Here is a 288,358-nt window from a genome sequence, read left to right as displayed (position 1 = left end):
TAAATATTTTCCAAATGATGTTTAACAGAGGAATTTTTCACAGTATTTCCTCTAATATTTTTTCTTGAGGAGAAAGTCTTATTTCTTTTATTTCAGCTAGAATAGAAGCAGTTTTTAATATTTTGAAACCCATTTTAAGGTCAATATTATTAGTCCCCCTAAGCAATATATATTGTTTGATCGTCTGCAGAAAAAACTACTGCTATACAATGACTTGCTTAATTACCCTAATTAAGCCTTTGAATGTCACTTTAAGCTAAATTCGAGTATCTTGAAAAATATCTAGTAATATCAAATATAAAATAAATCAGTTATTAGAAATGAGTTATTAAATCTGTTTTCTTTAAAAATGGGTTGAAAATAAATCTTTCCATTAAACAGAAATTGGGGGGAAAGGGTCGCTAATAATTCAGGAGGGCTAATAAATCTAATTTTAACTGTATATGCAGTTATTTTCCTCCCTGTAAATAAGTAAAAGGAATTAAATACAATAGAATAAAATATGAAACAAACTGTGCTTTAGGCATCTTCACTGTAAGAAAAAAACTTCAGCTACAAAAGTCCTTCAGTCAAGAGCAGTGAGGGATTTTCTCCTTTTGTTGTTTGATTAATAATAAAAACAGTCAGCAGCAGGGATATAGCGCACTGTTACTTTAAGAATAGTGCGGCTCTGATATGGTTTCTCTTTCACATGTCTTTTGATTCTCAACTTGTTTGTTTGTTAAATAAACTAGGGTTAATATGAATGTTCACTAAACACCGCGCTCTGACACAAATGTCCATGTATTTGACCATTAAAGCGCTCACATTAAGATGGCGTTAGATGTGTGTGCTCTGCTCGACTCCGAGGCTAAGCGCACACACACACAGAAGCATGCCATGCGGTCTTGTTCAAGCTATTAAAAATATGAATGATTCGAACGCAAGTCAATGAATGATGGGCATCCCGTGGTGCAAACGTTACATTACAGCACATGCTTTTAGTCATTTTCATGTGAAACTGACCTTTGCAGAGCAACAAATGTGTAACAGAATTTATTATTTTTGTTCCTGAGGGATGATTTTAAATTGACGGATGGGGCCGGATCAAATGGTCTCGCGGGCTGCATACGGCCCAGAGGCCGGATGTTCTCCACCCCTGCTCTAATAAAACTGTCTCCCACAGACATGGATACTACTCCAGACAGTAAAGTGTCGCTGTCAATTGTGGCAACTCTCTCCTCAGAGAGTGTTAGTTCAGCATCCCCTGTTCCTCTGCCTCTTCGTTCCACACTTTGACGGTGCAAAGCTGTTCTCCTCTTAACCTGCACCTTTACATCACACTATTTCTTTTTTAATCCACTCACAGTGCGATGTTCAGACCCCACTGCGTTAATGGCGTCAGCTAATCTCTCGCATTCTCTTTTTTTTTTTTCTTTTGTTATTAATTCCGGAGGACAAACTTACAAATAACACAGTTTGTTCATTGGTCCCATAGGAACACCTCCAATTTATTTTCTGTGAAGTTTCTCTTCTTGCTTGCTTGTGCCATTGCTTTTTCATTTGGCTTTTGCCAAAGTAGAGTCATTACCATATTTATTAGGGGGAGGAGTCAGGAAGGGGTTTGCGCTCGTGCCTGTTGCGCTCAGTTTCACGTTAATTCGGATGTACAAAGAGAATATGCGTGGGATTCCGCGTACGCAGTGTTTCATACATCTGAATTTTTTTTTACTGCGTATGCACATTTACAGCTTTGTCCATATGCAATGTTTTTGTATGAATTTAACGCAAGTGTTTGTACATGAGGCCCCTGGTCTTTCTAAAACTGATAAGCTTTTTTGTGTGTTACAAAATGAGTTCCATCGTATCTTCAACCTTAACCTTGTGCAGACTACTTAACCATATTTGACACAGGGCTCTAAATGATCTACACAATCAACATGACCATCAAGACTTTGCAACTTCCTGCAGTTTATTGAGGTTTTAGACTAGATTATTTAGTTAAGATACTGATATAATTCTCTTACATCTGCATGACTGAATTGTATTTAAGTTTGTGTTTTGATTTAGTTTAGTTTTTTTATAGTCATGTTGGTTCTCATCATTATAATACAATTTAGACTTTGGCACTAGCTGATAGTCAGAAGTTAATGTAAATGACTGAAACTGTGTTTAGAATTATTTAAATACTTTAATGACTCAAATTATTAAACTTTACATCGAGTTTCCATGTTTCTTCAGTGTTCATAAATAAAGTTCAATTCAGAGGAAAGAATAAGTGCATAAACAAAACTGATATTATCCAAAAGAATCAAAATATTGTCAACTGTGTGTTCTGCGAATGATCTTGGACACTTTATGTTTAATACAAATTTAATAGTAAGTTTTGTCATTATTTTTGCTTCTTTAGAAATGATTAAAACCTTTCAGATCTTCTCCTTTTAATATCCATCTCTGTTTCAGGTTCCACAGGAAACCAAGTGAAGGACTCAGTGACTGAAAAATCACCATTGTTGTATGAAGATGATCAGAATGTCGTGTATGAGAATGAGAGGATGAGTTCACTTTAATGAGAGAAGACACGCCCACCAATGCCAATCACTGTGACATCATCAACATTTAAAGGTGACATATAGTGCATTGTTTCAGTTAGTTGAATTATTTTGTATTATCTACAGGTAACAGTCTGTGTTTTGGCTGACAAACTTCTGGTGACTTAAAAACTTCAAACTGATTAAGAACTTTACCTAAAGTACATGCAAATGTTGAGAGCATGCTAACTAATAGTCCCGTGTGCAACTTAACAGTCTAATAGATTTTCAAGAGAACGAGGAAACAAGGAGGTTTGAGGCTCATGAGGTATGGCTGTTTCCATGTGCGCAGCAATTATTATTCAGTTATTCCTAGGTATAACCAGATTTTCATTATATAGCACTTTTAAAGCTCCAGCTACAACCACAAATCATGTTTCTGCTTTTCTGAGCTTCTAGAATCCGTCCAGTGAATGTAGGAAACAAAAGTGTGTTTGATCAGCGTTAAACTCTTGCGTGCACGTATGTGTATGTGTATGTGTGTGTGTGTGTGTGTGTGTGTGTGTGTGTGTGTGTGTGTATAAAAAGATTCTGTGTTTAGATGAAGATGGAAGTGTGTTGCTAAAACACTTGATATCATTTTATAAATGTTACTCATCATATCTGTTATTCTGTTAGTAGTTTAATTCTCAGAGCTTTGATTGAGTGTGATTGTAGACAGCGATCAGCTTTTATCATATGTTTTACCACAGCAGTGTTTCTCTAATCATTGCGTTAGATGTGTTTTAATTTTAATAATTAACACCAATATCAGGATAATGGCACTGTTTTTGGGTCTCGGGTATGAAACCCACATTTCAGAAACATCTTGACCATCAGTGCCAGACCTCTATTCAGTCTATTATTGTTACACGTTTATTGAAGAAGTTAATCAGCTGTAACTCTTATTTACAGTATTTTACTTTTCATTTAAACTTTATACTTTTCATTATTTACTATTATTGAGTCTATTATTTCACTCTCATTTTATTATGCTTTAAAATGTTGTTCTGAAGTGAATCTTCCTTATGTAAATCTGATCTGCGTGTCAAATTTAGTATATAAAGGACTTTGTATTTATGTTGAAGCACTTAAATTAGCCTTTAACTAAAGCTCTTGTTCAACTCGAGCACTTCCTGAAGTGACGTCGCACTGTTGTGAAATTGCCTTTGATTTATTGATGAATCTGTTGGTCATTTTTGACGACTGCATGTTCATAATGAATACATGTCAAATACTTACTGAAACTTTCTGTCCTCAAGTTTAGTGGACGAATATTGTTTCTAGTTTTGCTTTCTAACAACTGTTTTAAAACACAAAACACTTGAAAATGTATTCAATTGGTATTCGAGCCAAAAATAATAAAGAAAATTTGTGTGAAATTTGTGTTGGATTGTATTCATTTAGTTTTTCTACAATTTGTTTTCTACAACATGTTTTTTAGAGTAGAGTGAATCTGGGAAATGGGCATGAAGGGAAAAAGCTGCATAAACTTGAATAATATTGCGTAGTCCTATTCAAAATAATCCAAACTAATTTGAAGATGACATGAGACTACATCATTGGTAGTTCAATTATTCACTGAGTTTTGTTGTGAAATTGAACTAAATTATAATATGTTAATGATCAGTTGTGTTTCAATGATAAATCTTAAGACTCACTGCATTTATCTCCTGCCAAGAAAAGGTAAAGGTAAAAGAAAAATGTAAATGTAGAAATAAATGAATAAATCTATAGATGAAACAGTGGACATAAATCTAAAAATAAATAAAAGAAAAAATAAATGCTGGGAAAAAATAATAGATATAAATGTCAAAAATATTGTTTCTTTTTTACATTTATTTATTTACTTATTTTTATAATAGTTAAAAAACTAATAATTTATTTTATATCCCACGTTGGCAGACACATATCTGGCTCATAAAATGAACATAACATTCATTCATTCATTCATTTATTTTATTTTCGGCTTAGTCCCTTTATTAATCCGGGGTCGCCACAGCGGAATGAACTGTGTATCCAGCACGTTTTTACGCAGCCGATTCCCTTCCAGCCGCAACCCATCTCTGGAAAATATCCGCACACACTCGTTCACACTTACACACTATGGACAATTTAGCTTACCCAATTCACCTGTACCGCATGTCTTTGGACTGTGGGGGAAACCAGAGCACCCGGAGGAAACCCACACAAACGCAGGGAGAACATGCAAACTCCACACAGAAACGCCAACTGACCCAGCCGAAGCTCGAACCAGTGACCTTCTTGCTGTGAGGGGACAGCACTTCCTACTGCGCCACTGCGTCACTCTTGAACATGACACTTACAAAACCAATAATACACATTTAGTAAAATCCAGTTGTTATGATAAAGACAAAAAACAGGTTGTGAGGTTTTGTTTGTCAAGTTGTAATAAAAAAAGCTGTCTTTACATTTAATATATCATAGCTGAGCTAACTGCATTTATTGACAGTTGTTATAAGCTTGCAAAAAATCTCATTCTCATTCATTCATGTGTCACATCCTGATTATAAAGATTTATTGACCGTCTTATATGAACACCCACTTTCATTTAAGTGTTACTGCTATATTTAAATGTACCTTACACTGGGAAAAAAGGTATATGTGGTTTAAATACATTAAAAAAAAAATTTAAATAACATTTAAAGAAGAAAGTGCAGTTACTAAATCCACCAGCAGGAGCAAACAGACCATATTTGACAAAGTAGAGACAATGAATGCACATCATAAATCAAAATGCATATATTATTTATTAATAAGTATTATGTATAGATAAGCATTTTTAAAGTAGGTTATTATTGGGAAAAGAAGATTTTTTATTTTTATCTCTGGAATCACTGAGGATTTCAGTTTTCTTCAGTAATGCTGAAAAAAAAAATTTATCAGAGTTCGGTAAAGAAATTGAAGACTTTAAATACTGCAATAAAGTCTGATGATAAGATTAAACACACTACAGATCACTGAGCCATTGTGCCGCTTGACTCAAAACAGTGACAATAACATTCTGTTCTATAATATAATGACACTAAATTGTGGCTTTGTGTACCAATTTAAACCCATCAGAACAGGAGATTGTTCAAATAAACATTTTCAGAAATTAAGTTTGTTCAAATATCAATTTTAGTGCTGATGTAAATATAAACACACTGCTAAAATTAAACACATATACAGGTGAAGTCAGAAAAGTCAAAAAAAGTTAAAAAATTTTTTTTTTTTTTTTTTTTTTTATTTCCCAAATGATGTTTAACAGAGCAAGGAAATGTCCACAGTATGTCTGATAAAAAAATTTTCTTCTGGAGAAAGTTTTATTTGTTTTATTTCGGTTAGAATAAAATCTTTAAAATTTTTAAATTTGTTAACCCATTTTAAGCTCAAAATGATTAGCCCCTTTAAGCTATAAATTTTTCAATAGGCTACAGAACAAACCATCATTATACAACAGCTTGCCTAATTACCCTAACCTGCCTAGTTAACCTAATTAACCTAGTTAAGCCTTTAAATGTCTGTATAGAAGTGTTTTGAAAATGTCTAGTCAATGAAAAAAATAAACATGGGGGCTAATGATTCTGACTGTAACTGTATATACGCACTATGTACAGCTTATACAGAATTCAACAACACAGGCTCATTGTGAATGCATAACCCTGTATACATTTCTAAAGAGCTCGATTTTTGTAGCCAGAGGTAAGTATGGAAATTTCTACGCTGGCTAGTTATGCACAGGAAACCCTTCACTGAAGGAGAATTTATATAGGAGTGTCTGATGAGTGTTGCAACTGTAATTTGCCCAGAGAAGATTCAAGATTTTAAAAACGTAAGTCTTTCTAGAAACACAATTAAAATAATTCCACACACTCTCACACACACACACATATATATATATATATATATATATATATATATATATATATATATATATATATATATATATATATATATATATAAAAAAAATTAACTAATTAATCGCACTTCAAAAAAATTTAAATCGCGATTAATCGCATTTAAAAGACTGAAACTTGTCATTTTGGCTATTCGAGTGTAAAATTAATGTAAATGCAAGACAAATACTATTTAAATTCAAAATATAATTCATTATAAGAATTTTTGTTTACTTGTAACACAGATTTCCTCATGTATATAACATACCCACAATAAACCATCAAGATCCTGCTTGACAGCCATATTTATTACAGAAATAAAAACACAGGCATGTTTACGTCATTTGAGTTTCAAAACAATCAATGCCATTAAAGAAAACATTAATTTCCATATTGGATTCTAATTGGACTGCAAAAAATGCCAAAATACAAGCATTGCAGATATGGAAAATTATAATCCCATATAATTATAAAGCCATATATAGAAAATAACGAGGGTTGACAAATTAAAAAACTATTTTTTTTTTATTTATTATTAAAATAAAATTAAAATCCACACTGGAAATGTGTGTGCCTGTGTGTTTTGAGGGGGCCTAGAAAATAATGAGCATAACAAAAACTGCCTGCTGATGCACACAGTTAATGTTGATTAATAAAATAAAGATAAATAATAAAAGCAATATGTCAGAGACCCTTAAAAAAACATGTTTAACTCAACAATGAAACATCAAACGTAGCTAACAGCTTTTACATTGTCAATCAAATGAACTTGAACAATTAAAAAATGCAACAAATATTTGGGCAGAACTACAAAAATAAATGTAAATAAAGTTGCTTAAATTGCACACTAGTTTGGTCATGTATAAATATCATTATATTAACCATATTGTATAAATATTATTGTCACTATAAGCCTACATCATGCTGATGATCAAAAACACACCGTCATGATATCTCATGCGCTTGTCTTCTGACCGAGTGCATCTTAAAATACATGAATGACACTCTTCATAGAGCGTGAGAAGCGGACACACTTTATCAATTGTAAAATAAAGACTTGCAGGTTAAGGAAACAGCATTATAGGAGGAAGTTGTCGCGGCCGTGGTGCAGAATAAAAGTTAAAAAAAAAAAAAAAGTATAAGGACAGATAGGTAACTAGATAGAATAGACAGGAATATACCTCTATTGATCCGCGCGTGAGAAACATGCGTGACTCGGCTATTTTGACAAATACACAACTACGTTACACAGAGCCCAACATGGAAGATTGTGATTGGGTCAGCCCAATGTCAATAAAGAAAAGAACCAATGGGCTGCGGATTATGTCACCCGGCTCTGTCCGGAAAAGAAACATCTTACCTTCAGAGCGTGACAGCTCGGCAGGCACTTTTTTTCCAGGGGTTTCAGTACAGCGTAACCGCTACTACGTCATTGGGTGGGCGTGGTTTATCTGTGAATTTGCATAGGTCACGGATCATACGCAGATTGTGAAAACAGCCGTTTCATTCAGATCAGTCATTGATTCAGATACCTGTACGTATTGGCAGGGGTTTCGTGTCCAATGCCTTTTATATGCAGTACAAAATAGCTGTCCTGATCGAAGGTGTTTCATGTGAAGTCAGTGTATGTTATATTAAACAAATTAACTTAAGATACCTCTAGATTACATTAATACTGTTATAACTGAAGATACCTGTCCCGATCCCACGGCTTTTGTGTCAAATACTTTATATATCATATACAGTAGCATCAGATACCTGTCCTGATCTCAGGGGTTTCATGTATGATCACTTTTATATATATTAACATCAAATACCAGTCCTGATCTCAGGTGTTTCATGTATGATCACTTTTATATACATTAACATCAGATACCTGTCCTGATCCCAGGTGTTTTGTGTATGATGACTTTAAATAAAAATAGAAAATAAATATGAGTTATGTAAATTAACTAAGATCGAGAAAGAAAAATTAACCACGATTTATTACAGAAAATGTGGTATTTATTTGTTTAAACATGACTGAATACCATATTTTTAAACTACAAAAACGCGGTTAATCTTACCACAACCATTATTATTTGGTTTAAAATGGAAGTACAAAAGCCCAGAGACAGTAAAACGGAGTAAAACGAGGTCAGCTGTTTTTGCTAATGAAATCTTTAAAATATAACATTATAAAAACAAAAAAATAACCTGTATGATTGTTTTTTTCCTTCGTTATCCACCGTGGTAGGTTCTTTATCCATAATCATCCTGTTTGAAATGACCGCGCTAAAAAAGAACCTGTACTGCGCATGATCGGTGACCTCTCAGTATTGTTTTTTTTTTTTAAGGGGGCGTTTCCCAAACACCGACCAAGCCACGCCCATTTTACGTCGTGGTAATGAAACCCCTGGAATTTAGTGCATGCCGTGACAGCTCACACAGCAGCGTCAATCAATGAGGGAGAAAGACATGACAGTCTGCTGAGTGTTTTATGGGCCGATCAGATCATGAGAAGATGATCAGCCCGGCCCAAAAAGTAGGGAAAAAAAAAACGTGTTTTTTTTTACGCGTTAATTTTTTCTAATAAATCGCATGCGTTAACGAGTTAATTTTGATTATACACACACATATATATATATATATATATATATATATATATATATATATATATATATATATATATATATATATATATATATGCTTGTATGTGTGATGTATGTAAAATTTGGCTTGGGACAACGCTATTTTTTTTGCATCTGGCCCTTGGCCCAAAAAGTTTGGACACCCCTGTATTAGTATAAACGGGGACTAGGTGAATATTTTTTGCAAGTGACTTGCTCCTGGGGCCAGGGCGTTGGATCATGATGCCGGCTCAACATTGTGATGTTTTTCGGCCATCCGCAATGGACGATGGCATCGTCTATGGACCCAACCCTTTTGGGAGGTGGAGTAGAGTTGACCGTGACGACAGAGTTTGAGTCCGGCGAAGAACTGTTCAAGAGAACAGGTAAGACAAAAGCCAAAAAATAAAATAAGTAAATAACAGGGTGAAAACGTGGTAAGATCTGAAAATGTAGTAAAAATCAGGCAGCCGCAAGGGCTTTTCTTTTTCAGAAATGCTTTGGCCGGTTGAGTTTAGGGAAGGGGGTGATCGGGTTAATTAGTGCTTTTGAAAACACTATTGGTTGGGTGTTTAGGGAAGGGGGTCGGTGAATGGGTCAGTCGGTCGGACGGTCAGTCAGTCAGACATTATGTTCTGGTGGATTTACGTGAGAAGAGCAGGCATGAATGGCACTCATGAGAGAAATTTGAGATCGGAAAAAGCATACACAGCGGCCTCTGGTGGATTTTTGAAAACAAAAGCTGCAAAAAAAAAGTAGCTCCTGAGACATATTTTTTGCTCTCCAGAAATGTTTACAGAGGCACGTATCCACAATGAGCCTGGGTGGGAAATAAAGGATCCTACTGCATTATTCTTTTTGTGTAGATTGTTGGATCAGCAGTTAGGCATAAATGGCCTCGGTATTACAGGTCTGAACTGTTTTAAATTAAACAAACCACCTAATTAAATGATGTTTGAGCACTGTTTTACAGTTAAATTTACAAAGCAGGTAACAGTAGGTATTATATTGCTTCTTGGTTTGTGTTTCTGAGTTTTCTCCAGATGCAGAAGATCACAATGGCAGCTAAAATCAACAGAGATCCACTGGCAGCAGAAATGATCCACACTTTCCGTAGTACTGAGGTTTCTAGAGTGTGATGGAGAGCTTCATTAGTGAGAGTAAATGTGTATTTAAATGAACAAGAAATATCATTGTACCTGGACATGGCTGACAGAGATCAGTGTTGTTGAGTTGTATGGTCTGGTTGCTGATGGGATTGTTGATCACACAGCTGTAGGAATCATCCAGACAGACGATCTCCAGAGGTAGAGAGAGACTGATGCTGAGATCAGACACACTGATGCTTGACAATACAAGGTTTCCTTTGTACCAGCAGAGACTCGCAGTGCTCACATTCACCACTGAACACACCACTGAACAATACTGCACTGACGAAGAGTTACTGATGACTGGAGCAGGCAGGCGAGCTGGAAAAGGAAATGAATCATATTAACAACAACTAAGAAAGAAGAGTTTTATTTTTCAGTATTTTGTGTTTTTGAGTCTATCTATCTATCTATCTATCTATCTGTAAGTGACCACTAAATCATTATATCCCTTTAAATAATTTTAGAGCATCAGAGCATGTCACGTGTTTCGGTAGCCTAGGTGACTAATAGGTTAGTCAGGCTAGCAGGAGCGAAGAGAAGACACGTTGCTGTGCGATTTATGAAAAAAAGGAGGCTTAATCCTGCACAATTTATTTAATAGAACCCTTTGGGAAAGCGGAGCGAGGTATGTGAAGTTAATATTTAAGCCACATGAGTTCATTTGTATGTATATGTTAATCGTGAGCTCTGCCTTCTTATTGGTTGTTTCAAACTGTCTTCATATACTTCATTGTTTCACTTTCATATGTCGCTCTGTACATTATATCTTTATTTGTCATATTATTCTGTATACGAGTTGTTTTTATTGATTTTTGTTGTTTCTTTGTGTAGTTTCACGGTGCTACGCAACGAAAGTTTAATGGCTCTCGTCTTGAGCATAATAAAGAATCAAGCACCCGTCAGAAACTCTCTGTCTCGTTCATGGAAACCAAAGGGCATCTATCTATCTATCTATCTATCTATCTATCTATCTATCTATCTATCTATCTATCTATCTATCTATCTATCTATCTATCTATCTATCTATCTATCTATCTATCTATCTATCTATCTATCTATCTATCTATCTATCTATCTATCTATCTATCTATCTATCTATCTATCTATCTATCTATCTATCTATCTATCTATCTATCTATCTATCTATCTATCTATCTATCTATCTATCTATCTATCTATCTATCTATCTATCTATCTATCTATCTATCTATCTATCTATCTATCTATCTATCTATCTATCTATCTATCTATCTATCTATCTATCTATCTATCTATCTATCTATCTATCTATCTATCTATCTATCTATCTATCTATCTATCTATCTATCTATCTATCTATCTATCTATCTATCTATCTATCTATCTATCTATCTATCTATCTATCTATCTATCTATCTATCTATCTATCTATCTATCTATCTATCTATCTATCTATCTATCTATCTATCTATCTATCTATCTATCTATCTATCTATCTATCTATCTATCTATCTATCTATCTATCTATCTATCTATCTATCTATCTATCTATCTATCTATCTATCTATCTATCTATCTATCTATCTATCTATCTATCTATCTATCTATCTATCTATCTATCTATCTATCTATCTATCTATCTATCTATCTATCTATCTATCTATCTATCTATCTATCTATCTATCTATCTATCTATCTATCTATCTATCTATCTATCTATCTATCTATCTATCTATCTATCTATCTATCTATCTATCTATCTATCTATCTATCTATCTATCTATCTATCTATCTATCTATCTATCTATCTATCTATCTATCTATCTATCTATCTATCTATCTATCTATCTATCTATCTATCTATCTATCTATCTATCTATCTATCTATCTATCTATCTATCTATCTATCTATCTATCTATCGTGTTCAAAAGGAGGCACAAATGCAAGGGAATAAGTCAACACAGTTTTATTAAATAAAAGGAGGACAGAAAGTTCAGTTCTTTAGGGAGATGCAAAAAAAAAAGTCACTTAAATGCAAAAATTAGAACAAAGGCTGTCAAAGTGCACAGCCTTCTGTGCGATGCAGGACTGGTCAAACACAAATCTCCACAGCTAAACAGTTGAATAGAATAGGACAGACCTCAGGCAGGCAAGCAGATGGATAGGCTTCACTCAAGCGCAGACTGTGTGCAGAGCAGAGGTGAGCCAATGCACAGTGGGACGAGACGAGTTTCACAACAGTCAACGATTCTCACAGGTAAGACAAGTTGCTCAAGCAGCTTACAGACACAAAACAATTATCAAACACAGAATGCGGGAGAAGGGGAGATTAAATATCGATCTATCTATCTATCCATCCATCCACCCACCCACCCATCCACAAATACCCCCCACCCACCCACCCACCCATCCATCCATCCATCCATCCATCCATCCATCCATCCATCCATCCATCCATCCATCCATCCATCCATCCATCCATCCATCCATCCATCCATCCATCCATCTATCTATCTATCTATCTATCTATCTATCTATCTATCTATCTATCTATCTATCTATCAGTGCTGCTGCAAAAGGCTCTAAATATTCCAAGATGATAAATAAGGGTCTTATCTTTTTACCTTACCTGAATTTTTTGGTCATTTTCATAAATAATCTTTTAAACTTTTTAACCGCAAAACATTTATTTATTTGCATATTTGAAACTGCATTTTTGGAGGTTTAAACCACTGAGCACTATAGATGTCTGCTAAAAGAAGGATGAAAAGTGGGGGAGTAAAATTTGAGTAATATTTTAATGAAGTAATCTTTTAATTACTAAGCAGATTTGCAAACACACATACACACACACACACACACAAATATATATATATATATATATATATATATATATATATATATATATATATATATATATATATATATATATATATATATATATATATATTTGTAATAATATATATATATTATTATGTATATAATGTATATATTATGTATAAAAATACATATAAAAATATATGTATTTTTGTAATAATATTTAGACAGTTATTTTCTTTCATTGTCATCTCAGCATCCAAAGCTAGTTTAATGATAAAACAAATTACAGTTTATAAAAAATAATAAAAATTACTAAAAATATGCTGGTAAAATCTTAATAAATTTAACTCACCGTAGACGGTGAGGCTGAATGTGTTGAGTGGGATATTTGAGCTGCTGCTGGTCACTGTATAAAGTCCAGAGTCTGAGTTTCTGCTGTTTGTGATGGTCAAAGATCCAGTATGACTGCCCAGCTTCAGTCTGTCTCTGAATCTCCCATCAGAACCATAGACAACCTTTACCTTATTGTCCTTTCTGCTGATTGTAGCTAAGAGAATTTCTCTTTTAGGTCCAAACCTCCACATTATCAGATCATCACTCTGAATTTCAGTAAGAGCAGATTCAAGAGTGACTGAATCTCCTTCAGTGACCGACGCTGACTTCACCTCAGCTCCACACACACCTGATCAACACAAAAGGTACTCAAAACAATTTCTGATACATTTACTTTTCTTTAGTGATTTTTAAAACAGCCATGCTCAAACATTTGATCACTCAGCCGAAATAACCTAAAAGGCATTTGAATATATGTTAGTCTGAAAGAAATTAAAGATATAACCAACAAATGAATGCTGAAGGCAATTAAGTTCATATTAGCACAGATTTGGAGTTGTAAAATCACTTACCAGCCAAGCTCCAGGAACACAAACAGAGGAAAATAAACATTTTCTTCATACAGTAGGTTAACCAAATAGTTTCAGAAGTCTGGTAATAATCAGATCTGAACACTTTAAATCATCAAATCCTCTGGTCTCCGCTGTGAAGATGTTCAGTGTAAATGATCTCCTCGAGGAGCAACGCCCTTAACTGACACATCCACTGTTAAATCAACACTCTTTGATCTACAGAAAGAAGAAAATGTGAATCTGTAAATTAAAGAGCTGTTAATTATATTAATAACAATGTGATTGCCTTTGTTTTATTTTTCAGCATCATTTTGAACATCACAGGGTGAAACTTTCACTTTTTATGAAAAAAGTCTGCTTTAACTAAGAATGCATGTAACCAAAATGTGTCTAAAATGTCAATTAGTTTAGAATTTTCTTGTTTATCAAACTCTTCTAAATCAGAATTGACATGGTTTACAAGCATGCTTGATGTAAAAATATTTCATAAAATAAATAAATAAGTAAATTAAAAAATCAAGGACTCATTATTGGGAGTTATAACTTGAATTTGGATCACATTTATTCCCTTAAACCCCAATCAGTTAAAAAAAGACCAGTTTGAATAATTTAATGAAATGAACTAATTCTGCTTTTTGAGAGAGAGAGAGAGAGAGAGAGAGAGAGAGAGAGAGAAAGAGAGAGAGAGAGAGAGAGAACTAAGATATAAAATGATTAAATTGTCATCTGAATGTATTTCAGTACTTAATCATAAACACACAAAACATTTCTATTATGAAACTGTTCAGAGAACAGCTAAAGAAGATGTCTAGCACAATTATTTACTGTTTGTGCTCATGGAGTCTGGCTAGTAAACACCTTGAAGTTAAATAAATGTCTACTAAAAGTTAGCTTTTGCAATAATTAGTAGAGCACTGTAGACATATGTACGATATATGTACGAAAAAAGCTTATGAGTAAATCTATATTCAAGTTCATTTAAAATGATTGTTGTGTTGCTTCTTGTAGGCATCTGAGCTCTTAGTTATAAAGCTAATGAAAACCTGTTGTGAATTTGTTGCATGTCCACTAATATACTATTGAACATCACAAATAGATGACATGAGAGTGGATTTTCACTCCTGTACCCGTCCCACTTCCACAGAAAGAAATCTTGTCTTGTCCCATTCCCAGAGCAAAGTAAAAAAAAAAATCCTTTCCCATCCAGCTCCCATCCCACTCCTGTTTAAAATGACTACCGCTATTGTACCACTCCCATATATTTTTTTCTACTTTTAGTCTCTAGGTAATACATAGAATTTGATTTGATCTGCTCTCCATCCTGTTTTAGACCAGCTGCTGAGTCCCTGTTTTTTAATTTTCTGGAGATCAGTTACAGTAAACAGCACATAGTTCACACCAAGCTGCATTTTACTCATTGAAATGTTTTTTTTATTAGCATGTTAACAATTTTCATTAAATATTCTCTTGCATGATGAAAATGCAGCATGCACAATTTAAACATATTTATTAAGCATTAACATGTTTTGAAAAAAAAAGAGTATATATATATAATATATTTAAAATATATACATATTTAAAATTATAAAATGAATAATGTTCAAGTGTCATTATTTTCCAAAAGTAGAGCTGACATTTACCTACTACTTGTTTTGGACAGTTGCATACAGGTATTAAAAGCAAACTTTCCACTTCACAGGTCAGAATATTGTATGCTTTATCTCTCTCACATCCGTTTGCATGCAGAACATTTCTTTTGCACCTTGACCTCCTTAGAGCTTCTTCAGGCTTTACCTTAAAATAAAAAAGCCCCTCGTAAAAGCACCTCATATTTCCATTTAAAATGGAAAAAAATGCCCCTCATTTTGTTTGAACTATATACAGCATATGGATTGGTTTTAGCACAATTATGCTTGAAATGTTTATTTATTTATTTATTTATTTCCAGTTCTTTACAATACAAGTCCTGTATGCACTCAGTTACTTTTTTCTTTTTACTTTTATTCTCAGTATTCAAGGTCTCTGTATTCAGGTCAGTGTGTGATATGATATGCACTATAATACAGTATACTACTCTACTATTTTACTCTAGAAAGTTCTTGAAGAATGCCTTTGATCAGTGTCTCATGGCGACTCCAGCATACACCACGCCCTCCTCCTCCAAAATGCTCTGAAAGAAACACAAATGTTTATTCACACAACAGAAATAATTATCAAAAGCATTACTTGCCATTTATAAAAACGTCTATTGTGGTGCTTTTGTTTTCTGTTACACACACTAACAGATGCACACATATCAGCACTTTTTCTTTTCCAGTGTGTTACTTTTCTGTTTTTCAATGTAAACACACACTTGATGGTTGTGTGTGACTGAGACACTCTTGTCTCATGAAGCTCTACACACACCATGTTTTCTTAAATGCAGTGCTGCTCATCACTGACAGTTCCAAATCAGTGGACCAATCAGAAAAACTCAAAAGTGGGACAATTATTGCAAATTTCAGTCGCTGTGTTCGGATACCCTGGTGCTTTATTTTGTCCTATTTTTTTTTTTTACTTTTTTTTTTTAGAACCAAAGGCATGTTAAGTGGATTGAACTCTTAGGCCCCAATCCCAACAATGTGCTGTTTTTGATTTGAGATTTACCGTTTTTTTTTTTCAGGACTTTCTAATCGCAGTGAGCATGTTTGCATGCTGTATATGCACCCTGCGGGCCTCACATTTTAACTGCTTGCTGCGCCTTGTGTTTTAAAGTAAGCACTATGTGAAGAAAAGTTTTCAACAAGTCAACTCTGAGTGGAAAAAGCACATGATGTCAAGCGTTCCAGCATCAAGTCTGTTGATACAGTGGTTGCCTAGCAACAAAAAGGTGCAGCACACTGCTCTTTTAAAAAAAAATTAAACATAAAGGCAATGCGATGCACTTTGCATATGTAAAAATGACAAGCACATTCCCTGTGATCAGCCCCTTTTACATACAACTCTTGACTCAATGCTGAAATAATAACTGCCATACATAAAATAAATGCTCATACTGTATTCTTTTCTTCTCTTTTGTAGAGTGTCATATCTGCATATGTTATTTCTTCATTACTCTGAACTGCTTCATCTGCAATGACAAATATAAAAAGGAACGAAAATTTAATTAATATTATTTGGTTTTATTATTATTATTATTAATATTATTATTATTGTTATTATTGTTGCATGTTCTTCACACTTTTCCACATTATTCAGTCAATTACAAATATTTTCACAGATGTATCAGTAAAGGCTGATTTATATTTCTGCATTAAATTTATATTCTGCCGATCCTGACGCGCACCTCTCAAAAAATGTAACTATGTGTTTCCACGACGCATAACACAAGCTCTGTGATTGGTCGGCTCTGTGATCGGTAGTGGTGACACATTTATCAACACAAGAGCCGCAGCAGTAAAGCAAGCCTGATGGAGGGAGTGTTTAACAAGTGTCGAGTCCCATGGAGAAGCTCAAGATGGAGAAACTTGTTTTGTGTTTACCTTATGATTAAAGTTGTTGCACGTTCGCTGGCTCCCACCTTATGCTGCGTTCACACTAGATGCAGAAGAAGTGTCAAGCTCGAGTGATTTACAAGTCAATGCGAAGACGCGAATAGACATCCTGCGATGCAATACGCGTGAATGAGGAGCCGCGAATGGCGCATTTCGCTTGAATAAAGCAGTGCGAGTTTAGCGTTTTGCGCGATTGATATGTTTATAGACTGAGTTCAAAATCGGAACTTCAGCAGACATTCGCACCACGTTAACCATTCAGGAGCTTGCTCTTGTGGGTGGAGTGATTATGACGTAGTGCCTGTTGTTGGTGTCCCGTCGGTAAATCCTCCTGCCTACACCGACAACAGTTCATTGATTGGCTTAGTCAGTAGCACAGCTGAAAGCTTCCATCATCCAGGTTAAGTTTCTGGAGGTGTGTATGAGCTCTCAGAGCTTGGTGCACCTCTGAAACAATCTAGTGAACTCAGACACGGCACCAAACAAATCAACACGGTTTTCAGCCTTCATAAAGCACATAAACACAGCTATTTAGCCATTTAGCGATGAAGCTACAGTCACCGGGCAGAAAGAAGCCCTGCCCATCACGCAAATCTGCATCTATTGTGAAGTGAATTTGACGCACGAATGAAGCAAATTTGATGCGCGAATGAAGCGAGTAAACTCAAAATCTATTAACGCTCGAATAGTGTGATTTCTCCATGCCGCGTCTGGTGTAAACTCAGCATCACAATGAGCGAGTTTGAGCTACTTGTACAGTAAGACTTAGCATTACAGGTATGCTAATGTTAGAATAAATTGCAGATCGTCTGTGCGTTCCCTCAGTAAGCAGGAGATCGAGGAGGGCAACAACAACTGAGGTGTGAATCAAACAGTTTATTACTCTCTTCTCAAGAAGAGCAGTCCCACCTTTATACTCAAGGTTACATGGGCTGTGAATACGTGCAAGCATTCAGTTCAGTTCCTCTTGGTCTTTTTCCAACCACCCACACTCAGACAAAACAATTTCATTCAGTGCACAAAACGTCAACGCGCCCTAGTACAGGGACAACTTACAATAACATGAGAAACGGTTAGAAAACAACAGGATATAGGAACAGTGAGTATGTGCATATTTCTTTCAGCTAACAAAACACCCATGAAGAAACTTGACAGAGAGGAACATAAAAACCCCAACTAGTGTTTTGGAAGTGTTACTGCAGAGCAACACAAACAGAATGCAGAAGTATAAATGCGCAGCTACTCTCAAGGCAAGCGCCGTGGGTTATAGCAATCACTCGATGCAGAAGTGTAATTCAGCCTTAACACTTGCCTCCTTGATTTGTTTTCCTTTTCTTTCTGTAGATCCAGAAGACTAGAGGAACAATCAACAGAGATCCACCAGCAGATGGCAGCACTGTGTACAATAAAGAATGACCCTGATCTGTAATAGACAAAACTAAGTATTAAGGTTAAAAAAACTGTCAGCACTAAATGACTTTAGAGGTCAGTTTTAGTAAATAAACAACACATATCAGTTGATCTGTACCTGAACATGTGTGGCAGAGTGTGTCGATGTCCTGTTGTGTGGTCTGGTTGCTGATGGTGTTGTTGATCACACAGCTGTAGGTGTTTTTATCCTGATATTCCACCTCCAGAGGAAGAGAGAGACTGATGCTGAGATCAGACACACTGATGCTGGACAATACACTGTTTCCTTTGTACCAGGAGAGACTCACAGCACTCACATTCACCACTGAACACACCACTGAACAATCTGATGATGATGATGATGATGATGATGAACAGTTTCTGATGATGACAGGAGCAGGCAGATAAGCTGAAAAACATCAAAGAATAAACATAAATGGGGATAAAAATCTGACCAAAGATGATCAATTAGATGAAGAAAAACACTTTGAAACTATTTTTAAAGCAATTTGAAACAGGAAGAATTGGTTTAGCATGGAGGCAACACTAACCGAAAAGCTTTTGATGAATCATGAGATTTTTTAATAATTATATTTGAATATAATGCTGTATGCAGGAAGTCTGAAAATGGTATGTCATTTAAACTTGGCAAAACAAGCGAGACATCAATGTTATTCCAGGTTTAACTAATTTCATCTATTGAACTTATTTTATTGTCTTAAGATGTATAGCTTAAAATTGAAAGTAGAATAAACACTGTTAGCTGTTTGTTCAAACAAGTTTACTCACCATAGACAGTAAGGCTGAATGTGTGGAGTGGCGTCTCTCCTTTAGTGCGGCTGTACACTTTATAAAGTCCAGAGTCTGAGATTCTGCTGTGTGTGATGGTCAGAGATGCAGTCTGATTGTCCAGCTTCAGTCTGTCTCTGAATCTCCCATCAGGAGCATCAAAAGTCTCCCTCTTTCTGCTGATTTTAGCTAAGAGAACCTCTTTAGGTCCAAATCTCCACATTATCAGATCATTGCTCAGTATTTCAGACTCTAGAGTGACTGAATCTCCTTCAGTGACCGACACTGACTTCACTCCATCACCACACACAACTGATCAACACAAACACACACAATGTTTTTGTTGTTGTTGTTGTTGTTGTTATTATTGTTTGTTAACTTTTAAACAGTTTTGAGTTTCAATCCAACCAACATTTTTTGAAATTCTTGTAAGAGAAAAATTAATATCAGTAGACCTACATTAGTCTGATAAACATGGAACAATTATGGGAATAACAGCTAGTTACCAGATTTTTTTGTGTAGGCTATGTACAGAAATTAGGGTATAATCTTAGCCCAAGAAATGGGTTACTTACCAGTCAGACTCCAAAACAGACGAATATAAACATGCCAAACATTTGTTTCTAGACACTTTACTAAAGGAAAACAGTAGTAGATCATTTTAAAGGGGAAACTCAAAGGATTGAGTTTGACAGTATGAAGAAGTGAGTCCTGCTTGTCTCTGAAAATCGGAAGTGATTCAAGACTGTTAGATGAGAAGCTCCTCCCTTATCTGCACATTATAGGTCATTGTAGTTTTAAAATGGATAGATAGTAGAAAATTCTATCTCTGCACGACCATCTCTGATATTATGATCATAGGAGAATTTTACAATTTAGCAACCACAAGCATCCGCATTAGACTTATAACTAAAGGTTTTCAGGCGTGTCTGATTTCTTGATATGCGCTCGTATTAGGAAAGAGAGAGAGGAAAGAGAAATGACAACTCCTTACTACTGTTAAAATACTCATTGTTATTTTCTCCCTGTAATGTTTTAGATTTAGTCTCATATACTGCACAACACACAACGGATTTTGATAAATTAAAACTCAGAAACACGACTGCGGTCAAGCCAGCCACGGTTTATTTTTGTTATGCGCGCGTACTACAGTCATTATGGTAATTTACAGGATCAACACAGAGGATGCTGTTTCAGAGACATCGGTTTGCTCAAAATAGAGCAAATATAACCCATTTTTCTGCATTGTATGCTATAATAAATGTTTTATCAGCTTTTTTTGGCAGTATGTAAAAATAAGTAACGTTTCTCTGTGCTTTAATTCTGTAAGGTTATTTTAAGTTTTTTTTTGTCAAGAGTTTATAGGAAGTCAATCAGACATAATATACTCTTTATAAATACCCGAATTGCGTTTTTATTGGTCCTACACTAAATCCATGTCTCATATGAAACCTTATCACATCTGCATTTAGGAGAAATGTGCCATAAAATATATTTAAAAGTGCAACAAAGACCCCATTTCTAATATGTACAAAAAGAAGTGGTCAGTTTTGATACAGGGCATCCCACATATATCATATGAAAGTTTTTTTTTTTTTTTTTTTTTTTTTTTTGAATGAGGCTTTTCAGAGTGTTGTATCTTCAATAAAGATAACTACTGCAAGTAGGGTTGAAACGAACATTTACATCTGTTTACTTAAGTTGCAACAAATAACAGACATTTCCACCGTATGCCTTCCTACATCGGCTCTCGTCTTCAACTGGGTTACAGGCAATAACATACATATATAAACCAATAACGACCTCTTGTGGTTACTCCAGGATACTACACAGAGAAAAACAACTATTATTTCCTGTAAAGCATTCTTTAGCCTATGTATACATCATATGAAACTTTATTACTGCTGCACTTTGGAGAAGTTGGACATTATTTTATTCTGGAGGGCTATACAGGCTTTAATTCTAATAATAAATTTGCATTAACATTCTATAAAGACCCCATTTCTAATAAGTAGTTAATGGCACATTTCTCCAAAATGCTGCAGTAGAAAAGTTTCATATGAAGTTTGTATATAGTAGGGGACATCCTATATCAAAAAAGACCAGTGCTTTTTTCACCCTACTTATTATATTATTATATATTATATCTTTATAGCACTTAAAGTGTGTTAATGACACATATGGCTTGCATCCGAATTACCATGTTTTTTCCTCCCTAGTTACTAGAAAAAGGACCTTTATAGCATTTTGATTTCACATGTCTCTAAAAATGCTGCAGAAAGATGATGTCATATGTGGTATGCATGTGATATGGGATGTCCTGTATCAGACCTGATAATTTTTTATGTATTAGAAATGGGGTCTTTATAGCACTTAAATGGCACAATACTCTAATATGCTGCAGTAATAAGCTTTCCTAAGAGGTATGCATTTAGTATGTGATGTCCTTCCAGATCTGGCCATTGTTTTTTTCTTATTATAAGGGCCATTCTTCAACTACGGGCACTTTTAGCCTTGTGAAGTTAAGTAAAAAAAAAACTTGTTCTAAATTAACGTAACAGCCTCATAAGTTTAAACAATTTGTCTAGTTTTAAGATCTGTAAGAGGACAAACTTAGATAAGAAGAGAAATTGTTCATATTTAATTTTTTTTCCATTGTGAACTGAATAAATGTCAATTCCACCACATCTCAATATAAAGCTTTTGTTTCAAAATCAAATAAATTATGGCAGTCAAACATTGTCTTAAATCATTTTTGTATCGAGTTTAACCAATCTTTCCACTATATATATATATACATATATATATATATATATATATATATATATATATATATATATATATATATATATATATATATATATATATAATTATACATTTGTCAATGTAATAAATTAATTGCACACCTGTCACACTCTAAAATTTAAACTAATTTGGTTAAGAGCTTATTAGAAAATAAATAAACTGAATATGTATATTAAATAGAGCATGATCTTATACATTGTGAATACTCTTTAATGTGTGGTGATGGAAATGACAGTAGTGGAAATGACATTTCAACAGTTTATTGTGAAAAAATTAAAGATAGCTTCACCGATTAGCTTTGAATTGATCGCCTTTCATGAATACAAAACACTCTTATTTACCTTCATTTTGTTTGGTTTTTAAAAACATCTTTGAAGGTACAACATATTTGGAAATGACGTAGAATAAATGTATTTCCTTATCAAGCAATATTTACCTTGATTTTTCTTCAAGTGTTGTTGATAAAAATTTTAATTCCCTCCATCTTGAACATGTTTTTCAGATAGCACTATTCATTTTCATAGAAACCACCTAAATAATCTTCGACGCAAACTTTTTAAAGCAACATTACAGTGTCGTAGTGGAAACGACTGATACTGCGACGGCTATATTTTGTCTAAAAATAATATTGATAATGGTCTCACAATAAAAACTATAAATTTTTTTAATTATTTCACTAGTGCTTAATTAAGATACATTAATAGTTAGCAGATAAATAATATTTAAAAATGTTATTTTTATTATTGAAGCTTAAAACTTTCGGTGAGCGACAAGGTGAAAACAGTGATTTTGACACCTAAAAGGGGGTTGAATAAAATAAAAAAATATAAAAGAAAGGTAGAGCAAGTAGGTTTTATAGTTAGTTTGACAAAGAAAGAGGAATTTGAACAAAATTATACGTATTTTTGGATATATGATCAAAGGACATAAAAGTGGCGGTAGTTAAAGAATTACCCATAAACGAGGTTTTTACGGCATTTTACTTGCACATTAGCTTAAATGGTGCAGTAAGAGATGGGACTACCTCTGTCAGACCTGACCTTTCTTTCCCTACTTATTAGAAATGGGGTCTTTATATCACTTTAAAATGTGTTAATGGAAGATTTCTCCAAAAATTAAGCAGTAAACATTTTAATATAAAGTATGTATTATAGTATATAGTATAGGATGTCTTGTGTCGGTCCTGACATTTTTTTTTCTCCTATAGCGACTTGATCACTTTCAAGTGGGTCAGAATGACCAGTTTCAGACCTTAACATAAATGCCTTAAAGCAAGAAATAACATTTTATGTGTAACACATAAAATAAAATATTTTGAGAAATAAAAAAAGGTGGAAAAACTGTAACCATTGACATCCATATAGGAAAAACAAATAGTATAGATGTCAATGGTATTGTGTAAATTATTCAGGACTTCAGGAGCCCTCAGAACAGTTAAGAGAAGTTCACAGAGAGCTGCCCAATCCTTTATTTAAAGTACAGCTTATTTAGACACTGAGGTCTGTCAAAATGTGAAAAAAACTTCTTCAACCAATAGCTATAAGTCAAGAGTAAATAATTCCTTAAAAGGTGTCAAAGTTATTTTGATAGCTTAAGAGTATGAAAAAGGAACATCGCATGAAGGTATCGAACAGGAACATCTTTAAGCAAGAACAGAAACTCAGCTTGCAGAAATATATATCCTGTCTGGCTATAGCTAGAGAGTTGCAGTTCAAAGGAAAAATACATTAAAAATTACATTAAAAAAAAAAAACAGATATATAAACGTTTACAATGCAAATTATACATTTTTTTTCTACAACAATGGTAACAGGTGTCCAGCTTTCATCAAAATAAATTCTTCTATGTAATTAATAACAATTTTCATTTCTGGGTGAACTAACACATTAATCAGCTCTGTCTCTTCTTTTGTGAAGTCTTCTGGGTCTGATGTCATTAAGGAGCACAGCAACGGTAGCCAAACACAAAACAGCAGAGAGAGCCAATCGAATCCCAGCTTCAGTGGCACCACAACAGCAGTTACAATCTTTTTACAAGAAGAAATTAGATACAAATTGTATTTATTGTTTATATAGAGAGACTGACATAAAGAGAAAAAGAAAGAGAAGTACCTGAACATGGCTGACAGAGATCAGTATTGTTGAGTTGTGTGGTCTGGTTGCTGATGGTGTTGTTGATCACACAGCTGTAGGAATCATCCAGACAGTCAATCTCCAGAGGTAGAGAGAGACTGATGCTGAGATCAGACACACTGATGCTGGACAATAAACTGCTTCATTTGTACCAAGAGAGACTCACAGCGCTCACATTCACCACTGAACACACTACTGAGCAATACTGCACTGATGAAGAGTTACTGATGACAGGAACAGGCAGACGAGCTGGAAAATATTAAATGAGATAAGTCTAATTTAGTTAGATGTGTTATTTGTTAGTTGAGTGATATATACCTATTACATATCAAATGCAAAAATTAACCTGTGTGACGTAACTTAATTGTACAATATTCTCTGTAACTACAATAGTGATTATTGTCAAACCGCTTAATTCTCATACTCACCATAGACAGTAAGGCTGAATGTGTGGAGTGGCGTCTCTCCTTTAGTGCGGCTGTACACTTTATAAAGTCCAGAGTCTGTGATTCTGCTGTGTGTGATGGTCAGAGATGCAGTCTGATTATCCAGCTTCAGTCTGTCTCTGAATCTCCCATCAGGAGCATTAAAAGTCTCCCTCTTTCTGCTGATTTTAGCTAAGAGAACCTCTTCAGGTCCAAACCTCCACATTATCAGATCATCGCTCTGTATTTCAGATTCTAGAGTGACCGAATCTCCTTCAGTGACCGACACTGACTTCACTTCAACACCACACACACCTGATCAACACATGCACAAACACACAGACAGACACGGTGCTCAGAATTAGGAGATTTAAGACAATTTGCAACTAACAGTACATCACTTTACAAATTTCAATCTTAAAGTCTGTACTTTGAAGCAAATCAAGTCATTTAAAGTCATTAGAAGATATAAATGGATAAAAAAAGATGAACAGGAACAATATTATAACAGAAATACTCACCATTCAATATCCATGAAAATGAACCATATAATAGCAACATCTCAAATATATGTATTGCCATTTTTTGCTGAAGGAATTCAAAAAGCTCTTATTTGTTATAGAAGAGCTAAAGACTGCGCTGCTGGTTTGTAATAATGGTTAAGTGAAACTTTCTATATTCCTGCAGATGTGAAAACGCTCCCTTTATGCTGTAAATCCACATGCTGATGACAGCTTAATGCTCATTGGTTAAAGCAGTGTTTGTGGCCAAGCTTTGAACACTAAATGTAATTGGCCAGCAGGAAGCATTATTTTTTTATAACAATTTATTCAATCAGAACAGAAAGATCTGTGTTTTTGTTAATTTATTTACATGCAACATCAGCTGTTTTATCTGTCAAATATCTTAAAGGGCACATCGTTTACCCCTTTTTTATGATTTAATATTAATTTTATGGTTCTTCTGAGTGTGCCAGTTTAGGTTCAGTTCAACACACAGTTCAGATGTTTTTATTATAATGTGTTAAAAAGTGTGATGTTGGGGGCAGGCCCGGATTGGCTAATCAGGAGGACCGAGAGAATTCCCGATGGGCCGGTCCGTTTTTTCATAAATTTATTTATGTATTTGACCGTACCCACATAGCAAAATTTCTTTGGCCCAGCTCTGGCCCACACAATCAAGTTTTGCTTGGCCCACATGCCGCAGTGAATTACGGTACATGACTGGACCAAATCTGGCTTCCAGACAAGGGCCAAACACAGACGATATCTGGGCCAAGTCTCTGCCAAGTTAATAACTCATAACTGGGCCTGAACTGGGCCCGATAGGTTGGAGTGTCACGATTGCAATGAAATTGATAAACCCATGGAGTGATGAGCTTTAGGCATACTATGGGCACGCTTTTTCTCAAAGTGACCTGATTGGTAGAATTCTTTTTCTTTACTCAAAAATGTTTTTAGTGTATTTTAAATGTAGGTCAAGACTGGCCAAAATCACATGGCCCACTTATCAAATTTTTAAATCTGGGCCAAATACTACGTTTTTCATCTGGCCCAAATCTTGTGTGCCGCCTTAAAGACGGTGCCACCTCTGCCAAACCCGGGCCATGTTTGGCCACATGCTGTATGCCAGTGCCGGATGAATGCCTGCTGTGCCAGCTTTATGCCAAATCTGGGCCAGAATTCTTTGCTACTAGGGTAGCCTCTCTCTTTTTATTCATTATTTTGCCGTAGCTCCGCTCTTTTTTTATTTTCTCGCAGCCCCGTGAGCAAAATGCAGCCTACAGGGTAATGATGATGTAAATATCATCATTCGACCCCAAACAGCAGCACCTTAGTGAATATAATAATTTGAATAATTAATATTATTGAATAATACACCTGCTCAATGAAAAGGTGACCCGTGTTCGAATCTCACTTATTTTATTTTTTTCATTTTTATTGTTAAGACATAAAATACTGAGGGCTGTTGAACATTTAAAGTTCTAAAGCAGCTGTTTTCTTGTAAAAGACGTTGTTTTAGGGGCCCTGGTTGGGGGCGTTTACACAGCTCGCTGTTTTAGGGGTGTGTTGCATCACATAAAAATAAGTTTTGACTTCCCGCTCAAAAAGTCAAAACTTTGTGTTTGGCAAAAGACAGGCAGACAGAGAGAAGCAACCAGAGAGGACCACCATTCAGCCGTACATGTATGACTCGGACACAGACCAAGCAGAGACTACAAAATCATGTGTCTTTGTATAGTTTTACAGCCAACTGTTACAGCTGCTAGTTTAAAGTTCCGAGCTTGTACACCAAGACTAATAACCACCCACTCTGAATTAACTTTGACTGAGGCACCAGATGTGCTACTCAGAGACAGGGAACAGCAGACACGCACATTCGGATGTTATTTAATATGAAACTATTCAGATGGAGCTCTGTGGCACAGCAGAAATATGAAGTGTCCCGAATCATGACTGGGCGCCGCTCGCACTTTCCAGCTGCACCTAGTTAAGATCACAGGGAGCTTCTGTAGACGCAATGAAAAGTACACATTTGCAAACCTAACTACAAACAAACTAACTTACAAACAATAATTCTGAATACAGTGATCATGTGGTGAATGTTGACCTTGTGTTGAGCACAATGAGCCTTACATCTAAAAATAGAGCAAGGGTGTTCCTTTAGTGACATCGCTTTGACTCACGCTGAAAATGGCGGACGTGAAACAAGAAACTGAGGATATGATCGTGAAGCACGGCTGTCAATCAATACTGGTGAGCAGGGGGACCGCACTCCTACGTCAAGTTGCAGTCGATCTAAGAACAGCTCCAATTGGGTCACTGTTTTTATGTTGTTAAATTGAAAAAAAAAAGGAATGAGTGTGTTTATATCACCTCAATATGACGGTCTATACACTATACCTACACACATGTCTGTCCAAACAGCTTGAAAAGTAGATTTTTCACCATAGGTGCCCTTTAATGTGTTGTATATGATGTTACAAGCTTGTTAAATGATTGGATAACACAAATTAAAGAAACATTGTGGGCAATATGTGAGTAAAGAATGTTAAACATTTTTGTAACATTGTAAATGTTGATAATCATGCATTTCATTGATGACTTTAGTGGGAAAAATAAGGTAGGGGAAAGTGACAAGCCTAACCTGTTATCAAAATTGAATAAGGCCTTTATATAGCATACAAAGTATTATGCAAGGTAAACAACTATTTCTTTAGTAGGAATTATGAAAATGGGACACAGGAAAGGAATGTACTAGTAAAATAACTATATAATATGGGATACAAAGAATATACAATAAGAATTATATTAAATACAAAATTAAGATAAGGTAAAACCATTTAAACTGTTTTAAAATTAATTAAAAAAAACTGTGATGTTAAGAAGAGGAAATAAAGAGTTTACATACAAAACCTCTAAATATCATCAGAAATTTTCCTCTAAAATGAGCATTTTTATAGGCGCCTGTCTGTATGTTCAGTAATATCACTTTTGTGGCAAAGAATAAGTCCTTTTCCTGTTCTTTAAAGTGAAATATACAAACAAAGGAGGTTGAGAAAAAAAAATCATTTTCTATGGAAATTGCAGATGGCACTTAGAGGTTTGTGCGTCTGAACTCTTCATATAAATCATGCCTTGTCTGACCCTGAAACTACTTGACTACTTCACACTCCAGCACAGGCGGTGGCGATCGCGACTCGCCAATCAACCCAAAGAAGAAGAAGTTAAAACAAGGAGAATGAAGAACGTAAAAGAAAGAAAAGTTTTTTAGACTTTTTTTTATGGTACATCATGTTTGAAATCGTAATTGTTGTTCTATAGTAGCATATAATTCGTCAGTAGCAGTAGCTTTAATTATTGTTTTGGGAGTTGTTTTCACTTGCCGCTGTCAGCCGCGTGGGTGTGATTCAGAAACCACAGTTAAAAATGAACAGGATTCATCGAATTAGCTTTTCTGGAATCTTCAGCATTATGAAGAGGACTTGCACTTTCTTTCCCATTTTACTACTATGCAGTAAGTGCGAAATTTCTGTTTACTTTCGGTTTTGTATTACAATTGTAAATACAATTGTAATTACAGTTATCACAATGTGGCAAAAGACCAGTTTTATAAACAAACTATGCGTACAACAACGGTTGCTTGTTTTGCCTTTAACTATGCACATATATTCGGGTTGACTTGTATGTGGATTTGTATATGGGTTGGGTTGTTGACGTGACTTTGCATTTTCACTGTCACACGTTTAAACATGAATAATCAGTATTGACATCAATTATTATAATGCATTAACTGGTTATTTATTTGTTTGTTTGTTTTCCATGGACCTTTTTATCATAGAAACTGCTTTGTCAATACATCGTTTAACATGTTTTATCACGAGCAACACGGTGCAGTAAATAGCGCTGTCGCCTCACATCAAGGTGTCTGGTTTAAGCCCCGGCTGGGTCAGTTGGCATTTCTGTGTGGAGTTTGCATTCCCCCGTGTTTGCGTGGGTTTCCTCCCGGTGCTTCTGTTTCCCCCACAGCTCAAAGAAATGCGCTAGAGGTTAATTAAATAAGCTAAATTTGCCGTAGTGTATGTGCGAGTGTGAATGCAAGAGTGTGTATGGCCGTTTACCAGTGCTGGGTTGCGGCTGGAAGGGCATCTGCTGCGTAAAACACGTTGGATGAGTTCGTGGTTCATTCCGCTGTGGCGACCACTGATTAATAAAGGGACTGAGCTGAAGAAAAAAAAAAAAAAATATATATATATATACATATATATATATATATATATATATATATATATATATATATATATACATATATATTTAATTATCGATTCCATTATTGTTGTGGGGGGGAATTGATTTAAATTGCAAACAGATCTCTATGCAAATTTTAAATTGGGCAATTCCAGTGAAAACTTGAATTAGTTAAAGGACCCCATTCAAGATCATGTGACTGTAGCCCCCTGCGAAGCCTATGACCAGCACATGTTAATGATAACATTTAACAATGGTTTTAGGAACCACTCTAAAATTGGTGTGACAAAATATAACAAAATATAATTTATAAAAAAGGTTTCTGACATGTCATGGAGGGGGGAAAAAATAATTTAAAATGAATATCACTATATAAAGATAAGTGTCCAACAATGAAGATGAAGTGCTCTCATGGTATTTATTTATTTATTTATTTACTTGTTAATTTTTTTATTAACTATTGTGTGGAGGGGACAATTTATAAATCACGTAATTTAGATTTTGTCAGGTTGAAGGTTTTTCATTCATTCATTCATTCATTCATTCATTCATTCATTCATTTTCTTGTCAGCTTAGTCCCTTTATTAATCCGGATCGCCACAGCGGAATGAACCACCAACTTATCCAGCAAGTTTTTACGCAGCGCATGCCCTTCCAGCTGCAACCCATCTCTGGGAACATCCACACACACATTCACACACACACACACACACACACCACGGACAATTAAGCCTACCCAATTCACCTGTACCGCATGTCTTTGGACTGTGGGGGAAACCGGAGCACCCGGAGGAAACCCACGCGAACGCAGGGGGAACATGCAAACTCCACACAGGAACACCAACTGAGCCGAGGCTCGACCCAGCGACCTTCTTGAAGGTTTTTCATTCATATTTAAATACAACTATTTTTGATCCATCTTAAAAGTGTTTATTTTGTTACCCAATACATTTTAGAGGCAAATAACATAAAGGAAAGTGTAAGGAATAATTGTGAAATCTTGATGAGTAATCTTCAGGGATGTTTGTCACAAAATTCCATCTATTGTATTTACCGTAGATAGAAGAGCTCCAATTGTATAAGATGAAGTGCTGAAAAGGCATCTTTCTGGAGTTACACTTTTCAGACAACTCAATTTCAGGTTTAAATGAAGAATTAGATTTTTCTCCTTTTTAAACACAATTTAATATTTTTTAATGGCACCTGACAATATGTACACTTGAGGTACTAATATACTTTCTGTGTAGGGTTTAATTTTATGTCACTGCACATTTTATACATTGTCATTGTACTTTATATCATATCTAAATGTTTCTTCATTTTGTGTTGCAGTGTTTGGTGCTCATGAAGTGAAGGCAGTATCAGTGATGGAGGGAGATTCTGTCACTTTAAACCCTGATCGGGATATAAAGGGGATTATTCTGGTACATTGGAAGTTTGGAGTCAAAGGTTCCACCATTGCTGAAATGGATGGGAATGAGATCTCTTATCCTGAAATGAATGAGCTATTCAAAGGCAGACTGAAGCTGAATCAGACTGGATTTCTGACCCTCATTAACATGAGAACCAAACATTCTGGACTTTATAAAGTACAGATCGACCACCGTGGAGGGAGCTTAAAAAGAAACTTCCCCGTTACTGTTTATGGTGAGGAAATTCCTAAATGTTTTTATTTTTCCACTTTGTGTTTTTAGTACTTTTGCTTTTGATTGTAATGTATTAAAATGCACGTTTTTAAAAGCTGCTTTGGAACAATGAAAAGTTCTATAAATGTACATTTGAATTTAATTGAATTCAGCTTGCATATAATGCTTATACAACCCACCACTCCTCAAGCTCCCCTCACCATATTGGGACAGTATGGAAAACGCAAATAAAAAAAGAAAGTAGTGATTGCCAAATTTACTTTACATTTACATTTAATCATTTAGCAGATGCTTTTATTCAAAGCGACTTACAAATAAGGACAAGGAAGCAATTTACACAACTATAAGAGCAACAATGAATAAGTGCTGTAGGCAAGTTTCAGGTTGTAAAGTCTAAGAAGCAAAGCGTTAGTAATTTTTATTTATTTATTTATTTTTTATTTTTTTATTTTTGTAATACAAATATTTTGTAATATTTAAAATATGTCATGTTTTGTCTGGTGAACTTCATTTCATTTGTAAATAAATATACATCCTTTCCTGTCATTCAGACCTGCAACACTTTCCAAAAAAGTTGTGACAGGATCAGTTTAGGGCTAGTAATCAGGTAAACTGGTTAAATAATGATGTGATTTGAAACAGATGATGTCAACAGGTAATTGTAATTATGATTTGGTCCGAAAGCAATATCCAAGAAAGGTCTAGTTCTTTAGAAGGAAAGATCGGTCGAGGATCGCCAGTTTGCCAACAAATATGTGAGAAAATTATACAAAAGTTAAAAAATTATGTTCAAAGAACATCAAAGAAAGAGAGGAAGACATCTCTGATCCCTCAGACATCACTGCATCGAGAATCCTTATTCATCTATAAGCAATGTCACCCCATGGGCTCTGGACTACTTTGGCAAACCTTTGTCAAGTACCACAATACATAGTTACATCCTGCTGTGTGCTCCCAACCAAATAAGAAAATGATCATACAGGTTGTTACCAGCAACAAGTCCAAAAGCCAGAGTCTGTCATGGTATGGGGTTGTGTCAGTGTCCTCGCACTTCTGCGATGGCACCTCAATGCTGAAAAGTACATAGAGAGTTTGGAGCACATTATGCTGCCTTATTTTTTTCAGAGATACCCATGCATATTTCAACAAGACAATGCAAAATCACATTCTGCAAACATTACAAAGCCCTGGCTGCGGAGGAAGAGGATACAGCTGTTTGACTGGCCTCTCTGCAGTCCTGACCTCTCTCCAATAAAGAATATTTTGCCCAAGACTTGTTTGCAGGAAGAATGGGACAAAATTACACCTGAAACACTTCCTCACTTGGTGACTTTAGTCCCTAAACGTTGTTTAAGTGTTGCAAAAAGAAATGGCAACATTACAAAGTGATAAATGCTTTACGGTTCCAACTTTTTTGAAATGTGTTTCAAGCACCAAAATCAAAATACGTGGTCAATTTAATAAAAAAAATAAATAAAGAATGGGGAACACATTAAATAATTTTTGTGGTATTGTCTGCATTGAAATTCAAGTCAAAGTAAATTTAGAAATCACTACTTTCTTTGCGTTTTCCAAACTGTCCCAACTTTTTCTGATCTTGGAGTTGCAATGTGTTTAACAGTTAAAAAATTTAATTTTTCAAATTTCACAGTCCTGCTGTTTTTGTTTGAGCTGCTGGTGATCACGTGAGTAATATTCAGAAAAAAACATCACAGCCTAATGATCACCGGTTTACAAGAGCAATACAATGACACTGAATCGTTTGAAAGCTGCATTAATCAGAGGATCCATCAACAGATTGACACGGCATTCAAATACTGACACACATGACTTTCAAGCACTTCAGTGCTCAAGGACTTTTATGTCCCTTCAATGCAGGTATGTGTGTCTATATTTTAAACAAGCTCTCTTGAAACATATTTTCTTGCGAGTTAACCTCAAAGTCAGAAGCAGTATTGGCTACTGAAATATGATGGTTGCTCGCTCTTCTCTTTCTTGCTTTTCTTCATCATGCCAACTTCTGTATCTGCTTTTCACAGCTTTACACACTCATTTAACTTGTTCAACAAATAAAAAAATCAGAGGTAGGCTTTAACTAAAAGGTTGGTTGGTTTGTGACCCTTTAAAGAGCAGGGGCCTCATGTATCCACGCAGCGTACATACAAAAACATTGCGTACGGCAGATTTCACACTCTTGTTGGATTAACTAACAATGAATTGAACGTGACAATGTGCGTTGGTCCACGCAAACTTCCATACCCTGCAGTTGACTAGCCAAACATTAAAGCGCAATTTGCAGCGGCCGCCGGTTTGCCTAATGTAATCAGAGCGACGACTGCACGCACATTGCTATAAAGGTGCCACCTGAAGACGAATTTGTAGACGTGAATCAGAAACATTTCCGTTCAATAAATGTGCAAATAAAATATGATGCACACACTTATTAATGATTCCTACATGTCTTCCTTGTGATGAAGAGTAGCCAAAATCTGATATGTGGCGGGGGAAAAAAAAGAACGTCTTCATCAGGTGCTGCATTCGAACCGAGATCATGCTCAAATGTGTAAAAAAAATTTTGCCATGCATTTTACGAGCTACTCCACTCATGCTGTTGAAGATACTATGGAATTTTACACCTTTACATCACACTATTTCTTTTTAAATCCACTCAGTGTGATGTTTAGACCCAACTGTGTTAACTACATCAGCTAAACTCTCCCACCCTATTTTTTTCATTTGTTATTATGTCCAGGAAGACAAACTTGCAAATAACACCATTTTTCTCCGGTCTACCTCCGAAAGCAGCACCTCCAAATCACATTCTGTTCAAAGTTTCTCTTTTTGCTTGCTTTTGCCATTGTTTTTTCGTTTGATTTTGCCAAAGTAGAGTCATTTGCATATTCATACGGGGGAGGAGGCAGGGAGGGGGTTTGCGCTCGTGCATGTTGCGCTCAGTTTCACGTTCATTCAGATGTACAAAGAGAATATGCGTGTGGTTCTGCCTACGCAGTGTTTCATACATCTGATTTTTTTGTGCGTACACAATGTTTTAGGATGATTTCAAAGCAAGTCTTCGTAAATGAGGCCCTAGGTCATTTTAATTTATTTTAAAATGCAATATTTAAAAGCATCTAAGGTCAGAATACATTGTAATAGTTTAAAAAATTTGCACAATATTGGAATAATTGTGCAATTATTTAGTTTGAATTATATAAACCTCTCCCTTTTATAATCCAACTCCTCTCTTATTGGTAAGCTGACCAAGTCTGTTTTGATTGGTCTTTTCATATGTATTCCATGTATTAAATGAAATGCCCGTTTCTAAGTGATTGATGTAAAATGAAAATGTGATTCTGAGCTGACTTTTTTTTTTTTAAGAGACAATATTTCTATCATACACTTTGTTTTATTATTAAAAACTTTTCCATTGAAAGAGTGCTACATTACAAAGTGCTAATAAGATTTTTTTCAAAAACACATATGACCTGCTCTTTAACTAAGCCCAACCAAAAATATAAGATAAACCTGAATAGTTTTACAGTTTGAAGTGTATGTAATAAATCTAAAATAAACAAATTGTTGTAAATCTTTATACTTTGGTGTTTAATCTAGCCTTGTTAATAATTTTCTTGCAGAGGTTCCACCTGTTTTTGAAACTTACAAAGCTGAAATGAAGAGTATATCAGTGAAGAAGGGAAATCCTTTCACTCTTCACACTAGTGTTGCTGAATTACACGGAGATGAGCTGATAGTGTGGAGGTTTGGAGATGAAGGAAAACTCCTGGCTAAAGAAGATAAAGAGACCAAGGGTTCACCATATTATAATACTGATGAGAGATTCAGACACAGATTGGAGCTGGTTGACCAGACAGGATCCCTGACCATCAAGAACACGAAAGAGATAGATGCTGGACTTTACACAGTAAAGATCAGCAGCAACGAACAGACATCATTCAAGAGATTTATTGTTTCAGTCAGCGGTGAGTAATCATTATCAGATGACTGTGAATAGTTCAGATAATCTGATATGAAAGACTTAAGTCATACCTATTTTGAATATAACACTCAGTCTCCCTTTATCAGTATAGTACCTTTAACAGCTCTGTATTGTTTGTTTTAGATCGGACTGCTCTGTTTGTAGTGTGTGTTTTAGATTAGACTATTCATAATTACTGTCTTGATCAGTATAGTATCAGATCTTTATCGAGTTATATAGAGCTGATGCGTATAATGTTTTTATAGATCTGACTGTCTATGTTGACTGTATGTCTTTATTGTTCCAGATGTAGGTCTATCTCCAGCTGATGTAACGGTTTTTATTGTTGTTCTGCTGCTGCTGTTTGCAGCTGCAGCTGGATTCGGTTTTTATTGTCATCGCCGCAAGATCTCTAAACTACAGAAAGATAGGAGTAAGTATTACCCTTGATCAAACGAGAGAAAAAATGACTTATTTTGTGGCGCGGTAGAGTGTAAAAGAAGAATATTTTTATTGTCACATAATATTTATTTGTATTGAGACACTTGTGCTTTTAGCATTCACATGTTTAAGATTATTGGCAGTGATTTTGTGAGATCATGATTCTAAAAGTAAGCTTAAATTAATTTTCCTTGCGATCATGACAACATATCATACTTTTATTTTAAAATCTATGAAACAATGTTTTTTTTTCATGTTGAAGAAAAAAAGCCAATGTTTGTCATTGGCTGTTTCTCAATTCCAAGAACGCAGAGAACAGACTTGCATTTTTGTGAAGAGTCGTCTTGCCAGGTCAACTCGAGAGAACGAACTCAGTAGACCGCGAGGACAGACAACGCATCCTGTGAGAAATGAGATGCTGCGTTCTTTCTAATGGTGACATGACCTTCACACGTTTTTAATGGAAAATTTAAACATTACAGCATTCATACAACGACTTATTGTTTTTTTCCCTTTTCAAAATATATACTGTGCATAAAAACATTATAAATATACATTTCACAATATAAATAAAACATTTTAATACAAATTTCAGCAAATAAACACCCTTAATGTGTTTACTCCTTTATCAAGATTTTCATGCTGATGTTTATATTCACCATCTCATTTAGGGAAACTTCTGAGATAAATAGGTTCTATCCCTGAACTTTAATCAGAAATCTATATAAAATGCTTCCCACCCCAGTCGCAATGACTTCTGGGACTTCTCGAGTGAGTTCGGTGCTCAAGTTTGCATCGATGTGTCCTCTTTATCAAAAACACATTTGGGAAGTCTCACGCGTCCTCTGTTCTTATACAGTCTTGAGTATTGGAACTGAACTTTGGCGGTTGATGATGACGTTACACGAGAACACGCAAGATCGCTGAGGATCGCATATTGAGAGACCGCCGTAGCATTTATTGTCAACTCTCACAGATTAAATGAAAAAAAAAACACAGAAAGGAATATATATAAAAAATCATGACTGACCTGTTGATGTCAGCTACATCATGCATTTGAAGTGTTGGCCATTTTAGTGTAATGTAGTAGGAAAATTAAAAGAAAGGAGTAGTTCACTTTCAGAATGAAAGCCTTATCCAAGATTATCCTTTCTTTCTTTCTTTCTTTCTTTCTTAAATCAAAAGGAAAAGAAGGTTTTTGAGTAAATATTTCACCATTTAATGGACTTCTATGGTTGGTTTAAACTAATAAAATATACAGTTTTAAAGAGTCTTACACAGGGAAACAATGTCTCATTTTCTTTAAAAAAAAATTCATTTTCTTTTTAAAAACAAAAACTTGTTTGACATTAGCTCTGGGACGCAAACTTTGATGGTTATACATAAGTTGTTTTTTTATTTATTTTTAAAGAAAATGATTGTTTTGTTAGGAAGTTTAAACCACTGAAACATGTAAACTTTTTTTTTCTGTTTGACTGATGATGAAAGGAAATGATCGTCTTTTATAACAGGAGTATTTTGATTCTGTAAGTGAACTAAACTTTGATAACAATGGCTTTGTAGAGATCTCTCATTAAGTTTTAATTTAAAAATGCATAATAATAGATTTGGTGTTAGTTCTTTTCTTTGTTTCTAGTAGTATTTATCACCCTCTTTTATCACTCAAAACAGAGTAATCTAATGCTAACATTTTCTTTCTTTGTTCTTTTTATTATATTTTTTTTTTCAATTTTTTTTTTTTGCGGTCACAAATGAAGAGGAGATGAAATATGTGCAGCAAGGAGAATCTGTCCCTCTTGAGCCTGATACTGAAATACAGATAGACGATAAGATACAGTGGATGTTTGGAGATCAAAAGTGTCTGATCGCAAAAATGGGAAAAGGAGAGACCAGAGAGATAACATATCCTGATGAGAGATTCAGAGATAGACTGCAGGTGGACAAGAAGACTGGAGCTCTGACCATCAAGAATATCACTATTGAACACAGTGGAGATTTTAAAGTGAAGATCAGCAGCAGAAGAAGAACCCAAATAAAGATCTTCTGTATTATAATTAAAGGTGAGTTGTTTGTGCTTGAAAATGAACACAGATTAGCATTCATTTAAGCAAAGGGTTACACTGGTAACCTGGATGTGTGAATTAAGTCAACACTCCACATTATGGGTCAATGAGCCTTGCTTAAGTCCTGCTCACACTGCAATTTTCAACATGATTTGGTTGTCTGAGACAAATTTGGAAAACCCTGAAAGATTTCCTCAATCCTAGGCTAAAATTTGTGGTCTTTGATTGCTAGTTTGACATGTCCACCGACAGCTGCTTCAATTCCAGGAAGAACACAATCAGAAACATATTGATCAATTCTGATTCAATATGGATTATAATTTGTTTATTTTTTATTGCATAATTTAGATCCAGATTTTTTTGAGAAAAGATCAGCAGGAAAGATCTCCAAAGATGCTGTTTTAAACTGTAAAGAAATCTGTGTTTTTAAAACAAATGAAGACAGCAGAAGTCTTTAATTCGTTTGAATTATTCAGCCAGATATGTTTACTGCTCCAAAATATTTTAAATGTTTAGCAAAATAAAATATATTGTTTTCAAAGAGGACAAAAGTTTTAGTTTTTTTTACTCAGACATTTAAAAAGAATATGTTTTAGAGTAGTAATCACAATATAGCAAAACCGTAAAATTTTTATCCAAGGTTATAATACCGTCAGAATCTTAGGGCCTACTCACACTATGTCATCCGTACCGTGCCCAGGCCTGTTTCCCGGATCGTTTGAGAAGTGTGAGTGCGCTGAATCGGGCTCAAGCACGGTTCACTTGGCCGGCACTGGCCTGGTTGGAAGAGGTGGGCCTGAGCGCGGTTCACTTGGTCTTTGGCGCAGTACGCTTGTGTGTGAGTGCAAAACACTCCAAAGCCCGAAACTGAAAGCGAGACGTGACTTTTACGGGGCCGTTTCATATGGATTTATCAATCTTTCTTACTGTTCAGTGAACGCAAACTGCCGTAGTTTATTAAAGACGCAAACTCCTCACTGCACGACAGCTGCACCTTCAGCAGACCTCCTCATTCCTGCAGCACGAGAACATTATGATTGTTTATGAGCTGCAAAAGTGGCGGATCTGTTCAGCGAAATATCTGACTGCGTGTCACCGCATCCCTAAGGACTGTTTGGCGAAATATTTGACTGCATGTCACTGCATATCAAACGACTGATACGATATAACTAGAGAAATCTCCTCTGTGCTGCTGAGTGAGAGCGCTTCTCACTGAACAGCGCAGCAGCGATGACATAAGCATGCTGAGGCCCGATATGGTGTGAGTGCGGGCCATCAGGGAAGACGGGAGGGGGGACAAGCGTGCTTTGGCCCCGTTCGAGGCAACTGTACATTGTGTGAGTACGGTTTTATACCGACCCATAACTAGTAGTAAGTATTCAGTATGAATGAAGAATGACGATTGCGACAGATTAACGACTGTATGTTTGTGTTAAACCTTATTTATACTTTTTTTGTCAAGGGATTATTTTCCATGTGACCAACATTTTCTTTTTTATACTTCTGCATTCTGTCTATGTTGCTCTGCAATAACAACCAAACATGGACAAACCAATTTCTCTCCATCAAACAGCTCTTACAATGTCTTGGAGGCTAAAAAGGGAGGACTAGGCTCTCTTCAGCCGTATTTGTAGACTGATTGTGAGCAGATGTGGTTAAATTGATAGTGTCTTAGCGAGGCTTCTTCTCTCATAATATGGCATTCTGACTGAGATGAAATAAAACTGAATATTAATAGTACTGTTTTGTTGAAGTTAATTGAGAGGAGAAGAGATATTGTTTAGGACAACTTTGATAAAGGCTTTTGATCCCCTTAAAATGTTGTCTACCCTAGTTTGTTAATGGAATTGTCATTTACAGTTTTTTATTCTTTGATCGCTTTATTCAATATTATAGTGAACATGAATGCTAATATAAAGCAGCACAGGAATTTTACTGGGAAGATTATTTATATAAAATGCACACGTATAGAAAAATGCTGCATTTAGGTTAACATTGTTTTGTTGTAATATATTAGAGTTATGAACATCTCATATTGACCTCTTTAGTTTGTTCTTGCTTTCACATTTACAAAATATTTCTGTCCAAAGAAGTTTTGCTGACTTGCCTGTTATTTGCCCTTTATTTCTGTTTTTGTGAAATGAAGAGGAGAAAGTGACAGTCATGGAGGGAAGGACAGCTGTTTTACACAGTGGCACAGAAATACAGACCAATGATCAGATAGAATGGAGGTTTAACACCGAAGAGTCTCCCATAGCTGAAATCAAAGATGGACATAAGATCTTTCCATCTGATGGTCCTGGTGGGGTATTCAGAACCACGCTCAACCTGGATGAGAAGACTGGATCTTTGATCATCAAAAACATCAGAAATGAACATGCTGGGGGTTATTATTTAATTATCAAGAATAGAAGCACCAAGCACCATGATAGAAGATTCATTGTTAAAGTCATTGGTGAGTTTTTAAAATCTTTAAGTTCTTCTCATACATTTTTTTTTCTTAAGGTAAATCTATTTAAAATGTACAGACTCCCGTTACGCTACAAATCATTTCCGTCTTCATAAATTTAATGATTGTCCACTGCAGACACTATTTGATTCTTGCTGGAAATGTTTTGCAAACTAATACCGAGATAGTTCAGTGTTTCCTCTAGGATTCTTTCCAGCTAATGTGGCAGGCTTTTTACACAGATCCATAAACTACCTATGGTGTTATTTCAATGACAAATGTCGTGAGCGCAGTATTACAAATCGAGATAACATTCTTGTAATACGAGCATGTGAATCTGTGCTTGCGTGCCGATTTTCTCTGTTCGTGCACAAAACTTCTTGCACCCGTCAATGTATGCTACTCAAGCAGAAGTCTTCCTGTGCGCTCTCAAATAAACACTGCTGAAGTGCGATTTAGTGCGTTTATGTAATGAGGATGTCTCCAACATTTATTAGATTTGCTAGGAACATTTCTGAATGTCTCCAATAGAGCTACAGAGCATCATTAATGCGTCCTGGAGTAAAGTGAAACGGCAATAAACCCCAGCAAGATAAAGTCTTTGTATGCGGAACCACAGACCACACCTTTATCTATATAGTATAATTATGGAAACTTTGTTCATCATACTGAAAACTATGTCGTGTTTGCTGGCCTCACACATCGCATACCTTTCAGTCAGCATGTCACCTTAAAGGGTTAAACAAATTACGCAAAGCACGACTACAATTACAGAAAAGTTTGCTCTGTAATAATTCACTTAACTTTTAATATGTTTTGGTGCGATTATGACCTGCTAATTAAAAAAAAAAAAAAACAACGACTGAAGTTTTTGAATTAGAAGCTTTAAATAGCCATGGCGGGAATGAATTTTGGTGTGGCGGCCTGCCATGGAAGAATGAATGTAGCGGAAACCATGCAGTTTGTTGTGCATAACTATAAAATCTTTAGTGTTATTATAATTGACCCTTCGCTAAGCCACACCCTAAAACCCCCACCCACCAATTGTGGCTTGAAAACCGCAGCTACGAGCAGGGCTCTGTCAAGCTTTCGAGCGAGGGAAACAGGCCAAAATGCTATGCATATGGATTGTGCAAATCTGACACCCGATATTCCTAAAGTTTGGACTGGGTGGTGGAATTTTTTTTCTCTTTTCAAAACCTAAAACCAAAGAGGAGAAATGCCAGCGTGGATCAAGCTGTGTGTGTGTGGCTTTGTTTACACCTGGTCTGTGCACTCAGGAAGTTTGGTTCCCTTTGTGGAACGAAACACAGACACTGGCCCCCGATGGGTGGAAAGACACTTCCTCTTGTGTAGGTACAGAACGCAGATGTTGTTTCAGTTGGCCTTCTTTCATTTGGCGTATTCACATGTAGCTTTCTGGTCCACATGTGATCCAGTGCGAGGCTACAACACAGTTGTGTTCTGTTGGTGCCAGTTGTTTGGTGTCGGCTTGGTGCCTCCTGGCCCTTAGGTAGAATGATTCTGGTTAGTCAAAACATAGATATACTTAGACAATGTCAACATATGTTTGTAAAATTCAGATTATTTAGGGTACACTATAAGATTACAGCAATTACTGCATATATCACAATGTACAAATCACAGAAAGCATAATATGCCAGTCCATACAGGAGCGCTCATCATATGGATACCTACTCCTCCATGGTGATTTTGTTGGTGGAGTGGATCTGCATAAAATATATAGAACAAACTACATGAATACAACAGAGCAAAGATACAAATGAAAAATAAATAGTGTTTATGGTTTTCTAGAGAGTCATAGTTTTTAAATAAAATAAAACCTTATAGTCTTCATCGTATAATTAAAAAATACAAATAATCTTTGATTAAATATTGTGATTAAACTTTGAAATGACTCCACAAATGAAAGTGGCTTGTCGTCAACCTTAAAACACACTCAACATAGCAGATCCTGCGACAGTACAATTGCAAATATTGATGCTTGTTACAACCTCCTGGCTCAAGAAAGTAGCAACAAAACCAAATAAAGATCCAAACCAGAAAATTAAATCAACTGAAATATATTTAATCAAAAAATTTAGTGAAATGATACAAAGAATATAAAGAAAAGAAAATAAAAAAATCTCCAAAACTGAAGAGGGAAGGATGAACACCCGCAGTCCTGTTCTCTTGGTTTTTATCCAAAAGCACATCACAGGTAACACTCTACACCTGGTCCAAACGTCAATCACGGCAAAACACCGCACCTGTTCAAAACTCCAGAAAAATACCAGATCATGGAACACCTCCATCTAGTAAACAATGGTTAACAAAACCTTACGACCGTCACAATGCTATTATGATATTTCTTACAGTTCTGTGTTGTATTAAATTTAAAAAGGTAGATAATTGTGTCATCCAATCAAACGAAACCCATTCTCTCCATCAAACAGCTTTTACCGATCTATCGGAGGCTTATTTAATAAAGCCTCTCCTGATGGGTCTTTCTTAAGCCTGATGTATACTCCTGCATCGAGTGATTGCTGTACCCCATGGCCTATTCCTTGCACATAGCGCACACACTGTTGTGAGCATTTATATTTTTGTGTTGTCTTTGTGGCTCTGTAATAGCACTTTAGAAACACTAGTAGGCAGTAGGGTTTTTATGTTCCACTTTGTCAATTTTTTTTCACCTGTGTGAATATGTGTGTGATGCTACTGTAGAAGCAGTTCAAACTCTCAATTATTCAAAGAATAAAGATGTGGGAAATGAAGATTGTCCAAAAACTTTAATTATAAAGTTAACATTTGTTTTTATCTCTATTGACCTCTACAGCTTGTTCTTACTCTCACATTTACAAAACATTCCTGTCTCTTTGTGCCCAATGAAGCTTTGCTGACTCACCTGTTTTGTCTTAATTCCTCTGTTTCTGTGACACGAAGAGGAGAAAGTGACCGTCATGGTGGGAGATACAGCTGTTCTGAAGAGTCCTGCTGGAATTCACACCGATGATCAGATAGAATGGAGGTTTAAAACTGATGAGTCTCCCATAGCTGAAATCAAAGACGGACAAAAGATCTTTTTATCTGATGGTCCTGGTGGGAGATTCAAGAACACACAAAGCCTGGATGAGAAGACTGGATCTCTGACCATCAGGAACATCAGACCTGAACATGCTGGTGGTTATCAACTAATTATCAAGAATAGAAACACGGGAGCCCGTGTAAAAAGATTCACTCTTGCAGTCATTGGTGAGTATTGGAAGTCTTAATATTTTATGAAGTTCTCTTCATACATAGTTTTTTTCAGGTAATTCACCTCAAAATATACAGATTTAAAGTTTACTGTTATACGGTGGTTAGCACTGTCGCCTCACAGCAAGAAGTTTCCTGGTTCAAGTCCCAGCTGGGTCAGTTGGCATTTGTGTGGAGTTTGCATGTTCTTATGCGTTGACGTGGGTTTCCTCCAGGTGCTCAGGTTTCCCCCACAGTCTAAAGACATGCGCTATTGGTGAATTGGATAAACAAATATTGGCCGTAGTGTATGTGCATGAAAGTGTATGCATGTTTCCCTGTACTGGTTTGCAACTGGAAGGGCATCCACTGCATAAAACATATGCCGGAATAGTTAGTGGTTCATTCCGCTGTGGTGACCCCTGATAATCAGGGACTAAGCCGAAGGAAAATCATCAATGAACTGTTACAACCCCTGGACAGTCTTGGAGAGTGGGGTTGCACATTGAGTGAAGCAGTGAGTGAGCTATTTACAAATCAAAACCAAAACATTAATTAGAAAAACTGGCTATGGGCGGCGCTAAAGCAAAGAAATAGTCAAAACCAAACAATCTTACTAATATCAAATGCGCTCTAATCTAGTCTAATGAACAAAAATGTGAAAAATAAATCTTCAATGTACAAGACGTCTTACCTAAGCTACACTTACTATCCACTAACCAAAAATACATGGGTTGGCACTCACCCCCTTTCCTAGTGTATCTCTAGACAGTTGAACTCCTATGTGTTGAAATGTATGTCACGTGCCCTATTTACTTACCTACCAATCTTTCTACCAAACCTTTGTAGTGATTCATGAGGAAAGGGAATGAATGATTACTCAGGTAGACATGACACACAATATATCCCCATTTTGTTCAGTTTTGTTGTGATATAGTCATAGAATTGAACAAGCAAACAAGCACAGAAACCAATAACAAATAGAGCCAACAAAGACTGACAAACTGCTGGCAGTCACAAAATATATTCTGAGCTGGAGTGATCTGATTGGCTCAGACCGGGACCAAGTTGCTTTTGAGAAACCAATCAGCATAAGGCGGTGTCAGGATTGGTTGTATCAACTAGAGGTGAACTTTAAGTTCATGCTTAACATTGCTCAAATGTTAGCGAGAAATAGACTTTTGTATAGTTTCACTATTGATTGGTACCGAACTCGATACTTTTGACATCCCTACAAGTTGCTTTGGTTACTACTAAAGTTTAAGAGAAGCACATTTATTTTAAATTTAGATTAAAACTGATAGGAGCCACCTATGTAATAAACAATTTTAATGCACAGCCTCCAGCCAATCAGAACCAAGAATTTCAACAGACCATGGAATAATCATAAATAACACACATGTATAGAAGTGTGTAATGCTTTTATGTTGACATTATTTTGTTCTGGGTAGGTTAACATATTAATTAATAAAAAATCTACAGTTTCCATTAATTTTCCTTTGGGCTAGTCTCTTATCAGAGGTTCCCATATGTTTTGCGCAGCAGATTCCCTTCCAACCACAATCCAGTACTGGGAAACGCCCATACACACTTATTCACTCTAATACACTACGGCCAATTTAAAACGGGAGCACCCAAAGGAAACCCATTCCAACACGGGGAGAACATGCAAACTTCACACAGAAACACCAACAGACCCAGCCGGGACTCGACCCAGCGGCTTTCTTGTGCTAACCACTGAGCCATAGTGCCACCCAGTTTTTATTATTCATTCATTCATTTTCTTTTCAGCTTAGTCCCTTTATTAATCAGGGGTCGCCACAGCAGAATGAACAACCAACTATTCTAGCATATGTTTTTATGCAGCAGATCCCCAACCAATGACAAACCAGTACTGGGAAACACCCATACACACTCATTCACACACTTACACTACGGCCAATTTACTTCACTTATAGCGCATGTCTTTGGACAGTGAAGGAAACCAAAGCACCCGGAGTAAACCCACGCCAATGTAAGAGTCCCTCTATTAGTCCTATGACGGAACTAACAGCATGGGTGAAGGGTAATACATGTAAGTCTTTTTAGCACATGTGAAAAGAAATATTTTTATTTGTTAAAATTTATTTTAATTTGTTTCCAACTCCAAAATTTTAATCTGACTCCAATTTATAATAATTTAAATTTAGATTCATCTAATTCAAGCTGATTACCCTGTAGGTCGTGATTAGGTCTAATTTAGATTGATTAACCCAATAAATCCTTATTTTCAGTTAATAGTTCATTGTTTACCCGAAGTCGCTTAGAGTCAGTATGCTGGCCAGTTACATCTGCTCACGGACACATCCTCACCAGTTCTGATTCTTAGCTCATTTTTTTTTAAGAAATAATAGGCCAACCCATGCTTGCTCATACTTGAAGAAAGTTTGATGTAGCTTAATGCTGTATAGGTTTATAATTTACCCATGGCCATTCATCAATATGTGATTGCATTGCATTGTGAAATTACGATCTTAGAATGGAGAGGCAGCACCAATGATGAAAATAACAGCCTTCTCACAAGCAAAAGCAATCAGGTTAAAACATACCGAATGCAGAAATAGGATGAACACATGCACATGTTGAGGCACAGGATATCCTCACACAAGAGAGCTGGTGATGTGCTGCACAGTGCAACCGTGTTTAAATAGCTTTCATGCTCCTGTTTAGCAACCATGCATGGAAACTTTTAAAGGTTAATTTAATTCTCTATTAATGAACACAATGCTTATGCACCAAAATTCCTCCTACTTTAAAGGGTTCAATCATTTTAAAAATGCTTTTGTATGCTTCATTGGTAGCCGCATTTGCTTTAACCATTTATTGAAAATATTACCAAAAGTAAGTAATGTGTATTCATATAGCGCATTTATTGTGTATGGCCATACACTTAAAGCACTTCATAATCATGAGGGGTAGTCTCTCCACACCCCCACCAGTGTGCAGCATTCACATAGATGATGTGACTGCAGCCACAGGACAAAGGCGCCAAGGCGCTCACCACACACCAGTTATTGGTGGAGTTGAGTGGAGAAACAGTAATACAGCCAATTCAGTGGATGGGGATGATTGGAAGGCCATGATCGGTATAGGCCGATAGAGGGAATTTGGGCAGGACATTGGGGTTACACCCTTACTCTTTACGAAACGTGCCATGGGATGTTTTATGACCTCATCTGAACGATGGCGCTCACTGCCAGTATAGTGTCCCCTTCACTATAGTTGAGCCTTCACAACTTGCTGTGCACTATAGTTCACAGCAAGTTGAGTTTCCCCTGCTGGCCTCACTAACACCATTTCCAACAGCAATCTGGTTTTTCCTTGTGGTCTCCCAGTCCTGCTTATGCCAAGTTCAGACTGCATGATTTTAGCCCCGATTTGGACTCAGCGGCAGGTTTTGAGAAATCGCCGACAAATGCCTGAAATCACAGGCAGATCGGTGCTTGTTCACGCGAATAACAATCACACAATGTGAACTATCAAAGACGCAATCTGAGAGAATCGCCGATGAGTCGCCGATGCCCGTTGGCATGCTGAATATCTGGAACTGTCGGTGATTCAAATCATGCAGTGTGAAATAAGTTTTGACTAAAAATAACATCAGCGATCACCTACAGCCAATGAGAGAGCAGCATTCACTAGTGTGGGTACCTGCAGGGCAGCGGGAGGTTGGGGGAGAAGTTAACAGCGTTCATTTTCTGTCTATTTGGACCCAAGAAATGGAGAAAAACTACTGTCAATTTGGCAGGAGCACCGTTTCTGTTTAACGTGTCATGTGAGCAATACTCACAACCGGGTCAAAAAAAAAATATTTTTTTGAGGAGAAATTGCTAATTCCCTTCAAACCCAGGTGAGCAAATATGTACATTTTCTACCCAATTAAAGGCTTCTTTCTCATTATGCAGTTAATAACTAAAGATATACTATGTGTCTTTGGTTGTGAGATGTAGTTTGGATGAAGTTGTCGGCGATTCTTCCTATCGTAAAGTCATGCAGTGTGACACCCCCTGTCGCCGATCCATCTTGCAGTGTAAACAAAGCAGCGACAAAACACTAGCCCAGATAGTCATGCAGTGTGAAAACATCCGTGACACGACTACTTTGAAAGTCTGAACTCGGCATTAGCTTCAGTGAGTAACCTGTCTTGGGTGCTATCTGTGCTAACTGATCTAAGAACAATTCACTCGGCTCATAGTGAAGCACGGAAAGATCTTCTGATCAAAGCTACTGACAATACATTTTATTTAAACCTAGGTAATGTTTAGTAACACTGTTTTTCGTAATATGGTTTTAGTATCATCATTATTACAGTAACATTCCTTTAGGAATTTAACTCTCCATTTATGTATAGTTAACTGGTGATCTGGGATTAACCCGGACAGACTGATGTTCTTAAATATGTGATTGTTTACAACAAAAAAAAAGTCAATTGTTTCTTAAGAAAAGTTTTGTTGAATTTGAATTTGAATTTGATTAATCACAGAAAATCATGTGATTTATTTGCTTGGTTTGTCACATTTATGAAGTATGCCTGTCTCTTTGTGGCCATTAAAACTTGTCATAATGTCTGCATCTCTCTGTTTTTGTGTGTTTCTGTCATGTGAAGTGGAGAAAGTGAGAGTCATGGAGGGAAGGACGGTAGTTTTAGAAAGCGTTGCAGAAATACGGACTGACGATCATGTAGAATGGACATTTAACTATAAGAAGCCTCCCGTAGCTGAAGTCAGAGATGGACAACAGATCTTTCCATCTGATGTTCATGATGGGATATTCAAAGACAGACTGAGGCTGGACGAGAGGACTGGATCTCTGACCATTAAGAACATGGAACTAGCACATGCCGGGTTTTTTTATCTGAAGATCAAGAATAGCAGAGCAACAATCCAAGACAAAAGATTCACAGTTGCTGTCATTGGTGAGTATTTGAGGTCTTTAATTTTTTATTGATTTTTTCCCCTGCTTCTGACGAGTCTCCTACTCTTCCTGCTGTGGTTATGAGACTCCTCAGGAGAATGATTTCCACCTGTACTGCTACCTTTAAAAGCCGGATTTGTTGGCATGTTCCAGAAAGAGAGAGTGTGTGCAGAGATGGTGTTTATTTGCTCTTGTTATGGTTCGTTTCTTTATTTCTGTAGTTTATTTTTGAGGTTATAATTAGTTGAGTATTGTTCTGTTAGATACTTAAAGGTCCAGGACACACAAAGCCAACAGTCTGTCATTAGGCTTCGCTGGGGCAATGTTCACTTCTGGTCCAGCTAGTTGGTTTAGCCCTTGTCTGCACAAACACGGGCATTTTCAAAACTGTACTTAAAAAAAAAATTTGTCCACACAAAAATCAGTGTCAGCTGACTGAAAGCAAAACATTCTGAAAACTCCGGCCAGGGTGAAGACTTTTCAAAACTCTGGGTACAATGTGGTCATGTGGATGCTACAACTAGAGTTTTTTTCCTCATGATGTCAACATGTGCAGTGTTTTCTCCTTTCTGATTGGCCAACATCATGGCTGGGTTTACGCCAGACATGAAAGATCCAACTGAGGCAAACATTTGCGCATTCGCAGCAAACGGATCAAATATTTTGTGTCATTAGTCTGAGGGATGGTAATGCCCCTCTGTTCTCATGTTTGCATTAATTCATAGGCAGTTTACTTGTGCAAATACTTCATTCCCCGTTTGGTGTGAAACCAGCATAAATGTGGTATTATCGCTGCCCGTTGATTTGGCATGGCCTTATCATGCATGACAGTGCATTTTTTGCATGTGTAAAACCTTGTTAACAAAAATACCCACGCATGTGACGTAATGGCCTTGGTATGGTCCACACATCACTTCTTGTCAGGTTAACATCGGAGCTCGTCGACCTGATTCAGCATGTAGAATAAGCAGTGGATCAAAAAACCAAGTGATGTAGGAAGTAAACAATCCTAGTAAATAAAGTAAACAAAAAGCCAGGCTGTAACTACATTTATCAAACTATATGGATTATTAGATTTTCAGCCATGTTGCATGAGTGAATTTCTCAGTGGTGAGTGTCAATTTCTGTGATAAAGGTGCATTAGGGTTGGGCCGATAGACGATGCCATTGTCCATCGCCGATGGCCAATAGACAACACGATGCTGAGCCTGCATTGCCGATCCTCCGCCCCGCCCCCGTCGCAAACCTGCTCGCAAAAAATACACACTCAGGCCCTGTTTACACTAATACGTCTAAGTGTTAAAATGGCATTTTAGATCGAAAATGATCCACATCCACACCATGTTTTACCTAGCATTTCTGAACACCCCACTCGCTGAAAACGCACATCACACACACACACACACACACACACACACACACACACACACAGCCACACACTGTCATAGGCTGTAAACATAGCAGTAAACGTTAGACAGTTTATCAAGGATCATCAATGCATTGCATTACATTGTGTTTTAAGTCTTTATAATTTAGATCATTAAACAAAGCATTTAAATATCAACTTACTGAGACATATTGGGACTTGTAGAGTGAGATAATATATTTTTATATTTATATTTTGCATATAAAAATTATTAAATTCATTTGTTTTCAATTCTGTCTATTTGTTTGTTGTGGTTTGTATGTTTTAAGGCTGCCTTTGTAAAATGTTACAGCCTGGAAAAAATAAAAGCTCAATAGTGTTAATTATGCAATGGGCTTTAAAAGTAGCAATACGATTAACCATTGTTTTTTCCCTGAAATGTGTGTGTAACCTAAACTTTAATGTATATATTTTTATATATTTTACAAATCCATAAACTGCTGGAAGCTGGATGTGATGATAGTCTCACATAATGATACTGTGATTCTTTTAAAACTGCTTTTATTCAACAGTTTAACAGTCTTCATAGATTTAAAATGTACTTATTCTATGTTTCTGTGCATAAATTATCAAAATGAATTAAAATATAATTTTGTTATATTTAAGTTTTTCATCATCATTTAGGTTATAATTAAAAAAAAGAAAAAGGAAAAAAAAAATATATATATATATATATATATATATATGTGTGTGTGTGTGTGTGTGTGTGTGTGTGTGTGTGTGTGTATATATATGTATATATATATATATATATATATATATATATATATATATATATATATATATATATATAGTTAGAAGTTAATGTAAGTGATTAAACAGTGCGCCTATGTGATCGTGTAAACCATTGTGCCAGGCATAAAAGCAACCTTATTTAAAAAAAAACGCATCAGCATCAAAAATGTTCCACCAATGAGGACTTGGACTTTTGTTAATATGCCTGGAGCTGCTGAAGATACAGTAAACACTACTTGTAGGTGCTCAATCACAAAATTTGCTCGACTTGATGCAACAGTAACTACAAATGCAACAGCAACTACAATGTCAGCAGGAGGGAGTTGTTATGCAGAGTAACTAATAGGCGATGATGAGTTTCAATTCACTTTTCTTTCATGACTTGCAAGCGCTATCTAAAGTCAGGGTGATATTGTGTTTACTCTGCTCATCATCTGTGAAACATAGATTGAGTTTAAAAGCTGAATACCGTCTCAAAATATGCTGATGATAAGTGTGAGCAAAAAGCATGAGTGTGTACATTGAGATTGTAACAAATATAACAAATGTCTTGTTCAGTTTAATGTTCAAAGAAGATTATTCTCACCAAAAGAGTCGAATGTGCTATTGACTGTGTTTAAAAAAGAATATACACATTTTATAACTAGTGCTAATTTAATTTGAAAAGTAATTTACATTTAGTTTGGCTTTTTTTAAAATGACTACAGACTAGATGTTTAGACCTTTTTTAATATCTGTTATTGTTACAGTTCCCAGAAGAAACCGAGTGAAGGATTCAGCAACTGTGGAATTCCAGTGTTAGGTAAAGATGTTCTGACTGTTGTGAATGACAATGTGGGAACAAGTTCACTTTAATAAGGGAAGACACGCCCACCAGCGTCAATCACTGTCACATCATCTACATTTATAGCTCAAGCTACAACAACTCGCATTTCTTTCAATGAATGTGAAAAATTAACATGTGTTTATTCAGCTGTTATACTCGCATGTAAAAAGATTCTTTCATTTTATAAATGTTACATGTATTGGAAAACAAATTATAAAGTTCCAATGTAATAATATATAACTGAGAAAGTTGTGTTCATTGTGTGTTACAGTTCAGGTTAGGCACCCCAGGCGTCATAATCTTTTGTCTTAATGCACTTCCTGAACATCGGGCATGGTCTCACGTTAATGTAAATGGTAAAGTCAAAGAACAGTTGTGGCTTTAGCCCCTTTCACACATACAGACCTTTCCGGAAAATTACCGGCAATTTTCCGTAAAGGTTGTATGTGTGAACAGGTCCTTTTTGAAAATACCGGTAAATTCGTTCTGGCTATTTTCCGGAAAGAGAAGTTGTAACATTACCGGCAATTTGCCGGACTGCTGCGCTGTGTGAATGCAGAAGGAAGATTGCCGGAAAGAGCGTGTCCACGTCTAGAACGTGCTGACGTGAGACACCTGCTTTAGCCAATCAGAACAGTCGGACGCATTCACGTGGGCGCGGTTTATGAGAATAGAAGCCTTTGAATATTTTTCCAGACACCTTTAGCTGCTAGATGTTAGTCAGATAACGTTTCTTTGTTCCTTATTAATGCTGTGTAAATAATTATCGATAAAATGTTTATGATAATCCGTTGTTTGTTTACCTTCAAGCTTTGCGTGTGCCCGTGAGCGCCCATAGCGCCAGCACACACATATATCTTGAACATCTCGACATGCGAAAGTGTTTCTCTATGTTTTCATTGGAGTTGTACTCAGTACTGATCCATCCGAAGAGTTTTTAATGTAGTCAAATGTTTACAAACACAAGCGCAGCCGTTTAGAGGTCATTTCTGGTTAATGATGTCAGAATTTACCGGCATTTTGGAATGGATGTGTGAACGGTCTTTTCCGGAAAAATTCCGTAACGTCCTCGCCTGTGTGAACAGTGCTTTTTTGAATGTACCAGTAAAGTCGTTCCGGAAATTTTCCGAATATTTACCAGTATCACTGTGTGAAAGGGGCTATTGTCTCTATTAGCACTTATGCATTGGGATTGGTTGACTTCTGTACTGTATTTGCATAATCTGTTTAGAGTTGTCTCTACCTCTATGTATCACAATCCTTTAAAGTGTATAAAATACACTGCACTAGACAGAGTTTGATGACTGCTAGTTATCAATAAAGAAACCTGCTTAAGAGTTACCTCCGGAGTCTCCTCACTTCTGAATTCACTACAGTCTTGGTGCCGTGACCCGGATTGAGCTCCTCACATAAACCCAGATTGAAACTTTATGCTCAACTAAGATCAGACTTTACTCCAGACTGAATGTTTTCAGATCAACCTTGATTTGGTGAGTTTCACTCTTATTAAAAGAAACACTACAAACCGTGTAAATGTAGTTATTTTCTGTGCCGCCATGCATAAGTTAAAAAAAAAAAAAAAACGCTGCAGGGTTTGATTAACAGAAAAGGATATCCTCTACTTTGATAGAGAAGAAAGTTTATCCTTTGATTAGTCACAGAAAGTTAACAACAGATACAATGTGTAAACAATAATTTTGATTTTGATTTGATTAAGTTAAGTTTGATGTTATTTATCTGTGACACTTTAATCTTCATTCTGAAAGTTTTTGTATGTAACCCTCGATACACAAATATAGTATAAGCTGTAAATCAATGGACCAGATGCTCAGAAGTCTAAATTCCTCCTAAGAGAGAGAAGATACGACCACAGTGAAGAACTCGGACACAGCGGTAAGGTAAGAATAATAAAAGTTTGTATTGTAACAATTCCACAAAAATCTAAAATAAAATTAAATAAAGAAAAAAATAAAAATAAAACAAGTTCTAGGCTTTTTTACACTTATCTAAAGACTTCAATCTTATTTACACTCTCGAATAACACTTCTCTCTTTCTTCACAGGGTTTTATGGCTGTATCTCTAAAAAGGTAAGCAATATGCTATTTTTTTCTGTTTTTCTATAATTAGGAGCTAATATTGTATTTTAGTTACTATTATAAACAATAATATAATACTAATATACTAACAACAATATTATATCAAAGGTTTATGAGTGTTAGTTAATAATATAATATTAAATTGTTTTATCATTACACACACATCCAATCAAAATTTATCTTCTTAAACCAGTCAACTTCTTTCAATGAAGTTTCAAAACATTCAAAGAATGAATACTCTATTGAAACAATGTACAAGTACAATGAAAATGAAACATTCTTTTAAAACATTTCAAAATGTCCCAAAAGTCCAGTCCAGAATGATGAACATTAAAAAAAAAAAAAAAAAAGATTATTTTGCAAAACAACTAGGTTGCAAATTTAGCTCCAGAAATCCAGAATGTTGCACTTGTGAGTGTGTTGTAAATTTACACTCCTACCATGACGCTGAATAGGTTTTACTTTGTATCTTTCCAACAGGTGTATCCAAAGAGTCCACTTAATGGGAGGCTTGCCAGTCCATCTCCACAATTAGACATGCACCGATGGAAGTTGAGACGATCCACAATCCAGAAAAGAGTTCACATTTCAATCAATTCGAATCCAGAGCAGATCACATTCATCAACTGACGTCAATAGAACATCTCACCGATGAAGAAACAGAAGAAGATGCACAAACAAACAAAACAAACAAACAAACAAACAAACAAATCTCAATCATGCCTGAATAATAAAAGCAGAGGGAAACATTTGGAGGTTTAAAGTTAGTCATCAGATTTGGCGCTCCTATTGGTTCTTTGATCACAGCTAATCTCACGCTAGGTGTCTGAAATCTTCTGAAACAACAGAACTTTATTAGAGAGATAATCTGATTGCTGTGGCATTAAGCACTCAACAATCAAAGACCACAGATTTTAGCCTATATTAATTACAGGAATCTTTTAGGATTTCCTAAATGTTTCTCAGATGACCAAATTGTGGCTGAAATCACACAGTGTGAGCAGGGCTAAACTCAGAGCGAGAGTATTCTCTTTTAGAGACAAATTGAACTTCAAACAAAGATTAAAAATGATGTGGAAGAAATTTGAGGACATTTCGTTGGTGCTTGTGGAGAGATGTTTAATCATTATTTAAGCCTGTTAGCTGTCTCTAATGATAGAAAGAAATGAATAACAGAATGATATGAGACTCAGGAGGTGTATCTGTACTGAAAGTAAAACCTGAGGTGACGGAAATCCGTGTTTAGGTAGCAAACCTTTTTTTTTTGCTCAAAATATTTTCATTTTAGCGTTTATTATGTTATAAATGTAAAAAAGTATGTCAAAACCTTGATATTTACTCTGCCACTTACTGCTATAAACAGAAATGGCATATTTTTGACATTTTCATGACTGTACAACGCTCTTTCTGTCATTCATTCATTTTCTTGTCAGCTTAGTCCCTTTATTAATCTGGGGTCGCCACAGCGGAATGAACTGCCAGCTTATCCAGCAAGGTTTTACACAGCGGATACCCTTCCAGCTGCAACCCATTTCTTGGAAACTTCCACACACACACACACACACACACACACACTCATATATATCATGTATCATCATGTATATACACTATACATCAATCACAATCATGTATATACACTACGGACAATTTAGCCTACCCAATTCACCTGTATCACATGTCTTTGGACTGTGGGGGAAACCGGAGCACCCGGAGGAAACCCACACGAATGCAGGGAGAACATGCAAACTCCACACAGAAACGCCAACTGAGCCGAGGCTCGAACCAGCGACCCAGTGACCTTCTTGCTGTGAGGCAACAGCACTACCACTGCTTCGCCACGCTCTTTCTGTGAAATAGATTATTTGACTTTACCCAGGGTTTCATAGAACGGGTTATAAATAATAAAGTAAAATCGAGTGAAATGTAAGTTGAATCACACTGATTTTCCTACAACATATCTATGATAAATATAGAATATTAATTACTATATATTTTTCATCTACATTACATTTGGTGTGTACACAGACAATCACATTACATATTTAGCACAAAAAAAAGTTATATGAGACAAACTTTCCTTCAAATCCCCAGACAAAATAAATGTTTTCAGTGTATCAGCCATAAAATGACCTTAAAATAAGCGGGTTGATTTCACTTATGTTGGGCTTTAAAACAAAATCTGCTGTTCTTTACATTTCAGTAAAGAAGCGGAAATATTTATAAAACATGACCCAACAAAATGTTTATTCTTTAGTTGTAAACACCAAAATGTGCAATTTAATCATGTATATAAAAGTGATCATACATGAAACCCCTGAGATCAGGACAGGTATCTGATGTTAACTAATATAAATGTGATCATACATGAAACCCCTGGGATCAAGACAGGTATCTGATGTTACTGTATATAAAAGTGATCATACATGAAACCCCTGGGATCAGGACAGGTATCTGATGTTACTGTATATAAAAGTGATCATACATGAAACCCCTGAGATCAGGACAGGTATCTGATGTTACTGTATATAAAAGTGATCATACATGAAACCCCTGAGATCAGGACAGGTATCTGATGTTACTGTATATAAAAGTGATCATACATGAAACCCCTGGGATCAGGACAGGTATCTGATGTTACTGTATATAAAAGTGATCATACATGAAACCCCTGAGATCAGGACAGGTATTTTAAGTTATAACAGTATTAATGTAATCTGAGAGGTATCTTAAGTTAATTTGTTTAATATAACATACACTGACTTCACATGAAACACCTGATCAGGACAGCTATTTTAAAGTGCTGCATATAAAAGGTATTGGACACGAAACCCCTGCGATTACGTACAGGTATCTGAATCAAACGGCTGTTTTCACAATCTGCGCATGATCCGTGACCTATGCAGTGGCGGTTCTAGACCAGAGTAACTGGGGGGGCCGGGCAGGGGCCACTTCTACTTTTGAGGGGAACACTTTAACATACATCGCAAACTATTTAAACAATTATTCAGTCATTTTTTAATGCATCACTCTGCAGTTTTTATAAACATTCATTAATTCTCTTATCAGCTTAGTCCCTTTATTAATCTGGGGTCGCCACAGCGGAATACGCCGCCAACTTATCCAGCATGTGTTTTACGCAGCGGATGACCTTCTAGCTGCAACCCATCACTGGGAAACACCCATACACTCATACACCACGGACAATTTAGCTTAACCAATTCACCTATAGCACATGTTTTTGGACTTTGGGGGAAACCGGAGCACCCAGAGGAAACCCACAGCAACACGGGAAGAACATGCAAACTCCACACAGAAATGCCAACTGACCCAGCCTGCACTCGAACCAGCGACCTTCTTGCTGTGAGGCGATTGTGCTACCCACTGCGCCACCATGCTGCCCTGCCTTCATAAATAAGCTAAATAAATAACTTAAACTCGAAAATGATCTTCCACGGTCATTTATTTGACAAGTAACTTTGTATTGTAGGATAACACATTTCTAACATTCAAGTACAGCAAGGCACATTTTTACACCTGTAAACTTTAACAGATGCAGTTGAAGTCAATTTTTTTGCCCTCCCAATAATTTAAAATAATGTTTTCAAAGTGATCTAAATCAAACCAAGGAGATTTTCACAGTATTTCCTATAAAACACAAATAATTCATCTGGAGTCATAATAAGTCTTATTTCTTATAGTTTATTTCTTGAATACAAGCATTTTTAAATAAAAAAAATTTAAGTCAGCTTTTTTAGGAAATAATACTGTATATTTTATTGATCATCTACTCAACAAACGAGTTATACAATGACCTGACTAATCATTCCAACTTTCCTAGTTAACATAACCTAATTAAGTCTTTAAATTACACTTTAATCTGAATCAAAGACTAGAATACTTAATGGGACTTTGTATACAACTGTCTTGCTAGTAAATATCATGCACAGTCACCATGGGAAAGGTAAAAAGTAGTTATTAGAAAAACTGCTTAGTTAAACTATTATGTTTTAAATCGTGTTGTAATAAATCAAGTGTTGATGACTCGTGCTTTATGTCACGACTGAAAATCAAAAACGAATGAAGGCAAAACTAAACGAGTTGAATATTCCTTTTACATACGTGACTGAAAACTTAACTGGATCACTGTTTCATCTGATCTGTTCTCCTGTACTTGCCGACTGTTCAAGTTCTGTAAGTTCAAGTCTGCATTTCCTAACGTAAAACTATGTACACTCGATTTCTGATTATTAATACCTCTGCATAGCCGAGCACTTACTATATTAACAGTGTTAAAATCGCTATTGAAAACAGAAGCCTAATATCATCAACAGTGGACATTTTGATAGTGTTTCACAACATGAACATGACTGAAGTTGACTCTTTTTATTACCTGTGTCAATTTTGGGGTTAACTTCTGGCAAATGCGGGGAACTGAAGTGCGCAGCCGTCACTGACAGAGAGAGAGAGAGAGAGGCAGAGAGAAAGCGCGCGAATGCAGAGAGAGCGAGTGCGCGCCATACGACTCCGCGCGCCACTGAGAGCGCGCGCCACCGGTGGCTGATCTCGCTTCTCCGTGGCGTTTTGACACAAAAATACGCGTCCAAATTTAGGGGGGCCAGAGGGGGGGCCATGCTTGTTAACACCCTCCTCCACCCCCCATCCCCCCACCCCCCGGACCGCCACTGTTACGGAGCAAAAATCAAATGAGAAAACAACAGAACTTGAAATGGGGACGAAAGCCAAACCATGACTCCATAGGGACTAGAAGGACTTTCCAAAGGTGACACCATGTGTCTGGAGGATTGCAGCAGTACCTGGTCTAAAAGAGACACAGTGCTGGAGGAGTAGAACCCCAGATCTAACACCATCAGGAGGGAGGATGGTCAAATCTTGAGGAGAAAGCGGAGGAGTTTGTACTCAGGGATCTACAAAAACACCTGAAACACTTCCAGTTTTAGATGGGAATGAACCAGCTGAAGACATGAATTCACCTGTGGTAAGAAATCTAATATTGCAGTTCAAACAAAGCCTCCTGGTGCAGTCTGGTGATTATTAATAGTCAGTGTTAATTCCTGACACTTTAATTGCTTTGTTAAGTTTGTAACATATACAGTGATTATTTCAGTGGTTGTTTTATCTTCATTCTCCTACTCACTTTTAATAACTTGTTCTTAACATCTTAAAGAAAGGCGATGTGGCGATATTATGTAGAAGTGTATGCTATTGCTAGAAGTAACCACTAGATGTCAGTAATGTTATACTTGTGCGTGTAACTTTTATCTTAAAAATTATTTTCAGAGAAAACATGGATGCAGAACATGTCTAATTTATGGGTACTCAAGATTAATATGAGATTGGTCAAAGTGAGCTTACATTACATTTAAGAAAGGGTGAGTAAATAAAAAATAACTTTTATTGTTAACCACAAAAGCTGATCGTTTACCAGCTCCGAGATGCACGTTTTGTGGTTAAAAACAGTATATGGCTATAAGGTGAAAACAACAAATTCAAATGTAGTGAGTTCTCATATGGACATAATATTTGTTTCTATCTAATTATCCGCTTTCAACAGCTTTATAACAAACAAACAAAAAAACTGATTGTTTGATTACTTATCTATTCGGATTATCACAGGGTGATCATCAGTAATGTTCGTTTTAATCGTGACAGTTCATAATGTTTTGGCTCATCAGTGAAAGAGCAGTTCAAACAATGTGTTTCTATATTCATCCACTAGAGGAAGCTAAAACAATATAATCTACATTAGAAGAGATATTACTGTACATCACATTGAGAGTGTCGGTGGCTGGCAAATAGTTTAAAATAAATATTTGCAATTATATCTGGTGCTTTTAAATACTTATATTATCAGATATGAGGAAATTGAGCTGCAATAAAATAAAGTCTGTATAAAATAAACTCGTCATCAAACCCAGACAGCACACATACGTTGGGCCGACGTCGGCCGAAGGTCAACACGTCGGCCCCTTTAATTCTAACATCTATATATGGTCGGCCAAACATACGCATGATCATTCGGCCGTGTGTTCTATTGTTCCAGCTCAACAAACGTCGGCTCTGCATCGGTTAACGACCAAAGGCCGACGAAGCACTTCATAAGCACTTTATCTCTCATGCCCATGAAAGAATCCGGCAACATATTTGGTTTACAAGTAAGTTTTTGCGTGCATAATAAATTAGACAAACGCTACATGCATCATGTCTACTGCGTCGGTCGGTCCAGCTTTAAATAGTCTATTAATGCAGTAAAACTGACCAAAATGCATACAATACATGATTTCAATTCATTAAAATATAGCAATAAATAGCAATTAAATATAACAGTTTTATTGTTATGCTTTAATAATGAAAACGTTTTTTTTTTCTGGTGTTAACTGCTGTTTGCTTTTTTTATGGCTTTTTCTAATACATTTTTTCCCAGTGTAAAAATCAAGTAGGCTATGTTCTGCATTTCGGCTGTTTAATTAAAATAAACACCTTTTTACTGAGTGACATCTTTGTTTTATATATACTTGCATTTATATTTATTGGTTATTTATTTTTGATGCACAAATAAAGTGTTTGTTTTGTAACAGTTTAGTAGGCTATAAAGCTCGTCTTAAAGATAAAAGCGTATATAAAACTGCTAAATACATTTTAAATTCAAGATATAAAATACAAGGTTATTATTTAAATTGTCTATGGAGTGATCATGTTTATAAATGTAATACTGCATGACTTTGATGTGCGCGCGCGCGTCTCATTCCAACACTGGAGCGGAGAGGATGTTGCTATGGGAAACGAAGCTACAACACGACACGACACCACCTGACACAACACGACTTCTCTCAAGCTGCCGTTTTGACTGTTTTCAGGTAAGTTTAGTCCCTAAAACAAAGCAAATACTACATAAAACTGTTCCTCACACTTTTATTATTGGCAATTGATGAATATTCAGTTGAATATTATGTTATATAAGAGTGGTAACGTTAAGTCTTCGTAAAAGTCCGTTAGCATATTAGCACTGGTAACGTTAGCGTCAGGGTACGTTAACGTACTTGCTGTTAGCTCTTGTTAAACTTGTTTGTTAAAGTTTTGGCTTTTATTTCTTCTTTATGTGTAAATGAGAGGTTTTGTCAATGTTTTATTGAATGCACTCCATATGTAGTCTAAAATACGCATTGTACTGTAAAGGACCGTGAATCAAAAGTTCAATCGTGTTTTGATATTTCATGGTATCTTAAACAAATGCTTAGTAAAAAAGTGTTCTGTGGTTTCAGGAGTGAGAGAATAACCCCCTGCTACAAAAAATTTAACACAAGATTAATAAATTTCTAATAAAGGGAGCTGATCACAGAGATGCAGGAAAGACAGGTAACTTTAAGCAGATTAATTAATTCATATGCATTTCCATTGCACATCATTATGCACATGTTACATGTCTATATATTATGCATCTGTTACTTGTCTTTATTGCAGTTATTTTAAGAAAGTTTTGAAACATGTGAGTGGTATTAAATTTCACATTACTTGATTCTTCAGAACTTATGCAGATTTGCTGCTAATGAAGTAATATTTGTGATTTTCATTTTGTTTAATTTTTTATGATTAATTGATTTATTAAATCTTAGAAAAAAGTTTACACTAAATTGTTCGTCATCACATCTGTTTTTAGCATTGATAGCAATCAGAAATGTTTCTTGAGCAGCAAATCAGCACCATTTGATAATCACCATTATATTAGTATTAGTTCAACCTCAAGCACTAAATCAACATCTTAAAAAAAGATTTCTGAAAGACCAAGTGACACTGAAGACTTGAGTAATGATGCTGAAAATTCAGCTCTATATCATAGCTATGAATTACATGTATTTTTACACCGTTCACCCATCCCTTACACCTTAACTCATCCTCAAACAAGTCAATTTAAGCCCTAAATGAATAAATTTTGATTTGTACAGGCATGATATGCAACTTGTATTCAGTCGTTTTGTTTTTTCTTTCTTTTGCTTTTGTTTTCCACATCAACTGAAAAGGAGGTCAAAGTTTAACCTAAGTGCCGTGTAGCTGATGAACATCTTTATGTCAGTGACACATGCCAGTAATGTCAGTGACACATGCCAGTAATGTCAGTGACACATGCCAGTGTCAGTGATCTTGTGACATGTGCCAGTAGGTGTCAGTATAAGCACGTTATAAGCACATTAATCTTATAAGTCTCTTTGCTTTAATATTTAAAAATCATTAGGCAAATGACACCTGTTATCTTACATGCATATATGTTATGAGTTTTCAACATGCATTTTATTATAACTTTTTAAAGGATATTATTTAAAATACCTTAAAATGAAAATAAGTTAAATAATAAAATAAATGAATGAATTAAAAACATAGAGAAGTCCATATTGTAGGGAACAAAGGAACTGCCAGGATGCAATAATATACAGTACAACAGATAAGTGTAACCCCTCCCATACATAAGCATGCCACAATAAATTTGACTGACATGTACTGTCAAATGACTATATTACGTACGGAAGTATGACTACGAATACATAAAATAAATGCATTTCAATTAAAACATCAGCAAGGAAAAAAAGTTCAGGCTCAGGATTTTTTTCCACTATCAGCCCTGAGTAATCACAATACTGTGAAACTGTGATATTTTTTATCCAAGATTATACCCTCAGAATCTTATACCTGCTCATTCCTAGCCAGTTACTTAAAGCATTCAGTCAGAGTTTTTTTTTATTTTTCAGTTGGCCTATATTTTGTTTTTCTATGTTCTTGGAAATTCTGCTGTGCATGAAATGTGACGATATATCCAGGTTCTATATTTATTATTATTCTGAAATAAATCTTAAAATGAAACAATATTTAAAAATGCAATATTTAATGTGTCAGACACTAAATAAACATGTCAATTCATTTATATTAATCTGATTCCTTAACAGGGCAGCACGGTGGCGCAGAGGGTAGCACGTTTGCCTCACAGCAAGAAGGTCTCTGCTTCGAGCTTCGGCTGGGTCAGTTGGCGTTTCTGTGTGAAGTTTACATGCTCTCCCCGTGTTGGCGTGGGTTTCCTCCGGGTGCTCCGGTTTTCCCAAGTCCAAAGACATAGGTGAATTGGGTATGCTAAAATTGACCATAGTGTATAAGTGTGTGTGAATGAGTGTGTATTGGTTGCAGCTGGAAGGGCATCCGCTGCGTAAAACATATGCTGGATAAGTTGGCCTTTCATTCCGCTGTGGCGACCCCAGATTAATAAAGGGACTAAGCCCAAAAGAAAATGAATGAATGAATCCTTAACAGTTAATATTGGTATAATGAGCAGCAGTTGTCATTTATGTAAATTAACCATTTGAGCGTGCTTAGTTTGGGGTATGTTGTGCCATTAAATTGTCAATAGGTTTTATTTTTTTTCTACATTTTAAATCTGCTTTAGCTTTCTTCTTTCCTATAAACCTGGAAATATAAAATATATATATTTTTGGTTTTTAACAAATTGCTTATTTTATTCTTAGATTGGTGTACGCTGATGGTCTGCTGAGAATTCTGCTGAGTTGAAGGGATCCTCCTGTCAGACAACCTCTCCAAAGTACAATAGGACTAGTAAGTAAAATCCTAAACATACACTACTGTTTCATAGCTTTTAGGTTGGTATGGTAAATTCTCTTCTGATTGTGTCAGCTTTATTTAATTAATACAGTCAAGCAGTAATACTGTGAATTTAATACAATGTATATAATTAATAGTGTAACATGATCCTTCTGAAAAAATAGTATTCCAATGTACTGATTCTGTCCTCTAGCTGTTTTTTTTAAAATATAAAACATTTTAAATAGTATTCTTGATGTATGAAAAGTTTATTTTTAAGAGCATAGTATTTATTTGAAAAACAAAAAAGTTTGCTCTTTGATGATTGCTAGCAATCAGACATGTTTCTTTAAAACAAAAAGAATTTGTGCAAAAAAGTATTCTCACTGAGCGTTGTCCAACTGTGGTCCAACACGTCATTTAAGATTTCAAATAAGCCTTAAAGACTTGATTAGCTGCATCAGGTGCATTTAATTAGAGAGTTGAATATATAATTTATTTATATATCCTCCTCTATAGCCTACATATAATTGTTTTTGTAGCAGAAATAAAGCTATGATTAGGCCGACCCGGATTTTTCGCAGAACTCTGCAGATGTTTCGCCTATCATTAATTCTGTTTATTTACTTGAGTAAATGTGTTTAAATCTATATTTATTCAGTTTTTTAATTAATTTCAATAATATTATTGACTAATGTGAAAATGTTCATCTGTTTTATGTACAATGCAGTTTGTACAGTAATATTTTTTGTCTTACTAGATATGTTATATGAAAAACTTGCTTTATTTACCAAATAAAGTGAATCTAATTGGATTTGCATTTTAAACATTAAATAAAACTTAAAAATATATTATTTTTTTATTTCATATATTAAGGTTTCAGTTATGATACTCCCAAAATAATTCAGCAGAAATCCACCAAAATTTTCAGCAGAAATAGCAAAAAACATCCGCAGGTTCCTCCTGGCCCTAGCTATGGTATATTAAATGTGGTGTACAGTGTGACATTTTAGTTGACGAAACTTAGTTTATTTTGCATGTAATGTGGTATCTGAAGATTAGACATATATTAAGATACACATTTATACTAACACAATGATACTAAAAACCAAAAAAAAACATTCATTATGATTTCACAAGGAGTTTAACTTTCAAATGGCTTTTCTGAAAATTAGTGCTCAGACACACTCTTTAAGTTTAAATTAAATTTCACACTTTAGCTAGGCACTTACATAACACATACTCCAGTTATACAGTACGCCATGAAACAAATAATATATATTTGTGGTAATATGAACTGCTGCAATGCTAATCTTTCTCCTTTTGGTTTCTTGCTTTATTTAAGGGTTCTTACTACAAGGATTAGTTTTGGCTACTGCAGTCCCGGTTTGGGCCAGCCTCATTTGTGAAGACTAAAGATGAAGACAACATACAAGAAAAATTTAGAGGATGGCGACACTTTTTATTCCACCTAAATATTCCCTTTTATGTGTAAGCAACATTCCACAAGACAAAACAAAAGTAAATGACAGGTTATTTCTTTTAATTTTGTCTGTTTTCTTGGAACATTGTACACAATTTACAACCAGTTATATATATATATATATATATATATATATATATATATATATATATATATATATATATATATATATATATATATATATATATATATATATATATATATATAGGTCAGAGCAAGAAAATGTTGTTTTCTTCTGGAGAAAGTCTTATTTCTTTTATTTCGGCTAGAATACAAACAGTTTTGAATTTTTTAAAAAACATTTTAAGGTCAATATTATTAGCCCCTTTAAGCAATTTTTTTCGACTGTCTACAGAACAAACCATCGATATACAATAACTTGCCTAATTACCCTAACCTGCCTAGTTAAGCTATAATTAACCTAGTTAAGCCTTTAAATGTCACTTTAAGCTGTATAGAAGTGTCTTGAAGAATATCTAGTCAAATATTATTTACTCAGTTATTATAAATGAGTTATTAAAACTATTGTGATTAGAAATGTGTTAAAAAATATTTCCGTTAAACAGAAATTAATGGATGTATATATATAATGACAAAATCTGTTTTGTGTCGTGCATTAGAGTTTGCTTAAAAAACTGGTTATCTCTGAGAAAGTATTGTTATTTTATATTATTGATGTGTTATTAGTTCAGAGGATATTGCAAATTGTTGAATGCCATTTATAAAAAAAAAAATTACTACAGACTTTAATAAGATTTTATCAGACAATTACTTTAATTTGTATGATTTTATTTACTACTGTAAATATTGTTTGCTTGGTATTTATTTTGTGTTTGTGTACTCTTTTATTATTGTAACTCCCTGAAGAAAGTCTTTTGGATACTGAACACATGACTGGTATTATCATGACTGGTATTAAAATTATAGCCTTGGAAACATGCATTTTCTTTAACACTATTTAAGAAATTATAAGCATTATAACGTGTGCTTACACAAGTTATTTGTGTTTTTACTATAGTAAACTATAGTCACCCTTAGTGTACATGTTTTGAAGTACTTGTAAATATTCCTATGGTCTTAATGTAAATGCTGCAATGGACTTTGTATTTAAAACCTTTATTGCACAGCAGTTCAGCCATGGTTATAGTACAACTTGTTGGTTTTGTTTTAAACGTGGTAAAACATGGTTATGTGTGATAAAAGTATGTCAATCTATTTGTATGTTTGTGAAAATATTAATAAATCTTCAACTGTTATTGAGAGTGGTGTGTCGTGTTTATTATAAATTAGCAGCTGCTGCAGCTTGTGGTCCATAAGTATGAGCAAAACGCCTGAGAACAGCGCCTCCGCGGAGCGGCCGGTATTTCCGGTTGCGTCATCCTAACATCGGCCGGACAGCGTTTCCGATCATTTGCCGACGTCGCGGCAACATTTTGCCAATTAGCAAACGCTCCCTGAGCGACATTGCATCGATGGAATTTAGAAAATCGGCACGACGTCGGCCCAACGTATGTGTGCTGTCTGAGATATATATGAGGCATAAACATATATATATATACATATATGAGAAATATCACACTCATAGCAGTGCGATATGGCTGTATATGGTGGCACTGGTGGGAGGCGTGCGATGGCACGAGGCTGCAGGCCGAGTGCCTTAGTGCCCCCACCAGTGCCGATATACAGGCATATCGCACTGCTATGAGTGTGATATTGCGTGTATACAACAGTTTGATGGCATAATTGTGTATATAAAAACAAAATCAAACATGGAGAGTCTCAAAAACCCTTTTGTATGAGGAACTACTTTCTTCCACATTGGATTCAAATCATAAGCTGACAGTTAAACAGCTGTTAAAACAGTTAAAAGAATCTTTTAAACTTTAAATCTGTAGTGTCTGCTTTTTGCTAGCTGTATATGTGCGGAGTAATACACAAAGGGTAAAGAGGCTGTAGGAGTTCTGATATTGCAGAATATCGCACGGCTATCAGCCAATCAGATTTGAGAACCAGACAGAACTGTTGTATATATATATATATATATATATATATATATAGTCTGATTTCAATATTTTCTACTTAGAAATCATGGAGGGGTCTAGAATTTTCACCATAGGTCCTTCTCAATGTGAGAGACATCCAGATCCAGAAAATCCAGAAATTGCATTGTATGATTTTTAAACAATTTATTTGTAAATTAGTGGGTCAAATAAGTATTTGATCACTTGAGTCAAAAATGCTTAATATTTGGTACAAAAGCCTTTGTTAACACTTACAGAGGTCAAACGCTTCCTTTAGTTCTTCACCAGGTTTGCACACACTGCAGGAGGGATTTTGGCCCACTCCTCCATGCAGATCTACTCTAGATCTGTCAGGTTTTGGGGCTGTCGCTGGACAACACAGAGTTTTAGCTCCCTCCAAAGATTTTCTATTGGATTTAGGTCTGGAGACTGGCTAGGCCATTCCAGAACCTTGATATGCTTTATACGGAGCCACTCCTTGGTTTTCATAGCTGTGTGCTTTGGGTCATTGTCATGTTGGAAGACCCAGCCACGACCCATCTTTAATGCTTTGACTTAGGGAAGAAGGTTTTTGCCCAACATTTCACAATACATGGCCCCGTTCATCCTCTCCTTTATACAGTGCAGTCATCCTGTCCCCTGTGCAGAAAAACAACCCCAGAGCATGATGCTTTCAGCCCCATCCTTCACTGTAGGTATGGTATTATTGGGATGATACTCATCAGTCTTCTTCCTCCAAAGTTAAGACCAAAAAGTTCTACTTTGTTTTCATCAGACCACAGCACTTTCTCCCATAACTTCTCTGGATCATCCAGATGGTCCCTGGCAAACTTCAAACTTGGGTTGACTTAATCAGAGGAACCTTCCTTGCGATGCAAGATTTTAAACCATGACGTCTTAATGTATTACTGATGGTAGCCTTGGAAATGGTGGTTCCATCTCTCTTCACGGCATTGACCAGCTCCTCCTGTGTAGTTCTGGGCTGATTCTTGACCATTCTTAGCATCATTGTTACCCCACAAGGAAAGATCTTCATGAGGCTTCAGTCCGAGGGACATTGATGGTCATCATTAGCCTCTTCCACTTTCTGACAATTGCTCCAACGGTTGTTCTTTTTTCACCAAGCAGCTTGGCAATTGTCCCGTAGCCCTTTCCAGCTTTGTGAAGGTCTACAATTTTGTCTCTTGTGTCTTTTGACAGCTCTTTGGTTTTGCCCATGTTGCTAATTAGACGTTTGACTGATTGTGGAGTGCACATGTGTCTTCATGTCTGCTAACAACTTCAAACGGGTGCTACTAAATTAAAATCTTGAGCAGAGTGTAGCTGAACTATTTAAAAGCAAAATAACAGGTCTTTGAGGGTAAGAAATCTGGCTAAAAAGCAAGTGATCAAATACTTATTTGACACACTAATTTACAAATAAATTGTTAAAAAAATCATCCAAAGTGATTTCTGGATTTTTATTTTTAGATTCTGTCTCTTTAAGTGGAAATGCACCTATGGTGAAAATTCTAGACCCCTCCATGATTTCTAAGTAGGAGATATTGAAAAATCACTGTGACCTCACTGTGTGTGTGTGTGTGTGTGTATGTATATAGAATATAGAAAAGAAATGTAAAAAAGCAAATGTAGATAAATAAATATAATAAATTGTACAAATAAAAAAATATTTATATATATATATTTTTTTTTTCCTTTTCTTTTTTTTTAATTTTAATAATTATTTCCTTATATTTTTACATAGTTTTCTACTTTTTTTTGTTTTATTTTATTCTACATTTGTTAATTTATTTCCACTGTTATTTATTTATTTATGTTTTTTTTTTTTTTAAGTACCAAACCAGAGTGGAACTTTGTGGTGCCCAAACAAAACACAAAAATGTATTGCTGACGTGCCGGTTGATAGTGTGGAAAGAATGATGTAGGGGCCATTAATATGTCTAAAACTGGATGGAAAACACTTGAATATGCTGGTAAGTTCAATATCTGTGTCTAATAGACTAAAAGACAGTACATTTAAAAAAATTTTTACCTTTTTGTTTTTTTATAAGTAATTTTACAAAGAATTTTAAACAAATAATCTACAGTTTTAATTTTAAACAAGTTAATATTCGTGTTCTTTTGTGGTAGAGTAATACAAATGTTATTTTTCCTAAACATTAATATATTTGTCTAACATTTACAAAAAAGAACAAAAAAACTTCTAACCTGGAGAAGGTGTTTTTTCATCATAAGAAGTCTCCACAAGCACTACTCCCTATGCAGTCTTTTGGTCTCTGATCATTTTGTCACAAATAAACTTTTTTTTTTTTTTAAACACACAGGCCTACATCGGACATAGGAGTTATAACAAACTAATTTGAAGAAATCAAAAATGAATGGATTGAAATGGTTGCAGGATGATCTGGCTGTGACAACATCCATTTTTATCTTAAGACACACTTTTTGGATCCACTTAAGATGTTGACTACTGTATACTTGTGTGCAGATATAATAAAAATACATTTTATGTTATGATGACATCACAGATAAACATAGGTAAGGTAATCAAATGTACACAACATTAACAAAATTAATATTAGATATAAAAAATCAATATGGGGATATAAATACTTTATATCAAGAGAGATATCAAAATATCGATACACAGAATTTAAGTGTAAAAGATAAAAAAGATGTTTGTGAACTTACAGTAAAGTCTCATGATGATCATTTCTTTGTGTGACCAGGGGCCTGTTTCAGTAAGGAGGTTCAAACAACTCAGAGTTTAAACTTAAACTCTGAGTTGATTTACCGAGAGATTAAAAACTCAGAGTTTTCGGTTTCAGAATAGCTGATCTGAGTTGGGTCAATCAACTTCGAGTAGACCAACTCAGAGTTAAGCGCGCACACCATGACTTTAAAAAGGCATTATCAATAGAGCGCAGACATTACGAGTGACTATGGCAATATCTTATAAAAGAGATCACCATTTCTTTCTCCAGCTGAACTTGATGTTCTCATGCAAAGTTATAGCAAATATGAGCGTATATATTTGAAAAGAAGCAACCATCAGTGAAGAAGAGACAGTTAGCGTGGGAAAACAGCTGCTCAAGTTAATGCCTAATTTATCTTTTTAAGTATTTAAATATTTAAATATAATAAAATAAGTAATGTAATTTGTGACGTTTATATTTTTTTTCTAAACTTTTTTATACATTTATTAGTTTTAAATGATTTAACAGTGCACTTGTGTGTCTGCCTTTTTTATTGATCAAGTGATAGAGGTTAATATAACATTTAGAAGGTAAGCAGTACTAAAAAATTTTTTTTAAAAAGAATAATAATCCCATTAATCTAGTTACACGCATGTCGAAGGTGAATTTAATTTAATTATTTATTAAAAAAGGATAAGCCATTCTCGCACAGTTCTTTTGTGTGTGACTAAAATGTAGGCAATAGCTATGTTTCCATCCAAATATATTACATAAATGTATGTGCAAAACTGGAATATTGCATAAAAGATGCGAATAAAATTCCACCCAACGAGTCAAAGAGAAAAAAATCGTCACTTCCTGATTAAACTGGCACCAAATATCAACAGTAAAAACAGAATTTACTGTGGTAGAAGAAACTGCGTCAATTAATTCTTTATTTAGCCTAATTAATGTACTTGCACCTCGATGTCAGAAGACAATGCTGAAACACAATGAACACGTGGGGGCGTCTGTAGCCATGAGACGCGGAGACTCTTGACACGCACCAGACGTTTGGAGGTAATTAATAATATACACTAATACTGAAACAGTTAAGGCATTTTAGAATGACTAAAACAATATTTAAGACATGTTACAGTGTGCTCAGCCTGCTGGTTTGTTCATTTACACACATTTTCATTATCATATGATCATGATCTTTTTTTTAATGTACATACTGTAATTTGTTCAGTAAAAGTGTTTCCATCGTAGTTTATGCGCAAATTTTCTATCGAATAAAAGTTTATCCTACTCAGTTATGCGCGTTTTTTATGCATATTTTAAAAAGTTATGTGCATCATGACGTTTCCATCAATCGTTTTTATGCACGTATCCAAAATAAGCATAAAAATAGGTGGGTGGAAACGCAAGGCTAAGGCGAGAAATACCGCTTCATCTTTAAAAAAGGGGAGGAGACCGACAGAAACTCTGAGTTTAGAGAATAAAACCTGCTTCTGACCAGGTTAGATTCACAGAGTAAGTTACCACAGTAACTGACTCTGAGTTAAAGTTACCTTTCTTTCAGAAACAGGCTTGACTTACCCTGCTTTCTCGAGTTTAACAAACCTGCCATTTTGAAACAGAAAACCCAGAGTTTCTCTCATTTCAGGGTTAAAATACTCTGAGTTTTCAGTTAACCTCCTTTCTGAAACAGGCCCCTGTAGTCCTAATAACACAATGACCTTCAAAATCAAACCAAAACGTTTTTTAATTGTTTTAAAACTGAAATCATGCAAATAATTATCTTTATTTATACTTCAGAGATGTTTAGATGATATACAGGTCTTGTTACTTTCTAAGAGCAGAGCTGATTTTTACTGAGGAAAGTCAAAATTTCCAATACTACCATGTTGTGTAAATGTTTTTCAGAGTTGCTAAAAGGTGTTAAAAGCAAACGTTCCTCTCCACTGGTCAGTTTTCTGTCTGGTTTTCACACTTTATCCTTCTCACACACATTTGCACGCAGCAAAGCTTAAGTAACTGCAGCTCTTTCACACCTTTACCACCTTCAGTTTCAGTCGCGTGTAAAGGACTGATGCTAGTGTTAATAATACTTTTCTCAGAAGCAAGTTAAACCACAGTGTGAAAAAAATGTCAAGACATTGTCCAGTTCAGTTTAAAAACATGCGTTAATATAACGTAACATACATATTAGTTAAAGTCAGAATTATTAGCCCCTCTATTTTTCCCCCAATTTCTGTTTAAAGACGATTTTATCAACACATTTTTAAACAAAATAGTTTTATTAACTCATCTCTAATAACTCATTTATCTTTGCCATGATGACAGTAAATAATATTTGACTAGAAATTTTTCAAGACACTTCTATACAGCTTAAAGTGATATTTAAAGGCTAAACTAGGTTAATTAGGTTAACTAGGCAGGTTAGGGTAATTAGGCAAGTTATTGTATAACGATGTTTTGTTCTGTAGAAAAAAAATATAGCTTAAAGGGGCTAATAATTTTGCCCTTAAAATGGTTTTAATGTATGTATGTGTGTATGTATGTATGTATATATATATATATATATATATATATATATATATATATATATATATATATATATATATATATATATATATATATATATATATGTCTGTGTGTATGTATGTGTATGTATATATATGTATATATATGTATATATATGAGGTTAATAAGAGTTTTTCTTTTGGAGAATTTTACTTTTAATTTTATTAAGGGGATGGTATTGGTATTCAAACGTAGTGACAGGATTGCATCCATATGATAAATAAATGCTCTGGAAAGCTCAATGTTGACTATTTTATTGTACAAAAGAGTAGTTCCCCAAAAAATGAAAACTAACTCATTGTTTTTGGTGGCAGACAGCTTCTTGGTCTGTGCTGACAACTGATGGCTACATTTTTATTTAATATTCATAATAGGTCATCTCTTTTTGTTAAAATAGCCCATTAGTAGGTCAGAATTTTCACATTACCCCTAAAAATTTATGTTTCTTTATTAAATGAGATGTAATTTAGTTAAAAATATGATTTGGTTTAGTGAAGTTTCATAAATGTTACACTAACTGCTGAAAAAGCCTTGATAATTCAATTCACACAAATATTTAAAGTCTGAGGATTCTGCCTGGTTCTGTTAACGGGGTAAGAAAAAATAATTTAAAGTACAATACAGTACATGATATATATACATCTGTGTATTATGGAGTTTAACATTAAAGCAAAAATGTGCTAAAATAAAATGTAAAGTTGTGATTAAACTAAGAACAGTGTGCATAGAATATAAACGTGTGTAATGATTAATGTTCACACTTACTTTTTTTTTTTCTCACCTTCTCATTTCACATTCGCAGTTTTTTTCTTACTCTTGTGGTGAATATTTTCCTTTATGCTAACAAAGGCACTTGCCTTGCATGATGAATTAATGTCTGTGAACTTTATCAAGACATTTTAAGGTTTATATGTGCTTTTTATATTTATAAGGTTTATATTTGCTTTAGTGCTTCTCACTCAATGTCATTTTTAGTGCAGTAAATTGCCCAGTAGTGTCTGTACTATTTTGTGGACAAATGTGTTTTCTAATTGAGTAAAGCGAAGAAGATTTAAAATAACTTTCTTACATCATGAAATAGAGATGTCATTAAAATGTGCTGCAATGAGGAGAAAATTAGAACAATTGAAAAATTATCAGTAATTTCAGATATGTGAGTGATAAACAGTGCTAGCCAGAAGGAAAGAGTACCTGACTTATTATTTTAAAGTAAAAAAAAAAATTGGTAGCCTTATTAGGGATGCACCGATAGGGATTTTTTGGCCGATACCTATACCGATAATTCTTCAGACTTGGAGGCCGATAGCCGATATATATAGGCCGATAATTATAAATAATTCAAAATGTTATATTTTTATACAGCAAACTTCATAAAAGCTGAAACTCGGCTCTTTTGAACTGAATAGCCTATACTCAAAGCAAAAAAGCTATGATTTTAAAATTGCAAGGTGTTTAGACCTATATTCACGATTTCACACAAATTAGCATGCAAAAAATACATTATTTCCTTTTCTTCATAGCAAATTAACATGTAAATTGACTGTTGCATAAAATTAAAAAGGTTAAATAACAAAATGAGTGTTATCAACAAGCAAGTTAAATATATATTTAAACAAAATGAAAATTAAAGAGCTAAGGAAATAAACCAGCTCATTTGTTCCTGAATAAAACATGTTACAGTAATGTACATGTGTACAAATATGTCATGTCCGAAAAACCTTTCTTAGAGGTGTTTTGACAGTTCAGAGCCACCGTACAAGTGAAAAGCTAAATACAAAATGTATTATTTTAGAAAATGCGACATAAATTCATTGTATTTGGCGTTTTAGATTCTTTTGAACAAGTAGCATCAACCTTTCTGTGTTCGTTCTTGCTGTCAATCGCAAGGAAAATGATCGATGAAAAGTTTATGATAAACCGCTGTGAAGGCGCAGATTTGCCCTCGGATTTTGATACAAACCTGATCATTGAGCTCAGATGACTTTATGATCTGTGAAGGCTCAAGATCTATGTGTGTGTGAAGGCTGTCAGATCTATGTGTTTTTGCGCGCATGCAGTGACAGCTCGCGCGCTCGTTATAATCAATATGAATATTACGATCAAACTGAATACAATCTTACATCAACAACACATGGGAAGCAATGATTGATAATAACAAATAATTATATTAGATTAAAAACCTTCCGTAAAGTTTTTGTTTAGCGCGTCACGTTTGCAGGTCAGGTTGGTGTGTGTGTGAAGCGAAGAGGGAGAGACAGAAAAGAGGAGCGCTTTTTTGCAATAAGACCAAGTTACACGGGTCCTCGTTCATTCACCAGCTGCAACTTAAAGAGTTCACCCCGAAACTAATATTATTCGGCCCTGGACTTATAAGTAAATGTCCCTGCTATCTCTAACACAGCAAAAAGATAGAGCAGGAAAGGCTTTCATACGTAATATTTTTTTCCTAGGGGGATTTGAAGCAAAATACACAATGGCACTCAATCAAACATATCTACAATGGTAAGGAACATGGTTATTTGCTGAGTTATTAACGCACAGCAATACCATGTAAAGAAAGGACGGACTTTGAAGGAATAATCAGTGTGACGAGAGATCCATGAACAAGTCTGAACATGTTCCGCCCTCGCGTACGCGACAACAATTATGTTATTTATCGGCTTAAAGATATCGGCCTAATTTAGACATCGAATCGATAACGATAATCTTAAAAATAGCATTTATCGGCCGATAACGATATGGCCTCCGATATATCATGCATCCCTAAGCCTTATCATAAAAATACAACAATGATCAAAAGCTAATGGAGGAATTGAGATTTGTTCTTGATCAAACTTTGATTATGGTGGATAAATTACGCCCCTCCAATCAAGCACATTTGGGCTATGAGTTTCTGGTGTGAGTAAAGGTTTTACTACACTCTTAGTAATAAAGGTACAAATCTTGTCACTGGGGTGGTACGTTTTCAAAAAGAACACATTGGTTCTGTATAGGTACTTGTAATGTGAAGGGGACGCTGACAACAAGTGCACAACGACATTCAGGCGAAAAGTCAAAAGGCAAGCATCATACACCGTTAACAACCAAACAAAGGGTCATAACCAGCAAGGAAAATGCATCGTAAAGTTCACAATACAGTTAAACTAGACTCAGCAACTAGTGTGTGTCTGTGCTGCTTTTAAAGTCTATGTATTTAATTCTGAACAGCTTCAGCGGTGTGTTAGCAATCAGCGGACAACCGGAACAGGTGTAAGTGTGTGGTGCATCACTGGATCTGTAGTCCATGTAACAGCGAATTTGTATTTCTTTAACAATCTGGGCCCAATCATACACCCGGCGCAATGTGGCTCAAGGCACAGCGCAAAACTTGTTTGCTAGTTTCAGCTTGGTGCAATAGTCGTTTTGAGGCGTTGCGCTATGCTCTTTAAATAGCAAATGCATTTGCGCTCATATGTGCAGCCATAGGCGTTCTGGTCTAAAAAAGAAGGCGCACTGCTGGCGTGTTGCTATTTTAAGAAAATGTAATAGATTTTTCATTGGACCAAAACACACTCGGTCTAAAGTTAAGCGAAGAGTTGCGCCTTGCTTACACACTGCTTAATAGTTTACACACAAGATGTAGAGCAATACGCAAATATCTTTACATATGAAAAAAAATTTAATATTAAGGATATATATATATATATATATATATATATATATATATATATATATATATATATATATATATTGTTGTAAAAAAAATAAATGAGTGAAAAGAAGAGAGAGAACCCAGTCCAGGAGACTCGAAACAAGCAGAATTCCTTTATTGAGACGTGTTGGTTAATCTGCAGTCATACAGCGTCTTTAAGATGTCCAAGTGTCTGCAAGAGCCTACTAGAGGTCTGCAGTCTGCAAGTTCTTTCACAAGTCTCACACAAGTCTCACACAAGTCTGAATTAAGACAAAGATTTCATGTTTATATTGTGTTCTTAGGAGGAGGGGATATGGCTAAACAAGGCATGCAAATTAAGAGTTGGAGTCAGCATGGCATAGGTGTTAAAAAACGGCCCAGCTACTGACCACACTAGTTAATCAACATAGGGTTTCTGTAGCATAAAAGCAACACCCGAAGACAAAGACAGAGTCGTTTAAAGCATTTGGATCACTGGCTTAGCCTGTAGTCAGAGAGATAAAGGTTAAATGTCCCTCCTAGCTGGGATGTTAATGAAATTATATAATTAAAAACCAAAGAATATAACTTTTCAGTTATACGTAGATTATTGTTCATTTGGAATTAGTTGATAGAAATGTATATTTCCACAATATATATATATATATATATATATATATATATATATATATATTAGTGCTGTCAATCGATTAAAAAAATGTAACTCATTAATCACACTTTTTAAAAAAATTAATCACGATTAATCACATTTAAAACACTAAAACTTGTAGTTTTGGCTATTCGAGTGTAAAATTAATGTAAACGCAAGACAAATACTGTTTGAACTCAAAATTTAACTCATTATTAGAATTTTTGTTTAACTTGTAACACAGATTTCTTCATGTAAACAACATACCTACAATAAACCATCAAGATCCTGGCCTGACAGCCATATTTATTACAGAAATTAAAACACAGGCATGTTAATGACATTTAAATTTCAAAACAATCAATGTCGATAAAGAAAACAAAAATACAGACATTGCAGATATGGAAAATAATAATAATAATAATAATAATAATAATAATAATAATAATAATAATAATAATAAAGTATTGTTATCTGTGCACGCCCTTGAATAGGTTTACCAACTCCCATTCTATAAAAGCACAAAAGCCATATATAGAAAATAACGAGAGTTGACATTAAAAAATTACATTTTTGAATTTATTATTAAAATAAAATTATAATCCACACTGGAAATGTGTGTGCCTGTGTGTTTTGAGGGAGCCTAATAAATAATGAACATAACAAAAACTGCCTGCTGACGCACACAGTTAATGTTGATTAATAAAATAAAGATAAATAATAAAAGCAATGTGTCAGAGACCCTAATTTTTTTTTAACTCAACAATGAAACATCAAACGATGCTAAAAGTATTTACATTGTCAATCAAATGAACTTAAACAATTAAAAAATGCAACAAATATTTGTTTGGGCAGAACTACAAAACTAAATGTAAAAAAGTTCCTTAAGTTGCACACTAGTTTGGTCATGTATAAATATCATTATATTAACCATATATTAGAGGAATTATTATTTCCATAACTTATATTGTATAAATATTATTGTCACTATAAGCCTACATCATGCTGACGATCAAAAACACAATGTCATGATATCTCATGCGATTGTCTTCTGACCGAGTGCATCTTAAAATACATGACTGACACTCCTCATAGAAATTGAGAAGCGGACATTCTTTATAATTTGTAAAATAAAGACTTCCACGTTCAGGAAACAGCAGGAGGAAGTTGCAGCGGCCGTGGTGCAGATTAAAAGTTTAAAAAGTATGTTTATATGAACCAATAGGTAACTAGAAAGAATAGACAGGAATATATTGATCTGTGCCCCTCTCCAGAGTGTAGACGCGAAAGTCTCATCTCCCGCGGTGCGGACCCGCGCGTGAGAAACAGGCGTGACCCTCGGCTATTTTGACAAATACACACCTAGGTTACACAGAGCCCAACATGGAAGGTTGTGATTGGGTCAGCCCAATTTCAATAAAGAAAAGAACCAATGGGCTGCAGATTATGTCACACAGCTGCTCTGTCCGGAAAAGAAACATTACTTTCAGAGCGTGACAGACAGCTCACACAGCACCGTCAATCACTGAGACAGAAAAACATGACAGTCTGCTGAGTGTTTTATGGGCTGATCAGATCATAAGAAGATGATCAGCCCGGCCAAAAAAGTACGTCGAAACAGCGGGAAACTGCCCGGCGTCTGCCCCTGGCCACAACAGAAAAAAAATAATAATAAAAAGTGCTTTAATTGCGTTAATTTTTTTTTTAATGCGTTAATTATTTCAAATTAATCGCATGCGTTAATGCGTTAATTTTGACAGCACATATATATTTATATATTTATATAGATCAAGAAAATTGCACAATTGATTCCTAAATATATTTGTAGAAAAGCAGTTTGTGAAGCCTTTTTTTCTACTGACATCTAATTGAAAAAAAATCTAACTTTAGAATGTAAATTGGGAAACAGGCTAGAGTGTGACAAGACAACGTTTTTCTTTTTTTTTTCAGCACACAAATAAGAGAAGGATACATGCGGGTTTTAAAATACTATTTTCAGATCATTCATCATTTTGAACGATGTGAGATAATGTAAGGCCCAAGCTAAACATTCATAGGAGGAAATGTAGGCTGTGTGAGCTTGATTTGTACACAGGGCTAAATTTGACCCCCTGTCAATACTGCAATTAGACATGCAATTACAAAAAAATAATAATTGATTTAATTACATGCTATTTAGTCATTTATTATATTTTTACAAAAAATGACAATGTAAAAACTTTTATGTAAATAATAAGTGCATTAAGTATACCAAATGATTCATGCAAATTATTAATTTATTCTACAGGAGCGCTTCTCAAATCCAGCCCTGGAGAGCAGTATCCTGCAGGGATTATATACAAACCAACATTTCAGAATTCTGCACAAACTAATCATGGCTTTTAGATTTTTCTTTTGTTTGATCAGTTTATGAAATCACTATCTTTTGGAAATTGAAATTCTTAGAATGAATATATAACAATGATTAATTAGATTTTTGCTGTGTGATTCATCTTTTGCCTTGTATTGTGGATGTAGAAAGTTAATAATAGTCAACACTACAATCCCTTTTGAATCATTTGGTGATCAGCGTATGGCGACTCCTGCGTACAGCACAGCATCAGACTCTGTAGCCCTCTGAAAGAAAACACAGTGTAGTCTTTTAACTGAAGATTTGATGTTTACTGCGGTGAGTAATGTGATTCTGCCATGTTTAACGTTTGGCAGCAATATTTTAATTGTTACTGATGAAGTTTTTTCTACTATAGATGTGTCTTTCCTGTGTTTGCACACACTATCAAAGGAAATGTGTTGAAGTTTTGAGTTCTGACTAAAACATTTATTTATTTATTTTATTTATTTATTAAAATTGTAATAGTTTCCCAGTGCTGGGTTGCAGCTGGAAGGGCATCTGCTGAGTAAAACATATGCCAGAATAGTTGGTGGTTTATTCTACTGTGGCGACCTCTGATAAATAAGGGACTAAGCCAAAGGGAAATGAATGAATGAATGAATTAATGGAATTTTATTAGTACTACTACTATTAATACTACTATGTATACCTTTGTACTCCTCAGAGTATGAAGAAGCTGCTATAAAAAGCATTAATCAGTTGCAAAAATAGCAAAAACATTCTTTGCCTTATTCGACATTTTGTACTAAACATTGTATATTTACATTCAGTGCAATTATTATTATTATTATTATTTTATTTTATTTATTTTTTTTTTGAGCTTTAGTGTTGCCACTTTGTTGAATATATTCTATATTTATAAATATATATTGTACTTTTTGCTGTTTGGCTGAACACCAATTTAAAGGGGTGTGCATGCTTTTGTGCATTTATACAAATATCACACTTTTTATTTTTAAGCAATTATACTAAAATCTATTGTATTCCCTAATATAACGCCTCTAAATTCACTATTGAAACCCATCAAGAGTATAGATCATATAGTTAATCTACTGCTTTAATAAATATCTATTTCGGTGCTGTAAGTGTAAAACATTAAACACATTTGACACTGCTAAAATAAAACACACACTTGTACAGCCAACTTTATAGGGACTTCCAATAGAAATACTAATTTGTGTACTGTACAAACTGTATATTATATCCCCTAACCCCAACTCTAGCCCTAAAATACATAAAATGTTGTGATTTATGAGCTGTTTTCTCACAGGAACTAAACAAGACGTCCCCGAAAGATCACAATTGAGTGGTATTTGTTATATTTATTAATAATAATACATTTTATTTGTAATGCATGTTTCTTAAGCTCAAATCACTACTAGGCAAAAAAACTGTAAAAACAATAAGAATATTTGGTCCCCACACTGTACAAATACAAGGTACACTGACAATAGACTGAAATAAAGGATCTTACTATTTTTCGTGGTGATTTTTTGTAGAATGTTGGATCGGCATAAGTGATCTCAGTATTACAGGTCTGAACTGTTTCAAAACAAACAAAACACTCTATGTTGAGTGATGTTTAACTTAATGATGTTTAAGCACTGTTTACCCTTAAGTATTGATAGTAGGTAAGAATAGTATTTGTAGTACTTGCCTTCTCGGTTTGAGTTTCTGAGTTTTCTCCAGATGCAGATCACAATGGCAGCTAAAATCAACAGAGATCCACCAGCGGCAGAAATGATCCACACTTGCAGAAGTAATGAGACATCTGGAGGATGTGATGAAGAGCTTCATTAGTGAGGGAAAATGTGTGTAGAAAGAAACAAATCAAAACTCATATCATTACAGTACCTGGACATGGCTGACAGAGACTGATATTGAGTTGTGTGGTCTGGTTGCTGATGGTGTTGTTGATCACACAGCTGTAGGTGTTGTTATCCTGATATTTCACCTCCAGAGGTAGAGAGAGACTGATGCTGAGATCAGATGCACTGATGCTGGACAATACACTGTTTCCTTTGTACCAGGAGAGACTCACAGCGCTTACATTCAACACTGAACATGACACTGAACAATACTGCACTGATGAAGAGTTACTGATGACAGGAACAGGCAGACGAGCTGGAAAAAGAGAATACAGTGCATTAACAGAATCTCATTATACCGTCTTTTCAAGAAAAAATACCTTTAAATTGCTATCTCTCTCAATTTCTTAATTTCCTGGGATTTCCTTCATTGTACTATCACGATAAAGGCAAAATAAAAAAATTCATGGTTAAATTTTATGTTCAACAATAATTTACTTTACTTAATTGACATTTTCTTATCATTTACCTTCCCCCTTGTCATCCAAGATATTAATTCATTTAGTTCTTTTTTCCATCAAAGGGAAACAAAGGGTTTTGGGGAAAACATGTAGAATTTTCTATACATGGCTTATTTGGGGCTTGGTGGTTTAAATTTCCAAAACACAGTTTCAGCGCTGCATCAAAAAATCTCTAAATGATCCCAGATGAGAAATAAGGGTGTTTTTATGACTTTTTTCATTTATATATGTCTTCTAAACACAAAGCTTGCATCCCAGATGGGCTTTTGTGGTTAAAAAGAACAAACATTGTCATTTGTATTTTTTATAAGATACTGATCGCTTCACAATAGTGAGATACTTTTTCTGGTTCATGCAAAGCCCTGTGCACCAACAACATACTGAACATTCTGGATGCTCAAACCTCAGAGCACCATATATGGGAAAGAAATCATGTTTTCCTTAAAACTCTTATTCCCAAACAATTCACATATATGACATAAAAGTTCATATTTGGATTTCACATAAATAAAAATATATGCAATAAAGTACATACTGTACAAACATGCAACCTATATTTCAAATATAATTCTAATGGTTGGAAAAAACAATTGAGTGCAGTATAAATTTTTCAGTTGGCCAACATTTGTAAAAATACTTTCTTTGTATTGGTCTTAAGTAATAATCTAATTTTCTGAGATTCTGAATCTGGGGTTTTCATTAGTTGTTATCAAAATCAAAATTAAAAGACTTGAAATATAACAGTCTGTGTGGAATGTATGTATACATTTTACAGGTTTCCATTCTTGGGCTCTATTTCGACGGTCCATGCGCAGAGCACAAAACGCAGGGCACAAACGCTTTCAGGGCATGTCAGAATGCATTTTTGCTAATTTAAGGACAGGAAAATCCGCTTTGCACCATGGCGCATGGTCTAAAAGGGTTGAGTTTATTTTCTTAATGAGTTATAGGTGTGTTTTGAGAATAAACCAATTAGAGCCTCATCTCCCATTCCCTTTAGGAGCCAGCTGCGTCGCGCCATAAGCACATTTTGACAAAGTTCACTTTCGCTTTTGCTTTCGTGGATAGGGAAACCTTTACGCACAGACATCAATTAGCATAAAAATAATTTTGTTTAAGTGCAAAGATTTGTTTCAAAACTATATCTAAATTCAGTTCTAATTTCCAGCAAACGAATAAATGAACAATAATAACCAAGTGTGGTCAAAATACTGAGTTATTTCCAAATACATCTGCTATGCCCTATATGGTCTAAAATTTGACAGGTGGACAAATCTAAGCTTGTTTTTAATACAACAAATATAAATATGGATATAATAAATAATACTGCTAATAATAATAACGTTATACAAAAGCAAATTGAATGAACTGAAAAAGCCTCCCGAGATGAAGAAAGTAAAGCCTGGTTTATACTTCTGCGTCAAGTGACCGGCATAACTCACGGCGCAGGCAACGCGCGTAGCTGTGCATTTATACTTCTGCGCGCTGTCTCTGTTAGTCTGCATTAACACTTCCGAAACGCTAGTTGGCAGTGAGGTGTAAATGTTCCTCTGTGTCGAGTTTCTTCGCTGCTTTATTGCTTTTCCTGAACACTTCCGGGATGTACAAGTGACTCAAACTCGCTCATTTTGAGGGAGGAACCGGCGGACGTGCAACAACTTTAACTATGAGGTAAACACAAAACAAAACTTTCCATCCGAAGCGCCTTCACGGGACTTCACACTTGTAAACAATCGCTCGCGCCATTCGCGTACGCCGCAATAGATTTTAGTACGCCGTGTACGTAGCATACGCCGGCGTTTGACGCAGAAGTATAAATCAGCCTTAAGGCAGTGGTTTTTAAATCTTCATGTAGGCTAGAAATTAATATGTTTTGTAATATTTGAATCATTTATATTTATATCCTGTATATATTCTTATTATACACAGCAAATTTTGAAGTGTTAATTTCACTCTCAAAGTGTAAAAATTAACACTTCTTTAGTGTTATAGACCTTTTTCTTGGAATGCAAAATTACCCATTATGCTTTGCGTGTATGCGCAAGGAGAATGCAAAGAACTTCCGGTCGGCAGCTGATGCGTGTAAACAGTCACATTTGGACAGCTTTGAAATGATAGTTTTAGTCTATTTTACCTGCTTTTATCCTCTTTGAACTAATACGGTTGTCCATCAGCACCATCTCCTGGACTGATCACTTAAAGAAATGCGATCTAATAGGATGGAAAACAGCTGCTGTGAGGCGTTTTCCCCTCGTTGTCAGACGGCATCTTCTGCAGTTTAAATGAAGCCTCGTCATCGCTAAAGTCAACATTTTCTCTTTATTTCAAATATATAACCAAGCCAAACAAATGTAATGCACCAAAATGTTTGACACACACACGTAGCCTGTACTGTGCCACTGACACACTGATTAACTGTGACAAAGTGAAAATATAGGCTAGTGTCATTTCGAAATGACAGAAAAACACAAACCGTGGTGAATACAACACACGAAATAAAACACAAACGGCTCGCGATTAGAATGAACAGCAAATCAGCCAGCAGAGTATCAATAACAGACTTTTATTGGTCATTTTTGTAAATTGCACAACTTTCATACCTGATAAGTTTCATGCCAGTACTCTGGTTTGCTCTCTCTCTCTCTCTCTCTCTCTCTCTCTCTCTCTCTCTCTGTGTGTGTGTGTGTGTTAAAGAGCCGCCGAGCTAACAGCTGACAGGCCGGGATCGCACACACACTGTACATTATTTCTGACGGCAGACACGTGAACTAGGAGAACGTTTTTCTCGTATTTCTGACGCGCTTGAACCACATGTGACAGATTATAACGGCTTAAACAGACACATTTCTAAGTTGTGTGTCACAAAAACACTCTGTTATCCATTAAAAACTTTATTGAAACCCATTTTCGGAGCGCAAATTACCAGTTGTACACGCTGTAAACGGAAGTTTTTAGCATTCTACCGGAATACGCTGGTCGCTATGGCGCCCTCCATGCAGCAGCCATGAAAAAGGTCTATATGTCCACACTTAATAGAGTTAAATTTACCCTTGAAAAAGAGTAAATTATTTTACACTTGCATAGTGTTAAAAAAAAGCACTGCTAGTGTTAACTTTAACTCTGTTTTCCACTCGCTTTCCTTATTTGCATAAAGTAAATGTTAAACTACACTAGCAGTGTTAATAGCTTAACACTAAAAGTGTTCATCTTAACACTAATAATATAGTGCTCACACATACCTAGATTGATATTTAAATGTTTTTTTAGTTATTTAGATTGTTTACTGCATTACAGGACAGTTTGCATTGATCAGTTAAAAAAAAAGTCAGAAAAATGTACCAGTTTAAACTTTTATTTTTAAAAACGCATCTTAAACGCACAGTTAAACCAACATAAAATGTAGAGCATTTTCAGTGTCAAAAACTGTGAGAGTCTTAAAGAGGTGCTGCTTGCTTGCAAGCTTTGACAACACCAACACATTATTGTAAAAGAAACATTTAGTGTAAAAGCTTTGCACGCAGTTTCTTTACCCTGGGTGACTCACTGGTTAGTCCAACATCGATGTTGTAGACTGTAGTCTGCAGAAAGGTAAAGATGTAGACAAGGGCTTCCTCGTACGTCAAGTTGAACACGTAGTCTTTAAAGAGTTCATCAACAGCACTCAAGGACCTGGTTGCTGCACAAGAGATGAGATGTTTGTCCATAACCATATAGAAATGGTCAATCCTCCCCTTGATCCTTCCTGATCTTAGGAGATATGGCTTGTGGCCCTTCCTCTCACTGAGATGGTCTTCAATGCTCTTGCAAGACTGCAAAAAACAGCCAAAAATATGTCATTAAATGCAGGAAACCAATTAGGAAACTTACAATTTTGTTAATGAAAACAACACAATTCATGTCATTCATTGTGTAGTGTGACAGGGAAAAGAATTACCACAAAAATATGTTTATATATTTTTTGATAAACCCTCAGTTCATCCAAGATGTGACGTACACTCTTCAACAGCATTCAACTGAATGCATAGGCTTTTAAAAAAAAGTTTCAAAAGGTACATTTTACAGCATCGCATAATGGTCTTAACAACCTTAATAATAACAATGAAAAGACTTTCGAAAATATTGTGAGTTTTACCTTATGGAAGTGCACAAGTCTTTCAAAGGCCTCTGTTGAACTGATCTTAGTCTTCTTTCTCTCTGAAGAAGTAGGTAGGAGATGCAGAACGAGTAGGACAGATGACATCATTATCCCAGTCTGAATGAATGATGATAAAAAAAGTTATACGTAATAATATTAAAATGAAGCAAGCCACATTCACACTTATAGCTCACAAATACAAAAGAAACCAAAGCAAATTTCAAACTACAAAATCCTTAGAAATCATACCATTTTCAGATTCTTGTCCTTCTGCTGAATTAATAAGACAATGAAGTCCGGCAGTTAAAGTTAGAGATTTCGCCTTATTGATGATTCTGTGCTTAAATGCGGTCTCCCACCTCTCAAGCAACTTGTTGGATGTTTCAGCATTGAAAAGCAGCCCAAAGTCTTGAATAATCTAAAAAAGAAGCATATTAGATGTATTAAAAACGGTTCCCTTTTCTGGATCGTAAAAATGTTCCTGTAATATAGGTAAATATAAATATAAGAAATATTTTAAAAATGCCAGTTACATTAAAAAGACTGCCTGTATGATACAAATAAAAATAAAAAACACAAACCTTTAAACCAGGGGTATCGAAACTCAGTCCTGGAGGGCCAGTGTCTTGCAGAGTTTAGCTCCAACTTACTTCAACACAATTGCCTGAAAGTTTCTAGTTTGCTAGTTAGGAGCTTGTGTTTAATTACAGTTGAAGCTAAACTCTGCAGAACACTGGCTCTCCAGGACCAAGGTTTGGGCACCTCTGCGTTAAATAATTAAAACAGATGAACAAGTTTGTGTTAAGTACAATAAGACAATTTCTTACATAGCCTTTTGCGGAAAATGGGTCTCTCAGGCTAGGAAAAAGAGAAATAATGCCCAAGGCATAAGTCTCCAGTTGCTTGCAGGTGGGGATTCTCCTAACATTCAGTAAAATATTTGATTAAGGACAGTACTTAACTTTTTACTTTTTTTTTGGTTTAAAAAAAAAATCAATGCTTTTCTTGCATATATTTAATGAAATCTTACCCATGAATCTCTGTCATGTGACTGACGACAATATTAACCAGCTGCCGTCTAGTGCTGTGGCCCTAAAGTTTTTGTGACCTTGTATTCGTCAAGTACTTCATCAACACCAGATTGCTTTCTCAAAGCATCTTGAACAATCTGATAAAGTGACCAGAAAAATGGTTATACTTGTAAAATAATAAAATTGAGTTAGTATATGATTGAATTAACCATAACAAACAACATATGCATATACCCGTTTTGCCCTTTTACCATCTACTATCAAGCAGCTGTTAGTCCTTGTCAATTGATTCTGCATTGTTCGCTCTGGGTCTTCATGATCCGTTGAAGAGAGTGAAACTGTATCAGTACATGTGCTGGCTGTTGATGATCTTGTAGGTGAAATCACTGATGGAGAAATGGAAAACATTATTATTAACCTTTACGTTATTTTTCACGGTACGGTAATACCTCGGTATGAATGTCACGGTACGGTATTTATTGAATCATTTACAGGAAAAAACAAAACTTATGAAAATACTCCAAAAAAGTGCCAAAAGTGTCAATGACATACAAATTAGTCATCTATCTGTAAGCTTTGAAACAGGAACTTCAATTTTAATAACAAAAAATTATTAAACCATGTAAAAAAATGAAGTTTCAATTTAGTATTGTTGAAAACTCATCACATTCAACATTTAATCACTCACTCACTTAGATAGAAATGGGTTTAAAAGAAAATTATCATATAAATATAATCTGGTAAAAGCTGGTATCTCTGGGTATTTACAATGTCCCCTGCAACAGAAAAAAACCCTCTTATTTGGGACTGAGGTTTCTGGGACAAGAGAGATATGACTTGGCCCAGGTTGACAGCAGTGGGTAACGTTGTGCATTGTCTTTCCCCCACTTGAGAGGACAAACCATGAGTGAGATAGAGGTCTCATGTCTGCATCAATCTGAACAGTGTGCTGTGTTTCTGCAGTCCCCATGACTGTTATTAGTCGTGTTCCCCAACTTGCAGGCACGTGCACACACAGGGCTCAACCTGTGCAGTGCACATGCCCTTTTTAGTCTTGGATAGAAAGTTCCCTTCCAAAATGATCAAAAGTGCCCCCGCGACGTGACATACCCTCCGTCCCCGCTTTACAGTACGCGCGCGACAACACAGCTGATAAGAACTCGCGCGACAACACGGCTATTCAGTACGCGCGCGACAACACAGCTGATAAGAACTCGCTCGACAACACCACTATTCAGTACGAGCGCGGCGACAACACCCGCTTTAGGGTTTTCCAGCTCTTTTTGATCCCCGCTTCTAGCAGCACACTCCATTTCCGCATTACTGGATCTGTAGCAACAACAGACCGCAAGGGATGATGGCCAAGCCTGGGCTGATGGGAATTGTAGTTTTCGCTACCTCCCGTTCGCTTCATTAGCCTGAGCAAATTTTCTCAGAAGACCTATAGTTTTACCGAGTCATGCGACTACGGTAATATCGAAAAAAAAAATAATATTGCGGTATGACGGTATTTACAATACCGTTACATCCCTACTGGGCATCACATGAACTTAAGCTGTTAGGTTATAATATTAAACCAAACAAACACCTGGCAATGGTCAAGAAACATATAAAAACTCTTTATTTCTATACACACTCCACTGTTCAGTAAGCTCTTCTATGAATTTCTTCTTTTTACTGTAAGAATTGAAATATTAAAAATATTTTTGATATCTTTGACAATTCAAAACATGAGCTGAAAACAGGGCCAATTGACTCCACAACCCAGCAGGGGGGAATGTGGGAAAAACCAGTTCCTGCTGCATTTGCATCTGAGTCTGCTGAAACTCAGCTTCATCCACCCCAACTCACATATGGTCATTTCAATGTTTGAATGTTCTAGATTAACCAAACTGACTTTAACTATCATGTTTGATATCATTCGAAATGTCATTCTCTCAGAAACAGACATAATCAACACAATAAATATATAACTTCAGGCATCTTTTGAACCACTGTGAAGGGTGTGACTTTTCCACTAAGTGTGAATGCCTTTTGTTATACACACACCCCCTTCCTTAAGGGAATTCTTGGATTATTTAAGGTAAGGTTTGAGAAAGGCTCAGCGCGATTCTGCCTACCCAGATCAGCCCATAACATGGAGCTTACGCTCCACGTTATGTAAAATTTACACGTTATGTAAAAGGTCAGGTATGCATCTTTTCATCTTGGATTTATCTTTGATAATTTGATGTTTTGTATTGATCGTTTATGAATTGACTGATTGAATTGGCATAATACATTTACCTGACTAATAAATTGTAATGTCTGACCATATTTTGCTCACTCTGTAATTATTAATTCAAGTAGATTACGCTGTATCCTTGTTTCCACACGTCTTGCGTCAGGTCAGTAGACGGACTAAAATCCAATTGAGATGGAGCATTGGGCACACTAATTGTGTTTTAGGGATCCGGCTGACTCTTGATATTGTTTCATGTGTACTTAGGTGGAAAGGGCGATAACTTCCGTCTAGGTCAACAAGGTGTTGCACGACTAACCTAGATTGGGTACCCGACCTTTGTTTGAAGGTAATATTATTCTAAATTAAGTTCATATGGGAAACCATGGGCTTAGTGAAAACCAAAGTTACTATAGAGTCCAGTAGTCGGGTACATTTATAATAATGCCCTAACCTCTAATTAGAAATGATGATTGTCTTAACTCAAAGGTGTACACCTAAGCGGGACTAACTAAAGTATTTTAGAACGAGCGCGCTGGTAGCGGCCATCTAAAGTATTAGTCAATTTACCTCTGTTTAATATTCAAGACTGACCGGAGTGTGACCGTGAGGGACGCCTTTGGCCGAGGCGATTTCTCTGAGCGACATGAGCACCCGAATGAACGGATGTAATAGTTACTAGTGAAGACAAACGGTTCAAACATTTATCTAAATTACATATTGATATAATCTTCTTAATGTTTTATGATTGGAGTCAGATAAAACGAGGATAAATATATTATTATTCTAAACCACCTCATATTAAAATTGGAGTCAGATATGAGTTAAGTTTAATATAAATCAACATTGTGCACTGGAAAGACCGAACAGGCATTAAATCTTCATCCACCAGTGGACACCGGCATTGGGCCAACTGGGTGGACCCTACATTACTTAATCTTCTTTTTCTTAACTGATTTGACTTAAACTACTTTAAAACAGAGGCATTCTAAAAATGTCCAAATATTTATTGAATAATTACCCTCAGGCAGGACAGCAGTAATATTTTCTTCCAAACATCTAACAGTCAAGCATAAATGTGGACTGCTGTCCATTAACTTGTGGAAGATGTCCTCTTCGACATTAGTGTCCAAGTCATCGAAAACTTGAAGATCTGCAGTTGTTGATAATCCAAATTTGCTTTTCATTGAAAAAAAAAAAAAAAAACAGACTCAGGAAATGGTTGACTTTAGTGAGCTCAACCCTGACCAGCACAATCTTAACTTACCTTCACTGCGAAAACATTTAAATGTAATATCAGTAAGCAATTGTACATATTTTTTCACTCCTTGATATAGAACTTTCACCAACATGATGGAAGCTGTTGAAAAATACACAATATATCACTTTATTATTAACAAGAATCCATCACAAACGTGACAGTAAAATTAAATCAAGTTAATTTATTCATGTTCATGTTAAGGTGATACAGAAGCGGATTTTATTATGAATAGTACATAATATAAATAAAAAGCACATTACGTTTTACTTATTCTAAAAATAGCTATATTTACGTTCTTTTTTTATTATGGAGGATTCTACATACCAATTTCTAACTAGTATTGTTAGCAAGACGTAGGCTATAGGAAAATAACACTTGTATAAAATCACATTACAGATTAAAAAACACATTGTCACATTACACATTAATGAAAGCTCTTCATGCAATGCAATTGAACAGCACTTCAATATTATATAAATAACGTTACTATTCGACTACTACCTAAGAGTCAACAATGAAATTTGCTAGGTAAAAAATGGCAATAACAGTCTGCTTGGGTTCGTCTCTTCTGAGCTTAGCATTTTTCGGTCGTTGTCAGTGGAGCTCATCTCCACTTATAGGGAACACGTTACTCGATTCGCACTGTAGCAGTCGATTCTGTTCCCCTCGGAATGTCTGTTCCCCTTTACGCAATTAAACTACATGGTTTGCGTTGTTGCCGAGGCACATGCGTATGATCGCAAACAACGTACCCGTGAAGCACAACTGGATGTACGTATTTTTCGCGAACCTGAAAATGAAGTTTCTCAACGTAATCTAGAAGGTTTTTCCTTATTCCTTAAGCGGAATTTTATTTTAGACAGCATGTTTGCCATACACAGGTTTACATTTAGAGACAAATTTACAGCAGGTATACCATAGCAATTTCCAAAGAGATAAACAAGAAAATAAACGTTTTTACATTTCATTTTTTTTATTAACAGGAAAAGCATTTGTAGTCTCCTTCTGTTGCTGGATTATTAAAACATAAACTCAGACATTAGAAAAAAGCTAAGAATGCAAACAAGAACCACAGGTAATATGTAATGGAAGTGTATGATTGATTTTATTGTGCTACTTTGACATTGCAAGACATAAAAAGCATTGCCAACACTTTTGTCCCTTTTCGCTTTCCGAAATCCAGTTGTGTTTGGGTGTGTCCGCATACGCTGTTAGCGGAAACGCTTCGTAGAGGGGGAACTGGAATTGGGAACTGGGAACTGGTATAACTTTATTCAGTGTTTAAAAGCACCGATGAAAGCGAGTGCAGGCAGCCCGCACAACAAATCAATCGCACTGAACAGTGAACATTATAGTTAAAGTTAGATTACACACGAAGCTAGGTTACAGTTCAGCTAAGTACTGACAGCTGCTGCTTTGCAGATATTTAAAAAAAATAAACAGTTAAACAATTCAAACGGTTGCATGAGTCATAACTGCCTATTTCTCACAATAGGCTCAAACTGAACCCAATTTAAATATAGGAACTCCTTAAGACCGTTAACTGTAAAATGTTTAAAGTTACCTTTATTTTCCCGCTAAAGCAGCTTGTCTCGTGGCTCCAGATGTCTGTCGTGTATAAATTGACAAGTGGTTGGAACTTGAAATCTCGGTTAGAATATTTAAAAATATTAATTTAACATTGAGAAACATAAAGCATGTAAAATGTATTGAATATTAGTGGTTAAATAAGTAATATGACAGTTACCTGTTAGAATGCTCTCCATGTGCCATCTGACATTAATTAAAGAAGAAGTAAGGTGAAGCGACCGGAAATGGAAACAATTTGTTTATAGTGTTAACTATGTTAACTCGCAGTATTAACCGTTACTCTGACCACAAGGGTACACTGCAGGTGTTTATGTCACGTAAATTAACACCAAAAACAACAACTCAAAAAAAATGTACACCGTAAAATCAACTCCAAACAACACTGGAAATTTTGCTGTGTGTGTGTATGTATATAGGCTATATATATATATATATATATATATATATATATATATATATATATATATATATATATATAAATATATATATATATATATATATATATATATATATATCCTGAAGATATTATATATTTTTCATATGTAAAGATATTTGCGTATTTCTCTGCATCTTGTTTGTAGTGTATAAGCCAGGAGCACTTTGCGTCAGACAATAGACCGATTTTGTTCTGGTCTAAAGAACAGACTATTTACAGTTTCTCAAAATAGCAACGCGCCAAAACACGCATGCTTTTTTAGACCAGAATGCCTATAGGCGCACATTTCAGCGCAAATTTATTTGCTATTTAAACAGCGTGGCGCAACACCTCGAAATGACCCTTGCGCCGAGCTAAAAGTAGCAAAAGAGTATTGCGCCACATTGCGCCGGGTGTATGATAGGGCCCCTTTAATTTTTCTGAAGATATTCTAATTATATGACCAGCAGATGTATATTATAGAGTGAGTGAAAAGTGTGTTAACTCACCATAGACAGTGAGGTTGAATGTGTTGAGTAGCGTGTTTGAACTGCTGGTGGTTATGTTATAAAGTCCAGAGTCAGAGATTCTGCTGTTTTTGATGGTCAGCGATGAAGTTTGACTGTCCAGCTTCAATCTGTCCGTGAAACTCCCATCAGGACCATTAAAAGTCTCTCTTTTATTGTCCTTTCTGTTGATTTTAGCTAAGAGATTGTTTCCAAACCTCCACATTATCAGATCGTTGCTCTTCATTTCAGTAAGAGCAGATTCTAGAGTGACCGAATCTCCTTCAGTGACCGACACTGACTTCACTTCAGCACCACACACACCTGAACAAACACATGCATTTCATTTTCTTTAATCATGGCATGGTAAAAACTGTTCTAAATAAACACAAAAATACTTCAATATGGAATATTGAAAATCTATTGGGTGAATATCCCAATTATATTTGTGTCTAACATATAAGTAGCCTGTTGTATAAACAGTACTTACCAGCCAGAATCCAGAAGCACAAACAGAGGAAAATGAACATTTCCTTCATAAAAAAGTTTCAGAAGAGTAAAAATAAGCAGATCTTAACACTTGAAAATGTCAAATCCTCTGTTGTGCAGTAAAGATGTTCAGTATGAAGGATCTTCTGCAGTAGCACCGCCCTTTACCGACTGTACATTCACTCTTAAATCAACACTCTTTGAGCTACAGAAAAAGAATGTGAATCTGTAAAAAAAATAAAGAATTTTTAATAATAATAATAATTGTGGGTGTCTTTTTTGTTTGTTTGTTTATTGTTCTTGTATTTGTTTTTACAGCTGCTTTATTCACAGGAAGAAAAGCTGATTGAAACTATAAGCGTTGAGGGCCAAAAACACTGATAAAATGCATCTAAAAGGTTATTTAGGCTAGTATTTTCTTAATTACTAACCTTTTCTAAATTCGAATCAGTATTATGATTAATCATGCCTGATAATCATGTAAAAATCGCACTTGTATCAATAAGCTTAAATCAATCAATATTTAAAAGGGTTGAAGAAACTAAACTGATTCCATTTTGTGTAAATGGTTAATGGCTAAAATACCATCAGGATGTCATTCTGTATTTACAGTTCTTTAGCCGTTTGTGGCCAATTTTTCATTTTAAACTCTAAATAGTTTCATGCATGTTTTCATATTAATAGTGTCCTATATGAACACATGTATTAAATTTCCCCACGTTTTTATTATTATTATTATTATTATTATTATTATTATTTATATTACACACCCTTCATTGTCAAATCTGAACATTTGGTATTTCAATTTTAAACAACTGCTTTTATTTAAAATGTATTCATCTTATTTTATTTATAATAAAACTATTTATTATAAAACATTGATAACAAGTAGAAAATTACTGAAAAAAGGAAAAATGGCAACTATAATTACCGGTGGGTTTAAATGGGTTTTAAATAGTTCACTAGGTCTGTCTGTGTGGGGGGAGCTACTGCAGGAGGTTATTCAAACTCACAGCAGACTTTTCCTGAACTGCTTCATGACGGACCAACAGCTCATTCAACAATACAAACAGCTCATTATTTGTAGCATTTCTATCGTGAAACACTTCAGAAAGCAGCTAAAAAGATGTCTAGCATAATTATTTTTGTCAGTTTCTGCTCATGGAGTCTGGCCGGTAAGTATTGTCATTATTATTAGTAGTAGTCATATTATTATTAATATTATTGAGATTTACTCACCTTTACAACATTGTGTTAATTCCATCATTAAATGTGCTGTAATATTTTAAGTTGTATCATATTAAACCTACTAAAAATACAACTTTTCAAACGAAAGATTTTCAAAATGAATAGAAAAACTATATATGCACAGTCAGAATTATTAGCCCCTCCCCCCTGAATTATTTTTTTGTTTTTTAATATTTCCCAAATAATGTTTAACAGAGCAAGGACATTTTACAGTATGTCTGATAATATTTTTTCTTTTGGAGAAAGTCTTATTTGTTTTATTTTGGCTAGAATAAAAGCAGTTTTTATTATAAACAATTTTAAGGTCAAAATTATTAGCCCCTTTAAGCTACACTGTAAACGATTTCTGTTGTTTTCACGGTATTATACTGCATTTCTCAACAGTTGTTTACTGTATAAGCTGTGCACAGTGTGTTACTGTATATATTGCTGTTTTCACAGCATGATAATGTATTCTCAACATTTGCATACTGTGAACATGATTAACAGTATGCTACTGCAGATTTTACAATGAATTTGGGGAAAAAATCAGTTACTGTGCATCTAAATACAGTACTGCAAATGACCATGAAAAACTCTACACACACTTTATATTATTATTATTATGTTTATTTTATTTTTTGACAAAGTATTTTGTGAAGAAAAATAAACTAACCAGTTTCTTCAGACTGTTCAGTGCATAAAACTGTCCCATGGTTTTCCATTTTTTGGTGTACCACCTTAATTTTATAAGGTTAACATGAAAATATTAAATAATTTTTAATCAACATAACTTTGTGCTTAACCAAAACGTAAACTGGAACAAAAGTAATTGATTCATGAAACCAAAGTCAGCTTAAATGTCATAATGACCAGCCTGCTTTAGACGGATTCATGAGGATTGGGCACCCGTCACCGTGGAGGTCACATCTCCGCATTTTCAAAACAATATTTTAAAATACGCACCATCTCTATAAATAAACCACAGACTTGAGTTTAAAGCAACTACAATCCCGCATGAAAAACGGTTAAAACTAAATTTCATAACACATTCATTATAGAGCCATCTAAGACCGGGGCAAGTCTCACATGTCTAGCCGATTATAACCTCGTTTCGCCGGATACATGAGTGATGATGGACACCCTGGAGAACAGAATCTCCGCTATCGGCAAAGCACGCTTAAAATTTACACTTGATATCTATAAATAAACCACAGATTTGAGTTTGTAGGAACTACATTCTCGCATGAAACACTGTTAAAATTTCATTTCGTGACATATTAAACGCAAAATTTATAATATTAGCTGGACTTTCTCATCCGCCATTACCATTTGCTTGTTGATGTGAAATGAATTCTGGGAGAAAAAACATATTAATTCTCAAAACACTTCAAACGAACTTTATTCTTATTGTCAAGGTCAGATATATGTAATATTTTCGCTGGTAAAGTGAATAAAAAACAATGTTACTATATTGTAATCAATATCACGTTTGCACTGGTTCGGTTCAGCACTCGAGCGACTCTGAATCGTATTGAACCATTTGCTCGGGAATTATTTGATCACACGTGCACATTCAGCAATATGCAATTAGTGTATAATTAGTGTATAAATGCGTGTGGCCAAGCAGTATAACGAAATAGTAATGAATCATATACAAAAAGGAATCGGTTTTAGGCGGATTCAAATCTTTACTGTTCACTAAGGAGCCGATTCATAGAACCGAACGGACACGACTCGACCTGAAGGCAACGGCTCTCCTAATTTAAAATTCACCTGTCGTCTTTCATCCAGCGAATTCATCCTTGGTAAGTGTTTTAAAGTCAAATTCTGTCCGTTGAAGGATTGTTTTGTATATATTTCTGTGTATTGAGTGTGTAATTTAAAAGAATTAACCAAGTGACATTATTTGTAACGTTAGGTTCTTATGTTTTATCACGCTGTCTGTTAACAAATGGTATTTTAAACAAGAAATAACAGACGCCAGGCGGTCATTGTAGTGTTTGCGAGGTATTAGATACAGTGAGTTTATCTTGAGTGAGTTTTTGACCATACGCTAAGTTACCTGAAAAAACATAACTTTAACTTATTGTAACTGCATTAATGAATTCTCTATTTCAGCAGAACACTGAGATGAAGGCGAAGTCACCATGAAAAGTTAAACGTTTACCGTCAAGGTAAGCTCTAGTCTTCACATAGTCATTATGACAAAGCTATCATTATGGTAAAATTTTTCAACTGCAAGTTAGTTATTTAAACTAAACTCAATGAAATGAGTCTTAACTGTTTTATTAAATGGAGCTGAAAATTAAATTCAGTTGAATTATTTTAAGCTAAAGTTAATATTAACAAAATACATATTAATTGTCTATTTCTCAGTAATGTTAATGAGCTTGATGTATAGTGTGTCATTAATTGTACATTTAATTTTTGGTGTTCAGGTGTACCTGAGGTGAGTGTACGTTCTATATATATATATATATATATATATATATATATATATATATATATATATATATATATATATATATATATATATATATATATATATATATCCATCCTATTCTCAGAGAAATTGATGGGGTCAGGGAATGATTTGTGTACAAATGTATTTTAACCCCATACAGATTGGTATGGTTGTACCATAGATTTAGATTAATTAATGTTAAGTCTTATTTTACTCTTATTATATTTATCTGTTTTTCAGCTACAGTAATTGATGTTGAAAAACTGATGCTACCAATCACTCCTCACTTGATTATTCAAGGTAATGTTGATGTCTTCCTCATTTTGATTAAATTTTTAAATGTCAAGTTGTTCACAGATTTGTTGTGAGGAGGTTCATGTACAACCTCTTTTTCTTCTTCCAGCAGTTCCTAAGATAAAAAAATCTGGTGTTAAAACAGCCACGGCTATGCTATTTGCCTACCAAGTCCTGAGTAAATATTAGACAAACATTTTTTTCTATAACTGTTGTCTTTGTGTTTATTAGCAATTTTACTGGGCATATGTGTTTTGTTTTTTTCAAACAGCCTGGAAACTGTTAGTTTATTTTATGCTATTCATTTTTGTCTTAACATGGATTGCATGTTGAAGCTATCGTTTCATAGTGGGAAAATGTAAAAGAGAATCACTGAATACAATGGCATAATGATTCTGCTTGTTCACAGAAGGTACTTGATTTAGTTTTCCTCAAGCGACACATCAGTTTTTATGACTATTGCTTGACACTTGAATTGAAGGGACAGTTAACCCAAAAATGAAAATAATAGCATCTTTGGCATCCTCCAAAATAGTTTCAAAATAGTTATATATTTATTTTGTTCCGTTGAACACAAACTCATATTTTTTAAAGAAATTTGGTTTAAACATGGATGTCAATAGTTACTGGTTACTAACATTCTTCAAAATATCTGCTTTAGTTTTTAACAGAAATTCAAACTAGTTTAAAACACGTGGAGTAAATAGTGGCAAAATAGTAAACTATTCCTTTAAATATTTTATTCTGAGACTTTTATTTACATGTGTCTTGTCTTTTGTCATATTGTCCTTCTAGCCCAGATTGTGATGGACCTGGAATGCGACACCAGTTACTCTTAAGACAAGAACCGAATAAAGCACAGATGTGGAGGGATTTGCAGCCAAACTAACTGGAGGGAAGGAACCTTTAGGTAAAAACACCTACTTTATTTAGATCTGAAGTATTTTATTTGACATAGAGATTTATTGTTTTAATTCTAATTTAAAGCAAACAAGGTTGAGCACCCCTGGTCTAAAAGCTCAAAAATGCTGTTTCCGTGATAAGGTTAAATGTAGTTCAGAAATAGATTCATTAGGATCAATGCTTAAAGTAAACATTTTCTTCTCTCTGTAGACCAAACATGTTTACTATCCCTCACATTTTAATAAATTGTTTTTGTTTCTTACAGTGTGGGTGAACATACTACCTGGATGTCCAACAAAGGCTGCACAAGAGCTCATTTTATAGCACATATTCTGTCCTGTCTACATCTCTGATGACCTTGAAGTGCTTCGACATCAGTGAGTAATACATCTTTATATTGTCATGCATACAGGATTTTTGTAAGCTTAGCTTTAATGTTAGTTTGTAATCGGCAGTGACTGTTTTAAAAAAATTAAGTATTTAAAACATTCTAAACGTTTTACTGATGCTGTGCACAGTAACGTTATGATGATTTAGTTTGAGGAAATGTCACTGGAGAGGTGTTCGTATAAAAAATAAATAAATAAATAAATTGTATGAAATGACTCGATAAAATGTTTATTTGTTTCGCTGACATGCCATCACTGCTGCATATTGAAATACAGCAATATGAATTGACAGCAGAATATTACCACAAACATTTCATGAAGTAGGCTAGACTGCTCTTTAGTTCTCTACTCAACTTTAACACATTTCCTCATGTCGCTGAGCCTCTCTGCAGATTTTGCCAAAAATGAATGCTTAGTGATTACTTTGTTTTATGCAGACCATATATAAGTAACTTATCATTAGCATTATTTTTTAAAAAAATCACCCACAGCTTTCATGTTCTCTAACGCAATCTTGTCTGTAAGTTAGAAGTGGATTTATACGTGTTAAAAGCCTTAAAGTATTATTTAACATTAGTCACGTTAAATTAGATTATTTTATTTATTTAATTTTAAATATGACTATCTTAAAGTGAGAATGAACTGTGTTCACCCCTCTTAAATCCGTGAAAGCACTAGTAGTGTGATCATGGAATCAGATATTCGAGCTATACAGAGTCGGACATTATGTTAAGATGAGACTTTATTTTTTTACACACCTGTGTGGACACCTGACTAGCGATCTTCAAGAACAATGCCCGCTGATCTTTTCCCCATTAACATTAGTGTAATTGTGAATTGACAACAAACTGTATTTCACCAACAAAAACAATTAAAAAATTGTTTTATATAACTGATATATATATATATATATATATATATATATATATATATATATATATATATATATATATATATATATTTAAACAGCAGTGCAGTGTTTCGTTTCTGAATGAATTAAATGGTTTGAGGGATGATTAGTTTTTACTTCAGTGATTGATTTTGCTTGTCATTTTTGCAGGATCATCATCATGTTGCTGCCCTTTTTCACTGTCCCTTTTCACATCATTTGGCCTTCATCATTTCCTGTCTTGTAGCAGTATTTTCATCTGTTTTTAAAATTGTAATAATTTTTGATGCATTAATTGTTGACTGGTTTTAATGATAAATTGTTTATTAGTGTTCTGTTGCTCTGTTATATTGAATTATTGCTACTGTTTTAGCATGGTTTACACAATAAACCTTTATTGTGAAGTTAAAGTTTCAGTTTCTTTATTTTTCTTGTACGTCTTGAACAGTTAAAATAACACTTGTGCAATTTTTGAACATTTTTTACCCATTATAAAGTAGCACTATTAAATAAAATAAAATAACATTTAATAACTGTAAAATACTATACAGTAATAATGAAAGTAACATTAAAATACTGTAGTTCTTCATGGTAAAAATGTACAATAAAATACTGTTTTCAGTTTTGCAGTATGTGTATCACTACTGTAATTAGTGTTACAGTAAAAATCAACAACAGTAAAATGATGTATTACATCTTACAGTAAATGTAATACTAATGTAATTAGTATTACAGTAATGTTACTGTTTTATGAAATACAGCAGCTACTGGATAATTGTTGCCAGTAACTTACTGTTAATTTAACAAGAAATCGTTTACAGTGTATATATTTTTTTGATAGTCTACAGAACAAACCATCATTATACAGTAACTTGCCTAATTCCCCTAACCTGCCTAGTTAACCTAAATAACCTAGTTAAGCCTTTAAATGTCACTTTAAACTGTACAGCAGTGTCTTAAAATATCTAGTCAAATATTATTTACTGCCATCATGGCAAATATTAAATAAATCAGATATTAGAAATCAATTATTAAAACTATTATGTTTAGAAATGTGTTGAAAAAAGTTTCTCTCCATTAAACAGAAATTGTGGAAAAAATAAACGGGGACTAATAATTGAGTGGAGCAAATAATTCTGACTTCCAACTGTGTGTGTGTGTGTGTGTGTGTGTTTGTTCAGGTGTGTGTGGTGCTGAAGTGAAGTCGGTGTCAGTCACTGAAGGAGATTCGGTCACTCTAGAATCTGCTCTTACTGAAATGAAGAGCAACGATCTGATAATGTGGAGGTTTGGAAACAATCTCTTAGCTAAAATCAACAGAAAGGACAATAAAAGAGAGACTTTTAATGGTCCTAATGGGAGTTTCACAGACAGATTGAAGCTGGACAGTCAAACTTCATCGCTGACCATCAAAAACAGCAGAATCTCTGACTCTGGACTTTATAACATAACCACCAGCAGCTCAAACACGCTACTCAACACATTCAACCTCACTGTCTATGGTGATTAGAGAATTACTTACACTGCTTTATAGACATTTATTTAGGCTATTTGTAAAAAATTATAGACAATTTATTAAACAGATTCATTTGTGCATTATTATAATTAAATTAAATGCAATTATAATTATTTATTAGTTATTTAAATCATGAACATTTTATAATTTTACATTTTGTAAACCAATTTTAAATATCACAGCATTTTTATTTAATTTAAATTACAATATATTTGTTGATATTTTCCAGCTCATCTGCCTGCTCCTGTCATCAGCAACTCTTCATCAGTGCAGTATTGTTCAGTGGTGTGTTCAGTGGTGAATGTGAGCGCTGTGAGTCTCTCCTGGTACAAAGGAAACAGTGTATTGTCCAGCATCAGTGTGTCTGATCTCAGCATCAGTCTCTCTCTACCTCTGGAGATTGACTGTCTGGATGATTCCTACAGCTGTGTGGTGAAGAATCCTATCAGCAACCAGACTCAACATCTAGACATCCAAGTCTGTCAGTTTTGTGAAGGTACAAAAGGCTCTCTCTCCATATATTTTTTCAGCAAACTAAATGAATATAAACATTTCTCAATTTTCTCTTGTTAGATTGTATCTGCTGTTGTGGTTTTGCTGAAGCTGTGATTCGACTGGCTCTCGCTGCTGTGGTGGGTGTGGCTACTGTTGCTGTCCTGGTCTATGATGTTACATCCAGAAGATCTGACCAGAGGAATAGAAAGCAAACATCTCCTTCAGACTCTGAATAATCAGAAAAGCATAGTGGAGATCTTCTTGAATAACCAGAGATATTTACTGATTATTGTACAAATAGTATTCATGAACAAATGTCCTTTATCTCCTTATTTAACTGATTTTCTACAATACAAATCCTCTTTTAATATGAATTAATTACAGTGTACTTGTTTTCATTTATTTTATTGTTTGTATATCACTTTTACATCACAATAGATGTGCATACATGTAAAACAGGTTTTAATTATCTGGGTTATTGTATAACATTAATCCTTTTATCAGGTCAAGAAACCCACATTACTCCATCCAAAAAAAAAATAATAAAAAAGACAAACATCATCAGATACAAGTCATTATCTTTCTCCAAAATGTTAAAGACTTTATGGAAATTATGAAACATAAAGGGAAAATGTTAAGGAACTATAAGAAATTATGGAACAATAAAAAAATTTGAGCTGCTAATGGGTGACAGTGGGACACTTTACAGTGAGTGACAAAACACATGCATTATGGAAGATTTAGTTTGTAGTCAATATAATATAAAGACTTATGGAATTCAATTATAATGCTGGGTTCACACATGAAGAACCACATCACTTGCTCTAGAATACTCAAGGGATGATTTTTACTTTACATGAATTTAAATAAGAAACTAAATAAAAAAGCTGTGCTATTTGTTAGTTGATTAAAGTTTTAATATATATTTTTTTTTTACCTAATTAAAGTAGCAATGAAACAAATTATTATGATTGATAATTAAATATGTAATCATAAAACAAATTATTGAAATGTCTATGATGTCTATAAAGCACTCTATAGTGACTATCAGAGTCTATAGTTGACTCTACTCACCATAGACCGTCAGGTTGAATGTGTTGAGTGCTCTCTGCTGGTTGTGATGGTCAGAGATCCAGTCTGTGTCTAAATCTCTCTTTAGGACCATAGGAAATCTTGTTTGACCACTTATTTGTTACTGACAGACCTTGTTTATGGTTAAAACGCTGTAATTGCATTTATAATCAAACTTCAATGTACAATTCAATTTACCCATGTTGTTGTTTTCCACTTATGACATATTATAATTACACTGAAAGCTGATCATTAAGTATCATTTTCAACAAAAATGTTTAGTTAACATTTTGTTACCTATTAGCAGGGCCAGGCAAAATCTGCAGACATTTTTTGTTATTTCTGTGTAGAATTTTTGAATGAATTTTATAATGATTTTGGGAGTATATCAACTAAAAATGTAATATTTGAGAAAAAAAAATTATATATATATATATATATATATATATATATATATATATATATATATATATATATATATATATATATATATGTGTGTGTGTGTGTGTGTGTAACTTTTATTTAATGTCTAAAATTCTAATTCAATTAGATCAACTTATTTAGTAACAAAGCAAGCCTTTTATATAATATATCTACTAAAAGACAAAAAAATATAACTTTTAAAACTATTATAAATAAACCTAATTAACATTTTTATAATAATCAGTAATATTACTAAAATTAATTAAAAAATTGAGTAAATATAGATTTACACACATTTACTCAAGTAAATAGACTCAATGATGGGCCAGAAATCTGTGGATTTCTAAGTGTATATCTGAATATCTACATGTGACACAAAATGTGTATAAGCACAATTCATGATTATTATTGATATAATAGTCATCCATTGTTATTTTTTTCTGTGTCAACAATGCATTGTGGATGTATTTTTGTGTCAGCTATAATTTTTGGCTTTCAGCCAGACATCTAATCAGAATAAATGTATATAGAGTAAAAAAACAGCTTTGTTTACCAAACAACTGGATCTAATTGGATTTGCATTGTAAACATTAAATTAAATTTAAAAGTAATTATTTTAAACTAAGTTTAAAAAGTCCACAAATTATGTCTGGCCTAGATATAATCCTCGTCTCCTTCTTTTCTCTCCACGCTCCAGTCCAGTAGGTGGCGAAAAAGCATCATTAGAAATAGAGGAAAAACGAAAGAAAGAATACCTTTAGTTTAGCTGTAGTGTATTATACGTTTTTTGTTGACATCATTGTTAAAGAGAAGAGATAAGAGTGCAGAGGGCAATTTTAATATTCAATTGGTGCAAATGTATCTTAAAGACAAATATTTTAATCATGTTTTAATATATACAGATGCATCTAAAGATAGTGGAAACAGAGTGGGGGTAGCATACTCAGTAATAGATTTTAGAATAAAAGTTATTAAAAGAATCTCAGACGATCTATCAGTTTATACTGGAGAAATGGTGGCAATACTAATGGCACTTCAATGGGTTAAAGAAAACAGACCATTAGAAGCACTGATATGTTCAGATTCAAATTCCTCACTGATGACGTTAGAGAGTGGACATTCTGCAAGCAGAAAATATGTACTGATCGAGATATTGCAAACACTATATCGCATTCAGATGATGGGATTATCATTAGATGTTAAGTTCTGTTGGGTTCCAGGCAGCGCATAGTGGAATAACAGGGAATGAGTTAGCCCATAGAAGTGTTTTTCGCATACTATACAGGATGCAAATATGCGATTTCGGACGCAGTTCAGGTGTGGCCGTGCGTCACTGTCCCCCTGTCTGGACAAAACCACCTTGTCTGCATTTATGTTAAGTAAAAGCCCATGCATGCAGTGACTGAGTGGCGATAATGTATAATTAATGATATGGCAGCCCGTCGCTCTCAAAAACATTAGAAGTTGATTAAAAGTGTGGTAATATTAAGCTTAAGCTTACCAATTCCTTATTATCCAATTTGTCATGGCAGTTTTTATTTTAAGGCATTGTTTGTTCTCTTTTTGTTTTCCATTTTGCGCTCCACATCTCTTTACTCTTCTCTCCATTTTGAACATGTGACTGTAACCGAGCAACGGATCAATCAAATGGTCAATGAAGAGGGAGGGGTGGTATAATTTTTTTATTCAATAAAATACAATTGTATATTTATATAAAATGCAGGATAAACATTTTTAACCAAAAATATGTATTTATTTTGTTTAATATGTATAATAATATGTATAATTTCAAAAATAGTTTTGGCACAATGGCGCCCCCCATGTGTGGCGCCCCTATGCGCCGCATATACTGCATACCCCCTTTTTGCGCCATTGATAAGTGGTGTAGTTTTTTTTTTCTTTTCTTTTCTAAAGATGAATAGATAGCAATAGTATGAAGCTGCAGGCCCGGAGACCCAACTGCACGCTCAGATCTGCTCGCTCAGACAGCTAGATCTGCACTTCCAGACCTTCACAGTGCCACCTGCTGTTTAAAAGATCGACTAACCTGATTTCAGCTGCTTCTAAACTGTAATTTAAACTATTTTTCTACTATAAAATATTAGGCTATGATTGAATAGATTATTATATGAAATATTAAACATACTAGATTTTTGATTCAATTGCATTAATTCTGTTGTATTTTTATTAATTGTATTTGTAAATAGATATTGTTCAGTTACTTCAATATTTTCAGACATTTGTTGTTTTTTTATTATTGAGGATTTATCACTGTTTTGTATTTAGTTGAGGGAATGAATATTATCTTCATATACAATAAATTTCTTCACATACAATTATAGTACTCTAAGTAATTGTCTCAGAACAAACTTTATTTTTGTGTATTTTTTCATGAGGTCCTACAAGTCAAGTTAAACAATGCATAGAAAAATTCTGAAAAATAATAATTGGAGTAAAAATAATTTTTGACGTAGTAAATAACATAAATGCTTTACATTCTTATTGGGGAGATTTTTCATTGCTAGAGCAAAAAAAAAACTGGAAATATCTGCAGTTTTTGGCACATTGTATTAGTGTTGGCAGAGACACACTTTTTAAATGTAATATAAATTTGGGAAAAAAATACACACCACAAGCAAATTATTTTTGATTTCACCTAAGAGAGCTCATATTGTAAATTCTATGTAGATTAACTGATATTTTGATTTCCAAAAAAACGTGTTTGTAATTATTACAGAACTTATAAATAATTGATAAACTGTTATTGTGTTACTGTTATTGTCTTTCGTAGCACTTTCAGATAGATAATACAGTAATATGAACAGTAGACCTAAACAGCACTAAAATACGTTACAATTAATAATTGTGCTATAGCCTACATTTTATTTTAACATTTTTACTTTAAATTTTTTTTTTTTTTGCCAGAAAACATTGCTAGAAAATTGTCCCAGAATGGTACAATAATGCATAAAATAAGTGCAAGCTGTAAATATAATAAAATAATGCTCTTTTGACACTAACTTTGATCAAATCAAACACTGAAATAATTGTTTGTTAGTGTAATATTTTACACCACATTGATTTATGCCATAAAACTTGGTAATTTTCAGGAATCGCTTTAATAATCAATAACCTCACTGGCGTTTCTGATGTTGCTACTTGCTAGAAAGTGCTGGTCAGAGTGTGCAGTTGGGTCTCCGTACCTGCTGCTTCACCCAACCCAACAGCAGGTGGCACTGTCTGGTCTGGAAGTGCAGGTCTGTGCGCGCAGATCTGAGCGTGCAGTTGGGTCTCCGGGCCTGCAGATAGTGCTATCATGGCCCACACTCCTAACCAGCAAGTGGCGGTAATGCACTTAGAAGTTGTATGCCAACCGCCAATAAAACTCATGAAAAGAAGAAGAAGAAAAATAAAAATAAGTAAAGCAGAAGCTAAAAAAATTATTTGGAGGAAAATTTTGGAAAATTGGCAGAAAAGTTGGGATGAAGAGAAGAAAGGAAGACATCTATATAGTATTCAACAGAAGGTTGGAGAAAGGAGGGCTATTGAAAGAAATCGAAAAGAAGAAATTATTATAACTAGGATGAGAATTGGACATTGTAGATTAAATAAATACTTGCATGTGATAGGCAAACACGTATCTGGAAGATGTGAATATTGTAATAATATTGAATCTGTGGAACATGTGATGCTTGAGTGTAAAAATATAATAAAGAAAGAATAATGTTAAAATAAAAATTAAGGAAAATGGGGTTGCAATGGTGTACACTAAAGGATATATTAGGAAAAACGTCAAGAGACATTAAGTCACAAGTATTATATTTCTTAAAGGTCACTGGTTTAGTAAATAGGATATAGAGTTTATTATGGATATTTAGGTTAAGATCAAAAGAGTAAAAAGAGTAAAGGGAGGAGAGGGGAATATAAAATTAGAGGTTACTGTAATTGTCTCTGTCCAAATCCAGTCCACACTCCAGTACAGAAGGGGGCGGTAATGCACCATTGAAGTTGGATGCCAACCGCCGTTAAACATCAATGCAGAAGAAGAAGAAGAAAAATAACTTTTGTTGTTGTTGTTGGTTTTGTTATGGAAACTTTATATTATAATTGGAATCGTTAAAGTTCTTTTTAGGTAGCACTTAGTGAGTAATGTTAATAGTCGTTTTGCTTGTTTTTCTGGGTTGTGTTATCAACTGACGCGTGTGGGGTGGGATTCAGAAAAGGTGGAGCTCAAGCTCAAGCTTCCCCTCGAGGATATTCCCGTCGACCGGCGGGTGGCAACACTGAGTTGTGACCAAGTGTGCCGCAAGCCTGCGTTTGAGTGAAGGTCTCGGCCGTTAGATCGCCCCCTGGGGGCTGGCTGCAGTACAAGTCATAAAGCCCGCCTCCTCCGTGTTAATGAAGGAGACTTGAGCCCAAATAAAAAAAAATATTACACTTGCAATAAAATGTCCCGAAAGATAGTTCTGGTCGATTAAGGCACTGGTTATTGTGCTGAAATAGGTGCAGATCTTCATTTTTGTAAACAGTTTGTTTTTAGCAGTAATTTAATGCTGGGCGTGTCATCGTGATTGACAGCTGTGATTGACAGTTTCTCAAAGCGCGGCGTCTGAGCTTCGGCAGGCGACTGAAGTAGACTGAAATGTTATTATTCGATTTCTGTGTTATTTTACCATGACAAAATGAGTTCAGCAGTAAACTATAGTTTCTGACATACATGATCCTGGTGGAACACTGTTTATTCGCTAAGTTCAGGGCTTTTTTCGGGCTTTATTAGTTTGCTGATACACGCCTAGCCACCCAGATAGCAAAACACAGTTCCGGCTAGATTCTCGCCTGCCGGAGACTTATCTCTTAGAGCTCAGACTGACTAATGTTACCTCTGCTGGACCTACTCCGGATGCCTGGACTCACTACCCAATTCCAGCCCGAGTCAATCGAGCCAGATGCGGCAGCCGAGCGAGCCGGCGCTGCCGCATGCGAGCCGGAATCAGCCCGCGACGCCGCGAGTAAGTTATGCGCTGCGGCCTGGAGCTGGCGCGATTGAATATATAAAACCCTCATATTTGTTAACGTTATTACATCCATTTGTGTTGATATGACAGCAAACGCATGCTGAGAAGTTCGGGGGGCGTGGTTGATTTTACATAAAGCGTTTGATTGGAAGCTCGACTCTGCTCATTTTCGCGGCTCCTCCTCTGGCTCCATCAGACAATCCTTCTGCGCATGTCTGGCTCCAATTTCAGCAGTCTTTTGCGACAGTTTGTGCCCGTCAAGCAGGCGTTTTGCCCTCAAGGCGTTCAATGGGAAAAAGGGCTGTCGCGTCGTCCATATTTTTTACAGTCATTGGTTGTGACTGAGACCAAGATGGGTGGAAGGGAAGTAGAATCCGGAAGTGAGTTGGATATGGAGGATGAATTAGATGGCGGGGAAGATGAAAGAAAAACAAGTAGCAAGTGGACTTTAGTAGAAAAGCGAAAAAGGAGAAAAGATTGGAGCCAGACTTCAGGAACAGAGAGTGAGAGAGAATGTCACCAGGTGAGCAAAATAAAGCAGGAGTATAAAATAATGGTGAAATTTATGTCAGGGGACGCAAGTAATTTGAATCCTTTGAAACTGACAAAATCTTTAAAAGAAACAGTTGGGAACATAGAAAGTGCAAAAATGCTGAGAGATGGGAAAATGATCATTTTCTGTAAAGATAGCAAACAACAAAAAGTTGCTTTAGGGTTAAAGTCTATATTAGGACAAAAAGTCACTAGTCAAATAATGGGAGAAAAGAAATGGACGAGAGGAGTCATTACGGGAATACCAACAAATATAGCTGTAGAAACAATTAAGAAAAGCATTACGGGAGCAAAAGTGATAGATGCAAGGAGACTAAAAATAACCCGAAATAATGAGAGAATTGACAGTCTGTCGATAATGATACACTTTGACGAGGAGAAACTGCCGGAAAGAGTGTATGTTGGATTAATGAGCTATGCAGTAAGACTGTTCATCCCCCCCGCTAAGGTGTTACAAGTGCCAAAAATTTGGACATGTTGCAGTAGTGTGCAAAGGAAAACAACGATGTGCAAAATGTGGAAGGGAACATGACTACGGAAAATGTGAAGAAGGTGTGAAACCAAAATGCTGTAATTGTGGGGGAGAACATAGCGCGGGATATGGAGGTTGTCAGGTGAGGAAAAGTGCTGTAAAAGTTCAGAATGTTAAGATCTCTGAAGGAATAACATACGCAGAAGCCATCAAGAAGATTAAGACGGAAGAAAAGAAAGAAACAGAAGTTAAGGTTGTAGACACAAAAATGAGAAAAGAGTGTTTGGTTCAGGAAATAGATAATTCCATGAATATTCAAAATAAGATGGAATTTTTAACCTTTATGGTAGAAGTGGTAAATTGCTCGGCCCAAACTGAAAGTAGAACAGAAAGAACAAGAATAATTCTAAGAGCAGCGGAAAAGTACTTGAATGTGGTAGGAATAACAGTTGAACAGATAAATGAGAAACTAAAGATGAATGTAGCAATCTCTCAGTCAACATGTGGAGAAGTATAATGGTGTTTTTAATTTTGCAGTGGAATGCAAGAAGTCTGATATCAAATGGATTAGAATTTTAAAAATGGATAGATGATTTTAAGATAAAACCACATATAATATGTGTACAAGAATCTTGGCTAAAACCCAATTTAAGTTATGTGGTTCAAGGATATGAAATAGTAAGAAAAGATAGGAAAATAGGAAATGGGGGAGGAGTGCTTACTTTAGTTAAGGCAGGGGTTGCATACAGGGAGATAAAAGTAAACGAGGATATGAATCAATAGTAATAGATGTAAGGGCAGAAAATCGTAACATTAGAGTGATAAATTTCTACAACCCCTGTAAGAGATTGAATATCAATCTAACTAAAAATATAGGAATAGAGGGACATGATAACATAATATGGTGTGGAGATTTTAATGCACATAGTACCTTGTGGGGATGTGTAAATAATGATCAAAATGGGCAGGTAATAGAAGAAATATTAGATTCCAATGATTTAGTATGTTTAAATGATGGAAATATAACAAGAGTGGATGTATTAAGAGGAAGAAATTCAGTCATAGATTTAACAATAGTATCCAATAACTTAGCAAGGCAATGTGAATGGGAAATCTTATGTCATAGTACTTTAGGGAGTGATCATTATCCTATAAAATGTTCAATAGGGGTAAAAGTAGATGAATGTCATGAGGAGAAAATGACAAGATGGAGATTTAAAGGTGCTAATTGGGAAAAATTTAAAGAGATTTGTGAAAATAAAATGCTTAGTACAAAATTTAACTTTGAGGAAATAGAAGATACAAATAACAAAATAAATGCTGTTTTATGTAGTGCAGCACAAGAGGTTATAGGGAGAAATAAAGGGGGGAAATTAAAAAGGCTGTACCATGGTGGACAGAAAAATGTAATGAGGTAATTAAAATCAGAAATAAAGCTTTAAAAAAAGTTAAAAAGACATACTCTTTTGACGACTTTATAAAGTATAGGAGAACCCAAGCAGAAGTAAGGAAGGTAATAAGGACAACAAAAAGAAATTATTGGAGAAAGTTCTGTGATGAAATTGGCACAGATATAGATATAAATGATATGTGGAATATGATCAAGAAAATGGGTGGAAAGCAAATAAATAAAAATATTACAGCTTTAATAAAAGAAGGTAAATACATAATGACCAATGAAGAAAAAGCAGAGGAGTTGGTAGAAGTCTTTGTTAAGGTTCACAGTAATAATAACTTATCAGACAGTATGAGAATAAAAAGGGAACAAATCATAAAAGAAAATCCAAATGTATTAACACAAAAATTACCAACTGGGTACAGATTGGATGCAGATTTTACTATACATGAACTGAAGCAGGTAATACAGAATTTAAAATGTACATCTCCAGGTAAAGATGAAATTTGTTATGAAATGATAAAACATCGTTCAGATACATCACTAATTAGACTTCTAAAGTTCTTCAATAAAATATGGGAAGTGGGAAAACTTCCTATGTCTTGGAAACATGGAGTGATAATTCCAATTGGAAAACCGGGCAAAGAGCATACAGTAGCAACAAATTATAGACCAATTGCGTTGACATCTAATTTATGTAAGATAATGGAGAAGTTAATAGTATCTCGGCTAAATTATGTGTTAGAAAGTAAAAATCTTTTAAATCATTATCAGAGTGGCTTTAGAAAAGGACGAAGTACAATGGATCCAGTTTTATGTTTAGAATCTGAAATTAGGAAAGCAATGATGAATAAGGAGGTGTTAATAGGGATATTCTTCGATATCGAAAAGGCATATGATATGCTTTGGAAAGAAGGAGTATTAATTAAATGAGATAATATGGGAATCAAAGGAAAAATGTACAATTGGATTATGGACTTTTTGTTTAACAGAACTATTCAGGTAAGGGTAGGAACAAGTTATTCTAGTATACATTCAATAGATAATGGGACCCCACAGGGTAGTGTATGCAGCCCGGTGTTATTTAACATTATGATTAATGATATATTTGAAACGGTTGGACAAGAAATAGGCAAGTCTTTATATGCAGATGATGGTGCTTTGTGGAAAAGGGGAAGAAACGTAGAATATGTTAAAGAAAAAATGCAAAAAGCAGTTAATGAAGTGGAAAATTGGGTAAATAAATGGAGCTTTAAATTGTCTGTAGAAAAAACCAAAGTGATGTGTTTCTCAAAAAAAAAAGGAAATCCCCAAATATCATAATAAATCTATATGGGCAAGAGTTAGAGCAGGTTCGAGAAATCAGGTTCCTAGGAGTATGGATAGACTCAAAACTTACATTTACAACCCATATAAAGAAAATACAAGATAAATGCAAAAAACGATTAAATATTCTAAGATGTTTGGCAGGAGTAGAGTGGGGTGCTACCAGACATGCATTAAAAAGAATATACTGTGCTATGATAAGGCCAATTTTAGATTATAGCAGTATAGTATATTGCTCAGCATCCAAATCTCAGCTACAAAAAATTAGTGTTATTCAATCTCAAGCATTAAGAATAGGAAGTGGAGCATTTCGAACATCGCCCATCCCAGCGATTCAGGTGGAAATGGCAGAACAACCAATAAAGTATAGAACACTTAAGCTGAAAATGGCATATTGGAGCACTGTAAGAGGGCATGCAGATACACATCCAGTAAAAGCAATAATCAAAAACTGCTGGGAACATGAATATAGCAAGAACAGGAGTTTCGGGTGGAATGCAGAATTGGAGGCCAGGAAATTAGGATTGGATCAAATAAAAATAGGACCTACATTAACTATACCAGATACACCTCACTGGATGTTTCAAGTGCCACAAGTTGATTTACAGATACACAGTATAATTAAGAATAAGAACAGGAATCTGTCTAAAGATAATCTAGTAAGACGGTATCTAAAACAAAAATATTTAAATTATACACAAATATATACAGATGGGTCTAAAAATCCAGACAATGGTTATACAGCAGCAGCTCTATATATTCCTAACAATAAACAAAATGTTTCAATGAGGTTAAGCAATCATATATCAGTTTTCTCAACAGAATTAATGGCAATATCAATGGCAATACAGTGGGTGGAACAAAATCAGCCATTAAGAGTAGTGGTGTGCTCTGATTCATACTCAGCACTACATTGTTTGAATATGGGGACCTCAGAAACACGACAGGATCTACTAAATGAAATATTTCAAAACATAAATAAAATAAACCAAATAGGAGTAACAGTAAAATTTTTATGGATCCCTGCTCATGTAGGAGTAGAAGGAAATGAAATAGTAGATAAGATGGCAAAAACAGCATTGGGGAAAGATGAGGTGGATATTGAGATCCCGCTGTCTAAAACAGAAATAAAACATATTATAAATAAATCAGTAAATAATCTTTGGCAAGAGGACTGGGATTCAAATCAAAAGGAAGACATCTGTATAATATACAAAATAAAGTGGGGAAAGAAAGGAAAGTATATGGGAACAGGAAGGAAGACACAGTCATATCCAGACTTCGTATAGGTCATTCCAATTTAAACAGTTCACTATTCAAGATAGGGAAAAGGGAAACAGAATGCTGCAGACATTGTGGACAGATCGAAACCATAGAACATGTATTAATCAAGTGCACAAAATATAGAAGAGAGAGGGACCAGTTTAAAATAAAACTAAGAGATTTGGACATGACTGACATTACAATCACTAACATTTTTAAAAATGCTCAGAAAGAAACTAAGGTATATGATTATCTGCTAAAATTCTTGAGGAGTACAGGATTGTTTTACAGGATTTAATCGGAAAGAATTATAATTTGGTTATTTAGTAAGTTTTATTTAGATTTTTATTATGAATATTGTTTATTATTATTTAATTACTATGTAAGGGTTTAAAATAGGTTTTTGGTTTGTATTTTATCGATAAAAAAAAAAGAAGTTTTATTTTTTTTTATTTTTTTTAGAGAATAAGTAGTAATCCTTCCACTCATTGAAGTCTCACACTCCAACACAGTAGGTGGCGGTAATGCACCTCAAGCTGGTTTGCCACCCGCCATTAAACGAAAAAGAAGAAGAAGAAGAAAACAGAAAGAAGAAGAAGATAGTTTCGCCGTAGTGTTTTGTATGTTTTTTTTTTGTTTTGTTATGGTAATTTTACATCATAATTGAAATCCTTAAAGTTCTTTTTTTACGTAGCACCTAGTCAGAAACAGTCGTTTTGTTTGTTTTACTTGGTTTTGTTATCAATCGTCGCTTTCAGTGGGGTGTGGTCCAGAAACTAACGCTAAAAATATTTTTCTAATGTCCATCAAAATCTGATCTTGCTAAAATCTTCAACATTATGAAAATGACTTTAATCTTCCTTCATATTTTGCTATTTATGTGCAGTAAGTATTACATTTCTGCCTTTTTAAAATGACTTTAGGTTTCACATTGCTCTCAGAAACTATTGCTAGAGTAGGCTTTTGTTCTGTGTTTCCTGATTGTTTCCTTGAGCTGATCAGTATCTTATTTAGTGATCATATTAATCCAAGTAAACCCAAACTCGCTTAAGGGACCCTATAACCTGGTTCACAGACTGGATGCGAGATTGTTTGTCAATAAAGAAAGAGGGAAGAGATTTCTAGTGCAAAAGAGTTGATTTCTAGAACAGCACTGGTGTTCGACTGATGAGAATGTGCGCACTCTATTTGAAGTACCAGTTTGTTTGTTTTTTCCCAAGGTTTTAAGGTTTAAATGTTTGCATCTTGACTTTTTATGTTGTTAGTCTGAATTAAATGTAATTATTTGTTCATTCATTCATTTTCATTTTGGCTTGGTCCCTTTATTAATCCGGGGTCGCCACAGCGGAATAAACCGCCTAAATGTAACTATATCAGACAAATATTTATGTGTTTATTAAAAAAAAAATAAAAATAAATGAATAAAGGTGAGTAAATGGAAATTAAATTGTGAATGGAATTGAATCATTGTTTCAGTGAATACTTACAGCCCCACAATAAATATAACATTTTAGTGGAGCAAAAAGTACAATGTATAGTTTTGACATGTAGTAAAGTGAAAGCAAAGGTTTTCTAAAATGAATATACGTACCATTACAGATTTTATTTTAGATTCCTGTTTGACCTAATATTTATTTAAAGGGATAGTTCACCCAAAATGATATTGAGCTAATTATTACTTGTGTGGTTTCTTTGTGAATTTCTGTTTTTGTCTGTTGAGCACAAAGGAAGATAATTTTGACTTCAATAGTAGGAAAAAAAAAATACATGGAAGTAAGTGGCTACTGGTTTTCAACATTCTTCAAAGTACTTCTTTCTTGTGTTCAACAATAGATAGAAAGTCAAACAAACTGGAACAAGTGAAGGTAGATTAATTGATGTCATAATTTTCAGTTTTTAGTGAACTATCCCTTTAAGTTTCTACCCATGCTAACTTGGGACAAATCTGCATATTGTGTCTTGAGCAGTAAATCAGCAGATTTCTGAAAGGTGATGTGACACTGAAGAGCAATGAATCATAAAATTCAGTTTTGACATCAAATGAATAATTTGCTTTTTATGTAAATCTTAAAACTTTATTTATATAGTATTAAAAAAAAGAATAAATATATCCAGTTTCATATTCCATGAAATAATTTCCACTTTGGTAACTAGAAAATGCTTCTTTTAAATTAATTTAAAAAATGATAATTTTTTTAAAACAAAACTTTTTTTAAATACTAGGCTGTATTTTGTTGTATATACTTTTTAGTGAAATAGTAACTATTTCTGCTTTTCTGCAGGTGTGTTTGGTGCTGATGCTAATAAAGTGAATTCAGTGTCAGTGTTTGAGGGAGATTCTGCAACTTTAAATCCTGGTCAGGATTTACAGGGGATTATTCTGGTACTTTGGAGATTTGGAGATAAAGGTAACACCATTGCTCAGGTCGATGGAAAGGATGTCTCATATCCTAACTACACTGAGCTATTTAGAGGCAGACTGAAGCTGAATCAGACCGGATCTCTGACCATCAACAACTTGAGAAGAAAACACTCTGGAGATTATAGAGTACAGATTGACCACAGCGATGGGCAATTAGAAATTCAGTTCAGTGTTCATGTCAATGGTGAGGAAACATTTATTTGTAAACTATTCAATGTTTTTGAGTTTCTTTTTTTATTGATCTGGCAAGATAATGTTTTAATATAATTCACAGACAAATCTTTGTCCTTCCTAGAGTGTGTAATTTTTTGCACTTTTACATCAGGAAACCACTCAGTCAACATGCGCACACACACAGCTCTGGGGAAAAATTGCTTGTTTTGCTTTCTACAAATTTTGTCGTTCAAAGCCACAAAATGACACTTGACCAGAATGTATTAAAAATGCAATTGATTTAGAAATGTTTATATTTATTTTTAGACAACACAGTACTGTTTTAACTTTAGAGTTTAAAATTTAAGGAAGCAGTGTTTTCTGCGAAGAAAGTGCTCTAAATGACAATGTTTTATTTGAAGTTTGGAAATAAATATCAGAACTTAATATTAAGAAAAGAATGTTTACATTTTACTCAAACGCATATGTGACATCCTGAGTAACTGAAAAATTCTATGCAGTTTCTCCATAGCTGTATATGTAAATATTTTTTCCCTTATTTATAAGGTAAAAAACAAGCAGTTTTAGCTATTTATAATTTAGTAACTAGTTTCATGGATTTCTTCTTGCTATAAAGTAATACTTGAAATGTTATTTGTAAGTTGCATAAAAACGAAAAAAAAAAACTTAAAATTATAACATTGGCTTGATTTGTGTTGAAATAACATTATTATTATTTGCCGTTGTGAATGTTGACTGGATTTAAAAAAAAAAAAAATCTTAATTTAAAAATGTAAGTTTTTTCTGTGTAGACAAATAATGGGTTTCTTTCTGTTAATGTGTTTCCTGCAGAGCCTGTACGTTTAATTGATGTTCATAAAGCTGAATTGAAGAGATTGTCAGTAATTGAGGGATATCCTGTCACTCTTCACACTGATGTTACTAAACTACATGGAGATGAGCTGATAGTGTGGAGGTTTGGAGATGAAGGAAAAATCCTGGCTAAAGAAGATAAAGAGACCAAGAAACCACCATTTTATGATACTGATGAGAAATTTAGACTTCAGCTGAATGACCAGACCGGATCTCTGACTGTCAATACGATGAAAGACACAGATGCTGGACTTTATACTGTAAAGATCAGCAGCAACAAACAGATAACATACAAAAAATTCACTGTTACTGTCACTGGTAAGTAAATCAATGGTTTTAAAGTCTTGATTGTTTATCAGTCATCTATAAAAAAAAATCTATAACTTACGGTGGTTAAATTTATCACTGGTAGCTTTAGACCATGTGCTTAGATAGTTAAAATAGAGCCCTTTGTGTTTTTTAACAACATTTTGGCTCTCCTGAATCCATGTCCATTTCAGTTGATAGTTCAGCTATTATCATTTTAAAACAATATTACTGAAATATTATATTAAATTAAGTCAAGAAAATGAATTAAAATGATATTGGACAACATTAATGTCTATTAAATAAATTGTTTTATTATTCAGTTGTGACAAATGCAGCAATGCATCACTTTGTAGGATTCTATGTTGTTGACTGTTCATTGATGATTGATGTGGCAATCAACATGTACAATATATATATATATATATATATATATATATATATATATATATATATATATATATATATATATATATATATATATATATATATATATATATATATATATATATATATATATATAAATCAAACCAAGAAGAGTAAAACCTAATAAAATTATTAAAAAATGTGTAGTTGCATAAAAATGAAATACTCAAAACATGATAAAATACCTCAAATGTGTGCTTAATAGTTGAATTCCACATTTGATATTATATATTAGACAATACAAAATGTACTGTTTGTGTCAAATATTCACTGATGGCTAAGTTATAATACATTCACATTTACTCAAGTAGTGTGGACAAAATAATTCTTAATAACTTTGACTTTTCTTTTGTTTTTATCCTGTCATGATCTGCATATCTGTGCTCTTGTCTTGTTGGCATGTTCACACCAAAATGACTGTCGCTCTGTTGATGGTGATGTTTATAGTGTTTGCTGTAGATCAAATTATTCATATTGGCTTTATCATTAGATTGATCTTCATCAGGTAGTGTCGCACTGATGTTTATAGTGTTTGTAGATCAGACTGTTCATTATGTCTGTCTTTATTGTTACAGGTTCAGGTCTGTCTTCAGAATCTGTAGCAGGAATTGTTGTTGTTCTGCTGCTGCTGTTTGGAGTTGCAGCTGTATTGGGTTTTTTTATCTATCGCCGCAAGATCTCTGAACTAAAGAAACATCAGAGTAAGTATTACAGTTGATGCTGAAAGAGCAAAAAATACTTTATTTGTGGCACAGTAGAGTGTAAAACTCAAAAATTTGCATTGATTTGACTGTTTTTGGTTTTTGAGTCACTTGTGCTTTAAAGGGCACATAGTTTACCCTTTTTAAAGATTTAATATTAGTATTATAGTTTTTCTAAGTGTGCCAGTTTAGGTTCAGTTCAACACACAGTTCAGATTTTTTATTATAATGTGTTAAAAAAGTGTCATGTTGGGGGAGTGTACACAGCTCGCTGTTTTAGCGGTGTGTTACTTCACATGAAAATTAGCTTTAAATTCCCGCCCAACGCAACAAGGGGGCGGAGCCAAGAGCTCACCCGCTCTGTGTTTGCAACAGACAGGCAGACAGAGAAAAGCAGGATGAGTGAGAGGATGAGCATTCAGCCGTACATGTACGACTCCGACACAGACCAAGCAGAGAGTACACAATCTTTTGTGTCTTTGTCTAGTTTTACAGCCAACTGTGTGCTAGTTTAAAGTGCCGAGCTTGTACACCAAGACTAATACCCATGCACACTGGATTAACTTTGACTAAGGCACCAGAGCCACGGCACACTCAGACACGCACATTCGGATGTTATTGAAAATGAAACTATTCTGATGGTGCTCTGTGGCACGGCAGAAACATGATGTGTCCCGAATCGTGGCTGGGTGCCGCGGACAGCCACCAACTTGAAGCACCATTGTGTGAACCCTGACAGAAACCTATGTTAAGAATTCTAAAATGCATGGCGCTGTGTGGCGTGACGCTGAGCATTGCTTCTGGTGTGCGACCTGCAGGCAAGTTAGCTATTTTATTTCCAATGGAGAGATGCTCACACGAGGCAACGCGCATGCACTTTTCAGCTGCACCTAGTTAAGATCACAGGGAGCTTCTGTGACCTAGAGAAATGCAAACTGCTGAAGTTTAAGGTAGACACAATGAAAAGTACACATGTTTGCAAACCTACCTAAAGGTACAAACAATAATTTCAAATAGAGCGATCATGTGGAGAATATTGATCTTGTGTTGAGCCCAATGAGCCTTACATCCTAAAAAAGAGCACGGGTGTTCCCTTAGTGATATCGCTTTGACTCACGCTGAAAATGGCGGACGTGAAACAACAAACTGAGGATATGGTGATGCGTGCCTGTCAATCAATATTGGTGGGCGGGGGGACCGCACTCCTACATCAAATTGCAGTCGTTCTGAAAACCGCTCAAATTGGTCCACTGTTTTATGTTGTTAAATTGAAAAAAAGGACTATGTGTGTTTATATTACCCCAATATGACGGTCTATACACTATACCAGGGGTCGGCAACCTAAAATGTTGAAAGAGCCATATTGGACCAAAAAAAACAAAAAACAAATATGTTTGGAGCCGCAAAAAATGTAAAGCCTTATATAAGCCTTATAATAAAGGAAACACATGCTGTATGTATCTATAGTAGCTATATTAGCCTACTATAAAAATGACTAAGTTGGCTACAAATACATAATGAGCCTTTATGATTAAATAGCCACTGAAATCAGGTGGTTGGTGTTTATTTCGTTGTCATTTAAACACTTCAGCACAGCCTCTGGTCTTTCAGTGATATTAATTTGATCATTTCTTCTTGCGGCCCATCAGAGTTCACATACCTGCATAAAAGCGCATTGAATATCGGTCACATCACAGGCAATTGAGTATGCTGGCACTGAATTAATGTCCTTGGTTTGCTGATCGGTGATGTTACCTGCCATTTTAATAGCCCTTTCCTTCACTGTCTTAGCGGAGAGAGGTGGGCAGCAAAGTGTACTAATGTTTAAAACTCATAAAAATGTTTAAAACTTTAAAAAGTTCATCTGATGGTTCAGGAGATTAATGTGGACAGCACTAGGCTTACATTAGCCTGTAATTATTATTTTATACCCATAAAACAAATTAGTAACTGCCAGATAATTATCACCTGTTATTCCCTATCATGGCTAAGACTAGGGGCCCTATCATACACCCGGCGCAATGTGGCGCAAGGCGCGGCGCAATAGTCTTTTGCTACTTTCAGCTCGGCGCAAGGGTCATTTTGAGATGTTGCGCCACGCTGTTTAAATAGCAAATGCATTTGCGCTCAAATGTGCGCCCATAGGCATTCTGGTCTAAAAAAGCAGGCCTGTTTTGGCGTGTTGCTATTTTGAGAAACTGTAAATAGTCTGATCTTTAGACCAGAACAAAGTCGGTCTATTGTCTGGCGCAAAGTGCGCCTAGCTTACACAATACACACAAGATGTATAACAATACACAAATATCTTTACATATGAAAAAGATATAATATATTAAGGATATATATATATATATATATATATATATATATATATATATATATATATATATATATATATATATATATATATATATTAAATGATTAAAATATTACAAAACATATTAATTTCTAGCCTACATGAATTTAAAAACCACTGCCTTACTTTCTTCATCTCGGGAGGCTTTTTCAGTTCATTTAATTTGCTTTTGTATAATGTTCTTATTATTAGCAGTATTATTTATTATATCCATATTTATATTTGTTTTATTAAAAACAAGCTTAGGTTTGTCCACCTGTCAGGTTTTAGACCATATGGGGCATGGCAGGTGTATTTGGAAATAACTCAGTATTTTGACCACACTTCGTTATTATTGATTATTTATTTGTTTGCTGGAAATTAGAACTGAATTTAGAAATAGTTTTGAAACAAATCCTTGCGTTTAACAAACGAAATTAATTATTTATAGGCTAATTGATGAAGGTTTCCCTATCCACGAGAGCAAAAGCGAAAGTGAACTTACTTTACATCAAAATGCGCTTATGGCGCGTCGCAGCTGACTCTTAAGGGTAATGGGAGACGAGACTCTGATTGGTTTATTCTCAAAACACACCTATAACTCATTAAGAAAATAAACTCAACCCTTTTAGACCATGCGCCACGACGCAAAGCGGATTTTCCCGTCCCTAAATTAGCCAAAATGCGTTCTGACACACCCTGAAAGTGTTTGCGCTTTGCGCTCTGCTCATGGACCGTCAAAATAGAGCCCTAGGTTAGTATCTTAGCAAACAATATTTATTAGTTAGCTCATAGCCCACATTTAACTTTTTCAAATAAAAATCGTGATCCATCAGATCCTGTAGGTCAGTAATTACAATTTACTGCTAAACAACAAAAAAAAAATAAATACAGAAAATAACACAGAAATAACACAAAAATAACACAGAAATCTGTCAATCACACCTGTCAATCATGATTACTCGCCCTGTTTTTATAGCATGAAATAACTAGCCAAAACATATTCCTCACAAAAACTGAACACCTGAACCTATGTCAGCATGATAACAAGTTTGTTTATCGACTAAAACCATCTTCAGGAAAATGTTGTTGCAAGTGTAATTGTTTTTTCTTTTTGTTTAATGGACTAAAATTTGTTTTGTTCAAATTTGTTTACATGCAGACTGGATTTATGATATGTAATTCATTTAGCCACCAGGGAGCGATCAAAGAGTCAGGAGTCACATTTTAGTATGCTTAAGGCACACCTGATTAATTTACTTTCTGGAAGATGATCATTTCTTTCTTTCTTTCTTTCTTTCTTTCTTTCTTTCTTTCTTTCTTTCTTTCTTTCTTTCTTTCTTTCTTTCTTTCTTTCTTTCTTTCTTTCTTTCTTTCTTTCTTTCTTTCTTTCTTTCTTTCTTTCTTTCTTTCTTTCTTTCTTTCTTTCTTTCTTTCTTTCTTTCTTTCTTTCTTTCTTTCTTTCTTTCTTTCTTTCTTTCCACCATAAAACAATTTGTCACATTCTGGAAAAAAACACTTTTTACAAAAAGAAAAGTCTTATTGTCTCATACGAGCTCTAGTATGCAAGCTTTGGTGTTTAACATTTTTTTTAAAAAAAATTATTAATTGTTTCGCTTATTTAGAAGTTTAAACCACTGAGCATTGTAGAAGTCCAGCAAATGGAGAAAATCCTGAAAACTTACTTTCCTTTCATCTGAACAACAAGGGTCTTTTGATTCTGGAATGAACTAAACTTTTGAACCAATGACCTTGAAAAAATCTCTCATTAATATTTTCATTCAAAAAGGCCTAGTTTATAGACCTTTATTATTTATTTTATGGGGAAACAATCTATGACATAAATGATTATTATTAATAAATTAATGTCAGTTCTGGTCATTGTTTTTGTTATTTTAAATGCCTGCTTCTTTTCATTCAAAACACAGCAACCTGATCTAATGCCAACATTTTTTCTCTCTCTCTTTTTCTTTGTTTGTTTTGCGGTAACAAATGTAGAGCATGTGCAGCAAGGAGAATCTGTCACTCTAGAATCTGACACTAAAATACAGAGAGATGATGAAATACAGTGGACGTTTGGAGATCAATATCAGCTGATCGCAAAAATGGGAAAAATGACTGGGGAGACCAGAGAGATAACATATCCTGATGAGAGATTCGGAGACAGACTGTATCTGGACGAAGAGACTGGATCTCTTATTATCAAGAACATCACTAATGAACACAGTGGAGATTTTAAAGTGAAGATCAGCAGCTGGAGAAGAATCACAAAGTTAAAGATGTTCTGTGTTAAAGTCAATGGTAAGTAGTTTGAGCTTTAAAATGAACACAGATTTACACTTATTTAAATGTGTACTCATTTTAAATAAGATTACCTGCTTCTGTGGATGAAGGGTTTATCAAATTTAACACACCTACTTTTAGTCACAGTCTATAAATGTTTATTTTTTTCATTCAAATCACAGCAACCTGTCTAATGGATCTAATGCCAAAATTTTTATTCTCTGTTTTTTTTTCTTTTTTTTTGTGGTCATAAATGAAGTGGAGATGAAGTATGTGCAGCAAGGAGAATCTGTCACTCTAAAGCCTGACACTGAAATACAGAGTGATGATGAGATACAGTGGATGTTTGGAGATCAAGATATTCTGATTGCAATAATGGGGAAAATGACTGGAGAGCCCAGAGAGATAACATATCCTGAAGAGAGATTCAGAGACAGACTGATGCTGCACATGAACGCTGGATCTCTGACCATCGAGAACATCACTATTAAAGACACTGGAGATTTTAAAGTAAAGATCAGCAGCTGGAGAAGAATCACAGAGTTAAAGATGTTCTGTGTTAAAATCAATGGTAAGTTGTTTGAGCTTTATAATGAACACAGATTTACACTCATTTAAACAAAGAGTTACAAAGGTAACCTGCCTCTGTGAATGAAGTCAACACTCCACATTATGGGTCAGCCAGGGTGGGGGGTTATCAAATTAAGCACACCCACTTTCTGTCACAGTTTATCAGTACAGGTGTGAAGCAGCCAATCTCTCTTTTTGGAAGAGTATTTTCAATACTTTTCCAAGTGACCACATCATATAGTAGAGCTGGTATGAACTGTGGCATCCCGATACAATATGTATTGCTGTACATGGGTCACAGTACAATATATTCTTATATAATGCTGCACAATTTATATTATAATATATTGTAATGCTTAAAAAATGTGTAAAATGAAATGAGGCTTACTGACTCATAAAGTGATGTGAATAAGAATAAATAGAACAGAATTTCATAGTTAATATTGAAATGGGGCATAAATTGATTCAAAGTTCTCCTAGGACAAGAACAGCTTTGTTTTTGGTTTTAGGACAATGGTGATAAAAGGTTTTTGATTTGATCCACTTCAAATGTTTACTTCTTTTAATGTAATTGTCGTTAATAAATAACGCACGTGTATAGAAGAATACTGCTTTTATGTTTACATTTCTTATATTTCTTATATTTCAATATATTAGTTAGAGTAGAGATATTTACGTCTCTTTGTGTCCAATTAAATCATACTCATTCATAATGATTGTATTTCTCTGTTTGATTTTGTTTCTGTGACATGAAGAGATGTGACAAAGGAATGGCATATTTCTTTACAAAACAACAGAAATCAACCATCAGTCCATTTTAGACATTTTTGGGTTTTTATTTCAGGTATAATGTATGTTTCTGGTAGAATGTCCCCTTTAAGTTTGCAGTTTGTTCTTTTTTTTTGTGTGTTCAATTCAAGAGTTCACACTTAGCTGATGATTTATAAAAGCTTGTTTGGCATGCTGTACTGGGAGAGAGCCCCGAGCTCAAGGGATCCTCGAGCCCCGGGCTTCCTCCTGTTGCCAGTGCGAGAGGGAAGCCTGAGCTCGGTGGATCTCAGAACTCCCCGGCTGCGGTAGCTAAGGCAACAAAAGGGGTTAGACAAATGCTTGATTGTTATGTATGTTGAATGTCTTTGGATGGTGGGAGGAAACTGGAGAACCCGGGGAAAACCCACGCGGACACCGGGAGAACAAACAAACTCCTCACAGAAACGCCCACCCGCCTGGTGGGACCAGGGCCGGCAGTGTTCTTGCTGTGGGGCTCACAGTGCTAACCACTGGGCCACCGTGCCGCCCTATCAGAGGTAAAAGAGGAAAATAGGGGAGGAGGGGGCTTTCTTCCAAACAAAGATAAAATGGACTGAAAACTGTGGCTATTTATAGTAGCTTAGGGCTCATATGATTGAAAGATAGTGATTAGCAAATATGAGACCGGCCGTGATAAATTATAAGCACGTGATCCTCTCGAAATTAGTTTATGAATAAACTTCACTAAAACTTTGCTCACTTCTGAAAATGATTGTTTTTCTCTGTTTCTCTCTGTGTTTGCGACATGAAGAGGAGAAAGTGAGAGTGATGGAGAGAAGGACAGCTGTTTTAGAGAGTGCTGCAGAAATACAGAGCGACGATCATGTAGAATGGAGGTTTGAACATATGAAGTCTCCCATAGCTGAAATCAAAGATGGAGAGATTTTTTTATCTGATGGTCATCATGGGATCTTCAAAGACACACTGGATCTGGACAAAAAAACTGGATCCTTGACCATCAAAAACATCAAACTTGAACATGCTGGGGCTTATTATCTGAAGATCAATAATAGCAGCTCAGGAGCCCATGAGAAAAGATTCACTGTTGCAGTCATGGGTAAGTATTTTAAGTTTTATTAAGTTCTTCTTTGAAGTTTTTCTTCTTCAGGTAATTCAGCTTAAAGTATACAGACTCTAGTTAGACTGCAACTAATTTCAGTCTTCATAAATTTAAGATGTTAAAATCTTCACATTTTTCCCACCACAGCTGCAGCTTCTCTGTCAAATCATTCAGTCATCTGGGTTTTCATAGTGGGTTATAGTCACACACTGAAATGCGTTATACAGTGTAATCGTAGTAGTGCTGTATAATATTTGATTAACCTTCTAACCTTATAGACTATTAGCAATTGACTCACAGGAGCACATGACAGAGCTGGAATAGAGTGGAGGAACTATGACGTCACTTTGTAGGCTAATCGGCTGCTAGCATAAAACTGGTTCCCTCGTGAAAATCCCTATTGGATTTTCCCAAAGGCTTTTCGAAGATTGCAAATAATAAGCTCTGTGTTCAAACACTGTTCATTACACTTACACGTTTTGTCCAGTCGGATAATCCTCACACGAAAATACAACTTGGAGCACTTTTGGATCTTAAATGCAAACGCAAGAGTTCAAAAGCTAATATTAGGCTATAAACGGACTACAGTGCCCTCGGTGCGCTCGTCTGTGACGTCAGCCCCACCCTGCTACAGACAACTTATCAAGCTTATTTTTAGAAATAATATCCATGACAAAGAGTTAATCTCTCTGTTTATTATATTATAATCCACTGCATATATTATAAACAAATAAATACGCAAAAAAAACATAGACCTATGTGCCTTTTGGATAATTTTACGTGGGAAATACATCTGTTTTGCTTTGCGGTTGTTCTAAAAGTTTTAAAACTGCGTGTATAAATCTGCCTATATAGTATTTTCATCAGACATTTTTAAATAAGTGTATGGCTCGCGCACACAGCCTGCTTACCTTAACAGATGACAGAAATGAGGCGTGAGGAACAAGTCTATCAAATGGCTGCAAGTTCCATCATGATGGACACAGAGCAACATTCAATATTCCTTTTATGTCACGACGTACAGCGAAAAGCAGCCCATACAGTCACATCTGCTATACGTTTTATGGAGGAGTGTAAATATTGCAGTTATGACTGAGTAAAATGTGTTCAGATGAATAAAAAAGACGAAAAATCACTTGATCACGTTAAAATGACAGTTAATATGTCTGTATTTTTACACATTTATTCACACGTTTGCATTACTGAGGGCAGGAGAGAGACATGCTGCACTGGTGAGCAGTATCTTCATAATATAGTTTAATTAAAATAAATGATCAACAAATGAATATGTCTCGACAGCCTTTACATGTGAAGGCATTATCTATACACAATCTGAATTCTTAATTAAAAAAACATAAAAAAAACTATAAAATACTCTTCATGAAATTACCTACAGACAAATGCAAATGCCCAACACAAGCGAGCTGCGCTCCAGACCAGTTCAGCTCGATGACGTATAATGTCTCCGACATTAATGCCTGTAGTTCCATTTAGAAACTTGATAGCAACTGTCTTTTTAAAGAAGCATGGCCGAATTAAAAATCCAAAAGTGTGCTGTAACTGATGTGTTTTATGTCGTAGAACAAAACGTGAAAATATCTTGAATTTGTGTTTGCCACGGACCTTATTTAAGCAATTTTACTGAAACCCCATTCAAAAAACCCATTGACTTTGGGACGAGGGAACCGGAAGTGCTAAAATGCTAACTCTCTTTCGGGTTTTTGCATACAAATTGACGTCATAGTTCCTCCACTCTATGTGTGATTGCCCCAGCCCAGCAAACAGCGAGTCGCATTCGGTTACCACAGTAACATGATGAAACTCGCTCCAAGATCTAATTTTTATTAATTATACTTTACATATAGTATTTCTCAGTGGAGTTTACTTTATCTTGCTGGAGTTCAATGGTGTTTCATATTATTTCAAAGCGCATCATTTTGCATACAAAATACACATGAATGCTTTGTCTCTCTTTATTGGAGCTTTTCATGTTGCATGTGCTTTAAAGCCTTTCTGATTCAACATTTTATCTGGATACTGCGCACACACTTATTTTTCTGAGCATACGCTATATGCTATGTGATGTTTGTAAACAAATTTCGGGAGGAGCATGCGCAGAAGTTTCAGTATCGAATACGTCATTGACAATTATCCCATCATCAAATCAGTTTCTGAGCAACGCCTATATATATACCAAAGCTGTCTTACCTGCAGCATCTCACGACTTTAGCATTGGCACATCCAATCGCTGTAGCCTCGTCCAAACAGCAAATTTCCATGAGGATGACACGGCTCCTCTTGCAAACTCCAAGCCGACGTCCAGCGCATCAGCACTCGGCAGAGCATATCAACAGAGTCCGCGATCTTAACTTAGGCCCGCCACACCGCCGCTCTTTCAGACACCGGCAACAAACCTGAGCCGCTCCCCAGTTGGAAACCACCGGCCCAGATCAAGCGAGTGCCAGGCCACCGCTCTACAGGCGAAGCGCCACCATCGGCCAATTCGCCATGACAGCGTGAGCACGTCTCCGCTACGGTCTCATCCACCCCCCACGCACGGAACATTTCCACTTAGTAACGCCCGCAATTGCTGCTCTCGGCGCGCCAAATTTAGGAATAACAAGCCAGTCCGCTCGTGAGTGTGACGTCACGCGAAGCGGCTTCCGGGTCCAAGCGCTCTATTCAACTGCATGGGGAGACCCATGAAAGGGTAATTATAACGTTTACAAAGCGATTTATTACTTTCGAAAATCATGATCACAATATATATGTCTATGCCTCATACATGATGCAAATGATTAACTTTATAAATTGTTAAAAATGTTTGGTATTCGTTATGCAGCAAGCCCAAAAATGGTTGTGTACAACATGACTCTTATCGTGTAATATGTTTAAAATTGATCATAAACAAATAATTTCTCAACTTACTGCATGGGGAGACTCATGAAATGTTAATTATAATGTTTACAAAGCAATTTATTACTTTCGAAATCATTATCACTATGGGGTATATGCCGAAGCATGCTAATAGGACTCTTAATTTCCCTGTAACCTGGGCTAAGCACTTCCGGCGAATTGAATGCCAATGCAAAGCCAGTGCGTTTAAGGTCTATTTTCTTTAAAAATGAGCGATCTTCACTAGCTGAGTGATATCGCCATATCTTTATAATATGAGCATTTATTTTACCCCAGTATGTTTAATGGAGCTTATGCGTTAGCCTGCCGATTCTGACGACCGCGTGCGAGTAAACAGCTTCTGTCTCATTTTACACTTGAGCAACCAAATAAATGCTAAAGTTTATTTAACTGAATGTATTTTAATGACATTACAACATCGATGCTGTATAAGGAACCGTACAAAACGGAAAAAGTTCACAATAACAGGTCACCGAAAGTGTATCAGCATGGGAACAGCAGTAGCTCAGCATATACCCTATACATACGTCCACACCTTATATCTGACGGGCAGAAAGTGATTATTTTTTATAAATTGCTTATTGTTTTTTGGTAATTGTTATGCAGCAAGCAATGCTTGTGTACACTGATTTTGTATAAAATTAACTTTATTGTGTGATAAGAATTTAAAGTGATCATAAACTAATAAATTTCTCAACTCAAATGAGTGGCGGCTTGGACCCGGAAACAGTATTACTTGCGTCACCAACAGGTCACCACTGAACAAGCGGAGTCTTCCTTCATGCCGCTTGCAGGTTAACCAGGTTTGTTCAGGCCCTGAAGCAAGTTCCAGCGTGAGGCTGCCTCCGCTGATGTCACCAACGCCGGCAGCCCCTTCTCTCTTCTCTTTTCCTTCTACCTGTGATCCTAGGGCCATCAGTAGCGCGAGCATGCCTCCGCAATCAGCTCTAGCCCCAACTTTCTTCAGGCCCCGACGCAAGTTCCAGCGTGAGGCCGCCTTCGCTGATGTCACTAGCGCCGATAGCTCTCCTCTCTTCTCTTTTCCTTCCACACGTGATCCTAGGGTCATCAGTAGCGCGAGCATGCCTCCGCAAACGGACCTAGTCCCCAACTTTCTGTCAGGCCCCGACGTAAGTGCCAGCGCGAGGCCGCCTCCGCTGACGTCACTTACGCCGGCAGCCCCTCTTCTCTTTTCCTCCCACCTGTGATTCTAGGGTCATCAGTAGCATGAGCACGCCTCCGCAAACGGCTCTAATCCCCAACTTTCTGTCGGGCCCCGACGTAAGTGCCAGCGTGAGGCTGCCTTCGCTGACGTCACTTACGCCGGCAGCCCCTCTTCTCTTTTCCTCCCACCTGTGATTCTAGGGTCATCAGTAGCGTGAGCACGCCTCCGCAAACGGCTCTAGTCCCTAATTTTCTGTCAGGCCCCGACGTAAGTGCCAGCGTGAGGCTGCCTCCGCTGACGTCACTAACGCCGGCAGCCCCTCTTCTCTTTTCCTCCCACCTGCGATCCTGGGCCACGTATAGACTATATTCCTTAGATTCATCGTCTAGGTACTTAACATGTATAAACTTAAGTACGTTATTAACGTTTACATAGACAACACGCGTCTATAAAATAAATTGCTTAATTAAATTTGATAAGTAATTATGAAGTAATAATAACACCCAGCTGATAAGCAACTTCAGCTCAGAAATCATCCAGAATCCAATGACTAGCTTACCCCATCTATTTTCACAGCGATTTAAGTCGCAATTGCACTCGGTATAAACCATGGAACTCCATTCAAAACTTTGGGTACTGCTCAATGCTCCTCGCACTACCTTAAGTTCCTTTAATCCTATCAATTAAGTTTTCCACAGAAATTAAACCTAAAAGTCAGTGGAAATGCGCTATCGATGCTCCCTTTTTACCATTTCAACCCCTAAACCTTTCCTAACCCTGGTCATTAACCCCTTCAAGGAGTTCTATTATAAGGTCGCTGCTGCACAGCGACCGCTCTCATTGGGGACGCACACCCTATTACGTACTACTGCAAGCAAGGTGGCTGCTTCCACTCTAGACACACGCCTTATAACGCTCCACTGCAAGCGCTGTGACTGCTCCTATGGTAGACGTACACATCCTTATTATGCACCACTGCTAACGCAGTGACCGTTCTCACTGGAGACGCACACCTTATTTATCATGCACCACTGCAAGCGCAGTGACTGCTCCTATGGGAGAAGCACACCTTATTTATCATGTGCCACCGCAAGTGCAGTGACAGCTCCCACTAGAGACGTACACCTCATCAAGCATCACTGCTAATCCAGCGACCGCTCCCACGGGGGAAGCCCACCTTATTATTATGCACCACTACAAGTGTAGTGACCGCTCCCACTGGAGACGTACACTTTATTATACACCACTGCAAGTACAGTGACCGCTCCTACGGGAGACACACAGTTGATTACACACTACTGCTAGTGCAGTGACCACTCATACGGGAGACGCATATCTTATTATGCACCACCGCTAATGCAGTGACCGCTCCTATGGGAGACGTACACCTTATAATTATGCATCACCGCAAGTGCAGTGACCGATCCTATGGGAGACGTGCAAGTGCAGTGACTGCTCCTACGGGAGACGCACACCTTATAATTATGCACCACTGCAAGCGCAGTGACTGCTCCTATGGGAGACGTACACCTTATTACACACTGCCACTAGGGCAGCGACCACTCATACCCCATACAGGAAACACACACCTTATTATCATGCACCACTGTTAGTACAGTGACCGCTCCTACGGGAGACGTACACCTCATAATTATGCACCACTGCAAGTGCAGTGACTGCTCCTACGGGAGACGCACATCTTATAATTATGCACCACTGCAAGCGCAGTGACTGCTCCTACGGGAGACGTACACCTTATTACAAACTGCCTCTAGGGCAGTGACCACTCATACCTCATACAGGAGACACACACCTTACTATTATGCATCACTGTTAGTACAGTAACCGCTCCTACGGGAGACGTACACCTTATAATTATGCACCACTGCAAGCGCAGTGACCGCTCCTACGGGAGATGTACACCTCATAACTATGCACCACTGCAAGTGCAGTGACTGCTCCTACAGGAGACGTACACCTTATAATTATGCACCACTGCAAACGCAGTGACTGCTCCTATGGGAGACGTACACCTTATTACACACTGCCTCTAGGGCAGTGACCACTCATACCCCATACAGGAGACACACACCTTATTATCATGCACCACTGTTAGTACAGTGACCGCTCCTACGGGAGACGTACACCTCATAATTATGCACCACTGCAAATGCAGTGACTGCTCCTACGGGAGACGCACATCTTATAATTATGCACCACTGCAAGCGCAGTGACTGCTCCTACGGGAGACATACACCTTATTACACACTGCCTCTAGGGCAGTGACCACTCATACCTCATACAGGAGACACACACCTTACTATTATGCACCACTGTTAGTACAGTGACCGCTCCTACGGGAGACGTACACCTTATAATTATGAACCACTGCAAGCGCAGTGACCGCTCCTATGGGAGACGTACACCTCATAACTATGCACCACTGCAAGTGCAGTGACTGCTCCTACGGGAGACGTACACCTTATAATTATGCACCACTGCAAGCGCAGTGACCGCTCCTACGGGAGACGTACACCTCATAACTATACACCACTGCAAGCGCAGTGACCGCTCCTACGGGAGACGTACACCTCATAACTATACACCACTGCAAGTGCAGTGACTGCTCCTACGGGAGATGTACACCTTATAATTATGCACCACTGCAAGCGCAGTGACCGCTCCTACGGGAGACGTACACCTTATAATTATACACCACTGCAAGCGCAGTGACTGCTCCTACGGGAGACGTACACCTTATGCACCACTGCAAGCGCAATGACCACTCCTATGAGAGACTCATACCTCATCACACACCACCGTCAGCACAGTGACAGCTATTACGGAGATGCATACTTTAACACACAACATTGCTAATGCAGTGACCACGGGCGTCTTCCGTGGGAGCAGACACTCTTGCTAGAGACATTCATCATGCACCACTATCAACACAGCAACTGCTTCCTCCCGAAACACATACCTTATAACTCAACAGCACCCCTCCAAATTTTTAAGATCAGCAAATTTTGGGGGGCTTGCACATTGTCTGGCTGCTGTCCTGTAACAAATAGCGTTTTTTGGGGAGCGCTCTGGGGCCGGGCTAGATACTTCGCTTGAATCCCAACTCCTCTTTGTTTCCTTATAAGGGGAATAACTCGAGTTGGGGTGTCTCCTCGAGCTCAGAGCCCTCCCCGCGGACAGCACGCCAAATATGCTTTATACTTAAACGAATGCAAGTGTGAACTCGTGAAGTGATGTTTGTAAACAAATTTCGGGAGGAGCATGCGCAGAAGTTTCAGTATCGAATACGTCATTGACAATTATCCCATCATCAAATCAGTTTCTGAGCAACGCTTATATATACCAAAGCTGTCTTACCTGCAGCATCTCACGACTTTAGCATCCCTCCACCACCCCGTCACCTAACCTCTTGCATTGCATTCCCGGGGGGAGCGCTCTTGGGCCGGGCTAGATACTTCGCTCGAATCCCAACTCCTCTTTGTTTCCTTATAAGGGGAATAACTCGAGTTGGGGTGTCTCCTCGAGCTCAGAGCCCTCCCCCCGGACAGCACGCCAAATATGCTTTATACTTAAACGAATGCAAGTGTGAACTCGTGAAATGCAATACAAACCGTAACAAATAGAACCTACTTACAAGAGTAGGTTAACTTTCTCTTCTCAAAATCACATGAGATTTACATAAACACATTTGATTATGTCTAAAATTGAACGTACACAGTTAAAGAGCCCCTATTATGGGTTTTTGAAATTGACCTTAACCTTTAATGACATTAACCCACCCTGCAATGCAGGATTCTCCAGCCGTTTATTAAATGACAAGTGTATTAATTTATGGGACTTTGACAGACCTTGACAGTGACTTTGTCAGTACATAGTTTATATGGACTAGTTTCTTCTTCCTCTGTATCACAACCTGTAAGTGTGATTAAAAAGGCTGCCCCTTGTTTTCTGTAGCTTGAAAAATATGTATTTAATTAGTTTTTGTAGCTTGTAATGGCTTCACACGGCATGTACATCATTTTTTTGGTTAACTTTTATAGGGCTATTTACTAGGGGTGGAAATCACGTTATCTCACATTTAGGGTTGGGTTCTGAAACCCGGCGCCATTATAGCACCGGTACCTTTGTAATCGGTATGTACCGGATCAAATCAGCATATAAATTTCAGTACCTAATTTCGGTGCCACTGTGCTGCGACGAGGATGAAGAATCATTAAAGGGTGCATCAAAGGCACACATAAGTAGGCGTTGTCACACCAACTTTAAATATTTATTTCTAACCAACTTTGAGGAATACGGACAGGCGATGTCAAGCGTTTGTTCTTGTTGCTTAGGGAAAGGACACACGCAACGCACGCAGTACAGCGCATTCGGTAAGCGACAAAGACTCTCTTTAGATCAACACGCATGATTGCGTTCATCAAATTTGTTTAAACTAAGCGTTCTAAAGTGTAGTTTACAAGCAAAGATTTTGACAGCGGCGTGAAGCAGATGCTTTACAAAACTTGCGTGTACGTGGGAAACACGTCAAACTTGATGACATATTTGAGGGCTTAAAGGAATGCCCCGTCTCTGACATAATCTGGCACTTTAAATATACGTACATGCACACTAATGCTCCGATTTTATTAGGATTTAGATAGTACTCTGATTTCGAGTCTAGACCAGGGGTGGGCAAACTCAGTCCTGGAGGGCCGGTGTCCTGCACAGTTTAGCACTAACTCTATTCAAACACACCTGCTTATAGTTTTCTAGTGATCTTAAACACACTGATTAGCTTGTTCAGGTGTGTTTGATTAGTGTTGGAGCTAAACTGTGCAGGACACCGGCCCTCCAGGGCCAAGTTTGCCCACCCCAGGTCTAGACTACCATGTAAACAGTGATTTTTGATAACCTTAAAAGGACCTTAAACCTTAAATAGACCTACAGTTGAAGTCAAATTATTTAGCCTTCCCATTCATTTAAAATAATGATTCTGAAAATGGTCATGCCGTGTTTCCTAAATTATATATATATATATATATATATATATATATATATATATATATATATATATATATATATATATATATATATATATATATATATTTATATGTATATATATATATATATTTATATGTATATATATATATATATATATATATATTTATATATATATATATATATATTTATATATATATATATATATTTATATATATATATTTATATATATATATATATATTTATATATATTTCTCTGCCCGTGCTGCGTGTCCCTCCGCCCTCACCACCCTTGACGGTGGAGCTGCCAGGGGGTGTGAGGCGATCCCGCCGGTGGAGCGTGCTATCGCGGTTAATCTTCTTGGCGGGGTCCGCCCCGTCTCCCGTCCAAAGCCTGTAGGTTATTTGCCTCCCTCGGAGATAGAGCTTACAAGGCTGCGGGCCAGGCTGCTTCCGCCTTGCACGAGATGGCCACCTACCAGCGCTAACAAGCGCAGGCGCTGGCCGAGCTGCACGAGCTTTTTCTGATTAAAAAAAGACCTTGTACTTAAAAGGTTGCACACATTACTATTTTACAGTCAAGACCTATTTTTTTCAAAGGGTCAGTCATGATTTTGAGCTCACTACACTTGAAATCTTAAGTTTATTTTTTATGGTACATAAGTTAAATTAACTCACATTTTTAAGCGATAGGACCAAAATGCTAAATTTTAAGTTATGTTCAGTCAACTTTACCTAATTGTTTAAGTAAAGACAACATTAGGGTTTACAGTGTGGGAGCAAGCAGTAAGAGAAATCCAAAAGATAAGTTGGCAAACAGCAAAAACAATACACAAGACAAAGGTCAGGAAACACCAAGACAAGACACAGAAACGTTTTGTAGTGTTACAACAACAAGACTAAGCAAACTGTTGGTGAAAGTGAGTGGTTTAAATAGTTCAGATAATCAATGATCATGAGCTTCAGCTGTGTGTCTCTCTGTCAGCTTTGGCAGCAGTGTTGAGTACAATGAGTTCTGGGAGTTTTAGTTTGGTTCAATGGCTGAATTGTAGTTCTCCAGCAATCTGCAACTGCTTGATCGCTGGTGATCATAACACATAGCAGCATCTCAATTTTGTAGCATACATATTTAAGAAAAAAACTTTAATCAATACTATTGGACCGTGAAGAGACTTTCAACCAGCACAAAAAAAGGTTTCTGAAGACAATCACCTACTGCACCTTTAATCCAAACTACTTTGTGGAGTCATTCTAAAAGTGTGTAGATTAATCATAAATAATGTACAACTGTAGAAGAATACTGCTTTTATGTTCACATTGTTTTGTTCTAATATATTAGAGTTATGAGCATCTCACATTTATATAATATTTATATCTCTTTGTGTCCAATAAAAATTTACTTGTCATAATGACTGTATTTCTCTGTTTCTCTCTATTTCTGTGACATGAAGCAGAGACAGTGACATTCATCCAGGGAAGGACAGCTGTTTTAAAGACTTCTGCAGAAATACACAATCATGATCAGATAGAATGGAGATTTAACTATAAGAGGTTTCCCATAGCTGAAATCAAAGATGAGCAGATCTCTACATCTGATGGTCCAGATGGGATTTTCAAAGACAGACTGGAGCTGGACAAGAAAACTGGATCTCTGACCATCAAGAACATCAGTCAGGAACATGCTGGGTTTTATCAACTAAATATCATGAATAGCAGATTAGCACTCCGTGTCAAAACATTTATTGTTTCTGTCGATGGTGAGTATTTGATGTGTTTGTTTTATGAATTGTTATACATTTAAAGATTAATGTTATCATTTTCCACTGCAGACACAATTTGCTTCTTGCTGGAATTGTTTTGCGACCTGAAACTAAGACAGCTTGTTGTTTTAGAAAGACTTTATTGTAGGGTCGGGCAAATAGACGATGCCATCGCCGATGACTGATAGACAACACGATGCTCCTCTGCCCATCGCAAACCTGCTCGCGAAAAATAAACACTCAGGCACCGTTTACACTAATTTCATTTAACTAATCTAAGTTTCATTTAACATTTCTGAATAGCCCTCCTTCTGGCTGAAAATGCACATCATGTGACCAAAAACACACACAGACACATCTAAACACACACTGTCATGCACTCGTCTGAGCTACAGAGAGCAGTGCACTTCGGACAGTTTATCAAGTATGTTATCGCTGGATGGCATCTCACTATAGTTGTTAAATGTGATATTTAATTAATCTTCTTTCTAACGACTCTTCACTCGTCTTTTAAATCTATCAGGTAACGTGTCACAGCATCAGTACACTGCTTCAATCTTTCACTTTCACGCTTGTACTTAGTCATTTTATTGGAAACCTCAGATACTGTTGGTTGGGCACCTTTTTTACCGACCAGGTTTGTATACGCCATCATAACGATTCCCGCGGAAAAAGTGTTGACAGGTCGTCATTTGTGTGTAATTTTTTTATTTATGATTTGGTTATTGGTAAAATAGACCATGCGGTTCAGGTAGGTAAAACAGTAGGCTACAAATAATTAATTCGTTATGAACAAATTAATTATTCATAAATAGTTAATTCACCTCAACCTATGATGACGATGCCATCGTCCATCTCAATGTTTCACATTAGACATCGTACGATGCCAAACTGGTCAACATCGCCCAACCCTACTTTAGTGTGAGAAGGCTTAATCATAATTAGGTCCTTCTAAAACTGAATAAAATATAATCTGAGAGTTGTTTTGTTAACTATGAAGTGTTGTTATTTTTCTTTTTTTACTTGAACCCTGCTTTTTTTACTTTAACCCTGTACAGCCTACTTGTAGATTCTAATACAGGGTAAAAAATGGACTTATCAAAATTATTATTTTATTTAGAAAATAATCAGTGTAGTGCATTGCATTATGCTTATTTTATAATCATGTTACTTGGACATTTTTTAGGACATATAGAGAGTTTTTTTGAGCTTTTGAAAGTAGTTGATTATACTATTGATAATACTGTAAAACTAATTATATTGTCTCAATTACGGATGTAACCATCGTTCCCTAAAGGAGGAAATGGGGACAATATGTCAGGGTAATCAACAGATTGGGAAATTGTCAGATGAGCTTACTCTAACTAATAAATAGATATACACATTAGGGCACTTCGCTAACTAGTTTGTCTATACAACAATAATCCTGCGTGCAAAGTATGTATGTCACGTAACTTACTATGTTGTTCAACTATCATTAATATTAATGAACTCTGCTCTGATGCAGCTCAGTCCCTGCTCTCTCTTTTTCTATCTCTCTTTCAAACATATACACACAACATGATGTAATCTGAAATACACATACTAAGTAATCGAACTTCATTTGTCAAAAAATATCAACATTATATAAATGAACAATAATAACAAAGTATGTTCAAAGTATTTACTCAAAGTATTTATTTATGTTAAATAAATAATACTACTAATAATAACATTATTCAAAAGCAAATTGTCATGATTAAACTAAAAAAGCCTCCCAAGATGAAGAAGGCATGAAGGCAGGGGTTTTTATATTTATGTAGAAAATATTAATGTTTGTAATATTTTATTTCTTTAATTCTTTTTCATTTGAAAAGATATTTGCATATTGCTGTACATCCTGTGTGTTTTAAGCAATGTGTAAACGAGGCGCACAACTAACACACTGTGTTGGACTTTAGACCTGCTTTCAGCTGGTCTATTGAGCATTTTATTTCTTCAAAATAGCAACACGCCAACAATGCACCTTAACACACTTCTTATCTAGACTGAAACATCCATGAGTTCACAAAGTGGAGCAAATGGATTTGCTATTTGAACAACATGGTGGATAATGGGAAAATTAGTGTCTGAAAATAGCAACAAATCATAGAAACATAGATCATACAAGGAGTGTTAGTAAATCAGATTTTCTTCATCTTGGATGACAGGGATATATTTACAGTTGAATTTTAAAGCATTAACATGGCAACACAACCGCAAATATGGAAACAAAACTGATGATTAATATCAGCCTCTGATTCTGTTGCAATGACATTGCAAGTTATTGCTTTCTTTTACTCCAGAAAAATGACATTAAGAGCTGAGTGATATGACATGATGAAGAAATGTGCATTAAATTCTCATCAGTCTACATGTGTTTGTTGCCTCAATACAAATTTATGTGACAAATTTTACAGTGTACAGAAACATATTAACAAAAGATACAATTAAACAGACTTTAAGCCTCTTCAGGGTGGAGCTGTATAATTTTATAATCCATATATCCTGCATTTTGTATTCTGACAAGCTTCTCGATGCTTAGCAAAACATATAAAACAATCTGTAAGACGGTGTGGCTGGCTTTGCTCTCTCTGCATTTCCCAAATATAGTCTTTCTATTCCTGTATAGAAGAATTCTGCTTTTATGTTAACATTGATTTAATCTAATATATGAGAGTTATGAGCAGCTCATATTTACCTCTACTGTTTGTTCTTGTCCTCACATTTACAAAATATATTTCTGTCTCTTTGTGTCCAATGAAGCTTTGTTGACTCACTTGTTATCATGTCTTCATTTTTGTGTTTATGTGACATGAAGCGGAGAAAGTGACAATCGTGGAAAGAAGGGCAGCTGTATTAAAGAATTGTCCAGAAATACAAACTGATGATCAGATAGAATGGTGGTTTAATGAGTCTCTCATAGCTGAAATCAAAGCTGGAGAAATCTCTACATCTGATGGTCCTGATGGGGTTTTCAAAGACGCACTGGAGCTGGACAAGAAAACTGGATCTCTGACTATTAAGAACATCAGATATGAACATGCTGGGGGTTATTGTCTAAAAATCAAAAATAGCAGATTAGCAGATCGTATCAGAAGATTCATTGTTTTTTACATGAGTGAGTATTTGAAGTCTTTATGTTTTATAAAGTCCTCCTCATGCATGTTGTTTTCTTCAGATAATTAAGCTAAAAATATACAGACTCCAGTTAGACTGCAGATCATCTCAGTCTTCATCATTTTAAGATTAAATGTTAAACAGTGTTTCTTCTACAATCATTCTGCCATGGCGGTTCACCACACCAAAAATCATGCGCCACAGCTGGGGGAAGACACAATGTTGAGAAAGATGACAGTCAGGTCTTTAATATACCTATGATGGGATGTTTAAGTTGATACTGACTGACTCATATTATGGTGTGTTGACTGAGAAGAAATACAGTTGAACTTTGATAGTTATTATAGTCTGTTAAATGTAATTTTCATTTATTTCCTCAATTTATTCAATATTTTTGTGAACATGAAAGATTATTTAAGAAATTTACAGTGCAGATTAATCCTAAATAATGCACATTTATAGAAAAATACTTCTTATTGTTTTTTTTACTATATTAGAGTTATAAGCATCTCACATTAACATTTACTGTTTGTTCTTGCTCTCACATTTACAAAATATTTCTGTCGCTTTCTGTCCAATAAAACTTTACTCGCTTGTTATAATAATGACTATTTCTCTGTTTCTGTGACTTGAAGAGATGAAAGTGACACTAATGGAGGGGAAGAAAGCTGATTTAAAGCATGATTCAGAAGTACAGACTGATGATAATTTAGAATGGATGTTCAAATCTCTGAAGTCTAAAAACGAGTCTCTCATAGCTGAAATCAAAACTGGACGACAGGTCCTTATACATGCTGGTCCTGATGAGATTTTCAAAGACACACTGGAGCTGGATAAAAAGACTGGATCTCTGACCATCAGGAACATCAGACCTGAACATTCTGGGGATTATTGTCTAAAGGTCATAAATAGCAGCTCAGAAGCTAATGGGCAAACGCATGATGTTTTTGTTGTGGGTGAGTATTTGAAGTCTTTAAGTTTTATGAAGTTCTGCTCATGCATTTTTTAGACAGTTTTTTTTTTCCTTTTCAGATAATTCAGATGAAAATGTACAGACTTCTGTTAACACTGAATCATTTCAGTCTTCATAAATTTGAGATAAAAGATTAATGTTATCATTTTTCACTGCATACACTGTTTGCTTCTTGCTGGAATTGTTACACAAACTGAAACTAAGACAGTTTGTTGTTTTAGAAAAATAATATTGTGAGAAGGCTTAATTAATCAGGTCCTTCTTGTTTTTTCTTCTTCAACGTTAGTCCTGTACAGCCTACTTTATCATATTTTATACAGGGTAAGGTATTGACAAATATTATTTTGTATTTACTTATTTTTTAGATTATCAATGTAAAGCATTACATTGTATTTTAACTATTAAGAAATGTGATCATTAAACCAAGCATTCAAATATTATCTTACTGAAACATTTTTTGGGACACAAATAAAACAACTGAAATTTATATGCATTCTTTAAAAAAATTCCAACAAATTAAAGTGTCATTATTCTTTAAAATCCACTTATGTTATGCGTCTGTGCATGAATTATCAATTTAATAATTTTATTAGGGCTGCATGATATAGGCAAAAACATAGCAATTTTTACTGTGTTATATATTGCGATATGAATACAAATATATACTGTTATGTTAATTGGAGTGATTTTGTTGGAGAGTGCATAAAATATAATAATAATTGTAATTGTCATTTACTTTTATCACTTAATTTAATATTATAGTGAACATGAATGATGATATAAAGCAGTTTAGCAATTTATTCTGCAGTTTAATCATAAATAATGCACACAAATAGAAGAATACTGCTTTTAGGTTCACATTGTTTTGTTGTAATATATTAGTTTCAAAGGGAAACCGAAAAGAATATGAATTATGGAGTTTACAGGTATGAGCACCTCATATTTATCTCTGCAGTTGTTCTCAGTTGTTGTCACATTTACAGAATATTTCTGTGTCTTTGTGTCCAGTAAAACTTTACTCACTTGTAATAATGACTGTATTTCTCTGTTTCTATGACATGAAGACGAGCCCACAAAAGTCATGGAAGGAACATCATTTGTTTTGGAAAGTGCTGCAGAAATACAGAAAGACGAGGTTATAGAATGGAGGTTTAACACTGATAAGTCTCCCATAGCTGAAATCAAAGATGAGCAGATCTCTACATCTGATGGTCCTGATGGGATGTTCAAAGACACACTTGAGCTGGACAAAAAGACTGGATCTTTGACCATTAGGAACATCAGACTTGAACATGCTGGGTTTTATCAACTAATTATCAAGAATAAGTGTTCAGCTTTTTTTCACTCTTTTTTCAATAGTGAGTATTTAAAATCTTTGTTTTATGAAGTTCTCATGCATTTAAAGATTAATGTTATCATTTTCCTCTGCAGACTTAATTTGCTTCTTGCTAGAATTGTTTGGCAAACTGAAACTAAGACAGTTTGTTGTTTCAGAAAGACAGTATCATGAGAAGGCTTAATCATAATCAGGTCCTTCTGAAACTGAAAAACAGATAATCTGAGTGATTTATTTTATAGCAAAGTGTTGTTATTCTATTCAACTTTAACCCTGTACAGCCTGCTTTATCATATTTGAATTGTACACAGGGAAAGTATGGACGAACCCAGCAATTGTAAATTGAAAATTAATTGTACTGATTTCAACAAATTCTTTGCTGAAATGCAGTTGTAACCTAAACAGTAATGTATTTATCTTTACATGTTTTTTCAAGTATTTTATATTATGTTTATAATATTAATATTCCTGATTCATTTATTCTTTTTTTGTCTCAGATAATGATTTTACGATTTGTTTAAAACTGCTTTTATTGAACAAATTGAAGTGTCAGTGTTCTTTCAAAATTCACTTATGCTTTGTTGCTGTACGTAAATTATCAAGAGAAGTGTGTCTGGCCAAGATGTTTTATAATATAAAAGAGAAAGATTGATTAATCTGTTGTTAGTCTAAACATTTTTCTAATAAAAAAAAAACACACACAAAAGTAATAAAAATAAATTCCTTTTCTCCAACAGAAGACATATCCGAGCTGGATGAGGAAACCTCAGAGGACAGTAAACCTGAAGATAGTGAGTTTATTGATCAACTAAACACCATGGATAGCAGCTCTGAAGCCTCTGACAAAGCATTCAATATTTGTGTCCCTAGTGAGTATTCGATGTATTTGTTTTTTTTTAAAAGTTCTCATAGATTTAAAGATTAATGTGTCACGGTTAGAGGAAGGACCCAAATGCTGAATGAGAAAATGGGTGTTTATCGACAATAATGGTAAATGTAGTGTGATTAGGGAGAAACAGTCCAACGGTGAGGAATGGAGCTCTGGCTTACAAAACCATTAACTAAATAAAATACAGAAACTATTGACAAACTAAAAAGCAAAGAGAAATGAAATTAGCTTTTTAACTTACTGATATTTAACTGAAAGAAACAAAACCAATAAAAAGTGAACTAAACACTTAAAGCTACTAAATAAGATGAATAGAATATCTTAAACAAAACAAACTTGAAAAGGATTAACCAGATGGGGAAGATACTGAAGGCCAACTGAAAAAAACAAACAAACATTAGACAAAGAAAACTCTCTCACAAACAACAGCACAGATAAACAAGCACGGAATGGCAACAACATGCAACAAGAAGCAACATGCAACAATGAACCGACGAAGACATGAGGGAAGAGAGCACATTATAAAGGGAGAAAAGAACATGACCAGGTGTAAACACTGACTAACGAGAACTAAACAAGGGCTAAACAAGGGGGCGTGGCAGCTCGAAACAAGAAGGGAGGAACGGAGCACATGGTAGACACAAACAGGTTGAGCCATGTGTTAAAACACAACACAAACAGAGACACGTAGAATGTAGACAATTAAATGACAGACAAGGAAGGGCTATGACAGAACCCCCCCTCAAAGGACGCCTCCTGGCATCCTCAAGCAAGACTGGGAGGTCTCAGGTAGTCCAGACTCGGAGGGGTTGGGACTGGGAGGGAAAAATTAGGATAGTTGGGGGGAGACAGATAGGGGAAGCTTGAAGGTCCCAAAAATCTGAAGGGTGAGGTGGAAGGGCCAGAAGATACAAAGGGTGGGGGGCGTGGGACAAAGAGTCTTTTAGGGAAAGATACCATTGGGGCAGCCTTTAGCCGATGTTTAGAGTATGGAACACTTCTAGGGGTGCCCTCTGGGACTGCAGAAACGGACACAGGGTTAGAATCAGAAATGCTCTCCGGGGCAGTAGGGACTAACTCGGGGTCTGGATCAGAGGAGCCCTCCAGGACTGCCAGAACGGACTTGAGGTCTGGATCAGAAGAGCCCTCCAGGGCTACAGGAACTGACTTGGGGTCTGGATCTGAAGAGCCAGTCGAGGCTGCAATAATGAACTCTGGGGAAGGAGTTGAATACAGAAAACATCTACAGTATGGGTGTCATCCAGGGCTGCTAGAGCTGACCTTGGGTCTGAGTCAGAAGAGCCCTCCTGGGCTGCAGAAATTGACTCAGGGTCTGAGTCTGAAGAGCCCTCTTGGTGTACAGGAATTGACTTGTGGTCTAGATCAGAAGAGCCTTCTGGGGCTGCCATGATGGAATTTGGGGTAGCAGTAGAGACTAGACTGTACTCAGAGACAGAAGTGGAGACAAGACTGAGATCAGGTGGAACTGGAACGGATTTAACATCTGGAGTGCAGACTGGACTGTGTTAACAATCTGCAGTACTCATTCGGGGACAGGAACAGGCAAAGGATAGAGTTTAGTGTAAATAACAGGATTAGTGACAGGAACAGGACAGAGTTTAGGGATTGGAGCTGATACCAAACAGAGCTCATTAGTGGAAGTTTTCATTACATTGTGCTTAGGGACTGGAGCCAGCTCTGAAAGACACACAGGGGCTGAAGTCAACACTGCACTTTGTTCAAGGGTTGAAGTCTTCATGTCACAGCGTTTGGAGACTGGAACCGTCTTTGGAATAACCTCAGGAGCTGAAATCAACATTGTGCTGTGCTCCGGGGCTACTCCCTCTGGTATGAAAGCAAGCCCTGGGACTGCTCTCTCTAGAGCAAGTTCTGCAACCGCTCTCTTAGTGGTGGAAGTGGGCTCTGGGAAGGCTCTTTCAGGGATGTGAGCGAGCTTCAGGACTGAAGTCTTTTTTTTCACAGTGCTTGGGGACTGGAGCCTTCTTCTGAATACACAAAGTGGCTGAAGTCGACACGGCATTGTGCTCTTGGGCAGAAGTCTTCTCACAGCAGTCGGCAACTGGAGCCCTCTTTAGAATACACTTAGGGGCTGAAGCCGGTTCTGCGCTATGCTCAGGGACTATTGTCACTGGATCAGACCCTGACGCTGCTCTCTCAGGAGCAGGTTCTGCAATGGCTCTCTCTGGAGCAGAAGAGGGCTCTGTGAAGGTTGTCTTAGGGGTGTGAGCAGGCTCTGGGACTGAAGTCTTCTCACAGCAGTTGGAGACTGGAGCCATCTTCTGAATACTCTCAGGGGCTGAAGTCAGCACTGTGCTGTGCTCAGGGACCACACTCTCTGGAGTGCGAGCAGACCCTGGGACTCCTCTCTCTGGAGCAGGTTCTGCAGTGGCTCTCTCTGGAGCAGTGGCAGATTCAGATAGTAAAACCTTCAGTTCACAGCACTTGGGGACTGGAGCCATCACTGGAGAATACTCAGGGGCTGAAGTCGGCTCTGCACTGTGCTCAGGGGCTGCACTCTCTGGGATAGGAGCAGGCCCTGGAGATGCTCTTTCAGGAGCAAGAGCAGGCTCTGGGGAAATCCTTTCTGGAACAGATACAGGACATGGACTATTGAAAACAAGGGTAAGGAGTGACAAGATTTCTTTAATAGACTTGGTAAGGTGGGCATATAACTCCAATAAGGCCTCTGCTGCAGAGTCAAAGGACTGTTCAGGACTGATTTCATTAGCTGTAACAGGATGGGCAGGGTACTCTGTGCTAACCTCAGTGTCTATACCAGGTGGACTGAGAGCTATAGGGATGGCCTCCATGGTTAGGACATTGTGAGCAGGCTGCTCAAGGAGAACTTCAGGGGAGTCAGATACAGCAGGTGACTATGAAATGACCTCTGTGGACAGACCATGACTGGGCAGATTGTTAGTCTTTACAGGATAGAGATTGGTGGACACAACAGGAACGGAAATTAGGGAATGATTGATATTACTCAAATCAGTGAGGACACACAGACTAGGAGTTAATTAACGGCTGGCTGTAAGGCATGCTTCCTTTTTTTCTGCTTCTGACGGGTAGAAACAGCACACTCAACCTCTGTAGTATCTGTAACAAACTTGAATTTAGGTGAAGTGGCTGGAAACACAGCAGAGTCAAAGACAGGAACTTGCACAGCAGGCTGTAACACAGGAACAGGGTTAGACAAGGCAGTGAAAGGTTTAATAGTCTTGAGGATGATGGTAGGAGATTTAGAAGTATCAGAGTAGACCATGGTGGACTTAACCGGCTTGGCGGAAACTTTTTAAACAGCTTTCACTGAAATGAAGGGGTCATACAGGGATGCCGCTAGTTAAACTACCGGTTCTCTCTGTGGCCTCAGCGTAGGAAAAGAGCGATGGTCAGCCTCTTGACTAGACTGGGAAGGGAGGTTGGGTAGGTAGCAGTTTACTGATGCAGGTTGTGAAGGTATTCCCCACCAATGCTTTCACAGTTCTGCCAGTCTCTCTGGAGCAATGGGGAATGGAGCAGTGAGGCTCATTCTGCTGGGTCCAGGTCTTGTTGGTCGGTTCATTCTGTCACGGTTAGAGGAAGGACCCAAATGCAGAATGAGAAAACGGGTGTTTATTGACAATAATGTTAAATGTAGTGGGATTAGGGAGAAACAGTCCAACGGTGAGGAATGGAGTAGTGCAGGGGAGTCTTGGGAGTCTCCTTATCCTGAATGTTTTTTCGAAGTGTTGGAATATCTTGCCAATTCCATGCGTGTTCAATAAGAAAAGGTCTGGAGAGGGTTTTCTTCAATGCCAAAAATATTAGTAATTTATTAGATACAAATGAATAATTTGATGACCGAGCTCTGGGTTACGTTACCCCAATGCAATACAAGAATTACTTTTAAGAGGTTCGCAACTAACATACATTTCCTGACTCCAGCATATATACACAACTGATCTTAACAGGTGGAGTTTTGGTTTAACGTCACTTGTCAGTCATTGTTCAGTCCCTTGGCCCTTTGTAACCCCAAGACATTACTTCCTCTTTCTGCAACCTTTCTCTGCATACCAGAACTGAACAATTACTTGCATCTTTAATATATTTCACACTTCTACAAGCATCATGACAACTTGTGACATGTCTAGACAGCAGTCTGGAACAAACCTGAATTCATTCTTATTCTGCTTTTTCCACTTGTCAGCAGTTCTTCTAAAAAGTATGCAGCACAGTAAAAAAGAGAAAGTGTGTCTGGTCAAGATGTTTATAATACAAAAGAGAAAGATTGACTCATCTGTTGTTAGTCTTAACATTTTTCTAATAAAAAAACCACAAAAGTAATAAAAATAAATTCTTTTTCTCCAACAGAAGACAAATCCGAGCTGGATGAGGAAACCTCAGAGGACAGTGAAACTGAAGATGGTGAGTTTATTGATTAACTAAACACCATGGATAGCAGCTCTGAAGCGTCTGACAAAGCATTCAATATTTGTGTCCATAATGAGTAATCAATGTCTTTGTTTCATAAAGTTCTCATATATTTAAAGATTAATGTGTCACGGTTAGAGGAAGGACCCAAATGCAGAATGAGAAAATGGGTGTTTATCGACAATAATGGTAAATGTAGTGTGATTAGGGAGAAACAGTCCAACGGTGAGGAATGGAGTAGTACTGGGGAGTCTTGGGTGGAGCAGGCAGACAAAGGAAGACAGTGCTTGAGAGTCCTGGATGGGGTAATAAGCAGTCACGGAACAGGAGAGAGCAGGGATGCTCAAGCCAGACAAATGGTAAAGTCCTTGGAAGCACTTCTGACCAGCGATCCTAAGTAGGTCTCACCAACAGCAGCCTGACAGGACACCAGCAACAGAGGACTCTCAGCAGACAAGGCTGGATGAATATAAACATAAAACACACACAACACACATACACAGACTGGGAAAACTAAACTAAGAAACAAAACCATTAACTAAATAAAATACAGAAACTATTGACAAACTAAAAAGCAAAGAGAAATGAAATTAGCTTTTTAACTTACTGATAATTAACTGAAAGAAACAAAACCAATAAAAGGAAACTAAACACTTAAAGCTACTAAATAAGATAAATAGAATATCTTAAACAAAACAAACTTGAAAAGGATTAACCAGATGGGGAAGATACTGAAGGCCAACTGAAAAACACAAACAAACATTAGACAAAGAAAACTCTCTCACAAACAACAGCACAGATAAACAAGCACGGAATGGCAACAACATGAAACGTAGCAAGAAGCAACATGCAACAATCAACCGACGAAGACATGAGGGAAGAGAGCACATTATAAAGGGAGGAAAGAACATGATGACCAGGTGTAAACACTGACTAACGAGAACTAGACAATGGCTAAACAAGGGGGCGTGGCAGCTGGGGCCTGTTTCAGAAAGAAGGTTAAGTGAAAACAAAGTATTTTAACCCTGAAATGAGAGAAACTCTGGGTTTTCCATTTCAACATGGCAGAAACTCAAGAAAGCAGGGTAAGTCAAGCCTGATCTGAAAGAGAGGTAACTTAAACTCAGAGTCAGTTACTGTTGAAACTTACTCTGTGAACCTAACCTGGTCAGGAGCAAGTTTTATTCTCTAAACTCGGAATTTCTGTCGGTCTCCTCCCCTTTTTAAAGACGAAGCTGTATTTCTCGCCTTAGCCTTATGCTGCATTCACACCAGACGCGGAACACGCGTCAAGCGTGAGTGATTTACATGTTAAATCAATGCAAACGCGCGAATAGACATTCTGCGGCGCGATATGCGCGAATGACGCGGTGCGAATAGCGCGATACGCGCAAGGCGAATTGAGCGTTTTGCGCGTTTGACGTGCTGAACGAGCGTTTCGTGCGAATCTCTCGAGTTCGAAAATCTGAACTTCAGCGGACATTTGCGCCGCGTTAACCAATCAGAAGCTTGCTCTTGTGGGGGCGTGATTGTGACTTAGAACCTGTTGATGGTGTCCCGGGGAAATACTCCAGGCGACACCGACAACAAGTCATCAAACTCGGCTTGGCTCAGTCAGAAGCACCGTTGAAAGCCTCCGTGATCCAGGTTCAGTTTCTGGAGGAGTTTATGAGCTCACAGAGCTGGATGCACCTCTGAAAGCATGTAGTGGACTCAGACACGGTCCTAAACCTATCAACGCTGTTTTTCAGCCTTCATAAAGTACATAAACACTGTTATTTTCTTCATTAAATCCGTGTTAGCCTTTTAGCAACGAAGCTACAGTCACCGGGCAGACAAAAGCCCTGCCCATCACGCGAATCCGCGTCTGTTCTGAAGTGAATTTGAGACCGAATGAAGCGGACTTCACGTGCGAATGAAGCGAGGTTTGACGCACGAATGAAACAAGCAAACTCAAATGTTCACGCGGCTATTTACGCACCAATAGTGTGATTTATCCACGCGTTCTGCGTCTGGTGTGAACACAGCATTACGTTTCCACCCACCTATTTTAATGCTCATTTTGGATAGGTGCATACAAACGATTGATAGACAGACATCATGATGCACATAACTTTTGAAAATATGCATAAAAGACACGCATGTGTTTTAGCATTGTGTTCTGACATCGAGGCGCAAGTACATTAATAAAATAAAGAAATCATTGATGCAGCTTCTTCTACCACAGTAAATTCTGTTTTTACTGTTGATATTTGGTGTCAGTTAATCAGGAAGTGACGATTTTTTTCTCTTTGACTCGTTGGATAGAATCTCTGCTTTATTCTCATCTTTTATGCAATATTCCAGTTTTGCACATAAATTTATGTAATATATTTGGATGGAAACATAGATAATGCCTGCATTTTAGTCACACACAGAACAAAGTCATGTACGAGAATGGCTTGTCCTTTTTTAATAAATAATTAAATTAAATTCACTGACCTTCGACATGCACTGTTACTAGATTAATGAGATTATTATTCTTTTTAAAAATTATTTTTAGTACTGCTTAATTAAAACTCAATTAAAACTAATAAATGTGTATAAAAGTTTAGGGAAAAAAATCATAAACGTCTCACATTACATTACTTATTTTTTTATACTTAAATATTTAAATACTTAAAAGGTAAAATTACGCATTAACTTGAGCAGCTGTTTTGCCATGCTAACTGTCTCTGTTTCACTGATGGTTGCTTCTTTTCAAATATTTACGCTCATATTTGCTATAACTTTGCATGAGCACATCAAGTTCAGCTGGAGAAAGAAATGCTGATCTCTTTTATAAGATATTGCCATAGTCACTTGTAATGTTTGCACTCCATTGATAATGCCTTTTTATAGTCACGGTGCGCGCGCTTAATTTTGAGTTGGTCTACTCAAAGTTGATTGACCCAACTCAGATCAGCTGTTCTGAAACCGAAAACTCAGAGTTTTCAGTCTCTCAGTAAATCAACTCAGAGTTCAAGTTTAAACTCAGAGTTGGTTGAACCTCCTTACTGAAACAGGCCCCTGGAAAACAAGGAGGGAGGAACGGAGCACATGGTGGACACAAACACAGGCTGAGCCATGTGTTAAAACACAAGACAAACAGAGACACATAGAACATAGACAACAATGAAATGACAGACAAGGGGCCTGTTTAAAAAAAAAAAAAAACAGATCATCTGAGTGATTTATTTTATTGCAGTGTTGTTATTTTTCTTAACTTTAACCCTGATTTTTCTGATATTGAAAAACGATATTTCTATGTGTTTTTGTAAAAAATTGGTAATACTCATAGAACCAATTATAACTGATGTTTATATATCAGCTTCTGCGCCAAGCTGAATGTTGTACTCAATTTGGTTAAAACTGAGATGTTTACAATCACTTGTTTTTAATTATCTTCAATATTTTAATTAATATTTAAACAGTTTAAAAGTTTTAAGATTGCCTTTCTAAAATGTTACAGACTAGAACAAAATAAAATCTCTATAGTGTTAATTGTACTAATGTTGGTTTTAAAAATAACAATATTAGTCCATCATTATTTCTATATTACTGAAATGTAGTTGTAACCTAAACAGTAATCTATTTATCTTTACATGTTTTCACAAATAGCTTCCTGCATTTTATACTGTGTTTATAATATTTATTAAATGTATTTATTATTATTTTATTTTATTATTAATTTTATATGCATTTATTAGTCTCAGATAATGATTTTACAATTCTTTTAAAACTGCTTTTATTGAACATATTAAAGTGTCAGAATCCATTTAAAATTCTTCTCTGCTATGTTTCTGTACATGAATTGTCAATATAAATTGTAAATGTATTTGGGAAGCACAATATTTGAAAAAAACTGACATTGCAATAATTTGTTTTCTGTGATATATATGGCGATATGGACAATATTTTACTAGATTAGTTGAACAGCATTGGAAAAAAAATAGTTATTTTGATTGGGGTTATTTTGATTGAGAACCATTTGTGGAGGGAAGGACAGCTGTTTTACAGAGAGCTGCAGAAATACAGAATCATAATCTGTTAGAACGGAGGTTTAACACTGATGTGTCTCCCATAGATGAAAACGAAACGGGACAGAACTTTCCATTTCCTGGTCTTGAATGTTTATTTAAAGTCTTTGTTTTATGAAGTTTTCATAGATTTAAAGATTAATGTTATCCTTTTCCTCTGCAGACTCGATTTGCTTCTTGCTAGAATTGTTTGGCAAACTGAAACTAAGACAGTTTGTTGTTTCAGTAAGACAGTATCATGAGAAGGCTTAATCATAATCAGGTCCTTCTGAAACTGAAAAAAACAGATCATTTATTTATTTTACTGTATTAAAGTGTTATTATTCTCTTCAACTTTAACCCTGTACAGCCTGCTTTATCATAGTTTAATTGTATACAGGGAAAAGTATAGATGAACCCAGTAACTGGATTAAATATCAAATTTCTTCTTCTTCTTCTTCTTCTTCTTCTTATTATTATTATTATTATTATTATTATAATTATTATTCTTCTTCTTCTTCTTCTTCTTATTATTATTATTATTAAAGCATCCTTGTTTTTCCTTACAATTTATTTAACATTTTTAGACATTTGTAAGTATTGTAAAAAAAAAAATTATATTGCGATGTTTTGTTTTCTGTGGTGTGTATTGAGATCTGAATACAATTTCACTAGATTAATTGAACAGCACTGGAAGACAATTAGAGAGTTATTTTGATTGGGGTGATTTTGTTAGAGAGTGCATTTGCATAAAGTATAATAAACAAACCACAAACTACATAAATACAAGAGAGCAAAGATATAAATAAAAGTAGTGTTTATGGTTTTCTGTGGAGTCAGTTTTCAGGTAAATTACTGAATAATCAAATGTAAAGAAAATGTGTAGTTTTTATCGTATAAATGAATAAATCTGTATTAATGAATATCTGCTAAAGCTATTATGATTACATTTTGCAATGACTCAAAAAAATGAAGTGTTCGGAACTGCGACTTCTGGTCAACCTTAATCCAGACTCAACATTGCAGAACACATGTACTTCGTGGAGTCATTCTAAAAGTGTGTAAATTAATCATAAATAATGCACATGTGTAGAAGAATAATGTTTTTATGTTTACATTGTTTTGTTCTAATATATTCGAGTCATAATCACCTCATTTACCTCTGCAGTTTGTTCTTCTTCTCACATTTATATAATATTTTATTTATCTCTTTTGCGTCCAATAAAACTTTTCTCACTTGTCATAATAACTGTATTTCTCTGTTTCTCTGTGTTTATGTGACTTGAAGTGGAGAAAGTGACATTCATGGAGGGAAAGACAGCTGTTTTAAAGACTTCTACAGAAATACAGACTGACGATCATATAAAATGGAGGTTTAACAATAATAAGTCTCCCATAGCTGAAAATAAAACTGGACAGAATTTTACTGGTCCTGAAGAGATTTTCAAAGACAGACTGGAGCTGGACAAGATGACTGGATTTCTGTCCATCAAGAACATCAGTCAGGAACATGCTGGGATTTATCAACTAAAGATCACGAATAGCAGCTCAGCAGCCTATGTCAAAACATTCATTGTTATTGTCAAAAGTGAGTATTCGATGTCTTTGTTTTTTGAAGTTCTCATGCATTTAAAGATTAATGTTATCATTTTCCTTTGCAGACTTAATTTGCTTCTTGCTGGAATTGTTTGGCAAACTGAAATTAAGACAGTTTGTAGTTTCAGAAAGACAGTATCATGAAAAGGCTTAATCATAATCAGGTCCTTCTGAAACTGAAAAAACAGATAATCTGAGTGATTTATTTTGTTGCAAAGTGTTGTTATTCTCTTCAACTTTAACCCTGTACAGCCTACTTTATCATATTTTAATTGTATACAGGGAAAAGTATGGACGAACCCAGTAACTGGATTAAATATCAAATTTGTTATTTGTATTATTATTATTATTATTATTATTATTATTATTAAAGCATCTTTGTTTTTCATTACAATATTTTTTACATCTTTTGAAATTTGTAATTGTTAAAAAAAACTGACACAGCGATGTTTTGTTTTCTGTGATGTTTTTTTAGATCTGAATACAATTTCACTAGATTAATTGAACAGGATTTGGAAGACAATTAGAGAGTTATTTTGATTGGGGTGATTTTGTTAGAGAGTGCATCTGCATAAAATATAATAAAAAAAACACAAACTACAAAAATACAATAGAGCAAAGATACAAATAAAATAAAAATAGTGTTTATGGCTTTCTGTGGAGTCGGTTTTGAGGTAAATTGTTGAATAATTAAATGTAAAAGAGAAACTGTATGGTCTTCATCATATAAATTAATTTATTAATATCTGTTAAAGCTATTATGATTACATTTTGCAATGACTCAAAAAAATGAAGTGTTCGGAACTGCGGCTTCTGGTCAACCTTAATCCAGACTCAACATTGCAGAACACATGTACTTTGTGGAATCATTCTAAAAGTGTGTAAATTAATCATAAATAATGCACATGTGTAGAAGAATAATGTTTTTTTTTTATGGTCACATTGTTTTGTTTTAATATGTTAGAGTTATGAGCATCTCATATTTACCTCTACAGTTTGGTCTTGTTCTCACATTTATATGATATTTATATCTCTTTGTGTCCAATAATCTTTGCTCTCTTGTAATAATGACTCTATTTCTGTTTATTTCTGTTTGTGTGACATGAAGAGGAGAAAGTGAGAGTCGTGGAGGGAAAGACAGCTGTTTTACAGACTCCTGCAGAAATACAGAATTATGATCATATAGAATGGAGGTTTAACAACAATGAGTCTCCCATAGCTGAAATCAAAACCGGAAAGATCCCCACAACTGCTGGTCCTGAAGAGATTTTCAAAGACAGTTTGGAGCTGGATGAGAAAACTGGATCTCTGACCCTCAAGAACATCAGACGTGAACATGCTGGGATTTATCAACTAAAGATCATGAATAGCAGCTCAGCAGTCAGTGTCAAAACATTCCATGTTATTGTCATTGGTGAGTATTTGATGTATTTTATATGAAGTTCTCATGCATTTAAAGATTAATGTTATCATTTTCCACCGCACATAATTTAGTTAATTATAACAGATGTTTGTATATCAGCTTCTGCACCGCACTGAATGTTTGGGTGTCGATTACTGAGGTGTTTGCACTGTGTTTGTTTTTAATTTTCTTCAATATTTTTTAACTTGTTTAAAAGTTTAAGGTTGCTTTTCTAAATGTTTCAGATTAGAACAATATAAAATTTCATATTGTTAACTGTACTGATCAGGTTTTGAAAATAACGTAATGATAATAGTTCATATTTATTTATTTATTTATTTATTTATTTATTCTTTGCTGACATGTAGTTGTAACCTAAACAGTAATGTATTTATCTTTACATGTTTTCACAATTAGCTTCCCATATTTTATATTATGTTTATAATGTTTATATTCCCGATTTATTTAATTTTTTTAGTCTCAGATAATGATTTTACGATTCTATTAAAACTGCTTTTATTCAACAGATTAAAGTGTCATTATCTATTTAAAATGTACTTATGCTATGTTTCTGCACAGCAATTGTCAGTGAACAATAGAATTGTGTTAGGGTTGCACAAGATGTGAAAAAACTGACATAGCAATATTTTGTTTTCAGTAAAATGTATTGTGATCTGAATACAATTTCACTAGATTAATTGAACAGCATTGGAAAAAATTTATAGAGTTATTTTGATTGGCGTGATTTTGAATAAGAGACTTTTTCTTAGAGGGAGATACAGCTGTTTTACAGAGAGCTGCAGAAATACAGAATCATAATCTGATAGAATGGAGGTTTAACGCCAATGTGTCTCCCATAGCTGAAATCAAAACTGGACAGTTCTTTCCATTTCATGGTCCTGAATGGTTAATGGAACGCAGATTTATTGGAAGGGTACCGGAAGAGGAAACAGCAATTTCAACCACTGAGAACATCAGACGTGAACATGATGGATTTTATCAACTACAGAACAGCAGCTTAGTAGGCTATGTCAAAACATTCCATATTTGTGTCAATGGTGAGTTAAAGTATTTGTTTTATAAATTCTCATACATTTAAAGATTAATGTTATCATGCTCTTTTGTGTTAACATTGTTTTGTTTTAATATGTTAGAGTTATGAGCATCTTATATTTACCTCTACAGTTTGTTCTTGTTCTCACATTTATAGATTTATATCTCTTTGTGTCCAATAATCTTTTCTCATTTGTCATAATGGCTGTGTTTCTGTTTCTGTCTGTTTCTATGACATGAAGAGGAGAAAGTGACATTTGTGGAGGGAGATACAGCTGTTTTAGAGAGTGCTGCAGAAATACAGAATCATGATCAGATAGAATGGAGGTTTAACTCTAAGAATCTCATAGCTGAATTCAAAACTGGACAGATCTTTCCATCTGCTGGTCCTGATAGGATTTTCAGAGACAGACTGGAGCTTGATGAGAAAACTGGATTTCTGACCATCAGGAACATCCAACGTGAACATGCTGGGATTTATCAACTAAAGATCATGAATAGCAGCTCAGCAGTCAGTGTCAAAAGATTAACAGTTATTGTCAATGGTGAGTATTGAAATCTTTGTTTTATGAAGTTCTTGTGTGTTTGAAGATTAATGGTATTTTATTTATTAGATTATTTTTGCAAGTAGCTGATTATACTGATATAACCAATTATAATGTATCATTTACGGATGCATTCCTTATTTCCTGAAGGAGGGAACAGGGATGTTGTGAAATTGAATCTGTTATCCATTTGGTGTTCTATGCGTCAAGTGGAAGTGTGAGCACCACCAAAGCCGCAGCCATTCCAATGTGTCCAGGGCCTAATTATCAGAATATAGGAATATTTAGTATTTAGCGGGGTCTTAAATGAAATTACCTACTATATTGTTCTAATATAGTAGAGTTATAAGCATCTCCTATTTGGGACATTCTTCCATAAATGTACATTTTCACATGTTTAAAAAAAAAAAACATGGCAGGGCCTGACTTTAGCTTGTCGTCTTCAAAAAAAAATAATAATAATAATTAATAAATATATAAAAAATTAATTTTATTTTTAATGCACTTTTATTAGACTCAAAGCGTTACAAGGCAAAATACTAACAATACAAGGCAAACAGCAACAGCACAACAATAAAAAACTGCAATAAAACAATAATATAAACCATAGGAAAGAATAAAAGGTTTCTTAAAACAGTTCAGAGAAGCAGCATTCCTAATGCTGATGGGTAGTGGATTCCACAGCTTAGGCGCACTGTATGAGAAAGCCCTACCACTCATGGTCTTGAGTTTACAGCATGGCGGATACAAGGTAAGTCCCGAAGCCAAACGAAGACTTCAGGCTGGGGTGGCGAGAGTCACCAGGTCACAGATGTAAATGGGTGCTAGCCTATGCACTGCTTTAAAGGTTAAAATCAAGGTCTTAAAATCAATCCATGACTTAATAGGAAGCCAGTGTAGTTGTTGATGTACAGTAGTAATATGGTGGCGTGATGATGTGTGTGTCAGAACCTGTGCAGCGGAATTTTGAATATACTGTAATCTTCTGAGAGAAGTTGTAGGTAAACCCCCAAAAAGTAAATTACAAAAATCAAGACGTGATGTGATAAAGGCATGGGTAAGCCTCTCTGCATTAGGTTGTGAGAGAAACGGTCTAATCCGTGAAAAATTGCAGAAATGAAAGAAGGCAGTTTTTGTTAATTGTTTATGTAATGTAATCTAGTTTCAATCTATATATAATTGAAAACTTATATTATTTGGTTTTTAGGGTGTGACAGACCTTAAAATCTTTTGGTTTCCTGAGCCCTGACTGTATCTAAAGTAAATTGTCAGTTTCACAGCACAGCTGTGTCTATTGTCTAACAAACGGTCAAGCTGGTCAACTGGTCGGACGGGTTCTGTCTCCAGAACATCATTCGCAGTTTGTTTTCACGCTAAAATGTATCGTGAATGGGTAATTGTATGCTGATGAGATTGTGGCTGGAAAAAGGCAATTTACCCTGCCGACAACAGCACTTTATTTGCATGCTTTGTTTTAGACTGTCCCTACCTACATGTATTAATGTCTGTAAAACGTATTTAAACTGAGTGTCTGCTCTACTAGTTGAGAGTTTTTTCGATGGCACCACAGCAATGCAGAGTTCTTCTTATTAAAGGATTCTGCTTTGAAGATACCTGACAGTCCTCCCTGGTTTTTTGACTCGTCTTAGAATTTCACAACAGTTTTGGTGCCGTGAGCCAGACAGAGAAATTCACAACAGAACGCATCCTCAATCACTGTCAGCTTCTTCTCCAGCAAATAATGTCACTTTCGAGTCAAATGTGTATTGGAAATGTAATGGAAATGTGACAGGACTGACAGAAACATGGGGAAAGTTGTAAATGTATTATATATTTGTAGTATTTATTTGTAGAATTTGTTTATAATTTCATGTTTTTATTCACTTGATTGAATGATAACAGCTTAAACTTGCTATGTCTGAAGTATTTTTTCTAAATTACAGTTTTTAGCAAAACAAAACTATTAAAGCTGTAGGTTAAATTGGGCTGATTTGGCAGTTTGTACTTAAAGTGTTTTTAATAAAGAAAAACTATTTTAGAATTAAAGGCATTTACAGAACAACTCACAGAAATCACCCATCAATCCATTTTAGACATTTTTGGGATGAAATACTTTTTATTCAATGTAATTATGGTTTTATTTCAGGGACAGATAATTTGTGTTTCTGGTAGAATGTCCACTTTAGGTCTGCAGTTTGTTCTTTTTTTGTGTGTTCACTTGTCAAAATGACCTATCAAAATGTTTTTTCTCTGTTTCTCTCTGTGTTTGTGACATGAAGAGGAGAAAGTGAAAGTGATGGAGGGAAGGACAGCTGTTTTAGAGAGTGCTGCAGAAATACAGAGCGACGATCATGTAGAATGGAGGTTTAACTATAAGAAGTCTCCCATAGCTGAAATCCAAGATGAGCAGATCTCTACATTTGATGGTCATGGTGAGATGTTCAAAGACATACTGGAGCTGGACAAGAGGACTGGATCTCTGACCATCATGAACATCAGACCTGAACATGCTGGGTTTTATCTACTAAAGGTCACGAATAGCAGCTCAGTACCCCGTGAGAAAAGATTCACTGTTGCTGTCATTGGTGAGTGTTTTATTTCCTGCTCATGCATTTTTTTCTTCTTCAGATAATTCAGTTGAAAATGTACAGACTCCAGTAAAATGGCAAATCATTTGAGTCTTCATAAATTTAAGAATAAAGATTAATGTTATCATTTTCCATGCATTTCCCAGAGATGGGTTGCGGCCGGAAGGGCATCCGCTGCGTAAAAACGTGCTGGATAAGTTGGTGGTTCATTCTGCTGTGGCCACCCCGGATTAATAAAGGGGCTAAGCCGACAAGAAAATGAATGAATGAATGAATGTTCCATGCAGACACAGTTAGCTTCTTGCTGGAATTGTTTGGCAAAATTTTCAAAATATTGTTTTCAGAAAAAAGTATATATATTGTGAGAAGGATTTTTCATCACAAAGTGTTGCTAGTCTCTTCAACTTTAACCTTATACAGTTTATTTTATCATATTTAATATAAAGTATGTACAAATATCAAAATTAGGGACTGAACACCTACTGTGCAAAGGCCCTATTGGAATTGCTCCATTTCTTCTTCTTCTCTAAATCACATTTTTGAGGGTCTAAACATGCTCCAAAACTTTGCACTCATGCCAGGCGAAAATTTACCTTTGTTATAAGGTTTCTAAATTAGGTGTGGCAAAATGGCTAGGCAAGCACATTTGACGGAGTGGCCCCTGAGCTATGTTCATGCACACATACGAAAATGCCAAAACCTACTATTCTTATTAAATGTTATTTAAGATGTTACACGCTTTACATCTAATACTCATTTGATAAGACGTTGACATTAGTTTAGCTTTCTCAAAAATGAAAGACTTGATGTTCAGATCTTTTAATAGCTCTTTTTGTTTCAGTTTCCAAAAGAAAACAAGTGAAGAATTCAGCAATTGAAGAAACACCACTGTCACATGAAGACACACCACTGTTGTGTGAAGATGATGTCATATATGAGAACGAGAGGATGAGTTCACTTTAATGAGAAAAGACACGCCCACCAGTGTCAATCACAGTGTGTTATCATCAACATTTAACTATCCGCTTGTTAGATTTTGCTATATTTGGCTTAACCGTTCTTGGGTGGCTCGCCAATGTATTGGATTACTCTAATACATAAAATAAGTAAGCTGACCAAAGTTCTTACGGAGAGAAGATTTTATTGAAGACAATCAATAGTGCAGTTCCTCTGCAGTGATGTTAACCCGTCGGTCTTCAAGTAACTTAACTCAAAGTACTGTCTGAGACAGTACTTTTTACTCTAGCATCAAACAAACCATTCTGTTTACGAGGCTCAGCAGGACCCTCTTCAGATGTTTCAGCTGTTGTTTTGCTAATACCCATTGAGATTGTAAAAGAGTCATTTAGTTCACACCTATCAGTTTGTGGGGGTTGAGGCAGAGGTAACCCCATCTTATCACATCAGAGTTTAATTAATGTAAATGCAACTGAACTAAAATGCACATAATCTTTCACACTTTTGCCAAAATCATATTTCTGTTTTCTGATCTTCTAGAAACAGTCCTTTGAACATAAAATATCTTGTTCTTGTTCAACCGTTAAGCTCTCATGTAAAAATAATAAAAAAATATATTTGTAATATAATTATATAAATGATGATGATAGAATAGTACATACATTTTTTGTCATTTATTATTGTTGCATATTATATCTGTTTTTAAACTTTGATTTCATGTGACTGAAAACATTGATCAGCTTTTATAAGATATTTTATCTTAGCTAGGGCCGCACTGTAAATCATTTCAGCATCGGTATTCGGTAATGCAATGTGCGAATATGTAATAGTCAAATTGCAGAATCTGTTGTGATAATAATTAATCAGGAAACAGTTCAAAATACAAGCAAAGTTTATCCCTACTACAGAAAGAGCACGGAAACTGTGTTTTTAAGGTATACGAGTTTGTTTGATTTCAAGCTAATTTAAACCTTTTGGGAATAAGAAACTATAAAATTTGTAGCTTTGACAGATTAATTAACAAAGACTATACAGTTTTATTCAACATTTCATTTCATTGTTTGATTACCTTACATTATTATTTTACTTTTTACCTCAATACTGGTAGAATATCCCCAAATTCATAAAGCACTGTTTGAATCTTTGTTCTAATCCATTAATTGTGCTTGTATTATTCTTCATAACAAACACATTCCCTACAAAATTATCACAATGTAAAATTGTGAATTCTTTCCTAATAAATCATCTTATGGAGATGCCTTAATATCACAATATTTTTCACCTTGGAATTATGAGGTTCTATCTGCATTCTGAATGATTTTAAGATATTGAGCTTCAAAGTTTTTGCCACATTTACATTTAGTCATTTAGCAGACACTTTTATCCAAAGCGACTTACAAATGAGGACAAGGAAGCAATTTACACAACTTACACAAGAGCAACAATGAATAAGTGCTGTAGGCAAGTTTCGGGTCTGTAAAGTGTAAGAAAAGTGTAAGAAGCAAAACATTAGTAATTTTTTTTTTGTAGTTAGTGGAGGAGCCAGAGAGGGAATTGCAGATTAGGAAGGAAAGTGGAGACTAAATAGTTGAGTTTTTAGTCGTTTCTTGTAGACAGCGAGTGACTCTGCTGTTCTGATGCAGTTAGGGAGTTCAGTCCACCAACTGGGCAGATTGAGTGCGAGAGTTCGGGAAAGTAATTTCTTCCCTCTTTGGGAAGGAACCACGAGGCGACGTTCATTCACAGAACGCAAGTTTTTGGAGGGCCAATAATTCTGCAGAAGTGAGAGCAGATAAGGGGCGCAGCCAGAAATTGCTTTGTAAGCAAACATCAGAGCTTTGAATTTGATGCGAGCAGCAACTGGCAGCCAGTGCAAACGGATGAGCAGCGGAGTGACATGTGCTCGTTTAGGTTCATTAAAGACCACTCGTGCTGCTGCGTTCTGGAGCAGCTGAAGAGGCTTGATAGAGTTAGCTGGGAGCCCGAATAGTAGAGAGTTGCAATAGTCCAGTCTGGAGAGAGTTTGAACAAGGAGTTGAGCTGCATGTTCAGATAAGAAGGGTCAGATCTTTCTGATGTTATAGAGTGCGAATCTGCACGATCGAGCAGTTCTAGAAATGTGGTCAGAGAAGTTTAGTTGATCATCAATCGTTACTCCAAGGCTTTTCATCATTTTGGATGCTGTAATGGTTGCCCCGTCCATCTGGATTGAAAAGTTATGGTGTAGAGTCGGGTTGGCAGAAACTTCAAGCATTTCTGTTTTCGTGAGGTTAAGCTGAAGATGATGATCTTTCATCCAGTGTGAAAGTTCCAACAGGCAGGCTGAGATGCTAGCTGGAACCGAGGGATCATCAGGGTGAAAAGAGAGGTATAGCTGGGTATCATAAGCAAAGCAGTGGTAGGAGAATCCATGTCTCTGGATGACTGGTCCTAGAGATGACGTGTAGATGGAGAAGAGAAGTGGCCCGAGAACAGAGCCCTGTGGTACCTGTAGTGGCAATTTTCTTTAATGAGGCTCTCTCAGTGGTCAAGAAGACAAATTCTTACCCAAAGTGTCTTTTGAGGTTTTTATTCTTTGCAAAGAAGGTCACAGTCATACAGCAACAACAGTTTCTGCAGAGTGAGACAATGAAGCAAAGTGTGCTCATCCTTTTATCTGGGTTGTACTGCTTACGAGGTCAATTCTAGTTCAATCTAAACCACACATACTACAACAGGTGTGAAAACCATCCTGCTGCTTTCCAGTCATATATCACACAGCCCATGCCCCTTACCCCTAACAGATGTTCATCTTAAAGCTAATTGGAAAGATAAGGACCACGTGGTCACATACGGGAATGTAAGGCTGTATAAACAAAAGTACACTGTGAACACAAGTGACTTTTCACACATCTAAAGATGAGGAGTAAGCAAGTTTTCACTACACATGTTCATCTAAAAATGAATTTCCATTACATACCCTAGTGTTTAGATGCTGTAGGTTGGACACCTCTCCCCTCCAAGACACCCTGAATGACATGTTAGAGCGGTAAGATCTGAACCACTGATTAACCGTGCCTGCAACACCTAGTGACTCAAGCGTAGATAGCAGTATCTGGTGGTTTACAGTGTGAAAAGCAGCTGATAAATCCAGCAAGATGAGGACTGATGATTTTAAGTCTGCTTTAGCCAGTCTGAGATCCTCCATGACCGAGAGCAGGGCAGTCTCAGTTGAGTGGCCTTTCTTAAAGCCAGATTGCTTGTTGTCCATGAGGTTGTTTTGAGTAAGAAAGTCCAGGACTTGATTGAACACTACTTTCTCCAGAATCTTGCCCATGAATGGAAGCAGGGATACCGGTCTGTAGTTTTTAAGTAGCGTTTGATCCAGGTTGGGTTTCTTTAGCAGTGGGGTTACCCTAGCCTGCTTAAATAAAGTGGGGAATAAACCAGAGTCAAGAGATGTGTTAATCATGCGAGTCACTGTAGGTATGACTGCAAGAGATATGGCTTGCAATAGATGAGTGAGATTGGGGTCAAGCGGACGGGTGGTTGCATGGCTAGATAACACGAGTTTGGTCACCTCTGATTTTGAGAGCTGAGAAAAAGAGGTTAGCGTGTGTGGTGATGGGGGTAATTCCATAGCAAACAATAGCCCCTTTCACACATACAGACCTTTCCGGAAAATTACCGGCAATTTTTCGGAAAGGTTGTATGTGTGAACAGGTCCTTTTTGAAAATACCGGTAAATTCGTTCTGGCTATTTTCCGGAAAGAGAAGTTGTAACATTACCGGCAATTTGCCGGAATGCTGCGCTGTGTGAACGCAGAAGGAATATTTCCGGAATAAGCGCGTGCACGTCTAGAACGTGCTGACGTAAGACTTCTGCTTTAGCCAATCACAACAGTCAGACGCATTTACGTCCGCGCGGTTTGTGAGAATAAAAGCCTTTGAATATTTTTCCAGACGCATTTAGCTGCTAGAAGTTAGTCAGATAACGTTTATATATTCTCCTTAATGAAAACTGTGCAAATAATCATCGATAAGATGCTTATGATAAGCCGTTGTTTGTTTACCTTCAAGCTTTGCGTGCGCCCATGAAACAGCCTGAGCGGCAGCACACGCACATATTATGAACATCTCGACATGCGAATATGATCCTGTGAAAGTTGTTTACAATATTGATCATCAAAAGAGTTTGTAATTTAGTCAAATGTTTACAAATACAAGCGCAGCCGTTTAAAGCTCATTTGTGGTGAATGATGTCAGAATTTACCGGTATTTTGGAATGGATGTGTGAATGCTCTTTTCCGGAAAATTTCCGTAACGTCCTCGCCTGTGTGAACAGCGCTTTTTTGAACATACCGGTAAAGTCGTTCCGTAAATTTTCCGGATATTTTCCGGTATCACTGTGTGAAAGGGGCTAATATGTGTGTAGCATTTGTTTCTGTAAATAAAAAGTCTTAAAATGTAAACAACTTATAAAAAACATCCCATAATGTAAATATGTTGTCATTTAATAAGAATGTCAATAACTCAATTTTGACAAATGTCAGACAGAATCTTATAATTCTAAGGTGACAATTTATATATTGCAAAAAAAAAAAAAAAACTAAATATTTCGATGTCAGTTATTTCCAATATCATTCAGTCCTAATCCCAGCAGTATTTTTCCAATCATTACGTCAGTTGTTTTGTCATTCACACTAGTGTCAGTATTGTTAATTTCCAGCTTTGGTTCAGAAAATGTCTTTGATTGTCAGTTTCATTGTATTTGATGTTTTTATTGTAGAATTAACCAGCTATAACATTGATTTACAGTATTTTACATTCCAATTGATTTTTTTTTAAATTTTTTACTATATTTACTCTTATTAAACCTATTTTTTACTATTATATTTTTTATATTAGTTTTATTATGCTTAAATACGTTGTTCAATGACATGCTTAAAAAGTGAATTTTTTTTTCACTTAATCTAAAATGACAAATTTTGTATACAAATGACTGTGTTCTTGCTGAAGCACTTAAATTACTACACTGTGTCCTAGCAACATGCAATGTGACATGCTATAAAATGATTATTTTTCATGTTAAAAGGAGTTTTTGGCCTAACTATTTGTGACAGAAATAGAAAAGAAAAAAAATTCTGTTGTTCTGGAAAGCAGAACAACAAAATTAAAACTGAAAGTCTGAACTGTGACTCAGTGCAAAACAACAACATCAGGCACTCAGTAGCATACTTAAAATAATAAAGAGGTTTAGTATGTATTGATTAGAATAAAAGCTTTTACCATTTCATTGCAATTGCTGTGGCTGGTATTTAAATGCTTTTGTCCTGTCAAGTCAGGTTTGGTGCAGACAGACAAATTGCTTGTTGCTGTAATCTTGTCACGTGTGGGTGGGATGCAGTATGAGTTCATCCTTGTGTGGGTCAGGTATTGTGATTTTTTTTTCGTTTTATAATAACTTTGCAGTTTTAATTACTTTGTATTATTTTAAAGTTCATTCCCTCTAAGTAACGAGTGCCTTTTTTCATTGTATACTTTTCCCCTTTTTTCCCTTTTATACTTTTTGTATACTTTTGCTGTTTATTTTTTGCTAATAAAAATTTGCTTATGAAAAATATTATTTGTGCCGACTCTTCACTGTAAGGCTTAGGATTGAATTATAGACACACAAATATGCACAGGGTGCTTGTGTACAACTAAGTCCAAACCACGTTTTTTTTTTCAAGATCTATTGTGTAAGAAATGAGATATTACAAATATTTTAATGTCTTTGACATTTCAAACATGAGCCAAAAACAGAGACAATTGACTCCACTACCCAGCAGGTGGGAATGCGGGAAAAACCACCTCCTGCTACATTTCCATCTGAATCCACTGAAACTCGACTTCAACCACCCCACCTCACACATATGGTCATTTCAATGTCTGAATGTTTTAAATTAACCCAAGTGACTTTATCTATCATGTTTGATATCATTTGAAATGTCTCAGTGCGACTGGTACAATGGTATCATTCTCTCAGAAATAGACATAATCAAAACAATAAATATATAACTTCAGGCATCTTTTGAACCACTGTGAAGGGTGTGACTTTCCCACAGGCAGCACTAAATGCAAATGCCTTTTGTTATACACACACCCCTTTATTTGAGGGGATTCTTGGATTACTTAAGGTAAGGTTTGAGAAATGCTCGGCGCGATTCTGCTTACCCAGATCAGCCCGTAACATGGAGCATACGCTCCATGTTATGTATATTTTGAAGTCAGGAATGCATCATTTAATCTTGGATTTATCTTTGATTACTTGATGTCTTTATTGATCGTTTATGAATTGACTGAATGAATTGGCATAATACATTTACCTGACTAATAAATTGTTATGTTTTGAATTATTCAAACAGAGTTCGTGTTATTATCTTTAATAGATTGTGGTTATTTCATAACACCACAAGCCCCTGTACAGGTTAGTAGCGGACTAGAACACAGTAGACGAAGCATTGCGGCACGCTATACGATGTCTCTAGAGCTCCGACTAACACATTGGCATTAATTCATGTATACTTAGACTGTAAAAGGATATCTAAACGGATAGTCCTTCACCTGTTAAACTTATAATACTATTTAGATAGTATAGTGATTATTCAAAGTTACTAATAGTTTAAGTACGACTGGTCTGCTTTATTCTATAGTATTGATCATTATATGACTAAATAGCTCTAGATTTAGGAGGAAGCAGATCTATGGGGACCGCATAGAAAATATCCTAATCTGAGTAAGTAGGGTTCTGCCTTTTTAGGATAGCGGTCAATCGCCACTGTTTAGTGACCATTGTATACTCGGCCGGTACAAGATTCAGGATGTTATAGGAATCCCAATGAATGACAATAACATAAAATGATGAACCGAAGAGAATATTCAATCATAATCTAAACCAATGCGAACAGAAACAAAATAACCTTCTCAATGTTTTATAATTGGAGTCAGATAAAACGAGGATAAATATATTAATATTCTAAACCACATCATACTAAAATTGGAGTCAGATATGAGTTAAGTTTAATATAGATCAACATTTTGCACTGGAAAGACCGAACATGCAGTGAACCTTCATCCACCATTGGATACCGTCATTGGACCAACTGGCTGGACCCTACAATTGATACAAAGAAAGACCACAGCAGGTTTCATTTTCACTCATTGTCACAACAGACTTTTCTTCTTCCACACTGCATGACAAAAATCTAAATATGAATTATTACATTTTAAAACAAAATATCATTCATTAAAAACTCTCTCTACACTTGACTTGATAATAAAAAAATCAGCATGAAATTTCATTCATTAATTTTTTTTCTCCTTATCCTGGTCCGGGTCACAGGGGCAGCAGTTTTAGTAGACTTCCCTCTCCTAAGACACTTCCTTCAGCTTCTCTGGGGATCTCGAGGCGTTCCCAGGCCAGCCGAGAGACATAGTCCCTCCATTGTGTCCTGGATCTTCCCTGGGGTCTCCTCCCAGTGGGGCATGCCTTAAACACCTCTCTAAGTAGGCAACCAGGAGGCATCTGAAATCTGAGCCACCTCAGCTGACTTCTCTCGATGAGAAGGAGCAGCAGCACTACTCCCGGGTGGCAGAGCTACTCACCCTATTTATAAAGGTGCTTCACCATGTGAAGGAAACCCATATTGGCCACTTGAATGTGAGATCTTGTGCTTTCAGTCATGATCCAAAGCTCATGACCATAGGTGAGAGTAGAAACGTAGACTAACCAGTAAATCGAGAGCTTTAAAATCAGCTCAGCTCCTTCTTTACCACAACAGACCGGTACATTGACCGAATTACTGCTGCACCGATCAGCCTGTCAATCTCACATTCCATCCTTCCCACTCTCAGGAACAAAACCCCAAGATACTTGAACTCTTCCACCAGGAATTTAGTCCAACCTGGAGATGGCAAACCACCTTTTTCAGTTGGACCACCATGGCCTTGGACTTGTGCTGATTCTCATCTCATCTGTGTCACAGTCGGCAGCAAACCGCCCCAAAATTAAATGTTGCCTTGTATGGGCATTGTACACTGTATGATCTCTTGTTATCTTACTTATTGTTATACTTTCATACTTATTGTTTTTTTTTTTTTTTTTTTGCCTTGTATGGGCATTGAGCTTAAGAAAATCGCATTATAAATCAAATGTTTTATTATTATTAAATATAAACTCTGTACTGTACTCCACTGTGTTTTGTATTACCAAATTTGATTTTTTACAATAAATAAGTTAAAGTGCATTAGTGTTGTTGTCGTGCTGTACTATTGTTATTGTTGTTGTTAATTCTTTATGCAATGTTGGCTATTTATTTATTTGCTTGGATCTGATTTTTTAAAGCTTCAGAAGTAGCTGGGTAATTGAAAATCTAAATGCATTTAATAACTTTTAAGAATAAATTGTAAACAAATAGCCTAGATTTTTAGTTCAAGTTTATTTGAATAGCACTTTTTTAATCAATGCTTAAAGAAGCTACAGAACAATAAAAATACAAAGACGAAAGAAAGAATAGAAAAGGTGAAAAAAAGGTCAGGGGTGTACAAATAACTAAATATAAATTAGACAAACAAATATACTGTTCTAATTCTTTAGGTTCAGCAGGATAAAAAGTTTAATAAATTTGCATCTGTGAATATGGTACTTTGTAAATATTATAAAAGAATTAATAACAGAAGCTTTTTTTCAATTCAATTCAGCTTTATTTGTATAGCGCTTTTACAATGTATATTGTGTCAAAGCAGCTTTACATAAATGGTCATAGTAACTAGAACAGGGTAGTTAAGTTTTAGTGCTTATGTTCAGTTCAGCTTCAGAAATGAGCATTTAAAATCAGACAGGTTATTGGACCAAACTTTTATGTCACACAGTTGCATTTGATTTAGATACTGTGGATTTTAGCACGTTGGCTAATCATTAATTTCGCGTACGTCTAAATGTATCCAGTTGAATGTGCTGGAAATCTTTTCTCTGTGTTGTTCTGTTTCATCCAAACTTTACTGAATTCAAAACATTGATATTGTAAGTGAAAAGATCATACATAGATTACAATGCTTAATGGGATAAGAGTCTTGAGTTATATCAGAAATGGTTAATAAAAATGGTCTATCATATAAAACACATAGATTAATCAAGTGAGCAAAAAACTGGTCATATGACCATACAAGAGTCAATATCAGTTTATCACCTCATGCCACAGAGATGCCAAACACTGATCATGACTTCACATCATATTATCACAACACTGACAAACATTATTAAACTCAAACTGTCTTAAATTTTGTCAGATTTAGCATGTTACCATTGGTGTCATAATCTGTATGTAACTATGTGGCTTATTTTGTGGAATTATATATAATATTTTTTGTCTCTTCTATTTTTTATTTATTTATTTATTTTTTGGACCGTGTGTGTCCATAATAACGTAAGTTATTGCACAATTCTTTTCTTGGAATGCAAAATTACCCATTATGCTTTATGTGTATGCGCAAGGAGAATGCGAAGAACTTCCGATCGGCTGCTGATGCGTGTAAACAGTCACATTTGGACAGCTTTGAAACGATAGTTTTAATCTATTTCACCTGCTTTTATCCTCTTTGAACTAATACTGTTGTCCATCAGCACCATCTCCTGGACTGATCATTTAAAGAAATAGGATGGAAAACAGCTGCTGTGAGGCGTTTTCCCTTCGTTGTCAGACGGCATCTTCTGCAGTTTAAATGAAGCCTCGTCATCGCTAAAGTCAACATTTTCTCTTTATTTCAAATATATAACCAAGCCAAACAAATGTAGTTCACCAAAATGTTTGACACACACACGTAGCCTGTACTGTGCCACTGACACACTGATTAACTGTGACAAAGTGAAAATATAGGCTAGTGTCATTTCGAAATGACAGAAAAACACAAACCGTGGTGAATACAACACACGAAATAAAACACAAACGGCTCGCGATTAGAAAGAACAGCAAATCAGCCAGCAGAGTATCAATAACAGACTTTTATTGGTCATTTTTGTAAATTGCACAACTTTCATACCTGTTAAGTTTCATGCCAGTACTCTGGTTTGCTCTCTCTTTGTGTGCCTGCGTGTGTGTGTGCGTGTATGTGTGTGTGTGTGTTAAAGAGCCGCCGAGCTAACAGCTGACAGGCCGGGAACGCACACACACACTGTATTTCTGACGGCAGACACGTGAACTAGGAGAACGTTTTTTTCTTATTTCTGACGCGCTTGAACCACATGTGACAGATTATAACGGCTTTAACAGACACATTTCTAAGTAGTGTGTCACAGAAACACTGTTATCCATTAAAAACGTTATTGAAACCCATTTTCGGAGCACAAATTACCAGTTGTACACGCTGTAAATGGAAGTTTTTAGCATTCTACCGGAAGACGCTGGTCGCTATGGCGCCCTCCATGCACCAGACATGAAAAAGGTCTATACTGTATTTAAAACAATTGTATTTCTATTTATCATAAGTATATAAAAGTGCACAAAAAGATGGTTTAATTATACATAGAGTGGTACTGTACTACTATACTACTTCATATATATATATATATATATATATATATATATATATATATATATATATATATATATATATATATATATATATATATATATATATATATATATAAAAGAGTGCACTAAGTGTACTTAAATAAAATGTATTTTAGTGCACTTTTTTCACCTTGGTTTCATCAATAAAGTGAACTTTGGTCCAGTTCTCTGTCCACACATCATGCTTCACACTCAATATTATTTGCATGTAAAAGTTTAAAAATATTTAAATTATATTTCTGGTAAAAGAAGCCTGAATGAGTCATGTTGTGAAATACTGAATATGTCTGTGTAATTAGCACATTTATGTTTTTTGTATCTTTACATATTACACATATACATGTTTTGTACCCTGTTAATGTGAGTTTATACTGTTTAAATGTGTATTTTATAGTTCGTATCACTTTGAAATGAACTTGACGCATCTGATCTGATGAGGACAAAAAGATAGGAGGTAATGTGACTTACTTGGTGAGTGTAGCAAGGTATGTTTGATCGTATTTTTAAGGAATGTTTGTTGTTCAGTGTAGTTGACTTACAATGTAAATGCATGAATTTTGTGTTTGTATGTTAAAACAGTTTTGTTGTATGCTAAAACTGGGATATTGTGAGCTGCTTTAAGATCTACTAAATAAAGATGATGATGATGGTCTACATCGCATTGCTGTGGTGCATTCAAGCGTGCATCAGTCCAGGCTCTCGTATCCAAGGGAATACTACACGGCTAATGAAGGTTTAGTCATCGAGTGTGTTTTTAGTCTAGATCTCAAACTGATTTTTGGCTATGCAGTTTTTCCTCCTTTTTAAGTAATAATGAAGAATTGTTCACACAAACCACTGTGATGCACTAGCAAGAGCATGATTAACCAACAGATGGCGATATAACCCTGTGCAAAAAGCCAAGTTGGCCAATCAAAAGCCTGATAAAAGAGTATAACAATCATGTACTGTACATGACCCTAACTGTGAGCCTAAACTTAACATAAAATGAAAAGTTATCCCTTAGTTCTGATTGGCTGATTGGATTTTTGCAGGGTCAACATAGATGTTCATCCTACTTGATAAAATACACTAATCTGTTAATTACAAATGTTTATGCGGACAGAGCCTTAAAGGGTGTTAGTTCACCTAAAAATGAAAGTTGTATTAATTACTCGCCTTCATATTGTCCCAGTGCCCTTAGTTTAACTTTGGACATTTTAAGATATTTTGGCGCCACGGTGGCGTAGTGAGTAACACGATCGCCTTACAGCAAGTAGGTCGCTGATTCAAGCCTCAGCTGGGTCAGTTGCATGGGTTTCCTCCGGGTGCTCCGGTTCCCCTACAAGTGGTATAGGTGAATTGGGTTCACTAAAGCTAAAGCTAAATTGTCTAGTGTATGAGTGTGAATTATTATGCATGGATGTTTTCCAGTGATGGGTAGCATCTGGCATTTCTGTGTGGAGTTTGCATGTTCTCCCCGTGTTGGCATGCTCTGGTTTCCCCCACAGTCCAAAGACATGCGGTAGAGGTGAATTGAATAAGTTAAATTGGCTATAGTGTATGTGTGTGAATGCAAGAGTGTATGGGTGTTTCCCAGTGTTGAGTTGTGGCTGGAAGGGCATCCGCAGAGTAAAACATATGATGGATTAGTTGGTGGCTTGTTCCGCTGTGGCGACCCCTGATTAATTAAGGGACTAAGCCGTTAAGAAAATTAATTGTAAGATATTTAAGACAAAATCAGAGAGCTTCTTCACCCTACTTGTACAGCAATGGTCCTGAGATGCTTCAGCCTAGAAAAATATTGTTTTAAACATGTAATCAAGTTTAAGCATGTGATATTTGGTTGAATGTTGCTGTGAAAAGGGATATAATAAAACAAGCGATTGCTCCCTATTTTAAATGTTCTGCATAGAGAGGTCAATTTTTGATCGTCTACAGCAGGGATCACCAAACTTGTTCCTGGAGGGCCGATGTCCTGCAGATTTTAGCTCCAACCCTAATCAAACACACCTGAACAAGCTAATCAAGGTCTTACTAGGTATACTTACTAGGTATACACCTAGGAAGGTGTGTTGAGGCAAGCTGGAGCTAAACCTTGCAGGGCACCGGACCTCAGGGAACGAGATTGATGACCCCTGGTGTATAGGTTGCAAATTTGCCATTCAGAGTTCCCCAAGATTGAACTTTGGAATAAAGCAACAAACTAATTTTTTTGTACAAGCTTGTATTTCCACTCTTCTGCATTCGTATGCATATGATCGAAAGTCAATGTGACAAACATGTGCAGTGTCAGCATGCCTTTGGGTGGTTTATGAAAAACAATCAGTTCTCATAATCAGTGTTTTGGAGGAAGGGGAAATGAGCTGGAATGAAAAGATCTGAATAAATTTCACAATGGCCAAACTGTAATGGTGTAGCAATGGGTTCAGAGTATTTCTGAACAGATACTTGGTTTGACAGGACTTAAAAACATAATAAAGTGATTCCTCAACCACGCAAAAATCTCCAAGTTGGAGGAAAGTCCTTACCCCTGTTGGAGGAGTTCAAGTATCTTGGGGTTTTTTTCACAAGTGAGAGAGGGATGGAACAGAAGATTTTTAGGTGGATTGGTGCAGCGGCAGCAGTAATGCGATCGATGTACCGGTCCATTTTGGTAAAGAAAAAGCTGAGCCGAAGGCCAAAGCTCTCACTCTTACCGGTCAATCTACGTTCCTGCTCTCACCTATGGTCATGAGTTTTGAGTCATGACCAAAAGTACAAAATCTTAGATGCAAGTGGCCGAAATGAGTTTCCTTCGCAGGGTGGCAGGGCGCACCCTCATAGATAGGGTGAGGAGCTCTGTGACCCAGGAGGAGCTCGGAGCACAGCCGCTACTAGTCCACATTGAGAGAAGTCAGCTGTGGTGGCTCAGGCATCTGTTTCTGATGCCTCCTGGACGCCTACTTAGGGAGGTGGTCCAGGCATGTCCAACTGGGAGGAGGCCTCAGGGAAGACCCAGGACATGCTGGAAGGACTATGTCTCTCAACTGGCATGTAAACACCTCAGGATCCCCCCGGAGGAACTGGAGGAAGTGTCTGAGGAGAGGGAAGCCTGGGGCAGATAAATTGAATGAATGCTCACCCAAACATGAAATACATGGAGGGTGAATCAATGATGACCGAATGTAAATTCTTTGGGTAAACTCAAAATCCCTTTAATACATTGCTACACAATTAACAATGTCAACATTTTGATAAAATGACTGATATAAGTGTCAGTCAAAAACCGAATAATTTAGTGCTTCCATAATTAATTTGTGTTTGATTGAGCTGGATAAACTCAAAATAAAGTAGCCCAAGATCAGATGCAACGTTTTATTGTTAGTTAACGTTTCTTTTTCTGTCATTGCGGGCCATGGAGGATGTTTGTCATTCGTAATCCCATTCATTCATGTTCTGAAATGAACAAAACAACACAAGAAGATATATAAGTAAATGATTTTATGACTTTGACATTAAGAGCTCACAAATGGCACTTACGATGGTAATCCAGTCGACGTAGGCAGACACGCGAGTGAAGATTGTGGGCTTCTTGTAGATATTACAGCCCTCCGATGACATAAAACTGGCGATTCCATAGACAACGTATTTACCATCGACCAGACAGCTGAGAGGACCACCGAAGTCGCCCTAAAATAACACGACAGGAGCCAAATTGTTACATTTTACCAATGTATAGCTCATGATCTGTCATGATTGGTCTTTCTTACCTTACATACAGCCATGGTGCCATCACCACCACAAACCATGGTGTCTTTCACTGTGCTTCCCCACCAGTCGCTTTGAGAGCAGGTTTCATGGTCGACCACAGGCAGATAGGCTTGTTTCAGCTCAGCAGAAAACGAACCATCAGCTGCATGACAAAAGAGTTTCAAGAACAGGCTTAAAAGTGTTTTATGGCAAAAGCAAGGATGATTTGTCTATAAAAACCCAAACTTACTCTCAGTGTTGCCCCAGCCGGTGGTGAAACAGGGAGTTCCGTGAGGCAGAATCTGTTTATGGCGTGGCAGTGGTGCCAACTGCACATATGCGTTCAGATTGGCATCAGAAGCCAGCTTCAGAAGTGCTACATCATTCCTTAAAAACAATGAACAGATCTCAGTCCACAAGACCATTTCTGATGCTATTTCTTTTTTTCTTTTTTTTTATTGTAGATACACTATAAAGGGTATAAAAAATACAATAAAAAGCAGATGGTTCCCATAATTGTTCATTTTTTTTTTACTTATGGTAAACTACTAGATTTTATTAATTTATACGATGTAATTCACATATGTTTGCAAGAAACAGATCTTTCTGCTCTTGTCTCGTCAACATGCATTCTGAACTGACTCTGAATCGAACAATTTGCTGAATAATGTTTGTAGATGTAAATTGTTAAATCACGGACACTTCTACCTCCACCCAGTAGAGGGTGCTGTTGTCTTAAAACAGGCCATAGTGTACATATTGGAGAAGTTCTTGATGAAGTGTTTAGTGCTACAAAAGGAGAGGACTTTGGAGTGCTCTCTGTTTAAACGATCTTAAGGCAGTCAAAAAGGTTATTCTCACATTTAGCTCCTGGCTGATGAAGGGCACAAGGTATTGTTTATATGTTAATCAGTGAAATTTAAAAAGACTGTTTGTCTTCAAAGTTTATAGTTTGCTGACGGTCTTTTGGTTAGCATTTAATTGTTGTTAGCATATATATATAGGGATTTTAAGTATCAGTGTTATCGATATTTGTTAATTTTGTACAAAAGGCATTTATTGTTATGACTATTTCCTTATAATTTGCACTAAAAATGGGACATTAACAGCCATTAAGGTCTTTATTTTGGTCATCTTTTGTGTTTTAGATTTATCTTTCTAAAAATAACATCACCAATTGAGTTGAAATTAATTAATTGTTAAAGCTGTTTATATTGCAGTCTAATAGGACAATGTTGACAGTTATTGATGATTTTGATTATTTTAAGGATTAGAGAGCTCTTGAATTTCATCATAAATACTGTAATTAGGATTCTGAAGATCAGGTTTGCAAGAACATAAAGATAAGTAGATGATATTTAATTTTTTTATTTTTTTATTTTTATTTTTTTTCAAGTTTTTGTGCTATAGTAGACCTTTCATTGTCTTTGACAAGACATGATCGCCTGTTTTGTCTTTGTGTACCATTCTGCTTTGGATCAGATTTGGATTCTTTGCCCAAGCCCAGATCAATATTTACTAACTGGGTGGAAAACTGTGCCATAGTTAGAAATATAATGAAAATATTTTAGCAAAGTCAACCTAAGCAACACATGTGTATGTAGCTAGTTTAATATCTACAGTAATTCACGCAAAAGACACGATGTACACATGCATAGCCTAATTCATGAGCAAAAAAATAAAATTCACGTGCGTAAAACATTATACATATTCACAAAAATAATTCACGTGCACAATATAAAAATACATTCACAAAATACATTTCACAAATGCAAAACACAATTTGCAAATGTTTAACTAAATTTATTGCTGTTTGAATACAGTATATCATTATAGATGTTTTAAGAGTTCACAATAAGATGATGATGACAATAAGCTTGTTTGGCATGCTGTCCCGGGAGAGAGCCGTGAGCTCGTAGGATCCTCGAGCCCGGGGCTCCCTCCCTTTGCAAGGTGAGAGGGGAGTTTGAGCTCAGGTAGATCTCGAGAACTCCCCTGCTGTAGTAACCAATGAACAGATGGTGATTGTTCTTAAGATATAACTATTTACTAGGTGCATGTCTATAGTGCCGATTTGGATTAGTCAATTAACTTATGTTGCATGTTTTTGGACGGTGGGAGGAAACCGGAGAACCTTGGGGAAAGCCATGTGAGCATGGGAGAAAGTGCAAACTCTGCACAGGAACGTCTGCTGGTTTGGTAAAGCCTAGAACCAGTGACGTTCTTGCTGTGAGGCAATAGTGCTAAGCACTGGGCCACTGTGTCACCCATCTAGGAAGGAGTAGGGATGGATGGGGGGTTCTTCAAAATGAAGATAGCGGTTGTACATAACCCAGGGTATTTGTAGTAGCTTAGGAGTCGTCTGATTGGTGCATTGAGAATTGGGTAATGCGGATCCAGCCACTAACAATCATAAGCATGTGATCCTCTCGAAATTAGTTTATAAATAAACTTCACGTAGTGAATTTGCAGTATTGTCTCAGATGTAATAAACTCAGACAAGTTCTGAAACTCTCACTTAAATTATCTGTGATTGTGAACAAGAAAAGAATAAACGGTCAAATTAAATTGTTAAAATAAAGGAGAAATAGATCGGTTTGACTATACAAGGGAAATACCTTTACACTGCCGGTGCTAAATCATTTGCCATAGGTACGCAGAGGGTTGGTCTACTCTCGGGCTGCAGGTGGGAGAGGCTGTTGTACTAGAACTGGGCTGCCTGTCAGTGCTCTGAGCTAAGTGTGGGAGGGCCCGCAGCTCATTGAGAAGAGTAGGAACGGTAGAGTATAGATAAATGACAGTCTATAAAAATCTCCAGTAACACACAAACAAGTTCAGCTGCGGGATCGGAGTGCCACCACTGCAAAGCTTGCTCAGGAATGGCAGCCGGCAGGTGTGAGCGCATCTGCACGCACGGTGAGGTGAAGATTTTTGGATTATGGCCTGGTGTCAAGAAGGGCAGCAAAGAAGCCACTTCTCTCCAAAAAAAAAAAAAAAAAACATCAGGGACAGATTAATCTTCTACAAAAAGTATGGCGAATGGACTGCTGAGGACTGGGGCAAAGTCATATTCTCTGATGAAGCCCCTTTCCAATTGTTTGGGGCACCTGGAAAAAGGCTTGTCCATAAAAGAAAATGTGAGCGCTACCATCAGTCCTGTGTCATGCTAACAGTAAAGCATTCTGAGACCATTCATGTGTGGGGTTGCTTCTCATCCAAGGGAATGGGCTCATTCACAGTTTCGCCCAAAACACAGCCATGAATAAAAAATGGTACCAAAACACCCCCCAACAGCAACTTCTACCAAGAATCCAACAACAGTTTGGTAAAGAACAATGCATTTTTCAGCACGACGGAGCACCGTGTCATAAGGCAAAAGTGATATCTAAGAGGCTCGGGGACCAAAACGTTGAAATTTTGGGTCCATGGTCTGGAAACTCCCCAGATCTTAATCCCATTGAGAATTTGTGGTCAATCCTCAAGAGGCGGGTGGACAAACAAAACCCACTAATTCTGACAAACTCCAAGAAGGGATTGTAAAAGAATGGGTTGCTATCAGTCAGGATTTGACCCAGAAGTTGATTGAGAGCATGCCAAGTCGAATTGCAGAGGTCCTGAAAAAGAAGGGCCAACACTGCAAATATCGACTCTTTGCATAAATGTCATGTAATTGTCAATAAAAGCCTTTGAAACATACGAAGTGCTTATAATTATATTTCAGTTCATCACAGAAACAACTGAAACAAAGATCTAAAAGCAGTTTAGCAGCAAACTTTGTGAAAACTAATATTTGTGTCATTCTTAAAACTTTTGGCCACGACTGTATAATCTAGTTGCTAATGAACGATCATCTATGTATAACTGAAAAGTTATATCCTTTGGCTCTTTCTGACTACTGGCTAAGCCAAAGTAATGCAAATGCTACGGGCAGGCTTTGAACGACTTTGCCTTTGTCCTCGGGTGATACTCTCAGGCCAAAGAAACCTCTTTTGTTTCTAACACCTATAAGCCAGTTATCATGCTGACTCCAAAACTTAATCTGCATGCTTTGTTTAGCCATCTCCCCTCCTCCTAAGAACACAATATAGACATGACATCTTTATTTCAAATCAGACTTGTAATAAAACTCGCAGACTACAGACCTTCAGTAAGCTCCTGCAGACACATGGACTTCTTAAAGACGCTGTATGACTTCATATTAACTAACACGTCTTAATAAAGAAATTCCTCTGCTTGTTCAAGTCTCCTGGACTGAGTTCTCTTCTCTTTTTCACTCATTTTTTTTCAACACCACCTTCAGACCACCGTTATGACTACGGCTGACCAGGAGAAAATCTCAAACATTGCTGTTTGCAAAATTTGCTTTGCCATATCCATTTCACATACCGTATGTCAAAGTCTCTTAAATCTTTCTGCCTGTTTTTGAAACATCCAACAGATTTATTAAGAGCTGATTGTTTTTTTCCATCTCACTATCCATTTGTTTTAATAAATTTATACATGTAATTTATATATATATATATATATATATATATATATATATATATATATATATATATATATATATATATATATATATATATATCAGGGCTCGAAATTAACCTTTTTGCTTGGTAGCACCGGTGCTCCTAACTTAAAAAATGTAGGCGCATCAGCCAAAATTTAGTCGCACCCACCAATTATGAGCACCGTTACTACAAGTTTTATACAAACAGATTTATTGTATTTGAAATCAACACTAATCAAAATAATAAGAAAAAAATTAATATATATATATATATATGCAAGCGTGAGGAAAATATGTCTCAACGAAATCCCGTTATCACAAGAAAATAGATTTTTATAACATAAGTGAGTGACCAAAGCATACACGGAGCGCTCACTGGCCCTGCACGCACTGCTTGACATGAATCTGTTAACGGTATAACTGTGCTGTTCTCACAAGTGCTGTCTGATATTGCACTGATGCTTTTGACATATGCTGTACCTTATTATATGCATACATGTTAATAGCAATACCGGTCTTTTCATGAGTAGCGATAATAGTTTACTCAGTGCAAGCCTGTATGCGATGGTGTACGTGGTGTTCAATTTGACATATGCTGTCCGCCGTGCAAGGGGCAGCTATCTGGCGATTATATGAAGGATTAAACAGAAGCTCTCGTGCTAGATGTGGCAAACAGTTACCTGAAAACTTCATCTCACAGACTTTTCATAGCGGACTTGAAGCCAACGGAAGTCTTCTACTCTTGGAAAAGTGTAGATGGTGGATTAACATTCAGCACATGATCACTAGTAAGATGTGTCATTATTTATAACTTTGGATGCCATGGTTTCTAAAACTAAATCTGTCCGCGTTATCTTCGTTCTCATCTTCATCTTCGCTTTAGTTTTCCGCGCGCGGTAGTTGCTCTCCCTGTCATCCGATGCCAGAAGGCGCTGACTGAGTATTTGACAGCTGATATTAACCAATCATTCGCGTTCAGTGCTAGAGCAGTGGTGGGCCAATAAGAAGAGCGCGAAGGCGGGGCAAGCATTACAGACTTTACATTATGGCAGCAAGATGACATGACAACTGTTTAAAACCATTCCTGAGCGCTGCGTTTCGCGTTCCAAGTGCAGACAAAGAGCTTAGAGATGCATTCTGCGTGAATGTCTCCCTAATCCGCGCATGTGGTGAACATTTTGCAGTAAAAACTGGTCGCACACAACAATTTTAAGCACTCGCAGAAATGCTCCCAAAAATAATTTAAGGTCGCATAGATAAAATTTCGGGCGCATATGCGACCAAAATGGTCGCAATTTCGAGCCCTGTATATATATATAGTGTATACAGTCAAGTGTGTCATGTATGTAACGTTTACGCACCCTTTAGACACATCATTCAGGTCAGAATAGGCATGGAAGGTGATCTCCCTGACCTCTATGTACTGCTCGGTTCCCTCATCTGTAGAGATGTCATGGTCACCCAGAACAACACGCCAGCTCCCGTACTTGCTGCACAGAAAGCACATTTGCATTGACACAGGTAGAGTCAGAATTCTGTCTTATGCATGAAACACACTGCACAAAAGTTGCCAGAACACTTTGTGCACTGCATGACTGTCGGTTGCATTCTGGACATTTTTCCATTCCATTCAACTGAGAATGATAGCTAAAATGTGTGTCCTCAGTATTTAAGATGCACTAGGTGATTTTTGCTAAACGATGTTATTTAAAAGCATAAAAAGACCCAATACCCAACAGAACTCTACACCCTTTTCATAACATTCTGCTGATTGGCTGATGGTGTGTTGTAGGTATTTACTTGTTAAATCTGATGTCTTGCATCACAGCTTCCATGTCTAAGCCCTCTATCAAAGTGTAGGAGGTAACGGTAAACGTATACATTTACATAACGCTGTAATAATTTCTAAAATCATGATTGCTATTAAGACTAAAACGTGGTCATACATGACCATTTTCTTTATTTCATAAATCATAACTTAACAAGACGATTGGTCCAACAATAAGGTTGTTCAAAAAACACCTTTAAACGCAACCTTTAAAGGCAACACATTTTTGGTGCCAAATAGAAGGGTCAACAATTGAGACGTAAGAGATCATAATGCTTTAAAAACTTATTCTAAGTTTCAGAACTCAACTTTGTACTTCCTTGAAAACAATGGTCTCAAACTCATTTCCTGAATGGCCACAGCTCTGCGCAGTTTAGCTCCAACCACCTCCAACTCACACCTGCTTAAGTGAAGTTTATTTATAAACAAATTCCGAGAGGATCACGTGCTTATGATTGTTCGCAGCTGTTCCAACTTTAGCTAATGACTGATTATCCTATCAGACGATCCTTAACTCACTATAAATAACCAGACTTTTCTCATCTCAATATCTTCGTCTGGAAGAAACCCCCCCACCCAACCCTACTTTCCCTCCTTTCAAACGGGCGTCACGGTGGCCGGCGATTAGCGCTGTTGCCTCACAGCAAGAATGCCCCTGGTTTAATTCCTTTCCAAACAAGACAACATTTCTGTGCGGAGTTTGCTCGTTCTCCCCGAGGTCGCGTGGGTTTTCCCTGGGTCCTCCGGTTTCCTCCCACAGTTCAAAAACAAGCACTCTGAACAATTAATCAAAATACATTAGCTAACCTCTGAGTACACCTTTCAGTATACATATCTGACACTTAGCTACAACAAGCAAGAAGGGGAATCATCGAGATCTACCTGAGCTCAAACTCCCCTCTCGCCTTGCAACGGGAGGGAGCCCAGGGCTCGAGGATCTTATAAGCTCAGGGCTCTCTTGAATAGTCTCAAGTAATTGGATCAGCTGTGTTTAATTAGAGTTGGAGAAAAACAGTGCAGAGCTGTGGCCCCCCAGGAATCCAGTTTGAGAGCTATGCTCTAAAACAAGCCTGTATTAAAGACTCTGGAACATTCTACTCTAATGTAAGCATAACCTTCTCCTCCATAGAAGACTGAAGGTTGCAATTTTTTTTAAGGTTGTCAGTCTTATTAGCCCCTTTCACACAGTGATACCGGTAAATATCTAGTTAATTTCCAGAATGACTTTATTGGTAAATTCAAAAAAGTGCTGTTCACACAGGCAAGGGCGTTACGGCATTTTTCCGGAAAAGACCATTCACACATCTATTCCAAAATAGCTGTAAATTCTGATGTCATTAACCAGAAATGAGCTCTAAATGGCTCATTTAACTACATTACAAACTGTGAGGATGGATGAGTATTATGAACAACTTCGATGAAAACATATGGAGGAACACTTTCCTATGTGGAGATGTACATGATATGTGTGTGCTGTTGCTCACGAGCTGGTTCACGTGCACACGCATCAACAACGGTTTATCATAAGCATTTTATTGATCATTTTTTACACAGTTGGCATTAAGAAGGAACGTAGAAATGTTATCTAACTGACGTCTAGCAGCTAAATGTGTCTGGAAAATATTCAAAGGCTTTTTACTTTCAAACAGTGCAGATGTTGATGTGACTGAATGTTCTGATTGGTTGCAGTACATGTCTTACGTCAGCGCATTCTGAGCTTGAACATGCTCTTTTTCAGCCAACTTTCCTTCTGCGTTCGGCTGTTCACACACCCACACAGCATTCTGGCAAATTACCGGTAATGTTACAACTTCGTTTTACAGAAAACGGCCAGAACAAATTTACCAGTATTTTCCGAAAGGGCCCGTTCACACATACAGACCTTGCCGGTAATTTTCCGGAAATGTCTTTACATGTATGTGTGAAAGGGGCTATAGACACACTACCTCCAAAACTTTTGTCCGTCTTAAAATTTGACAAAATCATCTTCACCACTCCAAGACTCCATTTTGTATTGTTTTGTGAATAATTTTGCAACAGATTAATTAATACTCATCAGATTCAATGTGTAATGCAAAACATTTTCTAAATTCCATGTACAAAACCTTGACACTTAAGGTCATTACTCACTGAATCAGATTTTTTCATCCAAAATTTTTGCATGTAAAAAAAAACCTTTCAGGTTCCATCATATTTACTCACTGCGTCTGAAACTTTTATCTGTTATAAAAAAGCAGATCTGATTTGAGTTATTTATTTTTTCTTTCGTTTTTAAATCCAAAAGCATTTAGAGATGTTGCTTTGATAATTCAGAGCTTAAAAATAAAGACAGAATGTGCTGAATGGTTGACAATCAATACTATTTTCAGTTCCTGCTGTGTATATGTCTCAAGCAGCCATTTTTTGAAGAGTTTGCGTGTGTCCTTTCCTTCGTGATTACTGAAATAAAGCTTAAAATTCGAGATTCTCCTGTGCAACTCTTTGATAAGGAGGTTAACTCTGCTTGTTCTCTGTACGATGGATAGAATGAAAGCAATATTTCTAATAGATTAATTATTATGCATCAGACTCGGTGAGCATTTTCAGAATTTTCGCATACAAAGATTTTAGACTTCAGTGTGCAAAGACCTTTATTCTACTACACTGACTACTTTAGCAAACTTCTGAAGCAAACTTCTGAATAGTAAAGCAATTGACTACAAAGATGTTTTGCAAACTCATTGAAAAAAAAAACAGTTGCATGAAGGCGTACAACTGCATATTTTATCTTTAACTCAGTATGTGACGTTTATAAAGTTTATTAACAGTCCAAATACAGAAACTGTAGATTGGTTACCTGAAAATGGAATGGACTGAAGTCAACACATAGTTTTTTCTAATCAGAGTCCCAGCACAATAATGAGTATATGAGTCCTGACTTAGAGTTTTTATTTGGACAGAGACCTGAGAAAAGAGAAGAAGTTAGTCTTACAAGGAAATAAACAATAGTTTCAAATTTCAAACACTTTGTTGTCATGCTGGTAAATTAAGCTATTAGTATTATTATTATTGGCATGGAGCTGGCTGTTTAAATGTATGTTCGAAGAATAATTAGCTTTTTTGACAGCAAAAATTAAAATTGTCTTCATTTTGTCTCATCGATTCAAAGCCATATGAAATGTGTTGATTTTTGCAACACAAGTCACTGTCATTTATAAATAGCTTTTAAAATATTCATCTATTTCTCATTCTCCAGGTAAAGTGTTTGATTCTAATGAAAATGATCATGTTAAAAAAATGTTCCTTAAAAAAAATCTCAACTTGTGCAGTTTAATTAAACTAATTTCAAGTAGATCACATACTCATGATTGATCACAGCTGGTCCCGCATCAGCTTTACATATTGCACCAATCAGATGAATACTACTCACTATAAATAACCAGAGTTTTTCACTTCAGTCATCTTCGTCTTGAAGAATCACCCCTACTCCTCCCCCCTTTTCCTGATAGGGTGGCATGGTAACCCAGCGGCTGGCTTTGTTGCCTCACAGCAAGAACGCCACTGGTTCGAGCCCTTACCAGGCCAGTCGGCAGAGTTTGCATGTTCTCACGTGGTTTTTACTCGGGTTTCCTGGGTTTCCTCCCACCGTCCAAAGACATACAATATAAGTAAACTGACCAATCCGAAGTGGCACCATAAGACAAACTCTTAGCCACTATATATCTTAGCTATTCCTAACACATTTAAAAGCAGGGGAGTTCGAGACCTACCTGAGCTCAAACTTCTCTCTTACCCTTCAAACGGGAGGGAGTCCCAGGCTCAAGGACATTCTGAGCTCAGGGCTCTCTCCCAGGACAGCATGTCAAACACACTTTATAATCAATCATCAGCTAAGTGTGAACTCTTGAAAATTAAATGTTTTGCATTTGTATTGCTCCACTTAAAAGCACAATATTTAAGATTTCTGTGAGAAAATATAAAAAAACAACAACAGATATTTATGCAGCTGTGCACTTTCAAGTTTTCAATGATTTATATAAAAATATATTTTTGTCCCATTATTTTATTCTCAATCATAATGCCATCAAGTTATGCCTTTGTTATTGTTTGAACATGCTAACTTCTAGCAGCAAATGCTTCTTTTAAATTAAGTATCATGGCAGATAAGCAGTTGGTTAAGTTAACAAATACTTTGTCTTGAATTGTGATAATGTAGTTGTTTAGACAAACCGAATATTTTAATATTATGTATGTTGTAGACTTTAACATAGTATATGGTTTATTTATAAAGATAACCTTTCTCGTATGTGTGCCTTGTACTGCTAATTATGCATTGCTGACTTTTGAAGTGTATTTGTTTTTTATTTTAAGAACTTTATCAGAATGCTAGCCCAAACCATGAAAAACCTTTTACTATTTGCTGGTTTGTCTGTTTATGACAACCAATCTTTCATGATATTAAGAAAAATAGACAGAGCACCTTAACCTGGTACAACAACGAGCCTTAAAATTGTGAAAAAAAGATTCAAAAAAGGAATGTTTGTTTTTTTTTATATATTTTTTTTCAAATCGTACCTGCCAGGGCCAGGAGTGGGGTTTTGCGATCTCTCCACCGACAACCCTTTCCTCAGCAGCCAGATCCTTCACATATCTGGGCTCAGCCAGAGCTGGACACACATTTAAACATACTTAGGTTGTAGCCTCAGTCCATATTTATAGGCATATGTGCTAATATCAGATGGTACAAACAGCTAAATGCTATTAATTCTGTGTTTTTTCTCAACAGAAAGAGACAAACATCTCACCAAAAGCAGCCAGCACACTCAACAGCAGGATTCTCTGCATGTTTCCTGAAGTATCTGAGTTCTGACCTTTAATATCCTCCAGATATATATGCCCACCGGCTTTCCCATCGCTAAACAGAACAGGTTTTCTGATGCCCACAGGTGTGTGAATCCCACAGGCTTCACCACTGCCAAGGCCAGTGTACCAGAAGTGGAAATAACCTGTTTGTCCAGCTCTGGGGTCAGCAAACTTTGGCCAACAAGTGTGTGCACTATTTACTATGTGCACGTACACACCACTAGTATTTTATTATGTTTGACTGGTTATTAACACAAATATGGCAATAGTTGTTTCTTGTCCAGCATTCCAGAGTATCTTCCCTTGTGTTCAACTGAAGAAAGAGACTCAACTTTGGAAGAAGCAGAGGGTGAGTAAATGGTGACAGAACTTTCATTTGTGGGTGAACTGTCTTTTTTAAGTGAATGTGACTTCATGAATGAGGTCTGGCTGTTTCAGAATCCATGATCTACTAAATCAAACTGGATCTCTGATTATAACAGACAGCAAAACCTGTAATCTACTGATTCACAGTCGGCAACCAGCAGTAAATACATCGGTCACATTGTATTTGAGGGTCTTTATGTTGAATTAAGTTACATTGCATCTACATGCCAACTAATTCGTATTAGATTATAAGTAGACTAGGTTGGGTTAGTGTAAGTTGACATGTACTAGCAAAGTTTCTCATAGTCAGTTGAATATCTGCTGAAGGAGCAGAATCAGCTGATATTAAGCAGACAGTCTACTAATACTCAAATGGACCATCAAAATAAAGTGTTACCATAGGTATAGAATATAAAATGTGATCTTCTACTGCACAACATGCTACAAGTACGCAAACCAAATGTAAAGTGTAAAAACAAAATACATAAACTCAGCATTTCTGATGTGACGTGCCAATTCTACTATCAGTAAGTTACCTTTTGAGCAAAGTTTGTTTACACATCAGTCATATTTGAGGCGACTGAATCAGGTATTTAGAAGGTGGAGTTATTCTGTCTGACTTTACATTTTCTTCAATAGAAGTGAACCTGTTTTTCACTTGGACGTTAAAAACGCTACTCTCAAAAAATGGATTTTGCTGCTTGATCAAACTAATTTAAAATGAGTTGAAACAACACAATTCTTAAGTTGTTTTAGGAAAACTTAATCAGAATCAGAAAGAGCTTTATTGCCAGGCCCAGGTATGTCCACACATACAAGGAATTTGTTTTCATGACAGAGCTTCTACAGTGCTACGGAAATACAGAGACAGGACAAAAACAGATAATATATTTTAAAAATAAAAGTAAGTTGTGAATGCAAATATACAAATTGACAAGATCATGTACAGGTATATTACTCTATACAATGTTATATGTGCAGCTTTTATGTGCAAATTGGCATGTAAAGTGTGTTGTCAAATAAGTGTATATGTGTTTAAAAAGTGGATAGGAAGTAGTGATGTTTTCAAGTGTTCATGAGATGGATTGCCTGAGAGAAGAAACTGTTTCTGTGTCTGGCTGTTCTGGTGCACAGTGCTCTGTAGCGTCTAAAGGTAAAAGTTACCAGAAGGTAAAAGTTCAAAGAGGCAGTGTGCTGGGTGTGAGGGGTCCAGAGTGATTTTGACAGCCCTTCTGCTCGCTCTGGATAAGTACAGTTCTTGTAGAGTAGGGAGGGTTGTACCAATTATTCGCTCAGCAGTCCGAACTATTCAACGTAGTCTTCGAAGGTCAGATTTGGTAGCTGAGCTAAACCAGATGTGCAGATGACTGATTCAATGATGGAGGTGTAGAACTGTTTCAGCAGCTCCTTTGGGAGGTTGAACTTCCTCAGCTGACGAAGAAAGTACAGCCTTTGTTGAGCTTTTTTGACATTGTTTTTATTGACAACATTTTTTTTTTTATGTTCAATCCACTAGTAAAAACGATCCACTTGTTCATTCATTCATTTTCTTGTTGGCTTAGTCCCTTTATTAATCCGGGGTCACCACAACGGAATGAACCGCCAACCCATCTAGTACGTTTTTTACGCAGCAGATGCTCTTCCAGCTGCAACCCATCTCTGGGAAACATCCACACACACACTACGGACAATTTAGCCTACACCATTCACCTGTACTGCATGTCTTTGGACTGTGGGGGAAACCGGAGCACCCGGAGGAAACCCACGCGAACGCAGGGAGAACATGCAAACTCCACAGAAACACCAACTGAGCTTAGGCTCGAACCAACGACCCAGCGACCTTCTTGCTGTGACGCGATAGCACTACCTACTGCGAGAAAATGTTGTCTTGTCACTGGTCAATGGAGCAAAATGAGTATAGTCAGATCCCAGTTGCAGCCAGGCTTTAATGGTATTTAAATGAGACAAAATGTGAGTGTAATACAGTAAAAACTTCACAAAGAAAAGGAGGAGACAGGGACTGGCAAGCTCTTAACAATCTTTGATTCTTTAATTAAAATAAATACATAGAAAAAGGAAAGTGGACGCCCCCTTACAACTTTTAAACTAATTTCCCAGGCCTGGTCCACTTTTATTGATCATCTTCAACATCAAACATTCAATGTTTCTGAAAGAATGGTGTAAATTCACCATAAAGGCTTACATAAAGAAACACTTTTACTATATATATATATATATATATATATATATATATATATATATATATATATATATATATATATATAACTTATATATATATAAGGCTTCTTTTTGATCTTTAATAGCTCTCATAATGTATTTTCCCCGTTTACTAATGTTGGAACTGAGATCTATATGACCCCAACTACATGAAGAGTAATTGTGAAAAATAAATATACATTTTACTCATACAGATTATGTATCTTTATTTTGCTTGTTTACTTCTGAGCTATTTATTGCTGGTGTGTTTTGCGAGAATAGAAGTCATTTTTAAATACATTACCTCAAAAATCCTAAACTATACCATTACCTTATATGTGAAATATAATTTTTTTAATTAAATTAAATAAATTTGTTTCTAGATCTAGGTGTTACGTGTAAAATTCTGTCATCTGTTGCTTAGTGATGAAACCAAGTGTGCCGCAAGCCTGCGTTTGAGTGAAGGTCTCGGCCGTTAGATCGCCCCCTGGGGGCTGGCTGCAGTACAAGTCATAAAGCCCGCCTCCTCCGTGTTAATGAAGGAGACTTGAGCCCAAATAAAAAAATTTATTACACTTGCAATAAAATGTCCCGAAAGATGGTTCTGGTCGATTAAGGCACTGGTTATTGTGCTGAAATAGGTGCAGATCCTCATTTTTGTAAACAGTTTGTTTTTAGCAGTAATTTAATGCTGGGCGTGTCATCGTGATTGCTAGCTGTGATTGACAGTTTCTCAAAGCGCGGCGTCTGAGCTTCGGCAGAAGACTGAAGTGTTATTACTCGATTTCTGTGATATTTTACTATGACAAAATGAGTTCAGCAGTAAACTACAGTTTCTGACATACATGATCTGGTGGAACACTGTTTATTCGCTAAGGTCAGAGCTTTTTTCGGGCTTTATTAGTTTGCTAATACAAGCCTAGCCACCCAGATAGCAAAATACACTGGGGCCAGTTCTTGCCTGCCGGAGACTTACCCCTCAGACTGACTACCTCTGCTGGACCTACTCCGGATGCCTGGACTCACTGCCCGATTCCAGCCTGAGTCAATTGAGCCAGATGCGGCGGCCGAGCGAGCAGGCGCTGCCGCATGCGAGCCGGAATCAGCCCGCGACGCCGCGACTAGGTTATGCGCTGATGCCCGGAGCTGGCGCGATTGAATCTTCATTATATAAAACCCTCACATTTGTTAACGTTATTACACCCATTTTTGTTGATATAACAACAAACGCATGCTACTATGTGAACGCAAAGTGTATCACTGAGTTTAACCTTTGAATAAAGATGCAAACAGCATAGCAATTATTTAAATAAAGGACAAAATAAATAACAATAAACCTGTATCGATTGCACAAGTATTAAATAATAATAATAATAAATACGAAAATGACAATAAAACTGCACAATAAAATAAACCCATTTAAGTACGGGGAAAATACAGGAGATCGTTAGCAGTAATTCTCTTTGTGTTTAAATAATAATCTCCACGTTGATCTCCTGTAAGGTTATTTGAACTTGCTTTATAGGACGTCTCTGCATTTTAAGTTTTGGCATGTTATTAAGTGATCTACTGAATTTGCTGTTATAAATCATTATAAGGTTCTTGAAATCGAATCTTATATAACCTAATAGAGCTGTAAATGTTAGATATTATTTATTTACATCATTTACTGTTGGCGTTTTATTTGAACACTCCAGCTAACATTAAAAAGAATGTAAATTCCTCGTTGCCAGATATAATGAAGGCATCGAATAAACCAAATGAAAACGGAGGCAAAAAAATTAAATAAATAAACAATTCAAGCGAAAATGAATAAACAATATACTAGTGATGTTACAGCAGATAGACGTTGTATTAATAGTGCAAAGTTTTTTTGCACAAATTGACAAATTGCAGGGTTGGGATGTGTAAATATCCTGTTGATATTTAGTAATCTTGCTGTATTTATCTTCTAAACGCACGATTGTTCCCGCATGGTAAATCGTTATGGTGTGTAGGCTATATTTTGGGTTCTGTTGATGGCTAATTAAAAATAAAAACCTTTCTAAAAATGAATGTGTTGTTTATATGTTATATTGTTCATATTTTACAAGTGTTATTTCTACCCCTATGAAGATAACAAATACCAACAACAAATATAACAATAAGAGAATATATTATTTGTGCTCATATTCAGGCTAGAGTGTATAAAAGATCGTTTATTTCTGCAGTCCACCATGTATTGCTTTTATTAAAGTTTAACAGCTTACATCACACCGTTTTTAAACCGTATATTATTGTGTTTTTTTAATGTAAGTGCTTCTATTTACATCAGTGAGCGTTTGTTATAGTGCAGACACCGGCAGTCGAGTGAGAAGTTCGGGGGCGTGGTTGATTTTACATAAAGCGTTTGGTTGGAAGCTCGACTCCGCTCATTATCGCGGCTCCTCCTCTGGCTCCATCAGACAGTCCTTCTGCGCATGTCTGGCTCCAATTTCAGCAGTCTTTTGCGACAGTTTGTGCCCGTCAAGCAGGCGTTTTGCCCTCAAGGCGTTCAATGGGAAAAGGGGCTGTCGCGTCGTCCATATTTTTTACAGTCATTGGATGAAACTAAAAGCATGACAGTTTGCTGGATAAATAAAATAACTGGATAAGACGAAGTCAAGATTAATTAGTCCAATGCTGCATGTGAATTATTTTGTATTTCTGGTCGTTGCAGTTGTTAAAAGGTAATTGGAGTATTTCTTCCTTTCATCTTCTCAGTTCCCAATGATCTGTAACCAACAAAATAGCACAATCAGTTTAAGTAGACTCACAAAAAGCTTACTATAATGACAATATGAGCTAATAAACTGGACTCACAGCATTAATCCAACTGTTGTAGGCTGACACACGAGTAAAGACTGTTGGCTTCTTGTTGGTATTACAACCTGCAGCTGACACAAAGCTGGTCACACCGTGGACAACATACTTACCGTTGACCAGACAGTTCAGAGGGCCACCAGAGTCACCCTAAAATAACAACAGCAGCCAAAATGACACTGACATACAGATTGAGTAATCATGAAACAGTAGAGGCTGCGCAAGTTAACAAATTATTAGTTTAAAGCATTAACTAATTAATGCTAACAAGTTTTTATGAATGGTTTTAAAGAATGGTTAAACAGTGGCTTTGGATGGACGTCATCACACATCTCAGTGAGAAGATTTGTAATAGGCCTAATGCTGGGTTCACGCCAAACACACATCACAAGTCACTTGTTCTAGCTTACTTGTGTAACCCTGCCGGTCCTACGCCACCCAACCCGCTCCGAGCTGGTATAGAACCGGCAACCTTCCGCATGGGAGTTGGGTGCTCTACCAAGGAGGCTAAAGACCATGGCCTCTAGCGTCTGTCGCTAGAACACCTTTAGAAGTCAGAAGAGTGAGGTTTACCTGCACAGCACACACTAGCTGGCCTCCGTTACACTCACCCCCCTAAACCTCACTCCCATCCGGGTCACGGCACCAATGTAACCCTGTCGGTTCTACGCCACCCAACCCGCTCCGAGCTGGTATCGAACCGGCAACGTTTTGCATGGGAGTTGGGTGCTCTATCAAGGAGGCTAGAGCACCTTTAGAGGTCATAGGAGTGAGGTATACCTGCACAGCACACACTAGCTGGCCTCCGTTACACTTGCAGGGGGTTTTTCACTTCAAGAAAATGTTTTGCTTGAGTTGAATTACTTGTACTTACACAGAAGATGTAACTGAGACAAATTCCCAGAGTTTGTGCTAAGTGTATTGTACATTTTGGATTATTTGTGCCAATAGTCAGCAACCAGCAAGTGGAAATGTGTCTATATCTATGTCTTTCCTTTTACTTTTACCTAGAGTTTGTTTGTAATCTACTCAAGCAAATTCTTATTTTAACTTTTGGTGTGAACCCACTATATTATAATACTTACACTGCAAGATATGGTGTTGCATTGAATTCATTATCTAAAGGGAAGTAAAGCTTTCTCATTCTCAGGTAAATAATGAGTAGTGAACACTTTGTAGGAACCCTATAAGTCTGAACATCGTTCAGAAATAAACCTCCTAATTCAAGGGTGATTAAACTCTGTCCTGGAGGGCTGATGTCCTACATATTTTAGTTCCAACCCCAATTAAAAACACCTGAACCATCAAATCAAGCTCTTTTTAGGTATACTAGACACTTCCAGGCTTGTGTGTTGAAGTTGGAGCTAAACCATGCAGGACACCGGCCCCCAGGACAGAGTATGGACACCCTTGCTCTAATGTATCGAGCTGGTTATCTGAGAACAATGTGGTGCAAGGACAGGAACTGAGAACCACTGATGGAAGATCGCTTGCTTATCATTTAATGCCTTGGTGGTTGTAAATTGCTTTGGTTTCACATTGATTGGATTACATTAATCTTCAAGTTAAGATTTACAAGATGTTTATAATTGTTAATAAGTAAATGGAATCTTGCTTTAAAAACACCTCAGATATTTAAAGTGTTATTGATCTTTTGTTCATACACCAAAACTTTTAAAAAGCGTGCATTACAATACTTTTGAACTCATTGTTGAATTTTGTGTATACGAATGTGATTCATCATGATTATTGGCAGATAAATATTGTGATTAATCACGATTTTAAAATGTAAGCTCAGCACTAGAAACAATATTTGTTGTCACCTGGCATCCAGACACCTCGCCGCCACCAGAGCAAATCATGGTGTCCTTCACGATGCTTCCCCACCAGTCGCTGCGAGAACATGTATTGTGGTCGACCACGGGCAGCAAAGCTTGTTTCAGCTGCGATGAGGTTGACCCACCAGCTACATGAAAATCATACCCATGAAAGAAGAGAGAAATTATTCAGCATATGTTAAAGATCAAAGATTTCAGTATGTTAATATACACTGACTCTGTGTGCGACCCCAGCCAGTGATGTAACATTCGTTGTTGTGGGGCAGAACCTGTCCAGCGGGTGGCAGTGTGGCCAACTGCACATATGAGTTCAGCGTGGCATCGGTGGACAGTTGCAGAAGAGCAATATCATATCTGAGAAACACAGAACAGTCTGCATTTTAATATCTGATGCTATAATGGGTGCTAGAACTTGGTAAGTTAAATCTACAATTCTGTACAATTAATTTTGTCGCATTGTGTAAGGTGTAATTGTAAATCTTAGACATGTCAAATGTTATTGTTAATTGCTGAATTGTGCAATTAGTTGATAAGAATAAAACTTTTTAAAGAGCATCAAACATTTTTTGTGTTGAATTGTTAAGCCGATCATTATTTTACATGGGTATTTTAGAAAGGTACATTCATGTAAAGTGTAATTAACTATGCTTCCATTCAAAGATGTGGAATTAAACCTAGTGGTGGAACTAGCTTAAATGGCACCCTTGGTGAATCACCCCTTACAGTATATGCCAATCAACTCCTGCCCCCTACCCTCCTTCTTCAAAACCATCTAGTTAAACGTACAATCTAAAAAAAAAAAATTGTTGTTTTGACCAAATTTTGGGTAAAATATGGACAAAACCTGAATTGGAATTATTAAAATATTTGTATTTATTATAAATACAATTATTATTAATGTTATAATTAAACTATTATTATTATTATAAATAGCAGTAAACAATCCTAAATGTAACTGGAAAGCAATATAAAGACAATGTAAACTGGAGTGATATGCTAGAATCACTTAAGAAATATATTACATTAATTATGACAACAATAGAATACAAACAATATATGTTTTAAACAATTATCTGTTCATTTTAGACCCGACTCAAGGCAGAGAATTCATGTTATTCAGTCTTACCTTCCTGACTCGATGCCTTCTTTCTGTTTCATGCTTAGTCAAAATAAGATCATCATCAAATTATAAGCTTCAGTTTCGTCAATTGTTAACATCTCGTGTCAAAAAAATTACAGAAAAGGCCTTTACCCTGGTTTCAAAGAGCATGAGCGGTGCATATTTTATCGGGTACATGTAAACGAGCAGAAGCTTGTGTGAAGTGCGCTGAAATCGTTTTCTGCGCGCGTGCATGCGTCAGTTTGCTTTACTGTTTTGGTTGTACATAGAGAATAACAAACTTGTGCTTGCAAAAGATGCCAAATGGCCCCTATTTTTTATTCTGGGATTACCACTCTAAATTAATACATTTGCATAAAGTAAATTGTATCTCTCAAAGCTTACACAGATGATTTTTACTGGGGCATGTTTTTTGTTTTGCATCATCTGCCCGTGCCACCCTCAGTAAGATGCTGCCCTGGGCGATCGCCTAAATTCATAAATCCGTCACTGATTTAAACCTGTGCAAAGCTAGAATTTAAAATCTTGCAAATATAGCAACAATTCCATCCAATAAGTCGAAGAGAACAAAATCGTCTCTTCCTGATAAACTAGCGAAGAAAATTGGAATTTGCTGCAGTATGAGAAGCCACTGAGAGTCTTTTTTTCTTGTTTAATATAACACTTCTCCCTCAGAAGACGAAATGCAATGATCACGTGATGGCTTTTGGAGGCAGAAGACACTCTTTGGGACCACAGATGTTCAGGACAGTTCTGGAGGTAATAACATTGTCCCACTTTTATGACAAACTTTGGCTGAGGGATTTTAGAATGACCAAACAACATTTCAGATATTTCACATTGTGGTTGATCTGCTGGTTGGTCCATTAATGGCATTCAATTGCCTTAATTTTTGTTATCACTTAATCAGGTAAATCAAAATTACTTGACCATTTTGATGTGCATGCTGGAATTTATCTGGCAAATGTGTTTCCTTGATAACTTATGCAAGTTTGTTCACTCACCCAGAAGACACACTGTCGGTGTTCCAGTTGGGGTGGATATAAACACGGCTGACAGTCAACGATTGCTCATGACCCTCGTGTTTAGTGATGTCATGGTCTCCCAAGATAACACGCCAATTTCTCGGGCTGCACAAGAAACACATTCAGATAAACACAGGTAGAGTCAGCAAACTAGTGTGCGCATATTGATATATTATTTCCTATTTGTCTTAAAGGTGCTCTCTTCATTTTCTCAGTGTCTCAATTTTAGAAATGATGATTCTTAGCATCTACAAACAGAAAACCCCACAGATCGTTACATGTCAACGCAGTGGGCGGCAGTCAACACCCATCCTGGTCTGATCAGAGTCCCACCACAGGTGTGAAAGTAGTCTAAGGCAGACAGAAACTGGAGAGAGATCTGAGAAAATGATGGTGATTTTAGTTAGAAATCTATTGTAATTCATTGGAGCTTCAGATGCTGTCTTGGCATCACGCTATCTGTGTGTGGTTCTTGTGGTTTATTGATAAAAAGTCCCAGTTAGAAATTAATTACTTATATAATGTGCCAAACATTTGCATTACAGACATTTAAAGAGGTTTCATGTGTCACTTTAAGAGAAACGTACAAGTATGTAATGTTTAAGTAATGCTCATTTAATAACACAGCAACACATTTTCTATTGTACAATGAACAGGACCTTAACCCTGTCTCACTTTGCTGTGGAAATAAACCATCAAAACGGGAAAGATAGTGAGTTTTAAAAGTTTAGCTGAGTTAAAATATCGTACCTGCCAGGGCCAGGAGTTGGGTTTTGCGACCTCTCCACCAACAACCCTCTCCTCAATGGCCAGATCCTCCAGATATCTGGGCTCAGCCAGTGCTGACACACAAACATATGTAGACATACTAAGATCCTAGCTTGAGCTCATATAGATTCATAGACATCATATCGTACATAATGTAAAATTTAAGCTAAATGCTATTGATTCTAGGGTTTTCTCAATGGATAAAGAGAAACATCTTACCCAAAGCAGCCAACGTGCTCAACAACAGGATCCTCAGCATTTCCAGTCTGTCTGGACTTTCTGAACTTAACCATTGTCCATATACTGTATGTATATATACTCGCAGTCATTCACAAGCTGGACAGAACAGGTTTTTTTTTTTTTTTCGCCCACAGATGTGCGGTTCACACAGATTTCACCACTGCCAAGGCCATGAATAATCATGTTTACAGTATATGACTCAAGGTTCAGCAATCTTTTGGTCATATATCAAATAACACCGGTCACAAACATGGACCCAAGCAATCCTCAGGACCTCTGAAATTCATCAACTTCCCCAATCATTGTACCAACTGACCACTAGTCTAACAGAGGACGAAAATACTTACTGGGGCAAAGGAATACAGTGGGTTTTTACTTCAGTGCCCAAACCATTTCACAAGGGTCAAACCAAATTGGCCAATTTGATCTCTCTGTTATAAGGAAGAGTCTTGCAGAGGGCTAATGCCATTTGGGACTCAATTGGACCACTCACATCTTTGCTGATTATGTCAAGAAGTAATTTTAAAGAAGTATTTGGGTAAACAAATGATTTCACAGGGGCAAGGGCAGAATGAGAGGGCAAAAAGCTGGTAGAGTGGTGTCCTACATGGATATGACAAGTAATGCAATCAGATTGAAGCTAGTGAGCATGTGTCGGCATTGTCTTCTTAGGTGCATTTAATTTATTAAATAAGGAAAAGACTCATGCAGCTTCACCTACAGTTGCAAATTCCTTTTTTCTTTTTGTTATGTGGTGCCAGATTATCAGGAAGTGACGATTTCTTTTTTCTTTGACTCGTTGGATAGGAATGCTGCAGTATTTGCAAATCTTTTATGTGATATTACATGTTTGCACATAGATTTTATTCACATGTTTGGATGGAAACATGGCTTATGACAGAGTAGGCACAGTTGCAGGCCACCACAGAAAGGGGGTGAAGCTGGAAACCACCATGGCAGAGGGGGCCAGAGTTGATTCCACCACAACAGAATAGGTATACTTAAAGACCACCATAACCATGCAAATAGAGCTGGAAAACAACATGGTAGTGCATGTAGACAACAAGGTGCTTTGTGTTAAATTGGAATATGTTTTTTTCAAACCACAGTGCACAGTCAAAACATCAAACTGGCGTGTGCCCATGGCAGATTAATGCTCAACATTCCCCAAATCTTAGTCCAGCAGAGCATGAGTTGGATTGGCTGGCCAACAAGTTTGATCTATATCGGCCTCACCTTGCAGCATAAAGGATATCAAGCATCTGTGGTCATCATTTTCAAACCTTACTTTCAAAAACCACAAGTCCTGTGCCTCAGTGGTTCGTAACTGTTTTGACATAGAGGACTGACATATTACCACATGAGGCAGGTGGTCATAATGCATACAGCAATGCTCGTCTGTGTACTGCTGGCATTTATATCCCATGTCTGTCCTCTAGTGGACAGCTTATTTTTGCTTAAAATATGCTGTAATGTAACTGTACAGACTTTCATGCTAATGTACAAAACTTAATTTGACTTCAGACCCCTGATTTAAATGTATGCAGCAGAAATACAAAGCATTGCCTGAAATTTAGCATTGACCAACAAAAACTTCTTCTATTCTGTTCTGTTTGATCTTAAATGCTTAAATGCATTGCTACGCTAATAACAATAGGCTTTTCAACAAGATGTTGGTATGGCTAAAAAAAAGCTGATATGGCTAAAGTAAGAATAGTTTAGTTACTCTAATAACTCTGAAAGAAAAATTAATGAATGCCTTTCTGATTTAATTTACAGTTTTGCTGATTTAACTAGGCTCACACGATCCTATTCACATCCATGGGATGGCTATTGAACCTGTCTCATCCTTCAAGATCATGGGAACCCACATCTCAAAGGATCTGTCCTGGACTGCCAACACCTCCAGCCTGGTCAAGAAGATTCACTAGTGCTTCTTTTTCCTAAGGTAATTTAAGAAGAACCAGCTTAATATCTGGTATGGAAGCTGCTCTGTTGCTGAGTGTAAGGCACTGCAGCGGGTGGTGATAACTGCCCAACGAACCACAGGAACCACACTTCCAGCCACCGAGGACATCCAGAAGAAATACTGTCTAAACCAGGGGTGGGCAAACTCGGTCCTGGAGGGCCGGTGTCCTGCACAGTTTAGATCCAACTCTAATCAAACACACCTGCTTATAGATTTCCAGTAATCTTAAAGACACTGATTAGCATGTTCAGGTGTGTTTGATTAGTGTTGGAGCTAAACTCTTCAGGACACCAGCCCTCCAGGACCAGGTTTGCCCACTCGAGGGCTGTTTCTCAATATGCGTTCTTCAGCGGTCTTGCATCCTCGTGTTCTCGTGTATTGTCATCATCAGCTGCCTAAGTTCAGTTCCAATACTCAAGACCGCAAGTACTGAGGACGAGTGAAACTTCCCGGATGTGATCTTGATATCGAGGACGCACTGATGAAGACTTCAGCAGCGAACTCGCTCTGGAAGTCCCAGAAGTCATTGCGACTGGAGGTGGGAAGCGCAGCATTTTATTTAGATTTATTATTAAAGTTCAGAGATGTCACTTATTTACCTCAGGAGTTTCCCTAAATGAAACGGTGAAAGTAAACATTAACATGAATATCTTAATAAAGGAATAAACACATTAAGGGTGTTTGTTTACTGAAATTCGTATTAAAATCTGTTTTATTTATATTGTGCAGAGTATATTTATAATGTTTTTATGCAAAGTATATATTTTGAAAAGGGGGACAACAATAAATCGTTGTATGAGTGCTGTAATGTTTAAATATGTTCCATTTAAAACGCCTGAAGGTCATGTGACCATCAGGAAAAACGCAGCATCCCATTTCTCAAAGGACGCATTCTCTGCCCTCGCGGTCTCCTGAGTTCGTTCTTCCGAGCACACCTGGCAAGACCGATCTCCACAAGAACGCAAGTCTGTTCTCTGCGTTCTTGGAATTGAGAAACAGCCCTGGTCTAAACCAAGCATGCAGTATTCCTAAGGACTCCTCTCACAGACTGGCACTTCAAGCTCCCCCGGACAAAAACCAGCCAACTGATGATTAGTTTTTGCCCCCAGAACTGTCTCTTTTTTTGAACTCTAATCTAAAAATATAAATAATAAAGAGATAAATGATCTTATAAATTATTTAAAAGCAATTCAACGTTAGATGATGTTTATTGTGTTTCTGGCAAATGCAAATGTTGAAATTTAAACATGATGTTTGTCTTTCAATTATCTCATTTCCCAATGACCTGAAACAAACAAAACAGCACAAGCTCATTAATAGACTCGTAAATTGTTAATTCTAAAGTAAATACAAGCTAATGGATAGTACTCACATCATTAATCCAGCTGATGTAGGCAGAGACACGAGAGAAGACTGTTGGTCTCTTGTTGGTATTGCAACCTGCTGATGACACAAAGCTGGTCACACCATGGACGACATACTGACCGCTGACCTGACAGTTCAGAGGACCGCCAGAGTCACCCTAAAAAAAAAAAAACAGAAGACACAAAATCAAATGACTTGCCAAACAGTTCATAATCAGTTTAAGAGTCAGTCTTTCTCACATGACATCCTGCAAGAGTGCCATCGCCACCGCAAATCATGGTGTTCTTCACAGTGCTTCCCCACCAATCGCTGCGGGAACAAGTATCGTGGTCCACCACGGGCAGATATGCCTGTTTCAGCTCGGCAGAGAGTGACCCACCAGCTGCATAAAGATCACATCCATGAGACAAGCAAAGTCAATGGAGGTCAGTAAATACAATTGATTTTAGGCTGATTTGTATTAAGTCAAAATTACTCTGCGTGCGGCCCCAGCCACTGATGTAACAAGGGTTGTTGTTGGGGAGAACCTGTCCAGAGGGTGGCAGTGCGGCCAGCTGCACATATGAGTTCAGAGAAGCATCGCTGGACAGTTCCAGAAGAGCAATGTCATATCTGAGAAAACAGAACAGACAGTAATCATAGATGTTCATGTTTAAATAATTGAGTCTTGATGGTCAGATTGATTGACAGCAAGTCAGAGCCCTCAAAACTCTGATATTCTGTTCCGCATAACTGTCCACCATTTTTTTCTGGCTAAATGTTGTAGAGTTTCACTGGAGATTAACATGAAAAGTGGTGGAAATGTGCTTGTACGGGACTTGCAATGCAGACAACAGGTACCCAGAGACACAGGGTAATATACAGTTTACTCTTTTCCCAAAAATTAGAGAGGTGTATGAAATGTATATGTTCGTGAAGACAGCCCTACCATCAGCTGTCAATCATTGGTCCTGTCACTTGCCGAACTAACAACTCATTACTGATACTCAATACTAATCCTTTCTGTTATAAGATTGGTACAGCCTGCATAACTTTAGTTTATAAAGATGTGATTTGTGATTATCAGTGGGCACTTTCATTTTTCCAGAAATGATTCACATACTGAAAATTTGTCGGACACAGACGAGGTACAGGGTTTATAAAGAGTCAACCACTGCCAGAGTAATGTATGTTTACACACCCAGAAGACAAACTGTTGCTGTTCCAGTTGGGGTGGATATGAGCACGGCTGACACTTATATACTGCTCGCGACCCTCATGGTTGTAGATGTCATGGTCACCCAAGACAACGCGCCAAGTTCTAGGACTGCACAGGAAACACATTCAGACAAACACAGGTAAAGTCTTTATATTCTCCTTCATCCTATTTGCTTTGATTTTGTCTTATAGGAGTGGTATTGTTGTATATTTAATATGTGAATGTTTTCTTAACATTTACAAACAGAAAGTCAAGGAATCATAACCTGTCAACGCAGTGGGCAGCGGTCATCACCCATCCTGGTCTGATCAGAGATCCACCACAGGTATGATAGTAGCTGCTTCCAGACAGATACTGGAGAGAGATCTGTGTAAAAGTCATACATTTTAGTTAGACATTTTAGGGGGAAACTGGAAAAATCCATTTCAATTTGAAATAGTATATTAAAATTGATTAAAAATAACTTTTTGGACAAATTTTTTGTAAAAATACAGCTTCAGATGATTTATTCTGCCATTTATGGCCATAATGGTAGAGCTATGATGACTGTAGCCAAGTTTAACCCTGACAGACAACCACCAACTTGCTCCGAGGGGTGCTCTAACAGTGTTTTTTCTGCAACAAGCCCAGTTTAAATTCGGGTCACGACCCCAATGTAATCCCATTGGTCTGACACCCACCAACCTGATTTGAGAAGGCTTGTATTGGCAATTACAACATGAGCACCTCTTAAGGTTTTCAATCACCAGCCGGTTTCTGTTTCATAAACATGTTTTCAGTTAACAAAAAAAAAAAAAAAATGGTAGTAGCTTGTTTTGCTAATATTCCAATTAATGTCACCTCAAAGTGAAATTTCTGTCATCGATTATTCTCCATCATGAAATATTTCGACTCATAAGACTGAACAAAAACACAGATACACTTTCATGACATCTGAAAGATTTCAATCTCTTTACTGAATGTTTATTTACACCAAAATGGGATGCTTTAAAAATATGCAAAGAGACAATAGATAAATTAATAGATAAATCCATATTGATTAAACAGTTTAGTTTTCAGAAGAAATTTGATTGCTTGTTGCAGTTTTAGTTTGCTTAAACGAGATAATAAAGTTTATTTTGAGTCTGTCCTTTCCTGTCTAATCCTATTTACACACTTTTATTCACACATCCAAACAGGTTGTATAGGTTGGAAATGAAATGATAGTGAGGGAATGAATAAATTTTAATTTATTTTGGGGTGAGCTAACCTTAAAGCTATATCAATATTATTATCTGTACCTTCAAATTTTCAGACGTGTTTTTAAAATATTGGTTAAACAAACACTAAATTATTGTTTTATCACTCTGCAAGCATTCTAAAACAAGTAATAACTAAAAATTAATATTATAAACCAACCATGTTCTATTGATATGCCTAGAAAATGTCAAAATACCATAACAGAACCTCACTATAACTTTAGTCAAATTGGTGAAAATGTTTAACCTTCATTTAATGATTAAACTGCTAATATAAAACGGATTGACAGCTTGATTGCATTAACCTGAAACAACCATGTCCACTTAGTTAATAGATATTGATATTTAATAAATATTGCTTTAATAAATTAATATTTTCTTTGATTTATTGTCAAAAGTGTTTTACCTGCCAAGGCCAGGAGTTGGGTTTTGCCACCTCTCCACCAACAACCCTTCCCTCAATGTCTATATCTTCCAAATATCTGGGCTCAGCCAGCACTGGATTGTAAAAAAACAAAAAACAAAAAAAAAAAACAAAAAAAAAAACAATTTACAAACAGATTTGTGATTTTTCTCCTGAGAAAGAGAGAATCGTCTTACCTAATGTCGCCAGCACACTCAACAGCAGGATTCTCAGCATGTTTCTAGTCTTTCTAGACGTTTGGTCTCTAAACGTCTCCATCATCTCTATATATGTATGCCCAGAAATATTCACAGCGCTAGGCAAAAACAGGTTTTTGGATGCATACAGGTGTTTGAATCACACAGATATCAGCACTGTCAAGGCCAATGTGCCAGATACGAAATAAACTTGTTTATTCAGCTCGGGAATTGGAAATGTTTTGGTCATGGAGTTATTAATGTTTCTGGTTAATCACCGTGCCATTCACCAGACACATGCACACGCCAACACTTATTTTCCCACTGTATGCGTCTGTGAATGAATAAGTATTGAACATGTCATGTTTTTCCTGGAAATAATCTTTCTAAAGGAGCTGTTGACATGGAATTAAACCAGATTTTCTTAAAACCCAAACAGTACAAATATAAAGATAAAACAATTGAAATGTATTTAATACTTTATATAAAGTCAGGTGATTAGCTGGACCATTCTAGCTTTAATTTCTTTCTCTGGAAGCGTTTGAGAGTTTGCTTGCTGTGTTTTGGATCATTGTCTTGCTAAAATGTCTAACTTTTTCACCTTCTGTCAGGGAAAAATATCCCAGATTTAATTTGCAGGTGAACACAAATTTATTCCTTTCAAAAATCAACAAAAATACTCAATTATATTACAAAAATACAAAATTATCATTCAGAAGGCTAAAACGAAAGCTAACTAAATAGGGGAGAAAATCAAGCAGCAAAAGGTGAAAGTGAGGATCGCTAATTGATAAACAAACGGAACAACAAGGCAGGGAAAATGAACATGCGGACAGTGAAGCACATGGCCAGCTGTCAAAACAAACCCACAAGCTCCACAACACACAATGACTACACAAACATGTAAGTCAAGATGCTCTCGTCACACCTTCATCATCCTGCTAATGCAGATGTTGGACTGAAGCAGCTAATATTTACTTACAATGATGAATGGCCGAAGGTTGCTGAATAATAACTGAGAGATTTCAGCTGCTGTCTTGGCTTTCTACACCTCCTTCCATGTGTTCAATACTTTTACCTGTATCAAGTCAACAGAACCTTTATAAATCATTTCTGAGAAAAATGGTGATGTGTTTAATACTTATTTTTCCCGTTGTATGTCATTAGATTTAGACTAACCACGTGAAAATCTGTATGACCTACTTTAGTCCACAAAACAGGCATTGAATTATGCAGGCAAAAGGGGTCTTATAATGGGTGAGCAGAGGGTCTTGGGCCAATAACCACCTGGACCCTTGCTGGGCCCTTGCTTACAACTGCTAGCTGAAAATCCTGTTTTGTGACATTTTCTAGCAAACTGGAAACTATTTTACACATCCTCTACCTACCTGTTTCTTTGTCAACTGTGTTAAATTATCTTACTATTCATTTTGTGAATGGGTCATGTCTTTCGATCAGGTCCTTAACAGAATGAACTGGCCACAACTACATGGGCAGATCCACCATAAACAAATGCTCTAGTCATTCCCAAGTCAGTCAAGAGTGTTCCAGTCACTGCAGAGGGAGTCAACCTCTTCCAGTCTCTCCAGAGTAAGCCAAGATTGTTTCAATCATTCCCAAGTAGGCCAAGACTGTCGCAATAACTGCAGACTCAGCCACAACTGTTCAAGTTACTCCAGAGACACCCACAAAAGTTCTAGTCACTCCCCAATAAGCCAAGACTTTTCCAGTAACTCCATACTCAGAAAAAAGGGTTCCAGTCACTGCAGAGGGAGTCGAGACTCTTCCAATCTCTCCAGAGTAAGCCAAGATTTTTTCAATCATCCCCAAGTAGGCCAAGACTGTCCCAGTAACTACAGACTCAGCCAAGACTGTTCAAGTTACTCCAGAGACACCCACAGTTGTTCCAGTCACTTTCCAATGCGCCAAGACTTTTCCAGTAACTCCAGTCTCAGGAAAGAGTGTTCCAGTCACTGCAGAGGGAGTCGAGACTCTTCCAGTCTCTCCAGAGTAAGCCAAGATTGTTTCAATCATTCCCAAGTAGGCCAAGACTGTCTTAGTAACTGCAGACTCAGCCAAGACTGTTTAAGTTACTCCAGAAACACCCACAATTGTTCCAGTCACTCCCCAATAGGCCAAGATTTTCTCAGTAACTCCAGACTCAGGAAAAAGTGTTCCAGTCACTGCAGAGGGAGTCAAGACACTTCCAGTCTCTCCAGAGTAAGCCAAGATTGTTTCAATCATTTCCAAGTAGACCAAGACTATCCGAGTAACTGCAGGCTCGGCCAAGACTGTTCAAGTTACTCTAGAGACTCCTACAAGTTACTCTAGAGACTCCTACAAGTTACTCTAGAGACTCCTACAATAGGCCTAGACTGTCCCAGTAAATCAAGACTCATGCAAGACTGTTCCAGTTACTCCAGAGACAGCCAAGACTATTCAAATCACTTTTGAGTCAGCCAAGATTGTTTCAGTCATTCTTGAGTCAACCAAATCTGTTCCAGTCACTCTCGAGACAGCCAAGATTGATCAAGTCACTCCAAAATGATCCGGGATTCTTTCAGTCACCCCAGAGATGGCCAAGATTGCTTGAGTCATTCCTGAGACAGTCAAAACGGTTCAAGTTACTCCTGAATGATCTGAGACAGCTAAGACTGTTCCAATAACATCCAGAATCATTCCGGTCGTTCTTGAGTCAGTCAAGATTGAGCCTGTCACTCCAGAGACTACCAAGACTGTTTTAGTCACTCCTGAGAAACCCTATGTTATTCCAGTCATTATTGAGACAACCAAAACTGTTCTAGTAAGTTCTGAGTTAGCTGAGACAGTCAGGGATGTTCTAACATCTATCAGAACAACCAAGATCACTCCTGAGACAGCCAAATCTCAAAAAAGCCCAATCAACTGGAACTGTTTCCTATACCACCTGTCCTCTCTATCTTAATAAAGGAGACCACTCCAGACCATTTAACTTAGCTTGTTCATCCTTGTCATCTCTAAGTCAGCAGCCTGTTGTGTAAATGAGACCATTTCTGAGACATTTCCATGTTCAGTAGTTCTATAAGTTCTATTAGCTCTCCCTGATTTTTAGGACACAGAGACCTATTGCATGAATTAAAAGTAACTTTTGTTTGTTATTTTTAATACATTGCTATGCTATTGACAACACATGTTTGCCCACAAAATGTCACAAGGAATAATTGAAGATGAAAAGTAATAATCATCTGGAGATGCCTAGGCATACCAGAATAATATGAGTTCACTACATGGAAATTGGCCTACTGTGTGTCTCAAACATTGTTTTCTTGCTCTCATGTAAACCCCCGGGGAAAATGGGCCTATCAGAACAAAACACAGACAATTAAATTGCACACGGGACTATTAGTTACACATAGTTAGCAAGCCCTTAAAATTTGCATGACATTCTTCATCAACTGGACCTGCACAAGTGGTTACGTTATCAGAAGTGTGGCAATCAAAACACAGACTGATTCCTTATTATGTTTTAAGCTAATTTTAAACTTTTGGGACTCTTATTTATAAAATGCCAAGACAGAGCCAGCCACACCATGTCCTTACAGCTTGTTTTCTCTTGGTTTTTCATTGCTACCCTTTTTGTTATTTTATTGTGAAATTTGCTGTGTATGTTTGTAATTATGCAACAGAAATGCTCAACCTCTAAATCTTTTATATATTTAAGTCTTTAAATACACATTTATGGATAGTGTCTTGTCACTCTTGCTGTCAGTTTTATAAACTTGTGTTTTTTTTTTATGCAGAGGTTGATATTAAATCCTGCCTGTGTTTTAATATACATTAAAAACATTGAAATACAACTCGAAGTACATCTCTCTTTAGGTTGGTAAAGTATCATTATAATTTAGCCTATTTCATTCACAACACCACTAAGTAGTAAAATAGATTTTTTTTCTGGTGGATTAAAAAAACACCTAAGTTGAAAATATTTACCAAGGGACCTACTCAATTTGTTTAAGCATTCTTTTGACAAATGAGATGTTTATTTCAGAACACAACACATCGTGTGTGTGTGTGTTTAAGTGAAAGATTAGGCACTGAGCTGGGGAGCTCAATAATATTCCTGTTCATAAATATTAATATTCAATTTATTTAACTGGATTTAATGAAGACACATCATTTTAATTGTTGTAAAATAAGATTCAGAAGCAGTCCAAGATTAGATGTGAAGTTTATTGTATTACTGCTAATAGCAGATGCTACATGTGGGAAAATGGGATTCTGTCTTTTATCCTCTCACTTTTCGGAAATGATCTGAAATAAACAAAACAACACAGACTCCATAAATATCACAAATGGCTATAAAGTTGAGCTAATGAAGCTAACTTACTTGATTAATCCAGTTGATGTAGGCAGACACGCGCGTGAAGCCTGTTGGCTTCTTGTAGGTATTGCAACCCTCAGGAGACACAAAACTGGTCACACCATGGACGACATACTTACCATTGAACAAACAGTTCAGAGGACTACCAGAGTCACCCTAAAAGAACATGACAGATGTCAAAATGACATTTTAAAGCAAAATGAAATGACTTCTGATGTGTTTGAGGGTCAGTTCTTCTCACATGACATGCAGACATGCTGGTGGTGCCGCCAGCGCAAATCATGGTCTCCTTCACTGAGCTTCCCCACCAGTCCTTTTGAGAGCAGGTTTCGTAGTCGACTACAGGCATATAGGCCTGTTTCAGCTGAGCTGACAATGACCCACCAGCTGCATGAAGATCACATTCATGAGACGAGAGAAATCAAGTCATGAATCTGTAAATATTCAATTCAGCTTTAGTTGTATAGCGCTTTTACAATGTAGATTGTGTCAAAGCAGCTTCACATAAATGGTCATAGTAACTGGAACAGTGTAGTTCAGTTTTTAGTGTTTAAGTTCAGTTCAGTTTAGCTCTGTTCAGTGTGATTTAAAATCATTACTGAGAGTTCAAACACTGAAGAGCAAATTCATCGATGCAAATATCAAGTCAATTGACATCTCAAGTCAAACTTACTCTCTGTGTAGCCCCAGCCAGTGATGTAGCATGTGTGGCCGTAGGGCAGAATCTCTCCAGAGGATGGCAGTGTGGCCACCTGCACGTATGAGCTCAGGGTGGCATCGATGGACAGACGCAGAAGAGCAATATCATATCTAAGAAAAAAATAATAATAGACATTGTAGACATAACAGCAATTCAATGTCCGATGCTATAGAGGGAGCTACAACTCCATAGTTACATTTGTAATGTGTACCTGAAAAAGTGCAATACTTTGAAGTGCAACATATAAAATCCATGTGAACCATAAAGCCACAGTCACACTAGAGTTTGAGCATCTGCCATACAATCCCAGAAAAAAAATGTACAGGAGCCAGCTATGGGGCAGTACCTTTTCAAAAGGTACATATTTGTACCTGAAGGGTCCATAATGGTACCTTAAAGGAACTTTTTAGGTACATTTGGGTATTAATATACATTTTATGGTACCATTGTGGACTCTTTGGGTACAAATATGTATCTTTTGAAAATTTACTACCCCAGAGAAAGCTCCTCTGCCTTTATTTCTGAGAGTGTATGGTCATGTGAAAAGGGGCGGGATAAAACAAGATGATAGGACATTGATAAACGGAGCGATTGCTCCATACTTTAGATTTCCAAATGTGAAAAAGATCACCTTTTGATCTTCTATTGGTCTAACGCATTCACAACCCGGGCTCATTGTGGAAACGTAGCCCCGCGGACGTTTCTGGAGACCGCGATTTACGTCCTGGAAGGGACGCTTTTTCGCGTCTCGGGCGCCTCTCGGGAGCGCGCGCCGTTCGCGCCCGTGCCGTTCTCGCGCGAAAAGCCGCCCTCCTCTTCCTCCTCCTCCTTCCCTAAACCCGAGCGACGGTTCGCAAAAGCCGTCCAGAAAAAAAAAAAAAAGCAAAAGCCCTCGTCTTCGATTTCGACCGCGTTTTCAGATCCCGCCACATTCTCGCCCTTATTTTTCGGATTCCGTTTTTCGTCTTACCTGATTTCCGGAACCGCTGTTCCCCGGACTCGATCCCAGTCGTCCGCGGCCGGTTCCTCCGGGGCCTCCGCTCCGCCGACGCAACACTGTGAGCTAAGCGGACAAACTGGTTGCATCTGGAAAGCCGTCGGCCGGCGAGCGCGAAGAGGAGGGGTGGAGCCCCCCAAACCGCCCCGCAGCGTTCGCTCGAAAAAAACTAAACGCGGCCTTAGGTATCTCCGACCACGTAAATCGCGGTCTCCAGAAACGTCAGCAGGGCTACGTTTCCAGAATGAGCTTGGGTTGCGCATTCATGTAATGCAAATTTGCAGATTATCATTGCCCAGCAACCTTGGACTTTGAAGCTTGCATTTTTGTTCTGACATATTCGCATACATCTGAATGGAAGTCAATGGGTTGAAAAGTGCAGTGTGGCCATGGTTTAAGTTTCTGCTGACTCTTATTGCAGAATGGATACATATTTCCAACTGAATATTGAGCTTTATTTTTGAGCACTTCCTCTCATCTTTCACTCACAGCAAACTAATGGTTGGAGCGGCATGGTTAAACACATCTTGTCCAAGCTGTAAAATCAGCCTGATCTCACAAAGAAACGTAACTTTTTAATATTTTGTCCGTTTAGTGGCTAATTCATACGAATTCAAAGAGTTCAAATGTACGATTTTAAAAAAGTAGTGTGGCACCCAACCCCACCCCAAACCCAACCATTATTGGTGAATAAGCAAATCATATTAAATTGTACGAATGAGATCATTTGAGTTTATATGAATTAGCCACTAAATCAAAAAGTTACCAATTGCCATGAGATGGCATTCATCAGGAAAGAGCTGCCTTTCCAGGGCAGAAGCAAAGGGTTAGATTTTTAACCCTTTTTAGATTTTTAGATAACCAAAACTGTTTATTTTCAGTGGATTAATTTGCACAGATTACTTGTTCAATGTAAGGCAAGGCCTTAAAACCAGTTTAAGAAAGACAAAAAAGTGTGTTATAGCACAGTGATGCTTGTCTGATGCTTCTTGATTTAAAAGTTTGTATATATTTGGAATTGAAACAAGACAATATATATATATCTGAGTAAGAAAAACTATTTTTTTTTTTTTTTGCAGTGAAGCTGCAAACATTTGTATAGTCAAGAATGTTGTGCTGTATTACCGAGGCATTTATATTAACTGTTAGTTGTGTCACCACAGTCATGTATATATTGTGTATGCCATATTCACACACCCAAATGCCACGTTGTTGGGGTTCCAGTTGGGGTGGATGAAGACCTCACTGACGCTTATGTACTGCTCGGGACCCTCATGAGTGTAGATGTCGTGGTCACCCAATGCAACAGTCCATTTTCTCAGACTGAACAGTACACACATTGAAAAAGCAAATTGGTAGACTGCTTTCTTAGTTATTTGCGTTCAGTTTTTAAAATGTTCTTTTTTGCAAATAGAAATTTTTTTCAAATTTATTACGCTTCGACGCAGTGAGCGGCAACCATCACCCATCCTGGTCTGATCAGAGTCCCACTACAATAGTAGTAGTATGTTCCCAAATCAGAATACTGGAGAGAGATCTGAAGAAACATAGATAATTTTAGCTAAAATTATATATTTTTTACATTCATTTTAACATTATCTGAGCACTCTAAAACAAAAGTAAAAAAAGGTTCAGAAAAAATGTTCCAAAATAGTATATAGAATAGTCTGAGAGCATTATTTCTGGGGTATTTTGAGCTGAAACTTCACATACACACTCTAATAGGATAAAACTGGCCTTTTAGTTGTACAAAGCTACAGTAGTTAGTAAAAAAAAAAGCTTAGTTATTGATATTTAAGATTAAATATTACTGTAAAAAATATTGTACCTGCCAAGGCCAAGAGTGGGGTTTTGCAATCTCTCCGCCAACAACCCTCTCCTCAATGGCTATATCCTTCAGATATCTGGGCTCAGCCAGCGCTGGACAGAAAAACACAAGACATGTTAGGGTTGTAACTTTGTCATTTCTCAGCTAAAGGAGAGAAAAATCTCACCCAAAGTGGCCAGCACACTCAACAACAGGATCCTCAGCATGTTTGCTGTCTGTCTAAACATTCTGCACACTGCCATCACACATATATACTCAAACGCTTTCGCAACGCTAAGTAGTACAGGTTGTCTGATGCCCACAGGTGTCTGAATCACACAGATTTCATCACTGCCAAGGCCGGTGTGCCGACAAATCAGGCAAAATGAACTTTCTTTTTTTAATCTAGCTCAAGGGTCAAAACATTTTCCTTGAACTGCCTTTTTTTAATTTGTTGCTCAGCATTTAGCTGAAGATTTCTTTTCTCCTTTAAGGACCCTAGTCTTGTGATAGATGTTGTTTGTTTTAGGGTTCACCATAGATAGTGATTACTATAGAGCGCCGTATTGTTTGTGGCAGTTCAAAAAAGAAACAGGAATACAAATAAAAAATGCGTCTGAAGATTCATTGACCCTTTCCACAATGTAATTATATCCAAATGCATTTTTTTGTGTGTTTTTTATGGTGGTTTGACATTAAGGTCGCCCCCAATGTCGCTGTGAGTGTTTTCTATTTATTTTATTTTATTTTACTTTCTTTTTTTTCAGTTCAAGTGCTCAATATATCGTGGGAGAACTCCAAATGCCGATGACTGCTGAAACTGGTCTGGTTGATGCAAACAGCAGGTAAACAATATTAGATATTATGTATGTTTAACTGTGTATAAATTGATTATTCATATGGAATATTTATATGGAATACACAAAGAGTCCAATGAAGCCTTGTATAGCTAAGCAACAATGACAGCCAAAAGCAGTTCTCCACCAGCCATTTGTTTACAGCTTGTCAGAACACAAAATGCCCTTTGTGTTACTTTATTGTGAAATTTGCTGTGTATGTTTGTAATTAGGCAACAAAAATGCGTAGACTGAAGTGTTCAATACAAGTGTTTAATGCACATTTATGCATTGTGTCATGTCACTCAGCTCTTGCTGTCAAGAGAACAGAAAAAATAATAGGGTATACAGTATGCCGAGCTAGTGCTATTCCCATGCTGATACACTTCCGGTGAGCTGTTATTGTGAACTTTTTCTCGTTTTATACGGTTCCTTATACAGCATCGATGTTGTAATGTCATTAAAATACATTCAGTTAAATAAACTTTAGCATTTATTTAGTTGCTTAAGCGTAAAACGAGACAAAAAGCCGTTTACTTGCACGTGCCCGTCAGAATCGGCAGGCTAACTCAGAAGCTCCATTGAATATACTGGGGTAAAATAAATGCTCATATTACAAAGACATGGCGGGGGAAATGTAATTTAATGCAGTGCTTCTTGTACAATCTGGGACCCACTTTAAATCGGATATCACTCAGCTAGTGGAGATCGCTGATTTTTAAAGAAAACAGACCTTAAACGCACCAGATTTTGCATTGGCATTCAATTCGCTGGAAGCGCTTAACCCAGGTTAATGGCAAATTAAAAATCCTATTAGCATGCTTCGGCATATACCCCATACACTTTTTTCAACTCCTCTTTTACGCAGAGGTACAACTCTAAGTACATCTCTTTTTAGGTTGGTCAATTCATTCATTCATTTATTAATTCATTCATTCATTTTTCTATCGTTTTTCTGGGTCCGGGTTAAGGAGGCAGCAGTCTTAGGAGAGAACTGCTGACTTCCCTTTCCCAGACACTTCCTCCAGCTCCTCTGGGAGGACCCCGAGGTGTTCCCAGGCCTAGTCCCTCCAACGTGTCTTGGGTCTCCCCCAAAGCCTCCTCCCGGTGGGACATGCCTGGAACATCTCGCTAGGCAGGTGTCCAGGAGGCAGATGCCCGAGCCACCTCAACTGACTTCTCTCAATGTGGAGAAGCAGCAGCTCTACTTCGAGCTCCTCCCGGCTGACAGAGCTCCTCACCCTATCCATAAGGGTGCGCCCTGCCACAATACAAAGAAAACTCAATTCGGCTGCTTGTATCCAAGATCTTCTCCTTTCGGTCTTGACCCAAAGCTCATGACCATAGGTGAGAGTAGGAACGTAGATTTACCGGTAAATCAAGAGCTTTGGCTTTCGGCTCAGCCGAAAACCACAAGGGACTGGTACATCGATTTCTCTTCAGTTAAATATATTTACCAAGGCACAGACTCAGTTTGATAAAATGTTATTTTGACAAATGAGATGTGTTTATTTTACACATTTATTTCAGAGCACATCTAGGTGTGTGTATGTGTTTGAGAAAGCAGGCGCGACCTTTCCAAATTTGGTCAATATGGACCTTCTGATTTTAGTGTTATATTCAGGGCTAATAAATAGGCATGTAAATCCATTTCAGGAGAATTTTTGAACTTATCTAAGCCACATGCCTACTATATAGGTGTCAGAGAAAAAATACATAATGAAGCAATGCACTGCATGGCACCTAAACGTTTCGATTTATTTAACTGGATTAAATGAAGACACACCATCCTAATCATTCTGAAAAAAATATTCAGAAGCAGTCTAAGATTAGATGTGAAGTTTGTTGTATTACTGGTAATAGCAGATGTTAGATGTGGGAAAACGGCATTCTGTCTTTTATATCTTCTCCGTTCTCGTACATGATCTGAAATGAACAAAATAACACAAACTTCATAAATATCAAACACTGGCTTACAATTACAATACAACCCAAAGAAGCTAACTTACGTGATTTAGCCAGCTGACATGGTATGACACACGTGTGAAGACTGTTGGCTTCTTGTAGGTATTGCAACCCGATGAAGCCACAAAACTGGTCACTCCATGAACGACATACTCACCATTGAACAGACAGTTCAGAGGACTACCAGAGTCACCCTAAAAGAACATGACCGACGTCAGAATGACATATTTTACAGCAAAATGAAATGACTTCTGATGTGTTTGAGGGTCAGTCCTTCTCACATGACATGCAGACATGCTGGTGGTGCCGCCAGCACAAATCATTCTGTCCTTCACTGTGCTTCCCCACCAGTCACTTTGAGAGCAGGTTTCGTGGTCAACCACAGGCATATAGGCCTGTTTCAGCTGAGCGGAAAGCGAACCACCAGCTGCATGTAGATCACATCCATAAAGAAGGAGAGAAATAATTAATGAATCGTTTAATATCAAAGACTGAGCTGTGGCGTTTCAAGTCAAACTTACTCTGCGTGCGGCCCCATCCAGTGATGTAGCATGTGTGGCCGTAGGGCAGAATCTCTCCATAGGATGGCAGTGTGGCCACCTGCACGTATGAGCTCAGAGTGGCATTGATGGACAGTTGCAGAAGAGCAATATCATTTCTGAAAAAAAACAAAAAAAAAACAATAATAGACATTACAGTCTGCAATTTACTGACAGATGCTGTTGAGCAGGGGTGTCAAACTCAATTCCTGGAGGGCCGAAGAACTGCACAATTTAGTTCCAACCCTGCTCCAACACACTTACCTGTAGGTTTGAAACAAGCCTGAAGGACTCAATTAGTTTGATCAGGTGTGTTTAATTAGGGTTGGAACTAAACTGTGCAGAGCTGCAGCCCTTTTGGAACTGAGTTTGACACCTGTGCTATAGAGGGAGCTACAACTCCATAGTCATTCATTCACTTTCCTTCAGCTTACTCTGAAATTTATCAAGGGACACTTCAGTGGAATGAACCACCAACTAGCATATGTTTTATGCATCGTATGGCCTTTCAGCCGCAACCTATTACTAAGAAACACTCTCACATTTACGCACACTCATACACTGCGGACATTTTAGATAATCCAATTCCCCTTTCAAGAGTTCACACTTACATTTACATTTAGTCATTTAGCAGACGCTTTTATCCAAAGCGACTTACAAATGAGGACAAGGAAGCAATTTACACAACTAAGAGCAACAATAAATAAGTACTAAAGGCAAGTTTCAGGTCTGTAAAGTCTAAGAAGGGAAGTGTTGGTAGTTTTTTTTTTTTTTTGTACAGTTAGTGTGAAATTCAAAGAGGCAATTGCAGATTAGGAAGTGAAGTGGAGACTAAATAGTTGAGTTTTTAGTCGTTTCTTGAAAATAGCGAGTGACTCTGCTGTTCTGATGCAGTTAGGGAGTTCATTCTACCAACTGGGCAGATTGAGCGTGAGCATGAGCGTTCGCGAAAGTGATTTTTTCCCTCTTTGGGATGGAACCACGAGGCGACGTTCATTCACAGAACGCAAGTTTCTGGAGGGCACATAGATCTGCAGAAGTGAGTGCAGATAAGAAGGTGCTAGGCCAGAAGTCACTTTGTAGGCAAACATCAGAGTTTTGAATTTGATGCGAGCAGCAACTGGCAGCCAGTGCAAACGGACTAGCAGCGGAGTGACATGTGCTCATTTAGGTTCATTGAAGACAACTCGTGTTGTTGCATTCTGGAGCAGTTGAAGAGGCTTGATAGAGTTAGCTGGAAGCCCAGCTAGTAGAGAGTTGCAGTAATCCAGTTTGGAGAGAACAAGAGCTTGAACAAGGAGTTGAGCTGCATGTTCAGATAAGAAGGGTCGGATCTTTCTGATGTTATAGAGTGCAAATCTGCACGATCGAGCAGTTCTAGAAATGTGGTCAGAGAAGTTTAGTTGGTCATCAATCGTTACTCCAAGGCTTTTCACCATTTTGGATGCAGTAATGGTTGCCCCATCCATCTGGATTGAAAAGTTATGGTGTAGAGTCGGGTTGGCAGAAACTACAAGCATTTCCGTTTTTGCGAGGTTCAGCTGAAGATGATGATCTTTCATCCAGTGTGAAATATCCAACAGGCAGGCTGAGATACGAGCTGAAACCGAGGGATCATCAGGATGAAAAGAGAGGTATAGCTGGGTATCATCAGCATAGCAGTGGTAGGAGAATCCATGTCTCTGGATGACTGGTCCTAGAGATGATGTGTACTTAGCTAGTAATTGATGATGTGTACTTAGCTAGTAATTGATTATAAAGCTTGTTTGGCATGATGTCCCGGGAGAGAGCCTCATAAGCTCATAAGATCCTCGAGCTCGGGGCTCCCTCCCGTTTGCAAGGCGAGCTCAGGTAGATCTCGAGAACTCCCCTGCTGTAGTAGCGAATGAACAGATAGTGATTGGTCTTAAGAGATAACTACTTATTAGGAACATGTCTTTGTTGCTGATTTGGATTAGTGAATTAACTTAGGTTGCATGTTTTTGGACTGTAAGAGGAAACCGGGGAACCTAGGGGAAACCCACGTGAGCACGGGGAGACTGTGTAAACTCCGCAAAAAAATGTCGGCTGGTTTGGTAATGACCAGAACCAAAGACGTTCTTGCTGTAAGGCAGGGGTCACTAAACTTGTTCCTGGAGGGCCGGTGTCCTGCAGATTTTAGCTCCAACTCCAATCAAACACACCTGAACAAGCTAATCAAGGTCTTACTAGGTATACTTGAAACATCCAGGCAGGTGTGTTGAGGCAAGTTGGAGCTAAACCCTGCAGGGACACCGGCCCTCCAGGACTGAGATTGGTGACCTCTGCTGTAAGGCAACAGTGCTAACCACTGGGCCACCATGCCCCCCATCTAGAAAAGGAGGAGGAGTAGGGGTGGAAGGGGGGATTCTTCAAAACAAAGATGGCTATTATATGGAACTTAGGGTATTTAAGGTGGCTTAGGAGTCATCTGATTGGTGAATCATAAATTGGATAATGAGGGACCGGCAGCATGTGATCCTCTTGAAATTAGTTTATAAATAAACTTCACGTCTTTGGACTATGGGGGAAACCGGAGCACTCGGAGGAAACTTACACCATCACGGGGACAACCTGCAAACTCCGCACAGAAATGCCAAACTGGGACTGGAACCAGTGACTCTTTTGCTGTGAGGTGACAATGCTAACCATTGAGTAACCTTGCTGCCTTACAACTCCATAGTACATTTTGCTTGTGTAACTGAAGAAGTACAGTATTTTTAAATGTAACATTTAAGATCTTTGTGAACCATGAAGCCGCAGTCACTTTACAGTTTGAGCATGCGAAATTCCGTCGTATGGTTATGTGAAAAGGGGCGGGATTAAACAAGATGATGAATCACTGATGGCTCCATGTTTTAAGTTTCAAAATTTACAAAGAGATCACATTTTGATCTTCCTGATCCTTTGGTGTAACGCATGCACATAATGCAAATTCGCAGATCATCATACTTCAGGATCTCCTGGACTTTGAAGCTTGCATTTTTGTTCTGGCATATGCACATGCATATGAATGGAAGTCATTGGAGCAAAAACTGCAGAGTGACCATGGATTAAGTTCCTGCAGACTCTTATTAGAGTATGGCAACTTATTTAAACTGAAACAGAATATTGAGTTTGACTAAGCAAAGTGCTAAAGTAGTGTGCTAGTATTTAAAATTTTGATTTGTATGTGGTATTCAATTCAGAATGAATCATTTTACAAAATCAAGCAGTACAGATTTGTATTCAAGAATGTTGTGCTATATTATCAAGACATTTATCTTTATATTGACCGTTAGTTGTGTCCCCACAGTCATGTATATATTGTGTATGCCATATTCACACACCCATTTGCGACAATGTTGGGGTTCCAGTTGGGGTGTATGAAGACACCCTTGACGCTTATGTACTGCTCGGGACCCTCATGAGTGGTGGTGTCGTGGTCGCCCAAGGCAACACTCCATATTCTGGAACTGCACAGAACACACATTGAAAAAGCAAACTGGTAGACTGGTTTTTCTGTGGTCTTTGAGTTAAGTTTGTGTTTGCCAGTTGAAATCTACAAATTTATTACGTGTCGACGCAATGGGCGGCAACCATCACCCATCCTGGTCTGATCAGAGTCCCACCACAATAATGATGGTATCTTCCACCAGATTGGTACTGGAGAGAGATCTGAAGAAAGAGACATGATTTTAGCCGAACTTTTTTTTGGATATTATCTGATCATTCAGAAACAACAGTTACCAAAAGTTCCAGTTCAGTAACAGTTAACAAAAGATTCAGAAAAAAAGTTCCATCACTTATATAAAAGTAAATAAACTAATCTGAGAGCATTATAGACCAGAAAACTCTGAAAGCCCTGCTCATAATGCTGCGTTCACACCAGACGTGGCAGAAGCGTCAAGCACAAGTGATTTAAATGTTAAGTCAATGCAAAGACACAATTTAAATAGACATCCTGCAGCATGATATGCACGAATGAGGAAGCACGAATGAAGTGCCGCGGGTTGAGCAATTTGTGCGACTGGCATGGGTTTTACACGAATCGCTTAAGTTGGAAAATCTGATCTTCAGAAGACGCTCACACCGCATTAAGCAATAGACCTTTTACGCTCTTCCGCATTTTTCGAACGGAAATACGTCAATGTAGTGCATTAGAACTTCCTGTTATCATAGCGGCAGATACGAAAAATGGCAGAGTCGAAGAATCGCAGTTTCTGTTGTGTTCCAGGCTGGAGAAACAGCCCTACCTTTTATTTCATTCTTTTCCTGTGGATCCAAACCTGAAACCCAAATGAATTCAGGCGATCTGAAGAGAGGAAGGGCATAGTTTTAATGTAAAACAGGTAGCACCTATGTCTGCAGCCGGCACTTCGCTCCGGATGATTACAGTGGTGGCTGCGTCGTTCGCCGCCTGAAGAGTGGTGTTGTCCCGAGCCTATTCCCTTGGAACAACTTTACAGCTCCTTTGAGAAGGGAGTCAGTATATGACAGAACCTACAAACGTCAGTCTAAACAGCTATGCTGTGAAGATAGCGACACGGTGGCTAAGGCAGCAAGGATGGATCATGACTACGTGATTTCGCTATTTAGAGTTTGCAAATAATACTTTAAAGAAATTATTTTGTTAAGGGGAAAGTCTGAATGTGCAAATATAAAACCAACTTTACCACTATCCCACCTGCAGTTAAGATTGTTCATAGTGTATTTAGTTAACGCTAGTCACCTGTGTGTACCGTTATGCATATCTACCTGAACAAATTAATGTTAATAATATAAGCTGTTCAAGAAGCTCAACTAATAAAATAAAATATTTTTTTTTTTTAATAATGAAACAATTTATTGTTGTGACATCTAGTAAATACACGAAGTTTTATCATACTAGCATGTGTGGAAGTATTTAAAACAAGTGTGTTACAACTGGCCCTGTGTTAGGTTCTACCCCGCTCTCCCCTATTTTAATTGCATGTATTTAATAACTTATTTAATTAACTTCGGAAGACAACTCGGGCTCGCCGAAAACACTCTAGCTGCCTTTTCTTCGCCAAAAAACTCCTACCGGAACTAGGTTTACACGTTGTTGACGTACTTCCGGTTTTTGCATAACAGGTCTATCAGGAGCTTTCACTTAGGCTTGCTTATGACGTAGCACCTGTTGTTGGTGTCCCGGGGGGAAATCCTCAGATAACTGTTGATCAAACTGGGCTCAGCTTGTTCGTAAGCACCGCTGAAAACTTCCATCATTCAGGTTAAGCCTCTGTACTCACAGACCTGGGTGCACTGCCTGGTCACTCTAGCAATGAAGCTTGAGTCACCGGGCAGACGGAAGCCCTGCCCATGACGTGAATCCAAACACGGTCCTGGAAGGCCAGTGTCCAGCAGATTTTAGCTCTAACATGCTCCAACACACCGGCAAGGATGTTTCTAGAAAGCCTAGTAGGAGCTTGATTAGCTATAGACCAGGTGTGTCTGATTGGAACTAAACTTTGCAGGACACCAGCCCTCCGAGTGTGGACACCCGGAGGACCTCAATCTTGTTTTTGAATCTGTCACTATGCTAACATGTTAGCATTTGTAGTTCCGCCCTCTTTTGGAAAGCGCACAATCTCATTGTTTTTTAATTGAATTTGAAGCGACAGTCACCAAAACGACAAGATTATAGGATCAAAACCCAAAATGGTGAGTTTCAAAGAGGTGTAAAACATTATTTGTGGGGTACTATGAGCTGAAACTTAATATACACACTCTATAGGTTCTTTTAAACAGGATAAAACTTGTTCTTTTAGTCAATAGTATCTGGATGCAGCCTTTATGATGCAAGCTGAGATTGCATCACTCATTGATGCAATGTCAGACAAAATGCACTCAATGGAGTGAGTGACGTCACTGTGACGGTTAGGGGTGGGGTTAGGTGAGCCCATTAAAAAGAATTGGATGCAGCTCAGATTGCATTGCACCGAGTCTGCAGCCAGACCCCTCTCCTTTTAGTTGCAGGAAGCTAGTTAGAAAAAGAGGGTTGAGATTTAAGTTTTTTATTGTGAAAAATATAGTACCTGCCATGGCCAAGAGTGGGGTTTTGCGATCTCTCCACCAATAACCCTTTCCTCAATGGCCAGATCCTCCAGATATCTGGGCTCAGTCAGCCCTGGACAGAAAAACACAAATAGACATGTTAGGGTTGTAACTTTTTCATTAGAACCTTAGTATTTTTTAACATATGTAAATGCATACAGTTCATTTCTCAGCTAATGGAGAGAAACATCTCACCTATAGCGGCCAGCACACTCAACAACAGGATCCTCAGCATGTTTGCTGTCTGTCTAAACTTTCAGCACACTGCCATCACACATATATACCCACAGACTTCCGCAGCGCTGAATAGAACAGGTTGTCTGATGCCCACAGGTGTCTGAATCACACAGATTTCACCACTGTCAAGGCCAATGTGCCAAAACAGGGCAAAATAAACTTGTTTATCTAGCTCAAGGGTCAAAACAATTTCCTTGAACTGCCTTTTCTAATCACCATACCACCAGAGTTTGCCAGATTTAACATGTAACCATTCTGCCTTGTTTTCACAGTTCAGGCTGCCAGCGTTGGTGATTATTTTCCCACCACACTTTGGATGTTTTGTATGAGAGTGAATCGGTGATTCAGCCATATTTCTTACTGATATGACCTCAACTTGGAAACTCTGGATTTAAAGACAATTTAGAGTTTTGTACTATAATACTGAGTTTGTGGTGGTGTTTAGGGATTAAATTTGTGAATTTATCTGACATGACTCGAATGCACCTTTTTGTTGCTCTTGCCTTCATGACTAAAGTGAATCCATCTTACTTTCAGCTGGATAACAGCCATGTCATAAAGCTTTCAATTCCAGTTAAGTTCTGTTAGGATGCGCTGGATATCTATATATCATTCTTTATGAACATTTAAGCTTCAATAATAGTACATTTTACATTATTTAAAACTGCTTTATTTCTTGTTAAATAAGTGAACATGTTTTCTTTGAGTTTTTAAGTCGTCAAGTGAAAATCGTTTTGATGTCAAAGCCTTGACATCTATTTGACTTCCACACATTGATTTTCTTTTGACCACCAAAATAACAACACAAATAGATAATAAAGGTAAATATATAGGTAAATAAGTACCATTTTTCATCTTTAATTACAAATTTAAAGTGGATGATGTATCTCTACAATACATGTTAGCTTGATGTCAAATTGACATTTCACATAAAAAACGCTCCAAAAATTGATAAGAGGGCTTTCCTGTACTCGAATTGTTGATGACAATGTTAGATGTCCATTTCATGTTGTTTTGGTTTCGACATCAAGATCAATTGGCATGAAATCGATATGCACTTTTGATTTTTTTGATTTCAGTTTGACATTAAGGTGTTTGCTGGGATGTGTTATGGCACCTGACTCTCGGAACTACGTGAGGAAACAGTGTGTGCGAATTGTAACTACTTCTACTAAACCCAGAAGGTTTAGTTTCCAGTCTGTTTGGGACATTTATTTATTCATTTATGTTTCTTTTATTTATTTATTTATTTATTTATTTATTTATTTATTTATTACTATTTATTTATTATTTATTATTTATTATTACTATTTTTTTTTCAGTTCAAGTGTTTAACATGTATTCGGAGAACTCACAAATGTTGAGGACTGCTGAAACAAGTGTGTTTGATGCAAACAACAGGTGGCACTGTGGTGTGTTTCAGGTTTCTTTTCCCCTGTAAAAGAAGGACACCGCTAGTTTCCTCCGCTACGCTGCTTGCTCATCGGGCGGGTGTGGTTCAGAGACAAACTTTTACAAATCTTCACCAGTATGAACAATAAATCCAAAATGTTTCTGTCTTTTCTAATAATGCTCGGTAAGTGCGCGATGTCTTATTATTCTTTTCCACTTTCGGTTTCACTTTGCATCTTCATCTCATGTTTATTACCTCATTATTGGTCTCGTTTCCTCTCTATGGGAATTGATATTATCTGGTGTCATTATTCTCTTTCAAAACAATCACTGCTAAAAAAATATCACAAACGGACTGAAATAAATATTCTAAATATTCTTTGCGATATAAAAATGTCTGAATTTGATTTAGTAAAAGGACTCTGATTTGTTTTGATTATAATTTAATATAAATATGTTTCTTTATTTGTTGGACCCGATGATAAATAGCCACTATGTTACTAGTGGCTAATGAGGATCTAAATAAACAATGTGAAATATATTAAAATATTTTAGCCATTGAATTAGCATATTGGTAAAGAAAAAAAAAAAAAAAAAAAAGATGTCTTGATATTTTTAGTATAAAAAAGAAAACAACTATATATTATATAATTTTATCTACATATGTAATAAGAAAAATTATGGAAGGATATTACTACATATTTTGGAGTGACAAAAAAAAAAAAAAAGGCTAACTTTTTAAAATATTATTAATTAGTGTTGGTGAGTCAATCGTCTTTGCCCAATTTATTGTTATATTTTTTACAGATCTGTTCATAATCATTTGTAATGAACTTAAGCACAAATGACCTGTAGCGGAAAATCAACTAATACTAAATCTTGTACTACCTGGTCATTAAAAAAAAACAAAAAAAACAAATGTTATTACCACAAATATGCAGTATTATAACAGCCGTTTTTGCTAAAAAATAAAATAAAAATGTAATAAATAAAAAATAAAAGCATTTACCTAAACGAAAGCACGTTCAAAGTACACTAATAAAGCCTTTAATTTCTTCATTTTATTATGCTGCAATATGATTTATAAATAAGTAGAAAAACAAATAAGTTTAAAATTGTGTTTATTAGACAAATCTCAACTAAACATGTTCATTACTCAGTCCATTATTATTAGCGTTAAATAAGTTCAATTTCTGAGAATCTGTTTGTCCTCAGGTGTTTTGGCTACCGATGCAGACATAGTGAAGACCATCTCAGCGAAGGAGGGAGATTCAGTGACTCTAAACCTTGATCCTACTGAAATGCAGGGGTTTAAGGGGATACAGTGGAGGTTTGGATATGAAGGTTCACGCGTTGCTCAAATGATGGGAAATGAGAGCTCATATACGAGCGATGATATATTCAGAGACAGACTGGAGCTCAACAAGCAGACTGGATCTCTGACCATCAAGAACGTGAGAACCAAACACTCTGGACTTTATAAAGCTGAGCTCGACCACATGAATATGACGTCACATCAGTTATTCATCGTTACGGTTTATGGTAAGGATATATAGACCCTTTTTTTTAGCTGAGATTTTAGCCACTAATTAATTTCTGGTGAATGTTTGATGTGACTATTTTCATTTTTTATTTTTTTTAACAGTATCGATAATGTACTGTAATCAAAATATAGTCAGTTAAACAGACTACAGAATTCATTTAGTTGTTCAAGCGTAAAACAAGAGTAAAGGCCATTTATAGACATCGTCCATAAGGTCTAATATTAAGTTTTGTTATTTTTTTTTAAATGTTACAGGCTAAAATGTTAGAATTATGTGTTTTATTACCTGGACATGCAAAAAAAAATTAAATTCCAGAAATGTAGCACACCATAAACTAATAAAACAACAATAATTTCTTTAATCCAACCTAATGTCAAGTATGCAGCTGTCCATTATTTCTGTCTATCCGGTTCATTTTTATATATATAATATATAATATATATGTATAATATATAATTAATATCTATAATATATATATAATTTTTTTTTTTTTTTTTTTGCACTTAATGACACCTGTCATAGTTTTTTTCCACCTCCAGTTGTCTCTTTCTTTTGCCTCCAACTAGCATTTTGGCATTATAAACCATGACAAAGAGTAGGAAAAAAGATCAAAATAAAATAATGCATTTTAAAAATAAATTGATTAAAAAAATTGTTCACACTTTATTTTGTACACTATAACAGTAGATGTAAGTTGACATGTACTTACTAAGTTTCTTATAGTCAGTTAAATGTCTGTTGAAGGAGTAGTATCAACAGATATTAAGCAGACAGTCTACTAATACTCAAATGGACCAGCAAAAAAAAAGTGTTATCAAATTTTCAGTATTTTACAACAGCTGATAAGCCTGTCTGACTTTTTTTCGGCAATAACCGCCTGGAAGTGCTTTATTCCACTTATTAAACAACTATGTAGTGCCACAAAATGTAAAAATAAGACACAAAACATTGCTTTGAGCCATAACAGTTTATTCGTTGTTTAATTAATTGCAAAGCTGACAGACACGAAAAGGCTGAATGGAGCATGCACTTACCTACATATTGTTCAGTCACAAAATGGCACCAAACAGTCAAAAACAGCGGCAGACAAAGATACAAACATCAATGTGAACATGTTTACTGATCACCAAAGTGATTTGAAGTACTCTGATGAGCCCGTGTTATTCAGAGGTTGTTATTTTAGAATAACATACTTTAGAACAGGGGTCACCAATCTCGGTCTTGGAGGGCCGGTGTCTCATCAGGGTTTAGCTCCAATTTGCCTCAACACACCTGCCTGGGTGTTTCGAATATACCTAGTAAGACCTTGATTAGCTTGATCAGGTGCATTTGATTAGGGTTGGAGCTAAAATCTGCAGGACACCGGCCCTCCAGGAACAAGTTTGGTGACCCCTTCTTTAGAATGTCACAACTGATCAATCAGAATCAAATATTTCAGACTTTAAAAAAGTTTAAAGACCACAGTTAAATTTGTAAACTTCCATACTATATTACCACCAGCAGCAGTGTTGTGTTTAAATCTTTTTCTGTGAATCCAATTCATGTAGAGTCACCGTCTGATGCTGGTCAAGCTGAAATCAAGAGCTTGTCAGTGATGGAAGGAGATTCTGCCATTCTTCACACTGATGTTACTGAACTACATGGAGATGAGCTGATGGTGTGGAGGTTTGGAGATGAAGGAAAACTCATTGCCAAGCGTGACACAGAGACCAAGAGTTCATCGTTTATTGATACCGAAGAGAGATTCGTACACAGACTGGAACTGGATCAGACTGGATCTTTGACCATCAAGAACATGAGAAACTCAGACTCTGGGCTTTATATAGTGAAGATCAGCAGCAGCAAAGACACGGTTTACAAGAAATTCAGCATTGCTGTTAGTGGTGAGTAACTCAGCTTTGAATAATTCTGATGATGTGACATCAAAGGAACACACCACTTTTTTGGGGACTCAGTCCTAATATAATAAAAAGATCCTTGATTATGACACCAGAATGAGAGTATAGTTCCTAGCCCTATCGACCTAGAAAATAACAACTATTAATTTTCTTGGACTTCATTTTCTTGGAAAAGTCAGCTGAAGTGGCTCGGGCATCTGTTTCGGATGCCTCTTGGACACCTACATAGGGAGGTCTTCCAGGAATGTCCCACCAGGAGGAGGCCTCAGGGAAGATCCAGGACATGCTGGAGAGACTATGTTTCTCGGCTGGCCTGAGAACGCCTCAGGTTTCCCTGGAGGAAGTGTCTGGGGAGAGGGAAGTCTGGGGCTCTCTCCTCAGACTGCTGCCCCTGAGACCTGGCCCTGGAAAAGGGGAGGAAAATTAGTAAATAATCTTGGTTGGACTGTGTAACTACAGAAGTGTCAAGATTTAAATAGGAAAAATATAAAAATATATTTATTATAAAAAAAAAAAATTGGTGAGATGCTAATGGTCTAATCCGATTAAATGATTTATGCTAAGCTAAGCTAAAAGGGCTTTTTGCAGTATTGGAGACAAGTTGAATGGATTCGAAAATGGTAAAACTCAAGTGTTTAACTCTTTCGGAGCTTTAAAATAAGCTGTCAAAAAAGTGAAGTGTTCTTTAAGGTTATAGCAACTTAATACCAAGCCATGTAATGTTGAATGTTTTACAGGCTAGTCAAAAAGGCGCATGCAGTAGCAGGTTTTGCTAAATGTCTCACTGTTAATACATAATCATATATTTAGTCATAATCAGCTATTGAGAATTGCTGAATGAGCCTATTTCCAAAAAAACGGGATGTGTTCCTTTGAAGGATTATGCTATGATCAAATGTCAATGATCAGACATATTCATAATGTCTATTTGTTAATGTTATTGCAGTTCTAGGTCTATCTCCAGGCTCTATAGCAGGAATTGTTGTTAGCTTTCTGCTGCTCTTGGCTGTATCTGTAATCGGTGCTTCATGCTATCGCTCCAAGATCTCTGAACTACGATTACAAACATGTAAGTATTGCAGTTGATAGCAGTTTAAGATTTCACACTTAGCTGATGGTTGATTATAAAGCTTGTTTGGCATGCTGTCCCGGGAGAGAGCCCTGAGCTCATAAGACCCCGGAGCTCGGGGCTCCCTTCCGTTGCAAGGCGAAAGGGGAGTTTGAGCTCAGGTAGGACTCAAGAACTCCCCTGCTGTAGTAGCCAATGAACAGATAGTGATTGCTCTTAAGAGATAACTACCTACTAAGTGCATGTCTATGGTGCTGATTTGGATTAGTCAATTACCTTAAGTTGCATGTTTTTGGACTGTGGGAGGAAACCCACATGAGCACAGGGAGAACGTGCAAACTCCCCACAGAAATGTCAGCTGATTTGGTAATAACCAGAACCAAAGACTTTCTTGCTGTGAGGCAACAGTGCTCACCACTGGGCCACCATGCCACCCATCTAGGAATGGAGGAGGAGTAGGGGTGGAAGGGGTAATTCCTCAAAACGAAGATGACTGTGGTATAAAACCTTGGGCATTTATAGTGGCTAGGAGTCATCTGATTGGTGAATCATAAATTGGATAGTGTGGGATCAGCTGCAAGCAATCATAAGCACATGATCCTCTCGAAATTAGTTTTTAAATAAAAATCACAGAGATTTACTCCAGATCAGTGGAGAGTTAATGTATAATCTAATTGCAGTATGTGCTTGTGATTTAATTTAGTGAATTAATGAGGCATGTAATTCTCACTCATTGATCTGAATGACACTTATATACTAATCACTGAATCTCAGCGTATTTAAAGGCAAAGTTCACCCAAAAAATGACAATTTACTAACTATTTACTCACCCTCAAGTGGTTCCAAACCCTTTCATTGTTCTGTTGAAAACAAATGAATATTTGTTGGAAAAAGCTGAAAAGCTGTAACTATTGACTTCCAAAGTAGGACAAACAAATACTGTGGAAGTCAATGGTTTATAGCTTTCTTCAAAATACCCTAATTTGAGTTAAACTGAGGAAAGGAAGTCATAAATGTTTGAAACAATGTTTGAACAAACATCTGTCCAAAAAGTGTTCTGTTATATGGGTGTCATATACAGTTGAAGTCATAATTATTAGCCCCTCTTTGATTTATTTTCTATAAATATTTCCAGAATGATGTTTAATAGAGCAAGGAAACTTTCACAGTATGTCTGATAATATTTCTTTCTTCTGGAGAAAGTCTTGTTTGTTTTATTTCAGCTAGAATAAAAGCAGTTTTTTTTAAAAAGTTATTTTAAGATCAATATTATTAGCCCGTTTAAGATTTATATTTTTACGTAGTCTACAGAACAAACCATTGTTATACAATAACTTGCCTAATTACTCCAACCTGCCTAGTTAACCTAATTAACCTAGTTAAGCCTTTAAAATCTCACTTTAAGCTGTAAAGTGTCTTGGAAAATATCTAGTCAAGTATTATTTACTGTCATTATGTCTAGGATAAAATAAATCAGTTATTAGAAATGAGTTATAAAAACTATTATGTTTAGAAATGTGTTGAAAAATATTCCCTTTGTTGAACAGAAATTGGGGAAAAATTATTCAGGGGGGCTAATAATTCCTAGTTCAACTATAGCTGTCGAAAAGGAGTGTGTGTGTGTAATTAAAGTATCTCATTTACTATATTCAAAGCCTTCTCATGGCATTGACGGTTTGTATGCTGTTACAGATGAAAACAAGACTGTGATGGTGAAATTGGGTGATGATGTCACACTGCATAGTGATGCTCAAATATTGGCAGAAGATCACATCGTCTGGACATTTGAAAATAGAAGTGCTTTTATTGCTGAAATCAAGCAAGAGGTCAGAGAGACGTTTGATGCTCATGGGATATTCACTGACAGACTGATGCTGGATGAGACTGCATCTCTGACCATCAGAAACACCGGACTTGACCATTTCGGATACTATATATTAAAGGTCCGGAGAATTGGCGGGTTTACCTTTTACAAAAGATTCCATGTTGTCGTCAGTGGTGAGTAACTCCTTTTGGGTTGAGTGATATGGTCAAAACTTAATCTGTTTTATAGAGCTGTGGAAAAAATTAAGAGATTACGATTCTTATATTCTTGGATTTACATTTTATAGTTACAGTATGTGTTTACATAAAATGTAATGTTAGTTTTAATCTCTAAATAATTAATGACACTTCTTCCAAATTTAAAAAATATATATTTTTTAAATTAAATGACAAAAGTGTATTGTTTTAGACATTTTGAAATGAATTTTTACATAACACTATAACGATTTTCATAATATATCAGGGGACAAATCGATATCGGCCGATAAATATAACTCATCTTTATTATTGCATCTAATAACAAAAAGTGTCATGTTTTCAAACATGTTGACATCTATTTTCAGATGACACAGTATCAGAAGGGATGCCCAATATACAGTTTATCGGTAGCTATATTGACATTAGCTGAAAAATCAACCATTTTTTTGCATTAAATAACAAAAAAGTGTCATGTTTTCAAACATGTTGACATCTATTTTTAGATGACACAGTATCAGAAGGGATGCCCAATATACAGTTTATCGGTAGCTATATTGATATTAGCTGAAAAATTAACCATTTTTTGCATTAAATATCAAAAAAGTGTCATGTTACTGTATCGGTGGTTATATCAATATCAACCGATAAGTATAACTTTTTTTATCAAAAAACAAAAAAGTACTTTGTTTTAGACATGTAAAAATTCATTTTTAGACAACACAATACCAATATACATGCAAAATATTTTGGTGGCAATATCGATATCGGCCCATAATTATAACTCATTATTTTTGCATTAAACAACAAAAACACACCATGTTTTCAAACATGTTGAAATCCATTTCTAGATGACAAAATACAGTGAGAGATATCCGATATATATCAGTGGCCATACAGATATCAGCTGATAAATATAACTTTTTGTTTCATAAAATATTAAAAAAGTGCTGTGTTTTTAAACATGTTCAAATTCCTTTATATACAATATAATGCCAATATTGATGCACAATATATCGGCGGTCATATCAATAACAGCCTCTAAATATAACTCTTTGTTTGCATCAAATAACAACAAGTGTCAGGTTTTCAAACATGTTGAAATCTATTTCAAGATGACACAGCATTAATAGGTATGCCTGATATACAGTATATCAGTAGCTATATTGATATCAGCTGAAAAATCTAAAAAAATTTTGCATTAAATAACAAAAAAGTGTCATGTTTTCAGACATGTTGAAATTAACAGAACACCGATATTGATGTATGATATACTGTATCGGTGGCCGTATCAATATCAGCTGATAAGTATATATTTTTTAATCAAAAAACAAAAAAGTTCTTTGTTTTAGGCATGTCAAAATTAATTTTTTTTGACAACACAATATTTTAGGGGGATATCGATATCGGAGGATAATTATAACTCCTTATTTTTGCATCAAATAACAAAAACACACCCATGTTTTCAATCATGTTGAAATCCATTCCTAGATGGCAAAATACAGAGAGATGCCCAATATATATCAGTGGCCATACCGATATCAGCTGATAAACAACTTTTTTTCATAAAAAATAAAAAAAAATGCTGTGTTTTCAGACATTTTAAAATTCCTATATAGACAATACAATGCCAATATTGATGCACAAAATATATCAACAACAGCCAATAAATATAACACTTTGTTTGCATAAATTAACTACAAGTGTCATGTTTTCAAACATGCTGAAATCCATTTTTTAGACAACACAATACTGGTAGGGATGCCTGATATATATTGGGGGCCATATTGATATTAGCCAATTAATATAACTTTTTGGCATCAAGTAACAAACAAGTGCTATGCTTTCAGACATAATGAAATTCATTTTTAGAAAAAACAATAGAGATGCCCAATATATATCGGTGGCCATATTTAAATCAGCCGATAAATAAAATAAATTAAGGTGGCATGTTTCAGACATGTTGAAATTCATTTTTAGACAACACTGTATCGATAGTGATGCCCAATATATATATATATATATATATATATATATATATATATATATATATATATATATATATATATATATATATGTTGAAATTCATTTTATACAACATGATACCAATAGCAACATCAATATCGAGCAATAATTGCTATTTTTATTGTTATGTTTTCAGTATGATAACACAATTAGGCCGATATCTGTAAGCTGATAAATTGTTCATTATTTAAAGTGGTTGGACCACTTTACATACTACCTGGTTGACACTTTCTAATTATTATTTTACTGGTACTTAGAGTTTGGTTAATGTTCAGTGACTTGGTTGCTTTATTTATGTCTATGTAGATTTTGTTATATAAAAGAGAGTTAAGTTCAGAGGTCAGCTTTTAATATAAAATTGATTGTTCGCAGTACTGTATGTGTTCAACTTTAGTTTTTGCAATCATACAGAATATTTTGAAAAATTCTAATATATTAGCTATCGGGCTCAAAATCTAAAGATATCGGTTTTCGGTATAGGTCAAAAATTTTGTATTGGTGCATTTCTAGATTACAATGTTTGGATTTTTGATACATTTAACAGATCAATATTTGGTGGAATAACCCTGATGAAATTTGAATATTTAAAACTGTTATTTTAAGTGTGAAAGAAAATTTCTCTGATCATTTTAGAATCAAACTATTTTACAGTTTCCATAGCTGAAATGCTCTACTGTTCTGCTGTTTGATGAAGTAAAATCAGCATAAAAAAATGGAATTGTTCGATCTGATGGTGAAAAAATTAGCTTAAAGGTTCAGGGTTTAGAATTGTCTCTTTCTACATGCAGATTTCTCAGAGGAAGATTGGAGGATGTTGGTGATGGAGGGAGATGATGTCACCCTAAATTCTGGTACCGAACTGGATGAAAATGTGCATGTGAAGTGGCTGTTTGGAGATGAGTGCCTGAAGTCACCCATAGCTGAAATCAGCGGAGCGACCGGAGAGATTCTTACATATGATGGTAATGTTAACGGGAGATTCAGAGACAGACTGAGGCTGGATCATCAGACTGGATCTCTGACCATCATCAAAACTGGCCCTGAAGACTCCGGAACCTTTGAAATCCAGACAATGAACTGCAAAAGGACTCACTTTGGACACAGGATGGTTTCCGTCAATGGTAAGTAGAGCAAATCAGCACAATAAATTATGATTTACAGTTGTTCTTCATTATACATTTATTAATTTGTTTTTGTATCCAGTTAATTTGTAAGTATGGTGATCCATACTCAGAATTTGTGCTCATCATACACACATAAACATAGCGGTGAACACACATTTCTTCCTGCCGGGACTCAAAGCTTCGATTTCCTCCATCATAAGTCTCACTTTCTAACCATTATGCCATGGCTGCCCCATTCAGCTTGATCAGCTTGATCAGCAAAAAAGGGAAAACGCTCCTAAAACTGAAAGTTCTGTCATCATTTACTTACCCTGTGCTTGTTCCAAATCATGACATTCTTCATTCTGTAAAATCCAAAATAAGATATTTTGAGAAAAGTGTAGAATCGCTGTCTATTGACTTCCAAGCAGTCAGAATGAAGACGTCCACCGCTTGAGAGGAGTTCAGAGAACACAGACTTGTGAACTTTGGTTCCGACCACAGTTGTTCCCAAGGGTTTGATTATTGCAGTCACTGGATTTTCAATTATTTACAATGTTTTCTTACAGGAACATACGTTAAATAAGTTTCTGGCGAGTTACTGATGTGCTTTAATGCTATATAAATTTATCTTTAAAAAAGCAGGAATCACATGCGGCAATACAAAACAGTATTGCTGCTTTAGGATATTTTAGACATATAGACACATTTGGATAATTAAGTGAAGCAAAGCCTCACCACATGCATCTCGATCTTCCATTGTTAAATTAATTTTATTAGAAGTGCGCAACATTTTCACACTAGAAAGCACTCTTTTTGCAGGAATGTAACCGATATGCTGCAACGGCCCTTTTAAAAACGAGATTAATGTAGCGAATTTTGACGCTCTCGCCTCCGGAGCTAAAGGCAGACAGCATTGTCACCAGGGCAGACAGAGAGAACTTAGATGCTCACACTGCTTTCACTGTGAACGCACAGTTAGTGTTAAAATGGCATTTTACAACGAAAATGATGTACATCCACACCGTGTTTCACCGTGCATTTCTGAACAGCCCTCTGTCTGCTAAAAACGCACATTACGTGACCACACACACACTGTCATGAGCTCGTCTGAGCTCGAGAGAGCAGTGCAAGTCTCACTATAGTTATCTAATGACTTCGGTCTTTTGAATCTATCAGGTAACGTCACAGCATCAGTACACTGCTTCGGTCTTTCCTCAGAGACTGTTGGTTGTGCACCTTTTTTACCGACCAACCTCCTGCAGAAAAAGTGATTGACAGGTGGTAATTTGTGTGCAACTTCTCTTTATTTATGATTTGCTTATGGGTAAAACAAAGACCAGGCGGGTCAGGTAGTTGAAACGGAAGGCTACAAACAATTTATTCGTAATGAATTAATTAAATATTCCTAAATAATTAATTTACCTTTGGTTATGACAACGATACCATCGTCTATCATGATGTTTCACATTAGACATCGTACGATGCCAAATTGGTTGACATCTCCCAACCCTAGAATCCCTTGAAAAGCACCACCCCATGACCCCTTGTTTGTATTGTAGTAGTATGATGATTCTGTGTAAAACCACTGATGAAACAACATCTCAATGATCATTCTTGGTATAATGGCAACACTATTTTCCATATTTTTCCATGTCTGAAATGAAGAAAGGAGGATATCAGTGGAGGAGGGAAAGAACGTCACTCTTGAGATTGATTCTGAAGTACAGCATGATGATCAGATCCTGTGGATGTTTGGTGTTGATGAGACTCTGGTAGCTCAAACCAGAGGAGGAACTATAGAGACGCATGATGATGCTGCTGATGGGAGATTTGCAAACCGACTGACGCTGGAAGAGTCTGGATCTCTGGCCATCAGTAACATCACAGCCGAACACACTGGAGTCTATAAAGCGCAGATCATCCGTCGTGGAAAAACCTCATACAAGAAATTCAAGGTCGTCATGCTTGGTAAGAAACTTATTTTTGAGTTTGTTTATAAATTTTTTGAGTTATTACGCATTTAAATTAGTGCTTGGCAATAATGTTTTTAATCAAAATTTTTCGCAAATGTTTTCTTGGACAAAAGGGTAAACAATTTGAAAAAAACACAAGGGTTAATGTGTTAAAATCTCTTAATTTCTCTTGTTTCTGTGTGCCATTGTAATCTGAAGCTGAGTTTGTGCCAGTGAAGAAAGGAGAAGACGTTACACTTCACACCGACTATAAAGTAAAGGCAGAAGATCAGATTCAATGGAAGTTTGGACATAAAAACTCTCTTATAGCTGAAATGAACGGAGAGAGCAGAGAGATCACTATGCATGACGATGTTCTGAACGGAAAATTCAAAGACAGACTGATGCTGGAAAAGGAGACTGGATCACTGACCATCACAAACGTCACCACTGACCTCTCTGGAGTCTATAAAATGAAGATCAGCACAAGCGCAGGAACGTCTACAAACAAGAGCTTCAATGTTTTTGCCACAGGTGAGTCACTCAATGTGGTAATGAGGATCACAATTGTTCTTTAAACATTCATTTGGCTCAAACTGCTTAAAAATAAGAAGTGGGCATAGAATTTTTTTTTTTAATATAGATTAGTCTCATTGTAATCTTGTAATTAATCTAGATTAAAATGGCTCATTTGAATTATGTTTTCATCACACCTAACGAACAGACAACGCAGATCAGAGTAAGTTCACTACTACTAGTAGTAAACAACTAGCAATAATCAAGAAGCAGGCATAATGTGGTGGTAATTTGTGGTGTCATGGTAATTTATATGCTAAGTAATTAAATTAAATTATATCTCATAAAATTACATAACGTAGCCTACCTAAAGCAAAGGAGTGAAGTTCCCAGCTGACATTGATAAGGTGCCTGTTCAAACTAATTAATTAAATTAGCTGAATAAACACAATTCTTGAGATTTTCAGCAACAGCTTAATTGTTTTATGTTCAATTAAAAAGCAAAATTATGAGTTCGCTTAGTTTCTAAATGTGATTCACCAATTGATACACTTTAAAAAGTGATTAGTTACTTAAAGCGAGTAAACCAGTTGCCTTAAAAAGCTACATGTTGACTTTACAAAAATAATGTAAGTAAACCCGTTGTAACTTGGAACTGTTAAGTTGACTTAATTTTTCAAATTATGCTTATTGTATGCTAGTTGTAATTGTATGCTAGTTTTTAAAAAATAAAAAAATAAAAGTACACTAATCACTTTTTCCCAATACAGCTTTATTATATTTGTTTTTTTTCGTTATCTAGCAAAATGACATAAACTAAAATAAATCTGCTCTTCCAGACTCCAGCTTGTCTTTTAAATTCAATACAGGATTATAGTTGTAGATTTTATAGACGTAATGAACCACCAAATATGTAATATTGTAATAATTACAGTAATTTTTTGAAAACAGACGTGCTAAAAAAGTCTGATACTGTAAAAAGGATTAGTTGGTTATAAAAGAATGAGTACAACTAGCATATTCATAAAAATTAAGTCAACTTAACAGTTCCAAGTTACAATAGGTTTGTTTACATTATTTTTGTGAAGTCAACGTGTTGCTTTTAAGGCAATTGGTTTACTTGCTTTTAGTAACTAATCACTTTTTACAATGAAGTGTGGATCCCATATAGTAAAAATATGTTGGGCTCCACTCAATTCCTTCATGTTGTCACAACACAAATCTATTCAGTTTACTGCATACTTAGTTTTATAATACATAATAGATACAGTTGAAGTCAGAATTATTAACCCCCTGTTTATTTTTCCCCAGTTTCTGTTTAACAGAGAGAAGATTTTTTTCAACACATTTCTAAACATAACAGTTTTAATAAATCATCTCTAATAACTGATTTATTTTATCTTTGCCATGATGACAGTAAATAATATTTGACTAGATATTTTTCAAGACACTTCTATACAGCTAAAAGTGACATTTAAAGGCTTAACTAGGTAAATTAGGTCGACTGGTTAGGTTAGGGTAATTAGGCAAGTTATTGGATATATAACGATGGTTCGTTCTGTAGACAGTCGAAAAAAATATAGCTTAAGGGGGCTAATAATTTTGACCTTAAAATGGTTCATTAAGAATTTAGAACTACTTTTATTCTAGCCGAAATAAAACAAATAAGACTTTCCCCTGAAGAAAAAATATTATCAGGCATACTGTGAAAACGTTCTTGCTCTGTTAAACTTCGTTTGGAAAATATTTTAAAAAGAAAAATAATTCTGACTTCTTTAAATTCTGGCTATTAATTCTGACTTCAACTGTACACAATTTTTACAAAATTGTACTGAATTATAAAAGGGGATTGAATTTAAAACAATTAAGTTGTCTCAAAAATACCTCAAGTATTGTGTTGCTTCAGCTCATTTAAAATAAGTAGTTTGAAGAAGCAGCAAAAGCCATTTTTAAATGAAAATGTAGGTATGTTTTTATTTGATTATAATTTTTTTATCTGAAATTGGGGTCCTTGGCGATTCATAAAAGTAAAATACAGACACTTTAAGAGTCAAAGAAAAAACAGCTTTACAAGCAAAACTGAAATATTACTGCTTTTTATCAATCCGAATGAACTGAATCCAATAACAGATCTGTTGTTCAACTTATCCAGCAAATGTTTTACGCAGCGGATGCCCTTCCAGCTGCAACCCCGCACTGGGAAACACTCATACACTCTCACATTCACTCTCACTCATACACTACGGCCAATTAAGATAATCCAATTCACCTATAGTGCATGCCTTTTGACTATGGGGGAAACAAAAGCACTCAGAGCAAACTCAAAACAGAAATGCCAACTGGTCCAGCCGGGACTCAAACCAGCAACCTTCTTGCTGTGAGGTGACAGTGCTAACCACTGAGCTACAGAGATGCCCAAACATCCAAAGGAATTTTTTATATTTAATGTTTTTATAATTGTATAGTCATTTCAGTTGTATTTTTGATTTTCTGTACTTATAATAAATTGACAAAATTATTTGTGATATTTTGTTATTATGAAAAACTCCAATGGCAAAATTTTCTTTGTAAATTTGTTTCCATGCGCTGCAGTGACAAGTAAAGTGAGCATAACATCAGAGGAGGAGGAAATGAATGGTGAGTCTATTTTTTTGAATATCCTTAAAGCAATTTGTTGGTCCGATGTGTGTGTGATCTTCATTCAGTTTTCAAACACAGTATATATGACCATTAACTATCAGTCACATTTGTTTGTTAAAAAAGAGCTTAAACTGAATTATCAAATGTGCTTCTAAATGTGTGTTAAATATTTTGTATATTGCAAATGCTTGACATTAAGGTTGATGTGTCACATACTGTCAATATGACTAAATCCAGATCATTTTTCTCAGTAATTTGTTGTTGTCTGTATTTTTTTTTTGTTTTATTAGCAGAAAAGGAAGTGATTGAGTCATCTACTGTAGACATGCAGCTGTTGAGTGAAGAAGCTCCTGTCAGGATGACTAGCATAAAGGGGACGAGTTCACTTTAATGAGATAAGACACACCCACTGTTGTCAATCACTGTGACATCATCAAAATTTGCACTATAGTTACAGTTGAAGTCAGAATTATTAGCCCCCCATGAATTATTAGACCCCCTGTTTATTTCTTTCCCTAATTTCTGTTTAACAGAGAGATTTGTTTCAACACATTTCTAAACATAAAAGTTTTAATAACTAATTTCTAATAACTGATTTATTTTATCTTTGCCATGATGACAGTACATAATATTTGACTAGAGATTTTTCAAGACACTTCTATACAGCTTAAAGTGACATTTAAAGGCTTAATTAGGTTAACTAGGCAAGTTAGGGTAATTAGGCAAGTTATTGTATAAAGATGGTTTGTTGTGTAGATTTTCAAATAAAAAAATGGCTTAAAGGGGCTAATAGTTTTGTCCTTAAAAAAGTCTTTAAAAAAAAATCAACAACTACTTTTATTTTAGCTGCACTAAAACAAATAAGACTCTCTTCAGAAGGAAAACTATTATCGGACATACTGTGAAAATTTCCTTGCCCTGTTAAACATCATTTGGGAAATATTTAAAAAAGCAAAAAAAGGTCAAACGGGACTAATAATTCTGACTTTAACTGTACATCAACACAATTTACCTTACAACATTTACTCCTGAATCCGTCCAGTGAAACAAAAAAGTATTTTGTTTGAGGACGCCAATCGTACTATGGCTTCAGTGAAAGTGAATTGAAAAAGTGAAAGTGAATTAATACTTTTGAGTATGTCACACATCACACTAATTACTGTCTTAGCTGTATGACTTTCGTAGCTTGAATTTTGTATTGACGTAGACAGTCTACGACCAAAGTATCATATATGGCTTTTATAATATGTATTATAAAATAGACAGTGATTAATTCTTGATTCTGATTGGTTGAGTAGCCTTTGAAGGAATACTCTACAAACTCTGTGACTTTTTTTAGTATTGAGCTAAGGACAGTTGTGTTTGATTTCCGTTATTTGGTGAGTCTTTGCTATGTATTTGAACTAACCGTTTTATAAAAGAGATAAATCCTGTGAAGTCATTGTTTACAGTGAATTTAGAGCAGCTATAAGGGAGTTTAGGCACTCTGCTCAATGTTATATTATGTTATAACGCTACTCAGTTGTTAAATATACACTGTAAAACATGGCTTCTCTGGGTTTATTGCTTTATTTTACCACAGTAGTATTTTTCTAACCATTGTGTATGCTGCTTTGAATTTTAATCAACACAAATTTAGCAATTATAACCTCACACGACCTTCTCCTCATGTATGTAAACATCTGTGCCACATTTATTCAATTTCAGTGTGTATGACAATTATGGCAATTAGCCAACTACTCATCTACACTAAAGTAACATTTTGTATTTTACTTTGAAATTGTAAGCATTATGCCTTTTTATTGCACTTTTTCACATCCAATAAAGCACTTTATTTAAAATTTAGCATTAATGAATGAGTTTTGCTGTATTCAATAAAAAAAACTTTTTGTTTGCTTTTGAATAGAATAGCAACTCATATTGGGCCTGCTGTAGCCATGGTACGGCAACCAAATTCCTCAATATTTTGCCAGAATTAGAGTATAGTTCCTAGACATAACGGCCTAGAAAATATACATTTTTCATTTTCTGTTGATCTTAGTACACAATGTAACTACAGGTGAGTCTAGTTTTAAATTGGAAAGCTATCTAAACTATTTACTCATTTTTGACATGCTAATGGTCTAATCCAATTCAATGATCTATGCTAAGCTAAGCTAAATTTGGCTGAAATCAAATGAATGGTATAAAAATGGTAAAACTCAACTGTTTAAGTCTAGGGGAGTTATAAAATGAGCCTTTCCTCCCAAATTGACCAATGGCATCCCTTCACATTCAGCTTATCTGTCTCGTATCAGTTGACTTTTTTAGTATTGGGTATCTGAAATATTTTAGTCATCTGTGTTTAGACTTTATGCAAATTTTTTTTAAAAATTGCCTTACTTTGTTGAGGTTTGATATGTTTATGGTAGAAGTGTTTTGCTTTGTATATTGTATATTTAACACAGTTGCGAGCTCCATTCTCTGTACTAACTTGTTTAAAAAGCAAATCTGAATTCAATAAAATACTTAAATTATCCACCTTAAGTATAAAAAAACATTTAGGTTTTCAACTGAAGATCATTTTTTGATCAAACTGGATTAAATTAAGACACAAATAATCTTTAAACTGCTTCAGCTCAACATGTAAAGTTTATTGAAGTATATTTGGCCTTTACAGATGTTAAATGTTGGCATTCCCGAGGATGTTAGTCTCTCTTCTTCTCTGATTGTTCAGCTTATTTAGCAATCTGAAACGAAAACAGGGTGTTAAAAGATATTCTTATCATCATTGCTTTATTTTAACGACTATATAAATTCATAAATTGCACTTACGCCATTAATCCAGCTGATGTAGGCAGAGACGCGAGTGAAGACGGTTGGCTTCTGGTAGGCGTTACAACCGGATGAAGACACAAAGCTGGTCACACCGTGGACGACGTACTGACCGCTGACCTGACAGTTCAGAGGACCGCCAGAGTCACCCTATAAAAAAAACATAACAAGAATTACACTCTGTACTTCAATACCAAATAGTTTTAGACTGTTTTTTTAGATGGTCACCTGGCATCCAGACAGGCTTCCGCCACCAGCGCAAACCATGGTGTTCTTCACGGTGCTTCCCCACCAGTCACCACGAGAGCAGGTATTGTAGTCGACCACGGGCAGATAGGCCTGTTTCAGCTGAGCGGAGAGGGAGCCACCAGCTGCAGGAGAGAAATAAAGTAGAAAGAAACGCTTCAGGAATCAGCAAACATCAATCATTTCTGGCAACACATGAGTCATTTAAAAAAAACATAAGTCAACGTTACTGGAAGTGAGGCCCCAGCCAGTGATGTAGCAGGCGTTGTTGTGGGGCAGAACCTGTCCAGAGGGGGGAAGAGTGCCCAACTGCACGTATGTGTTCAGGGAGGCGTTGGAGGACAGGCGCAGAAGAGCAATATCATATCTGAGAGTAAAAACAGTTTAAAACACACATTTCGCTCGTGTTGGAAGCTAGGGGGCGCTATAACCTTTAGAAAATGTTTAATATTATTATGGGTTGATAAAATAAGTAGTAAAATCATGGTAACTGCAAACTTTTTCTGAATTTTGGCCAAATGTTTGATGGAACTAAAGTAAGCTAACATTTGAAACATGATTAATTTATATTTATTTGTTTTATTTACATTTTTTTAAGAAGATGCCATATTCAATAAAATGAAAGATTGTAAAAAACATTGTCATGCACAAGGAGTTATATGTTCAGTCTACAGACATGTGCGAGTATGTAGCTCTTTCAATCCAAAAATACTAATTAAACTTGAGAGGAAAACTGGAATATTGCATAAAACATTTGTGAATAAAGCAGCCTTTCCATCCAATGAGTCAAAAATAACATCACTTAGTGATAAATGTGCCAGATATTAAAAAGAAAAAACTAATTTGCTGCAGTAGGATAAGCCTTTTTTGTCTTGTATAAAAATCAACGCATGTCAGAAAATTAAGATAAATCAAACATTTTTGGTTTTGACAAGGTTGTTGCGGCATCACAAAACATTTCCAAAACTTTGCAGTCTAAATGTCAAAAAAAGTCTAAAAGTAATTGATAAACTCAAGTCTGAGGTGTTCATATTATGCTTTAATTTTGTAAAGTTGCATACCATGTGTTAAAGTTGAATATGTGATGCGTTTAAGTAGTGTGGATTACATGAAATGTATTTAATAAGGTTATAAATGTAACAAACTAGCAGCAGCAAACAAGTCCTAAAGTCTTTTTATATAGGCTACAATTGACAAGCAAAATGGCAGCATTTGCGTTATGAAGGTTAGGAAAGGAAACCGCGCGAAAGTGAAAGTACACCCGGTCGGTATAAAGCGGAGTGATATTATTGGCTACATTAGCCCTGTGTTGTGTATATTCGCCAGACTCGCCACAGTGTATGTTCTGTTTACCCAGCAGCCACGTTGTTCCTGTTCCAGTTGGGGTGGATGTAGACATTGCTGACGGTCATGTACTGCTCACGGCCCTCCTGTTTGTAGATGTCGTGCTCACCGAGGACAACACGCCAAGTTCTTGAGCTACACAAGATGGAAGAAGAAATGTTAATTGTATACGGGCCTACTGCCTTTTCACATCCTTAATGTCGAAAGTGGTAAAAAGTCATTTGACAATAAATGAATGAAGGTAAATTCGACAAACAAATGTGCATATTATTAGGTACATAATGGTTGGACATTTGGAGTATCTTGTCTTTTTTGCAGTTAAAGTTAAATTATATCAATTTAGGTTAGCCTATTTTTATTTAATGCACAATCAATGTGAAAAAAAAAAAAACTAGTATTGTGGCCTATAGTAAATAACAGTGTTTTCAAACCATTCTAAAGTACTTAAATGACTGTTGTTGTGATTCTATATGGTAACAACAACTTTAGTAAGATTAAACATTGCCCAGTACTGTCGTATTCTGCAAGGGTATATTAGGCTATACTACAATACACCACAGTTTACTATAATAAGTACAGCATGCATTACCTTTTATCAGCTCACAATAGTTAATGCTACAGTTGCTGTATTCATTACCATAGTAGTAAATACTATAACATACTTTTACACATACATTTTACTATAATATGGTTCAAAAGCACTGTAGTTTTCAACTATATATTACTACATAATTTAAAATCTTTTCACATGGGAATTATTAGGCTTCAAGTAGTATCTAGAATCTAAAAATATATTGCAAACACCTTGAACGTTACTCACAGCTGCCACCAGAGGGCGAACTACGACAATAAACAGTAGTCAACATTCTAAGTGGATCATCACATTTCAACAAAGTTGTCCTAAAGATCTAGAACAACATCCATTCTTGTCCTAGAACAATGTTGAAAATATTTTTGATTCACTTCGAATGTTGACTACTCTATGTGTCGCCTCAGATTCATACTACTGACATTGTTTATTTGCTTTTTTAACCATCTAGAGACAAAAGACGTGGATTCCTTACGTATCAACGCAGTGAGCGGCGGTCAAAACAAAGTTCTGTTTGATCAGAGTTCCACCACAGGTATGGTAGTAGCTGCCGCCAGACAGATACTGGAGAGAGATCTGGAATAAAGAGATCAAAATTTTAATAAGAATTAGAAGACAAGAGGAGAAAACAGTAGAAACGCAGCTTTTTAAATAAACGTCTTCAAACAAAATGAGAAAAAAAGTCAAATTAGCTTACTGAACTTCATATACTGTAGTGTATTTTTTAATTGTTACTATAATGTTTTAATCCATACTAGGGTAAAGCATATTATACAGTATATGTTTTAGTATTTACAGCTCTTAGTCAATTTCTGTAGTATTAACTAGAGTGAACTGTTCATAAACATACAGTAGTATCCTTTAGTATGTACTACAGTAAACTGGTGTATTGTAGTATAGTATAGGTAGGCATGCAGAATTCTGCAGATTTTTAGCCCATCATTGATTCTGTTTATTTACTTGAGTAAATGTGTGTAAATCTTTATTTATTCATTTTTTTATTAATTTCAGTAATATTATTGACTAATGTGAAAATGTTCATTTGATATATGTACAATACAGTTTGTACAGTATTATTTTCTGTCTTTCACTAGATATATTTTATGACAAACTTGCTTTATTTACCAAATAAAGTGAATCCAATTGAATTTGCATTTTAAACATTAAATAAAAGTTAATAAGATGTTATTTTTTATTTCATATATTAAGGTTTTAGTTATGATACTCCCAAAATGATTACGCAGAAATCCGCAGAATTTTATCAAAATTCTCTGCAGAAATAGCAAAAAGTGTCCGCAGATTCCATTTGGCCCTAATATAGGCTATGGTCGTAGAAAACTACTGTATTGGGTCATTTGTTTATATTACTATAGTTGCCATGCATCTATAGAGACTATAGAATTAAGACAACAGCTTGATTCAAGAGGTATAATTTACTATAGTATGGTTCGAAAACAATACATTAGTTACTATAAATTATATAGTATTTTTTCATGTGAGTTTTCTGAACTTCCTAAAAATGTTTTGCTAATTAAGTGTACACTATATTTGGTCAACTTGCCATACACTGTTTTAATTGTCTTGTCTTAAAATTGTAAGGGGATTTTCTGTGGAGCTTTATTAGTTGACTCAACTTAAATCGAGTCAAATGCAGAAAAGTTGAGTCAACTCAAAAAAAAAAAGCTGTGCAGCATGTTGCCTTTCAACAGTCAACTTACTTGGTCATCTTTTTAAACAGTGAATTACTGTATATAAAAATAATAACGCATTTTATCTGAAATGTGCTTTTCTTAAATCCAACATTCTACATGACGAATACTTACTAAAAAATACAGTACAATACCCAACGCCTTAAATTAAGAACATGCTTAAAATATGTCCTAATTTATTTTTAAAGTGATCCAAAGTTAGTGCCTTTCGGATATTCACTATTTGTTGAAGTAGTAAGGTTAAAAGATATATAAAATACATTAAAATTTCAATGAAATTAAGTAAAGTAACTTGACTACCTGGTGGAACCATCTATGGAGAATCACCAAAGAGGCTAACTACTGAGATTTAAGAGTTGAATTATAATTATATTTCATTTGAAAAATGATTATACCTGCCAGGGCCAAGAGTTGGGTCTTGCGACTTCTCCACCGACAACTCTCTCCTGAGCAATCTGTTCCTCCAGATATCTGGGCTCAGCCAGGGCTGGACACAAAACGCACACTTATACAAATTAGCATTGCGGTTTGATTCTATTATCTAAATTCAATTTTGTGTTTTTTTCTTAACAGAAAGAGAGAAAGATCTTACCCAAAGCGGCCAGCACACTCAACAACAGGATCCTCAGCATGTTTGCAGTCTTTCTGGACCTTCTGCACTCTGAGCTCCTCCATCATCCCTATATATACACACCCACAGACGGTCAAGCGGCGCTGGACACAACAGGTTTTCTGATGCTTACAGGTGTGTGAATCCCACCGATAACACCGGTGCCAAGGCCAGCGTGCCAGATGCAGAATAAGCAATTTTTTCTGCTTTGATAATGTTTAACCTGAATAAGTTAAACAATAAGTCTTATATACAGTAATGTAAAGTTTAAATAAATGCACACATTTTAACGCTCCTACCCGTCAAAAGTTTGGGCTCATTAAGTTTTTTAAATGTTTTAAAATAAGCTTCTCCTGCTCACCAAGGCTGCATTTATTTCATCAAATATACAGTACAAATTCTAAAATTGTGAAATTTTATCGCACTAAAAAAACTGTTCAAAAGTAATTTATCATTTAATTTAATCATTTATTTCAGTGATTTTAATGATGATTTTTCAGCTTCATTACTCCAGTCTTTAGAGTCACATGATGCTTTATAAATCACTCTAATATTAATAATAATAATAAAGATGATAATAATTATTATTAATATTATGATTAATTGTAATTGTAATATAAGCAATAACGACTGGAGTAATCATTTTATTTGAAACTACACACAATAAAATAAAACAGTTATTTAAAAATTGTTAGAAATATTTAACAATTTAACTATATATATATATATATATATATATATATATATATATATATATATATATATATATATATATATATATATATATATATAATTTTTTATTTTTATTTTTATTTTTTCAAATTTTTATTTTGCATTTAATAAATGCTGCCTTGATGAACAAAATAATTTACTTCAAAAAAAAACTGACCCCAAACTTTTGACCGGTTTTTTTATATAGTTCAACAACAATTCATATTTCTAGTAATTTATTTATTTTTTTTTTGTAGTTTTGTGTATAATCCTGTTAGTTAAACACAAAAAAAACATTCATCTCAGGTTGCACAGACTATGCTTAAGGCTAGTCTTATTAAATTGCATGCTTGAGCTGTCTTAACTAAAAGTAACTTGCAGTTAAATACCTTAAAATACCTTAGTGGCATTGTTTTGTCCCCAGAATTAACACCAACAATATGTTTGTTTGTTTTTTTACAGCATTTTCATAAAAGTGGCTTTAATACGCTAATTTAACTAAGTTCTCGTCCTGACTTAAGCTAAGCCTTGTTCGTTAAGCTGGACCTATATCTAATCAATTCTATTAATTATATGTGTGCATAGACTCTTTAATTATAATATTATTGGTAATACTTTATTTTGATGGTCCATTTTAGTATGAGTAGACTGTCTGCTTAATATCTGCTGATACTGCTGCTAAACAGACTAGAAGTAACTTTGCAAGTACATGTCAACTTACCCGAACCCTAACCCCAACCTAAAAGTCTATTTATAATCTAATGAGGATTAGTTGGCATGTAAATGCAATGTAACTTAATTCAACAAACAGGTCATCAAAATAAAGTGTAATCTTATTATTAATTATGCAGTATGATTTATGTATTATATCATAATATAAGTCATCTCTCAACCTGATAATGATATATATCACAATATACTGTAGCACCTTTTCTGTAAATTTACTCAATAAATAGTTTGTATAAATATCTATCTATCTATCTATCTATCTATCTATCTATCTATCTATCTATCTATCTATCTATCTATCTATCTATCTATCTATCTATCTATCTATCTATCTATCTATCTATCTATCTATCTATCTATCTATATATATATATATATATATATATATATATATATACACACATATACATATATGTATGTATATGTGTGTGTGTGTATATTAAGATATTTAGTAAGAAAAAGTGTCAATCCTATTCATATTTTCAAATTTATGTATAGATGGTTATTCCTAATTAAATATTTCTAAATGTAAAATAAATATTAATAAAATATAAAACACTTTTAAAAACTAGTGACTTTAGGACCAACAAACAAAAATATAATGAATTAATGAAATAAATGCTAAATATGAACATTGCAGCTTTTCCCCATGCTTTTATTCTCATTTCTGCCTTTATCATATTATTGCGCTCACACAAATGATGAAAAAATATCACCACAAAAACAAATGTATTTTACAACACCACAAAAAAATTGTGAAACGATAAACTTTATTTTGTCAATATGATGCGTATCATATTGCACAGTCTTAATGTTATATACAAAAATACAAATGCATTCATAATACATTCACATTTATATTTTGTCATTTAGCAGATGCTTTTTCCTACAAACCCTCTCACCTGTGAATCACACTTCATAAAATGCACAATGTCTTTTTTCATAATTTATTAATATTATTTTTTTAATAGTTTATGTACTTTATTTAGATGCAGCATGTCAATATACAGGATTGCTTGATTTATTTATTTTTTTTGTGAAATTGAACAATTTGTTTAAGTTAAAATATATATATTTTTTTTAAATCACAATTTATTTAACTATTCTATTAAAATTAGCAGTTTTCCTGCAGGTTTTATTATGTAGTGTATAGTCTACACTTATTATAGCGTGTGTGTGTGTATATATATATGTATTAGGGATGTAACGGTATTGTAAATACCGTCATACCGCAATATTAATTTTTTTCGATATTACCGTAAACTGTAATTTTTAAATTTACTGTAAAGCGGGGAGGGGGGGTTGAGCGCGCATACTCAAGAGCGGTGTTGTCGCGCGCCTACTGAAGGGCGGGATGGAGGGTGTGACACAGCACACTGTTAAGATTGATACAGACATGAGACCTCTATCTCACTCATGGCTTGTCCTCTCAAGTGGGGGAAAGACAATGTACAACGTTACCCACTGCTGTCAACCTGGGCCAAGTCATATCTCTCTGTCCCAGAAACCTCAGTCCCAAATGAGAGGGGTTTTTTCTGTTGCAGGGGACATTGTAAATACCCAGAGATACCAGCTTTTACCAGATTATATTTATATGATAATTTTCCTTAAAACCCATCTCTAAGTGAGTGAGTGATTAAATGTTGAATGTGATGAGTTTTCAACAATACTAAATTGAAACTTTATTTTTTTTTACATGGTTTAATAATTTTTTGTTATTAAAATTGAAGTTCCTGTTTGAAAGCTTACAGATAGATGGCTAATTTGTATGTCATTGACACTTTTGGCACTTTTTTGGAGTATTTTCATAAGTTTTGTTTTTTCCTGTAAATGTTTCAATAAATACCGTACCGTGACATTCATACCGAGGTATTACCGTACCGTGAAATTCTGATACCGTTACATCCCTAATATGTATGTATGTATGTATATATATATATATATATATATATATATATATATATATATATATATATATATATATATATATATATATATATATATATTCAATATAAGTTTTTTTTTTAATGAACTAGTTTTCAATGCTAACTAGTGTGGATTTCTGCTGACAGATCTGTTCTTTTGCAAATGGTACAGTGTGTGTTTGTACATTAAGAGCTGATGTTGATAAGGAAATGTTGGCTTCAGCATTATTGATAAGACTTCTGTTTGGCATTTCCAGGAGTTTTGTCACAAATGTCACCTGCAGGAGTAGAATGAGATGTTTTATACAGTATTGAACTTTAAAAGGATAGTTCACCCACCAAAAAATCACTATTTACGGTTATAAACTTTCATGAGTTTCTTTTTTCTTCAAAAAGAGAAGATATTTTGAAGAAAGAGGAAAAGCTGTAACCACTGACGTCTATAGTGGGCAAAAAAACAAATGCTACTGAAGTCAACAGCTATGTCTCCATCCACAAATGAGAATTAAACTTATTAGATGCTGGAATTTATTTCCATTTATACACATTTTCTTATCAGATATGAAGTTTATTCTACTCGGTTGTACAGATTTTTCAAAATGAAAGCACTTCTTGTCATTTCCATGAAGGCTTTTTCATGTGGTATTCCAAAATGCGCATATAAATACTGTAGACTGATGGAAAATAGCTAATGGTTACTGGTAGGGATGCACAATATATTATTTGAGCATTGATATCGCAATGTGTGTATACTCAATAGTCACATTGCAGAATTAGATGATTTCTTAAAGCATAAAATAGTATTACATTTTATCATTTTAAAATTATTTATACAATAATGTCCATGTTATTTTATGTTTGATTCTTCAGTTTCTGTGTCTGCATATTCAATTTAGTTCATCTTTATTTCTTTAGCACTTTTACAATGTACATCATGTCAAAGCAGCTTAACATAGAAGCTCTAGTAAATTGAAACTGTGTCAGTCCAATTTTCATAGTTGGAAGTTTGGTTTAGTTCAGTGTGGTTTAATTTTCACTGCTGAAAGTCCAAACAGTGAAGAGCAATTCCATCAATGCGCAGCTCTACAAGTCCCAAACCAAGCAAGCCAGTTGTAACAGTGGTGCGGAACAAAACTTCACCAGTTGACGAACGTGAAGGAGAAAAAACCTAGAGAGAAACCCGCTTGGCACTTTGGGCATGAACATTTCTTTTCTGGCCGAGTTTCTTGTGTAAAGATGCAGTCTAGGCGGCAAAGGCGTACTGTTAGACTCTGCAGAAAACCGTAAGGCACTATTTATTTCACTTTTATCTTTGCTCTGTTGTATTTATATATGGTTGTTATTCATTAGGATGTGTGCAAACACACTGCAAAGAAAAATATTCAAACATCCCAATCTATTTAAAAGAATGGAACATTTCTAAATAGAGCTGTTTGATTTATCTGGTGATTTTTTATTTTTTTTTTATATTGCAATACATATCACAGAAAAACACAATGTTGCTGATTTTTCCAGTATCATGCAGCCCTAGTTACCAGTTTCCAGCTTTCTTTAAAATATCTTCTTCGGTGTTCGATAGATGAAAGAAAATCAAACCAGTTTGGAAGTAAATGATGACAGAATTTTGAGTTTTGGGTAAACTCTGGAGTTTTAGGTGACTAAAAATAGCCTCATAGGTAACTACTAAACATATTTACACAAATAATCACTTTAGTAAAATTGTGAAATACTATAAAGAGGATTAATCTTTCAGCCAGAGAAACTTACCTCAAAAATACCTCAGTTTATTTCAGCAAATCACTAGAGGGAGGCAGCGCACAATATACTCTCATGAACATGAACTCTCAACAGTCTCTTTCTAGAAACCTCCGCAATTCAGTCTTATTAAATGTTGAAGGGAGGGATGGATGGATGGATTGATGGATGGATGGATGGATGGATGGATGGATAGATATATATATATATATATATATAGAGAGAGAGAGAGAGAGAGAGAGAGAGAGAGAGAGAGAGAGAGAGAGAGAGAGAGAGAGAGAGAGAGAGAGAGAGAGAGAGAGAGAGATAGTTTCTCGAGAGGTTGCTGACCTCAATGTGATGATGTGACCTTTCACTTTGACAGAAAACATTTATTTTTCTCACCTCCACTCTGGGGTTTCGTACTAGTCGGTGTGCCTTCAAGGAAATCACATCCTATTTAGATCTGGGGAAAATCTGATTGGGTCTGACTGTTATCTTTGGCTTTTTGTTTTTCTTTTCTCATAACATTTTAGTTGATTTTGAGAAATGAGCGTTAATGGAATTTGCAGTATTTCTGTAAACTAAATAAAATAAATATGTACAAGTAATGTTATAATAATACAATGTTAAAAATAATATGATTTAATAGCAAAATGTTAATATTTTGAATCTATTTCATATAAGGATATTTTCATAATATAATATATTCATGTTCATTTCAAAATTTTTTTGTCCTTTTTTCCTCCTTTCTACTTGCCTAAAAGCATTTTCTTTGACAAAAATGTATGCTATTCATTGTAAGAGAGGACAGACGATGACTGCACAAATGGAAATATGCATAAAGAGTGAAGTTGTTTACTTGTGCTTCAAAGGAAATCGAACTATAAGGACTCTTAACCTTTAGAGGGAGAAACATTAGAGTTATTAAAATCATAGATTTGCTAGATTAAATTTATATTACCATACGAGAAGGATTTTAACATTATTAATATTAAGAAAATTGGATGAGAACCGGTTTTTAATTTCAGCTAAAACGCTGTACAGGGAAAATGGAGGAAGGGTAGATGAGAGACAAAGATGGGTGTCAGCTGCATAGCAGCTAAAGTGAAGGCAATATTTCTTATTTTGAAAGATAACATACAGAATAAGACCTGAAACTGAATCTTGGGGAATGCACTGGTATACCAAAGATACCCAAAATACTGACGAATGTAGGAAAAAATACAACTATTGTCTTTCATATTATTTTACAGTATGTTCTTACTTTGGATGTCAGTGGTTGCTTTTTAAAAATTCTTTAGAATATCTTATTTTGTGTTCAGTAGGGGAAAAGTTAATAAAAGCTTAGAATGACTTGAATGTGAATAAATGGTAAGAAAATTAACATTTTCATCTAAACTGTTGCTTTAACCTTCTAGGGCTTGAGTGTCCACATATGTGGACAGCACATTTTAGCTCTTAAGTGGCTTTTTAAAATACTTTGCATGTTTTATATTTTGTTACAGACATACAGTGTCATCCTGCAACTGTTTTGCAGCATATGAAATGTCCCAAACGCTATTTTTAACTGTTCAAAAAGGGGGAAAAAATTGTTTTTACTCTCTGATAGTCAAAACATTTCCACAAAAAATGTATATGTTAAATATCCATTACAAAAATGGATATTTTTTATGTAAATTCAGACCATGAGTCAACATATATAGACATTTTTTTTTCTTCTAAAAGTACTTCATATCAAAAGATGGTACTTAGGTTTTTATTCTAAGTAGGTTGAAATAAGCCCAAATAGCAAAGAGAAATAAAAATGCATGTCAAAGAAAGAAAAAAAAAAAAAAAACTTGACTTTCAGGTCACCAAGTAGATAAGATATAAGCTAAAATGGGGAAACCCTAAAATTTCTATCTAGTTTCACATCCTTTCTAAGAGTAAGATGCTATTGAATTTTGCATACAGAGAAGTGAGAAAGTAGAAAACTAAAACTCGAATATATAAAAACTAAAAAGATTCAAATGTTTCGTCAAAATTTGCATTATGATTTAGAATTTTGTGTTATCAGAATACAAGTAAAAGAACCATAATTCCTAAAAATATGACCAACTGGAGTAAATAATCAATAGAAATGTTTCCAAAACCGAACCTTGGGTAACAGCTGTGCTAACTTTAAATTACTCAACCAGATATAATCTAAATCAAGATAATGAAGACATACCAGTAATTTTAATCCATACTACTGAAAAACATCATGTAAGATTTTATTGAATTACACTTAGAGAAACTACAAGTAAAAAAAACTAACTAAAAAATGATGAAGGATGAAAGAAAACATGTGGAAAAAAAAGATAGATTCGGCATTCTTTAGCCATTCAAGTTATGAGCTATAGAAAACATAAGAAAGAGAGTGGAAACCGACAGTAAAAAGTCACGGCATGGAGCAAAATTTAATCTAAATGTTATAGATCATGATAGGTTAGATAAATCTTGAAGTTGTTTGAGCTTAAATATGTTTAGAGCATAATTTTGCACACTGCTAACATGTTTTAACTTATTGCTAGCAAAGCTTTTTGCATATTTTATCACGTTACTAGCATGTTTGAGCATAATTTTAGCACGATTCTAGCATTGTGTCATTGCTGCCATGTTTTAGTACATTGCGTGTTTTATAAATGATTTAGCACATTGCTAACATGTTTTAACATATATATCTAGCATGTTATTTGCATGTTTTATCAAGTTACTAGCATGATTTAAAATATTGTTAGCATGATTCTAGCATTGTGTAACATTGTTGGCATGTTTCTAGTACATTGCATGTTTTATAACTGATTTAACACACTGCTAACATGTTTTAACATATTGCTAGCATGTTTTTGCATGCTTTATGAAGTTATCAGCATGTTTGAGTATACTGTTAGCATGATTCTAGTATTATGAAACAAAGCTGGCATGTTTTAGCACATTGCAAATTTTTCAGTCTATATAGCACACTGCTAATACATTTTAACATATCGCTAGCATGCCTTTTGCATGTTTTATCAAGTTACTAGCATGTTTGAACATTGTTAGCATGATTGTGGCATTATATAACACTGAAGGCACGTTTTTAGAACAAAAATGCTTTACAAAAGATTTAGCACACTGTTAACATGTATTAACATGTTGGTAGTATATTTTAGCATGTTGTATCATGCTGCTAGCATGTTGTAGCATATTGCTAGCATAGTTTAGTATGTTTTAACACCACTGGCATGTTTAAGCACATTGCAGATTGTTTCATAACGGATTTAGCACACTGCTAACATGTGTAAAGGCAGAAATGTGTGCTCCCGAAGAAGCTGTTTAAATACCATTTCAGTGTGATGAAATTCCCAAGTTGAAAGAACAACAGAAACTAGGATAAAAATTGTTAGCACACTATTAGCATGTTTCCTAGAAGATTTATCTCAATGTTAGCATGTTAAATCAAATTGTTGACAGTCTTCTGGCATGATTTAACACAGCATAATTCAAAATGAGACAAAGTATGAACAAACAAAAACAAACAATTTGCCAATGTTAGCATAATTTAACACATTACTAGCACATTTCTGCTCTGATTTACTACTGTACCACATGTATAGAGTCAGAAATGTCAGTCTCAGAAGAAGCCACTCAGTGTGTTGGCTCTTTCAAATTGACAAAAAGAAAGAAACCTCAATGACATGCAAAAAAGAGAAGAGCTTTTCTATTGCAATATGAATTATGAGTTCTCATCAAATTTGTGTGAACGTCTAACTCTTTGACATTGCTCTTGACTTTGGTTTTAGCTTTGTGTAGTTCATTCCCAGCCCAGTCTTCAGTCCCGAGCTCATAAAAACTTCTTGCACATCGCAAACAGCAGCCGTCCAAACTCCTGATCATGGACACAAAAGAACGGCGCACAATAGGAAGGCCAAATCACCTTTTATACTGTCACTAATTAAACTAGGAGTCATTAAAGTGCCTGCTTTGGATTATTCTCTTATCTGAGTCCATTAGAAAGATAGTCGTCCTGACTGGTAATTGAGCCGGAGCCAGTGCCAACATCGGGGCCTTTGGGCTGAGAGCGGATCGCTTCGGCTGTGGCTCCAGGCGCTTCACACCGGCTTCGGCCTCATCATCTGTCGCTCTCACGACACCTCTGAGGATCACCAGCCAATCAGACGCGCGGATCGGGCGGGGAGGATGTTTTAATTAAAGATGTTTGTTCGCGATAGAATGTCATCACTTAATGAAGGGAGGATTTGAGCTCCCGCAAATGAGTTTTGAAAGTTAATGACTTGTGCTGATGAAATTCATGGGGGGCGTTCGGAACGTTTTAAAGAGGTTTTTTTCTTTCTTTCTCTCTCATGTATGGAGAAAAAGAACTTGGTCACAAGAGTTTAAAATGTTTAAATATATCCAAGAAAGTTGGATTACATGATATGGCAGGCCTACACTGTAAAAATGCAGGGTTTCACACAATTCATTCATGTTGTCCTAACACAAATTGATTAAGTTATTAATTAATTAAGTGGATTGAACACAAAACAATTAAGTTTTCAAAAAAAAGAAATCTTCAGAATTGTGTTTGTTTCAGCTCATTTTAAAGATAAGAAATTAAGGCAACAAGATTTTTCATAGTGTATAAGATAATTAATTTAAAACCTGATTAACGTACTTAAGTTAAAGTAAAATAAGAATAACATTTGTTGTTACAGTGCAGTTTATGATTCTTTATTTGACATATCAGAATATTCATTTTCAACTCGTCATATTAAATGCAGTTAGAAATTCGAGACAAGAGTGACCTCTCTCCCTCTCTCCCTCTCTGAAGTTTATTTTGGGAAGAGCAAAGATGGCTGTGTATATGAGTAGATGAAACAACAGAATGCTCCTTAGATGATATTGTATTTTTATAACATATATTATTATGTTAAAGGCTCATTTAAAAATAGAATTTAATTGTTACAGTTTAGTGAGCGATCTTGAAAATGGTTTAATATATGGTGCTGTAGAGAAGTGCTTTGTTTTGTTGTAAAAAAAATAATTTAAGTCTCAACAATTTGTTGTTTTAGGATGAGATTATTTTGTGTATGTTGAGGTTTGATAATTGTAATAAAGTATTTGTAAAATCTCTCTGTCAAGTCTCTCTCTCTCTTCCGCTGCTCTGTCGTCATGAGAGTGTCAGCATCATCCCGTGCTCCATCAGATAAGGGAAAACTGGACGCCGCACCGGGAGCTTTTCTCCACCACTGAAAGCGCCTCTCAGTCTGCAGAGCTGCAGAGAAACCATTCAGATCCCGCGGGGTTCACACACACACACACACACACACACACACACACACACACACACACACACTCACCGTGACCCCGCAGACGGACAAACGACCTCTCTGTGAAAGCTTTCAGAGCCTCATGTCAACATCAGAAAGACATGACGTTCACGGAGGTCAAACACGCTTCATGCTGCTTCGCCACATACATATTTGATCATCAGCCTCCATAGAGCATGTGGATTCATGGCTTATTAAAACTGGAACAATATGTGGAAAAACAATGGAAGAAAAGACTTGAAAATGTTCAGTTTTTATTTTTATTTTATTTTAATTTTTTTGGGGGGGGTTAGGCATGGGGTTGAGTAAAATTTTAATGTCAGTTTTGTCCTTTAAAGCTGTGAAATATTTCAGATTAGATTACAGATCAGATTACATATAGAACAGTTTGTTTTGAGAGTAACTTATAATGGAAAATGTATTTCTTAACTAAGTTAAAACGTTGGTATGAAATTAGTATGATCATGTCAGAAAAAATATGCCATTTTGTGTTAATTTGATAATGTACATTGATCATTTTCAAGTGGTCTCTTCACTTTGTAAACAGATTTTATATATATTTTTTGTTTCTCTAGATTTTTTTCTTAAAATTTTCATTGAATATTTTACAACAATATATCAATTTGGCTGTACTAATCTTTGGACCGTTATTGTAAGTTTTATTTTGTTATTTATATATATATATATATATATATATATATATATATATATATATATATATATATATATATATATATATATATATATATGAAAAATGGCAATATTTTATTTACTTTAAAAACTAGTATTTCATGCAAAATGGACAATGGTGCTTCAAATATGGTAAACCCAATGGAGACATGTCATGTGTATTAATTTTTAATAATAAATGAAAAGCTTCAGAGCAGTACCCTAAGCTGTGTGTATCCCATCATGTGTCATGCTTTGGAAATAAATCATACACTGTAAAATATTACTGTAAAATGTAAAGCATTACTGGCAAATTTGATTACCAGTAATACTGTAAAATTGAGATGTTTACTCTAACGTAACAAATTGCAGATGTGTTTTAGTTTTACTGCACACTTGTAACTGTTAATTAAAACTGAAAGCAGTAATGAAAAGGACCTCGCTGCCTGGTGACCTTAGGATGACAGAAAATAGTGGAAAATACCACTTTAAGCTGTGTATAAAGATAGATAGATAGATGCTGTGTATATAGATAGATAGATAGATAGATAGATAGATAGATAGATAGATAGATAGATAGATAGATAGATAGATAGATAGATTAGATAGATAGATAGATAGATAGATAGATAGATAGATAGATAGATAGATAGATAGATAGATAGATAGATAGATAGATAGATAAAACCTGATAAAATCTCAGATTTATGCCAAACTTCTTTCAGCAGGTGGCACTATGTCTGTGACTCAATATTGGCATTTACAGTAGATGTCTAGTTGAGGAATCTCAATGAACGTGAATTTTCAGGCAAATCGGACATTGTGGGGCTGAGTTATAAGCACGTCCTCCTCCATACACTGAATTTGTCAGACCGTCACAGACACACCCTTCGACTAAAACTCTAGAATTTTACAATTTAACATCAGAAATGGCTTTGGATTAAACTAACGGAACAGTTATGTAATCTAGTAAAATTTGAAGGAGGAGTTTGTTACAATTTAGAACATGTTATTTCCTGTTGCCAGCAGGTGGCGCTGACTGTAAATGTATATAGGCATGTAAACGTTTTCAGGTCAAGACTCTTATACGTCAATTTTGAGGCAGTTCAGACAATGCATGCCTGATTTCTAACAACTTCCTGACACCGTTTCAATTTACTCAAACTTCTTTGTTAAGCTGCTTTGACACTATAGCTGCGTCCCAAATGGCACACTATACACTATGCACTCATGCACTATGTACTTATGCACTTACACACTCAACAGGATAGTATATGTATGTAGTGTTGTCCCAAACGGCACACTAATGTTTTTTTACTAAGCGGAAATTCAAACCGTTTCCCTGATGACGTTTGACTGTTGCCAAATCAGTGAAATAAACGACTGAATTATCAAGTAATACCTGCCTTGAGTATTGCTGCATTCACCATCGGGAGGCGCTATAATCACTCTCGTAGGAGAATTTTGCTTTCACCATCCAAAATAAATAAAGTTATCCAACATGTGTGTCCGATAGCTCCGCCCCTTCCGCTACGTAAGCAAACCTGCGGTCGTTGAGTGCGTGAAGTGTCCATCATTACACACTTCATTTTAGCGGCTGAATGAGTGCATCATCCGGGTAATTAAAGTGCACTTATTATTTTGAGAGTTTTCAATGTGAACACACTACTTACACTATTTATACTACAAAATGGCGTAAAATAGTGCATAAGTATGCGATTTGGGACGCAGCTAATCTACATTGAAAAAGTGCTATTGAATTTAATTTAATTGAATCTTCAAAATTTAACATCAAAAAGGTCTTTAGATGACAATACTCAATTTTAGTGTTGATCTGAATAAAATATTTAGGAGGAGTTCGTTAAAATACAGTGACTGGAAATGGCAAAAACTGCAGAGGAAGTTAAAAATATACCTCCTATTGGGTATAATGTTTTGAATTTCCAAGAGACTTTTTTGTAGGTTTTGGCATGTTTGATGTGTGTGCCAATTTTTGTATGTGTCAGTAAAACGTCGCTCAGACGCCCACATCCAAAACCTTTAACAAACGGTGCACTTGTACTTTTTACAGTATTACTGACAGTTTTGGTTACCAGTAATACTGTAAAATGCACAAGTGCACTGTAGATTTTACAGCATTTTAGTATAGTATACTGTACTATAGTATAGTATAGTATTCATCTAAACATCAGTTTTAGCGACTGTCTGTAATTTGTTGATAAAGGATCAAACGTGTTTTTACCCCCAAATATCGTAGCCTGTCAGTCTGCATCTGCACAGCAGCCAATCACCATGCTAGAGTTTGATTTCGTAAACATAAAAACCTACAGTGGGTGACGCAGTGGCGCAGTAGGTAGTGCTGTCGCCTCACAGCAAGAAGGTCGCTGGATCGCTGATTCGAACCTCGGCTCAGTTGGCGTTTCTGTGTGGAGTTTGCATGTTCTCCCTGCCTTCGCGTGGGTTTCCTCCAGGTGCTCCGGTTTCCCCCACAGTCCAAAGACATGCGGTACAGGCGAATTGGGTAGGCTTAATTGTCCGTAGTGTGTGAGTGTGAAAGTGTGTGTGGATGTTTCCTGGAGATGGGTTGCAGCTGGAAGGGCATCCGCTACGTAAAAACTTGCTGGATAAGTTAGCGGTTCATTCCGCTGGGGGTGACCCCGGATTAATAAAGAGACTAAGCAAGAAAATGAAGAATGAAAAACCTACAGTAGCAATACTTGATTTGCAGCATAGAGACTGACAAATGAGACAGATCGAGGCAGCTCATCATCAGTAGTTGTGTATCGGCACTTGGGCTGTCTGTGTTTCTAAATGTGAGCGAGCTCTGGATTTCCATGAATGAGCGGAGCAGCGGATAATGTTTGGATTGATTGGCTTAATGCATCGACTTTAGTCTGGTGTCTGCAGGTGGTCTGGAGTGATGTCACAGGTCAGGGTCGTGTGGTCATGTTGAGAGCAGCCGTCTGTGACCCTGGAGCTGATTTTATAGCTCAGGTAATGAAAACAACCAGCAGAGACACTGAGAGACCCTGATACACAGTCATCTGCAGATCTTTACATGTTGAGGCTTGCAGATCAGTCTGTCTGTCTATTGACTATCTCTCAGTCTGTCTCTATATTGTTTATCTACTATTTGTCTGTCTGTCTATCTATCCATTCATATATACATCTGTCTATCTTTGTCTATCTATCTATCTATCTATCTATCTATCTATCTATCTATCTATCTATCTATATATATATATATATATATATATATATATATATATATATATATATATATATATATATCTGTGTGTGTATGTTGTTGTCTGTATATCTATTTTATTTCTATCTATATTTCTGTCTATATATGCATCTATTTTTGTCTACACGTCTGTCTACATCTGCATGCATATCTTTCTGTTTATATATACAGAACATATCTATGTCTTTGTCTATATATACACGTTTATATATTTGTTTATCTATCATCTGTCTAACCGTTTCTATATTTACATCTGTCTGTATATATACAATACATCTTTCCGTCTATGTGTCTGTTTATCTATATGTCATCTGTCTATCTTTCTGCATATCCATTGTCCATCTTTATATATACACATTTGTCTATCTGTATATAGATGTATATTTCTGTCTATATTTCTGTCTATATATAAATGTCTATCCTGTGTGTGCGTGCGTGTGTGTGTGTGTGTGTGTATATTATATATATATATATATATATATATATATATATATATATATATATATATATATATATATATATATATATATATATATTGTTAGCCCCCCTCAAATTTTTTTTTCCTGTTTAAATATTTCCCAAAATATGTTTAACAGAGCAATGACATTTTCAGTTTGTCTGATAATATTTTGTTCTTCTGGAGAAAGTTTTATTTGTTTTATTTCGGCAAGAATAAATGCAGTTTTTAATTTTTCAGAACAAACCACTGTTATACAATAACTTGCCTAATTACCCTAACCTGCCTAGTTAACCTAATTAAGGTAGGGGGGCTATTAATTCTGACTTCAACTGTGTGTGTGTGTGTGTGTGTGTGTGTGTGTGTGTATATGTCTGTCTGTCTATCTGTCTGTATATATATCTTTTTATCTTTCTGCGTATATATACACTTGTGTTGGTATATCTGTTTATCTATATATCATGTGTTTCTTTTTATCTGTCTGTTTATAAAGTATTCAATCTATTTTTTCGCCTATATGTACATGTTTGTTTATCTATATATCATCTTTCTGTTTCTCTATAAACCTGTCTGTCTATCTATCTGCACACAATATCCATTGTTCCTTTCATTGTTCTACACATTTGTCTCTATATTTGTGTCTTAATTGTCTTGTGTTAATGTGTTTGTATATCTGTCGGTTTATAATTCATCTGTATGTCCATCTGTTTGACTTTATCAATTGATTTATTGATAGATGGACCATCCATCCATCCATCCATCCATCCAACAAGATGTTCCTCAAAAGGTAGTGAATTCTAAAAAATTCATTCATTAATTTTCTTTTTCAGCTTAGTTCCTTCATTAATCAAGGATTTGCCACAGCGGAGTGAACCGCCAACTTATCCAGCAGATGTTTCAAGCAGCGGATGCCCTTTCAGCTGCAACCTATCACTGGGAAACATCCATACACACTCATTCACACAAAAACACTATGGACAATTTAGCCTACTCATTTTGTGAGGGACGTGTGAGGGAAAACGGAGCACCCAGAGGAAACCCATGCAAACACGGAAAGAACATGCAAACTCCACACAGACATGCTAATTGACCCAGTTGAGGCTCGAATCAGCGACCATCTTGCTGTGAAGCCATCCTTCTACCCACTGCCCCCTAATTTCAGAAATAATAGAAAATAATCTTTCAAAAAAGCATAAGGTTTTTTTTTTTTCTTCGGTGGACTTTTGGCTAGTTTGCATTTATACTTGGCTTTAAACAAAAACTTGATGTTCTGTTTGTCCTTGTTTAGGTTAAGTAAAGTGTGCGTGTGGTGTGTGTGTGTGTGATATCAATGTCTTCATGCGTCCTGACACTGGTGAAAATGATCCACGGGCCAATTTGCAACCTTTAATTGCAATTAAACCGCAAGCAGAAGCGATCGATAAGAGCCTGCTAACTACATCAGCCCCTGTGAGTGTGTGTGTGAGAGAGAAAGCTCTTCACCATCACGCTCCCTTTTAAACACCTCCAAACTGTCTTTCTCTTTATTATCTCTTGTCATTCTCATTCCGTGTCTTTGTGAGACTGGCGTATGAGAATGAGCGCTTTCTCTTTCTGCCTTTTTTCCTCCGGGACGTGACAGATGATCCAGAGGAGGCCGGAGTGGCTGATTGATCGTGGGAAGTCTCGCGCATTCATCTCTGTCGCTCGCTGCCGTCCGGCCTATGGTCGCCTCTAAAGCGCTGGCTCTCTCTCTTTCTCCAGCGCCGGGCTAAAAGGTAATTAAGAGCGGCCCTCCACGCGGATCTGTCAGTGTCAGGATGTGTCAGCTGCTGCGGAGAGACTGTGGCCTGATTTGTTGTCCCACCCTCAGCGGCACTGGCGATATTTTACATCATCATTTATTCAGCCCTGGCCGATGTCATGCTGATGTTTCGTTTTAGAGACCAACTAGAACTACGTTCAGCTCATAAAAGTTTTTATTGCCTTTGATTTTTGCTCTTTTAATACCTTCACTGCAAAAAAAAAATTAAAAATTAAAAAGATAAAATACTTTTAAAGATAAAAATAATTACAGAGAAAAAATAGCAAAAATTCTTGTCATATATATATAGTCATTTAGCAATTTTTTGACTTGCAAAATATTGTCTTGTTTTAATAAATAGGCGTAATATGTCAAAATATTATTACTAGATAGATAGATAGATAGATAGATAGATAGATAGATAGATAGATAGATAGATAGATAGATAGATAGATAGATAGATAGATAGATAGATAGATAGATAGATAGATAGATAGATAGATAGATAGATTACTGTGTACTGTAAAGTTCGTCAAGCTCTGACAAAGTCCTATACATCAGTAGTCTTTTCTGATCCTTCCTTTGACACATGGCCAATGAATTCCCCATTGTAAGCATGTAGATTGCTGAAGCACTCATCAGAAAAATGACAGGAACACAGCACAAGGCTGGGGCTATAATGCTGAGGTATTTTTGCAAAACTAATCTTAAACCACTGACTCTTCACATTCTCATCTTTGGGTAAAGAAATACTAACTTTCCCTCACACTTCAGAGCAGTGTCTTCACCATCGTGTTGTGTCGTGTCAGATCTGCAACAGTGTTTGGGGATGAGCAAATCATACTAAATTGTACGAATTAGATTGTACGAATTCATATGAATTAGCCACTAAATTAAAAAGTTACGAATTGCCGTGAGATTGTGTTGCTTTTTCTTTCTGCAGTGTTTGTGGTCGGCCCTGGGGGTTTCAATTTTCACGGATTTGTGCTATTGATCTATTATCAATCTGTAATTCATTTCAGGCCCCTAAAATGCTGTTATTAGGTAAAAAAAACAGCCAAAATACACACCAAATAAAATAAATAAACAGTTTTAGCTAACAAAATGTTGTATAACCATACCTTTAATCTGAATCTGTTAATTGTTACCATTCATATTCTTTAACACTTACAAAGTTCTTTATTTTCCTGAAAAAAAACAAGCCAACAATACTGATGACATCATCCTGCACTTCACTTTTTGCCATCCAATAAAATGCTCTTTTAAATGAGAATGCCCCTCCCCCTTTTTGACTAGCTGTAATAACCAGTAAATTGTTTGTTGATCTGTTATGTGGGGTGGTTAGCACTGTCACCTCACAGCAAGAAGGTCGCTGCTTCAAGTCTTGGGTCACTTGGCATTTCTGTGTGGAGTTTGCATGGTCTCTTCGTGTTGGAGTGGGTTTCCTCTGGGTGCTCCGGTTTTCCCCACAGTCCAAAGACATGCGCTATAAATTGAATAAACTAAACTATCCATAGTGTTTGAGTGTATAAGCGTGTATGAATGTTTTCCAGTTCCGGATTGCAGATGGAAGGGCATCCCCTGTGTAAAACATATGCTGGATAAGTTGGCGGTTCATTCCGCTGTGGAAGGAAGCTGAAGGAAATTGATTGAATGATCTGTTATGTTTCAATCAGTGGTTGTGAAGTGGCTTTTTAACCCTCCCCAACTTCTTGTTTTAAAAGCAAGTGTGTCGATGCAATGAAAACTTCTCTTTGTTTCATTTAGTCATTTGTGATTTTTCTTTCTGACAGGTAGGCCTTATCCTCCTGTTTCTCCAGGGCCCCAGACCTGTCACAGAGCAAATTAATGACTTAATGACAGCGAGGTAGAAACGAGGTAATTATTCAGTCCTCGTTGACACTCACCACATGTCAAAGTGAATAAGTTGTCAAACTGGCAGATAAGCATAATAAATCATCTTAAACTCTAATTATTTTCCCCGTGTTTACAATTTTAGCTGCACGGAAAAGTTTGCACTATTCACATACATTTCTTTAACGTTATTAGCATCCTATTTACTGTCACCACATATCATTAACGAAAGACAGCACACGTTTTAATCACCACAAAACATAAAACAGCCCCTAATTGCAGTTTTTGTCAGCGTATCATCCAATGTGTCAAATTTCCCAGCCTTTCCATGCTCCGAGTGCAGCACTATCTTATGAGGCGCGAATATTAATGCTGCGTTAATTAAGAAAACCAATTAATACAGCTCAAACCCTGTAATGGACGATGCGTTTCTCACTCGTCCGGCTGGAGATGGGGGAAAGGCTTGTGTATTCCGCTCCACAATCTTGACATTCAGGGAACCTTTGTTCTCCGAATCCATTGTGAATTATGTCAATCAAAATTTAAGCGGTGGCATTTTGGGCCGACAGCGCGCTCTCCAGGTATCAACGTTCGCCCGTGTATTTGACTGAAGGTGAAGTAAGTTAACCCGCCGCGTTCACGTTTGAGTGGACTTAGCTGAGCTCAGCCGGCGGATGATTTCAAAGGCTGTTATCATTTGGAGTATTGAACACTCTTAGCAAAGGTGAAGTCGGACAGAATGAGGCCTGTACCGTATTGATCCCGGCTGAAGGTTGTATATGAGCTGTGAAATAGCGTGCGTTATGTAAGAAATCTTGTTCAGAATGTTTAAAGATGTCTGGGAAATATGATTATACCACATTTTGACCCCCCACCCCCACCCCTCACAGGCACTAATCTCATCTTTCTTTGTCTTAAAATGGATTAGATGGAACTTTATCCTTATTGAATCAACGCATATTAATGGATATGCTAATTAGTCCCCGCCTTCACTCAATCACATTGATGCTACCTGCTAGATTTTCACTCACTGTGTCAATCAGTGCATTTTCCTGTCAGACTGTGAGTACATTTGTTATATTATATTACTCATTCATTCATTTTCTTTTCAGCTTTGTCCCTTTATTAATCAGGAGTTAACACAGCGGAATGAACCGCCAATTTATCCAGCATATGTTTCAAGTGGTGCTCGCTGCAGAGCCATTTGAGGAGAGCTGAGCTCCAGCGAGGGGGAGCTTAAGCTTGAGCTCCACCTTTTTTGCACTTCTTCTACGAGTGATGTCACTGGGGGTAGGGTTAGGGGTGGGGTTGGTGTACGCATTAAAACAGCTTACAGGAGGAGAAGCGACAGCTCATGCTCCCCCTCGCTGGAGCTCAGCTCTCCTCAAATGGCTCTGCAGCGAGCACCCTCTCATATGTTTTACTCAGCGGATGCCCTTCCCTCCGCAACGCAACACTAGGAAACACCCATACACCCTCATTTACACACATACACTACAGCAAAATTAAAAGCGCATGTCTTTGGACTGTGGGGGAAACCTGAGCACCCTGAGGAAACCCACGGCAGAACATGCAAACTCCACACAAAAATGCCAACTGGCCCAGCTGGGGCTAGAATCAGCGACCTTCTTGCTGTGAGGCGATCGTGCTACCCACTGCACCACAGTGACGCCTATATTATATTATATTATATTATATTATATTATATTATATTATATTATATTATATTATATTATATTATATTATATTATATTATATTATATTATATTATCGTTTAAAACAACTGAACCAATTGCTGTGCAAAATGATTTAGTTTTGAATGTTTTTTCAAACATATTGCATACTTAGATTAAAAGTATGAACTAAAAATGCACTTAGCTTATAATTGAATTTCATTAAATATTAAGTGTATGTGTAATATATGTTCTTTTGAAAAATTTCAAAACTTATGATTCATGGTAGTGTAAGGGTCCATCTATTAGTCCTATGATGGAACTAACAGCATGGGTGAAGGTTAAATGTAAGTAAGCCGTTTTAGCACATGTAAAAATAATATATTTTTATTATTTTATTTATTATTTTAATTTTTGTTTCTGACTCCCAATTTATAATAATAAATAGATTCATCTAAATCAAGCTGATTACCTTAAAGGTTGTGATTAGGTCTTATTTAGATTGATTAACCCAATGAATCCTTATTTTCAGTTAATGGTTCATCGTTTGCCCGAAGTCGCTTAGAGTCAGTATGCTGGCCAGTCACATCTGCTCACGGACACATCCTCGCCAGTTCTGGTTCTTGCATAGAAGATAAGCTAATTTCTTTTAAGTAATAATAGGCCGCCCCATGCTTGCTCATACTTAAAGAAAATTAGCTTACAGTTATATCTTCTAGCTAAGCTAAATCAAAATTTCTTTAAGTAATAATAGGCCGCTCCATGCTTGCTCATACTTAAAGTTTAGCCCCTAGATTATATCATACTTAGTCAGTGATTGTCAGAAATTAACAGGTCTCTAATACTGTGCCTATGTTCCATCCATTGAGCCTGAATGTATGACTAATCTTGTTTGTAGGCTGCGGAAACATCAGCCTAAACAATCTACTAGATTTTAGTGATTTCAGGAGATATTAGAGTTAAAGAAGAATTTTGCATTTATTTGTCACTTTGAGTAAAGTCAACTAATCGCTTTTTGTGATATATTGATATCATAGCCTTAAAATTAAGTACACATACTCGACTGTAATCACTGAAAAGCTGTCAGTCACTTTAGTTCATCCCCATCTATCAAACTTACAATCAATGAGCCTCGATTAATCTTATTTACATTGTGTCCGTACTTGGTGATTGATGTGAGTGGTTTCTGACTGGCCATTGCTTTCAAGAATTCAACACGTGTGTCTGTTATTGGCTTCTTTACTCAATGCTGCAAAAAAGCACGCTGAAGCAGAAAAACGATGATGTTCTCCAGAGCGCTCGCATAATTATGCTCTGGAGTGTTTGCCAAATCTATTTCACCAATATCATGTTATTACTGCTTAAAATGAGGCCAGTATTGCTTTTATTCGAGGGTGCTTAACATTTCTAGCACCCCTGTAGATCTGTGCCTGGCTCTCTACAGCATGAAACTTGTAAAAAAATGATATGAATAGTGTTTGCCTCTGTCTTTTCGTATTCAGATACATTAGAGAACGTTTTTTTGTTTTTTTTCCTCAAAACACACTTCCTCTACGTGTTATGTTCTCCAAAAGTTGCTCAAGCACATTGAAAAGCCCGAAAATGTCTTGGGCAGGATGCCAAAACAAAGAGAACGATGTCAAACAAAAAAGATTAGTAAGGTCTTACCAAATGGCTTAAAATGTGTTGTCAGAGTTACACAGTTGTCATGTTACACATTTTCACACTTAAATAGATGGTTGAAAATGATTACTGAGACTGCAACATAGGCTTATTCTAAAAACGTAGCCCTTATATACATTTCTGGAGATCACAAATTATGTAGCCAGAAGTTTGTATGACTGCATTTTGTCTTTAAAACGAACGCTACAGGCGGTATGACGTAGTTTCTTTTTGTGCTTACCAGCTAACCACTTACCTGTGGACGGCTTTCCCGCTGTTACCAGTTTGTCGAGTAACTCGCCATGTACGTCGGTGGACTTGATACTCAGAGAAGAGTTGACCACGATGACAGGGTTCGAGTCTGGCGAAGAATGGTTTCAGAAAGCGGGTAAGACAAAAACAGAAGCCAAAAAATAAAATAAACAAGTAAATAATAATGTGGTAAAATCTGAAAATGTGGTAAAAATCAGACGGGGACTTTGCTTTTTAAAACTGTCGTTTGGGTTTAGAGAAGTGGGTGGGCGAGTCAATCAGTGCTTTTGAAAACACTATTGGTTGGGTTTAGTGGAGGCAGAGGGTGGGTCAGTCGATCACTGTCAGTCAACAGCAGGCTATCGTGGATTTACGAGAGAAGAGCAGGCACGAATGACACTCACAAGTGAAATTTGAGGTCTGAAAAAGCAAAAATAAAAACTGCAAAAAAACGTAGCTCCTGGGACATATTTGCCGCTCTCCAGAAATGTATATAAGGGTACGTTTTCAGAATGAGCCTGGGTTTTAAGACTGAGAAATTTTCTTTTAAGTAAACAACAGATGTACATTGAAACAATGTTTAAAATGTGGTTTTCTCCATGCAGGGTCCTGGGGACGAGATATTAACACGTTTGGGGGCACTTCATATCAATAGTTAATCTTATTAATTTGGTGTCTATAACTATAAATTTGGTTTATTTGTACAAAGGGTCCTATTTTTCTAGGTAATACTCTAAAATATTTGCTGAAAATAAGAAAAGTTAAGTTGTAAAATTATATTTATGTTTTTCATTTTGGTGCCAGCGTTGTGGAAAATTGCAAACATGCTAAATTCATTTATTAATTTTCCTTTGGCTTAGTCCTTTTATTAATCAGGGGGTTACCAGAAAAAAACTGCCAACTTATCCAGCATATGCTGTACGCAGTGAATGCCCTTCCAGCTGCAACCCAGTACTGGGAAACACCCATTTACACAAATATACTATGGAAAATTTTGTTTATTCAATTCACCTACAGTATAGCGCATGTCTTTAACCAGAAATGTCTACTGACCCAGCTGGGACTCAAACCTTCTTGCTGTAAGTCAACAGTGCTAACCACTGAGCCACCATGTCGCCTAACACAGTGCATCTGGAAAGTATTCATAGCGCTTCACTTTTTAAAATATTTTTTTGTGTTACTGCCTTATTCCAAAATGGATTAAATTCATTTATTTCACCAATTCTACACACAATACCCCATAATGACAATGTGAAAAAAGTTTTTTTTGAAATCGTTGCAAATTTATTACTACTTTCCAGATGTACTGTAAGCTAAACATTTTTAAAATAAGATATCTTAATTTAAATGTAGTTTCACCTCCTTTCCGTATAAAAAACAGGGCAAATGCATTTTAAAACTCATATTAATACTTAAATTAATACAAGAAAATCGTTTATTATTATATGTACTTTAATTTAGCTGCATACAAAAACAGGTGTTTAATAGATTTTCCAATAGAACTGTTTTGGATAGGAATTTTTTATTTATTTAAAAAAAAAATTGGGATGCCACAAAATTCACCCCATTTTCACAATAATTGTTGGAATGTGCTCTTTGCTTATTATAATTTTAGTTGTTGGGAATCAAAACATTTTTATGAAGAGAAAAACAAACAAAAAAATTTGTAGAGCTTAAATAGTTTTTTGAATTTGAAATGTAGCTTTGTGATGTATTGTCAGAAAAGTGGCTATATTAGAACACACATGTCAACCCTTCCGTTTTTCCCTAGATTATCACATACTTCACAATTCTATACCGCTACTTTTCCCATATTCTTAATATTCTATATAAGGTGGCAAAAAACATTTAAGAGCGTATCCTCACTGTACTCAACCCATACCGCCAAAGCAAACTTTCTTGCAAACAACAGATTTTGTCTTAAATGAACAGGAAAGTAATTTAATGCTTTCATTATAGATGTGTGCATTTTTAAAGTGACACCTCTGTTATTTAATGCAATCAAACTAAAAAAAAAATTAAATGAGAGATTAATTCCCTCTCCATAAATTAATTCGCTTTTCAAGAAAAGGTTAATGAGATTTAGTAAGTTGATTCAATTTCTTTATCGTAGCTATTAATTTTACTAGGCTAAACTTTTTTTTTTTTTTTTTTTTGCAGCTTTTTCTAATGTTATATTCAGGTTTTTTTTAGTTTTTTTTTTTTTTTAAGTTATTTACAATGAAACAGCTCCAGATGAATAGATTTAGTAATTTGGAGAATTTAAATTGTTGTTGGTTTTTATGCATTTTTTTCACATCCAGGTATGGGCTTGTAATTCATAATTAGATTTTTAAAAGGAGGCATTGCCCCAAATTATGCCAAACACTGGACGTGGAAATCATAAATGTACAAATGAGATTATACGAATTATGAATTAGCCACTGAATTTAAAAATACGAATTGCTGTGAGATTGCATGATAACATCATCAATACATCATTATATTTATGCCAAAAGATAACCAATTAAGTTTAACTGGTTAATTTTAGGCATAAAACCTGTTGGGAGAAAAGTTGTGCTTGTTTCTTCTTTACAAACTTCACTTTCTTGATTAAACTGCTTATTTGAACTAATTTCACCCTTAATTGGCAAAACAAGCAATTATGCCTCAAGTAGCAGCACACTGATCTTCCCGAAGTTCCCGGTGTCATGTTTACCTCGCGTTGGGGGTTAGTAAATTGATCCTGAATCCTAATGGGTGCTATCTGGCAAACAAACACCATGCCGAAGTGCTCGTTTTATTTTATTTCCAGAAAATAAATGAATATTAATCGAATTATATCTTGGAGGAATTACTCGCTTGAAGAGTCGCAAATTGAAACGGAGCCGCACCTGAAAGTAATAATGACGGCAACACAATTGACACCGACAGAATGTGTGGAGCGTGCGTTATTTCATTAAAATACCTTCATAATTCATCTCTCGCCACTTCAAGCCCAAGACAAGCGCGAGACAGTAATGAAAAAACCAAAGGTGAGCGAACTCCTGACTGTTACAGTCGTCCTCGCGCAGCTTTAATGAAAAACTAATATGAAGTTCTCGAAGGGGATGATGGAAGTGGCGTGAGGTAAAGCCCGGGACTCGCGCGGCGGATGAGACAAATTACTTCTCAATCCGACTGTAATTAAAAACCAGCAACAGAGAAATCAGCCACATTTCAGAATTTGACCAGCATAGGAAAGATCTGCTTTTAGGAGTGACAGCGCGGGCTTTAAGTGCAGGTTTATGTGTTAACGCTCTTGCTTATGAATTATAAACGGCTGCATGTGTGCGTTGTTAACCTACAGATGAACACTGCTGTCATGACTGGAAACATTCCCCTGATATGAACAGAACCCTCGACTGTCAGAGCTGCTTATGTAAAACAAAAATGCCTGTTAGAGTCGTGTTTTGACATCTAACATATGCTGAAACTTATAGTGTTACTAAGAACAACTGTGGACTGTTCTGCACAATGCTATCAAATTAATTTAAAACCTCAATTTGTAACTTTTTGACTTGGTGGCAATCCATATTCATTTGTATGATTTCATTCATTTCAGAAAGGAAAGCAAGGCCTTGAGCTTGTTTTTTTTTTTTTTGGGGGGGGGGGGGGGGGCTTTTAGTTTGGCTGTTGTTGCCTATTTGTTTTGTTTATTCATTCTCTGATTTTCCTTATTTAAGTTGAAACCGTATTACAGCCTTCTTGTAAAAATTTTACATTTTAATATGAAAGTAGTTCTACGAATTCGTACAAATCAGCCACTTTTTGACAATGCATAAAATAGTTGCGTTTTTAAATTCGAAGAACTATTTGAGGCTTGTTTTTTTTTCTTTACAAAAATGTTTTGATTCTCAGCCAAAACCAATAATGAAACTGCAAACACTATTAAAGCCAAAAGCAAAAATGTTGAGTAAAGAATCCAGTAATCAAGTTGATGTCAGATTTTTTTGTTGATTATGAACTGAATTTAACTCATTAATGATGTTCATTTCATAACTTTTAGTTGGTTATTTGATCAAATGCCTCTTACATTTCAATACAGAAACCGTTGTTAGCGACACTGATGGCCATTAAGTGAACTACATTAGTCTTTTTTTTATTTCTTCTTGAAATAGTTTATTGAATTTTCTTTTTAGGAATTACTTGCTTGGAGTTAAAACAGAGCTGCACCTTAAAGTAATAATGACAGCAACACAATTGACTATAAAGCCCTGTTCACACTGAGATTTCAGCCCTGTTTTAGTCGTCATGAGACAAATTTGGAAAATCCTTAAAGATTCGTGAAATCCTAGGCTAAAATTTGTGATCTTTGATCGTGGGTTTGACATGTATGTAACAATATATATATATTACACAAAGTTTATTCACTTGCATTACTATAAATGGGGAATTAAAGATGTATTTTTAAATGCTGTTGAGGGGTCCCAGCATTCTTCAAAATATCTGAAGAAAGAAACTCATAAAGGTTTAAAATCCAGATGATGGAGATAAAATGATGAGGTAATATCTATTTTTGGGTGAACTATCCCTTTAATAGTGTAGGCATACTGTAGTATGGTTTTAGATGATACAAAGCTAGAGGATAATATTAAGACATTATTATCTAGAACATGCAAGACAACCATCGTTTTAATTTCTCGCCTCAAAACCAAAAGAAATCAAATGGTTTTCCCTTTCCTGGAGACAAGAGTGTCCTTGGACGCTGCTCGTTGTGCCTCCTGTCTTTGCTCCGTGTCACACTGAACCCTGCAGGACCTCATTATTGCTAATCGTCCATCTGTCCATCCCTCAAGGGCTGGCCAACACTCCCTCAACTCCCGCAATCAGCATGCCAGAAAGACAGTTTTTGGATGCGCATGCTGGCCTGTGGTTTGTGAATGCTTGAGGTTGCAACACAGTGGGGTCAACAGCCTTTTTGCTTCTTGGAAATGTGAAATGTCCTCATGGGTGTCAGCTGTGTACAAGTTCATCCATCTCAAAATCCCGTTCCCTGAGATCTGGCGAGCTCTATAAAGCCTTCATCTGCTTGAATTCTCAGCATGGAGCCAAGAAAAGGCTTTGTGTGCTGCTTGTTTGTTTTTTTTCTCAAAACATGGTCCATTGTGAGGAATGGAGACTAAATGCTTTTGGGTGTGGTGCGTTATTAGTGTGTATCTTCTTAGTGCTATGCTTGTGCATCACAAAACCTGGCATTAAAGTACAGCAGGACATCATGAAGAAATGTGCCAAATTATATGAATTTCCGCTGCATTGTTGTGCAACCACAATCTCTTAATTGAGTGATATACTGTAGCTCTAATGTGAACAATGGATGGACGCTTTAATGCTAGTGCCATCAATTAGACAGTAGACATTTTAAGGCTAAATGTTTTGCATTAATGTAAATGGCCAAGTTTACTAATTGACTTTTTGAAGTTAGTTCTCTCTTTTGTAACTTGCACGTGGGAACTTGCATTTATACTGTCACACATGATAAAAATAAATAAAAAATGCAATTAGTATTGTCATCATTCTAAATGAAGTTAATGGTTTGACATTTCTTTGTTTTACATGGTCATTTTGTTATAAAAAACTACTTTGACATTTTTAGCCAAATCTCAAAACAATCCTATGGTATGACGGTCTCAAACATGATTCAATAAATTACTTTACAACTCCTACAAATTTAAAAGAAAGCCCTAAATTCATTAATAAATACCTCAAACCTAATAGTGTTGCTATTTAAGTACAGTAGTTCCTCGCCATAACACGATTCACGTTTTGCAGTTTCGTAGTTGGTTGCAGTGCAATTTGACATGCTTTTTTTTTTTTTTTTTCTTCAGCACATTGTGTTCTTCGTCCTCATTTGCACAATATGTTCTAAATCCTGATTGGCTGTAGACCATTGTCAATCAATCGCCTCCATGTTGTGTTACCTGTACAGTACTGAATGCGTTCAACTTGCTAAATTCCTATAAATCTTTGATCGCTGGAGTATGTTTGCAAGATTTCTTTCCAAGAAACCCCATAATGTCAACGAAAATATTCTGCATCCTTAAAGGCACCCACAGTAGCACCCAAAAGACAGGGGAAGATGCTAACCATCGAGCAAAAACTTGGGCATCTGGACATGCTAAATGAAGATTGAAGTTACGTGGCTGTAGGGCGCCATTACAGAATAAATGAAGATCAGATGGTTTTGACCTTTGTTTTTTTTTTTTTATATTAATAGACGTATTTTTCCGTAAAGATTTGAACATTGAAAGTGTTTAAATGAGAGAAAAGTGTAGTGAAGGGGTATACAGTCTTAAAACATCTGAAATTGTTTAAAAAAAAAAAGCTAAAAACTTAGCGGATTTCATCTATTGCGGGCTGTTTTTATAACGTAACTTGCGCAATCAATGAAGGACCACTGTATTGCAATTTTTCTTTTCATCCATATTTACAAAAACAGGAACTTGATACATTTTGTCACTTTAAACCATGTCCTTTGGTCTGGCACTATATGCTAATTTTACTTTGAGTAATTCCGCGGAAAGCTAATTAATTGAGGGACCCCATTGAAGATCATGTTAAAGAAGCCCCGTGTTAAGCCCCTCACTTGCACGTTAAGTTTTGTCTCAGACTTTTCACATTAATCTTTTTTTGGAACTGCTATAAAAGTTCCAAAAAAAAATAAGAGTTTTGTTGTTGTCCCTGAAAATCCCTATTTACTGAAAATGTCCAACAACTCACAAACCATGGCAAAATTAAGCATTCCTAATTTCATATAAAATCTATAGCATTTTGGGAAAAAGTGCCCAACAATGAAGATAAACGGTTCTCACTTTATTTATTTGTATGTTATCAAGAGTTGCTTTTCTCAATTGTTGTCATGTCACAGTATAGGCAAGGTGCGAATTATACATTGACGATCGGATACACACTGAATACATCATCTATACACTGATTTATACCAGTATTTTACAGTAATATTAGTTTGTGTAATGCTTTAGTGAATCAAATGTATGTATTTAAGTTACATCTAATTTAATAATAAAACGCATCTAAGTTTTCAGTATTTTGTGGGATATTTTGGGGTAGTTTTTTTCAAGCAAAGATTAATTGGTGCGATTTATTTACTTACAATGGTATGCACCATTTAAAGGGGTGGTCAAATGTTTATCTATAATTTTAATTATTCATATATTTTTTTATTTAAGACTCAGAGCAAACTATTTCTCACTATTTTGAGTACATGTTTTGAAGCCCACCCCTCCCCCAATCCCCCTGTGATTCACAACCATAGATATTTACGTTAGATGTCGCCTATCCTGTTGTTGTCTATAGGAAGGAATCCATCAATAGAGCCACCATTTTAGTACAGTGTAGCACTTCTTTGAAATGCAGGACCAAGGTGCAGTGGTGGACTGGCCATCTGGAGCCTGAGATATATACATATCTATGATCAAGACTTTTCCTGGTGGTCTGCCCTGTTGTTGTCTATTGGAAGGAATCCATCAATAGAGCTGGTATTTTAGTACAGGGTAGTACTCCTTTGAAATGAATGCAAGACCAAGGTGCAGTGGAGGACAGGCCATCTGGAGCCTGAGATATCTATGATTAAGACTTTTCCTGGTGGTCAGTGTGCAAATATTTTACTTAAATTATGAAAATTATCATTTTGCATCACTTTTTTTACATCGATTGAAGTGTCCGCATGAACATTGCTGACAAAAAGCATGCGTTTATGTGCATGGAAATGTATTATGCTCCATGTTAAATCTGATCTAATCCATGTCCTGTAACACACTCCCTCTCCTGCTTTCACTTCTCATTCTAGCGAAGCAAGTGTTTCGTTTGTGAATGAATCTCAGTTATGAAAGACTCATTTTCTTAGCTGACAATAATACAAGTTTCTGGCATCACAGCATCTTGTCATATTTCATTTACATTGTTTTCTGATTTTCTTCAACAACTAGCATAAGCCTAGTATTTAGTTAGAGATACTTTTTTCCTTACGGTCAGTGCAGTAAGACACTTATCATCAATACTTGTTTAGCACAAAAGTTCATAACATACAAAAACATAAATTAAATGTTGTCTATGAACTGTTCTGCCTTTGTGCTTTGTTTTCTTTGTTTGCTCATTACCACACCCATACACAGTGCTAAAGTTTAGCATCTTCACATTGGCTTAGTCTTTACTAGTGCGGTTGAATGACATTTGTCCTGGAAACACTGTACAAATGTGGCATCGCTAATGTCGCATGCTTAGGAGTAAAATGCTAAAAAAAAAAAATCTAAATAAAAAAAAAATAAGTAAAAATAAGAGTAAAAATGCTTTAAAAACATTAGAGAGTTGATAAAGTTACTGATCTTTTATATATTTTTTTAATTTAACACAAATTTTTTTTTTTATGTTTTCCAAAAAAAAATAAAATGCAGCCTATTAGTCAGCTAGCCATGTATTCTTGTAAGCTGTTTCAAGCTGCTTTTTTTTCGATATTAAAAATAGTTTTGACGTCAAAGACATGGCCTTGAGCACCACACATGCTCTGAAATTGGCTCCGGAATAAGTGTAGAGTCAAGGTTGTTGGCTTCGCAGTAAAAACGACAGTATTTTTTTTGAGTAGCTTTCCTAGCACTGATCAGAGCGCATGCTAACTGTTAGTCCACAGCTCCAACATCTGCTTTACTGGCAGTGCGCTTCAACTTAAATCTGCTTTGCAAGCAGTTTTTCCACTTTAGCTCCAAAGTGCTCCAGCTTATTCCATTTTTTTTTCAATGAAGATTATGACTCTATAGCATCCCTGCAGCAAAGATCGCAAGTTCTAAGTAACCATGCTTCTAATAATCCATTTCCTCCCCCCTGACGATTCTGAAGTCTATCTTCCATGGCGGCCTTCTTTCCTCGCGTAACTGCCGCTTCGTTTCTCAGTGACAGACGTCCTGTAAAAGCTCTCGGGATGCTCTTGATAAACTGGTCCATTCACTTTCGGCCTTCCGTCACCTTCATTACCTGCCTAACTTCGCTTTGGCGGCACAAGCCATTTAATTTGTCGCACAGAGCATCTGTAGACGTGTGTTATGACATGAGCAGTGCATGATGGGAGCTGCAAACAGATGGTTCTGCCAAGAGCTGTAGGCCGCATCCATCAGGACGATCACAGGCAGTCGTTTGTCTCCTTTGCCGAAAACCTGCTTCCAAATCATGCAGTGTTCAAATTAAATGGTTAATTTAACTTAAATTACTTGATGAGGTATTTCTTATCTTTAAATCTGAGGTATTTCTTTACATCCCTTGAAACTTTAATGCTTCAAAAATATTTAAAGGGATAACAAAAAAAGTGCCATCAAAGATTAGACGTTGTTTTGGTATAATGAACATTTTTAGATTTTTGTTCCCAATTAGAATCTGCAAGCAATGTTTATAGCATTTAAATATCCAAGAGTCCGTAAGGTTTGTCTTTAGATATCAAGATTTAAATGATCTTCGGTTTGTGTTTTTTGATCAGTGGTTGCAACCATCTCAGAACAATTCTTACCTTTTTTGTTTTTGTTTTAGTATTGTTAAGAGATTTTTTAAAAATGGTTTAATCCAAAATTTCTGATTAGATTGTTTGATATGATGAACAGACTTTAGATTTTTATTCCCATATAGATATTGAGAAGCAAACAATGTTTATAGCATTCAAATCTGAGCCTCTTTAAGAGCCACAACTAGGTTTGTCCTCAAATACCAAGATTTAATTGATCTTCTGTTTGTGTTTCGGTTTTGATAAGTGGCTGTAAACTCGCACCAATTGGTAACTTTTTTTTTTTTTTTTTTTTGGTGACTAAATTGTATGAACTTGTATGATCTCATTCATATATTTTAGTACTGTTTGCTCATCCCTCATATATGGTTTTGTTTAAGGATAGGGGTTTGGTAAATGTTACATTTTCCTACAACTTGTTCCTTGGGATAGGAATCTAATATTTGTTTATGAATGGCTTCAATCTTATGAGTTCTTGTCAGTTAATGTCAGATTTTGTTTTTATATCAAACTGATTCTTTCATTGGCTTACTTTTAAAGTTGTTCTTGTAAGGATGATGTCCAATCTAGACAAAAACTGGCGATACAAGGGCATTATGAAGAAACGTGGCAAATTGCAACAATTTTAAATGTTTTAGGAGAAAACCACAACTTCTGAACCACAAGAAATTTAGATCTAATGTAAATAATAGATGGATGCTATACTAATGTGGTCCATTAGACGGGAAATACTTTTGAGGCTAATTATTTTACATTTAATGTAAATGGCTGAAACTTTGCTGATTTCCTTTTGAAGTACTTTCCTCTTTGCAAACTAGCGTGCATTCTGGTAAACGCTTTCATCCATTCCTAACTTATAATGGAGATTCAACATTTGTGGAATAATGATAAACGGTTTCTCATAATGTTTGGCTCATAGCTGTTTTCCATTTATTTATGCTTTTTAGTAACTTTTTTTTATTGACAATTTTAAGAGTCATACAAACAGAATTTGAAGTTATGCAAACTACGATACAGTATAAAAAATTGAAAATTTAACTGCCAGTGTTTTTGAAAATGTAAATTTTGCTGCCTCAAATTACTTATTACTCAATGTGCTGAAACAACAATTCACGAGATTTTATTTTTTAGGTTACCTTATTTTTTATGTTCAATTCTCTTAATCTTAATAATTAACTTAATATATTTGTGTTGGGACAACATGATTGAATTGTGTGGTATTTATCGATCGATCGATCGGATGAAAAACGTTTATTAAAGTTGTCTATTTACATACTAGGATTGCACAATATATTGTTTTAGAGATGTACAAAATTTTTACATGCATTGACCTAGAGACTGTTTAGATTAATTTCACTGATGAGAAGATGACAGATGTTTACTGTATGATGACCAAAATGGCCTTAAACACTCAGCAGGCACAAGACAACAACATGTAATCAGATTGACGTTGTCAAAATATCAACGTCTAATGATGTTACAGCTTGATGTTGTGTGGACCTTACCACTTTGACATCTATCAGACCTTGGATTTTAATTGCTATACCTGAAGAATATCAGTATTTGATATCAATAGGATGTTGGTTTGAGCTGTTGGCTCTGTTGGACTTTGGTCACTTTCCAAAACAACCTAAAATCAACCAAATATCCATGTCATTTGACGTCGTTATTGGACATCAAAATAACATTTGTCCTAGACATTAAATTTTGGTCAGCTGACATCGCAAACTAAATCTTACCTGATTATTAACAGCTTATGACATTGTGTGCCTGCTGGGCAATAACTAAATTCACTACAGTATGTTGTGTTTACACACATCCACAGATGACATGTAAATGCATCAACTTTTTATAGCATAATACTCTCTACTCCTTGAGTACTTTTAAAATGGCTTATTTTTACATACTTCGAGTAATATTTACAACAGATACTTTTACTCTACTCACACTACATTTTTATGCAAGTTATGGCACTTTTTGAGTGGTTTTGTTCAGTCCTCTTTCCACCACTGAATTTGACCACCCTGAAAAAGATAGAGCTGCTTACTGTACTTCTCTTGTATATTTGCTCTATTGCATTTGTCTAATCTTGCAGTTTGTTTATTATTGTACATGCGTGATTCACTCGCATACAGAATCATCCCAAAGAATCAATCTAAAATTAATTATTTCCAAATAGAGCTCTTCAAGTCATCTGGTGAAATTGTGCATACTAGGGTTGTCACTGGAATTTTAAAAACATCCATTTCCTGCCAACATTCTTGAACCACGTGTTCTTAAACAGTGCTAATTTCTCATTGTATTCACATGCTCAACAGAAATGACTGTTATTGGCTGTGAAGGTCATAGGTTTACCGAACTGACTGCTGTTTACTGATTACAAGCACAGATAGAGGGAAACTGGAGAGTTTTAAAGTCATGTCGATTACTGGTTTGTCTATAAGCAGACGTACGAGTCATCCGCTGATGAATCGCAGCTTTTAAAAATGCTCCAGTATCCCTGTATCTGTTGACACGCAGTAAATAGTGGAGTTCGGTGAACCGATGACCTTCACGGCCAATCACAGTCCTTTCTGTTGAGCATGTGAACACGATGGCAAATCAGTGCTGTTTAAGAATGTCCTCCACAGCACTCAAATGTCAACGCAATTCGTAACGTTTTGATTACGTGGCTAATTCGTATGAATTTGTACAATCTAACTTGTATAATTTATTACGATTTGCTCTTCACCCAATGACGGTTGGGGTTAGGTGCCACGCCTTTTTTTTTTTTTGTACATTTTCATACGTATGAATTTGTACAAATTAGCCACTAAACTGACAAAACGTCATACTTGTGTTTCCTCGTGAGATCAGGCTGAAAATGTTCGTGAAACAAACACTTATTTTAAAGTTTCAGTAGCAATCGGTACTGAATTCCAGTATCGTGACAACCCTAGTATATACATTGTATATTGCAATATATATTGCGGAAATGCTAAATATTCTAATGCTAAATAGCCCTAATATAGAGAGTATATAAGTGTTTCCTTTACTAAAATGTCAGTTATTCTCTTTAAAGTTAAACTCTAGTTATATTTTTACCATCTAAACATCAAGGTCCCATAAAGTAATCATACTTCGTAATAATACGAAAGCATAAACTCATGAATCCAAATTAATTAATCAAAAGCTGGATATTTCATCATGCTGAAGATCTTTGCGATTTTAAAACTGCATTTGCTGGCTTCTTAGAAATTAATTCACCATCAAAGAGACTTCCTTGTGAGTTCTAAACATAAGATAGCTGGTTGAATATGCTGGTGAATGTGAAATTATATATCATAAAATCGAGCGTGATAATGCATACGCTATGTGCAGAGTATGTTTCAGGGCCTCGGGCACACATATGATATACTTCGGATGGACACTACTTATTCTGCGACTCATGGGAATAACCCTTCACCTCGGATGCAGGGGGGGTTGGTTTCATATTCCACATCCTCATAATGGATCAATAAACATCCAGATCATATTTTAAAGCTCTTTTATAGACTCTAGCTTTACAAACACGTGTACACCTGGAGGTTTTTAAACAAAAGCTTTAGTTTGTGGTGTCTAAACTTGCAATTTTTTTTGTGTAAGTGTGTGTGAAAGTTGATGACCATCTGTGGGCCATGTTATCATCATCATCGTCCGCATTGATTTAGTCAGTGGCAGCGACACCCAGCGTTAGCCAATACTGTCACAAACCTGGATTAAAATGCACTCGGTGTAATTTCATGGGTGGGTTCCCTTTCACCCCTCGGCTGTGAGTTTCTCAAATAATACTGATCCGTGGCTGCATACGTACTCATTTATCACTCAAACACCTCCCGGTCAGCAGGACTGTCTGCTCGGATACTGCACATCACGTTGATTCTGTAGTTTGGCCTGACATTAGTAGCTGTAGAATGTAATTATGGTATCTTCAATTTCATTATCTAGAAAAAAGGACACGTGTAGAGTGATCTGCAGAGATATGCAAAAGAGTAATATTGAAATATTAAAAGTGAACCTAAAGATGAAAGGAAACATGACAAAAAATGTATAGTTAATAATGCATGATCCAGATTATAGTGTTCACTTAAATGACTTTCGCTTAACAACTTAATAATTTTTTATAATTTAAGTGGATTGAACATAAAACAATTAAGTTAGTTAATTTATTTGTGTTGGGACAACATGGATGAATTGTGTGGAACCCCAAGATTTTTACAGTGTTGTAAAACAATTGTGAACAATTGTGCTAAACAATTTGATGAAATCAAATGTTTTGTATCATTTATCAAATTACATTTACAAAAGAGATTTCATAAATGTACAATGTAAAAAATTGTTTGGTTTCATACAAATTGATTTTTGTTGGGACAACATGAAGGAATTAAGTTAAATTAATTGTTTTTGCTAATTTAAGTGGATTGAACAAATAACAATTAAGTTGGCCCATAAAAAGATCTGGAATTGTGTTTCAGTTAATTTTAGATAAGTAGTTTGAACAAACAGAAAATGTCATTTTCTGTGTACATATTAAATTCAAGATTTAAATGTTTTAATTGTAGTTTAAATATTTTTAAAAACATGTATTATCATTCACCATAACCTTAATGTTCAAATTAAACTATACTAATGCATTCTTACTAAAAAAAAAAAAAATATATATAATATATATATATATATATATATATATATATATATATATATATATATATATATATATATATATATATATATATATATATATAAATAAATATGGGATTGCATAACTAAAATTGGTTAAACGAAACCTAATTTGTGTTTGAAAGCTGCACTGTGATCCTTTAAGAGTCTTTTATTGTCATCATTTATGCTAATTCAAAATTGATTTGGTATAAACCTGGTGTTTTAATGGTGTTTTCTATAAACCTTGGCATAGTCTTATTTTTGTCCAAGTAAAAAAATAAAATAAAATGCAAAAACACTTGGGATACTTGAATGCTGCTTTATATTTTTGTAAACCGTGATAAAGTGCATAGCTTATATTTTGCTCCGTAAAATTAAAAATTTTTTAAAAATTAAATAAATTGAATTAAATAAAATGATTAAATCTCTAATGCATTGGATGCCTGAATGCTACGTTGTTGTTATTTTTGACCAAGCTACAATTATAGATAAAAATGAATCAAATGAAAATCTCTTTCTCTTAAGAAGAGTAAAATAGAGTCTTGTGTCGTCAAATAATTCTAATTCTAACTTCCTGACATAATTCCTAATAATAATAAAGTTTATTAAAACATAACACTAACACTTTGAACGCTTAAACTCTGCTACTTTGTTGCTGTTGTTTACAATAAACAGGAAAAAACTAAGCAAATAAAAATATATCTTTTAAAAAATAGTAAGATTAAAGAGTAAAATAATCCAAGAGACTTTTGTCATTAAATAATCGTACTTCTTAATTCTTGACAATTATTTGTTGTATTAACTTCACACTTTTTTTTTGTTAAAATAAATCAAGAATCGCAAACAATGGAAAAAACAAAAACAAAGTACAGACATAATCTGTGCAAGCAGAAAATCATGTGTTGATGGAGTAGAAGAGGTAATTTGATAAAGAAAAACAACAATATTATTGTCTTATAGCTTTAAATAAACTTCATAAAAAAACAACAACAATATGCACGCATAATACAGCTGTTATGTGTCAGTTAAATCAGTTGAAATTTGAACCCAACTGGTTGAGTTATTAATAAATAACATAAAGGTTAAAAATAACCCAACAAAGCATCAAATTTGTTTAATTCAACTATTCGGTTAAATAAATAACTCAAGGTTTTTAGAGCGTGCAACAATTTATCAAATAAAAATCTCTTTCTCTCTTAGGAAGTGCAAAATTAGAGTCTTTTATTGTCATCAAATAACTCTAGCTTTAAATTCCTGACAGAATTTATGTAATAAAGTTTACTGAAACATAAAACTAACACTTTTAAAAGCTCTCTTTTTTTTAAAAAAAATAGTAAGATTACAGAAAATAAAAATTCAAGAGTCATTTGTCATCAAATAATTCTAGTTCTAAATTATTGACTGTGTAAACTTGACAGTTTTGTGTTTTCTGTAAACCAGGATTTAAAAGTGCATACCTTCTTATATTTTCCTCACCATAGATAAATAAATGAAATAAATAAAACCATTAAATTGTAAATCTGTTTAACACTTTACTGTATTACACTGCTCTTTTTTTGTTGTTGTTTTTGATTAGCTACAATTAAACATGGAGAAATTAATCAAGTGAAATTCTATCTCTTAATAAAAGACTGTAATTATTTTGCTAGTCTTTTTGTCATAAAAATAATTGTAGTTCAAAATTCTTGACAGAATTTATTTTGTAAGAGACTTTTTTTGTAAATCGTGATTTAAGTGCAAAGGTCCTATAGTAATAATAATACATTATTATTATTATTATTATTATTATTATTATTATTATTATTATTATTAATTTTAAGTAAAAAATAGACCTATTAAACCTGTACAACACTTTGGATGCTTGAATGTTCCGTTGTTGTTTTTGACCAGCATGTAGCCCATATAGAAAATGAATCAAATTAAAATCTCTCCCTCTCCTGCATCCCACTATCTCTCTCCCTTCTCTCTTAAGAAATGGTCGGCTCACAGACAGTGATGCTCAGACAGACAGTGGAGCAGTTGGACGGAGGTTTCGTCGCAGTGTGCAGCGTTCATTCCTGACGTGCCCGTCCACATCTAAACCCACCGGAGGACTGGACGGACGGGCACTACATAACTTACGACCCCGACACTTTTATCCCGCTATGGATCCGCCAGCAGTGCTGCAGTAATTGGCGAGCTAGTGATGCCAGCATCCAGAGAGCATCTGTGTTGTCGTTTTCCGCGCGCGTGCTGAAAGTTGGATTGCGGATCGCTTTTTGTATACACCGAGCTTGAAACGGGATCCGAGCTGTTTTTTCTGACACCGCGGATGTGTCTGTGTTGTGTGTGGATGTGAAGACATCGAGTGATGCGTTTGCGCTGTCTATAACACCTTACAGCGATGTATGTGCGTGAGTGACAGTAGTTATAAGGCGAAAGCGATCTCGTCGCACTCGTTTATGCACATTTCGCTGATTCTGCTGAAAAAAACGTACATGAATTGACGGCACTCGCGCTTACCGACTTGTTTTTAGAGAAGATACTGAGGACTTAAACTGAGGAGAGCTGAAATATCGTTGTGTTTTGAGGGAAAAACACACGGGTTGAGCGCTTCGCGGTTGTTTAATTGGCTTCATGCGTTGATATTGAACTTGTGTTTTTATTTAAGTCATTTAATATGACCGAATGAAATAGAACACATCTGACATCATCAAACGTCATCTTTAGAGTGAGCTCGGGTACATAGGCGGCATTTCACTCACTTTACACTGCAGGAACTTTGAGTGAACGCTGGACAACCATTGAGAAGATGCTGAAAGGATTGTTTTGACTGCATTTGAGTGTTTCAGCAGACCATTCAAACGTCCATTCTCATAAATATCTACATCTATTTAATTATACACTTCAAGAACCATGGATATTAAAGCCGAATCTGATGATAATCTGGAGTGTCCGCGGCCTGCGCCCATTGAAGTTTTCGCCAGCAGGTCCACGCTTCACGGCATCTCTCATGTGTTCAGTTATGAACGCCAGTGTGTCAAACGGTGCCTCTGGGTCCTGTTTTTCATGGGTTCCTTCACATTCCTGGTGGTAGTGTGCGTGGACCGCATCAAGTTTTACTTTCAGTATCCCCATGTCACCAAACTGGACGAGGTCACAGCACCTTTGATGGCATTTCCGGCTATTACCTTTTGCAACCTGAACTCTTTCCGCTTTGGTCGCGTGACGCGAAACGACCTGTACCACGCGGGAGAACTGCTGGCACTGTTAAACGGCAGGTGAGTTATATACACGGGTTATTTTTAGTCAAAGTATTTTCTATAAATGTAATGTACATACTTCCTATGGTACCTGTGAATATCTTGAAGAAAGTGCAGCAAGCACCAAAGCTAGGTTACCTGGACCAAAAAAATGCTAACCATATATTAAAATAACTTTATAACAAGTACGACTTTGCAATATCAATCAGCAACTGACAGGTAAAGTCTAGATAGGAATACAGCTGTGGACACTTATGCGCACATCATAAACATACTCTTTTTTTTTTTTTTTTTTTTTTTTTTTTTTTTTTTTTTTTTTTTTTTTGTTACTGTAAAATAATAATTCTGAATATCTCACATTTACTTTAAATGGTGTACATTTAGTGTTGGGTATAATAGAACACGATTTAATGAATATTGGAATTAATATTAAGTCATCTCATTAACTTACTGCAGGAGCTGTATCCATTCTAGCAACAGGAAGTCTCGCACATTCATTCAAGTTAATTGGCATGCCCACTGTTCCACTGAACCCGTTTCAAATGGACGGGACTGAATAAATGAATGACTGAATAAAACACCTACACATCCTACAATTTACAGAATAACAGCACACATTTTTGCAGGAGTTGTTTGTCTTTTGACTCAGAAGTTATTCATTTATGTGCTTTTGTTGTGGATGACGACAGGAAAAAAATATGACTACCATCACCCTTATATGTTTAGAACAGTTTTAAATAGTAACTTGTTATTATGAAAGGTTACGATTAGGCATCTGCCAATCTAGGTTTCTGACAGTATGATAACCTTGGAAAAAAAAATACAGTTTCATGATATCACTGTATTGTGATAAGTTCTTTTTATTTGTCTGGGTAAAAAAACAACAACAACATTTTTCCCCATTAAACAGAATGTATTTTATTTTAGAAAACTATTGGGAAAAATTATAATATTCTGGAATAGGCGTGTAATAAGATTCTGACGGTATGATAACCTTGGATAAAAATTTCATGGTTTGACGATATTGTGATTACTGATACTGGAAAAAATGTTCCCCTTTGATCACAATATAAATATATTTTTTGAGAAATATTTTAAGTATTTTGGAGCAGTAAACCATGTCAGGCTAAATAATGAAAGTAAATCATTGTCTTCTGTCTTCAGTAGTTTTAAAAACATCGATGTCTTTACAAATTAAAACGGCATCTTTAGATCTCTTTTCTGCTGGAGATACTGTTGTCCTAAAAAAGTTAAAATAAAATTTTAAATATTACAATATTACAGAAAATGTTGGTGGTTTTAAAACCTTGACTCTTTCAAACCGAGGTATACAGGTACCTTGAAAACCGGTTATTGTCTTATGATTATTTTGAAGTGGTAAACATGCCTGGCTAAATGATTAAAATAAATCATTGACTGCTATCTTTATTAGTTACAAATGCACAGATTTCTTAACAACACATAAAAACGCATAAAAAAGGCTTACATATACAATACCTTAGGAACAGTATAACAGAATGTAAGCAGTTTTAAAAAAAGCTTGACTTTTAAAGCTGCAGTAAACATTGAAACCAGTTATCGTCCCATGCCTAGTCATGTTAAACAAATGTTTACAGACTGCTTTTAACATTTTTCCCAAATGTCCTTTTGTTTGTTTAATTTAACATCAATGATCAAAAATGCTCAAACCTGGAGCTTTAGCAAAAACATTCGTAATCGATTAAGGGAACGTGTGAACAGTTTTTACTACTCGTAAGCTCATTAAGTTAATACCAACATGGGGTTGCACCATAAATCCCTTTTTCTTTATTAATCCTTGATATATTTAAGTTTTATCTTCTCTCTCCATTTTTTTCTATTATTTGTTACCTCATTCATCATTCCAAGAAATTGTAGGTTCAGATGGCTTCTTTACCTTCAGATAACTTTGTTTCTGAAACAGGGTTTCACATTTTATGATCCATTTCTATCTCCATGTTTACGTTTTTGCTTTCTAGTTTGAACTGCTTTCTGAGGTGATTGACCCTTCGCTAGGTCATGCCCTCCTTTTACGCCTGTCAAGCTTTCATGCCTGGCACGTGTACAGTATGTATGCGCAGGTGTCATACATTCCCATGGAGATTATTAGTAATTTTTTGCCAATAGGAGAGATTTCAAAGTTAGACAAAAAAAGGACTGCAGTGTGCATGACAGGGGTATATTCATGACATAATATGCAACCAATTAGAGAATATTCATTCATTCATTCATTCATTCATTCATTCATTAATTCATTCATTCATTCTCTTTTCAGCTTAGTGCTTAGAACATGCAAAGTCCACACAGAAATGCCAACTGACCCAACCGAGGCTCAAACCAGCGACCTTCTTGCAGTGAGGCCATTGTGCTACCCACTGCGCCAATTTGATGCCCCGATTAGAGAATAAGTTAATTAAACTTGAAGCTACAGCCTAGTCGCCTCATACGCTGACCATTCAACAGCTTAGTTGATGCACAGCAGGATAGGTGAAATTGAAAAATCTAATAATAATGAATTAAACTTTTAAATGTTTTTTTTTTTTTGCCAAAAAGTGTGAGCCTAATTGTTGTGCAATAAAATGTTTTTCCCAGTAGCAAGTATCATCCGACACCAAATATAAAAGCAGACGCTAACCCTCTATAATGCTGTCACTAATGACTAAATCTTCAAAAGACAGATGAAAACGTCAATGAATTTGTACCTCTGACAGGGACATGAGGGTTTAAAATGACTGAAAAACAGCTGCGGGTGAAATGTATAATAATTGATGGCAAGCGCTTAGTTTGTGAACATATCTCTGTTTTGTTCTGTTGATATGTAATTCAAATATTTGTCGCTTGAAATAGATGGAAATAATTATGCTGCCTCCCACATGGTTTGATCCACGCAAGGAATTTCTCACCTTGGGTTTCAGGTTTTGGAACAGGAAAAAAATTCCACCACCCCATCCAAACTTTTAGGATACCGGGTATCAGATTTGCACGATTTATATGCACAATGTTTTTGGTTGTTTCCCTCGCTTGAAAGCTTGACTGACCTCCCGCGCCTATTTACACCTGCGATTGATCTGTGGCGGTTTTTAGGTGTGCCTTAGCGAAGGGTCAATTCTAAAGGCATTTTATCGAGGAAGTAAAAGCTTACATTTAGTAAACGTCACATCATTTATTATTTCAGAGACCGTTATGAAAACAGATGGAAATAATTGATCTATGGTTGCTGACAGAGAGAAGTGATGTCTCTCTCTCTTGTAGTATCTCAAGGATTCATGTTGGAATGATTCTCTGAAGTCTGACTGTTGTCTGTCAGAATTTGACGTCATGCGCTTAATGCAATCCTGTATTTTAGTTCCGACGAGAGCTGAAAATGTAAGCTGTAAACATCCTGCCTCGCTTGAAAATGAGGGAGAGTTAGAGCGTTGACTTGCCTGTCTGCAAATGAAAAATGATTTCATCCCCTCAGGTGTTGAAAGCCCCGGCGAGGGCTGAAGTGAATCATCATCGATTCGATGTAACTGATAACACCATGTGTTGTGCTTGTGGCAAAAGCGCAGCCATTAGAGAAGCAGAAGTTCTGCTCGGAGTTTGAAATCTTCTCGCAGGACTGTGATTGTTAGTCTGCGGTCGGAGCCGCTCCAGAACACATTGAACACATCAGTGTCCCTATTGGCAGTGCAATCTGCCTCATCGCTTTTCAATAACAACACGTTTGGATGGAATGAATAATTGATGCCAGGTTTAGATTTTCGTTGAAAAGTCACGCTCCACTAATATTCGCTTTGCTGGATTACTTTCTTTGCACGCATATTGCATTCGAAGGCTTTCCGCTGTGATGTTTATCCTTGAATAAATAGCTCATATGTCAATGCCGGATTGAAATAACATGCCTGTTCTTTGACATTTGCGTTTGATGTGTAAATATAAGTGTTTAGAAGTCTGAAATGAGCCAAGTTTGGGATCAAAGTAAGCAAGGCCGAAGAAAGTTTTGTGTTTTTGTGTTGTAAATGATTACCATTCAGCTATTGATATCCATTTAAGCAGTAACCATTGGTTGTTATTGTCAATCCTCAATGTTTTTAATTCCCTTAAGAAATGTTTCAAATATCTCTGTATGACCTCCGTGTCTAGGAAAAAACATAAGAGATTTGAAGGTCTTGGTTGCGAGTCTTCGTTGAGTGAATTATAGGGCACTTTTGAAGTACGTCAGTCCGACCGTTCACATCTTTTCTTTACAATGTCATCGGTAAGGAAGCATGACTGCTGATAGCACTCGGCAACCAATTGTAGCTCAATCGCCATGGGAACTGTGTGAGAACCTAGGCAAAGTTTCTACTACTAACTCTTCAAACACAGCCAACTGTTACTTAATGACCAGTCAAGATGACCAATTTGCATGCTATGAAGTGCTAAAATAGCATGCAGAGGTAAGTGCGCCTTATATCATAGGATGTTGAATACAGTGTGTTAAGTTCACTTGATTTATGATTTGGTGGATTTCCAACATGCAGCCTTTTTTATTTCTGGCTAGTATTCCACAATCTTTTGTGGGTGATGGTGTTGTAGGGAGGCACAGTGGCTCAGTAGTTTGCACTGTTGCCTCACAGAAAGAAGATCACTGGTTCAAGTCCCGAGTGGTTCAGTTGGCATTTCTGTGTGGAGTTTGCATGTTCTCCCCATGTTTGTGTGGGTTTCCTCTAGTACTACTGCACTATAGGTTAATTGAATAAAGCAAATTGGCTATAGTTTGTGTGTGTGTGTGTGTTTCCCAGTACTGGGTTGTGGCTGAAAGGGCATTAACTGCGTAAAACATGCTAAAGTAGTTGGTGATTCATTCCACTGTGGTGATCCCTGAAATGGAGACTAAGCTGATGGAAACTGAATGAATGAAGTGTTGTAGTAAATGTGTGTCAAATAATGCAACAAATCGCTGAGGGATGTGTATTACACTCTAAAACTGTTGGGTTGTCAACTCAAATTTGGGTTAAATATAGACAAGCTTAAAGATACGGATAAGTTTATAGTATTGAGTTCATAGTATACAAAAAAAAATAAATAAAATGATATTGAAAGCATGGATAGCAACCAGTTTCCGATGCTTGCATCTAAATTAAAACTAGGTTTTAGAAGGGTGTGTGTACTGTAAGTATCAAGTATCAATAGATATGTCTGGGTACATATTTTTATTCACATATGAAAGAAAAAAGGCAGAATGTGCATTAGAACCTTGAGATGGATGATTATTACATTTCATACAATAAATATCGATACAAATAAATGGATTAACTCGTTTGGAAGAAAAACTGCTAAAGTGAACTAAGGCTACGTTGACACTGCCAGGCTTATTGATCCGATCAGATTTTTTTTTTCTCGGAAAAAAAACTGTTATAGCAGTTCACACTGTTATAAATGTGGCCAATATCAGATGCACAGTGTGAACAGATCATGGTCCTAACCTGACCCGCTTGTGCAAAAGGAGTTGCCGAAAGCCCTAATGTCTAATTATTTACACAATATGTATACTGTATGAAGTAAGCATGTTGTTAGATCATCCTTATTATTTTCCTTTTCACAGACAACTGTGGTTAATTTCATGAAATGTAAAGGGTTGTTCTGCTACTACAAATGCAAGTGTATTTTAGCATTTGAAACCCAAAATAAGTCTTTTGTAAATTGAAAACAGTGATCTTTTGTAATTTATTACAACCCTAGTGTTTGTCTTTCTGACTACTGGTGTAGTGAACTCCTCAAAGGTTGGTTTATCTCTGTTTGCTGAGTTATTTAATTTTACTTCATTATAAACAATAGGCATGCGCAGAAAGTGGGTTTGGGTGCTGGAGCACCTGCCCTTTTTTTCTCTCGGAGACAAAGTTCTCCCTTAAAATAAATGCATGGACGCGTGGATCCTCTATCCACAACACCCCATGACTCTCTTCAGCTTAGTGGTTCAACCTATGCCCCATTCAACCAGATTGTTTAACAAGCACCAGTTTTGCTTTCAAAATTTTTTTGCTTAACGGACAACCAACTTTCTGTGGTAATCACCCTGTGTGCCTTTCTACTGTGCTGCTGAGGAGTAGAGGATGTTTGCAGCACAGAATGGTGACTCGTGTCGCGCAAAGATTATGTAAAAGTTGCATGAAATCCTACATAACCGTTCACACTGGTCACAATGCAAAACATCAGATCTGTGTATTATTTAATACCACATATGAAAGTGGTACAAATCTGAATCGAAAAGATCCCATGCGGTTTGGGCTGTTCACACTGTCAAGACAAAAACAGATCTGACTCGCATATGGGCAAAAAAAATCTGATTCAGGCCACATTTGCCTTGCAGAGTTTTCCCTCTCCGCTGTCGCCACTGGCTTGCATGGTTCAGGATCTGAAAAGCTTCTTATCGTTGAATTTGCTCGTCAGTGTTTGGACTCTCAATAATGACTTCAAACCACACTTAACTGAGCAAAACTGAACTGAACTTAAACAGTAAAAACTAAACTACACTGTTCCAGTTACTATGACCATTTATGTGAAGCTGCTTTGACACAATCTACATTGTAAAAGCGCTATACAAATAAAGCTGAATTGAATTGAATTGAATTGAAAAGTGTGAACCTAGCCTAAAAGTCAGATCAGTATTGAGTGATTATGAACATGCTTGATGAACTGTTTTACATAGAGGTTATTTTTTAGGTTTTCCATTTTTTTTAATGGAGACACACAAATAGCAGCATGGTAGTTTGTCCCAATCCTCATTTTTGTGTTTGTATTAGAATCAGTAATCATATTATATGGGTCAACGATGTACAATTTCAGAGTCTACATTAAATTAGAAGTGATTTTATATACATGGAAAGTATATTAAAGGTGCCACATAATGAAAATCTGGATATACCAATGCACAGCTGAATGGCATAGCAATACCCCGAGTCTTATTGAGTTGTAACTTATTGAATCAGTGCACTCTATGGAAACTTTAAATCCCAGCAAATTGTCTATTTTAATATTTCAAATAGCTGTGAAACTAAAATGTCATTCAGAAAATCAGATTTCTTTATATGGAACTGAAACAAAAATACTCGAGTATATACAATAATTCAATATAATAAATAACCCCCCCCCCCCCCCCACACACACACACACAAATAATCTGTCATCAATTACTTCTACTTGTTGTTATCTGTTAAACAAGAAAGAAGTGATTTTGACTTTTTAAAACTGATGGACACCGATAACCGTAACCATTCATAATAGTAAAGCAATGGTTACTGTTTTCCAACAATCTTGTCTGTTCAACAAAATAAAGAAGCTCCTAAAGGTTTGGAAACACCTTAGTGTGGGTAAATTTGTCTAATTTTTAATTGTGGATGAACTATCCCTTTAAGTATGAAGATGTAAAATGACAGTTACTTAGCATTCCGAAGCTGCATTGTGATCCTTAAATAGAATCTTTTAACGTGTCATCAAAAGGCTTTTGTTCTAAATATGACCAACAACATCTTTTTAAATATAAACATTTACTGAATTATTTTTCTTTACATCTTTAAATGCGTATGACATG

The 288,358-nt window shown here is 36.0% G+C and overlaps 15 protein-coding genes, 2 long non-coding RNA genes and 2 pseudogenes across 31 annotated transcripts in view; 8 read left to right on the top strand and 11 right to left on the bottom strand.

The window, feature by feature from the left end:
* LOC103908669 (cell adhesion molecule CEACAM3) overlaps positions 1 to 3,931 on the top strand; it is a 42,231-nt gene extending 38,300 nt beyond the window's left edge. For 3 of the 4 annotated variants that reach the window (XM_073937227.1, XM_021469549.2, XM_073937228.1), the window contains one exon: positions 2,443 to 3,931. In XM_073937227.1, the coding sequence (XP_073793328.1) occupies positions 2,443 to 2,549 (107 nt within the window). In that variant the 3' untranslated portion in view covers positions 2,550 to 3,931. Of the gene's footprint in view, positions 1 to 1,588 lie in introns of all 4 variants that reach the window. The other variant, XR_012397712.1, reaches the window with a different exon arrangement.
* Positions 3,932 to 9,188: 5,257 nt separating this feature from the next.
* On the bottom strand, positions 9,189 to 15,086 carry LOC137489042 (uncharacterized). The gene is made up of 4 exons (XM_073936818.1): positions 13,914 to 15,086; positions 13,361 to 13,690; positions 10,257 to 10,526; positions 9,189 to 10,185 (listed from the first exon to the last, which is right to left on the bottom strand). The coding sequence occupies exons 1-4, from the start codon at positions 13,960 to 13,962 to the stop codon at positions 10,061 to 10,063; spliced, it is 774 nt and encodes a 257-aa protein (XP_073792919.1). The 5' UTR covers positions 13,963 to 15,086; the 3' UTR covers positions 9,189 to 10,060.
* On the top strand, positions 10,664 to 11,114 carry LOC141380102 (uncharacterized). Its single transcript, XR_012397548.1, has 2 exons — positions 10,664 to 10,833; positions 11,040 to 11,114. It is a non-coding gene; the product is annotated as an uncharacterized lncRNA (long non-coding RNA).
* Positions 15,087 to 15,488: 402 nt separating the features above from the next.
* Positions 15,489 to 20,786, bottom strand: LOC101884194 (uncharacterized). The gene is made up of 6 exons (XM_017353228.4): positions 20,221 to 20,786; positions 19,646 to 19,957; positions 18,975 to 19,265; positions 18,759 to 18,869; positions 16,949 to 17,022; positions 15,489 to 16,083 (listed from the first exon to the last, which is right to left on the bottom strand). The coding sequence occupies exons 1-6, from the start codon at positions 20,303 to 20,305 to the stop codon at positions 16,030 to 16,032; spliced, it is 927 nt and encodes a 308-aa protein (XP_017208717.3). The 5' UTR covers positions 20,306 to 20,786; the 3' UTR covers positions 15,489 to 16,029.
* A 2,950-nt stretch (positions 20,787 to 23,736) lies between these two features.
* On the bottom strand, positions 23,737 to 25,326 carry LOC141380088 (uncharacterized; annotated as a pseudogene).
* A 3,383-nt stretch (positions 25,327 to 28,709) lies between these two features.
* Positions 28,710 to 54,628, top strand: LOC100006875 (titin). 4 transcript variants are annotated; one of them, XM_009296056.5, is made up of 11 exons: positions 28,710 to 29,024; positions 31,088 to 31,402; positions 35,037 to 35,381; positions 35,685 to 35,810; positions 37,576 to 37,878; positions 40,028 to 40,336; positions 43,277 to 43,585; positions 48,213 to 48,521; positions 51,431 to 51,483; positions 53,570 to 53,595; positions 54,085 to 54,628. In XM_009296056.5, the coding sequence occupies exons 1-9, from the start codon at positions 28,937 to 28,939 to the stop codon at positions 51,481 to 51,483; spliced, it is 2,157 nt and encodes a 718-aa protein (XP_009294331.1). In that variant the 5' UTR covers positions 28,710 to 28,936; the 3' UTR covers positions 53,570 to 53,595; positions 54,085 to 54,628. The 4 variants fall into 4 exon arrangements, with proteins under 4 accessions (XP_009294331.1, XP_073793326.1, XP_001345491.5 ...); XM_073937225.1 differs by lacking the exons at positions 53,570 to 53,595; positions 54,085 to 54,628 and adding exons at positions 33,053 to 33,086; positions 33,199 to 33,279 and having other exon boundaries at positions 51,431 to 52,848; XM_001345455.10 differs by lacking the exons at positions 53,570 to 53,595; positions 54,085 to 54,628 and having other exon boundaries at positions 51,431 to 52,848.
* Positions 54,629 to 60,903: 6,275 nt separating this feature from the next.
* On the top strand, positions 60,904 to 63,217 carry LOC137488905 (uncharacterized). The gene is made up of 3 exons (XR_012397711.1): positions 60,904 to 60,978; positions 62,559 to 62,725; positions 63,129 to 63,217. It is a non-coding gene; the product is annotated as an uncharacterized lncRNA (long non-coding RNA).
* Positions 63,218 to 78,217: 15,000 nt separating this feature from the next.
* Positions 78,218 to 92,865, bottom strand: LOC137489027 (uncharacterized). The gene is made up of 6 exons (XM_068216589.2): positions 92,641 to 92,865; positions 92,154 to 92,474; positions 80,517 to 80,786; positions 80,320 to 80,433; positions 80,137 to 80,204; positions 78,218 to 78,886 (listed from the first exon to the last, which is right to left on the bottom strand). Exons 1-6 carry the CDS (start codon positions 92,687 to 92,689, stop codon positions 78,836 to 78,838), a joined length of 873 nt encoding a protein of 290 aa, XP_068072690.2. The 5' UTR covers positions 92,690 to 92,865; the 3' UTR covers positions 78,218 to 78,835.
* Positions 84,415 to 89,738, bottom strand: LOC141380163 (uncharacterized; annotated as a pseudogene).
* Positions 92,866 to 93,595: 730 nt separating the features above from the next.
* LOC100006805 (uncharacterized) lies at positions 93,596 to 101,193 on the top strand. 2 transcript variants are annotated; one of them, XM_073937224.1, is made up of 4 exons: positions 93,596 to 93,814; positions 99,990 to 100,310; positions 100,554 to 100,820; positions 100,898 to 101,193. In XM_073937224.1, the coding sequence occupies exons 1-4, from the start codon at positions 93,766 to 93,768 to the stop codon at positions 101,053 to 101,055; spliced, it is 795 nt and encodes a 264-aa protein (XP_073793325.1). In that variant the 5' UTR covers positions 93,596 to 93,765; the 3' UTR covers positions 101,056 to 101,193. The 2 variants fall into 2 exon arrangements, 1 of the variants encoding a protein (XP_073793325.1); XR_011008340.2 differs by lacking the exons at positions 93,596 to 93,814; positions 99,990 to 100,310; positions 100,554 to 100,820; positions 100,898 to 101,193 and adding exons at positions 96,300 to 96,318; positions 96,574 to 96,633; positions 97,423 to 97,537.
* Positions 101,194 to 112,887: 11,694 nt separating this feature from the next.
* Positions 112,888 to 158,431, top strand: LOC100006764 (uncharacterized). Of its 3 annotated transcripts, none has more exons than XM_073937221.1 (19): positions 112,888 to 113,222; positions 114,620 to 114,943; positions 115,765 to 116,103; positions 117,093 to 117,218; positions 121,552 to 121,854; positions 122,096 to 122,407; positions 123,968 to 124,273; positions 134,810 to 135,115; positions 137,958 to 138,257; positions 138,892 to 139,212; positions 140,294 to 140,587; positions 141,303 to 141,356; positions 145,826 to 145,879; positions 151,211 to 151,510; positions 152,627 to 152,932; positions 153,781 to 153,978; positions 154,216 to 154,518; positions 156,798 to 157,103; positions 157,948 to 158,431. In XM_073937221.1, exons 1-19 carry the CDS (start codon positions 113,177 to 113,179, stop codon positions 158,067 to 158,069), a joined length of 4,620 nt encoding a protein of 1,539 aa, XP_073793322.1. In that variant the 5' UTR covers positions 112,888 to 113,176; the 3' UTR covers positions 158,070 to 158,431. The 3 variants fall into 3 exon arrangements, with proteins under 3 accessions (XP_073793322.1, XP_001345427.5, XP_073793323.1); XM_001345391.9 differs by having other exon boundaries at positions 141,303 to 141,434; XM_073937222.1 differs by lacking the exons at positions 140,294 to 140,587; positions 141,303 to 141,356; positions 145,826 to 145,879; ... (4 more) ...; positions 156,798 to 157,103; positions 157,948 to 158,431 and adding an exon at positions 139,289 to 139,937.
* A 13,543-nt stretch (positions 158,432 to 171,974) lies between these two features.
* cela1.5 (chymotrypsin like elastase family member 1, tandem duplicate 5) lies at positions 171,975 to 183,529 on the bottom strand. The gene is made up of 8 exons (NM_001003450.2): positions 183,483 to 183,529; positions 183,253 to 183,344; positions 181,535 to 181,641; positions 178,232 to 178,360; positions 172,614 to 172,750; positions 172,384 to 172,526; positions 172,154 to 172,303; positions 171,975 to 172,069 (listed from the first exon to the last, which is right to left on the bottom strand). Exons 1-8 carry the CDS (start codon positions 183,520 to 183,522, stop codon positions 172,043 to 172,045), a joined length of 825 nt encoding a protein of 274 aa, NP_001003450.1. The 5' UTR covers positions 183,523 to 183,529; the 3' UTR covers positions 171,975 to 172,042.
* Positions 183,530 to 188,324: 4,795 nt separating this feature from the next.
* Positions 188,325 to 194,002, bottom strand: cela1.4 (chymotrypsin like elastase family member 1, tandem duplicate 4). Its single transcript, NM_001025187.2, has 8 exons — positions 193,935 to 194,002; positions 193,698 to 193,789; positions 193,226 to 193,326; positions 192,927 to 193,052; positions 191,020 to 191,156; positions 190,788 to 190,930; positions 188,965 to 189,114; positions 188,325 to 188,876 (listed from the first exon to the last, which is right to left on the bottom strand). Exons 1-8 carry the CDS (start codon positions 193,972 to 193,974, stop codon positions 188,862 to 188,864), a joined length of 804 nt encoding a protein of 267 aa, NP_001020358.1. The 5' UTR covers positions 193,975 to 194,002; the 3' UTR covers positions 188,325 to 188,861.
* Positions 194,003 to 197,113: 3,111 nt separating this feature from the next.
* cela1.3 (chymotrypsin like elastase family member 1, tandem duplicate 3) lies at positions 197,114 to 201,434 on the bottom strand. 2 transcript variants are annotated; one of them, NM_001003426.2, is made up of 8 exons: positions 200,326 to 200,392; positions 200,132 to 200,223; positions 198,753 to 198,853; positions 198,470 to 198,595; positions 197,765 to 197,901; positions 197,529 to 197,671; positions 197,297 to 197,446; positions 197,114 to 197,209 (listed from the first exon to the last, which is right to left on the bottom strand). In NM_001003426.2, exons 1-8 carry the CDS (start codon positions 200,363 to 200,365, stop codon positions 197,195 to 197,197), a joined length of 804 nt encoding a protein of 267 aa, NP_001003426.1. In that variant the 5' UTR covers positions 200,366 to 200,392; the 3' UTR covers positions 197,114 to 197,194. The 2 variants fall into 2 exon arrangements, with proteins under 2 accessions (NP_001003426.1, XP_021324991.1); XM_021469316.3 differs by lacking the exon at positions 197,114 to 197,209 and having other exon boundaries at positions 197,279 to 197,446; positions 200,326 to 201,434.
* A 3,081-nt stretch (positions 201,435 to 204,515) lies between these two features.
* cela1.2 (chymotrypsin like elastase family member 1, tandem duplicate 2) lies at positions 204,516 to 208,431 on the bottom strand. The gene is made up of 8 exons (NM_001320402.1): positions 208,377 to 208,431; positions 208,211 to 208,302; positions 207,819 to 207,919; positions 207,580 to 207,705; positions 205,359 to 205,495; positions 204,927 to 205,072; positions 204,692 to 204,841; positions 204,516 to 204,615 (listed from the first exon to the last, which is right to left on the bottom strand). Exons 1-8 carry the CDS (start codon positions 208,414 to 208,416, stop codon positions 204,598 to 204,600), a joined length of 810 nt encoding a protein of 269 aa, NP_001307331.1. The 5' UTR covers positions 208,417 to 208,431; the 3' UTR covers positions 204,516 to 204,597.
* Positions 208,432 to 210,520: 2,089 nt separating this feature from the next.
* Positions 210,521 to 217,861, bottom strand: cela1.1 (chymotrypsin like elastase family member 1, tandem duplicate 1). The gene is made up of 8 exons (NM_001025474.4): positions 217,800 to 217,861; positions 217,586 to 217,677; positions 215,104 to 215,204; positions 214,877 to 215,002; positions 211,512 to 211,648; positions 211,272 to 211,417; positions 211,035 to 211,184; positions 210,521 to 210,951 (listed from the first exon to the last, which is right to left on the bottom strand). Exons 1-8 carry the CDS (start codon positions 217,837 to 217,839, stop codon positions 210,895 to 210,897), a joined length of 849 nt encoding a protein of 282 aa, NP_001020645.2. The 5' UTR covers positions 217,840 to 217,861; the 3' UTR covers positions 210,521 to 210,894.
* A 1,446-nt stretch (positions 217,862 to 219,307) lies between these two features.
* LOC100151078 (novel protein similar to vertebrate amiloride-sensitive cation channel 2 neuronal (ACCN2)) lies at positions 219,308 to 234,608 on the top strand. Of its 4 annotated transcripts, none has more exons than XM_002666193.8 (10): positions 219,308 to 219,417; positions 220,449 to 220,775; positions 222,325 to 222,660; positions 223,622 to 223,744; positions 225,437 to 225,742; positions 228,577 to 228,909; positions 230,560 to 230,862; positions 231,066 to 231,380; positions 233,955 to 233,999; positions 234,296 to 234,608. In XM_002666193.8, the coding sequence occupies exons 1-10, from the start codon at positions 219,372 to 219,374 to the stop codon at positions 234,391 to 234,393; spliced, it is 2,232 nt and encodes a 743-aa protein (XP_002666239.3). In that variant the 5' UTR covers positions 219,308 to 219,371; the 3' UTR covers positions 234,394 to 234,608. The 4 variants fall into 4 exon arrangements, with proteins under 4 accessions (XP_002666239.3, XP_068072522.1, XP_068072523.1 ...); XM_068216421.2 differs by having other exon boundaries at positions 234,293 to 234,608; XM_068216422.2 differs by lacking the exon at positions 233,955 to 233,999.
* Positions 234,609 to 236,614: 2,006 nt separating this feature from the next.
* On the bottom strand, positions 236,615 to 241,344 carry cela1.6 (chymotrypsin like elastase family member 1, tandem duplicate 6). The gene is given in 8 exon segments (NM_001003737.1): positions 236,615 to 236,731; positions 236,817 to 236,966; positions 237,045 to 237,187; positions 237,293 to 237,429; positions 238,416 to 238,541; positions 239,471 to 239,571; positions 241,100 to 241,191; positions 241,297 to 241,344. Coding segments are annotated over 8 exon segments (801 nt in total). The 5' UTR covers positions 241,337 to 241,344; the 3' UTR covers positions 236,615 to 236,719.
* A 24,967-nt stretch (positions 241,345 to 266,311) lies between these two features.
* Positions 266,312 to 288,358, top strand: part of asic1b (acid-sensing (proton-gated) ion channel 1b) — a 383,191-nt gene continuing 361,144 nt past the window's right edge. Inside the window, exon 1 of one of the 2 annotated variants that reach the window (XM_073936423.1) lies at positions 266,312 to 266,357. Coding sequence is in view for 1 of the 2 variants with exons in the window: in XM_005161667.6 (XP_005161724.1) it covers positions 280,439 to 280,803 (365 nt within the window). In the remaining variant the exon portion in view is untranslated. Of the gene's footprint in view, positions 266,358 to 279,544; positions 280,804 to 288,358 lie in introns of those variants that run through there. The other variant, XM_005161667.6, reaches the window with a different exon arrangement.

The sequence above is a fragment of the Danio rerio genome, chromosome 22, assembly GCF_049306965.1.
Source record: "Danio rerio strain Tuebingen ecotype United States chromosome 22, GRCz12tu, whole genome shotgun sequence".
Taxonomy (NCBI): domain Eukaryota; kingdom Metazoa; phylum Chordata; class Actinopteri; order Cypriniformes; family Danionidae; genus Danio; species Danio rerio.
This window is presented reverse-complemented; position numbering and strand designations above follow the sequence as displayed.

Bases quoted from the DNA above. Each gene is read 5' to 3' on its own strand.
- LOC137489042 (XM_073936818.1), bottom strand. From the start codon at position 13,962: ATGAAGAAAATGTTTATTTTCCTCTGTTTGTGTTCCTGGAGCTTGGCT. The intron at 13,691-13,913 runs GTAAGTGATTTT...TGTGTTGATCAG, and splicing joins GTGTTCCTGGAGCTTGGCTG to GTGTGTGTGGAGCTGAGGTG. The intron at 10,186-10,256 runs GTACAATGATAT...ATCACACTCTAG, and splicing joins TCTCTGTCAGCCATGTCCAG to AAACCTCAGTACTACGGAAA.
- LOC101884194 (XM_017353228.4), bottom strand. From the start codon at position 20,305: ATGATCTACTACTGTTTTCCTTTAGTAAAGTGTCTAGAAACAAATGTT. The intron at 19,266-19,645 runs GTGAGTAAACTT...GATGTTTTTCAG, and splicing joins ATTCAGCCTTACTGTCTATG to CTTATCTGCCTGCTCCTGTC. The intron at 17,023-18,758 runs GCAAGTGTTAAG...TTGTCATTGCAG, and splicing joins AAGGAAAACAAATCAAGGAG to ATGAAGCAGTTCAGAGTAAT.
- LOC100006875 (XM_009296056.5), top strand. From the start codon at position 28,937: ATGAACAGGATTCATCGAATTAGCTTTTCTGGAATCTTCAGCATTATG. The intron at 37,879-40,027 runs GTGAGTTGTTTG...TGTGAAATGAAG, and splicing joins CTTCTGTATTATAATTAAAG to AGGAGAAAGTGACAGTCATG. The intron at 40,337-43,276 runs GTGAGTTTTTAA...TGTGACACGAAG, and splicing joins ATTCATTGTTAAAGTCATTG to AGGAGAAAGTGACCGTCATG.
- LOC137489027 (XM_068216589.2), bottom strand. From the start codon at position 92,689: ATGAAGGAAATGTTCATTTTCCTCTGTTTGTGCTTCTGGATTCTGGCT. The intron at 92,475-92,640 runs GTAAGTACTGTT...GTGTTTGTTCAG, and splicing joins GTGCTTCTGGATTCTGGCTG to GTGTGTGTGGTGCTGAAGTG. The intron at 80,434-80,516 runs GTACTGTAATGA...CACATCCTCCAG, and splicing joins TCTCTGTCAGCCATGTCCAG to ATGTCTCATTACTTCTGCAA.
- LOC100006805 (XM_073937224.1), top strand. From the start codon at position 93,766: ATGTCTAGCATAATTATTTTTGTCAGTTTCTGCTCATGGAGTCTGGCC. The intron at 93,815-99,989 runs GTAAGTATTGTC...GTGTTTGTTCAG, and splicing joins CTGCTCATGGAGTCTGGCCG to GTGTGTGTGGTGCTGAAGTG. The intron at 100,821-100,897 runs GTACAAAAGGCT...TTCTCTTGTTAG, and splicing joins AGTCTGTCAGTTTTGTGAAG to ATTGTATCTGCTGTTGTGGT.
- LOC100006764 (XM_001345391.9), top strand. From the start codon at position 113,177: ATGAAAATGACTTTAATCTTCCTTCATATTTTGCTATTTATGTGCA. The intron at 139,213-140,293 runs GTGAGTATTTGA...TATGACATGAAG, and splicing joins GCATGATGTTTTTGTTGTGG to ACGAGCCCACAAAAGTCATG. The intron at 157,104-157,947 runs GTGAGTGTTTTA...TTTTTGTTTCAG, and splicing joins ATTCACTGTTGCTGTCATTG to TTTCCAAAAGAAAACAAGTG.
- cela1.5 (NM_001003450.2), bottom strand. From the start codon at position 183,522: ATGCAGAGAATCCTGCTGTTGAGTGTGCTGGCTGCTTTTG. The intron at 172,527-172,613 runs GTAAGTTTGGGT...TTTGTCATGCAG, and splicing joins CGGCTGGGGCAACACTGAGA to CTGATGGTTCGTTTTCTGCT. The intron at 172,304-172,383 runs GTAAGAAAGACC...GTGTTATTTTAG, and splicing joins GCACCATGGCTGTATGTAAG to GGCGACTTCGGTGGTCCTCT.
- cela1.4 (NM_001025187.2), bottom strand. From the start codon at position 193,974: ATGCTGAGGATCCTGTTGTTGAGCACGTTGGCTGCTTTGG. The intron at 193,053-193,225 runs GTAACGATCTGT...TTTCTTGTGCAG, and splicing joins GCCGCCCACTGCGTTGACAT to CCCGAGAAATTGGCGTGTTA. The intron at 189,115-190,787 runs GTGACAACAAAT...TTGTTATTTTAG, and splicing joins GCGAGGTGTCTGGATGCCAG to GGTGACTCTGGTGGCCCTCT.
- cela1.3 (XM_021469316.3), bottom strand. From the start codon at position 200,410: ATGATGGAGACGTTTAGAGACCAAACGTCTAGAAAGACTAGAAACATG. The intron at 200,224-200,325 runs GTAAGACGATTC...TTTACAATCCAG, and splicing joins GAGTGTGCTGGCGACATTAG to TGCTGGCTGAGCCCAGATAT. The intron at 198,854-200,131 runs GTAAAACACTTT...ACTTTTACACAG, and splicing joins CCAACTCCTGGCCTTGGCAG to ATCTCTCTCCAGTATCTGTC.
- cela1.2 (NM_001320402.1), bottom strand. From the start codon at position 208,416: ATGCTGAGGATCCTGTTGTTGAGTGTGCTGGCCACTTTGG. The intron at 207,920-208,210 runs GTACAATATTTT...ATGTTTCTTCAG, and splicing joins CCCACTCTTGGCCTTGGCAG to ATCTCTCTCCAGTATTCTGA. The intron at 204,842-204,926 runs GTGAGAAGAACT...ATGTTCTTTTAG, and splicing joins CCAGCATGTCTGCATGTCAT to GGTGACTCTGGTAGTCCTCT.
- cela1.1 (NM_001025474.4), bottom strand. From the start codon at position 217,839: ATGCTGAGGATCCTGTTGTTGAGTGTGCTGGCCGCTATAG. The intron at 211,418-211,511 runs GTAAGTTTGACT...ATCTACATGCAG, and splicing joins TGGATGGGGCCGCACGCAGA to CTGGTGGTTCGCTTTCCGCT. The intron at 211,185-211,271 runs GTGAGAAGGACT...ATGTTCTTTTAG, and splicing joins CCAGCATGTCTGCATGTCAT to GGTGACTCTGGTAGTCCTCT.
- LOC100151078 (XM_068216421.2), top strand. From the start codon at position 219,372: ATGAACAATAAATCCAAAATGTTTCTGTCTTTTCTAATAATGCTCG. The intron at 219,418-220,448 runs GTAAGTGCGCGA...GTTTGTCCTCAG, and splicing joins GTCTTTTCTAATAATGCTCG to GTGTTTTGGCTACCGATGCA. The intron at 225,743-228,576 runs GTGAGTAACTCC...TTCTACATGCAG, and splicing joins ATTCCATGTTGTCGTCAGTG to ATTTCTCAGAGGAAGATTGG.